Source organism: Mesoplodon mirus (assembly GCF_964341445.2).
Source record: "Mesoplodon mirus genome assembly, chromosome: 10".
In the NCBI taxonomy this organism is placed as follows: Eukaryota; Metazoa; Chordata; class Mammalia; order Artiodactyla; family Ziphiidae; genus Mesoplodon; species Mesoplodon mirus.
This window is the reverse complement of record NC_138986.1, coordinates 32,278,246-32,528,017: the sequence shown is the minus strand read 5'-3', so window position 1 is coordinate 32,528,017 and position 249,772 is coordinate 32,278,246. Positions and strand designations below refer to the sequence as shown.

At 38.5% G+C, this 249,772-nt stretch overlaps 2 protein-coding genes across 9 annotated transcripts; one reads left to right on the top strand and one right to left on the bottom strand.

The window, feature by feature from the left end:
- Window positions 1-7,238: 7,238 nt before the first annotated feature.
- L3MBTL3 (L3MBTL histone methyl-lysine binding protein 3) lies at window positions 7,239-133,963 on the top strand. 7 transcript variants are annotated; one of them, XM_082633266.1, is made up of 23 exons: window positions 7,239-7,316; window positions 9,785-9,858; window positions 27,707-27,822; window positions 35,607-35,718; window positions 36,090-36,164; window positions 37,606-37,765; window positions 39,121-39,253; window positions 41,120-41,204; window positions 42,809-42,900; window positions 44,881-44,985; window positions 50,022-50,157; window positions 52,067-52,158; window positions 54,666-54,817; window positions 69,420-69,496; window positions 72,414-72,499; window positions 74,485-74,595; window positions 83,410-83,524; window positions 86,395-86,497; window positions 97,011-97,160; window positions 116,598-116,677; window positions 127,478-127,647; window positions 128,088-128,150; window positions 133,553-133,963. In XM_082633266.1, the coding sequence occupies exons 3-23, from the start codon at window positions 27,721-27,723 to the stop codon at window positions 133,694-133,696; spliced, it is 2,343 nt and encodes a 780-aa protein (XP_082489392.1). In that variant the 5' UTR covers window positions 7,239-7,316; window positions 9,785-9,858; window positions 27,707-27,720; the 3' UTR covers window positions 133,697-133,963. The 7 variants fall into 7 exon arrangements, with proteins under 7 accessions (XP_082489392.1, XP_082489395.1, XP_082489391.1 ...); XM_082633269.1 differs by lacking the exon at window positions 7,239-7,316 and adding an exon at window positions 7,962-8,242 and having other exon boundaries at window positions 39,124-39,253; XM_082633265.1 differs by lacking the exon at window positions 7,239-7,316 and adding an exon at window positions 7,962-8,242.
- Window positions 133,964-138,405: 4,442 nt separating this feature from the next.
- On the bottom strand, window positions 138,406-184,349 carry SAMD3 (sterile alpha motif domain containing 3; the record flags this gene model as incomplete). Of its 2 annotated transcripts, none has more annotated exons than XM_082633898.1 (10): window positions 184,256-184,349; window positions 183,404-183,584; window positions 180,475-180,582; window positions 170,400-170,636; window positions 170,061-170,145; window positions 164,584-164,751; window positions 153,139-153,339; window positions 139,513-139,684; window positions 138,920-139,002; window positions 138,406-138,690 (listed from the first exon to the last, which is right to left on the bottom strand). In XM_082633898.1, exons 1-10 carry the CDS (start codon window positions 184,332-184,334, stop codon window positions 138,406-138,408), a joined length of 1,599 nt encoding a protein of 532 aa, XP_082490024.1. In that variant the 5' UTR covers window positions 184,335-184,349. The 2 variants fall into 2 exon arrangements, with proteins under 2 accessions (XP_082490024.1, XP_082490025.1); XM_082633899.1 differs by having other exon boundaries at window positions 170,400-170,585.
- Between the last annotated feature and the right edge of the window lie 65,423 nt (window positions 184,350-249,772).

Below are 249,772 nucleotides of genomic sequence, written 5' to 3'. Positions count from 1 at the left end.
AAAGAAATAGATCCTCCAGCTTTATTATTGAGGGCTCCTCTGAGTTAGGATGATTTTAATCTGTAGTGAAGCCAATCAGAATAGTGACCAAAACTCAGTATCTCTTTTCAGTCCAATACATTTTCAGACTTTCCTGCAACTCCACAGAGACACCTGATTGGATTTGGGCATTTTCCAAATCTCCTTACACTAGATTACTCTTGACTGATTTCATCAATGGTATACTGATTTTTACCCTTTCATTCTTCACTGTCTACAAATTCCAAGGGCCTGCATACAGAAACCCCCAACACACTGACAGGAGGAAAGAGCTACTTTCTTGGAGAGGTTTTCATAGAAAAAGATTGGGAAATTACTGAGATGTGGTGAAATGTTTCAATACTGAATTTCAAAATTTTATTCCTTACAGTCTTCAAACCCATTGAGAAACCCCAGTTTAAAAACCTTTCTATTGATTCTAGTTCCTGAAATAGAACCAAGTGAAAGGCAGAGCTAGTATAATTTAAAGTAACAGATTGTCTTCTTCTCGAACGCTGACATTCCATTCGGCATTCTACATGAACAAAGTAACGTTCCAGATTTTTTTTTTATTGTACAGTTACACTTAACTGTATTTATGTGATGAATTTTATTCTAGATATAGGTATTAACGATTGGAACCATGCCTCAGTTACCTCCCTTATGAAAGATAACGTAGGAATGTTATAACAAATATTTAGTTAAAAAACTGAAAAGGGCTTTGAAAATATAAAAGTGTAATATAAATGCTAAATAAAGATAATATATTCTGAACAGCAGGCTCCTTTGAAATAGGGCCTATGAATTCCATTAGCACTCTCTGTTTACATCCTTTCAGGAACTTTTAGGAGGATGTTGTCCATGGGCATGCCTGTGACATGACACCTCTGGCCTAGTCACCAGCTGGGAAAGGGGCAAGTAAAAGAGTGGACCTAATAATTTACATAATAGTATTTCCTTAAGTCACTGAATAAATATTTATTGCATACTTAACTATGTGTAGGTACAAGTCTGGGTGTTAGGAATATTGCAGGGAACAACTCAGGCAAAACCCCCCAACTCACAAGCTAACATTTATTGATTACTAACCACATGCCAAGGTTTAGTCTTGTATTACTTCATTAAATCCTAACAACCTCATGAGCTAGGTACTGTAAATATTCCCATTTTACAGACGTGTAATCTGAGGTAAGAGAGGTTCAGCAACTTGCCCAAGATCGCACATTAGCAGCAAGTGATGGTGTTGGGATCTGATCCTTACCGTCTGGCCTGCACGTTCCACTAATGGGCACAAGATGACTGCGTACTGGGCTGACTAAACTGACTTTCTAACTTGGTCCCCTTTAAATCTGTAAGATTAAAAAGAAGAAGTCATACATACTGCTGTTGCTAGGGGTCTTTTGTTTATCTACTCAATTCAAAAAACTACTCAATTTTTCATAAGGGATGGGGAGCTCTCATGGTGATACTAGTGAAGACAGAAATTCTAGCTATGTAGGTGGTTTTCATGATGTCCCAAAGTGGCCAGGCCTTTCCAAGACTAGAATGACATTTGGGGATAGGAGGTCATGTAGAGCCCAGGGCAGCTCTAGCACCTTTATCTTTATCTGGCTGGCTAACTTCTGCTCTGCTTTACCTTATGATTTCTACTTACGCATAGTGTCTAATGCCTAACAGCTAAGGTACCTGCACTCTACCTTTTTCTCTCTGTGAATCATTTAGTTTTTGTAATGCCTATCAACTAATTTCATCTTCAGTATTTCCGGTTCATATGGCCAAGGGTGAGAATAGACTGTTCCATTTCATCACTTTTATTCACATGGGGAAGCACTCCCTGCTGACTCATAGGCCACCCCTACTTGATTCAGACCTTGGATTAAATGCCCACTTCTGGACCAGTCAGCTGTGGCCAGGAGGCCAGGTCAAATGGAAAGAACATTCTAGAACCAGGGTCTAAGTGTATCAGAGGCTACCACTGTCACAGACATGTTCTGAAGTCTGGCTTGTTCCTCTAATACTGTTTAGTTATAACGCTTTTAAATTTAGGCTTTAAGTGAGTAAGTGTGTTATGGAAAATTATAAACTCTTTTTCCTTTTAATTTAGAAGTCAGTTTATAGTCCCATATTATTCAGCTCTTTTGAATATGTCTGTCATATTTCTAACTTTACCTTTGCATCTAAACAAAATTATAATAAATATTCACATCTATCCAGAATTAATTTCCTCAAGACATTGAGGATTTAAGATTTACACTATGATCTTTCCTTACCTGATGAGTAACAGATCCTTTTTCTTTTACTCTCAGCATTTCAATTACATCTCACTATCACAAGCTCTCTGCTAAGAATGTATACAGATGTGTCACAGTAAAGATTACCAGTATTCAAATTAGAGTACTATATGAGCATTTCAGTGTTATCTAGAACACTAACAAGAAAATCAAACTCATCTCTTATAAATAAATATCAATAATAAGAATCTTGGCCAAATCAATGTTAATGTCATTTTTATACTTGGAAAAAAACATGGAGCACACATTATATAGGCTAAAAAAATAAATAACGTGACTCACACTTAAAAGTAAGATAATACATTGAAAGAATGATTTCAAGTATTGTTCATTTTAGAAAATTTCTATGGAAAGATTCAATTTTACCTTAAGAATTGTGACCAATAGCACATGTTACAACATGGGAAACTGGGGTTAGGAAAGAAGTTTGTGGCTATGAAACAGATCAGAACGAACTAGCCATTAGGGAATGGAACTCATGACCTTCATCTCATTAGTACCGGGCCTAAACCAACTGAATAAGCTATAAACTGATAACATTCTGATACCTAGCAGATGGATGGATTTTTCACTCCTTACTTAAAATTCTTTCCTTGGTTCCATATTATTTGTACTAAAATGTGGCAATGTTACTGTTATGTGGAAGGATGGAAAGGGACATGGCTTTCAGAGATCTCAGAAGTCAATTACTACTCTCTTTTCTTTGTGTAACTAGTGAGAGAATTCAAACCCTGAAATATGAGGTGACCTGCCTAATAGTTCCCAGTGGGTGGTGGCAGAACTGGATTACTTGGACTTCATTCCTGGTCACTTTCAGTTTATGAGGGGCTGGCTGGTGGAGGAGGTCGTCCTTGAATTGTTCCAGAAAGGAGGAGTGTGTCCTATCAATGCAGAACAAGCTTCATGTTAGGAAAAGCGAATGTAGGTTTCTAAATTGAATTCACACAGAGTAGAGGTTACAGGATGGAGTATAGTGAGAAAGGTTTTGAAGGACCTTCATCTGGGAGGTGATGAGAAGCCTCAAAAAGTGAGTACAGTGATTTAAAACATTTTCCACGTAAAATGGCTTAAGCTTCGGAATATTTAGAAATGGAATAGCCTGAAGTCATGGGGGCAGGGCACAAGTTTGGGTATAAATAAATAAATATAAAGAAAAGTAAAGGAGTGGCTAATACTTTAGTTTGGGACATCAGGTAAGTCACAGACCTGGTCTGAGGATGGATTAGGTATGTACGTGTGATAGGGTAGAGCAGGGTGGGATGGGAAGTGGGGAGAGTGATGCGATTAAGGGATGCTGGAAAGAAGGGATTCATCGTGAATTACTAACCAGTGACTGAATGGTGGAAGTGTGAAGGAACAACAAAAAGCTTCTACTAGTATATTACCATTTAGGGAACAGATGGAGAAAGGTTCTGTAAATACTACCAACTTATATAAAGAATAATGCAGTGTTATTTAGATTCTAATATCTTATTCTGCCCGTCTCAGGTGGTAACACCGATGGATTCTTTGTAGAAAAATCTGGTAGCATTACCCTTACATATGAGTACCTTCAAAATATTTCCCATCCGGAACCACATCTTGGGAACAATTTAGATTAAATCTTTGAGATTTTACTGATGATCTCTGGGGGAGAAAGACACGTATTGTAGAGAGCCTCAACTCGTCCTTATTTTTGTTAGTGAATCTCGACATGTGCATAGGCCTCAGGCAAGCCTTGCTCTCCAAACCCTTGGACCTTTACTCAGGCTTTCTCTGATTGGATCACCTTCCCAGAGAAAAAAGTAGAACCACATACCCTGGACACTTGTCCTTCACGAATCAGCTTAGTTATCACCTTTTCTGGAAAGACTTTCCTATTGCCATAGATGCTCCTCAGTTATAATTGTTCTGCATACCCCTAGTACAACACCTTCCACTCTGTACAGCAATGCCCCGTGCACTAGACTGTCCCCTTTGCCAGACTGAATTCCTTGTTGCCTAGTTTTGATCATCTGTTTATCCCCAACCCCTTGTACCATGATTAGCACAAGGTAGGCCTTTAATATAAGTTTATGGACTGTGGAAATCTCTGAAAATATATGTGAAGTAGAAACATCATCCAGAAATTATCTAGAGAGAACAAATCTAAAATGGATTTTTAGAAAGAGGAATCTAAAATTAATTTTAGTTTCTTTTGGGGTAAGGTCTTAGTTTTGCACATAGCCCCTGGCTTTGCTTCCTTTCTCCTCCTGTAGTCTCTCTCCCTTTGGCCATTTCACTGCTTATTCAAGGGCTAGGGAGAAAAGGAGAGAAGCTGAAATTCAGATCAGTTAATTAGGCTGTTTGGGAGCACCTCAGAAAAAGGTTGGATGTGGTGGGTGAAATCAATGATATTATCTATAGTTCTCACTGACCCAGCCTTCCCCACTTCACATCCCTAAACCAATTGTTTCCCAAAATAAGAAGCATATTTTATGAACTCATTTCAGCTTCACAGAGTTTGTTCCTTTGTTTTGAGTACATGTCAAGCCATACATCATGGTTTTTGGTTTGGAGAATTTGGTCACTATACCAACAGAAGACATTGTCGGGTAGTCTGCTTCTCTAGGGTAATTTCATGGTCCTAAGGAAAGAATTTAACAGTTTATTTTCTGAAACTGGTTCAAGGAACATTTTTTAAGTGAAAAAATTCAATCAAGAATATTATTACTTACATTTTGGAGAAGGATTTTTAATACAGAATTTCCATCTGTGATATATTTAAATTCTAGGCCTCAGGCAGCAATTTTGGAAAAGGGCCTCCTTTACCCTTTATTAGATGCAAACTAAATAGTCCATTCTGAGGGGTGGGGGCATTACTTTATCTCCCCACCGCAGCAAAATGTAAGACCTGCTTCCACCATTCCTGAAGTGCTACTTTTTTTCTCGCGAAGCAAGCTCCGTTATTGACATAGAGGTGTTTATCACAATTTCAATTTCTTGAATTATTTTCTAAGTACTTGTATCTAGTAGAAAAGGAGAATGGTGAGCGGCCCAAAAGGAGGCCTGTAGTCAATAAGTGGAAAGCTGTCAATACCGAAATACAATACCCTCGCTTGATCTAGTTTTGATGCCTTAGCAAAGACAGGTTTTGCTATTTAGGACCGCTCAGCAATCTTGACTGAATACATTCAGAGGGTCGTCATCGACCTGCTTATTGCCAGAGGACAGAGGACTTTAACACTGATTTCTAAGTTGACATACGTATCCCAACATATTTCACAACAGAGGCCTAACACATTTAAGCTGTCAATAAAGACCAACACTTAAGAAACGCAAAGCACGTGCACACTTCACATGTAGACTTTATAATGTATTCTTCCAGTACTAAAGGCAGGGGAGGTTCTAGGGCGTAAAAACTTAAAACTTTATTTCTTATTTTTCATGACCTGTAGCTTGCATTTAGCCTTTGGGTTGTGTTCCTATAAGACTAAGCCCCACTCTTTAATGGCTGAAAGCACACGTTTAACAGTATATGGTGGATTAGCTGCTCTGAGAAATGCCTTTTTAAAAAAGTAAAGTGAAAAATAGACAAAGAAATTTATAACCTTAGCAGTCTTTCATATTTGTTTTGATTGTTCTTGAACCAGCCCTGAGCCGGTGACAAGGGTATTGAAAAGATGCACCTGAAACAGTGTCTGCGGGCTGCTGCATTTGCCAACCCGCTTTAATGCTGCTTTTCAGCGGCGAAGGCGCAGCAGCATTAACAGGGAAGCCAGAGCGAGCTTCCCCGGCAGTGGCAGCGGCGGCGGCGGCGGCGGTGGCGGTGGCGGCGGCGGCGGCGGCGGCACCGGCACCAGCGCAGTTTCCCCTCTCCCCAGCCCTGACTCTACGCGCACATGCGCAGTGCGCCCGCAGCCCTGGACCATTTGTCAGGACTACTCGTGAGACGGAGAAAAAAAAAAAGAGAAAATTTGGGGGTAAGAAGCGGTTGATCGGATCTAATCTCTTATTAATCTGAAGATTTGTCCGTGCAAAAGCCATTCATTTATTTTTCTGGGTGAGGATGAAAGTTAAAGAGACCTATAGAGAGAAGGAAGCGCACCCTCGTCTTGTGAAACAGATCAGGGGAGGGGAAAGGACAGAAGGGGTTTCTCCCCCACTTCTCTGCGCCTCTGGGAAAGAGAAGAAAACTTAATCCTGGGGAAAAAAGTGGGCAAGTGACTCGGAAACGGCTGGAGGGGGAGTCTCTCGGCATCTCACTCTGAAGTAGTGAGTGCGAGTGTGAAAGAGGAACAAAAGAGAGAGAAAAGAGAAAGGAAAAAATGGGGGGAGGAGAGACTTGTATTTTTTTCTTTGCGCGCACACGGGGAAGGGTGTGGGGGGCCGTGCGGAAAGGAGCCGGGGCGAGGCGGCCGCGTCGGGCTCTCGCCTGCGCGCAGGCGGCCAGATGCGTGTGTGCCCCCTCCCCCGCGCCCCCCGAGCTTGTCACTTTGGTCGCTTTCATGACACCGGGCGCGGGGTGGGGAGCGCGGCGGCGCCGGGCTCCGCCGGGGTGCGTGCCCGAGTGGGCGCCGCGGAGCCGCAGCCCGGGCGGCGAGCGCGGCGGCCGAGGCTGGGGGCGCCGGCGGGGGCGGCCGGGGCCGCGGATCGGTGCGGCGAGAGGCGCGAGCCCCGCGCGCCGCCCCTGCGGCCCCCTCCGCCCGTGTGGCCTTTGTGCCGGGCGCGCACCGGAGAGCAAGCGAGCGAGCGCGAGAAGTACAAGTACGGGAGACCGAGGCAGTGGGAAAAGAGGCCGGGCCACTTTCTCCCCGCTCAGGCTGCGGAGAATGGACTGGTTGAATGTGCAGGCGCGTCTCCCCGGCGTGTGCTCTGTGTGTGTGTGTGTGTGTGTGTGTGTGTGCGCGCGCGGCGGAAAGGCCTCCCCGACTCCCACCGCGCACACGCACACTCACACGCACGCACACACTCACGGACCCGCGGCGGGCTCGGCGGCCGAGAGTTTGCGTTTTCTTCCTCGCCGCCTCCCCCTTCCCGACCGACTGTGTGAGAATTTCATATAGATCAGCTCCAATTTCCGCCATTTTGGGAAAGTTGCACAAAAATAAACCCTCCGGTTTATTTCTGCCCGAGGCAGGAAAGTGCTTCGGGAAGCGAGGCGGCGCGGGCCCGCGGCGGCCGTCCGCGCGGGGGAGGGCGCAGGGCGCGGGCTCGCGGGCCGGGCCGGGAGCCCGCGCCGTCGCTGCATTCGCCCCGCGCCGTGCCGCGCCGGCCCGGGTGCGGGCGCGGGCGTGTGTCTGGAGGCGGCGGCCGCGGCGGCGGTAGCGGCGGGCGGCGGCGGCCGCCGCGCCGGGGAGGCGAGCGGGGCTGGGGGGGGTGGAGGCGCGGGGCTGCTTTTCCTGCAACTTGTTTACGCCGTGCTTATACTGGGGAGGCAAAGAGGGGTCCGAGGCGGGGCCGCCGCCCGCCTCGCGCCGCGTGCGTGTGCCGTTCCGGGATAATGGGTTTTGCACACTAACGTCCTGGGCCCGGCGGGCCGTCCTCGCGCCGCGGCGGCCCGGCGGGGGGAAGTAGAGGCCGGCGGGGGTGGGGATCGGGAAGCGCAGGAGCCGAGGCATCCGCCGCGCGCCCCGCGAGCTGGTGGGGCGGGTAGGGGGGGAGGAGCGGGAGGAAAACTTGTGAGCCCTGGAAGCGGAGGAGGGGGGCGCAACTTCTGTGCTGGTGGTAAAACTTTAATTACCTTGAAAGAAAAAGGCCCTCGAGTCTCCCCCACCCTTTCTGGTCAAAGCCCGGCCCAAGCGCGACCGTGAGAGAAAGTTTAAAAGCGGGCACTTTCCTCCCCGCCTTCACCGCGGAGGGGTGGGGGGTATCTGTTTGTCCGTCTGCGCTCGGAGAGAGGTGGGGGTAACGAGCCGCCCTCCGGGGTCGCGAAGATTGTGGCTCTTACCCCACCCTTCCACGGGGAGACGAAGGTAAACGTCGCTTCGGTTTCCCTCCTACCTCCCCCCTCCCCGCTTCCTTTTCCTCCCCCTCCCTGCCGATTTTTTGAGGGGACCCAAAAAACGGAGTCTCTTTCCTTATGCAACTTCCTCGGGCGCCGTGATCACGGCCCTTCCCCCTCCCTGCATCCCTCGGCCCGCTCCGCTACCACCTCGGGTCTACCGCCAGAAAAATGCGTTAGAGATCCTTCGGAGTGCACCGAAACAAAAATAGATTTTTGATTGTTCTGAGTTTAAGTTCAGGGAAACTGAGATGAGAAATAAGAATGGGGCGGGGGGGAGCGGCTGGAGCGAGTGCGTCGAATATTAATTTTGATTTTCCTAGAGGGTTGTTTGTAATAGCTTTATCGGTTTGGGGAGCCCGAGAGTCTCTGTACTGGCTAGCTCGGTCGCGTGGATTTTTGCGCAAGTTTTTAGAAAAACACTGACTCGAGTAGAGCATTTCTCCGGAAAGTTTCAAGTGCAGCAAAATAGCGAACGTACAAAACTGGCCAAGGGGAGACCTCTAGTGGTTAAACGCATCTTTTTAAGTTCAGAAGGCCGAGAGCAAACTTTGGCCTTTACTTTTAGCTACGTAGTCCGTTCAGACGTGGAAGTAATTAGACGACCCGAGCGAGCAGCCAGATGTTGTATGAGAGGATGCTGATCAGAAATAGAAAGTTTAGTACATAGGAGAGCAAATTAGATCTGAGTACCCAGACTCTACAACTTCCACTCTTCATTACTTCTATGGGAAAAAACACTTTGCTTTTATTCTGGGATTTGAGATTGGTCACTCTCTGGATTAGAAGCAATTGTTTGTTTTTTATATTTATCGTTGTCTACACATTTGATCGACTTTTAATCAGGAGTCACAGCGGATAATTTCATTTGAACGTTAGTAAAAATGCAAAGTGCAATTTGTGTTTAAAACTTCGAAAAATGAGAAAGACCTTTGGTTGAAATTTGCCTTTTATGTGAGCTGATCATTTTATTCTCTAAAAATATAATTTACGGCTGGTATTTAGTTTCTTAAACATACAGTTATATGTAGTCACAAAATAAATGGCCACTTTTAGTGCTAAGAGTGTACTTTTGTTTCACTGCAAAAGACATTATTTCTGAATACTTTGTACAGTTTGTGATTTAAACCTTTAAATATTTGATATATGGACAAAACTTGCTTACATGGTATATGTTTTTTTGCCAGTGTGTGTTCTGCTTAGTAACTTTAGTTTTAAGAAAAGCAATGAGAGAAATGAAAGTTGTATCATATGACCCTTGTAACTTTCATCTGCTTGTCATACAATGGGAGAGACTTTAATGGGGGAATTTAGGGGAGGGCAATGATATAAATGATAAAATCTAGTTCATCTCATCCAGAACTAGTTTTTTTTTTAACATACCAAGTGGTAATGTATGAAATTATGCAATAAATCAGCAATTCAAAATTTATACATATTAATTGCGGGTTTGAAAGCTTTTTTTTATGACAATATTTTGATTTTATTTGTCCTCCTTTTAAATCAACGCTAGACCTCCGGAAGAAGTCTTGAGGGTGGACGACAGTCTTAAAGACCATCAGACAATTATTTCTTCACTGCAACTAGGTAAGAGTTGCATGTTGAAACAAATTCCTTGATATACTTGCAAATGTTAAAAGCTGCATTTGGGGATGAGGGAGGAGAGTGTGGAACAAGGTTGGCAGAAAAACATCATTTTGTGAGGGCCACTTTGAATGCATGAAAGTCTTGACACTGAGTGTGATTGAGGCTCCAATTAAAACATTAGGAAAAGTTAAGAGATTGTTCTGGATAACCTTTCGACTGGCTTTTTGCTAGATTCTTAATTCACACTCCAATTGCACCTGTTTTCTGCTGAAAATAAATAGTTTTATTCTTTGGAATTGAGAAAGTGGGAAAACTAGAACAAAGCAATTGTGAATTAATATAACTGTTGTATAAGTACACAGTGATATGGAAGGTTCTGGAACTTGGTAAAATTTTGTAGGTGAAATTCACAACAAGATCTTTGGGGATATTTAAGTAACTTACATTCTGTGACTCAGGTCCAACGGTGGGCTGACTTGTGCCAAATATCGAATCATAGGTTATAGTGAGTTTCCAGTGTGTTAGCATAAACTTGTCAACTTTTAAGCATATGACCACAGGGAATACAGCCGTTGTCCAGTAAAGATCCCTTTGGTAATTTTGGAGGGTGCTGGTTTGTCTCCAATAATCCAGGGCCTACTTTCAGGACAAAGGTCATTCTCAGGCAAAGGGGGGCTCTCTCTGGGTAGAACATCAAAGTACATTTGTGCTACTGTAGTGCTTCCTACTATGTATACCTTTTTTCTTTTGATCTTTCCCTTTCTTTTTCTGCCTTTCATTTTCCTTCTCTGTCTTGAGTATTAAAGGAGTTGCTAATTCTTGTTTGGCAAAAACAAAAGAAAACAAAATAAATTAGCAGGACTAATAATCCCTATTGAGCCACCTTATAACCAGGGTAGATGTGGTCTTGATGTCATAACTGAATAAATACCAATATAAAAATGATTGTTAAAAGGGAATTTATTGTCATTTTCTGCTTGTGGATCATCTAGAGTAGTATAATTAGCAAAATAAATAGATGTCCACGTAGGTGCTGCAGCAGAGACAAGGGGGCAAGAACAGCTCCAAGAAAATCACCCAGACAGAAGTAGAGTTCAGGCCGAGTGAAATGTGTTTCCTAGGATGGTGAGTTTCACGTTTAGATGTGCTGAGTCGAAGACAGTGATTATTTTTCTTCATTTGGGGAATCATCGTGAGTGTAGATAGAGTACTAGAATAGGAATCAGAAGACAATTTAGCCACTAAATGTTCCACTTGGTGTAAGTCACTTTAACTCTTTCAGCCTAGATTTCCCCATCTGGAAAAGTGGAGCAATAATGCTTGCCTTGGTTTCTTTGTTGAAGGGATCAAATAAAATAAGGTTTTGAGCACTATGAAGAGCTATTCAGATGTTTGAAATGGTTGTCATATTACCATTTCACCTTAGCCAGGTTTTGTGGAAAGGGCAGGAGGTAGGTTTTTAAGAGCTGAACAGAGTGATTTAATTCCTGGCTAAAATTATTAGACGAGTTTTTGGTGTATATATTATATGGACTTGTCACAATACTTCTGGGGGATATTTCTTTTCTTTAGGAAAATAGTAGTTTCTCTTTTACAGCTTTGGCTCCTTGAGAGAAGGGACCATGTTTTTAACATGGTGTTGAATACGAATTGATATTTATTTATCCCATACTAGTCATTTGCTAGGTAGGAGTAGATGAAATAAATACTTTTAAATATAAAATGATGCCAAATTGTGGAAATGGTAGGGTGATGAAAGTAGAAGGGTTGGTGTGAGGGGAATTCATGTCCTGTAATTAATAGTTTAGTTGTGTGAATCTGCTGGGAAATGAGGATGAGAAAATAGGTAACTGGAGTAGTAAGAATTTAAACTCTCGGGGCCAGAAAATGGGTCCTGCAAATGACTGTGGATTTAGGGGAAGCTACCTGTAGGGCTTTTCCCCCCCTATGTTTTCTAGACCTCTTTGCTACTTTATTCTAATTCTAATCAACTGTTATCTAGATAGAAAAAAGAAAACCACAAGTACTATCTGTCATTGTTTTCAATTTGATGATACTGAACTTGACAAACTCTGACAAGTTTTAGTTTATCTCACTTCTCTTGTAAATTATCCAATCAATATGCTAAGAACCCAAAAACCCAATAGTAAAGGAAAGAAGAAATATATGTCCTGTTTAATTCATCCCTGAGTAATTGAAGGTTGGTTCTTGAAAAATTCCACTGGTCTGTTTTGTTTGGTAGTTTATTTCTAAGAAATACATATATCAACAAAGGCTATTTATAATAAGATGGGAAACTTACAAAAGAAGTTACTTTATGTGGTGTGGACAAGGGTACCCTTGGGGGTCCCAAGGTTGGGTAACCTGAGTAATCTAGCGATGTTTCTACTAGTTAACTCATTTTTATTGAGCTCTTACAGCGCTGAACACTGAAAGACTAGGTCTTTGCCCTTGATGAGTTCCCTACACGCTTACACCAGGAGTTTGATTTATGAAGTCGAATTGAAAAAAGCCTTTAAGAAGTCCTTTTGTAGGAGACAGGGTAGTTTGAAGGAAAGGACAAGGATTTTTGAGAGGAACTTGTATAAAGTTGGGTGATCCTGGATGTGGCTCCAGTTTCTTCCTCAGAAGTGGACTTATAGTTAATGACTTGGGTCGTGATTAGAAGAATTACATGTGTATTATAATAAAACATTTTTATTATTTACTGTTCTTTCTGTAAGTCAGTGTTTTATGTCAGTCCACAAATATTTATTGAGTGTCTATTTTGTGTAAGTCTCCGTTGGAAAGTGCTTCACATAATCAATACTTAGAATAGGGTGAAATGAATGAATTTGTTGAGGCTACAGAGAAAGCAGCAGTCTTTGGCCTCAGTGTGTTCATAATCTAGTTGAGGAGATAATCTATACACATACAATGGTAATTACCAAAACAAAGCCATGGTTCAGTGCTAGTGAAAGGTAGATAGAGGTAAGTACTGTGGTGGTACTACTGGATGTGTTTCCTAAGGTAGGGAACTGGAAGGTAGGGTGCCCTCTGCAAAACACTGTGAAGTGTTGATATAGTCAATGTAATTGTGTATTGAGTGCCTTCTGAATGTCAAGCATTAAGCTAGATATTTTATATTCATTCATTGATTCACTCATTCATTCATCTAACAAAAACTTACCGAGTGCCTTCTGTAGGCCCAGGTACTGTTCTAGACACTGAATATTATCCCTAATATTTTCACTGACCTTGAGCATTTGGTGTTATTAATTCTCTTTTAGAGCAAACTGGTGCTCAGAGATACTTAGTAACTTGTCTTAGTTCATATCATGCACTTTGAAAGGGGTGGGGCCAGGGAAAATGACATTGGCTTTTGTTTTGTTATGTCTTTAACTTTCTAATATTCCAAATAGTAATTCTTAGAATATTTCTAAGAAAACACATTTCCAGATTAATGTATTTGCTCTTATACGTTGGTTCGCTAAGATGAGCAATAGCAAACAGGTGTAAGAAAAAATTACGGGAAGAAAACACTATCTCTTCACTTTCCTCTTTTTTTTTTCCTTTTTTTTTAAAGCTGGGGAAAGACTGAGTTATACTGAAAAGAACACCGTGGTCTAGTTCATGGCCTTGAAACGATCACTAACTGTTAATAAAACATTACTCAGATTAGTTTGGGGAATTACTAGGCTTATATATAAAAAGATTTCACTTGTTCTATATAGGAAGAGACCTGATAAGGCAGTAGGGTGTGTTATCAAAAAGTGTAAATCAGTCAATCATCAATCAAAAGATTGGGACCTAAATTTACCATTTTGTGAACTCAAAACATGATGGAATTTATTCTGATTATAAAAGAAGAAAATTAAAATGAGGGATAGAGATAATGGTGGTGAGAAGCTGTGGGTAGGGAGGAATGTAGTGTTAGAATCAAAGTTTGATAAAGATAACAGGGAATATGACTAAGAATATATTCACCAAAATACGATAACTACTGATATTATACTCTTTAACAAGAAGAATAGGCCCATTTACAAAATGGAGTGAAGAGTTTTTGATTCATTGGGTGGTTCTAGATTACAGTGGGAGTCATATAATATTTCTGTTATCTGAGTCGTGGTCCATCAAGCAGAGCTTTTGTCTGACTTAGAAGGATGCTACTGCAGGCATTGATTACAGGGTGATGGGCTGTTTCTCCTTTGTTTTTGTTTGTTTTGTTTTTTACATTTTTATTGGGGTATAGTTGATTTACAATGTTGTGTTAGTTTCGGGTGTACAGCCTGTTTCACCTTTGTTGAAACACTGTCATCCCGTAAATTTTTTTGAGTACCTGCTGTGTGCCAGGCCTTTTCAAGACTGGACTATAGCTTTATGTTATGTGAAATTTTATAGAATTAAACCAGTTCAGTTCCTAAAGCACTTTTAGTAGGATGGTTCAGGCACCAAAATCAGTTGATTATTTTTCTCCCATCTGTTATACTGCTTGAACCCTGAACTGTGAATTGAAATCCCTGGTCTGGTTGTTAAATGGTCTAGATAATTTCACCCCACTGGTTTGTGGTCTTATTTGGCAGATTGGAGGCCTAGCTGTTCAATCTATTGATAAGGAGTTTAGCTACAAATGGTTATCAGGATAAGCCCTGTAGACATGACTTCTGTGACAGAAATAAAATCTGGTCAAATCTAATTTATCATATGCAAAAGAGAAATCAAGTGTAAATCTTTTCATTCTAGCTCTATGTTCTATAAAAATATGAAGCAGAATAAGAAAAAACATACTGCTTTTAGCATTTAAAAATTACAAGTGAAATAAGAAAAAAGAACAAGATACTACTTTTAGTTTTCTTTTTTAATTTAAGTTCATGCATATTTTGCATAAGCATGGAAATATCTGTGTGAGACAGGTTCTTGCTCTTTTTATTCCCTTGAATCCCTCTAATGGGTGTAAAATTTCTGTTATTACACTCCTAGTGTAATATGTTGATGACATGATAGCACTTTCCAGAACATTTTTGCCTCAAATTGAGATAGAGTCTGTACACTGAAAATGAACTTCAAGTAAAAGCATTTGAAGAGAGTATATTAAACATGCTGTCAGACTGTTAATGTCAGTTTGTGATTTCATTTTCTATGTACATTTTTTTTCTTGAAAGGCATTTTTCATTTTCTGTTCCTCCTTCAGAGGAAGTAAGTAGGTTAGGCCACAGAATCTCAAATAATTCATCCTTCTTACAGTAACAAACGGAAGGGCAGGAAGTTGAGATTTCGTAAAGGTTGCCTTCAGTGACTACCCCTTTGCATGTAATCTCCATGGCAGAAAAGGTAGCAAATCAGAGAAACCATCAGTACGTTATAACTAGGGTCATTTTCATTAAAACATGACCAGTAGATAACTACTGGTGGTGGTGGGGTGTTTCTGAAAAAGTATCAATAAGAAGGAACTGTCCTAATAACTGATTTCATATTTAAAGGAAGGCATCTATTATATAAGCATATATATGGATAGGAGACCCAGATTCTCAAGGATTTGTTCTTGAGGCTACTGAGATTTCAGTTCTCACGTTGAAATGATCTAGAGTTTTACCTGCCTAAAAATCTATGAACTTGGGCCCTCAGGGCAAAATTTCACATCTCTCCACAACAGATCTCAGTTCCAGTATGTGTGCGATTCAGAGTTCTTGCCAGTCAGGGTGAGTAGAATATCAAAGCTGGTATCTGTCATGCTTGATTTGAAAGGAAATTTTTTCTTTGTAGCAAAATGTGTTTGTTGAGAGATGCTTCACATGTGAGTTTAGATTTTTCTCTTATCCTTATTGAATAAGCCTGTTGAAGAGGTTTGAATTTAACTTCTTTTCATGTATTCTTCACTGACACTTAAATGAGGAAGGTTTCTTGGAGCAGGAATGTTATCCTTCTGCCAAAGAGGTAAATAAATACTTAGCAGCCTCGTTGTTAGTTAGAATTTTCACTGGAGAATAAGAGATAGATGGACAAATGAAGATCTTTTCCTGATTTCCTCTCTCCCCAGTCCCTGCCCACAACTAGTCTGTTATATTTTCCCCTTCTATTTTATTCATTCATCTGATAAATTTTTATTGATTCCTACTGTGGATAATCACACAGGATAGCGAAATGAATAAATCCAGTTTTCTTTCCTCCAAAACCTCCTGTAAATAAATGATCATGGTATGATGTCATAAGTATTATAATTGGGGTATAGATTCTGCCTTTCCAGCCCCTCTTCTCCTGGCATCTTACGTCCACGTATTCCAGTACTTGTACAGAGAAAGACTCACTGTAGTCATTTGAGTCCCCTTTGGAGAGGATCCATAGCGTTCATCCCTCTTTTTCCTCCTGGCCTCTTGCTGCGATCTCTTACAGTGCTTTCTGTTTGCCTCTGTACTAGCTTTCTTGAAAGCAGGTCCTGGAACCACAGTTGGTATGCAAGGAAGCTTTTATGCCTCCTCAGCAAAAATGTCACAGTAAGGTTGCCAGTGGCTTAGTCTTGGGTCGCTGTTCAGAGATTATGTCCTTCATACTTTTCTCCTTGTTAAAATGTTCTTTATACGAGCTTGGGAAAACTAATACTTATTGACCTTTCATCAGCTTCCCAAATTCATTTTGAAATTTTATTTGTCCATGAAATCCCAGAATCCTACCACAGTTCTGAACTTCCACTTTTCTCCACCTTCACCCCTGGACTCTTGAGAAATCAAATAGGACTTTGTGGTGCAAAGGTATTGGCTTTTGCAGAGTTATCAACTGCTCTGCCCTGGGATACTTCAGACATCTGGTAAACCCATGTTTGGAGGGAATGTGGACACTGGAGAGCAGCTTGTTTCTTTTCTTCAAAATAACTGTAGCTGTTGTGGACTGAGTGTCCAAAAAGTACAAACCACTTTAACATGCATGATTAAAACACTTTTTAATCCATATGAAGTAGATATTTCTATTCCATTTTTTAGATGAAGGAGATAAGGCTCAAGAGAGGTTGGGTACCCTGCCCTAGATTATACAGCTAGTAAACTGAGAAGCCAGGATTCAACCCAGGTACTCTGGCTGCTGTGCTTTTCACCTTTACATTAGATTGGCTTCTTTATTGACTAAAAATACCTTGTGTTGGGCACTATGGTATAGTTTGAGGGGCACTGTCTTGGGAGGTAAAAGTCTGTTTATTGGTTGAGTGATCTTTTCTTATCTGTAAAATGAAGCTAAGAGTTCTTGGCCATCTTAAAAGGTAGCTGTGAGGGTCAACCAGTCTAGTATTGGTAAGAGCCTTTAAAATGGCAAAGCATAGAAGAAACCCTCCAGCTCCAGTATGTTTGTATCTCTGGAATGGGTTAGGCTTATTGGCTTTGTGTGACTACCTCTACGTGGCCGTGTATTTGTGGGTATGTGAGTTCCCCCGTTACAGGCTGTGTACCTCTCTGGTGTCATGAAAGTACGTAGGAGGCCATTAGAGAATAAATCAGAAAACCATAGGTAGACCTTAGGAGGCAGAGGTTTTGTCTTTCTCAGGATCACTTTCTCCAGCCTGGACTCTAGGTCCTGAGGGCATTCCCCAGTGTTAGACACTACAAATCTCAACACATGGATGCAGATGGGGAGCTCAGCCAGGAGGTAGCACCTCTGTAGTTGACTCTAACCTGAAGATGAAGAAATTCTACCCTGTAAAATACTACCTGCTCTCATGTTGTTTCTTGAATTTATTTTCCATAACTCAGCATTTTCTGAAAAGGGGATTCCACGGACCTCGCTATACTGTGATAACAGAGCCACAAGGCTAAGTGACTGTGGGAAACCTGGGCTCAGACAGCACTACACAGATTGCTGCGCTGCTGCTGACATGCGCCATCCGTCTCCTAAAGACCCCGGGGGGTTACACATCTCCCTCACCACAAAACTTTTATCACGGGACATGCAGAAATGGTCTAAAAGTTTTGAGGGGCAGACTTTGAGAAATGTGGCCCTAGCCTTTCATCTCGTCCTGTTTACATGCCTTAGCCTGGTCCACGGTGTGGCTCCAGCCCAGCATGGTGGCCGAGAGAGCCTGGCCTTTGGGTCCACCTCCCTGCCCACACAGCAAACCCTTCTCCATTACTTCAGAGGTATTGTTCTATGAAGAAAGCTAGTCATTTCTGGAGCCATGTAACTATAGGTATTCTTATGATTAACAGTGAAATATCTACTTTTATGTAGTGATCTTGACATCTTCTGATGGAGCTTTGAATACAGGTGGCTTACTATAAGAGATGCCATTGAAATAAAATGAAGGGAAAGGGAAAAAAAAGCCACTGAGTAATTTTTTGAGGTCACAGAGTGACTCTCATGAGCGCAGATAATTGTTAAACCAGATAATTAGAGCAGAAAGTTAAGATTTTATTGACTGCTTACTATGGGATAGGCACTGTGCTGAGGTATTACCTGGCTTATCTCATGTAATCCTCACCATTGCCCAATGAAGAAAAGTTCTATTATTTGCCACATTTTACAGGTGGGGAAATTGAGGCTTAAAGGATTAGTTGATCTTATGTCACAGAATAGGTAATTGTTAATCTTTGGAAAGTGAATTGAAGGGAGGAAAGGAAGGCTGTGGTTTGTTTAGGAAAGGGAGAGGGGTGGAAAGAGGAACTTGAGAGAGTGTGGCAGGTTTTGAGGATGATGCATGATGTGTTTGATTTGCGTCTGTCTATGAGAGGATGACAAGGGGCAGGGTGAGTGGGGATGGGGAGGCCCAAAACAGTTTTATGTGCCACTTTAATAGCGTGTTTAGCAGTGGGCAGAGGCCTTTTTGATGATATTACCAAAGATGACACTTAGGACTTTTTTGAGGATGTCACAATGTGCCAGAGACAGCATTTGGTTAGTGATTGATGATTTCTACAAAGTACACCAAAAGCCAACTTCAGCTGATGGTATTAATGTGGGCATCATAGCAACAAGGCGTTGGATCCCCGCAGTGGAGGCTGACTTTTCTTATTGCCGTCTTACTCTTCTGCATAGCTATCATTTTTGTTTCTTTCATGGTCATGATTTTAGGGTTAACATTCCTCTTCACAAAAGACAACATTGCCCTCTTGAACCAAAAACTGATGAGCTTAGTCCGTTGACACCAGGCACTGAGATCTCAGCCCCGGCATCTCTCTGAATGACAGAATTTAAATCTGATTCTCAGGTGCTGCTTCTGAGGTCACATCTACCCCCATTTTATAACTACTTCCAGCTCTTGGCCTTGTCATATCTGTAACTTATTTTTGAAAAATGCACCTGTTAACTGTAAAGCTGTAAAATGGAATTCTAAAAAAGCAACTTCATGTAAAATGATTAAAACTATTTAACTGGTCTTAGTGAACAGTAACTAGCTGTTCTTTTAAATACTGTAATATTTTGAAAACAATGGTTTGAGCAGGAATGGCCAGGCTACAGTTAGTACACTCTCTTTAGTAATCTTTAATTCTCACCTTATCTGCAGATCCAGACTTTTGGTTTATAGGCAAGGCCCACTCTCTCACTTTATGTTGGAACGTACTAGATTGGGTTGCTTATCTTTCAGGGGACTGTTCTCTCCATCACAGTCCCAGGCAGCCTCTTCACCTTGAACTTGCTGTAGAAGTGCAGCCCTGCGGGAGTCTCTGCTCCCACTCTGAGCCACCATTTTATCCTCTCCTGGTAGATGTGAGGGAAGGAATCATATGAAGGGAGGATTGTGAAGGACTCTGTTTATCTCCAGTCAAAATAAGATACAGTAGATTCTTGACATTTTTAAGGGATACAGCCCAAGACCATCACCAAGCCTCAACCTGAAAAAAATCACTGTAGCATGTAATTCCTCCCTTCAAATTACTAAAGTATAACTGAAAAATGTAAATGATCTCTCTAGACCTTAAATACTTATCTCACTTGATGAGCAACTTTTGTACTGTTGAGAGCCCTTGTTGAAACAACTTCACACATCTTTTCTACTTATTTCCTTTGGGAGCATTTGGTAGTTTTGTTCACATAGTGTGTCTGAGTCATCATTGCATTTGACATTTCAGCCTTTGATTTATCCGAAACTTCTATTTGGTGGCTGGGACCTATCACTTTCATAAACATTTCCGTATTCCCCTCGTTCTGTCATCAACACTAGAATCAACTAGCACTTGCTTTTGTTTCATTTCTTAACAAGAAACAAAGTTTTTATCACTTTATTTACAGTGGTCATAGCACTCAGACAAAGCACTGTGACTCAGAGCACACCTGGACCTTGGCCGGGACTCTCAGTTTATGGACTGTTATTCAGAATCATGTCTCTGCAAAATGGCAAATTACTAAGTGTCATGGGAACTTCAGCTGTCACTCAGGAATGGTAGAAGCCATAAATAGTCTGTGAATGCCAAGGTTCTACTGTATGTTTTTGATACCTCAGTTGTGGAGAAGTGAACCCTACCCTTTCTCTTTTCACCCATCTGTGGAGCCGATACATTTGCATATGTAGTTAAATACCTACTAGTTAAATTACCCAAGAGCTTTGGGGAAGTTGATTTTCCTAGCACCTTCTAGTCTATAGCTTCATTTGTTGGCATCAGTAACAAGCTAAGTATTTTTCGTAAGAAGACGTGCCTTTCAAAACATGGAGTACTTTAAATAAATATGAAACGGGATTTTAAAACTTTTTTTTTAATGTAACTTTTTTTCTTAGAAAAACCCCACACGTTTAAACATTCAACAGGTACTAAAGGGTACACTACACAGAGAGAAGGTTCCCCCTCCCTTGGTTGTCTTTCAGTCAGTCGTTGCTCCTTCCTGGATGCAGCCAGTATTACCAGCTTCTGACAAATCCTGGCAAAGATAGGCTAAACGTATATAAGCAATACACGTATTTATATATACCCCATTTGTTTTACACAAATCGTAGCACACAGTTTTTATACCTTGCATAAAATTTGAGGATTAATAGTATCTTGGAGCTCTATCTATATCAGAATGTAAAGAGTTTCCTCATTGTTCTTTGGGTTTTGTTTTTTGTTTTTTGTTTTTTTATTTATGGCTGTGTTGGGTCTTCATTGCTGCGCACGGGCTTTCTATAATTGCGGCGAGCGGGGGCTACTCTTTGTTGTAGTGCACAGGCTTCTCATTGCGGTGGCTTCTCTTGTTGTGGAGCACGGGCTCTAGGCGCACGGGCTTCAGTAGTTGTGGCGCGCAGGCTCAGTAGTTGTGGCGCATGGGCTTAGTTGCTTCGTGGCCTGTGGGATCTTCCCGAGCCAGGGCTCAAACCCATGTCCCCTACATTGGCAGGCAGATTCTTAACCACTGCGCCACCAGGGAGGTCCCCCTCATTGTTTTTTAACCATTGTATATGGCTGTACCACAACTGTCCTTTACTGATGGACAGTCAGGTTGTTTCCAGTTTTCTAACATTACAAACAGTGCTATAGTCCATGAATCACCTTTTACATTTTTTTATACATGTACGTATCTATAGGATAAATTTCTAGAGGTAGAAGGGCTGAATTGGAGGATATGTTCTTGAAAATTGATCTCCATGGAGGTTGGTTCAAACAATAGTGCCACCATCAGTATATGAGAGGGCTTGCATCTCCATATTCTTATAACATAGGATCTTTAAATGTAGGGTGTTAACTAATTTCATCACCACCTAATGTTTCTAGATTACTAGTGGTACATGGTAGGCTAGGGCTTCCAGAGATTTCTTTGCGTGAGAGATGGAGGAAGTGCACCCATTCGATACATGATTCCCAGGGAGAGTCAAGTTGCACAGCTTTGGTTTAGAGACAAACAGTGGTGCAGGAGAGAGAGAAGAGGTAATTCTGTGGACAGTGTTAAAATGTCATTTAGTCTGTCCTCCAGCCCTTTTGCTGAATTCTTAGGGCAAGGAAATTGTAATAAAAATGAGTAAAAGCTAAAGTGAACTGTTTCACAAAAGAGGGACTTTGGGAGTATAATACATTTGCATTGGTGCCAACAGTAATGGTCTTCACCTTCAGTAAAATTATCAGCTCCTTGATGAGACATCCGCAATGGGCATTGGTGGGAACACATTGGGTGTCAGTACCCTTGATATTAGCCATTGTCAGCCATAACATAGGTGAGTGGGAATCAGAAGCTGCATGGATGCATTTGCTGGATATCTGATCTCAAAAGCTGTCGCTTTTGACATCAGCAGTGGCTGGAGACCATTAGCATTTAGAAGAGGTTAGGAGAAAAGTGGTAGATCTTGGCTAATAACACAGAGGACCCATCATGGTACATATTTAAGATACTTCCTTAGGAAATCTCAGCAGCATTAACAAGAGATTTGGGGTGTGATTTTCTGCAAATGAGAAATACTGTTTGTGACTTGTATTGTGAGTGACCGTTATCTACCTGGTTTTTAGGCCCGTGGAATACAGGTTACACATGGGATGATGGAACAGTGCCAGGTGAAAATTAAAGAAAGTATAAAGCATAGCATTTCTAAGTACTAAAAACAAAAAAATTGCTTAACTCTTAGAAGCACAATTTGTTGAAGTGAAAAGGCTTTGTATGTTTGTATACAAGTGCACACACTTACAGAAGATGAAAAAGGAGGACGACTTAGGGTGTCATAAAACCAGCTTCTGTTCAAATAATATTGGTTGCTGGTTGTTCTACCTGATGAGGAGATGGTGGGAAAATGCCTAATCCATCGTAGCTGTTCAGACTTCATGCAATAGTGAAAGTAGCCAGTGGCTTCAAAATTGGATAAAGGAAAGGACAATGTAGTGAATATTTTTATGCTGTAATATTTTATACAAAAAGCCTTAGAATGAAACAATGGATGGAAACAATTTTTATAAATTTTAGATATGTGCTTGCAGGCAGAGTATACTATGTAACATTACCAGTGTTTTGTATAGCAAAAGCATATTCTAATTATTTCCTAAAATATGTAATAAACATTTACTGCAGCTTTTGTACAGTGATAGCTTTTAGATTACCCCGATTTTCTATTCCTCCTCCTGGTCGTAGCATTTTTGCTCTTGTAAATTTCATACATTTATTGTTTTTAGGTAGGAAAAGACCAAAAATCTATTTGTGTTGAATATGTGTCTCAATGACATTTTGTTAATAAGCATATATTTGATGGCACTTTACTAAAAAGGATACATGTTGTGCTGATCTACATAAATCGAGAACTTTGGACCTAGTAAACTGGTTTCTGGATTTGCTGTGTTCCAAGGAGTAAAATGGGGAAAAGTAGGCTTAGCCAGATTCTCAGAGGGGGTAAGACTTTGAGACAGCACAAGACAGTGGTTGAGAAAAAAGCCCAGGGTTGGAATCAGACTGACCTGGGTTAAAATCCTGGGTATGCCACCAAGTGTGGTTTTGGGTGAGTTACTGAACTCTGCACTTTTTTCAGTGTCGACTAGAGGGATGATAGAACCCATCTTTCTGTGAGAAACAAATAAGTGGAATAATTTGTTTAAGCTGTCTGATGTTTTGAATGCTTTTCTGGAAGAAGATGCGATTGAATTAATAAATGAAAAAATTTTCTTATTAAAGGATCACTCAGGTTTTACCTGGTTTATCTACCAGGGAGAAATTATTCTATCACTCTACTATCTATCAGGAAAAGATGCCACTCCTACCTTAGAAAGTCAGGTTTGTTGCTGATCTTTATGTATTTAGTGAGGTAGGAGTCATAGAGAACTTCAGTATGAGTCTTAATTTATTTCATATTTTTACTATTTCTTAGATTAATTCTTCCTCAGGCCTTTACAACCAATTTCCTATTTTGAGGATTAAGTCTTAATGATAAAGGAAGAAAGAATATTGAAGCATCTAGTAAACTCCAACAGAAGATAGCTATAATTCAAAGAAACACAGGGTTTTGTTTTGTTTTTTCCCTATTGACTATTTAAAATGTGGAATGTAGTGTAATAACCACCCTGGACCCTTCACTCGTCTTTATCTTCACAGTTCCAACATGTTGCTGGTCTTATTTCATCATTTTACCCCTTAATTAATTTGTAGCAACTTCCTCACCTTATATCACTTCATTTCACAATTTCAGCTTGTATCTCTAAAATACAAGGAAGACCTCCCCTCTTTAAAGTATGTATCATCATCATCCCTCAAAAAAAAAAGCAATGGCATTTCTCTAATATTATCAAATAGTCAGTTGGTATTCATATTTCTCCTCCTGTCGAATCATTTTTTTTTTAAAGATTTTTTGATGTGGACCATTTTTAAAAATTTTTTATTTATTTATTTTCTTTATTTTTATTTTTGACTGCGTTGGGTCTTCGTTGCTGCGCACGGGCTTTCTCTAGTTGCGGTGAGCAGGGGCTGCTCTTCGTTGCAGTGTGCGGGCTTCTCATTGTGGTGTCTTCTCTTGTTGCAGAGCACAGGCTCTAGACGTGCGGGCTTCAGTAGTTGTGGCTCGCGGGCTCTAGAGCTCAGGCTCAGTAGTTGTGGCACACAGGCTTAGTTGCTCTGCGGCATGTGGGATCTTCCTGGACCAGGGCTCAAACCCGTGTCCCCTGCATTGGCAGGCGGATTCTTAACCACTGCACCACCAGGGAAGCCCGATGTGGACCATTTTTTAAAGTCTTTATTGAATATGTTACAGTATTGCTTCTGTTTTATGTTTTGAGTTTTTGGCCCCGAGGCATGTGGGATCTTAGCTCTCCAAGCAAGGATCAAACCCACACACTCTGCATTGGAAGGTGAAGCCTTAACCACTGGACTGCCAGGGAAGTCCCTAATAATCTTTTTTTTTTTTTTAACTAATTTAAATCAGGGTCAAAACAAGATCTGTGAAATGCAGTATTGCGATTGGTTAATATGTCTCTTAATCTAAATTTCAAATTTCCTCTTTCATTTGTTTATTAGTTATTCCTCACAATTTTTTGTGTGTGCCAAAAACAAGTTTTTAATCCTGTACAGCAGTGGCTTTCAGACTTTTTGGTCTCAATTCTCTTTTATGCTCTAAAAAATGAAAAGCCCAAAGAGCTATTGTTTGTGTTATATGTATCAATATTTACTGCCTTAGAAATTAAAGTATATTGGTTATTTATTTATTACTTATAGTAAACTGATTACCTTAGTATGTATAAGCACAATTTTTATGAACTATAATCACAGTTTCCAAAATTTAAAAGAAAAGGTGAGAGGAGTAACACTGTTTTACATTTTTGCAAATCTCTTTAATGTCTGCTTAATAGAAGATAGCTGGATTCTCATACCTGCTTCTCATTCAGTCTGTTGCAATATTTTGTTTTGGTTGACGCATATGAAGAAAATCTGCTTCACCCTGGTATGGGGTTGATAAAGGGAGGATTATTTTAAGTTTTTTGTTTAATGATGGACATTCTTCTTTAATATTACACCAAAACTTGACATGTGGTAGTTTCTTAAAGGTTAGTTGCAGTGTGCAATTTGAAATCCTATCAGTGAGCTTTCTGTACTCTGTCACATTAAAATCCATCAGTCTGTGTTGCACTTTGGATGGATCCTTTAGCCATGCATAATTTTGTAACTGTAAGCATTGGTCATTTGGAAAAATCACTTCACTGAGTTATGTAGATCTTCCAAATGTTGACGTATTTCCTTATGAAATATTTTAAAAAATCATATTCATGAATATCACCACCCATCTCCTTAGAAAAGTCTATAGCTATTGGGAAGCTGTCAAGCTCATGGTGGTGGATACAGGTTTTCCAAAATGCTGAAATTGTATCATTAGTAACGAATGCTGTCAGTGTGACAAAATATTTTCCAAATATCCAAACTTGAATAAACATCATTTTTTAAGTAAAAGTGGGATTCCATAAAAGAAAAAAGCAGCTTGTTCAGCTTGCATCTCAAACAATTCACAAGTGCTCTCCCTTGAGACGGCCTTGGTATTTTGGCATGCCCGAGCACTTTGTGCATACTTCTGTTTCATCACACAGAATGTTAAAAAGATATATATTCAAATATCGACTTAATAAAATTTCTTATTTTACTTCATCAAAGATGGTTTTTAGTGAATCTGACATTTGTTTACTGTGAGTGCATGCTGCTGAAGAATAAAATGACTACTACTGCAGCTGGGTGCCACAGCTTCAGCAGTTTTATCCACTATTGCTTTGCACCATCAGTGTAAATATCAACATAGTGAAGAAGGCAAATAACCTGTTAATATTTTTATGAAAGTAATTTTGACTTCTTGGACCTTTTGGAAAGGTCTCAGGGTGCCCAGTACAATCCATGTTTTGCTTCTTATGTCTTTATGGTGTGATTTCACATGTTCCTCTGTCTCTGGTATTTCCTGTAAATAGACTTGATCACAACAGATTTGATTTAGTTTTTTCCTGGCAAGAATACTTCATAGATGGTGTTGGGTTGGTAGGTATTCTTAGAAGGCATTGATGATCGTTGCTAGAGTCATTATTTTAATGGTTGCAAATGGCTATGTTTCAGTTCTATCATTCCTTCTCTATTTATTAGCAAGAATTTTTTTCTGAAAGGAAACTTCTTCTCATCAATGACTTGGTTACCCTGAGATACAGTTTTTATCGATCTCATGCAATATGGGCAGGATAAGTCCTTGTTTATTTTTCCAAATAATAAGTTGGTTGGTTCCCTTGTATAATCAAAAGGTGATCAATGAGGTGTTCTTGGTTGGTTTGTTTGTTTTGAATATCGTTGTGAACTCATAATGATTTAAACTTATTTGATGTGTTTCAATTCACTGCAGTTAATATCCTTACTTTGGCCAACAGAAGCCTCTTCACGTTTGCTTCTGAGTCCTTTTGGTATGACCTCTGCTGTCTTTGATAGCTTCCTTGCTTTTTTATTTGACAAGATGTTCCAGGCTCATCTTGCACATTTCCTGCCACCTCTGGGAAGGCCTGGGAGAAATGGTATTTAGAGACCACAATCTGAACACTAGGCTGTTAATTACTATTGATTGGTGGTTGTTTCTAGAGTTTGTCAGTGGGCAAAGCTAGAAAATATGCATATTTTTTAAACATAAAATGCATCATGAAATTATACAGATACTTCCATTCAGATTTAGGACCCATTGATCTTTGATCACTTGTCAGTGACACCAACGTAATTACTTATTTTATCCCATACCACACAGACAGCAGTTTCAGAATAACAATATCAATACTACCGCCAATGGATATATGATTACGAAAAAGTTTGTTTTGAAAATGAAAATTGAGAGCATTATCACAATGTAGCTAGCCAAATTGGTTATCTTAACATAGCCTAATTGTGTTTGCTGTACATTTTGAGACTGTTTTCCTGTTTCTCAGAACATCAACTTGACAGATATTTCAATTGAGTTAAATAAATCAATTTCATGAAAGAATCAATCATACTGTATATTCATTGTATTAATAGAACAGACTTACCTGTCAAATTTAGTGTAGATGGCATTCAATAATGGACTGAATTTTCTTGTTCTTTTTTTAAATCTAAATGGCCTCTTTTTCAACATTTTATACTGGATACTATCCTTTATCCACATCTACTCTCTTTTGAATGTCTTGGGGTGGGGGGAACTCCTTAGAGGGTAAAGAATTCTATCCATATGTCATCATGATTTTTTGTTCTAAGTGAATATGCTATGAAATGATGAATTCCTCTTCTAACACTAGCAAAAATTTACCATGGCACTTTTTGTTTAACCTAGAACTTTTATTAATATATTTTCTCCTGTAATTTACTATGGATTACACTAGGAAAAATATTTTTGAAGCAATTATTTCTAAATCTCTGGATATGGGATATTATGATCAAGAAAATTATGTAATTAAGGGAAATTGAAGCAATGAACGCTAAAATAAAAACTGATTTGTATGTAGAATATTTAGTGATATGCCCTTTTTTCCTTTTCCAGGTTAAAAAAAAATCATGACTGAATCTGCCTCTAGCACAAGTGGTCAAGAGTTTGATGTATTCAGTGTTATGGATTGGAAGGATGGAGTAGGTACATTACCAGGAAGTGATTTAAAGGTAAGCTGTCTTTATTACATAAAATTGTGTGTGTGTGTGTTTATTATTAAAATGAATTTGAGCACATATGTGAAATAAGGATTAAAAGCATTAAGCATAGTGGCTGTAGTTTTATATGATGCTTCGTCCTCAGCATCTCAAGATGATAAAACTGCTGATGGTTTGGCAGAAGCCTTTGTCACTTGGGGTAGGGGACTTAGAAGTATTTTTGCAATCTGTACGCATTTTGTAGAAATTAATGTATAGCTTCAAGGAGGATGGTTTCAGGTTTTAGTCTATCAGGATGGCCAATAAATGTAAAAGTGGTAGACTTAGAAGGTCTAGCTTTGTATATTTTTTGTAGTAATGGGCTTTGTAACTTGAAGTGAAAAACCACACTCCCTGTGTCCTAGTTTTCTTATTTTAAAACTGGATAATGTTAAAATATTGAATAAACAGGACTGTTCACCTCCCTTAAATTATTTATACTGTAAACTGTAAATATGGATTTTTGTGTAATCACTTGTTCAGAAGCTGGTCCTTCTGTAAATGAGACTGCTTTTGTATAGCTGAGACCTCTCCTCAGAGAGCACTGCTTCAGTCCACTCCTTTTCTAGGTGCTCAGCCTGCCCCTTTTCCCCAGCCCCCCAAAGCCACTCCAGGACCACATCTGCTGCACCCTGGGACAGGGTTGTGCAAGCACCCACCTGGAAAGTCAGCCACCCCACCTCTCATTTCTAATTTGCTTTTGCTCTGATCCTGTCTCTGGGACCTTGAACCTGTCCATGGCCCTTTAGACTTTGTGTTTGTACTTAGTCACTCAGGTGTTTGAACATCCGACCTCCCTAACTGGCTGTCTCTTGGCTTGCCTTGCTAATGCTTGGCGTTCTGGCCTGTCTTGAATAGAAATCCCTGCCCCCTAATATTGACTTCTTGGAATCCAATCCCTTTTAGTGGCCACTTGACAAGTATCTGAGCCAAAACTGTTCTAGACCATCCTCAGTGGTGAGATTTGGACAGTCCACCTCTTGTTGGAAAAATACTTAGATTTTAGTTGGTTTAGGTTTAATTAAGTGCAGTGTGCCAACATATCTATCTGAGTTTAGTTTAACAAAAATATTGCAGTGAGGTTTAGTGAAATATGGAAAGGAGATTTGGTTTTTAGTTTTAGTTCTATGTGACCTTGAGCAAGTCAGTTAATCTCTTTGGGGCCAATTTCCTCTTTGGTAAAATAAGGAATTAAATGAATGCCAAGGGTTTTATCTTCTCTAACATTCTCCGAATGTTCATCTGGATTAGATATGATGGAAATAGAGTGCTGAAATTTTTGAGAAAGAAAAACTCTTCAAGATTCTGATAATGTCAGCCACATAATTAGCTAAATGAGCTTTGTTATTTAAATTCTAAGTTTCACAATCTTTATCTGTAAAATGGGGTTATAGGATCTATGTCATAAGCTGGTTATAAGGATTGAAAAACATAATATATGTAAAACACTTAACAAATTGTATCTTTTCTTGCTTTATGGTATATTATGTAAACTGCCTTTTTTTATTGCTTCAACATCTTATTTTTCTTGTACATTTTTATTCCTTCTGAATGGCTTTTTTTTTTTTCCATGTAGGTGGATGATGAAATTTATAATTTTTGTTCAGTTAGATTTTGACAATAGAGTGAAGTCTCCATCCCTAAGAAATTTAGATTGCCTAAAGGTTTTCTAAGCAATGGATTTTAGGAATTAACCTATTACTTTTATAAAGGTAATCAGATAATTAAGCCACTTAGTGGGTATTATAATCTGGGTTATTTGATTTGACTTTTAGACTCATCTAATTACTTGGGTAATTACCATGTATCCAATTCACTTTATCTGCTGTTGACAGATACCCTATTTAAAAAAATAATTTAAAAAAATTTTCTACTTTATAACCCTTTTTATCTGAGGAGATTCAAAGACTAGCCAGTTGATTATATTGCTTAGGATATCTGATTCATTTGCTCCTCATATTAAAATTTGAGCTGCCTAAGAGATCTGATTAAGCAATTGATTTTTCATAATTAAGTTATTGGAAAGAACTTTGAATAAATCATGCAGTTTACTCTCCCGCATCATGCTCTGCCTATTTGACACTGGAAGCTTCTCTTTTTTAATGGGCGAAGGCATATGGCTTTCTTAATGTGCGATCCCTAAGACAACCAGCTGAAGTTAATTCAGCTAATATATAGAAGTTGGTTTCTTATCATGGGAACAGGTTTTAATATGCTTCAGTTTATTGCCATTTTGAAAGAACTTTTCTCTGTAAAAGCCTCATGACTGCTGGCCAGTCAAGTGATATCGCTCTTCTGCTTAAAATCCTTTAGCAGTTTCCTGTATCCTTCGTGATAAAGTTCAAACCCCTTACATTTACCACAAGAGTTTTTTGGTGGTCTAGCCCCTACTTTCCTCTCCAGCTGCATCTCATTTCACTCCTCTCTGCCACCCTGTTTCCAGCCCAGCCAACTAGTTCACACCTTGGTCCCTTTTTACTGGTCCCCGTTGCTGGCATCCCCATTCCCCCCTTCACACTGGGCTAACCAACCCTTATATAAGACAGAGCGCAAAATCTCCTTATTTGGGTGCAGTAGCAGAAAGAATAGAGAACTTATTCTCTGGTGAGCACTTGACCTACGTCTTTTAATTCTCTTATTTAACCCGTTTGAGGGAGTTTCTGTCACTGTTGTCAGTTTACAGATGGGGAAACAGAGACCCAGAGTGCTTAAGTCACTTGCTCAAGCAAGGTCAGACAGTGCGTTACTGGCAGAACTGGGTCTTAAAACCAGGCTTTTCTGATTTTAAAATTGATTCTCTTACCACTGCTATTCTCCTAACAAGAGAAATGTTTTCATATCAAAAGAGATGAAAGGGAAATGTTACAGCAGTTTAGAGGAGGTATTATGTTAGCTGGAGGGATGAGGAAGGCTTTGGAAGCAGGTGTCATGTGAGGTTTAGGTGCCTGAAAATAGGTGGGAAACTGTGTGAAGACTTTTGGGGGCAGGGATGGGAGGAAGGAGAGAAAGGGGGATACAGAAGAGGGGCTAGCATCCGAAAGTATAGCGTTAGGGAACAACAAGTGTCCACTGGCCCCCTGGAAAATATTGTAGTCATTAACAAGACATTTTTACTTAAACAAGCTTTGTAAACGTTACCATTGCCTAATTTGTTCCTTTAAAATGCAAATCTGTGTTTGTAGATTAATATCTCAGGGCCAGCTGTAAGAACAGGCAGGCAACTAAGTGGTAAGGCTTGTGGAAAGATGCACAGTAGGGCTTGCTGTCCGTAAGCGATTCTCTGCCTAAACTTCTTACGATTTCTGAAATTTATCTGCAGAGAATTATTCCTCTGGGTTATAAGGATTTAGTCTTCCGGAGCCCCTCAGTAAAAGGTCAGTACACTCCTGAGAGTGATAGCATCTTATCTCAAAAGAATAGTTGCCACTTAACCAAGAGCAAGACCCAGCAGCAGTGATGCAGAAACCCAACTGGAAAATTCACTGCGCTCTTATTGCAGGGTTTTGCCTCGATTGACGTTCACAACAGTTTAGTTACTAAATATCTTTGTCCTTAAAACAGATTGCTAAGTAGAACTCCTATTTCAACACTGAAAGTAATGAAAACAGTAATCTCAGCAGTGTCTTTTAATGATCTATTATTAAAGACAGGCACAAATAGGCTAAAGATCCTTTGCCTCTATAAGCAAAAGTAAAGAGAATGAATAAAATAAAACGTAGCTTAAGCCAAGTCAAACAAACAAAACCTTTTCAACCCCTTATATATTTCAGGCGTAATTGTTTTCTGATTGACCTAGATGTATCCACTAACAGAAGTTACAGTGTCAGCTGATATGCTTGATTTGCTTAATAAAGCCCTTTTGTAAAGTTTATAATTTTGACATTCTTGATTGTAGAATGGAGTCAGTTGCTAATTTTTTATAGTGCTTTTTAGATGTCTAGGTTAAAAGAACTCATAACTTTAAAAAAAGTGATTATATCGAGTTTCTATAGTTGCAGCACCATTCATAAAAGCATTACCAATTTCAGAATTTGAGTATTTTATTGGGGAAAAAGATGTTAGGAAATGTGTCAGTCTTTCTGGAATTTCATCAGTGGAACTCAGTAATGTTAGCAGCACCTAACTAACAGCCTATGCTGTCCAATATTTTTTACAGTAGTAATAATGTGGAAGACAAAAAAATTGAGAAGTCAAAAAATTGATCCCTGTGTCTTTTTTGCATATGATACGATGCTTTAAAAACACTTTGATTAATTTAATTTTTTATTGTAAGTTACAGGGGTACACTATAGTGATTCACAGTTTTCAAAGGTTATACTCCATTTATAGTTATTATAAAATATTGGTTATATTCCACATGTTGTACAATATATCCTTGTAGCTTATTTTATACCTAATAGTTTGTACCTCTTAATGCCCTACCCCATGTTGCCCCTCCCCCCCGCCGCCACTGGTAACCACTAGTTTGTTCTCTATATCTGTGAGTGTGGTTCTTTTTGTTATATTCACTAGTTTGTTGTATCAGTATTTTTTAGATTCCACATATGAGTGATACCATATAGTATTTGTCTTTCTCTGTCTGACTTGTTTCACTTAGTGTAATGCCCTCCAAGTCCATCCATGTTGCTGCAAATGGCAAAATTTCATTCTCTTTTTATGGCTGAGTAGTATTCCATTGTGTGTGTGTGTGTGTTTTATATATATATATAATATATAGTATGTGATATACATATCTCTCTCACATCTTCTTTATCCATTTATCTGTTGATGGACACTAGGTTGCTCACATATCTTGGCAATTGTAAATAATGCTGCTATGATCATTGGGTTGCATGTATCTTTTCAAGTTAGTGATTTTGGGTTTTTGGATATATTTCCAGGAGTGGAATTGTTGGGTCATATGGTAGTTCTATTTTTAGTTTTTCGAGAAATCTCCACACTGTTCTCCACAGTGGGTGTGCCAGTTTACATTCCCACCAACAGTGTAGGAGGGTTCCCTTTTCTCCACATCTTTGCCAACGTTTGTTATTTGTATCCTTTTTGATGATGGCCATTCTGACAGGTGTGAGGTGATATCTCATTGGGGTTTTGATTTGCGTTTCCCTGATGATTAGTGATGTTGAGCATCTTTTCATGTGTCTATTGGCCATTTGTATGTCTTTTTTGGAAAAATGTCTATTCAGTTCTTCTGCCCATTTTTTAATTGGGCTGCTTGTTTTTTGGTGTTGAGTTGTATGAGCTGTTTATATATGTTGGATATTAACCCCTCATTGGTCATATCATTTGCAAATATTTCCTCCCATTCAGTAGGTTATCTTTTCCTTTTGTCGATGATTACCTTTGTTGCGCAAAAGCTTTTACGTTTAAATAGGTCCCCCCTTTTTTGGCCTTTATTTCCTTTTTTTTAGGAGGTAGACCCCGCAAACTATTGCTATAATTTATGTCAAAGAGTGTTCTATGTTTTCCTCTCGAAGTTTTATGGTATCCGGTCTTACATTTAGGTCTTTAATCCATTTTGAGTTTATTTTTGTATATAGTGTTAGAGAATGTTCTAATTATTGAAATAAAGTAACTTTGGTTAGAGTAGATTATTAAATTTTTTTCAGGGTTATAGGATGCTTTTGAGAATATGATAAAACTTATAAACTCCATCCTCAGATAAACATATATGTGCCCTTAACCATAATTTTGCATATATTTCCTGGGATTTATCAACCCCTTACGTCCGTCCATGGGTCCCTGGCTTACAGGAGTTAACCGTTTCCCTAAGTGCACTGCATCTTTACTTTGTGCTTAGACTGTAGGTCAGTTACTGGCAATAACTATTACGAGAGGGAAAAGATAACTGGAATTAAGTGTTGTGATGTGGGAATATTACCTTTTAACTTTGAAAGTATTTGAACCTAGAACTCCCAGGTGTAATAGGTCTGAATTTTGATTTGAAGATTCCACTCAGCTGTGTTCTCTTTCTCAGTGTTTGAAATGCCAAGGTGTAGTTTAGCAGCAATTTGGAAATTTAAGCCACAGGACACTTTCTGTGTAATGTAAATGTTTTGTGCTATTTCCCACATTTTTTATTTGTCAAAAAAGTTTAAATTACATCAACATATAGTAAAAATAAACTTACTTACCTGGGCTGGTGCCAGTTTTTAAAAATTTTTCATTCAGAATTGATTTTCTGCCATAGTTTTTAACATCATTAATTAATAATCATGATGGCTTGGCTTTTCTACTGTTGCCCAGTAGATGGTACTGTCAGCTTTATTTTGAAATATTCTGGTTTCAGAGTTGGTCATTTAAAATTTTTTTTTTTTTTTCAAAAAGTAAAGTTATTTTTAGCTCTTTCCCTTCCAATTGACTATTTACCACCTCCTAAACTGACATTTTTAGGTGAACACACTAGGTTTAGTATATACATGTTACCTGGGAACTTGTATATGGAATATGAAATAGAGAGAAAACATTTTCACCTTCCGTAACTATGTCACTTGTTCAGTCTAGAAAGCTTTTAATAATTGTAGACTATGTGCAGAAAATTGTTTAAGGTGCTATTTTCACCTGGTGGAAAGAATAATTAGTTGTAATTTTTGCTTATGGTGTTTCTGACTTGTAGTCTGAATCTAGTTTGGTAAAATAAATCATTCTGTTGGCATGTTGACCAAATAGATTTTTAGATTGGGAAGTGGAAGGCCTTATTTAAATACTGCATATTTGCATGCTCATCTATATTTCTGTGAGAGATCTAAAAACTTTAAGCCGAAAGTTTTATAATCCTTTTGAATTTTGAGCTTTCTAGCTCTTCATCCCCTGTCAAGATTAGTGGATCCCTAATGTCATTCTGTTTTGTGGAAAAACAGAAGGAATACAGAATAACTTTGACCTTCGTGAATGTGAGAGTAAACCTAGCTGTTTCAAAGAGAATGGGACCCCTGCACACAGGTAGTGGTTAAAAGTCTTCAACACATAAACTGTATGTCCAGGAGATTGCAGAAGAATACTTGGTTTGAGACTCGCCATGAGGTGAGAGGAAATTTTCAATATTTGGGGTCAAAAATGCCCATGAAATCAAGATGCCCTTACTTTTTAGTGATAAAATTGGCCTGAAGCTAGTAAGCTTGTTCACATCTCATAGATATTACCAGTGGTTTAGTTTAGGAGGACTAGAAGTGAATGAATATAACAGAGAATTCTAAACAGCAGTGAAAGAAAGAGGAGGTATAGGGCCAGGGGTCCCATGACTCACACTTAGCCTTCCTTCCTCATATCTTGGAATATGGGGATAGGGACATGCAAATCACAATTTCTAGAATGATGATATTCCTGTTCTTTGAACTAGGTGAACTTGGGTGAGACAAGTTGATTCCTGGGAAAACAGTAATTCTCCTTTTACTGACTTTGATCATCAAATAAGCAGGAATATGAAATAAGAAAAACAGTCTTAGCAAAAAAAAAAAAAAATAGTGTTTGAAATTATAAGCCATATAAGTGAGCTGGCAACTCCATAGGACAGTGCAGGGGTGGTTGTTTGTATCCTTAAGACGTTCTTTGTCGCATTGTTCTATTCTCCCTTCCTGAAATTCCAGAATTGGTAAATGCAAAGGGCTTAATAGCAGTAGCAGGCTTTTCTGGATATAGTTGTTGAAATTAACTTTATAAAAACGTAGTTCATTTGCTTAAAGACTACATGTGCCAGCCATTAAATGATGACTTTTCTGAGCACTTTTGTAAATTTTGCCTCTTTCTACTATTGTCGCTAGTTCCGTGTAAATGAGTTTGGCGCCTTGGAAGTTATAACAGATGAGAGTGAGATGGAAAATGTTAAAAAAGCAACAGCTACCACAACTTGGATGGTACCAACTGCTCAAGAAGGTATGAACAGGTCATCTGCATTGTCCTTTCTTTTTTTTTTTTGAAGAGTTTTAATGTAAGAATACATAAGGTTTTATAATAGGCTGGAACTTTCAAAATCCTGGGTGATCTTTGTGTCACATATTCTTAGGTCAATTTCTATGACGACACTAATACGGAACCAGCTTTTATATTTTAAAATAACTATAAAGTGTCTTTTTCTTTATGCCAGATCTGTCATAGCATAAGGTTAATTGGAAATTATCCAGTAAATCCATGTTGTAATAGCCTACCCAGGTGACTTAGCCAAAAGCCTGCCACTTTTTTCTCATCTACTCCGATGGTTGTAACTAACACCTATATGCTGATGACTCCTAAATCTATATCTCCAGCCCCGACCTCTCCCCTGAGCTCCAGGCCCGTATTTCCACCTGCCTACTGGACATCTCCACCTGGATGTCCCACAGGTACCTCAAACTCCACATGTCTGAAATGCGATTCATTTTCTATTTCTTTCTCCCCTCCCCCCAACCTGCTTTTTCTTCTGTAGCCCGTAATATCAATTGATGGTAGCACCATCCACCCAGTGGACAAGCAAGAAATCTAGGAGTCATCCTGAATTTGTTCTCTCCCAGCCCCATAGCCTGTTACTTAATCCTCTTGGTTTTTATTTCCTAAATACGTCTCAGATCTGGCCTTTTCTACCTATTATCACTGCCACTGCCTTAGTTTAGGGCCTAATCACCTCTCACCTGAATTACTGCAGACGGGCTCCTAAAGAATCACTCTGCTTCTGATTTCCCCCAATTTATCCCACACACCGAAGTCAGAGGAACTTGTGTAGATTGCTTATCTGACACTTCACCAACTTCTTATTGTCTTTTTAGCAAAACAGACAAAGATCTGGGTGACCCGCACCCACCTGCTTGCTTTGTGTCTTTGCTCTCTGTTCTGTTCTTTGTATGCTGTGTTCTGGCAGGGCCAGCAGCACTGAATTACATAAAATTCTCCCAGCATATCATGCGGTTTCATACTTTCCTGCCTTTTTTGCTCATGCTGTTTCTTCTGGCTGGGATGCTGTTTCTCTCTTTGTCCAGTTGGTAAATTCCTCCTTGGCCTTCAAAACCCTGTTGAGGCTTTATATCAGAAAATCTTTCCTTGACCTCCCCCCAGGCTGGATGAGTCACTTCTTCCTCTGTACTACTTCTGGAACTTGTTCATGCTTCAATTATTGCATGTATCACATTTTATTATAAATATTGGTTTTCTTGTCTGTCTTCTCTTCTAGACTGTGAGCTCTCTTGGGCAAGGTCTATACTGTCATTATCAGTGTCTAGCGTAAATTGGTGCCTAATAAATGTTTGCTGAATGAATGATTAGCCTAACGATTCAAGCAAAAGGAAATGTGAGCTCCTAGACAATATGGATAATTATGATTTAGGAGATCTTCTACATTAAAAGTAAAATAGAAAGATGTTGATTCAGCCCATTAAGTAAAAGAGTCACTCATCAAAAACACTATATAACATAGATAACCCTTTTAAAGTTTTGTCAAAAAGATACAGCTGTATAGGATTCTATGGATGGTTGGTTTCATCTTCTGAATTTAGTGACTAATGAAAGTTTCTTCATTTTACTTTGAACTCTGTAGAAAAGGCCTTGGACAAGCTTTTGTTTACCTTTTCTGAAGAATTTTTTTGTGTGTTATGTAAATAATTTGAGTGATTCCTGTCAAGCCCATCCTCTTCTCCCTCCCAAGTGCTATGTAGTTTGATCATTCATTCATTCATTCAACAAACATTATTCTTTTATTGTGTTGCTAACAAAATTATTAGAAGAAAAAGTCTAAATGTGTTTTGCAATGATTTCTGTCACGGTTTAAATTTTTTTCTTCTTTTCGTCTTCTAGTCTTTTCCGAGAAGACTGGGATGCCTTTCAGGTTGAAGGATCCAGTGAAAGTAGAAGGGCTTCAATTCTGTGAGAACTGTTGTCAGTATGGCAACGTAGATGAGTGTCTTTCTGGAGGAAACTATTGCAGCCAGAATTGTGCTCGGCATGTCAAAGACAAGTAGGTTTTTGCCCCCATTCCATCTATAAAATGAGTTTTAGAGTCCAAGGGCCTGGTGCTTGGGAATACAGAGGTTTTGTGCTTTCTGATGTCTGTCATCCAAAAATATCTTTTTTCCCCCAGAGACTTTCCATTTGGAGACACTTGGACCCTGATCCCACTACTGGACTGGGGTCTTTGGTCATGTCTGAACTGAGTTGTGCTGTTCACGTCCTAGCTGCAATACAACCTCTGCCTCTTTCTTTAGCCTTTTGTTTACATTAATTTTATTGCTCCCCAGCCAAGAGTATTTAGATTTCTTTGGGCTACACACACATTTTAATGATACTCATGTTTGTGGAAACACACTTTTGTTTATATTTTGGGAGGTCTTAGGTAATTCAGCTAAAACTCCACAAATGGACTGAAGCTTCTCCTGACTGAGAATCCGCTGAATGGCCATAGTGAGTAGTGTGGTAGTTGTGTTACTACTGATCTCAGGATGGATTGAGGATTCCGAGTCAGGGTGGTGTGACTGTCATTGGGAACTGTCTGACAAGGTCAGCTTATCACCCACAAGGTGTATTTCCTGTACATACTTGTATACTACAAATAAATGACTTGGCATTTATGTTTGAGTGGAGTTTCCCATGTGTTTTAATCAGAACAGGCTGGAGAATTGTCTGTTTTCATTAGCCACCTGATGTTTTACAAAGTTACACTTGGCCTTTTTCAGTTGGACTTGGCATTCTTAATAAGTGCTAGATCTTTGCTTTAAAATTGCCCCTGAAGACTAGAATATCTCTAAATAATCGATTCTTTTATTAGTATGGATGGCAGCTGTGGAAGACAAATAATTTTAAACTTGTTAGAACCTGTTTCACCTGTAGTGCTGGTGCCCTTTTAAAATTATATCATTAATTACCTAATTATAATAATTAATTATATAAATTAATACATAAGCTAATTTCCACTTTCTGTCTCGACAGTGTTATACATGATGGTGTTTTTTTTTTTTTTTTTTTTCTTTTTGCGGTATGCGGGCCTCTCACTGTTGTGGCCTCTCCCGTTGCGGAGCACAGACTCCGGATGCGCAGGCCCAGCGGCCATGGCTCACGGGCCCAGCCGCTCCGCGGCATATGAGATCCTCCCAGACCGGGGCACGAACCCGTATCCCCTGCATCGGCAGGCGGACTCTCAACCACTGCGCCACCAGGGAGGCCCATGATGGTGGTTTGAAGTGTCTCTTATCGATGATATGTATACCATTCTCCTGGTGGTTAAATATTTTTTTAATGATTTTTGCGTTTGCTAATCAACATGCAGATATTTGATGGGTATTGTCTCCTGTCACTTTTTTGGGTTTATAAATTCAGCAGAGATCAGAAGGAAGAAAGGGACGTGGGAGAAGACAATGAGGAGGAAGATCCTAAGTGTAGTCGGAAGAAAAAGCCAAAGTTATCTCTGAAAGCGGACTCCAAAGAGGAGGAAGAGCGAGATGAGGAGACGGTTAGTACCCACAGGGCTTTTCCTTCGCGGGTAGCACTGCGGCCCAAGGCACTGGCTCTGGAGCCAGTTACCTGAGTTCACATGTTGGTTCCATGACCTTGTTTTACCATCAGGAGGTTACCCACCTACCCTCTCTGTGTCACTGTCCTCATCTCAAGATGGGAGTTATAAATAGTAGTACCCCTTCCTCAGGGTGAAGAAGTAGGATGTTCTGGAATTTACTGCTTCAGTGAGAGCGGCACCAGGAGAACCTGCAGTTTCGCAAATTAATTTTAGACTCCTCTTGACAGCAAAATGCCAATCCCATTTTGGTAAATTGCAGACAGATATCATAAAACTAGGTGAGTAGGTATAAAATGGCAGATAAATGTCAGGTATATTTAGCTAAAACTAATTCACAGTATGCTCATTAAAACATAAACATCCCCCCTCTAAAATATTTATTAGTAACTCTATACGAAAAGAGAACTTTGAGGTCTCAAAGCATTTTCCTTAAGATCAATATTGAGCAACGATTATTGGCTAGTCACTGTTTTAGGAGTTGGGAATGCAGGGATGAATAAGACAGCAGGAAGGCAGGGTTTCTTTCCTCAGGGACATTACATTCTTGTTAAGGGGACATAAAATTAACAAAATAAACAGGGGAAATATCAACCTGTGATGAGTGCTATGCCGAGAATTACAATGGGGCATTAAGATGATCTGACTGCTTTAAGTTGGGTTATCAGTGAGGCCTCCTAGGGAGGGTGGCTTGGACAATGTGATATGAATAATAAGAAAAAAAGTTGGGAGTGAGAAGCCCCGTGGGGCAGTGGAATTGCTAGGGAAAAGACCATAAGATAAGAATGCGTGTAGCGTGTTTTGTTTAAGGAAATAAAGAAGACAAGGTAGTTGAGCCTTGAGGGCTAGGGGAGAATGGAGTAAGATGAAGCTGAAGAGTTCTGTGTGGTCCAGGGCTTTATGGTAAACCAGAGTAATGGGTTTTCACTTTATTCTGAGTGTGATAGGAAGCCATTGGAAAGTTGAAGGCAGGGGAATACTTTGATGGGATTAATGTTTTAAAATGATCACTCTAGCTTTGACATGTGAGAGCAAGAGTAGAATCAGGGAAACCAGTTAGGAGTTTATTGCAGTGACTAAATAAGAGGGCTGTTTAAGATAGAAGTCAGTGGATTTGAGATAGATGCTGAAGGTAGGGTTGTCAGGGTGTGTGAGGGAAAGAGAAGAATCAGAGATAACTCTTAGCTTTTTGGCTTGAACTATAGACTGGCTAATCATGCCATTACTTGAGAATGGTAAGGCCAGAGTGGAGTATAGAATCTAGAGTCCTTTGGCCGTCGTGAGTTTGAGATTCTTATTAGACATCCACGCGAAGATCCCAAGTAGGCATCTGGATACATGAATGTGGAGCTAGGGAAGAGGTCAGGGCTAGAGATACGGATGTGGGATATTCAGCAGACAAATGATCTTTAAAACCTAGGGAGAATGATTAGATAAAGAAGAGAAGGGGATTAGGTTGCAGGAGATGTCAGCAAAGGGACTGAGAAAGAGGGGCCAGTGAGGTATGAGGGAAACCAGAACAGAGTGGTCCAGGAGCTGAAAGAAGAAAGTGTTTCAAGGAGGTGGGAGCTGTATCTGTACTATAACAGAGTGTAATTCTTGGAAATGTTCTTATTTTGTAAGGACCTCAGGCCAATAGCAACACAGTTCTCAAGTGACCTATATTCTTACTTTCTTTTAAAAGTTATGAAGTGAAATTGAAGAAGAGTCCCCCCAAAAATAATGCTTTCTGACAGCTCTCTAACTTTTCATTGGTGCCAATTTCATGAACTTTTTAAAATCATAAACTTTTCTTCCTTATTGTAGGAAAACAAACAGGATGGAAGAATCCTGAGGGGTTCGCAGAGAGCCCGAAGGAAAAGGCGAGGTGATTCGGCTGTATTAAAGCAGGGTGAGTTGATGAAAGGAAGATTTTATTTGTAACTTTATGAAGCTGAAAAGATTTCACACAGGTAGACATTTTAGTCTTAATTGTAATGCACACTATGGCAGTTAAAGGATCATTTGGGGGTTTTCTTTGATTAAATTGTGTCAATAAAAATTAGAGTTTAGAAGAAGTAGATAAGGGGGAGAAGTGGAAATCAGCAACTTTTGAGTAGTGTCAGGGCAAACTTGAGACCACTTTCCATTATTTATTTTTCCATCCAGTAGGTACTTTTACTTATGCGCTTTGACTAAAACCTCTGTTCCTATTCATTTCCTAAGGTTATAGATTTTTAAAGTTTCCTCTCAACCATGACCTCCTGAGCTGGTAATTTTTTTTTTCTTTGTTCCTCAAGGAACACTTTATTCTCATGAGGAATCTAGTCCTTTACTCTCATGAGGCCCTGCCCTGCAGTACTTGGTGGATGAACTCGCTGCCTTATTCATCGTGGGCCTTGGGTCATCTCCATAGAAGCCTCCGTGTGCCCCACTAGGCTGTATCCAAAGAAAGGACCTGCCACATCTGGCTGGCCGGTCCTCCATGTTAGGTCACTCTACTTTGCACAGTCCCGTTCTGACCTGCCAGTCACATTGTCCCTGCAAATCCAGGCCTGAACCCAGCGCTCCTCTTCTGGGTTTGGCTGCATTCCTCGCTCATTCAGCTCTTAATTGCTCAAAAAGAGTTTGAGATATTTCTACCTGTGTCAAGCACACAGCCTAACTTTTAGGTTTTGGGGGAGATGACCTTCTATCTTATGTCACTGAAATTAAAGGGAGTAAATGCTCAGTTACTCTGCACTCTGCCTCAAAAGTGTCTTTATCCTGACTCTTCCTTCCCCTTCATTTCTACTCTCAGGGCTCTGGCCCTTCTGTGACCTTGTTCCTTCAGTCATTTCCCCCCTCTTAGGTGTTCCATTTTTTTTCCTCTTCATGAGCTTCATCATTGCCTGTTGCAATCTCATCCCCAAAATACCATTCCTCCAATTTTAATACCCATCAAGCTGTTACATCCTTTCTTTCATTTTCATTTTTTGTCAAATTAATCCCAAATAAAATTGATATTTGCTGACTCCATATGTTTATCATTTATGTATTCTTTTGCTACTTCAATTTGGCCTTTGGCACCTTGATTTCCCCCCCCCCTTTTTTTTTTAAATCTTGGAGAAAGATTAGCAGTCAGTCCCTAACCACTCAGTGCACTGACCTTTTCTCAGTCCTCAACTTCTTGATTCCTTAGGAAAAAAATTTTGATCATCCTGCTTCTAGAAGAAGCTCTTACTTGCTGTAGCTTCCATGGTACTGTTCTTTCTTGGCTTCCTACTACATCTTCTTCATTAACCTTAAGTTCTTCTGCTTCTTTTCTCTACACTCATACCTGGACATACACACAGTTCACTTGTTAGCTCTCATTTCTTTGGAAGAGGAGCCAGGAAAAGAGATTGAGAAATACCAGCCATGAAAGTAAGAGAAGAGCCAGGCCTGGGGATAGTTAGGGAAGTGAGAGTTCATAGTGTACCACTCTGATTTCTTAGATTTGGAAATTCTATCATTTTAGTTTCATTCGCTTTTCAGGTCTGCCTCCTAAAGGAAAGAAAGCTTGGTGCTGGGCGTCCTACCTGGAAGAGGAAAAAGCTGTGGCAGTGCCAGCAAAGCTGTTCAAGGAGGTACTGGCCCTTCTAGAAACATTGTCCATAACGCTTCTCTGGAATTGGTACTGCCGTTTCTACTGTCTGTTTAGGAAATGTGACTTGGGATAATTTCTCAAACATATTGTTTTTCATATGTGGAGGGGTGCTTCCGAGGGCAGCTAGCATTTATACGCACACCTTCCCCAGTGCCATGTGCATGAGCACACCCCACGCACACGCACGCACGTGCGTGTGCTCTTTCTTCTCAATATTTACCAGGCTTTCTCATTGATTTTAAAAGGGATGTTTCTACTACTACTGAAAAACTAGTAGATAAAGAAGAACTAGCGTAAAATTTCATGTCAACATTATGTCTTTGGGAGAATAAAAATGAGTTACTGTGGTTTACATAATATCACAACAAAACATCAAAAGATGGGTTACTATATAACTATGGAAAAATATTTTATCATAAGTGATTTAAAATCAATAAAAGTAGGTCTGAGTGGGAACTGCTGTCTCTGGGCTAGACCAGGGGTCAGTAAAGTTTTTCCATAAAGGACAATAGAAAATACTGTAGGCTTTATGGGGTATGTGGTCTCAGATGTAACAACTCAACTCTGTTCTTGTAATGAAAGTAGCTAGAGACAATACATAAATGAATGAACATGGCTGTATTCCAGTAAAATTTTATTTACAAAAATAGGTGGTGGGCTGGATTTGTCCCTTAGACTGTAGTTTGCTGACCCTTGGTTTAAATGATTTAATTATATTTAATCATGGTATGTAATAAATCTGCCATCAATACTTTGTTATATATATGTATGAACACAGAGTTTTTAAAAAGTGGTGAGTATTCAATAAATTTTTTTTAAAAAGTGGTGAATAGTAAATGTTGGGATGATTACATCTACATTAAAATATTTAATATGTAATATTAATTGCATATGACTTGTTCTGTATAATTATTTTCTGCAACTTTGGTCCTTTGCAGAATACACTTTTTTACAATTTTTTAAAAAAGCTTAAATACAGCTAATTACTTGAATCAGTAATACATTCATGTGATTAAAACATGAAGGCACTATAAGAAAATTGTATGTACATATAAGCAATATATAGACAGAAATCCTCCCCTCCCTGTCTTTAACCAAATGATAACATATGTCACATACTGTTTTGGACTTTGCTTTTTTGTCTAACTTAGTTTGGAGATGATTCCATCTCAGTTCATCTAACCACTTCATCAGTCTTTTATACTGATGCGTCGTATTCCATCTTATGTTTGTTCCATAATAATGTAAGCTGCTCCCTATTGATTGACATGTATGTCATATCTGTATGTCATATATATTACATGAGTATGACACACATATATGTGTCGGTAGGGACCACCTTAAATTATTATGGAACAGATATAAGATGAAATGCTATGTATATATGGAATATATACTATATATATATATATATATATACTATGTATATATGGAATATATACTATATATACATGAGTCTTTTGGTAAGTAAATGCTTTGGTGAATAACCTCGTACACCTCTCCTTTAGCACATATGTGGCTATCTCTGTTGGATAATTTCCCAAGATTAGAATTGCTGAGTCAAAGAGAATGTTCTTTTTTATGGATATCATGAGATTGCTAGAGTTTGTACAAGTTTATGTCGCTATTAGCGATGTATGTGTGCGTCTCTTTCCCTAGAGCCTTGCCAATGCGCTGTAACCAAACTTTTTGACCTTTATCAGTCTGATAGGTGAAGTATATTTTACTGTAATTTTACTTTGTCTGACTCTTATGGGGGAGATTGAGCATCTTTTTAAGTCGATAAGACATTTAAATTTCCTTTTCTGTCTCCTGTTTATAGTCTTTGTCCATTTTTCCATGAGATGACCCAGTGATCCTTTTCTTTTGGATTTTTAGGAGTTGTTTATGTATTTGGTTATATAGTCTTTATTTAAGAATGGTGATAACTCACTAAAACTGCTGTCATTTTGCATTTTAGTATCAATCTTTTCCATATAACAAAAATGGGTTTAAAGTTGGCATGAAATTAGAAGGCGTGGACCCTGAGCATCAGTCCGTGTACTGCGTCCTCACTGTGGCTGAGGTAAGCTTTGCCTCATCTTTATTTTTAAAACAAAATAGTGATTATAGGGATTTAATAATGGGAAGAGGTGCCATTTGTTGAGTGCTTACTTTATGCCAGGCACGGTGCTTAGTGTTTTGTAAACATTACCTCATTTAATCTTTGCAAGAACGCCTTTTCATCCCTGTTCTATAGATGAAGGAACTGAGGCTCAGAGAGGCTAAGTGAGGTATACAAGGCCACACAGCTTCAAAGTAGTAGAACCAGGATTTGACCCCTGGTCTGCCTGACGCCATAGGCTTTACCATACCATGTTCCTTAACATAAGGAACAGACCAACGGATATTTATATTACTTTCAGTATTTCAAGGTATCTCTTTGAAATTTTTTGGGAAAAGATGTCCAAGTCAATTAGGTATATCTTAGTCCAATATATTACTGAAAGCTCTTAGAATTTTTTTCTTCCTTTATGTACTTGCCTCCTTCTTCTTCTCTTCCTTGAGTCAGGGGTATGTATCTTTTAAAATTTTCCTCAAAGAATAAGACCAGGATGTGTATTAGTTTTAGTTATCATAGCTTTCCTTCAGTGACCTAGTGGATTTGTAAGACGTTTGGCTCCTACACAACACAGTCTCATCTGATAGCTGGATGATGACAGTCACCATAAATAATAACATACCGTTACATAGCGTGTACCATGGGACAGATGCTGAGCTGAGTGTTTTCCATGTATTAGCTTATATAGTTCTCAGAACAACTGAGATTTATGAAAACATTCAGTAAGTATAGACTGCTTTTAAGAAGTTGGCTGTAAAAGACAAGGGAAACTTTTTAAGGGAGGGGTGTGTGTGTGTGTGTGTGTGTGTGTGTGTGTGTGTGAACACTTGGTTTTAAAGGAAATTTATTTTAGTTTGTCTAGTTTTTTTTTTTATCATTACAGTAATTAATGTTTGCTCATCCTGGAAATGTCAGGTAGTGTAAGAGTATATATAATTAAAAAAAATAGAAGTTCTGTGTCCACCCTGTTTTCCTCATTCTGTATCCCAAAGATAATGACACTTGTGAGTTCGTGGTGTTCCTTCCAGATGTTTTCTATGCATGTAAAAATATGTATAAATATATTTTTCTCTTTTTTACATGTAAGTGATATCACACATAATATTATGCAACTTGCTTTTGTGACACTGTATCTTATATATTATATTATACGTATATAATATTTTTAACCAGTGAGTAGTACTCCATTTCACTGAATTGCTGCAGTTTATCTAATTGTTCTCATATTGATGAACAACTGAGTGGTCTTCACTTTCTCATTATTACAAACAGTGCCTCTGTGAGCATCCTTTTATATTTCGGTGTTTTTTTGTTGGCCTTTGTTTTGTTTTGTTTTGTTTTGTTTTGTTTTTTGCATAGTGAGTATGTCTGTAGGAGCCATCCCTAGAATTACCAGGTTGAAAGTTAAGGATGTTTACATTTTGATGCATATTGCTATTTTGTGCTCCAAAAAAGTTTATCAGTTGTTAGATTTTCACCAAGAGTGTACACGAATTTGTCTAAGCCTAAGAGATAGTTTTTTCTTTACTTTTTCTTGCTCTCTCCCTCATCCCTCCCTTTTTGTTGTAATGAGAAGAGACTGGCGCGAGAGTGCTTGAATTCTGAGGAAGTCATTAGGGAGCAGAGGATTGGAAGGCTCAGAGAGAGCAGATAATTGACAAAGAAGGGATGGGAGAAGATGGGATCCAGAGTATATGAGGAGAGCCAAGCCTTCGCCAGCAGGGGAATCTCTCCTTGGGTTCTGCAGGGGAGAGCAGGAAAGGGTGGGTGTGGTGGGCGTGGGCAGGTTTGCCAGTTTGGAGACAACTTCTGGAGGTAAATCGTCAGCTGAGATTGACGATAGAGATAGTGGGATTGGTAGCTGAAGGAGAGGGAGGAGGTTTAAAAAGGCCATTGTGAAGAATGGGAGAGGGAACTGGCCAGGCACGTCTAGAAGGATTGCTGTGCAGTAGGGAGAGTGCGGTAAACAGGTACATTTGATTCACGTTATTTATGGTAGTTATATTCCGTAAATACTACTGAACCATTGCGCTTAGGGGAAATACAAGGTTAGGTTCCTGGGAGCCTCTGGTCACAACATTCTCGTCAGCTGATCAGCACTAACCTTGTTTTATGTTTCCGTGTGAAGACAACCTGTTTGTCTATTGTTGATTCGGTAACATTGAACTCATGGCCACCAGCGCTGTAACTCATGCCTGATGAAGCTTATCTGTTACACATATCTTCCCTGTCAGGCACTTGCCGGCCTTCTTGTACTTAGGAACACTACCTAGCACTTCAGTACTAGGCTTAGGGGCGGTTTTAAATAGCAAAATCACAACAAAAAGCACAAAACATGAAAAGACGTGACACTAAATAAGTAGGTAACATAAAGGACACTTGCTTGTAGGGTGAGGTACGAAACACGAAGGCAGAGCATCTTGCCTTGTTCAGCCTCAGCTAGAAACTTGCATGTTGGGTGAGTCAGATTTTTCACCACTCTGTGCATGCACGTGTCCCCAGACCCCACAAATATTATTTTGGCGTTACAAATGTATGTTATCAAGGTGAATTTGCAAATACGGAAACCATGAATAATGAGGATTGACTTTGTGTCATCTTTTTCCCTTAACACCAGTCCCTAGACCAGGTATAGGTGCAGACTGGGTGGATACTTGGGATAATGGAGTTTTGTCAGACAACATTTTAGGGCAACAATTTAAAATGTTGACAAAATATTTTAAGTGACTGCTAAGGAAGGAGGCTTCAGAGAAAGGAGGATGCTATGGAGAAAGTAGAGGAATCAATGTGAGATGCTAGAGTTTTCATTAAGATTCAGAAGGAAGTGTATCAGGAGTAACTGAGTTAGCAAACTGAATGGATGTGTTAATTTAATCGTTCAAAGGCAGCGCAGTTTCTGATGGGACAGGATCCATGGGAAGAGGAAGTGCAGGGAGAAGGAGCTGCGGTATTGGCTGAGTCACCCATGTGCCTGGTGGAACTACTCAGGATGGAAAGGAAGAGAGTGAGCCAGTGCTTAGTGTGACGAGTGACAAGGGATGTTTGGGAGGTAGTATGCAGGATGATGAGGGCGAAGTGGTGCAGCCACATGGCACAGGCCTCAGAGGAGCAGGGTGGAGAACAGGCCCAGGAGCGCGGTGTGGCCTGAGGCAGGAGGCCACGCTTGGGCCTCGGAGGGACGGAGAGTTGGAAAAAGAGCAGCCTCCACTTGACGGAAGGCTTCAGAGGGAAGAAGCAGATGTGCCTTTGAGCAAGGAAGCTGAGGGTGGAGGAGGCCGTTTACCAAAGGGTTTCGGAGGGCTTAAGCTATAGTAGAGAGATTATAGGGGGAGTAGTGGGAAGTTGACGGCACGGGGCAGAAGCTCAGAGCAGTATGACCCTGAAGGGTTGAAGGGATAAATTACCGAAGGGGCTTGTTTCTTAGGCATTGACCAGAGACAACTGAGGGTAAGGCAGGGTGGGCCTGCCTAGCTCCAAGGATTGTAAGAGAAGCAGCCCCTGAGCTCCTCCTTGGTATGGGATGGGTGGGGGGCAGCCACCTACCCTTCTCGAACGATCGTGCTTCTAGAGACCCCATTCTCGGCTCTGCAGGGTGTTCTTATCTCTCTGGGGGGAGTCAGCTTATTTTCACTTTTATATATGTAGCATTAATACCTTCTATTTTTTTAAATGCTAATATGTAAGATAAAATATTTAAAAATCCATCATTCCCTTTTGCCTCTTCTTTCCCACTTCTCAAAACAAATCATTGTTAATATTTGGCATCTGTCCTTCCAGACTTTTTTTTTTTTTACTGTGAATTTACATATATATGTGTGTAAGTATGTATATAAATGTGTGTGCCTAAATACGTATACCTTTGTGTGTGAGTCCATGTATGTATTTATGTATGTATGTGTGGGCATATGTATATATGTATACACACATAATTTTATATATATATATATACCCACCGAAACATACATAAATACATACACGGAGTCACACGAATATAATTTTTCTCATAAAGTGAGACTCACTCTGTAAGTTTGTTCTGCCACTTGAATTCTAACAGTATGCGCTAGAGAACTCTTCATGGCAGTAACTGTACAGCTTCCTGATTACTTTGGGATTGTGAATTGCCCTGGCTCCGCACTCTAATCTCAAGCTTCTTGTTCAGACTTCTGTGAGGCAGGTGCCCTGGAGTGGTTAGAGGTCTGGTGTGGCGTGTGGTTCCACTTGAACACATCTGCTGTGCTAGTGGGAAGGAGACTGAGAGGCTGAACTGTCTTGAGAGCCCAAGGCCAAGCGTGACCCAGCGAAGGCCCCATAAACCTACATAACCTTTTTTTTTTTCAACTGAGAACTCCCCCGAGTGGGGCCCTAATTTAGGCAGATATGTGGCATCAGCATTCGGCATGCGTTACATAGAGTGAGTTTTCACTGGATTCCAGGGAGCCTGTCTCATCTAAGTATGAACTGGGGAGGCTTTTCTTTCTTTCTCCCCAATCTGCTACTAGTGGAGAGGAGAATAAGTTGACTTCTCCACGTGTCTGCACCAGCCGTGGTCTGGCTGGCTATCGCCGTGTGTGGAGCTTTATAAAGGACAGAGAGCTAGCACGGAGCCAGTGCACAGCAGGGCACCCACTCTGGCACCCTGCAGGAGCTGTGCACCCTGTGCTGCCGGCTCCCCTTGGTAGCATGTGCTTGTACAATGTAGGGAGTGAACAGAGAACTTGTCTGCCCGGGAGAATTGTCACCCAGGATCCATGTGCTCCTGGTGGAACTGAAGGTGATGCCAGAATGCTGTAGCTCAGCTCTTCCCAATGTGACAGCCTTTGCTTTTAGATTTTGTTATTTGTTCACTTGTTTTTGTGGCTGTTAACAAGGGTGCTTTGATTAACATAATCCATATCATACTTGATATCCATGTTAATTTATTTTTGTACATGTGCAGAAATTTCTGGATTTTGGGGGTTTTTTGGTTTCGTTTTTTAATCGACCTCCTTTACCTGTTTCAGGTTTGTGGATACCGGATAAAGCTGCACTTTGATGGATATTCTGATTGTTATGACTTCTGGGTAAATGCAGATGCTCTGGATATTCACCCAGTTGGGTGGTGTGAGAAAACTGGCCACAAACTCCATCCTCCAAAAGGTATTGTCACTTTTTAATTTCACATTTTATATTCTGAAACACTTATTTTCTTACATCTTAATTTAGATTTTTAAGAATTCAGACTTTATGATTATTCAGGTGGGCCCAAATTTAAGCTTATTGTTAATGATGAAAAATGTTTATTAAAGTGAAAGAAATTTAGGGCTTCCCCGGTGGCGCAGTGGTTAAGAATCCGCCTGCCAATGCAGGGGACACGGGTTCGAGCCCTGGTCCGGGAAGATCCCACATGCCGTGGAGCAGCTAAGCCCGTGTGCCATGACTACTAAGCCTGCACTCTAGAGCCCGTGAGCCACAACTACTGAAGCCCACGCACATAGAGCCCGTGCTCCGCAACAAGAGATGCCACTGCAACGAGAAGCCCGCGCACCGCAACCAAGAGTAGCCCCCGCTCGCCGCAACTAGAGAGAAAGCCCGTGCACAGCAACAAAGACCCAACACAGCCAAAAATAAATAAATTAATTAAAAATAAAATAAAATAAAGTGAAAAAAATTAAAAAAATAGAATCCTACTTAAGAGAATAAACTGTATCCATGTACTTACTTGCATGTCACATAACACCTGCTTGATACTTAATTTTGACTACAGGTTTTAGCTACAGATTTCTATTTCATACACACACACAACACATGCACAAATACATCCTTGAAATATGATTGAAAAGTTAGTTCTAACATGTTTACATAGCTAAATATATTTACTGACATTTCAGTAAATAAAAAATCTTGAGAAATTATGCATTGAACTTACGTATATGAATATTTAGGAGACTGGAAAGGAGAATATAACACTGAAAATCAGTTCAGCTGGGGGTTGGACTAACAGCAGTTACTCTTTTATTATTAAATTCTTTATATTACAGTCTGCCAGCGCTTCTGTCTGTTTCATGTTTACAAAACATCCAAGAATAACAGATCCTATCTTTTTCAGTTCATCCCTAATATATTTAATAATTTCTTATTTCCTTCCTTTTCATATTACATTCAGTATTTTTTGCTTGATGTCAAAGAACCAGGTTACTAGTTTGATATCTTTGGCCTGTCTCAGGGTTATTGGGTTTTAATGGACAAGCTATCCTTTGGTTTTAAGTGAAAAATTAATGACAGGATGGTATTTTCAGATAACTGAAGGATCAAACAGAAGCGCCTAGAAAAGATAAGGATGAAGAAGAAAATCTGTAAGCCTTTGTGTAAATTGGCCTGTTATATATGGTGAATTATTAGCTGTTCCTTTCACACCAGCCTCTGGACTTTGATGGAAGTAGAAGAGAGCACATGAGTAGATAAAATTAAATTCTCAGTTTCCTTTTTGAAGAAAATGTTGGCTTTACCAGCATTAAACGTGAAATTGTGAAAATTAAGGCAAGGACATTTCCATTATTGTAATTTGCCAGCATGCTTACTTCATAAATCTTGAATTGTCATTCTTGTGGTGACAGGCCAGAAAGATTTTATCTGTTGTTATTACCATTTTTTCCAGCTTCCCACTTGTTCCTACAAGTTAGTCTCCCAGAGTAGAACGGGTGAGGGAAAAACAAAGAACTCAACTACTCTAGCTCACTGCTGAGGAATTCTACCTAAATACTGATAGAAATGGTCTGGTAATAAAAAGGAGTCCATCTGAGTACAATATATGTTTGCTTTCTTACACCTTTTCTTTTCATCCATTACCATTCATTCAGAATTGAAAAAAAATAATATAATTTGTTGGAAATAAATACCCTGTGTATAAAAATACATAGATATAAATTCTGAGTCAAATACTGTCTATTTAAAGGGTCACCTGATTGCTTGATTTTGGCATGTTGGAGTTACAGATAAAAGTAGGAGGGGAAAGCTAAGTGTGAAATATTTTGGTATTTTACTGTGTGTTTATATGTGCTTACCCTAGGGTATAAAGAAGAAGAATTTAATTGGCAGACTTATCTCAAGACATGCAAAGCTCAGGCTGCTCCCAAGTCATTATTTGAAAATCAGAATATAGTAAGTACCTCCAAAATACTTTTCCTTTCACAGGAAGTGGCTTTTGAGTGTTTCACTAGATAAATTAAGGGATAACAAGAAACTATAATACATTTTATAGCTTTGGTAAATACAGTGCTCTTAATTAAACTTTAAAATTAGCTTAAAATCATCATGAATAAATATGTTTTTAGCCATAACATGGCTGTCTTTTTTTGTTAAGTAATAAAAGGCAACATAGTATAAAACCTAGGTATAATTTACAACTAAGGTGCATAAGAAAAATTGTGACATTTCATTGTTACTGTCACTTGGCTTTAGGAGTGCTGTTCAAATGGGATTCACATGGTGAGATGCATGTGGCCCCATTTAGATTTGCACGCTAGAGACTATCATTTAAATCTTCTCTCCAGCTTCTAGCTCTGTTCCGCAGTGTAACAGAAGCCAAGTCTGGATGTGTTTGTATTTTCTACTTCCTGACCTGTTGGCCTCTCTGAGGAGGCCTGATATGTTAGTCTTCTTCCCTGCCCCAGTTCTGATCTCATTGGAAAGAACAGAGAGCAAGCAGGTGGAAAACCAAAGTCTCATCTTTATAGTTGGCAAGGGCTCAGTTGGAGTACATGCATGGCCTGTATCTGCTGGCAGATGAGTTTCTTGATTCTGAGCCCTGGGGTTGAAGAGATTTACTGGCCCTTCCTGCCTCACCAGCCAAGCCCAGGAGCACTGGACCAGGGCAGACTACCCTCTTGCAGGACAGCTCTTGCTCCTAGAGGGGCAGAGTGGAGACTGTTATGCCCTGTAGGCCAGCTTACTCTTAAAGGTGTGACCAGTTCCTCTTTCCAGATTCACCAGTTAGGGACAGTGAGTGAGAGCGTAGAGAGAGACAGTCATGTTTCACTAGGGATTCCCTCCAAATAAATATCAGGAGTGGGGAAAAACCTTCTTACACCCCAAATACCCTCATTTAGGAAATGACATTAACCGGGTGTTTTGAGGGCATCAGTCATGGCTGAAACACTGTCTAACCAAATTGTGAACATAACCCAGATTGAGTTAGAGAACTGGAGAGGGTGTGTGTGTGTGTGTGTGTGTGTGTGTGTGTGTGTGTGTGTGTGTGCGTGCATTTAGGTAATTAATAGAGATAATAAGCCGGGTTATTATTTTTAAATGTCTTAATTGAGAGGATAGCTTAATTGCTGAAATGTTAATACCGCGTAGTCATTCAGCATCATTCTCTGTCAAGACAAGGAAGGAAGATCAGCCAGGTGGAAAACTCAGCAGCCTGCTTGCTGTCACTGCTCCAAAGTTTCCTAATCCTTGTCTGGTTCTCTGGTGATGAGTTCAGTCAGGGATTTGATCCTCTGCCTTGAGCCATCGTCTTAAATTCTGTGCATTGCTAGCACAAAACTTAATCTTGGGCTGTGTGTTCGGTATCTAAGAGGCAATTAATTTTTCTGTTTCTAGATTCCTCTACCTCAGAATACTCAAATATTTATGGTCAGAACACTGATAAATAATTTCAGGGCTTAAATATGTAGTAACAGTATCTGTGTAGCATTAGTGCCTGATCCTTCGACTCAGACGGAACTTCACTCTAACATATTCAGACACATGGCTGTCCACGTGTTTCTAATGATAGCTGTATAATTATAGTAAAAAGAGAGATAACATCTACTTTGCTTAAAGTGATTAGAATAGTATCCGTGCGCTTCAGTCTGGACAGAAGGATTATTTTTAGAAGGGCTGAAATGATTTGTAATGTGTTGTGATTGATATAACTGATATTCAGTTACTTCTTGAGATTCGGATACTTTTCCTCACAGAAGATCATAAGGAATGTTTACACCTGCAGTACCTCAAGGACTAAGTCTTACTGAACTTACTGTTGTCTTAGTTTCATGTCCCAGATGGCTGCTAATCTGTGGATTTCCTTATATCGCAAACTATTTTGAATGGCTGTATGTGTTAACAGCCAGTTCTTTTCGTGCTATTGTGAATAATATCTGTATTGTTGAATCAAAGTTGTAATAATTTGTAGCCTTTTGTATAGGAAGATGACCTACTTTTCAATAGAGTACTCTTTTGAAGGACCTTTTCAGAAGTGGGAGTGAATTTATACTGACTGACACACATTTTTAACTTAAGTGCTTATTTTGTGTGAAATAATTCTCATTGTTAAGTCTGTCATAAAGGAAAAGAAAAACTGAAAGTAAACTCTACAGTAAATAAAACTTGCCTAACTCATGTAGTCATCTAAAGTATCAAGTCACATGTTAAAATTAATTAACTTTGCGAGGTTGTGGGTGCGTAAGTTTTAAAGGTCCAGATAGTTAATTGGGTGTAGCAACAGGGCATTTTCCTTATTGCTGCTTGTTGGAAAGCAACTCTGCTGTAAAAGTGGTTCATGATTTTTAAATTATGTGAATACACTTGATGGATGCCAGGCCTTCAGGCAGAGGTGCAGAGAGGGTGCAGGTCCTTGCTGTTAAGTGTGTGCTTATCTCTAATTAAATCTGTATGTTTCATAGACAGTGATCCCATCAGGCTTTCGAGTTGGAATGAAGCTTGAAGCTGTAGACAAAAAGAACCCTGCATTCATCTGTGTTGCTACGGTAACAGATATGGTGGACAATCGTTTCCTCGTACATTTTGACAACTGGGATGAGAGCTATGACTATTGGTGAGACACTTTTTCCATTGCTGTGTGCTTTATTAATTGAGTGTTTATCCAAGTACATGAGTTAAAAACAGTAATAATGCAAAGCGTATGACTGAAGTAACAGTGCTCTGGCCCACTCTTTCCCATTTCAGATTTTTAACTTTTTACCTGTTCCATATGGCATATATTTCTAAATAACATCCTTTAATTCTACTTCGTGATTTGTATTTTAGTTGACTTCCTCCTGTGGAAGTGCAATTCATACCACACTCCCAACAGACACTCACACATGACTGTATGCACAGACTCACACTTCCCCTTCATCTCATTTTTCAGGAAAATATTTTAATCTTCCTTTCATGTTTTCATGCCCAGGAGCTAACTTAACTATTTATAATTGCTGAATACAAATTCTTAATTGAGGAATATTGTTTTTAATCCTTATGGGTGTTGACTATACTACATAAAGTGGTAGGAGCAACATAATTATAAAATTACATAATCATAAAATAATTATAATAAAACCATGAGATTTTGACTAAGCAATTGAAATAATGACTTTTCATACCAAATTCATGTTCATTGATGAAACTACAGTTCAGTTTGCTGGTGAACGTCATTTCTGCACTGTTTAGTTCCTTCTGCAGAATACTTACAATGAGAAGTGACAGACATCTTTATAAAATAAGGCTAATGTTACAGTAGCAAATGGAGTTTAATTTATATAAATGTAGCTCAGTTTCAGGAAAGCTTGATTCCTGTCTTTTTCAGTATGTGTATATTTAAATATTCAGTAGAGCCATCAATAATTTCCATTAATCCTCAAATTGGATTCTCAGACAGGCATCAGTTTTACTTGCATTATTTTAAAAAAGGAGAGACAGTGAAAGCCATTTGCTATTCAGACTTTTAAACGGTGAATTTTAAAAATCTGAATTACATGTTACATATGGTTTTCACAGAAGTTTTTAAAGTAGTTCCGTGATCACATCGCATAGAGTCAAGTCCTTGTCAATATTTTAGTATGTTTAACCCAGCTTTTTTCTGCAGAGCATAATTTTCCTCATAGGATATCTTTTTATTCACTTTGCAATCAAATTTATTATTGAAACATAAACCATTTCAAGTATATACAAAAGTGAGAATAATAGAGTGACCCTCCTGCAGCCATTACCTACCTCCAGCAGTTACCAATTTACATCAGTCTTCTTTCCTGTGTTTTCCTACTCCTAAATTCCCAACACCAGGATTGCTTTGAAGCAAATTCCAGATACCATGGCATTTCATCTGTGAATGTCTCTTCTAAACATATTCTTTTTCTTTTTTCAAATATATAAAGTTATAAATGGCATAATGTCACTAACACACTTAAACATTCTCCCCCAACTGTCCTGGTTTTCTTGCTTCCTTGCTTGCTTGCTTGCTTGCTTGCTTGCTTTAGGTCCAAATAAGATGCACATTTTGTGATCGCTTTGATGTTTCTCTTGATCAATTTTAATTTATAGATTCCTATTCCTTCATCATTTTCTTCCCCTTGTAACTTTTATTGAAGAAACCGGGTTGTTTTTCCTGTTGAGTCTCCCACATTCTGGGTTTGGTGATTGAATCCTCATCGTATTTCTTACCATGTTCTTCTCTTCTTCGTATTTTCTGCAAACTGGTGGTTTTTGTTTCATTTAAAATTATGTGTACCTATCTTGAGTGAGTGAATAGATGAGAAAACTGTACATTTAGAAATATTGTAATCTGTCCTGGGAGGAACACATTTCTCCCTTCTGTGTTTGATGTGCTGTGATGGTGGCAGTACCAACTTGATGACTAGGATCCAGTCCTTTTATTAATAAAGGATACTTTAAAGCAGTAGTTAGAATTTGTTGAAATGAGAGCTTTTTGTTTTTAAAGGTCTGATTCATTTAGGGAGAATTTCTTTTTAGAGCTTTTGCCTGATTTAAACAAAATGGGTGGATGTTAGTTTCAGTTATTTTTGTGGTCTTATAAGTATTACAGGGTTTAAAAGTTAAGTTGCTTATTTGACGTAAGATGCATTTCCTTTAAAAACATTCTTCTGGAAAAAAGTAATGAGGAATTCTAGAAGAATTTGTCACATTTTTCTTTGATGGAAAATGCCTAGGGACTAGGAAGCATCCTGGTTTCTTATTAGAAAGAGCAGGGGGAAAAATTGATCTCTTTCAGCTCTGATTTTGCACTCTTATGAGCACAACCAAATTATTTTTTAGAATGGAATGTACTTTGAGGATATACTTCTAACTCTTGAAGTTATATTTTGTTAATTGTCAGAAAAAGAATAGCGGTGTGTTCTCTGCCTCAATATACAATTAAGGCACATTGAAAATTGCTTAAGTGTACTGGAATTTCTCCAGCCTTATTAAATATTATGTTCTTTGATCTTCGAATTTTGGAATGGTTTGTATCTGCATGAATTACTTAGGTATGTAATTGAGGATACAAATTGGATTGCTTTCCCAATTTAAAATAGTTTGGAAATGAGATTTTTTTCCCTTTGAATTGGACAGTGATCTTATCTCTTTTTACCTTAGTGGGAATTTGAAAGCGCTCACGCATGCATGCACACACACGCGTGCGCGCGCACACACACACACACTTGTGGTACTGCATGTTTAATTGCAGTAAAACATTTCTTCCTTCCAAAGAGGAGTGCTACGTGGGATTTAAATGTATGTAGGATTGAAGTAGTTTTTAATGAAAGGAAATAATATACGTGTATTAGAATAATGATTGGTTTACCTCTGGGTTTCCTCTGTGCTTTTATTACCGGTAGTTGGTAGTCATTTAATTCTATCCCCTTGACAGTGATTAGACTTAGGAATAATCCTAAATATCACAGAATTTTGGAATACTGGAAAGAACTTTAAGGATGGCAGAAGGAAAGCCCTCCCAGTGAGGATGCCACCATCCTCCCGGAGCAGCGTGTGGCCTCTTTCCCTCAATCATCTTCCGATGCCTGAAGGCTGGGCTCCGCAATGAGGAGTCACCCCCTCTCTTCCCTCAGGCCCTGGGAAGGAATCTTGCTTTTAAGAAATGTTATTTTTGGAATAGATACATGTATCTGTATAACCGAATCAATCGCTTTGCTGTGCACCTGAAACTAGCACAACATTGTTAATTAACTATACTCCAATATAAAATAAAAAGTTAACAAAATAATAATAATAAATAATAGCAATATGTGACCCAACCCCACCCCCCCCAAAAATGTTATTTTCACGTGACCTGTCTTTTGGGAACCAGGGAGCCATGACAACAGGACTTAGGCGACTGTTGACTAGCATGAGGTTGCCACTTCAGCCGTCTTTGAATTTCAGTCCAATATCCCAGTGAGTTAGGCTGAAAAATCATCAAACAGATCTATGAAAAAGAGAAGCATTGAGTTAGTGAATTAGAACAAATATGGGGCTGGGGCCTTTTACTGTTGTTTCCAAGTGGATTGCAAACTTCTTCTAATTTTTTTTAGAGATGGGGCTCTTTCACATTTGTACATTGAGAGTAATACTAGTTTTATGTGTCTCCCCAAAATGATGTTGAAAAGCTGCATTGTGTTGTCAGTTTCTTAGAGCATTGTCAAAGTTAACAGGTTTGTCATCAACCATTAAATTTGGAAAGCAACCCTTGATGGTGGTGATGAGTCACAGAGATGACAGGGACCTAGGTAGCTCTGCACTTCAGTCTTGAGGGGCTCAGTGTCTGGGAACGGAGAGAAACACAACACTACTGTCTTGGCTGCAGAGTTGATGGTGGTTAGTGCTTAATAGAGCCAACTGCTTGCTGTTTCTGGTGGCAAATGGAAGGAAAGACTGACTCACTGGAGGGTTCTCCGGGAGGTCTTCCTGGGGACATGGGATTTGAACTGGACCATGAAGAATGATAGGAATTAGTACTTAGATGTTGGGATGAAATATTCCCGGAAAGCACTGCTTATGTTTGAGCCCATGGGGCAAAAATGGTATGTTTGGGATATGGCAGCCCAGGGATTCAGTAAGTGACTTAACTCCTCGAAGCTTTAGTTGCCCCCTTTGCAGAAAGGATTAATAGTCCCTATCTCACAAGGTGGTGTGAGGATTAAAATAAGAATTTTAGAAACAGAAACCAGTTTGCAAAAGGTTAAAGAGATAGCTGTAAAGGACATCAAGCAGAGAAGTTTGGCCCTGAAGGTGAAAGTGGATTATTGCCTGAGGGGGAGTCAACCCTTAAGGAGGGTTTCCTGTACACAGAGAGTGTTGAGCTGAAGGAAGGAAGCCACTGTAGAGGGAGAGGGGAGATATCTGAGACTGAATAATTGAGGATACCGTGTCCTGTAGGAGGGGCTAGCCTTGGGAAGAAATATGCTTTATTCTCACTCACGGAGGAAGTGAAGACATGAAAGGAAAATTGACGCTAGAGTGATGAGGTGGCACCTCCTTTATCTTTTCCTAGTAGTCACTGTGTTAGTGAAATCAGGTTTTAATCTTGAAGCAAATTATGAATATTGAAAACAGCCACTGTGGGGAATGGGTTTGGAAATGAATTAGGGATGGAAAGGAGAACTATGATGACTCCGTATGATGAGGTTTGGGGTTTAGTAGTAAAACAGAGTGTTGGAAGCCCTGAAGAGTTAGCACAGAGTGGGAGCCAGGAAAGTGGGCCCTGGGAAATAAATTGACAGTCATCATGCTCTGGATTTAGGGAGTGAGAGAGGCCAAGTGTGCTGTATTTCTTCAAAGAATCTAAACCATTGCTTGAATGAAGACTTTGAGGTTTTCCTTAAGTGAGTGTCTTGAAATGTTCTTGTTTGACTCTCTGCCGAGATCTGGGGAGCCCAGCGTGTGTGCCTTACTTTCGTTTAGCTGTTGGCTGTGACTGATAGAACCAGGGTCCCTTTCTTTTTAACCCAAAATTGCTTAACCTCTCAGTGTTTCCATAAAATGAGGATCTTAATGTTTGCTCGCTTTATATTACAAACATGGTCTTTTCATGAATTATTACTTCTGTTATTATCTACCAGTCTAGGTCTGATTGGATCTTAGCAGCCTTCATAAATAATTTGCACTTACTTGTGAAGTGGACTTAAAAAAATTTTTTTTTGGAGATGGAGTTCTTTAACAATACACATAAAAACCCCAAAGAAAGAAAGGAAAGGCACAGGGAGCAACGATTTGCCAAACTTTTCACCATTAGTTGTTCTTCAATATATTTTTTCTTGGTTACATTTCTGCTTCTGAACACTAGATGGGACTAAGAGATGACTTGTGTTTCAATAGTAACAAAGGATTTCACAGCCTTCCAACTTCTGAAGGAAGTGTTGTTTGTCTATTGAGGAGCTATAAGTAAACTAGATAAAAATAGGGCTATTTTTATTTTCATTATTGAGACGGTTTCCTGGTTTATTTTAGACGGTGACTTTGATCAATATTTAAATAATATTGAAACCTTAATAAGATTCAGGCAGTACAGGAATGAATGGCCAAGATACGCTACAGTATTTCCCTTACTTATAATTTATAGAGAAATCCAGTAAAATCAAGAGTTAATTATGTCTTATGCTTGTATTTCAGTCAACATGAACCTGACAGATAATTAGAAGTACTTGATAGTTGTCTTAAATTGGGAAGGAAAAAATTAAAGTATTATATACTTATTTTTTCATTTTTAAGGATCCCTATATCAATTAACAGCTTTCCCGAGAATAAAATAAAAATTTCCCTAAAATAAAGTCTGCATCATTATTAATAATCCATAACCAAATAATTGTCTAGGAAAGAATAGCACAGCTGGAAATCGAGCTCCATAGTTTTGCTTATACAATTTATAATAACGCCTCGGAAGGAATTGGGTATTAAAATATCTTTTATGAAAATGTATAGTGTAAGAAATGTACCAATTGCCATATGAACTGGGCGGCATTATGTCTTCCTTTCACATTTCTAAAATAATGACATACACGTACACATGTAACCCTATATAGATTAAGAAAAGTAATAGTGTAAGGGAGGGTGGGTAGGAGATATTCAATAAGTGAATAAAAACCTTCAACTATAAATTTAAAGGTATTTTCTACTGAAATAATTTTGAGAAAAATCAGCATTAAATTGGGGTTCCATCAGCTCATCTTGTGTTACTGGTCAGAGCTGCTCACTTGGAAAGATTGACTTGGAAAGTGGTGACTGGATGTTAGTTCACTTACAACATTTCCTAGAAAATTCTCTGTAGTCTGTTAAGTGTGCAATAGCATTATGTCTAAAAAAGCAATGTATATACCTTAATTAAAAAACACTTTATTGATAAAAAATGCTAACCATCTTCTGACAACACAGGATTGCCACAAACCTTCAATTTGTAAAAAACGTGATCTTTACAAAGCACAGTAAAGCAAAGTGAAATAAGGTGAAGTATGCCTGGTGTAGAATAACTTCAGTCTTTAATATGCCAATGATGTAGTTTGTAAATCTCTAAGAGGGAGATGCGTTATTTTCCTTAAATATTTGATCATAGGGTCCTGACGTTATTTTTAAACTTCAAGATTCCTATCATCTTTGAGAACACAGATGGGAAATGTTCTACCAACTTTTTTTTTTTAAGGTTTTAATTGTAATATGCCTCTAGATGCTTGTATATTTTGTAATACTGTTATAACTACTCCCTTGTAAGTATAGCCTCTACTTCCTTATATTGTGTTTGCCTGGCAAAATCCCAATTCTGGTTGAATCTGACTTTCTGCCTACTCTCTGCCTGTGCCTGAGCGGTTGAATATAGCTGGAGAAAGACGCAACATGCTGACTGGCCTAACTCACTTTCATGACTGCTAACCTCAACGGGGCCCTTAGTCCTGCCCCGTAATCCTGCTACATGTCCTTGTCTATTCTTCCAGTAAATTTCACTCCCCTTTTTATTCCCTCAAACCTTTCACAACCCCTCTTGTTTTCTCCCACTCAGTTGGTAAGCTTGCTTCCTGTATCACTGACAAAATAGACATGGTCAGAAGAGAGGTCCACATGCTCCCACCATGTTGTCTCCCCACCTTTCTGATCTCTATGGAAGCTTCTCTCTAACTGTGTGTGATGTCCCCCTGCTCTCACGCTTTTCTGTTCCCTCGCACAGAGTGAGTTCTCTTCTGCATTGATAGGTCATCCCTCTCTTTTGAATTATTCCTACGGTACCCAAGCAGGAGAAAGGATTTTTGTTTGTTTTGATAGTTGCTGTAGCCCTAGCACCTAGAACAGTGCCCTGATCATGGTAGTCGCTCAGCATATATGTCTTGAATAAATGAAGTAATATTTCCCATCTTTTAAAAAAAAGTTTTATTTTGAAGTAATTCCAAACTTAATGTGCAGAGATTTCCATATATGCCTAATTCAGCTTCCCCTAAGTATGTCCCAAATTTAAAAAAATCCAACAACCTCCCTTTTTCTAATTTCTCATTTCTCTGCTTCCTTTTAAAACACAACCCCTTAAATGTATTTTCTGAGTTAGCTATTCCCATCTCCTTCCACTCTCTCTCTCTTTTTTTTTTTTTACCTGGCTTTCCATTTTATTTATTTATTTATTTATTTATTTATTTTATTTATTTATTTTTATACAGCAAGTTCTTATTAGTTATCTGTTTTATACATATTAGTATATATATGTCACTCCCAATCTCCCAATTCATCCCATCACCACCACCACTGCCCCCCAATTTCCCCCCTTGGTGTCCATATGTTTTTTCTCTACATCTGTGTCTCTGTTTGTGCCTTGCAAACTGCTTCATCTGTACCATTTTTCTAGATTCCACATATATGCGTTAATATATGATATTTGTTTTTCTCTTTCTGACTTACTTGACTCTGTATGACAGTCTCTAGATCCATCCATGTCTCTACATATGACCCAATTTCATTCCTTTATATGGCTGAGTAATATTCCATTGTATATATGTACCACATTTTTATCCATTCATCTGTCGATTGACATTTAGGTTGCTTCCATGACCTGGCTATTGTAAATAGTGCTGCAATGAACACTGGGGTACATGTGTCTTTTTGAATTATGGTTTTCTCTGGGTATATGCCCAGTGGGATTATGGGTCATATGGTAATTCTATTTTTAGTTTTTTAAGGAACCTCCATACTGTTCTCCATGGTGGCTGTATCAATTTACATTCCTACCAACAGTGCAAGAGTGTTCCCTTTTCTCCACATCCTCTGCAGCATTTGTTATTTGTAGATTTTCTGATGATACCCATTCTAACTGGTTTGAGGTGATACCTCATTATAGTTTTGATTTGCATTTCTCTAATAATTAGTGATGTTGAGCAGCTTTTCATGTGCTTCTTGGACATCTGTATGTCTTCTTTGGAGAGATATCTACTTAGGTCTTCTGCCCATTTTTTGATTGGGTGGTTTGTTTTTTTAATATGGAGCTGCATGAGCTGTGTATATATTTTGGAGATCAGTCCTTTGTCTGTTGATTCATTTGCAGGTATTTTCTCCCATCTGAAGGTTGTCTTTTCATCTTGTTTGTAGTTTCCTTTGCTGTGCAAAAGCTTTGAAGTTTCATTAGGTCCCATTTTTTTATTTTTGTTTTTATTTCCATTACTCTAGGAGGTGGATCAAAAAAGATCTTGCTGTGATTTATGTCAAAGAGTGTTCTTCCTATGTTTTCCTCTAAGAGTTTTATAGTGTCTGGTCTTACATTTAGGTCTTTAATCCATTTTGAGTTTATTTTTGTATATGGTGTTAGGGAGTGTTCAAATTTCATTCTTTTACTTGTAGCTGTCCAGTTTTCCCAGCACCACTTATTGAAGAGACTGTCTTTTCTCCATTGTGTATCCTTGCCTCCTTTGTCATAGATTAGTTGACCATAGGTGTGTGGGTTTATCTCTGGGCTTTCTATCCTGTTCCATTGATCTATATTTCTGTTTTTGTGCCAGTACCATATTGTCTTGATTACTGTAGCTTTCTAGTGTCATCTGAAGTCAGGGAGTCTGATTGCTCCAGCTCCGTTTCTTTCCCCAAGACTGCTTTCGCTATTTGGGGTCTTCTGTGTCTCCATACAATTTTAAGATTTTTTGTTCTAGTTCTGTAAAAAATGCCACTGGTAATTTGATAGGGATTGCGTTGAATCTGTAGACTGCTTTGGGCAGTATAGTCATTTACACAATGTTGATTCTTCCAATCCAAGAACATGATATATCTCTCCATCTGTTTGTGTCATCTTTGATTTCTTTCATCAGTGTCTTATAGTTTTCTGAGCACAGGTTTTTTACCTCCTTAAGTAGGTTTATTCCTAGGTATTTTATTCTTTTTTGTTGCAATTATGAATCGGATTGTTTCCTTAATTTCTCTTCCTGATCTTTCATTGTTAGTGTATAGGAATGCAAGAGATTTCTGTGCATTAATTTTGTATCCTGCCACTGTGACAGATTCATTGATTAGGTCTAGTAGTTTTCTGGTGGCATCTTTAGCATTCTCTATGTGTAGTATCATGTCATCTGCAAACAGTGACAGTTTTACTTCTTCTTTTCCAGTTTGTATTCCTTTTATTTCTTTTTCTTCTCTGATTGCTGTGGCAAGGACTTCCAAAACTCTGTTGAATAATAGTGTTGAGAGTGAACATCCTTGTCTTGTTCCTGATCTTAGAGGAAATGCTTTCAGTTTTTCACCATTGAGAATGATGTTTCTGTGGGTTTGTCATATCTGGCATTTATTATGTTGAGATGGGTTCCCTCTATGCCCACTTTCTGGAGAGTTTGTATAATAAATCGGTGTTGAATTTTGTCAAAAGCTTTTTCTGCATCTATGGACCTGATCATATGGTTTTTATTCTTCAGGTTGTTAATATGGTGTATCACATTGATTGATTTGCTTATATTGAAGAATCCTTGATCCCTGGGATAAATCCCATGTGATCATAGTGTATGATCCTTTTGATGTATTGTTGGATTTTGTTTGCTAGTATTTTTTGAGGATTTTTTCATCTATATCCATCAGTGATATTGGTCTGTAATTTTCTTTTTTTGTAGTATCTCTGTCTGGTTTTGGTATCAGGGTGATCGTGGCCTCGTAGAATGAGTTTGGGAGTGTTCCTTCCTCTGCAATTTTTTGGAAGAGTTTGAGAAAGATGAGTGTTAGCTATTCTCTAAATGTTTGATAGAATTCACCTGTGAAGCCATCTGGTCCTGCAGTTTTGTTTGTTGGAAGATTTTTAATCACCTTTTCAGTTTCATTACTTGTGATTGGTCTCTTCATACTTTCTATTTCTTCCTGATTCAGTCTTGGAAGATTATACCTTTCTTAGAATTTGTCCATTTCTTCCAGGTTGTCCATTTTTTTTTTTTAATATTTATTTATTTATTTTTGGTTGTGTTGGGTCTTTGTTTCTGTGCGAGGGCTCTCTCCAGTTGCGGCAAGCGGGGGCCACTCTTCATCGCGGTGTGCGGGCCTCTCACTATTGCGGCCTCTCGCTGCGGAGCACAGGCTCCAGACACGCAGGCTCAGTAGTTGTGACTCACGGGCCCAGTCGCTCCGCGGCACGTGGGATCCTCCCGGACCAGGGCCCGAACCCGAGTCCCCTGCATTGGCAGGCAGATTCTCAACCACTGCACCACCAGGGAAGCCCCCAGGTTGTCCATTTTATTGGCATAGAGTTGCTTGTAATAGTCTCTTAGGATGCTTTGTATTTCTGTGGTGTCCATTGTAACTTTCCTTTTTCATTTCTGATTTTATTGATTTGAGTCCTCTCCCTCTTTTTCTTGATGAGTATGGCTAAAGGTTTCTCAATTTTGTTTATCTTCTCAAAGAACCAGCTTTTGGTTTTATTGATCTTTCCTGTTTTCTTTGTTTCTATTTCATTTATTTCTGCTGTGATCTTTACGATTTCTTTCCTTCTCCTAACTTTGGGTTTTGTTTGTTCTTCTTTCTCTGGTTCCTTTAGGTGTAAGGTTAGATTGTTTATTTGAGATTTTTCTTGTTTCTTGAGGTAGGATTGTATTTGTATAGTATTTCCTCTTAGAACTGCTTTTGCTGCATTCCATAGGTTTTTGATCATCCAATTTTCATTGTCATTTGCCTCTAGGTATTTTTTGATTTCCTCTTTGATTTCTTCAGTGATCTCTTGCTTATTTAGTAACATATTGTTTAGCCTCCATGTATTTGTGATTTTTACTTTTTTTTCCCTGTAATTGATTTCTAATCTCATAGCGTTGTGGTCAGAAAAGATACTTGATATGATTTCAGTATTCTTAAATTTACTGAGGCTTGATTTGTGACCCAAGATGTGATCTATGTTGGAGAATGTTCCATGTGCACTTGAGAAGAAAGTGTAATCTGCTGTTTTTGGATGGAATATCCTATAAATATCAATTAAATCTATCTGGTCTATTGTGTCATTTAAAGCTTGTGTTTCCTTATTAATTTTCTCCCTGGATGATCTGTCCATTGGTGTAAGTGAGGTGTTTAAGTCCCCCACTATTGTGTTACTATCGATTTCCTCTTTTATAGCTGTTAGCAGTTGCCTTATGTATTGAGGTGCTCCTATGTTGGGTGTATATATATTATAATTGTTATATATTCTTCTTGGATTGATCCCTTGATCATTATGTAATGTGCTTCTTGTCTCTTGAAACATTCTTTATTTTAAAGTCAATTTTATCTGATTTGAGTATTGCTACTCCAGCGTTCTTTTGATTTCCATCTGCATGGAATATCTTTTTCCAGCCCCTCACTTTCAGTCTGTATGTGTCCCTAGTTCTGAAGTGGGTCTCTTGTAGACAGCATATATATGGGTCTTGTTTTTGTATCCATTCAGTGAGCCTGTGTCTTTTGGTTGGAGCATTTAATCCATTCACATTTAAGGTAATTATTGATATGTATGTTCCTGTTACCATTTTCTTAATTGTTATCAGGTCTCTTTTGTAGGTTCTTTTCTTCTTTTGTGTTTCACACTTAGAGAAGTTCCTTTAGCGTTTTTTGTTGAGCTGGTTTGGTGGTGCTGAATTCTCTTAGCTTTTGCTTGTCTGTAAAGCTTTTGATTTCTCCGTCGAACCTGAATGGGATCCTTGCCACGTAGAGTAATATTGGTTGTAGTTTCTTCCCTTTCATGACTTTAAATATATCATACCACTCCCTTCTGGCTTGTATAGAGTTTCTGCTGAGAAATCAGCTGTTAACCTTATGGGAGTTCCTTTGTGGGTTATTTGTCATTTTTCCCTTCTTGCTTTCAATAATTTTTCTTTGTCTTTAATTTTTGTCAGTTTGATTACCGTGTGTCTCTGCGTGTTTCTCCTTGGGTTTATCCTGCCTGGGACTCTCTGCGCTTCCTGGACTTGGGTGGCTATTTCCTTTCTCATGTTAGGGAAATTTTCGACTATAATCCCTTCAGATATTTTCTTTGGTCCTTTCTCTCTTTCTTCTCCTTCGGGGACCTGTATAATGTGAATGTTGTTGTGTTTAATGTTGTCCCAGAGATCTCTTAGGCTGTCTTCATTTCTTTCCATTCTTTTTTCTTTATTCTGTTCCACAGCAGTGAATTCCACCATTCTGTCTTGTAGGTCACTTATCCGTTCTTCTGCCTCAGATTCCTTCTAGTGTAGTTTTCATTTCAGTTATTGTATTGTTCATCCCTGTTTGTTTGTTCTTTAATTCTTCTAGGTGTTTGCTGTTTAATTCTTCTAGGTCTTAGTTAAATGTTTCTTCCATCTTCTCGATCTTTGCCTCTATTTTTTCCCCGACATCCTGGATCATCTTCACTGTCATTATTCTGAGTTCTTTTTCTGGAAGGTTGCCTATGTGCACTTCATTTAGTTGTTTTTCTGGGGTTTAACCTTGTTCCTTCATCTGGTACGTAGTCTTCTGCCTTTTCATTCTGTCTATCTTTCTGTAAATGTGGTTTTCGTTCCATAGGCTGTAGAATTATAGTTCTTCTTGCTTCTGCTGTCTGCCCTCTGGTGGATGACACTATCTAAGAGGCTTCTTCAAGCTTCCTGATGGGTGGGACTGGTGATGGGTAGAGCTGGGTGTTGCTCTGGTGGGCAGAGCTCAGTAAAACTTTAATCTGCTTGTCTGCTGATGGGTGGGGCTGGGTTCCCTCCCTGTTGGTTGTTTGGCCTGAGGTGACCCAGCACTGGATCCTACCCGGCTCTTTGGTCGGGCTAATGGTGGACTCTGGGCGTGCTCATGCCAAGGAGTACTTCCCAGAACTTCTGCTGCCAGTGTCCTTGTCCTCACAGTGAGACACAGCCACCCCCTGCCTCTGCAGGAGACCCTCCAACACTAGCAGGTAGTTCTGTTTCAGTCTCCTATGGGGTCACTGCTCCTTCCCCTGGGTCCTGATGCACACACTACATTGTGTGTGCCCTCCAAGAGTGGAGTCTCTGTTTCCCCCAGTCCTGTTGAAGTCCTGCAATCAAATTCTGCTAGCCTTCAAAGTCTGATTCTCTAGGAATTCCTCCTCCCAGTGCCAGACCCCCAGGTTGCGAAGCCTGATGTGGGGCTCAGAGCCTTCACTCCAGTGGTGGACTTCTGTGGTATAATTGTTCTCCAGTTTGTGAGTCACCCACCCAGCGGTTATGGGATTTGATTTTATTGTGATTGCGCCCCTCCTACCATCTCATTGCGGCTTCTCCTTTGTTTTTGAACGGGGGGTATCTTTTCTGGTGAGTTCCAGTGTCTTCCTATCGATGATTGTTAAGCAGTTAGTTGTGCTTCTGGTGCTCTCGCGAGAGGGATTGAGAGCACATCCTTCTACTGTGCCATCTTGAACCAATCTCCTCCTTCCACTCTCTCTTACACCCACTCTATTCAGGCTTTTGCCCTTTCCCATTACCAGCTCCACCAAAACAACTCTTTTCAACTATACTAATGACATTTATGTTGGTAAATCCAGTGATCAGTTCTTGTTTGTCTCTTCTTTGACCTAGCAGTAGCATCTGACCCAATCGATTTCATCTTTCTTTCTCTCTCTTACTTCACTAGTCATTCCTTCTTGGACTTCTTTGTCTCTTCTCTTCTCTTTTCTGTTCTCTGTACTCATTTTCTGGATGGTCGCATCTCTGCTCATGGCTTTAAATACCATCCCAAATGCTGATGACTCCTAAATATGTGTTTTTAGCCTTGATCTTGCCCTTGAACTCCAAATTTTTGTGCTCATTATCTACTTCGTGACCTGTTTATTAAACATGTTAGTAACAGAACTCTTCATTCACTGTTTGGAATGTCAGGCTGTGCTTGCATTCTTCCTGTCTCAAAAAATGGTAAGTATAGTCTTCTAGTGGCCATGCCCAAAACCTTGCAAATGTCCTGGACTTCCCTTCACTCACACTCATACATATTTATTATCTTTTAATTTTTGCTATTTTTGAAGTTGAGGGATATAACACAATTTGTGTGGGAACAAAAACTATTTCCCTGGTATCAAGTTTATACGATATGTATCTGATAAAAATCTACTTGGTACTAATATATTGGAAGAGTGAAAAATCCTTTGGTATAGCAAATATTTTTTTCAAATTAGATAGATTGTAAAAAATAGAACTCTGTATAAGGTGTTCACAATCTCTAACTTTTTTGAACTTTTACTAGTATTTGAGAATTTATCCTGATAATTACGATTTTTAAATTTATATAACCTACAGGTGTGAAGCCTCTAGCCCACACATTCATCCAGTTGGTTGGTGTAAAGAACATCGAAGAACCCTTATTACTCCTCCAGGTTTGTGTTGATTTTGGGTCTACTGTTTGTTATGTCAATTTGAGTTTATTTTCATGTGCTAAAGAACAGATTCTGGGGCTTCATCATAAGGCAATGAGTTTTTGAGCATATCACTAATGTGCCGTGGCTACTGCTTATATGAAATGATGGGTGGTTAGCTAACATGGAGCATCACTGTGGTATATGTGGTTGCTTGTGGATACTCCTGTGAGTGATGAAGACTCATTATCACAGGGAAAGGATGCCTCCTTGGTTTGTTAGGAGCTGTTGTGTGGTTGTTGCCTGCAGCGTGTAAGCATAAAGACTCAGCTTGGAGCTTCAAATACTTGTCTTATTCCATTCTACCAGCTGGTGTCAGTTTTAGGCTTGTCCCCAGTTCCTTGATACTGCGTCTCAGTTAGTACCTGATCATTTACTCACTCAGGGCACCAACAATTCCTGTGATGGGAGAGGCGAGTCCGTTCCACTTTCTGAGTTTTCTTCTGTGTTCACAGATAAAAGCTCCTGTCCTTTACTGATTTACAGAGCTGTTTTGAAGATAAAAGAGCATTTACATAAACCGTAAAGTGTTAAAGCAAGGTATTAATGGTTTTGTGGCCCAAATGTGTTGCTGCCTGGAAGATTTCTCCCATTCAGTCCTCCTGAGTCCTGTGGCTTATGTCATATTAGGAGTGGTGAATAGTGATTGCCACTATCACCATCTGAATTGCTGTGCGGATTCTTTTGGATTTCCCAGTTTGATAATGATCTTTTTTTTCTTATCATCTGTTTAGTCATAATGAGGGATCCAGTAAATAAACAGGACCAGTGAGCAACAGGTTCCTGGCTGTGTTTTCACAGCACTGGGTTAGGTACCCTGGGAAAGGGTGGTGTGAGGCATTATTAGTGACTTCTGATGTGAGGCAGATTACTAAGTCTTCTGTCTCCTTTCATGGACTTTTATAGTTCGGTAGAATGAACAGAAAAGTTGCAAGAACAGTAAATGGCTCATCTATACCCTTGAACCAGAGACCCATTCAAGTTTGTCAGTTGTACCAGTGATGTCATTTATAGCCAGAGGATCAGGCATCTTACTCAGTTGTCATATTTCTCTGGTCTCCTTCACTTGGCTCTGCTTGACTTTTATGACCGCCATATGCTTGAGAATTAATGACTCCAGATTAGTCATTTTGTAGAATATTACTTAATTTGGGCATGATTGGTGCTTCCTCGTAATTAGACCCAGCATATGCATTTTTGGCAGGAATATCACAGAAACAGTGCTGTGTTCTCACTGCATCCTCTCAGGTGGCAGTTGATGTCCCTTTGTGTCATTACTGGTTGATTTTTACTAGTAATTGATCAAGGTGGTAGTTACCGGGCTTCTTCACAGATGTCAGTTTTTTTCTCTCTGTAATTGATAAGTATTTGGGGGAGACACTTTGAGATTGTGTAAATATCCTGCACTTCATTCCCATGTCACTCACTAGTTTTAGCATCTGTTGATATTTCTAGTGTGAATTATTATTCCAACCGTTGCTAAATGGTAATTTTTCTTATTCCATCATTCCTTGTACATAAGTAGTTGACACTCTTCTGCAAAGAATACTTCTCTCATCTTCCTATTTATCATTCACTTTATTTATATCAGCATGGACCCATACATTACTATTGTCATCAATGGGTTATAATCCATTACTATAGTACCTTATTTATTTTTATGGCCAGATTTTCTCAGATTTGGCCAGTGGGAGCCCTTTTAAGCTGGTTTCTATGTCCTTTTGACATGTTTTTTTTTTATCATTTTTTTGGAGAATTTCCTATTTTCTGCTACAGCTAGGCTTATCTTGTGCTTTCCCTGACCCAACCCTGAAGTCGCCCATTTCTCCCAGACTCCATGGTTCCTTTTCATAGAGAATGATATTTAGACACTAAGACCTAGACACTAGGTGTGCTCACTGCTACTGGACTAATGCTGCTTCCGGCCTCTCAGTAGACATAGGAAATATAGTTATGTAAACATATAAAAAATTTATGTGTATTTCTATATCCATTTGTAGATATTGAAAACCATGAATTTATACCATTAGCTTCAATTCACATCCAACACCACTAAATTCATTCTGGTTTTCCACTTTTCATATTTATACCTCTCTTTTTAGCCATTGAGAAATCTGGCTTCTATTGTCTCCAGTATATTTACTTATTTTTTCAGTCCCCATAAAGGGGACTATATAAAGTAGCCAATTTCCTACCCTACTGGGCCAACATTAATTCCTACTCATGTCTTCCTACTGGGTTTTGGACTCTGGAGGAAACAAAAGGAGGGTGGGAGGGAGGAAGGATATTTGTTTTTAGACATTTTGTTAATACTGTTCCATGATTTATTTTAACTTATTTGTTTGGTCTAACAATATGACTATCTGGAATATTTCACATATTGATATATATAAACCTGCCTCATTCTTTTTAATAAATGCTTTCTATTTTACACTTACTGTATATATGTATTTTGCACATTTCTATATTGATGGTCATTTAACTGGTTTTTACATTTTCACATTTACAAACAATGATGCATTTTCTTTGCATACACGTATGAAATTTTTCCTGGATTATTAGAAGTAAAATTGCTAAATTTTAAAGGGTATTTATGTTTGTGTGTATTTTGTGTTGTAAGACTATCCTTACCTGAGAAGAAAATTGTATATATAAAATTTTCATTTAAAAGTTAATAAAGAAATCATGATCTAGATGAAAATGGTTTCATTATTACAAGTAGTTCTGAATGTATAACCAGTTTAAAGTTATTTTGTGTAATATGAACATAATTTCCTTCATTATAATGATAACAATATCTCATAATTTTATAGGTCAGTTTGTGGTTCTCACTATCATTTTGGTTAAACCTGATAGGATTTACTGTTTTTATTCTTAGGTTATCCAAATGTGAAACATTTTTCTTGGGATAAATACTTAGAAGAAACCAATTCTTTACCTGCTCCTGCAAGAGCTTTCAAAGTGGTGAGATATTATATTTTACAATATTTGATTAATTTGTGTTGGTGGTAGTGTTCAGTCATTGAAATTTAGGAACAGAAAGAGTATTGGTGAACAGGAATAGGAGAGAAACAGAAGACCAAAGAAGTTGTTTCTGAATTTTTACAATTTTGAAAGGCAGAATTGTTACTGGGGGTTTTGTTGTTGGCATCTAAAAAATACTTCCATTTTGGACTTTAAAGTCTCCTTGGAAAATACTTATATTTGAATTGGTTTGCAGTGAGTTGGTTGCACAGCACACTTCTCTTTTTCCAGCTAGATATTCTGAAAGACCAAACAGGATGAGATATTGCTTTATAATGAAAATTATATTTGATCATTCCTTTGGGTTTGTTTATGGCAAGCTGAGATGCTGGGGTTTTTTTTTTTTCTTTCTTTTATTGCTATAAATCAGCATGTTTGACTACCAAAATGCAAGGTCTTCTGTTTTTATAATAGTATCTTTCTAACTCAGGGTCATTGCTTCTTGCCTATTAAGATTCACAGTTAACCTCAGTTGTGTGCAAGGGAAGAATAAGAAATGAAATGTATTTAAAAAATTTAAAAATCTCATATATCTTTATAATTTGTAACTTTCCATGAATTTAAAGGAAAAGAAAGATATTTTAAATACTTGATTTTTTAAAAAAAATGTGAACAGTCTATCATAAACAACATTTTTCTTTAATGGATCCTTTTGTGCATAAATTTCTAGGATATTTAATGATAGAATTAATTAGTAAGCATGGACACAAATACATAAGAAAAGAACATCAAAATTTTTGAGAGAAAAACTATATTACATGAAGAAAAGCCATATCAAAGAATATGTATGATTCCGTCTGAGAGTAAATTCAGGATTTATAAATGAGTAATGTTTAGAGTCATGTCATATTTATGGATTTTACCTGACTCTCTAACTTTAACATAGCCTCGTACAAAGAAGAGCTGCTTTGCACTTTGCTTTGAACTGGATAAAATTACATCAAGCTCAGTCTGCATGTCTAGTGTCACAGTGATATCAGAGAGAAAATTAAGATTTCTCTCGTTTGGCCTTTAGGTACCTTGCATTAATTGTTCTGCATCCTTTACATAATTTTCACACTTGATTTTCACAGTAACACTTTTATTACACCCATTAGCAATCACCTTGCCTTCTGCCCATAAATTTTTCAGAGGCTGATGGGTTTTTGCTGAGTGTTGAGGTGTGGGTAGCTGTAGGTCCTCATTCTCATTCTTGTTCTTAGGAGAGCAATTCCATCTTGCATGTCTTGATTGCTAATTCTCTTCTTAAAAAGACATCTGTTGCTTTTTGGTCTCACTACCACCTCTAATCTCTGTGTCTCATCTTTGCCACTTGAAGGTTCTTCCCTCTTTTTTTTTTTTTTTTTTTTTTTTTTATTGCGGTATGCGGGCCTCTCACTGCTGTGGCCTCTCCTGTTGTGGAGCACAGGCTCCGGACGTGCAGGCTCAGCAGCCATGGCTCACGGGCCCAGCCGCTCCGCGACATGTGGGATCCTCCCGGACCGGGGCACGAACCTGCATCAGCAGGCGGACTCTCAACCACTTAGCCACCAGGGAAGCCCTTCCCTCTTTTTTAAAAATAATTTTCATGTTTGTTGATTTTGCCAAGACACCTCCAACCAATGAGAAGAAACTCATCATCCCTATGGCTAATCAAAAAAACCATAGCATTTTGAATTTCATCTTAAGATCTTTGGCTTTCTGTTTGCTCCAGTGACTAGTTGCTCAGGCTGTTTCTATTGCCTGTGGGCTTGGCCATGTGATTTGGGATTATTTTTTTGGTAGGGAGGGTGAGGTCCAAAGCCATTCTAGGAACTTGAGTTTGAAAAGCTAGTTCCCTTAATAGCTCATCTTTTTTATTTTATTTTTTTAATTCTGTCTTTGTGACATAGAGCTCACCTTCCCTTCCTCTGAATCTCACTGTATAAAATTTTCTGTTATGGCAGAAACCTCCACATGGATTCCAGAAAAAGATGAAGCTTGAGGTCATAGACAAAAGAAATCCCGTGTTTATTAGAGTAGCAACAGTTGCAGACATGGATGATCACCGAATAAAAGTAAGTGTTCTGTTGTGGTTTTGTTTTGTCTTTTTTTTTTTTTTTTTTACAAGACATCTTAGACAAAAACTTTAGCAGATATTTAATTTGTGAAGTCCGAGAATTAGAGTAGTAAAGCCATAGAAATATGCAAATTAAGTGGCTGCGCACATCCTTGTGAATCAGTATTTTTCCACTTTTTTACTTTACATAAGTATTCTCTTTAATTATGACTGACTTTTAATATCTTACGTATATATTTGGAGGAAAAAAGTAGATACATCATATTAAGGTAATCTATTCAGGAGAAGATATAATACTTCATTTTCCAGTAGTGTGTTCTTTTTAAAAACTATTTAAGGTCACTGTTTTCTTATGCGGTATCGTGCATGTCGACTTTTCAGAATATCCTGCTTTTTAATATAGGACAACTTAAGAGAAATATTTTTATAAATAAAGTCAGATTTTATTAGAGTTGGATTAATAAAAGTCAAGTACCTCTCATAAAGTAAACAAACGTATAAGAAGATGGGTTCAGTCCATGTCCAAATGTGATAAAGTGAAGTGTAGTAGCAGTTCCGGGTGAGGAGCTTCAGGCTCTCGTCTCTGTTTCTGGCTTCAGCATTAACTTCACTCTCAAACCAGAATGATGTGCATTCTACTTACCTCACAGGATCATTTAGAATTTCTGTTAAGAATAATACTAGTTATGAGAGCAGCCAGACGTTAGATTTACATTGAGTTTTACAGGGTAGGAGTATTCTTCCATTATCTGATATTTGTGGTGATAGCAGTGTGGGAGATTTATGTTATTGTCCTTACTTTATTGATGAGGCTGAGGCGCAGAATCAATTATTAATTATGGGCAGTGGCAGTACTAAGTCACGGTCCTAAGCTATAGGAGTCTAAGTTCATGTTCTTTAAATAATAATAAATCAGATCTTCATGTATCTCTAATGAGATAATATATAGGAAAATAAATTATAAAATAACATGAAAAACCTGTACAAAGGTAGTATTTCCATAAAATAGGACTTTTAGCATTTAATTCACTGTTTTTAAGATTGCATAATCATATAACATTTTAGAAAATTTTATAAGTAATGGAAGACCTGTGTTAATCTTTTTCAAGTGTGTTTTCTTGTTAGTTTTCCTTAGAAATGTAGAATTAAGTAATACATTATTTTTATAATTCAAATTGGTCAGAATTGAAAAAAAAGTGTTTTGGCTTGGGTGCAGAAAGTTTATTCCCATATACAGCTGGTGAAAGTATAAAGTGTCTCAGCCTTTCTGGAGAGCAGTTTGGTGATAGGCATCAAAAGTCTCAGAATGTTGTTTACCCTTTAATTCAGGAATTTCAGTCCTAGGAATTTATGTTAAAGGAATAACCAAAAGGAATATACAAAGATAAAAGCTGCAAGGAGGATATAACAGAGCCAGTGATTTATGGTATTTAGCATTGAGAATAAGCAGAGTGGGAGATGGGTAAAAATAAATGACTATATGTCTTCATGCTGTTTTATATTTTAGAAGAATATTTAATTTTGGCAAGTGAGAAATTCGGGTTTAATACTATATATAATGTCTGGTGTTGTTTTTTAAAAGAATATATATATGTATGTGTATATATATATATATATGTATGTATGTGTATATATGTGTGTGTGTGTGTGTGTGTGTATATACACACACATACATAAACAGTTATGGAAATAAACAAAGCAAAATAATGACAGTGATTTTCTGTTAAGATTATACGTGATTAGGTTTTTCTTTCTCATTACCAGGTTTCAGGAACACATATTACTTTTGTGATTTTGGTCCAGAGGGGTCAAATACTCTAAAGTGGATGGTTCAGTTAGTTAATGAGAAAAGTTTAGACTAGAAATCCAGCTCTTTTTGCTTCTGGCTGAATTCTCTTTCCAGTACAACATCCAGGTCAATCTTTAATACACAAAAAAGAACTGGCTACTGAGGTATATAGTTGACAATCATCTTTTATAATACTGGAATGAATTTCATAGCTAAACATAAACCAGTGGACAAATATCTGTTTTTTTATGAAGTCCACAAAAGGTTAGTGAACAGGTGACAGTAACTCAATCTGAGGATTCATCAGAGACTTGTGAGAAAATACAGGACACTTTCAACAGTAGAAGTTTTTCTAATAATATGGGAGATGATATAGCAAGAATGCTTATTTTTTCTTTTTCAGGAAGGACAAGAAAGCGGAAAATAGAGACAAAGTCATTAGTGTAGTGTAATATTTTAAGTTTCTCAAGGGTAAAAATCAACTCTTAAGTTAAATAAAATCAACTTTTTAAGTTATGTAATCCATAACATTTCACACTGAGTTATTACAGTTAAATTTTTTTAAACCTAGTGTATTTTGCTGTTGAAGGAAAATGACGAGAATAGTTTTGCTCTTGTCTTTTACGTTTTCGTGACAGAACGTAAGATTGTTCTGCCCTCTCCGTCCCCACCGCCAGGTTTGGTTCCCCAGAGGCAAGAACTTTCAACTCTTCTGGCTGTTGCTTATGACATTTGATCAGCAGTTTAAAAAAATAATAGCTGCATTCTGCTATTTCTGAATCCATCAATTTAAAATATGTTTATTTCCTTCCTGTTTTGGTAGTTCAGGATTTAGGTCTTGTCATCCTTCCCTTCCGCTTATCCTTGCAGTAATTATTTCACAGTGTTTGTTCTTTTTTTTTTTTCACTCTTCCATGTTTACTGTTGTAAACAAATCTCGTTCACTGCTGAGCAAAGGCGTCTTTTTCTTATGATACTTTGTTTTTCCTAGAGCCAGTAATTAATTTGTATTTTGATTTTCAGTTGTCTGTGTTCTTACTGGATTTTAACAAATGCTCCAATAAATCTGACAAGCCTTTTGGTCAAAAAGCTCAAGTGTATTTTTGAATCTTGCATCTATATCTTTCTTTTTTTTCCTGAACCCTTCTTCCCACAACTTAACAGCCACCTATTCTGATCAGCATGGTTACCCTCTCAGCCTCACACACAGCTTTCATCCTGAGACTCCTCTTTGCCAACACACTATATTGTATATTCATTTTTCCTGAGTCTCATGCTTTATATTTCTTTGTATACTCTCTTACCTTGCTGAAATACATCTTTTGTAACTTTCTGAGGAAGGGTGTATGAAAGGCATATTTTTCGACTCTTTGCATATCTGAAAATGTCAATATACTAGCCTTTCACTTGATTCATACTGTGATGGGGTAGAGAATCATTTCCCCTCAGAAACTACAAGCATTGTTCTGCTGTCTTCCCATGTGAAATGTTGGTTTTTGAGACATCCAAGGCCATTGGGTTCCTTCTCTCTGGGTGATGTACCTTTTCTCTCTGGAAACTCTCAAGACCATCTTTGTCCCTGATATTCTGATGTTTTGTAGTGACGTGCCTTGTTGTGAGGGTCATTTTTCACTTATCATGCAGGGCACTAATACCCTTTCACTGTGGAGTTTCATATCCTTTGGTTTTTAGAAATGTTCTTACATTATTGATTTGATGACTTCCTTCTCTCTCACTGTTCTCTTTTGCAAGTCCTGCTACTCTGGTATTAAACCTCTGGGATGGACCCCCTATTTTTCTTATATTTTCTTTCTTATGCTTCTCTGATTTTTTTTTCTACTTGCTTAGAGATATCCACTCTATTTTTTAAATCCTGTATTGCATTTTTAATAACAACTATGTTTTTTTTTAATTTTCAAGAGTTTTTTCTTATTTTCTAGTCTTCTCCCTTCCCCCCTTTCAAAATGGCGTCCTCTTTTTATTTCCTGAAGCAATATTGTTTCTTATCTGAGGACACCAGTGATAGTTTTCCTTCTGTTTCCTTTTATTTTCTCTAAATTCCTCTTTGAGTTAGTTTGGCTTCTGCTTTCACATTAGAGCCTCTCTTCAAATGTCAAGTCCTTGACTGGATGTTCACAGTAAGAAAAGGCACTTAACATTAGTTGTTTTTAGTCAATAAGGTGGGCTTTATTGGCTGTTGGACTTCATGTGGGAAAAGAGAGCAGAGAGCCAGCTTTTTCATAGGGAGGTCCCCATTCTTCAGCGTCTGGATTCTTGGTCTAGAGCCTTTCCATTTCTTCTAGTCTCCTCCCTAGGGAGGGGCAAACTTGGTGGCCCCTGTGTGAGGCAAGGAGAAGGATGGGATTGGAGGATACAGGCTCTCACTCAGTCCGTGTGCTTTCTGTCTGGCCCGTCACCATTGTCCTGGAGTTTAAAACCTCCATGCTTATGTCTCTAGAAAGTAAACCTCTACTCTTGCAGGGTTGATGAAGGGGCAGCTACTTCGGTGGGTGGCATAGAGGATCAGACCTAGAGGTCTAACCACTCCATATTCAGAGTTTGAGCCAATCCTGTCATTTTCCAGGATGTGGAAAACCTCCTCACATACCGCTGCCTCCATATTGAGCCCTTCTGGGTTCTGCACTGCGAGCCAGTTCACTCTGGGCCTGCATTCCCTCTCTAGGCATCTGGGTTGCAACCCACCCACTCTCTACCAGTGGGTCAGCCCTCCCTCATCTGCTTCTTCCCTCCACATACATCATTGCCACTTCTCACCTATCAGCTACTTTCCTTCTCCATTTGTCCTTCTGGGTTTTTACCTTTTCGAACATAACTTTCATTTCAGAAGAGAGCAGAAATAAGCACCTGGGTCTAAAATGTGTTTTACTGAGTTGCCTTTCACCTGAACAGAAAATACAACCAAATCATTTTTTTTTTTTTTTTTTTTTTTTGCTGTACGCGGGCCTCTCACTGCTGTGGCCTCTCCCGTTGCAGAGCACAGGCTCCGGACACACAGGCTCCGCGGCCATGGCTCGCGGGCCCAGCCGCTCCGCGGCATGTGGGATCTTCCGGGATCGGGGCACGAACCCGTGTCCCCTGCATCGGCAGGCGGACTCTCAACCACTGCGCCACCAGGGAAGCCCCCAAATCATTTTTTAAAAAAAGAAATAGTGGGGGCCTCCCTGGTGGCGCAGTGGTTGAGAGTCCGCCTGCCGATGCAGGGGATACGGGTTCGTGCCCCGGTCTGGGAGGATCCCATATGCCGCGGAGCGGCTGGGCCCGTGAGCCATGGCCGCTGGGCCTGCGCATCCGGAGCCTGTGCTCCGCAACGGGAGAGGCCACAACAGTGAGAGGCCCGCATACCGCAAAAAGAAAAAAAAAAAAAAAAAAAAAAAAAAGAAATAGTGTGCTTTCTAAAAATATTATCTGTCTTAATCTTGAAATTTTCAATAACGAGTATTAAGTTTTTATAAAGGGTCCAAATTACACTCCTAGGTTAAAAAATGTATTCAGTTTTCTAAACTATAATTTTAAATATGTGTAAGTTAAGTCATCTGTACTATGCTTTGATACATAATAGTCTATTTTCTTTAGAATTTTAATTAAATTCAGCCTTGTTGCTGAGTTGCTTTTATGTTTAACTGATTTTGTACTGGGACATTTCTATTATAAATATTTTTGGATGTCTTTTTATGTTCTGTACAATGTTTAAATATTTCGTGTTGTATGTTTATGTATCTTCCTCTCTTGCTCTTTGTCAGGCATTTGATTTCATTTCAAAATAGGACCCAGCAAGAGAAAAGTTATCAGCTACCATTACTAGAATGTCTGATTTTTTGTTTGTTTAAAGCCTCTTAATGTGCCAGGGACTGAAGTAGTAAAGATGAAATGAAATTATATAAACTTTAATAAATTTATTTCATCTGGGCTTCCAGAAGAAAGAATATTAATTAGGGTTAATATTAATTTTGTATATATTATTAATGTTCACATAATTTCACATAGCAGTTTTTTAATTGAAGTATACTTGACTTACAATATTTTATTAGTTTCAGGTGTACAGTGTAGTGAGTATTTTTGCAGATTATACTCCATTAAAAGTTATTACAAGTAATGGCTATAGTTCCCTGTGCTGTACAATATATCCTTGTTGCTTATCTATTTTATACATAGTAGTTTGCATCTGTTAATCCCATACCCCTAATTTGTTCTTTCCCCCTTCTCTCTCCCCTCTGGTAACCACTAGTTTGTTTTCTATATCTGTGGGTCTCTTTCTGTTTTGCATATATATTCATTTGTATTATTTTTTAGATTCCACATATAAATGATTAGGTAGCAGTTTTTAAGTGCATTTGCTACTTAGAGAATTGTATTGTTACCTCTGTTCATAATATCTAAATTAAATTTTAACTCTGAAATTTAACCTTAAAGTACTAGGATTCTCCTGATTGCCGGTCAACCTAGTTTGTAGGAGATTTTAGACTTATTTACAGTAACTAAGTTATATCTGTCATCTAAGATAGGTGACTTTTCATTGCCAAACTGAGAGGTCAGTTTTAATGAAAAGTAGGAAGGGGTTATGGTATCACCAGATATAGTAGCTCTAACATATTCTTGAAGGTATATGGGAGGAAATTTTTAAAATAACCCTATTATTTATGATGATATTAAGATTTTTGGAGTCTATATTGCTTTACAGTAGTGTCCTGTTTAGTGTCAGTGGGACTCAATTCTGAGTGCACAGCAGAGTTACTTAGAAGTTAAGTAAACATATAGGTGCACAGAACCCAAGCTATAAGTTCAGAACCTCCTTGGTGAGCTCAGCCATTTTTGTATTTTTTTTCTTCTTCTTTTCAATAATCATGAGTAATTCTAGTGTATATCCAGGTTGGAGAACCACTTACTTGTTAGGATTGAGTTTGTTTGCTGTAGGAAGATAGCTAAATTTTGTAAAATTTAACAAATGGAACATGAGTTATGGGAACATTGATTCCAGTATAGAAGAAGTGAAATTCAGGAATAGCAAGATGAGAAAACATAAGAGTTTTGTGTATCCAGTAAAGTAGAGCATTATCACTTGATGATTAGTTGAGAATTAGAATGCTTAAAACTTAACTATAATGCCGTGAATTATGACTGCTCATTTATTGGTGGCATTGATAGCATAAACTTTAGAAAATTACCATGAATATCATTCTGTGTTATTTGAACATTATTTTTGATCAGAGGAAAGGAAAGGGTTGTTTCAAGTTAAACAACTTTCTTTAAGTGCTGCTTTTATATGCAAAATGTATGTGAATGATGAACAAGTTTATTTTGGATCCATGAATTTTAGCCTCTTACTCCTCCTAACTAGCTCTGTGATCTTTTCTCCTCTTTAAAATATTATCCATGATTTCTTGCAGGTGTGGAATTCTGTGGGATTTAACTCTAGGATTAATTAATTTCTAAGCTTGAGAAAGTGGAGTCATTGCAATGGACATTATATTGAACCTATATATACATACCTTAATAACTCTGTACTATTCCATCATATAAATATACCATTATTTAACCAGTCTCCTGATGGTAGACACTCTGGTTGCTTTCTACTACAACAATGAGTTGAGTTATTTAGATTATCAAGTCAAAGATGATATATTTTAAGTGTTGATCCATTATTGCCAAATAACTCTCCAGAAATATCTCACCAGTCAGGACTCCTGTCAATGGTCTATGAGAACGTCCATTTATTCTCATACTTAACAGCTCTAGAAGTCACCAAAATGGAATGTTTTGGCAGGTTGAAAGAAGAAGAATTTCATCCTGTGATTTTAATTTATAGTTTTTTAGTTATAAGTGAAATTGATTGTCTTTTCACGTGTTTACTAACAATTTATTTTCTTGTTTATGAGCCATTTGTATCTTTTTCATCTTTTCTGTTGGATTTTTCACCTTTTTATACTGGTATATGGTGTTTTTACAAATTAAGGAACGAAGTACATTGTCACATGTTAACAGATGTGTTTTTCAGGTTTCTTTTGGGTTTTCCATCTTGCCAGCAGTAATATTTGCCATTGTGAATATTTAAATTTTGATGTACTTGAATTGATGCATCTTTTTTTTATGGCTTTTGAGTTTGGTGTCTTGCTTACAAAGGCTACTGCACTCTAAGATAAATATATTAATGTATGCTTTCTTCTAGAACTTTTATTGTTCAGTTTTCAGTGTTTGGATTTTTTTATCCATCTGGCATCTATTGTGCTTTTAGTAGTAAGAGATTCATAGACTTTAAGAAGGAAATCTAGCTGGCAAACTTGATCTAAAATAAAATATATATAACATTTTAGTATATCCTTTCCTTCTAAAAGATAAAAAATATGTGATACTTGAAAGACATGTAGCTAGCTGATCCTTAGTAACCATGCCTGAAAGACTAACTGCCCTTTTACATGGTGGCCAATAAAGTTGGTAGCCCTGACCACTCTGTAAAATCTCTTTGAGAGATATTGTAATTATTTATGAGAAAAAATACTTTAAAATGCATTTGATGGGGGCATATTTTGTAAATTGGGTGTCCATTCACTGAATTTTTTTAAGTCTTTTTTAGCATAATTCTAGGAGACTTGACATTTATATGAAAGGTCCTGCCTCTCTACTCTCCCTTCCTCCTCCCTCCCTTCCCTGATTTGTTCATTACTCAATAATATTTATTGGGTGTTTAGTGTTGCTCATATGAAGATGTTAGGTACTCAAACTGCTTATAGTAGTGGGAGATACATGTAATATGTCTGTAGAAGTATTACCGAAAAAGTGCCCTTGGCAGGACATTTAATTATGGTTAGATAATATGTCGAAGGTAGTTCAACAGTACCTCTTTTCTCATACTGGGATGAAGTAATTTGAATAATTAAAATAATTTATCTGGATATTAAATGTACTATATAAGTTAGAAGAGAATGAACATGGTTATGGTGGGCAAAACTTTTACTGTAGGAATTCTCGTGACCTAAATTATACTATTAATTTCTTTTTGTTATCCAGGTTCACTTTGATGGCTGGAATAGTTGCTATGATTACTGGATAGATGCAGATTCTCCTGATATTCACCCTGTCGGTTGGTGTTCAAAAACCGGGCATCCTCTTCAGCCTCCTTTGAGTAAGAGACACAGTGATAACCTAAAGAAATGTTTCCATTTTCTTGTGTAGTGTGCTTAATATTTTCTTTTCCTCTACCTTCTCGTTCTATTGGGTTGGCCAAAAAGTGCCTTCAGTTTTTAAGTAAAAATAAAAGACACATTTTTCATTTTCACCAAGAACTTTATTGACAACGTATTCACCCATTTTTTCCACTACCTTCTGCCATTTTTCAGGCAACTTCGTAATTCAGTCTTCCCAAAACTTAATTATCTTTTTGAGCAAAGAACTGTTCCAGGTGCCTTTTACAGTCTTCCAGTGAATTGAAATTTTTTCCATTAAAAGAATTTTGTAAAGACCTAAAAAATGGAAATCTGAAGGTTCAATGTCTGGTGAATACAGCAGAGGAATCAGAACTTCCCAACCAAGCTGTTAACAGTTTTTGCCTGGTCATCAAAGAAACATGCAGTCTTGCGTTATCCTGATGGAAGATTATGTGTTTTCTGTTGACTAATTCTGGACGCTTTTCATCGAGTGCTGCTTTCAGTTGGTCTAATTGGGGGCAGTACTTGTTGAAATTAATCATTTGGTTTTCCAGAAGGAGCTCATAATAGAGGACTCCCTTCCAGTCCCACCATATATACATCACCTTCTTTGGATGAAGACTGGCCCTTGGTGTGGTTGGTGGTGGTTCATTTCACTTGCCCCATGATCTCTTCTGTTCCACATTATTGTACAGTATCCACTTCTCATTGCCTATCACAGTGTGTTTCAAAAACGGAATGTTTTCTTTAAGTTTAAGAAGAGAATCACATGCAGAAATATGGTCAAGGTTTTTTTCGCTTAACTTATGTGGAACCCAAACATCAAAGTGATAAACATAACCAAGCTGGTGCAAATGATTTTCAATGCTTGATTTGATATTTGATATTTTGGGTATGTCAGCTATCTCCCACCTGGTATAATGTTGATTGTTCTCAATTAATATCTCAACTTGATCGCTGTCAGCTTCAGCTGGTCTCATGGAGCATCGTCCAGTGAGAAATCTCCAGTCCAAAACTTCACAAACCACTGGATTTTTTTTTTGCCTCTCACTGTTGTGGCCTCTCCCGTTGCAGAGCACAGGCTCCAGATGCACAGGCTCAGCGGCCATGGCTCACGGGCCCAGCCGCTCCGCGGCATGCGGGATCTTCCCGGACCGGGGCACGAACCCGTGTTCCCTGCATCGGCAGGCGGACTCTCAACCACTGCGCCACCAGGGAAGCCCCACAAACCACTTTTGACATGTTCGATCAGTCACAGCACTTTCTCCATACACTGCACAAATCTTTTTTTGCATTTTGGTTGCGCTTTACCTTTCTTGAAAAAGTAAAGCATAATATGCCAAAAATGTTGCTTTTTTTCTTCCATCTTCAGTATTAAAATGGCTACACAAAAATTCACCAATTCTGATAAGTCTTTTTTTAAATGCATGCTAATATGACAGCTGTCACATAAAATCTAACAAAATTGTTTTGAAATAAGTTAAAGACAACTAAGTGCTACCAGAGCCATCTTATGGGAAAAACCAAACAAACCTTTTGGCCAACCCAATACTTCTCTACTGTACATTTCTTCTTTGGTTAATCCTTTTGCCTCTTACTGCATGTTTAGTTACCTGATAGTCAAAAATACATAATAGAAAAAATTTAATATTTGAAAAAGTAGAGTGTTTCCAGACTTTTATTTAACAGTATCATCATCTTTTAAAACTAGTACTAAATTTTGGAAGACAATTTGTCAGACTATCAAAATTTAATGTATCAATGTCAATATCCTAATAGTGATTTTATCTTGTAGTTTTGCAAAATAATACCATTGGGAAAAACTGGGCAAAGTGTACAAGGGATCTCCCTGTGTATTATTACTCACAACTGCATGCGAAGCTACAGTCACCTCAATAAAAATTTCAGTTAAATTCAATTTTTTAAAAAAGGTACACTGAGAACTTGACATACCAGATCTCAGCTTTGGAGGAAAATAAATACATTGTAGAAAGAAAAATGTAGCAAATACATTATTGTCGGGTTTCTTAAAAATTTAACATGCCTTCCCCACCTGGTGGCTTCACTTCTGGATGCCACATAGAAGCTACATAAGAGCACCAGAATGCACAGACATGGTATCGGTTACAGTATGTTTAAAATAATAAACCTTGGAAACAAATATTGGTTAAATAAATTATGGTACACTCATGCTACAGCTACAATGCAACAGTCATAAAAATATTACTATTAAGATGGAAAGATTTATAAGACATGAAGTTAAAGACCAAAGAAGAATGTTTCAGAATCGTACATATCTATGTTGTGCCTTTTATGTGGCAAAATAAAACAAAACCAAAAACTTGATACATGTATATATACAAATATAGATACATGTGGGAATACTTGGAACATCTAGGAAGGTTACCCATTAACATGATTAGTCAGGAAAAGGAATGAAATGTGAGGGGAGTTGCTTGAGGGGATCTGTAACTGTTCTTCTGTATTCTGGTGTATTCTCTGAAGTTTTCACAGTGTGCAGGTATTCATATATTAATTATGTTATTTACTTGATGAAAATGTTCAGAATCATCTCATTATTTTAGATTTCAGTATTTCTGGAATTTGTGACATTTTGAAAGAGGGTTGGATCAAAGGTTACCATTTCACTGTTGAAGTGTGAACAGAGTCCTAGGGGAAAACCTTTAGAAGTAGAGACTTTAGACATATTTTTAATTTTGTAGAACCTTCTTTTTCTGTTTATACATGTTGATTGAAAAATTGGATTTTTTTTCCCTATTCTGATCCAAGACATTTGACTCTTACGGCCTTAAATTTTTGCTTTTTTTTTTTTTTGGCTTTTTAATAGGCCCCTTAGAATTAATGGAAGCCTCGGAACACGGTGGATGCTCAACCCCAGGATGTAAAGGGATTGGCCATTTTAAGAGAGCAAGACACCTGGGCCCTCACAGGTATGTGGTGCTGCCACTCAGGTGGAGATTCCTTATGTGGTCAGAGGGTGCCTGTCCCTTGTATGTGGAAGATAATGATTTCCATGTATACTAAATAGATATTAACTAATTCTGCATTCAGATCCATATTAAATGTGGTTACCATGGTGACCATGTAAAAATGAAGAGTGTGTCTGTAGTTAAATTTGCCTGGGAAAGAATGCGTTCATGATTTAAAATAGATTTCCTCTAGGTACTTGGCTTTTCTTGGCAACCTGATTAGTTTTATAGATACTGAACTGAGATAGTCATTTTGTGTTGATTATTAATAATGAGAAGAGGGCAGGCCTTGTTGAAAGTATTTGGTAGAATATTCTATGATTGGGTGACTCAACAATTTGAATAACGAGAGGTGAGATTATTGTAGATTACACAAAAGGCACAAATATTAATAGACAAACATCAGAATACATTGTCAAAAATTAAAGTTTTTCAATATTTTTCTCTCACATCTAAGTAACTTAAAAGAAAGAAACCAAATTTGTACATTTGAAATTTGATGTATTGTTTAGGCAATTTGGGGTCTTTGTAGACATGTTAAAATATTACTGAAATAGTAAGAAATTTCTGTGATTTAGCTGGGATTTTTAGAGGACAGAGGCATCACCTAATTCACGTACACATTAAAATAATAATTTGTCAGTATAAGTATTCTAACTGTATGTTAATTGGATGGCCCAGTAATAATAATGATTCCTTGTTTACCTAGTTTATACAGGTTGTGAACCTAGGTCTTTAAAAAATCTGAAGATTTCACTACCTGTTCCTCTAAGAATTAATAGGAATTGTTAAATTGGTGTGATTATTTTATCTTTATATAATTTCCTCTTTCTTAAATCTCTGCAGCCTCAAATGCTGCTTATCTTCCTTTTGCAACACTCCTGCCAAGTTTTTTTTGTTTTGTTTTGTTTTGTTTTTGCGGTACACGGGCCTCTCACTGTTGTGGCCTCTCCCGTTGCGGAGCACAGGCTCCGGACGCGCAGGCTCAGCGGCCATGGCTCACGGGCCCAGCCGCTCCGCGGCATGTGGGATCTTCCCGGACCGGGGCACGAACCCGCGTCCCCTGCATTGGCAGGCAGACTCTCAACCACTGCACCACTAGGGAAGCCCATGCCAAGTTTTTTTATGGGGTTCAGTGTGTTCCAGAGTAAAAGTCTGTGCGTAGACAGAATAATGATTCCATTTGCAAATATCCATTTAAAAATCCTTTTCATGGCTTGTATGACTGCAAACCAAAAGTTGTATGATTAAAGGGACATAAAAATACTGCATCTTAGAAGTGATTCAGTATTGGCAAGTGAAAGCAGCTGGATTACTTTTAGGCATTACAGTAGTATCTCCCTTACCCACCTTATCCCTGTGGGGGATGTGTCCCAAGATCCCCAGTGGATGCCTGAAATCTCAGATAGTACCGAACCCTATATGTACTATGTTTTTTCCTATACATACATACCTGTGATAAAATTGAATTTATAAATTAGGCAGAGTAAGAGATTGGCACCAATAATAATAAAATAGAACAATTCTAACAATATATTATATTAAAAGTTATGTGAGTGTGGTCTCTCTCTCTCTAAACATCTCATTGTACAAATTTACTGCCTTTTCCATTTTAACTCAATGCTTATTACACACTAACTTTCGCGGTCTGAGGTGTGACAGCAGTAGTAACACGGATGTCTTTTTCCTCCTTCAGAATTTCACAGATAGAAGATTCGTTCTTACTGTAGAGTTTAGCAACCTCAGCATATGATCTTTTTCTTTCTTCGTGAAGTCGAGAACTGTCACTTCTTCACCTAAGGAAGCACTTCGCGGCTTCTCTTTGGTGTACCTGGATTGCCAGCATCACTACTGTTGCACTTTGGGCTGTTATTAAGTACAGTAAGCGTGGCTTAACACAAGCCCTGTGATACCTCGACAGTGGATCCGATAACCTAGGTGGCTACTAAGTGACTAACGGGCGGGATACACTGGACTAAGGGGTGATTTGCTCCCTGGCAGGTCAGAGTAGGACAGCGTGAGATTTCGTCACGCTACTCAGAATGGCGCACAGTTTAAAACCTATGAACTGTTTATTTCTGGAATTTTTCGTTTAATATTTTCGTACCTTGGTTGACCTCGGATAAGTGAAACCACAGAAAGCAAAACCACGGATAGGGAGTGACTACTGTATATAAGTCCAGAAACTCATTAGTATGCTAAATTTCCATTATATATCTATAAATTCTTTCACTTAGTAAATATATTTGAGCAGTGGGTTTTTTTTTTCAGTAAGATTTATTGAGCATTTGTTTACTCTCCCTGAGCTTTGCACTAATTGTTTTAACATGTATTAGATAACCTTCAAGTGACCCTATAATATAGAACTATTATTTCCTCCATTTTTTTGATGAAGCCACCATGGCACTCTAGAGGTTTTTCTAGCTTGCCTACTTGACTAATGGTGAGGGGGGAGCCAGGAATGGTGCCCAGTCTAACTGTGCCCTTGACCACCCCCCCCTCACTGACTTTCAGGGCACGGCTTTCTGAATTAGTCACAGATCCAGCCTTCAAAGAACTCAGGGACTAATGGACCTATAAAAGCTGTACATAATTTTATTAAAATATAAGATACAAAACAGTAACTAATATTGAAACTTTGACATATGTGCCTCTCTACTGTACAACCTCAAGATGTTCATTGAACCAAAGGCACTTTGCTCAAATTATGAAGGAAAAAAAGAAATCTTAAAAATGGGTGAATACTGACATTATGTTTTTGGGGGTACAATGAAAAATTTACAAATAATTTTTTTTTTGGTCTTCTGGGAAGAAAATCCACCTTGTAACAATGTCCATAATCTCTTTAGGAGTGCTGTAGGTCTGAGCAGAGAGGTTTGCCTGTCACAGCAAGGTCTGTGGTGACAGTCCTGTCCCCTGCCTGATGGCACCAGCCATTCATTAAGACTGCCTTTCCCTAAGTGTGCTGTGGATCTCTGAGGGTCTTTCACCTGGTCCACACCCATTTCACAAAGTTTCAGTGACTGCCTCTGGAGTCTTTTTTCAAAGATGCAGTGTTGTATTTGCTAAATGAAGGGAGAAATTATGGGGAGAATCATGAAAGATGTTATGGAGAAATGTGATCCAAAAAAAAAAAAATCTATTAGTATAATTGGAACCATAGTGGAGAATGACTCATTGTTTTCTGGAATGAGAGAGGAAGAAGTATACCTCATGGCTTAGAAGCCATGCATTGATAAAGAAGTTGTGTTCATTTCCTTGTCACGTATCAGACATAACCGGCAGATCTGTATATAACTCTGGGGCAGGGATGCGATCCAGAGAACTAGTGTCAGCTCCTGCCCGTGTCCTATATTCCCTTCTTTTCAGCCCTCTCAGCTGGCTTTTCTTAGTCTCCCTGAATATGCTGTTCTCTTTTCAGCACTCAGAGCTCTTTATCTGGCGGGATATTAATCCTTACCAGTCACAGCCTGTTTTCCATTTCCTTGGTAGACTTGTGGAAGGGCTGCTGCATCATGGCTGTTCTTTAAAAGGTTCATTTCACTGGCGCTTATTTTTGTCCTTACTGAGAATGCTGTGCTTAGGAAAACAATGAGAAAATTCTCTTTGGATTAATCTACTGAGAAACCATATAAATCAAAACATGCATTCTTTGCTTAGATAACAAGGAAAGTTGCGCTTTTGGAACGAATAATCAATTTTATGAACATGTAAGCAAAAGCCTGTGTTTTGACTAGCATGTGTTGTTAGAGTCTCCAGAAATTACAATAGTTGAATTTGATCTAAGAAGTGTTAGAAACAGAAATGTGTTCTCAACAATGAAATGTCAGAATGTGATGTTTTTCAATGTTGAAATGTAAACAATCAGTGAGGGAGTTGGATGTGGATGTGGTGTTCTCATTTCTAGGGATGTTCAGGAGCCAGATGACTTAATTCTGTCTCTAGCAAGGCAGCATTAATATTGGTTGTGTCATGGTGTTTCCCTTTGTTGATTCATTCGTTTGGCCTACCGAGAGGTCATAATGGGAGGAGATTAAAGGATAACTAAAGTTATATAAAATGAAATGTTCTACGTATCTAATGCCTTCAGAAGTAATTGTTTCCTATGTAAGATTTTATCTTGGTGAAATTAAGTAAGAAAAGAAAAAAACAGAGAGTACTTCGTGCAACCTTAAAGGATATTTATAAAGTCCGTGGAGAGTTTTAAAAAATTAGTAACTCTGGATTCATACCTGCAAACTATAGTCATCATATTCGTTCCACATCCATCCATTCATGGAACAAACACTTACTGAGTGTCTGTTGTAGGCAGATACTGGGTTAGGTGATGGGCTGTACAGAGGAGAGGGCCCCTACTTCTAAGGAGAACAGGGTGGTACAAACAGATTTTTGGAGAGGCATGAAAGAGTAGCACTCGGAGAGAAGCATCAGCTTTTCCTGAGGGAAGCAGAGAGCCTCCATAAATGGGGCATATTATGGAGTTTTTAATGCTATTATTTATTTTTGCTGATGGTCTTTTACACAGTAGAGGTTAAGTGTTACTCTTCGCCTTTTAAAATAATAATCCTAGGCAAGATGTTTTTTGTGGCTTCCTATTTGTGAGGCACTTAGATCTGTTATCTCATTTAATTCTCTCAGCAGTTCTATAAAGCTGGCACTGTTCTAATCTCTGTTTTACAGAAGTGGGAGGAGAGATTTAGAATGCTTGAGAAAGTGCCCAGGATCAGAGAGTGACAGACCCAGGATTGAGCCCAGGCTTTTTTTTTTTTTTTTGGCGGTACGTGGGCCTCTCACTGTTGTGGCCTCTCCCGTTGCAGAGCACAGGCTCTGGACGCAAGGCTCAGCAGCCATGGCTCACGGGCCTAGCCGCTCCACGGCATGTGGGATCTTCCCGGACCGGGGCATGAACCCGTGTCCCCTGCATAGGCAGGCGGACTCTCAACCACTGCGCCACCAGGGAAGCCCCAGCCCGGGCTTTTAAGGCACTTAACCACTAGACTCTCATGCAAAGCACAGTGGCTGGACAGAGCATGTATTTTATAGGTTCTTGTCTCGACAGAGTGTGAGAATGGTTATGTGAGCGCTTAGAAAACTGAAGACATTGTCCTGTTGTTTAAATAAGTGTATTTATAACTAAAAGGGTTTTAAAGGTGGCAGTGGAAAGCAGTGAACATGGCAGTTTTTCCACCTTTCCTAATAAGCTGGACCAGTCTTTACAAGGAAAAACTGCGTCCTTACAGTGGCCAGTGGGACAAGTATGTGTATATATAGCAGATATGGAATTATTTGCTAATAGAACAGCATGCACCCTAATCAAGTCCTTACAGTAGAGAGCTGTAATCCTGTGTGAATCTGTTCCCCTGCCTTCTGAAGAACTGCGTAATGGTAGAGTTGTGTGTACATGTATACATGCGTGTGCCCATGACTAAGTACACATATTGTGCCATGAGCCATGCCTTTCTTATGTTTTGTTACTAGAAACTTAGTAGACGAGGAACTAGAAATGATTATAAGCCTAATGAGAACCCACTTTTTCTACAGAAATTTGATCAGCACTGCTGTGTTTATAAAGTCATTCACTTTTAAAACTGCATATGAATTTTAGAAACTTAAAAGTGAGGAAATTGGCCCAGAAAGGTTAAGTACTGCCTCAGTTCATATTAGCTACATGACAGTAGCATCTTGCTAGAAGGTGGTACTCTCAGATGGGTCACGGATTAGGCATAAGGAAATTGCAAGGTACTTTTTGCCAGTGTAGTGTAACAATTAGGAGACAGCCAGCGTTCGTACTCTAATGGGATGATACTAAGAAAGTTCCCTTTTTTTTTTTTTGTTTTTTCCTGTACGCGGGCTTCTCACTGTTGTGGCCTCTCTCGTTGCGGAGCACAGGCTCCGGACGCGCAGGCTCAGCGGCCATGGCTCACGGGCCCAGCCGCTCCGTGGCACGTGGGGTCCTCCCGGACCGGGGCACGAACCCGTGTCCCCTGCATTGGCAGGCGGACCCTCAACCACTGCGCCACCAGGGAAGCTCGCAAGTTCCCTTTTTAAAGCCTCAGTTTCAACATCTCTAAACTGAGCATTAGAATAGGAGTGACTTCCCAGGAGTTAGATGAGGTGATGCAAGTAAAGCGCGCAGCCCGGGTAACGCACTCAGTCTGTGGTAATGTTTGTCGTTGTCATCTTCATTTTACAAATGAGAAAACGGAGTCCTCCAAGTTGTGCCTGCTCGTTGTGGATAAAGCTGCAGAGCACATCTAGAACCAGGTTCCTGATATCCGTCTGGGGCATTGCCCATCCCTCTGTGTACACTTCATTTGCATTTTGTGGCATCTTCTTTTTTTTTTTTTAATCACCTCCTACTGTGGGAACCAGCTGGCTTCCCTTTCTGCCCCAGAGTAGTTGTAAGAATAGGAGGTGTGTAAACCCATTTGAGTTTTCTCAGGGTTCAGAAGAAGAGAAGGTGTTAGCACAAAATCTGTAACTGATCAACATGTGGTTGCCTTGATTGATCATCCTGGCCCATTAGTAAATCTTTGCTTGGAAGGCTGTGATTGTTTCCCCTACTTCAGGATGAGAATTTGAAATTACCCTCTGGCCCTAGCAATCCAGAAAAGGGGGATATTTAGGTGGCAAGTCTCATTCTGGTCTGCAGTCTTGCCTCTCTCCGAGCCACCCAGATTTACATATGGTGATCTAGAGAGACATATTCTTCCTTTACTTAATCAACAAACAGATGAAGGGGCTCCCTCATGGAGCTTATAATATAAGCCTTCTACACTGTAACTGTTCACTATCGTGTGTAGTTGGAGACCCAGCCCATCTAAAAATCCAAGAATCTTCCCTGTATTGGAGTGGCACTTGGGGTTAGGATCAGGACCTTCATTTTCTTTACTTTCTTCATATCCAATAAATTCCAGAGTGAACGTACAGTTACTCAGTAATCGTAAAGCCAGCTGTTTAATGGTGAGTCAAAACATTTGATGATGGCGATATTCTAGGAAGAGCAGCATACTGTCCGTCAAAAGAAACCAAAAAAAATATATTTGGATTTTTTTCCTGCTACCACACGATTTAAGTAGATAAATTTGCAATAGAAATACATCCACAATTTGAGGAAGAAAGAATAGAATAGAGTCAAAGATGACCACGATCTGAGTTGGTTAATATATTTCCTTTATCAGAAACCAAGAATCAAGAACAGGAAGAGGAGGTAGTTGTGTTTCTTATCCTTTTTCTTTTTCTTTTCCAGGGGAAGGGAGTTTATTAAAGATGAATTTGGTTTAAACACGTTTATTATAAGACAGTCCTAAGACATTTACATTTTGCCTGAAACCAAGATCAGGGTTAGGCAGGGCTCCACCTCCCTTAGGGGAACCACAGGATCCCCTTCCTCGGGCCTGTGGGCAGAAGACCTAAATGTAGCCCAGCAGATGCTGCCATCGGGGGCTTCCATCACGAGGGGCGATGTGAAGGTAGATCGGACTTATTTGCAGCCTCCGTGGAATGGAGCACTGGGTGAGGTATGGAAGTGGCTAGGGTCTGAGAAGAGGGATGAGTGCTGTTGCCCAGCAGCCTCATCCTGTGCAGATCATTTTGGAGGGGCAGGTGCTGCTTGGACCCTGCTTCCGGCCCGAGCTCGATTGTCCAGCCTTCCTGCTGAGCTGTCCAGTGCCCTTGCAATAAGTTCATTTCTGCTCAAGATAGAATTGGTTGTTGTCACTCATATCTGTGAACACTGATTAGTACAAATATCCCATGAAGGATCCCATGAAGTACTTGAAAGGTATTGTTCAAAAAAAAAAAATCGTAGTTGGCAGCGGATTTTCTTTCACATCATTGTTAAATGAGTAAAATGAAATAAGATAGTATGTCCATTCTGAATAGGATGGATAAAATAGTATGCTCGTTTTGCTGAGCTACTTCACTGCTATGTGACCATGGGCAAGCAGCATCTCTGTTTGGATGTCTAATAAACATTCCATGATGCCTGATCTTGCCCCCAAATCTTCTTCCCTCTAGTCATTCTCATCTCAGAAAAAGAAAAAGGCATCCCTATTACCACCCAGTTCTTCAAGCCAAAAACCTTGAATACTTCCTTTATATCATTCCCTATCTCCAGCCCATCTACAGGAGGGATCTCAAAGGATACATGATGGTCCTCTTTATCCCCATCCCAACCACACAAATTCAAGTCACTACTGTATCTTTACTCTTACATAATTTCTCTTCCATTTCTGCTGCCTTGACATCTTCTCTCCACAAAGAATCCTGAGTGATTATTCTTAGTTGTAAATCAAACCATATCATTTCTTTATTCAAAGGTCCTCCAATGGCTACAAATTGAGCCTAAAATAAAAATATGAACTGGTGACTGTGACCTGCTAGGACCTACATAATACTTCCCTGCCTGCTTCTACACCATCTCCTGCCCTTGATCACTTCACTCTAGCCTAGCTGGTCTGTCTTTCCCTTACTCGTGCCTGGCTTTCCCTATGTTGTATTACTCTTCCCATTTCCTGGAATGCCTTCTTCAGAGAAGCCCTTCCTCACCACCCCCCTCGCAGCCCCGCAGTCTCTCTTAACATTATATTCTGGCTTTTGTCACTATGTGGGGTTGTCCAGTTTATTTGTGTAAATCATGTATAGCCCATCCCCTTCTAGAATATCAGCTCCATGAGAGCAGACAGCTTGTCTTTTTCATTTTGACTGTGTTTCCTATGGCTAGAAAGGTAATTAGCACATCGTAGTCACTTAATAAATACTTGTCGATCAAATGAATGAAATAATTCAAGAGTGAAGTTATCTAACCGTTTTAAACTTAGTTTGTCACATGAAAAGCCTTCCTTGTGGGTTACTGTAAAGATTAAGTAAAATACTGAATGTAAAATACTTAGCATGGTGTTCTATATATAGTAAATGCTCCATAAATATCACTGGTTTTGTTTTTGTTATTGTTGGGTTAACATTATATACATTTATGTCAACACATGATCAAATGTTATTTACTTTCCTCTTTTGCATAGATATCAAAGTAGCATGTAAATAAAGAAAATAAAGATTGTACTTTTGCTTACAAGGTATCTGTGATAAATTTTATAGACCATTATCAGAATCACTTGGGAGCATTTGCAGATTCTTCTCTCCTCCCAGGAGGATGTGTCAGATTCTCTTGGTAGAGGGCAGAAAATCAGTGTTTAAAAATTTTCCCTAGGTGATTATCAACATTCCAAATAGTACATAACCTGAGGAAAAGAATATGCAAGACACTAATATAATTTACCTAAGTCCCAGTCATTTGCAGATTCCAGGAGGCTTCCTAAAAACCAAGGGGCAAGATAGGGAGTTAGTTGGAGGGGTTGATTATGTATTGAGATAGAGGCTGCCCAGTTTTTCTGGGGACTGGAAAGCTGAGGCCCAGGCACAGGAGTATGCTGACTTAATGCTGAATTAACAGTTAGTGACCTAGATTCCCTTTGCTTGGATAACAGGAATGATCCCCACATGCAATCTGAGAGACGAACCAGTGGTCACAGATAGAAGGGAAGGGAGCTAGCTGAGTCATTATCCAAGTTGGCTTCTGGTCCGTTTTCATATTAGGGATGGGAATAGCTACAGATTGATTTTTTTTTTCTAGGATATCAGGTATACATATGGGCCTGGAGACAGGAAATGGGGGGAACCTCCTTCCTTTGGAGGGTAGCAGCTGTTATAAAGGAAATTAAACAGTTTGTGATGGCCCTGGGCCTGGAAGATCACTTTAGGAAGGGATCTGCTCCATCTGTCAATCACTCTGTCTCTGTCCCACCTCTATCACCCACCCTCTTATGTTAATAAGCATTTCTCTCTTGGGCTGATGGTTCCTAGAGTTATGCACAGGCTCTGCCCTTGGACAACACAGGAGGGAGTCCTTCGGTGACCATCGCACACTTCCAAAGACTGCATTTAAAAATCGAATGCAAAGACATATTTTCTATCAGAATATACTTAAATTATGTTTGTTTGTTTTAATTAATTAATTTATTTATTTATTTATTTTTGGCTGTGTTGGGTCTTCGTTTCTGTGCGAGGGCTTTCTCTAGTTGCGGCAAGCAGGGGCCACTCTTCATCGCGGTGCACGGGCCTCTCACTATCGCGGCCTCTCTTGTTGCGGAGCACAGGCTCCAGACGCACAGGCTCAGTAGTTGTGGCTCACGGGCCTAGTTGCTCCACGGCATGTGGGATCTTCCCAGACCAGGGCTCGAATCTGTGTCCCCTGCATTGGCAGGCCGATTCTCAACCACTGCGCCACCAGGGAAGCCCTTAAATTATGTTTTAAAGATAAAATATTTCATACTGTATGTTTAATCTATGTATATATATCCAGTTAAATTTTTGCATTTTATATTTTTAGCTTGTCATTTTAATTGGAAGAAGTAATTATGCTCTAACAGGAATGTTCTTTTCTTTCGTTTTTTTAAAATTTTTAATGTTTTAGTGCTGCCACCTGTCCCTATTCAGAAATCAATTTGAATAAAGACCGAATTTTCCCAGACCGCTTAAGTGGTGAGATGCCTGCGGCTAGTCCATCATTTCCAAGAAGTAAAAGGGCAGACACAAATGAAATCTCTTCATCTCCTGAAACCAGGTAATTAAAGTGGTAATATTAGTGTTATTTAGAGGTACTGTAGTTGGAAGATTTTTTTTCCTTAGGTGATTTATGTTCTGTAGTGATGTCTTCTAGTACATTATTGAAAATGCACCTGAATTAACATGAGGCCGATGGTACTTATAAAAGCGTGTCCAAATCAGGCAGGATATCGTATTACTTGTTCATCTTTTAGTTGAACTTGCTTGATGTTAGAAGTTTGGAAATCCCCATTTTATTTCATGCCAATTCATACACTGAATGAACGGATCAATATTTGTATAAAAGCATCCTTTACAAAGAAGATGGTAGATTCCCTGTGAAGAATGGGCATTATTTTTTTTTAGTGCTCATTATATGCCAAGTACTTGCATCTACATTATTTCATTTAATATTTAGGATATTTGTTGTACTGTATGCTCAGTCATTTGGTTTTGATATCACTTGTAGAGCTGAGTTGGAATGTTTTAACCTCCATGGATTATTAAGTAAAGAACCAAGTTTTGTTTGATGTTTTAAGTAAATGGGCTCTGCCTTTATATTAACTAAAGATATTACTAAAAGAAAACATTAATAGAAAGATGATCCTTAGCACTTAGGTTTTGGGGCTTTCTTTTGTGGAGAGTTTTTAAAATCTAAGACAATGTAGTTCTTTGATTATTTTAATATTTTGTAACTTTTGTTCTCATGGATGAACCAAGTGAACATTTGAATTAATAAATCTGATTCTTGGACTTCCCTGGTGGCCCAGTGGTTAAGAATCCACCTGCCAATGCAGGGGACACGGGTTCGATCCCTAGTCCGGGAGGATCCCACATGCCATGGAGCAGCTAAGCCCGTGCACCACAACTACTAAGCCTGCACTCTAGAGCCCTCGAGCCACAACTACTGAGCCTGTGTGCTGCAACTACTGAAGCCCGCACACCGTAGAGCCCGTGCTCCACAACAAGAGAAGCCACCGCAATGAGAAGCACATGCACCACAACAAAGAGTAGCCCCTCCTTGCCGCAACTAGAGAAAAAAGCCCGCGCACAGCAATGAAGACCCAATGCAGCCAAAAATTAATTAATTAATTAATTAAAAAATTTTTTTTTTAATCTTATTCTCAGCTCACAGCAGTGTTATTGGAGTAATGGTATTTAAAGTATCAAAATCCTTAGAGAAAAGCAGTTTCACCCTATGGATCGGGGAGAGCTGTAACTTCTTTAATTATCAACAACGATTTTTTTTTTTTTTTTTTTTGGCTGCATTGGGTCTTCGTTGCTGTGCATGGGCTTTCTCTAGTCGCGGCTAGCGGGGGCTACTCTTCATTGCGGGGCGCAGGCTTCTCATTATGGTGGCTTCTCTTGTTATGGAGCACGGGCTCTAGGCGCGCGGGCTTCAGTAGTTGTGGCTCGAGGGCTCTAGAGCGCAGGCTCAGTAGTTGTGGCTCACGGGCTTAGTTGCTCCACAGCATGTGGGATCTTCCCAGACCAGGGATTGAATCTGTGTCCCCTGCATTGGCAGGCAGATTCTTAACTGCTACACCACCAGGGAAGTCCCTGATGCTTTGTTTTTAATCCTCAAAACCATGACTAATGTAACATAAATTCATTTACCCAACTCAGTGCCCTGTAATGAGGGCATATCACTTGAGGAAATTTACTTTAAGACAAATAAAGTACTAATTCACATAGTAATAATTACAGAAACAGAGTTCATTGACTCACAAGGAGGTAAGGATCCCTGAAGTTTAGATTTCAAAAGCTGAGATATTGTTTAAAATTTTAACAGGATACTCTGAGGGACTGGCAGTTTCATCTCACAGGCTTTTCACTAACTTTCTGGGCTCTGGCTGGATACCTGGGTCCAGTTTCCTCACAGCAGAAAGACCTAGTTGGTTTAGATGATTTTTGCGGTCCTTTTTAACTCGACATATTTGTAAGAAAAGAGTAATTTTTTTCCTTTCAGTTTTATTGAGATATAATTGACATATAGCACTGTGTAAGTTTAAGGTGTACAACATAATCACTTGGCTTACATATATTGTGAAATGATTACCACAGTAAATGAACATCCATCACCTCACGTACGTCCAAAAAAAAAGAAAAAAATGTTTTTTTCCTTGTGATGAGAACTTTTAGAACCTACTTTCTTAGCAGCTTTCAAATATACCATCCAGCAGTGTTAACTGTAATCATCATGCTGTACATCTTTAGGACTTACTTATTTTATAACCGGAAGTTTGTACCTTTTAACCGCCTTCCTCCAATTCCCCCTCCCCCATCCCCTGCCTCTGGTAACCACAAGTCTGATCTCTAGAAAAGAGTGACGTTTATAGTGGCTCTAATGATTCCAGGGATCCGTCTTCTGTGAGGATGTGAGCATGGTTCTTCACGTCATCACCTGTCATTAAGGAGACAGTCTTAGAGATTTTAAGGTTTCTATCGTAACCCATGGCACATGTTTGATATCTAAATAATTTTTGCATAGATTTTTAGCCCATACTGTCTTTTGATTCAGTGAATTCTAACCTGCCATTACTTCTCTGTGAATTAATATTTACACTTATTTGTGTTAAAGTTAAATTGCTTCAGGGGTACCAGGATTTGGTAAATGAGCGTTATGTTATTCATGGTTTTGAAGACTTTGTTCAGATTTCTTCTCGTCTTCAACTTCCCAGGTTAACTATTTTTATTTTATTTATTTATTCTGACTCATTTATTTATTTATTTTGAGGCTAGTAGTAACCGGAGAGATTTGATTAGGTATACGTTGTTGAAGGAAACATGAGGGAGACAATCCAGACTTTGGATTTTCCAGACATTTTAATGATCCCAGACTTTTTAAGGTGAACATTTTTGACCGAGATTTTTTTTTGCTTTACTTTTTATGCTAAGTATTTTTAAGAAATGATTACAGACCTCATGATATTTCAATCTAAGCACTTCATTATGCATAAAAACATTTCCAAAATAACATCGATTTATTTACTTTTCTAAATATAGATTTTATTCTTTTAAATTTTTAAAAATTGGCTTCAGATTATTTTTTTTTCTTCTCCAGGCAGTCACTGGTTCTCAACAACAATCAAAATGATACATGGTATTTTAGATATAAATGATCATGGGGTAGCAACACAGCAGATGTTAACAAATGAAAGGTTGTTAACCAAGAAGCCTCATCTTACAGCTTGAGGATGGTTGATTTAATGTAGAATTAATAGAGTTGAAGTTATCTGGCTTCTTTGCTGTGAGTGAATCTGTATGAACATATTTAATTATTTTTTTCTTTTTTAAAATTAAAAAAAAATTTTTATTGAAGTATAGTTGATTTACAATGTTGTGTTAGTTTCAGGTGTATAGCAAAGTGATTCAGTTATACATAGATCCACTCTTCTTTAGACTCTTTTCCCATATAGGCCATTTCAGAGTATTGAGTGGAGTTCCCTGTGCTGTACAGTAGGTTGTTATTAGTTATCTATTTTATATATAGTAGTGTGTATAGAAAACATAAAATTTTTTGATCACTGATTCTTTCACCTGGACTTAAGAATGAAATCGTGAGCTGTGCAAAGCTCTGAGAACAGTGACTGATAAGCAATAAGCCCTTAATAAATGTTAGTTTTTATTAGTGCTGTTGCAAGAGGAGTAGTTTGCTTATTTGTTTCACAATATTTATTTTATTTCAGAGGAGCAAAGTAAGGCTGGCCCATTTCTTTTTTTAATATTCCTAGGTTAAACTTTGAGTCGAGAGCACTCAAGCAAGATGATTCTCATAATGTCAGATTACGGTCTCTCCTCTTTTTCCATAATCATTGCTCATGTAGATGGAATTTCCCAGTCAGGTTTTAACACATTTTCTTTGCATCCTTCTTAATAATTTGCTAAAAATTGGTTGCCAGACTCTACTTTAAAAAAAAAAAAAAAAAGCATTTGGCACAGCAAGAGACAGCTACACCCCCAGAAGCAGACCTTGAGACAGAGATTTGATGGCAAGTGGTTTACTTGAGAGGTGAGGAAAACGCCAGTAAGGGAGTGGAGAGGTGAGACTGGGAAGGAAAGGCAGCCAGTAAAAGCTTCATTGTCACACCAGCTACCATTGTGGACAGTGGGAACACAGCCCTGCTGGGGGCACCAGTAAAAGCTTCATTGTCCCATCAGCTACCACTGTGGACAGAGGGAACACAGCCTTGCTGGGGGCATTGTGGGAGGCTGTGTAAAACACACATCTCAGGTTTTCCCACCATAGAGATGAGGGAGCTGAGCTATTTTAAAACACAAGTTCCTCTTCGGTCACGGAGCTAGGCTGCCAGGGGAGGAAGGATGAGTTAATTTCCCCAGCACGTCCCCTGCTGCACAGCAGGCAGAGCAGTCAGAGCCCCAGTAAATCCTGTGGGAAGGCAGAGCAGGTGAGAGGTAGGTAGGAGTCGGCCGCTGTGCACTGAAGGGGTAGCGTGTGGCTAGGAGATATGGGCCAAGCCCTGACAATGTCTGCTGCACCAGCCCATTCACCCATTTCAAATGCCAGCCGGTCCCCAGAATGAAGTATGCTGGCGTTGCTTGTGATCCAGGAGCAGACATAATAGGGCCAGATAAATGAACAATGCAAGGAATAGGTATGTCCTTTTCATACCATAAATGGTATTTTAAGGGCCAGTTCACAGACCACCTGCTTGGGATAGACCCATGGATAGCCAGTGTTCCATAGCAATGCTTCCCAAACCTGACTCCACGTCTGATTCCCTGAGATCTCCAAAACTCAGATTACGGGGCCCAGCCCACCAGAATCTTTCAGGCTAGAGCCTAGGAGTCTGCATTTAAAAAATTCACTTGGGAGTATATCTTCCTGCTTAAAATTTTCCACGACTTCCCATTACCCTTGGAATTAAGACCCTAATTCTGAACATGGCCTACAAAACCAGTGTTATCTGGCCTCTGCCGAACTCTCCAGCTTTTTCTCTACTAGGCTGTTTTTTTTTGTTTTTTGTTTTTGTGGTACACGGGCCTCTCACTGTTGTGGCCTCTCCCGTTGCGGAGCACAGGCTCCGGACGCGCAGGCTCAGCGGCCATGGCTCAAGGGCCCAGCCGCTCCGCGGCATGTGGGATTTTCCTGGACTGGGGCACGCACCCATGTCCCCTGCATCATCAGGCAGACTCTCAACCACTGTGCCACCAGGGAAGCCCCCAGTTCATTTTTAACAAGCATCCCCAGGTGATTGGATGCAAGTGATCTATAAACCGGGCCTTGAGAATCATTACTGAATATAAAGACCCTTCTCCGGGGTAATAGTTCACAATGTGTTACCAAATAGAGAACATCAGCGTCTATCCCACATAGTCTTATTCTCACGAAATATATTCTACAGATGCTTGTAATTGTGTTTCTAAATTAGGTGCTATCGCTATTAAAAACCACATAGTGTTTTAAGGTTCCATGTTGTTTACGCCTGCTTAGGGATAAGCACAGAAGTATAATAAAGCATTTTTAAAATACCTGATAATGCTTGTATTACCTTGCAAGGCAAATGCCCATTACTAACCTATATCCAATGAAAAAGTTCAATTCAGTTCTTTATAGGCCATTAAAACCTACCGTTTTTCAAGTTGTAGGTCTAGTGTTTCTACTCTCAGAATTACATGGAGCAGTTACAGGAATTGCAGCTTCAATCTAATTCATATATTTAGGATGAATCAGATTTGCCAATCTGTACCCATGAGAAGGGCCCTGTGAAACAGATGGGAATACAGGCTAACATAAAATATGGAACTATAAGCATGTATACATCTCTTTATTTGCAAAACTGTAAAATCAAGTAGAATAAAATTAATTTAGAGCCAGCAGTTCTAAAAGCTTACAAAAGTTAATTAGGAATCTTCAGAAACTTTGTTTTGCTTCCTAAGGTTTTCTGGTCCTGAGGGCTTGATGTTGACTACTCAGAAAGTTCCTTTAATGATTGGTCATTCCTGCCTATTGTAAAGCCTCTTCCCCCCTTTTGTTGATGGGCTGCCAGATATGGATTAAGAGCTGTGGAAATTTTCAAATATTCCAGTTCTTGGGAATCTGAGTCAAATCTATGTATTGTTTGTGTGCACCAGGGAGAAGCTGGGTTTTGGTTAAAACACTCACAGTCCTGATGCCAACTGCTGTGACACAAGGCGACCATTCAGAGTGTAAGGAAGAGATGACTGTGTTCCTGCTGATGCCTGAGAAGTTGTTAGAACAATATTGTAACAGAGTCTGATTTTCTCTCCTTGAATAGCACTTATTCTTGATTCAGGAGACTCTTTTATAAATAGTAGAAAAGCAATGATATCTGTTCTTTTTCCTATGACAGCAACATGAAAGCAGTGCAGTCCTGCTCTTCTTACGCTACATGATCTTTATTTCCCAGATCTCACCTTATTGGTTAGGGCTTTTCATTTTATAAGAGAATTGATTAATTAATTGATGAATTCATTTTACTGGGGAGTTTCCTTGGCATCTTGATAACATCCACTATTATTTACTTACTCATTATATTCCTTTCTTCACTAACATATGTTCCTTATGCTAAATTTTAATTTAATAGCCTTATTAATCAAAGTGTTTTATCTGTAGTCATTAGATAAATAATAAGCTATGCTTATCTCTCCTGGGCTGTGTTTATGAAAACTCTATTAAAACTATTGTTCGTGTGTAGTCTCAAAAGGGATTTAATTATAAAAACTCTTCATTCGAATGTTAACCGGAGACATGGAAGTTTTAATTGCACTGGTTCTATCTGCCATCTTTTCCGAATCCCTTTGAAGATGGTGACCTCCTTATCCTGAAGCCATAAAGCACAGTCTTCTCTTTATTTTGTAGGGGGCATCTTGGAGACAATTCAGGTGGTCTTTTACAGTTCCTCTAACATACAACCTTGAGACTCCCATTCTCTGATTTTTTACCTGTGAGTGACCTCAGCTCAGAATTTTTTTTTTCAAAATGCTGGGGGCATGCAAAGAGACATCCTTTTAACATTCAAAATAGGAAACCCTACATTTTTTACAGCTCTCAGTACATTCACTGTGTCCCCACTTGTTCCTGGGGAGTACAGGTACTCTGCATCTCTGACAAAGCCCCTGTGAGACTAGAATAAGCTCTTCTGGAAAGAGAAGGATGGGGAGGTTTTAAGGTACGAGCCAAGCCAAACTCATGCTGGAGTCAGAGAGCTGGCTGAAATCCCTGAATTGAAGCAAAATAATTGTTTCATATTGTTTCAATATTATTTTTAACAAACTGATGACTGATTGAAACATAACGGGCTGGGGATTGTTTTTAAATGAAAAATAAAATGGAAGAAACAGCTGTTGGCATTCAAATGCGATCCTGTTACTATGTATTTACTCTTCTAGTGTTTGTTTCACTAATATTTACCACAGATCTCATTTGAGTAAGATAGTAAGACATCTAAAGCATGACACATAATTACACAGAAAAAGAGAATGCTGACGCAAAAAGAAAACATTTTTCCATTTGAGTGTATTCCACTGTCTTAATTAAAAGCCTAAAGAGTATTCTTGAGTAAAATTTTAGTTATGATCATATTTCAATTCAGGCTAAAGAAATGCTGAAATAAATTGGTTGTTGAAAATTCTAAAATCCCAAGAGAAATTGCTGTGTCCCAGACACTCTTCTAGGTGCTTTTAGCTATGTTAGATCATTTAACCCTCATAATGCTTATGTGGGGTAGGTGCTATTATTACATCCCCATTCAGCAAACAGAGCTCTCTCGGTTACAGGTTACACAGCTAGTAAGTAGCAGCCTAGGCAGTCTGACTGTAGGCTGGCTCATAACCATTACTCTAAAAGCTGTTTTAAAACTTGAGGAAAACAGGTTACTTAAAGAAAATAGGTGTCAGTAGATAATTTTATCCTAAAATATAAGTAATTCTTAAATAGTAATAGCTGCCATTTATCATGCTCCTACTTATGTGTCTGGCTGTATGCAAAGCACTTCCTATATATTGTTTTATTCAGTCCTCAAAAAGCCTGTGAGGTAAAGGATTTATTATCCTTGTTTTACAGAAGACGCAGCTGAGGATTAGGGAAGTTCAGTAACTTGCTGAAGGTCATATAGAACTTGTAAGTAGCAGAGCTGAAATTTGAACCAGGACTATTCACTTTCAAAGACCATCAATGTCACCACTGCTGGGCTGCTTTCTCCATGTTACGATGCACTCCCCTGTGCCTAATCAGCTTGTATTCCCTTCCTAAACAAAATTATTGGTAATGAAAAATGTTGATCAAGAGGAGAAGATAAATGAGTTTTAAAGTAGAGGAAAATTGTCATGTTAAAATACAACAACACACACACACACAAATAAATAAATAAAATACAACAAAAATATTTTTGGTTGTCATTAAAAAAAAAAAATCCATCAACAAGCATATCTTGCACTCTGTTCCAGAGTGTGTTATAATATTATCACAGAGTTTTGACATTGTGATATAAACATGTTTTGTTTATAATTGGAAGACTGTGCAGCTAGAATAACTTTTTGCTTGGGAAGTCGATATCCTAGATAAAGCATTTCATTTTTGCACAGAGAAAGAAATTAATCACAGTACCTATTCAGTGAGAATTAGCAGTGAAATTTCTAACCTTATAGGTGAGAGAAATATTGGTTGCCCAGTTGAGAAAGTGATTTTTATTTTAAATAAAATATAAAACAAGAATATTAGTGAGTCAGATTCCTCATTCCTGACCTTATCAATAAAATACGGTTTGAAAATAAGATTATGACACCAGAAGGCAAGTTCCCTTTAACTGCATGTAACAAGGATATGTACTGTATTCTGGAAAAACACAAGGGTAAAAAAACAAATAATAATTAAATCTAATTATAGATTTTGGTGTCAGTAAGACCTGGTGCTATACTTGCCCTGAAAATTTGGGATTAACCTCTTTAAGTTTCAGTGGATATAACAACAGAACCTTCTTCCAGTGATTGTTATGAAATAATGGACATGTAAAGAACTCAGCCAATCTTTGGTGCATAATATGTTCTTAAGTATGTTAAGTATTCTTATTATTACTTCTTATTAATACTGTTTCCACATTTCTGGATGTGCTTGGTCAGGATTCTATTTCCTTCAGGGGTTCTGTTCATCCACCTGTTTCATAATACCCTTTCTAACAGACTATTCATATTGGACCCACCCTGCCAACCCTCTAGCTAAAGGAAGCATCAGAACCCAAAGGGGCTTAGTCACTTTTATTTTTATTTATTTATTTATTTTTTGTTTTTAGTTCATAAAACAGATGCTTTTTTTATTATTTTTTATTATTTTTTATTTTTTTATTAGTTTCTGCTTTATAACAAAGTGAATCAGTCATACATATACATCTGTTCCCACATCCCTTCCCTCATGCATCTCCCTCCCTCCCACCCTCCCCATCCCACCCCTCCAGGCGGTCACAAAGCACCGAGCTGATCTCCCTGTGCTCTGCGGCTGCTTCCCACTATCTATCTACATTACGTTTGGTAGCGTATATATGTCCATGCCTCTCTTTCGCTTTGTCACAGCTTACCCTTCCCACTCCCCATATCCTCAAGTCCATTCTCAAGTAGGTCTGTGTCTTTATTCCCGTTTTACCCCTAGGTTCTTCATGACATTTTTTTTTTTTAATTCCATATATATGTGTTAGCATACGGTATTTGTCTTTCTCTTTCTGACTTACTTCACTCTGTATGACAGACTCTAGGTCTATCCACCTCATTACAAATAGCTCAGTTTCGTTTCTTTCTATGGCTGAGTAATAGTCCATTGTATATATGTGCCACATCTTCTTTATCCATTCATCCGATGATGGACACTTAGGTTGTTTCCAGCTCCGGGCTATTGTGAATAGAGCTGCGATGAACATTTTGGTACATGTCTCTTTTTGAATTATGGTTTTCTCAGGGTATATGCCCAGTAGTGGGATTGCTGGGTCATATGGTAGTTCTATTTTTAGTTTTTTAAGGAACCTCCATACCGTTCTCCATAGTGGCTGTACCAATTCACATTCCCACCAGCAGTGCAAGAGTGTTCCCTTTTCTCCACACCCTCTCCAGCATTTATTGTTTCCAGATTTCTTGATGATGGCCATTCTGACTGGTGTGAGATGATATCTCATTGTAGTTTTGATTTGCATTTCTCTAATGATTAATGATGTTGAGCATTCTTTCATGTGTTTGTTGGCAGTCTGTATATCTTCTTTGGAGAAATGCCTATTTAAGTCTTCTGCCCATTTTTGGATTGGGTTGTTTGTTTTTTTGCTATTGAGCTGCATGAGCTGCTTATAAATTTTGGAGATTACTCCTCTGTCAGTTGCTTCATTTGCAAATATTTTCTCCCATTCTGAGGGTTGTCTTTTGGTCTTGTTTATGGTTTCCTTTGCTGTGCAAAAGCTTTGAAGTTTCATTAGGTCCCATTTGTTTATCTTTGTTTTTATTTCCATTTCTCTAGGAGGTGGGTCCAAAAGGATCTTGCTGTGATTTATGTCATAGAGTGTTCTGCCTATGTTTTCCTCTAAGAGTTTGATAGTGTCTGGCCTTACATTTCGGTCTTTAATCCATTTTGAGCTTATTTTTGTGTATGGTGTTAGGGAATGATCTAATCTCAAACTTTTACATGTCCCTGTCCAGTTTTCCCAGCACCACTTATTGAAGAGGCTGTCCTTTCTCCACTGTGCATTCCTGCCTCCTTTATCAAAGATAAGTTGGCCATATGTGCGTGGGTTTATCTCTGGGCTTTCTATCCTGATCCACTGATCTATCTTTCTGTTTTTATGCCAGTACCACACTGTCTTAATTACTGTAGCTTTGTAGTATAGTCTGAAGTCAGGGAGCCTGATTCTTCCAGCTCCGTTTTTCGTTCTCAAGATTGCTTTGGCTATTCGGGGTCTTTTGTGTTTCCAAACAAATTTTGAAATTTTTTGTTCTAGTTCTGTGAAAAATGCCAGTGGTAGTTTGATAGGGATTGCATTGAATCTGTAGATTGCTTTGGGTAGTAGAGTCATTTTCACAATATTGATTCTTCCAATCTAGGAGCATGGTATATCTCTCCATCTATTTGTATCATCTTTAATTTCTTTCATCAGTGTCTTATAATTTTCTGCATACAGGTCTTTTGTCTCCTTAGGTAGGTTTATTCCTAGATATTTTATTCTTTTTGTTGCAATGGTAAATGGGAGTGTTTTCTTGATTTCATTTTCAGATTTTTCATCATTAGTGTACAGGAATGCCAGAGATTTCTGTGCATTAATTTTGTATCCTGCTACTTTACCAAATTCATTGATTAGCTCTAGTAGTCTTCTGGTAGCATCTTTAGGATTCTCTATGTATAGTATCATGTCATCTGCAAACAGTGACAGCTTTACTTCTTCTTTTCCAATTTGGATTCCTTTTATTTCCTTTTCTTCTCTGATTGCTGTGGCTAAAACTTCCAAAACTAGGTTGAATAAGAGTGGTGAGAGTGGGCAGCCTTGTCTTGTTCCTGATCTTAGTGGAAATGGTTTCAGTTTTTCACCATTGAGGACAATGTTGGCTGTGGGTTTGTCATATATGGCCTTTATTATGTTGAGGAAAGTTCCCTCTATGCCTACTTTCTGCAGGGTTTTTATCATAAATGGGTGTTGAATTTTGTCAAAAGCTTTCTCTGCATCTATTGAGATGATCATATGGTTTTTCTCCTTCAATTTGTTAATATGGTGTATCACGTTGATTGATTTGCGTATATTGAAGAATCCTTGCATTCCTGGAATAAACCCCACTTGATCATGGTGTATGATCCTTTTTTTTTTTTTTTTTTTTTTTGCGGTACGCGGGCCTCTCACTGTTGTGGCCTCTCCCATTATGGAGCACAGGTTCCGGACGCGCAGGCTCAGCGGCCATGGCTCACGGGCCCAGCCGCTCCGCGGCACGTGGGATCTTCCCAGACCGGGGCACAAACCCGTGTCCCCTGCATCAGCAGGCAGACTCTCAACCACTGCACCACCAGGGAAGCCCCATGATCCTTTTAATGTGCTGTTGGATTCTGTTTGGTAGTATTTTGTTGAGGATTTTTGCATCTATGTTCATCAGTGATATTGGCCTGTAGTTTTCTTTCTTTGTGACATCCTTGCCTGGTTTTGGTATCAAGGTGATGGTGGCCTCGTAGAATGAGTTTGGGAGTGTTCCTTCCTCTGAAATTGTTTGGAAGAGTTTGAGAAGGATGGGTGTTAGCTCTTCTCTAAATGTTTGATAGAATTCGCCTGTGAAGCCATCTGGTCCTGGGCTTTTGTTTGTTGGAAGATTTTTAATCACAGTTTCCATTTCAGTGCTTGTGATTGGTCTATTCATATTTTCTGTTTCTTCCTGATTCAGTCTTGGCAGGTTGTGCATTTCTAAGAATTTGTCCATTTCTTCCAGGTTGTCCATTTTATTGGCATAGAGTTGCTTGTAGTAATCTCTCATGATCTTTTGTATTTCTTCAGTGTCAGTTGTTACTTCTCCTTTTTCATTTCTAATTATATTGATTTGAGTCTTCTTCCTTTTTTTCTTGATGAGTCTGGCTAATGGTTTGTCAATTTTGTTTATCTTCTCAAAGAACCAGCTTTTAGTTTTACTGATCTTTGCTATCGCTTCCTTCATTTCTTTTTCATTTATTTCTGATCTGATCTTTATGATTTCTTTCCTTCTGCTAACTTTGGGGGTTTTTTGTTCTTCTTTCTCTAATTGCTTTAGGTGCAGGGTCAGGTTGTTTACTCGAGATGTTTCCTGTTTCTTAAGGTGGGATTGTATTGCTATAAACTTCCCCCTTAGAACTGCTTTTGCTGCGTCCCATAGGTTTTGGGTTGTCGTGTCTCCATTGTCATTTGTTTCTAGGTATTTTTTAATTTCCTCTGATTTCTTCAGTGATCACTTCGTTATTGATTAGTGTATTGTTTAGCCTCCATATGTTTGTATTTTTTACAGGTTCTTTCCTGTAATTGATGTCTAGTCTCATAGCATTGTGGTCGGAAAAGATACTTGATACAATTTCAATTTTCTTAAATTTACCAAGGCTTGATTTGTGACCCAAGGTATGATCTATCCTGGAGAATGTTCCATGAGCACTTGAGAAAAATGTGTATTCTGTTGTTTTTGGATGGAATGTCCTATAAATATCAACTAAGTCCATCTTGTTTAATGTATCATTTAAAGCTTGTGTTTCCTTATTTATTTTCATTTTGGATGATCTGTCCATTGGTGAAAGTGGGGTGTTAAAGTCCCCTACTATGAGTGTGTTACTGTCGATTTCCCCTTTTATGGCTGTTAGTATTTGCCTTATGTATTGAGGTGCTCCTATGTTTGGTGCATAAATATTTACAATTGTTATATCTTCTTCTTGGATCGATCCCTTTATCGTTATGTAGTGTCCTTCTTTGTCTCTTCTAATAGTCTTTATTTTAAAGTCTATTTTGTCTGATATGAGAATTGCTACTCCAGCTTTCTTTTGATTTCCATTTGCATGGAATATCTTTTTCCATCCCCTTACTTTCAATCTGTATGTGTCTCTAGGTCTGAAGTGGGTCTCTTGTAGACAGCATATATATGGGTCTTGTTTTTGTATCCATTCAGCCAATCTGTGTCTTTTGGTGGGAGCATTTAGTCCATTTACATTTAAGGTAATTATTGATATGTATGTTCCTATTCCCATTTCCTTAATTGCTTTGGGTTTGTTATTGTAGGTATATTCTTTCTGTTGTGTTTCTTGCCTAGAGAAGTTCCTTTTGCATTTGTTATAAAGCTGGTTTGGTGGTGCTGAACTCTCTCAGCTTTTGCTTGTCTGTAAACGTTTTAATTTCTCCATCAAATCTGAATGAGATCCTTGCTGGGTAGAGTAATCTTGGTTGCAGGTTTCTCTCCTTCATCACTTTAATTAAGTCCTGCCACTCCCTTCTGGCTTGTAGAGTTTCTGCTGAGAGATCAGCTGTTAACCTGATGGGGATTCCCTTGTGTGTTATTTGTTTTTTTTCCCTTGCTGCTTTTAATATGATTTCTTTGTGTTTAATTTTTGACAGTTTGATTAATATGTGTCTTGGCGTATTTCTCCTTGGATTTATTCTGTATGGGACTCTCTGTGCCTCCTGGACTTGATTAACTATTTCCTTTCCCATATTAGGGAAGTTTTCAACTATAATCTCTTCAAATATTTTCTCAGTCCCTTTCTTTTTCTCTTCTTCTTCTGGAACCCCGATAATTCGAATGTTGGTGCGTTTAATGTTGTCCCAGAGGTCTCTGAGACTGTCCTCTGTTCTTTTCATTCTTTTTTCTTTATTTTGCTCTGCAGCAGTTATTTCCACTATTTTATCTTCCACCTCACTTATCCGTTCTTCTGCCTCAGTTATTCTGCTATTGATCCCATCTAGAGTATTTTTCATTTCATTTATTGTGTTTTTAATCGATGCTTGATTCATCTTTAGTTCTTCTAGGTCCTTGTTAACTGTTTCTTGCATTTTGTCTATTCTATTTCCAAGATTTTGGATCTTGGAAATAGAATCTTGGATCATCTTTACTATCATTATTCTAAATTCTTTTTCAGGTAGACTGCCTATTACCTCTTCATTTGTTAGGTCTGGTAGGTTTTTATCTTGCTCCTTCACCTGCTGTGTGTTTTTCTGTCTTCTCATTTTGCTTATGTTACTGTGTTTGGGGTCTCCTTTTTGCAGGCTGCAGATTCGTAGTTCCCATTGTTTTTGGTGTCTGTCCCCAGTGGCTAAGGTTGTTTCAGTAGGTTTTGTAGGCTTCCTGGTGGGGGGGACTAATGCCTGTGTTCTGGTGGTTGAGGCTTGATCTTGTCTTTCTGGTGGACAGGTCCACGTCTGGTGGTGTGTTTTGGGGTGCCTGTGGCCTTATTATGTTTTTAGGCAGCCTCTCTGCTAATGGATGGGGTTGTGTTCCTGCCTTGCTAGTTGCTTGGCATAGGGTGACCAGCACTGTAGCTTGCTGGTTGTTTACTGAAGCTGGGTGCTGGTGTTGAGATGGAGATCTCTGGGAGATTTTCGCCGCTTGATATTATGTGGAGCTGGGAGGTCTCTTGTGGACCCGTGTCCTGAAGTTGGCTCTCCCACTTCAGAGGCACAGCACTGACTCCTGGCTGCAGCACCAAGAGCCTTTCATCTACCCAGCTCAGAATAAAAGGGAGAAAAAGTAGAAAGAAAGAAAGAAAGAGAAAGAGAAAGAAAGGAAGAAGGAAAGAAAGGAAGGAAGGAAGAAAGAAAGGAGGGAGGGTGGGAGGAAGGACGGAAAGAAAGGAGGGAGGGAGGGAGGAAGCAAAGAAAGAAAGAAAGACAGGAGGGAGGGAGGGAGGAAGGAAAGAAGAAGAGTGAAAGGAAGAAGGGTGGGAGGGAGGAAGTAAAGAAAGACAGGAGGGAGGGAGGGAGGAAGGAAGGAAAGAAAAAGAAAGTGAAAGGAAGAAGGGAGGGAGGGAGGAAGGAACGAAAGAGAGAAAGAAGGAAAGGAGGGGCGGAGGGAGGGAGGGGGGAAGGGAAGGTAGGAAAAAAAGAAAGAGCAGGTAAAGTAAAATAGAATAAAGTATAAAATATAGTAGCGTTATTAAAATTAAAAAGTAGTTATTGAAAAAAAACAGAACCCTGGGACATATGGTGGAAGCAAAGCTATACAGAGAAAATCTCACACAGAAGGATACACATACACATTCACAAAAAGAGAGCAGGGGGAAAAATCGAAAATCTTGCTCTCAAAGTCCACCTCCTCAATTTGGGATAATTCATTGTAAAAAGAGGAAAAGGGGGAAAAGTCTGAAATCTTGCTCTCAAAGTCCACCTCCTTAATTTGGGATAGTTCGTTGTAAAAAGAGGAAAAGGGGGAAAAGTCTTAAATCTTGTCCTTAAAGTCCACCTCCTTAATTTGGGATGATTCGCTGTCCATTCATGCACTCCATGGACGCAGGGCACATCAAGTGGACCGTGGAGCTTTAATCCGCTGCCTCCGAGGCTGCACAGAGAGATTTCCCTGTCTCTGCTCTCACAGCTCCCGGGTCTCAGCCTTGGACCTGGCCCCGCCTCTGCGCGTAGGTCGCTGGAGGGCGTCAGTTCTTCGCTCAGACAGGACGGGTTTAAAGGAGCCGCTGATTCGGGGGCTCTGGCTCACTCAGGCAGAGGGGAGGGAGGGGCGCGCAGTGTGGGACGGGCCTGCGGCGGCAGAGGCCGGCGTGACGTTGCATCAGCCCGAGGCGCTCCTTGCGCTTTCCCGGGAAAGCCGTCCCTGGGTCCTGGGACCCCGGCAGTGGCGGGGTGCACAGGCTCCCCGGAAGGCGGGGTGGACAGTGACCTGCGCTCGCACACAGGCCTTGTGGCGGCGGCAGCAGCAGCCCCAGCATCCCACGCCCGTCTCTGGTGCCTCTTTAAGCAGCTCTCTTAATGCCCTCTCCTCGCGCACCAGGAAACAAAAGGGAAGAAAAAGTCTCTTGCCTCTTCGGCAGCTCCAGACTTTTTCCCCGGACTCCCTCCGGGCTAGCCGTGGTGCACTAACCCCCTCAGGCTCTCTTCCTGCCGCCAGCCCCACTCCTCTCCCTGCTCTCCGACTGAAACCCGATACCCGAGCCTCAGCTCCCAGCCCCGCCCGCCCCGGCGGCCAAGCAGACAAGCCTCTCGGGCTGGTGTGTGCCTGACGGCACCGATCCTCTGTGCCGGAATCTCCCCGCTTTGCCCTCCACACCCCTGTTGCTGTGCTCTCTTCCGCTACTCCGAAGCTTTCCCCCTCCGCCACCTGCAGTCTCCGCCCGCGAAGGGGCTCCTAGTGTGTGGAAACCTTTCCTCCTTCACGTCTCCCTCCCACTGGTGCAGGTCCTGTCCCTATCCTTTTGTCTCTGTTTATTCTTTTTTCTTTTGCCCTACCCAGGTATGTGGGGAGTTTCTTGACATTTGGGGGGTCTGAGGTCTTCTGTCAGCGTTCAGTAGGTGTTCTGTAGGAGTTGTTCCACGTGTAGATGAATTTCTGATGTATCTGTGGGGAGGAAGGTGATCTCCGCGTCTTACTCTTCCGCCATCTTCCTCCGGGCTCCCGGGCTTAGTCACTTTTAATTTTAAGGAGTTAGCAAAACCAATTTATTAATTGGAAATAAAACATTCAATGAACATTTCTTATGGAGTCCTGCATTGGAATTGTTTTTCGGTGAAGATAAATATCCATATGTATATATTCCCAAGTTTATATGGGTTAAATTTAATGAAACATCATGAGTTAAAGTAAGGAAAGTAAGAACTGAACACGCTTCTATAATGAAGGAACATGAATATACAAGCAGAAAGCTTCTTTTTTGCTTCTCTTCAGTGATGGATTATGGCACATTTAGGATGAAGAAACTTTTGGGGTCAATCATCTTATTTTCCTTTTCTATCTCTGCTCCCTCCTAGAAAATGATCCTTTTCCTACATTTCATAAAATAAGTCATTGGCATTGTATTTGGGCATAAGAATACAGAAGAACTTTCCTCATACTTAGGTCTTATAGCTTTAGTTTAATAAAGTTTAAAGGAAAATATATGCATTATTGAAGCCACAAACATGTAACTGTTAATTATCAGTGGACAATTTCAATCATGAAAAATGAAATATACAGAAAATTCCAAGATATAATTTTAGCCTTTGGGCTCAGTTTGGTTTTTTGTTTGTTTGGATTTTTTTTTTAACCATTCATTAAAGCTTTTAGGCAATCTACTGTAATTAATTGGGAATTTATTTTCTTTGACTCCGAGAAATGCCAATTTTAAGTTATGTCATTCTAATGTGTGATTGTTTCTAATAACTATTAATATCCACAAACCACTTATTTCAGTGGCCACGGTACTTACTGGGATAGATTTGTGGGCTCAAAGATAATTGTTTCCAGTTTAATATGAAACAAGTTCAGAAGATCACATAAGCTAATTTTAGCATAATAAGCTGATTTTAACATGTTGTAATTACCAAGTCTAACTTCAACACTGTTTATACAGAGAAGACAGTTTTCTACTATCACTTCAACTAGTGTCCTTTCTCCAGTTATCAGCAATTTTCTTATTTGTTTTCACTATACCTCCATCTCCCCACTTTCTATGGAGTAAGAGCCTCCATGGTCATTAATTGATTTCTCTTGGAAAAAAAATTTTTTATTGCATAATAACGGTGATTCTTCCCATTCTCAGATAAGCAAGTATTCTTCAGCAGTTGTGATAAGTTGTTTTTAGTATGAAGTAAGCCAGGGAGCTCAGATTTCAGTGAAATTTCATGTGTCCCTGGAAATGATCTTTCTAAGAACTAGTGAACATTTTATTTATCTCATGCTTACTGTGTTGGCATCATTGTGTTAAATTATTATTGTTACAAAAAGGGAGTAAATTAGTGCCTTGGTAATTAAGACTATAGAACTCCTTTATATTTTGTTGGGATATTTGATTTCAAAGGTATTATCCCTTAACACCAAACAGAAGTGTGGTCTGAGTCTTCAAGAAACTAAGGATATATTTGTAAAGGTAACAGTATTTGAAACAACAGAACATCATAAGTACAGAGTATTATAAAGTATTATAAAGGATTTATTTTGAACCCTGAGAACGGAATACATTAGGTTAAATTTGTTTAATCCCTGAAATTTAGTTTTAAAGAAAATATAAATAGCCTGTGCCTGGTTTCCTTTAAAGCCATTTTTGTCGCTGACTTCAGGGTAAAGCTCTGAATTAGGATTGGAATGGGTCCATTCCATTTTAGAGCGTTCTTGGCATGGTTAGATTAGCATTAGTTCATTCCTGGTCAGAAAGAGGTGGAATCAGTTCAGCCTATGAATTTGACCTAATTAAGCCAGGAAAACCTTCCTAGAATTGAGTTTGATTCTCCTGGGCAATCTCAGCCTCAATCTCAAATTCTGGAGCTGAGTAGTATATAGTGACTGGATTAAATGGTATGAACTTTAAAACCATTTTCTTACTTAAAATTGTGGTCTTACCATATAGTACAAGTAAAATTCCTCATGAATACATGTCCCAATTTGAAGTTGAACTATTCAGTAGCCACATTTTCCAGAATAGTTAACCCTAATACCATTCTTAGCTTTAAAATCTTTCTGAACAGTCAATGAAAATTGATAATGAGGAAAATGAACATTTATAGGTGTTTTTAGTATTAATTGCTTCTTAGTAAAACTGAAAATGCTTTCTAACATTTTAATGGTATCATTTGTTTTTAAATTAAAAAAAACAGTTGCTGAGGTACAGGGTTGAGCCATTCCTTTTTTTTTTTTTGTACTTCAATTTTTATTTTATTTTATTTTTTTATATACAGCAGGTTCTTATTGTCTGTTTTATACATATTAGTGTATATATGTCAATCCCAATCTCCCAGTTCATCCCACCACTACCACCCACCCCCGCTTTCCCATTTCTTTAAATGCTTCTATTACAAAACATTAAAACACCTATTTTTCTCAGAGACCAGCATGCTGATGATGTCAAAGAAGACTTTGACGAGAGAACACAGAGTGAAGTGAGGACATCACATGAAGCCACAGGTACCCATAATAATCTCATATTATTGATGGGTATTACTATTAATACTCAACAATCAAAACTTAACTGGAATGTAGTAGTCCCTTTTATATATTAAAGATAAACTTCGTTTGGTTGGTTCTGTTACCACAGGCAATAAAAGTTTATTGTTCAGGATAAATTTGGTGTATACTTCACAATGATATGGATTCATCTGTGACCTGTATTTACAGTCTCTTTCATATATCTGTACAATATTGTATATAAAGTTCGGATAAGGCATTCTATTTAATCCTTGTAAATTTTTTTGATATTGTTGATGTCATTTGCTTCATATGTTTCAGACTCATCTCAGAATGTGTTGAAATTCAAATAGAACTAATATGGCCTTAATCTAATACCACAAAATGAAAAGGAAATTGCTTGAACAGAAGTTTTAAGTTGTATTGGAGAAAGTAATTTGTCTTAAATCTTTGCTGAATAGACATTACAGTGGTTTAACTGAACAATGAAGTCGTAATGGCTGTTACTCATAGTATAGATGGTATTTATAATTTATGCATAGTGTTATAATTATTATTTATTTTTTATAAGAAAATGTCCCAATTATGATTTTAATGATTGTCCCTGGGGACTTTGCTTGTCATGTGCTTTATTTGGTTTAGACTGTTTATAATATTGTAGAATGGCACCTAAGGACTGTTTGCCTATAATGACCTATTCCATAAGTGATGCTTTGATTTCCATATCTGGTTGTCATAAAGCAGTAATTTATGATTAATTTAAAAGTTATATTCTCTGCTGTCCTCAGCATGTTTTATGGTGTTTAGTCTTGCACCACATACAAACCCTTCAGATGGCCAGGGTTTGCATCCCTGATCTACCACCTTCTAGCTGTGTAATCTTGGACATTTTATGGAATACCTTTCAGTGCTTGTTTCCTTATCTGTCCAGAAGGCTGATGATGGTAACTCCCTCCCACAGTTGTTATGGGGATTGAGTACAGTAACATTTGTAACTTGCTTAGAACAGTGCCTGGCACATAATAAGTGCGATAATGTTTCTGGTCATTTAGAAAGGAAGAAAAACATTTAATTTACGAAGCTTTTGTCATCAGGGTATATCGGGTTCTTAATCAAAGACTTCAGCCTTTCTTTGCGAATGGTGGTTAGGAGCACGGCCTTCATTCTCTTCTCAGCTCCACCAGTACTAGCTGTGTGGCTGGCTTTGGGAAAAGTATTTAACTTCTCTGTTCCTCAGTTTCTTAATATTATGAGGAACAAATGCATCAGTGGCCAAAGTATTAGCTGATAGTGGTGGTAGTAGTAATAGAAGTAGCAGTAGTATTGTGAAATGAGTGTCTATTGCATGGAATTATCTGATCATTGCAAGGTTTAGGCAGATTCATAATAAAATCTTCTGGGCTCTGAACTTTTTGATAACCTTTCAGTTTCCTCCTAACTTGGTGATGCAGTTCACTTTTCATTTTATTTGCTGAGCTGATTTTGATCATTTCTTTCTGAAAATAGTCTAATTAATGGAGAATTTCAGGTTTATTAACATGATATGCATGGTGTTCTCTCTTTTTCTGTGGTAGTTTTATGTCTTTTCAAACTTTGTGTATTTTTATCCTATATTTTTTTATTTGAATTGCCTGAGTTTTTCTGTCTTACAATTCTTTCCAAAGAAACATTGCTAGGATTCATATATAACTCTTTATTATTTTTGTCCCCCATAAAATCTATAGTTCAATAGGCGTATTTTACTTACTGTCCTAGTTTTCATTAGTAAAAGGGAGCCTCATAAAAACAAGCTGCTTTGAGAATTTTTGCACATATGTTCCTAAGTAAGGTTCGCATATTACTATCTCATCCAGTTTTAGCCTCCTAAAATGAGTTTGATGACTCCCCTTCTCTTTTGAAACATTTTATGTAAAACTTCCATAAAATTAATTTTTACTGTAGTGAAATCATGTTATGATTGTCAGCTTTTATTTAACTGCTTTCTTAGCTTTAGATTTTCTTTCTTTCTTTTTTTTTTTTTTGAAAATTTTTTCCAGATTCATGTTGTATGGAAAAGATTTGAATTTCACTTCCTGACATTACCATTTAAGAGTTTATTGGTTGTCTTTCCCTGTACCCCATGATCCTTCAGTCCAAAATGAGATCTTATGGTGTCTGAGGGCTCCTGTATCTTGGTGATGTTGGTGATATCTCAGATCCTAGTCAGTGGGTGGATGTGTTTGGTTTTTTCTGTCCTCCTGCCTCTCAGGTCTCAATAGAGCCATGACCTAGTGTCTCAGATTGGGCTCTCTGGAAACAGACATTGGGAGTGCTGTGTGCAGAAAGTTTTTGGTGGGTACTCTTGGGAACGATACCAATGAGAGAGTGAGAGAAGCAACAGAGGACAGAATGAGCTGCGATGCAGTTACAGCAGAAGCCTCAGTCGATCCCATAAAGGAGCTCCAGATGACCCTTCTGAGTTATCCCGAATTTAGGCATGAGGACCAGGCCTTTGTATTGACCAGTCCTTGGTTGTTGGCTGAGAGGGGCCGTGTCCTTGGGCAAGGAGCGTCCCTTTGGCTTAGGGCAGTTCCTGGAGAGGGAGGTAGCTCTGAGGCATCAGCAGTCAGCAGGTAGGAGAATGAATCTCTGGGTTCCGAAGGGGAACCCCACCACAGTGTCCACTACACCTAGCTGGTCATTTGGTCTCTGACTTTCCTTTAAGAAAAATCAAACAGAACTGAAAAAAACTGAACAACAAACCAAAACATCCTTTCACATATGTGGGATTAGGCCCAATTCAATCCAATCTTTTTGTTTTAGGCAATGAATCTGGCTCCTAAATTCAGTCTTTTCATTATTTTGCCTGAGATGTCATGCGCTTTATTTACTTTTTTTTTTTTTTAGATCCAGGATTTTTTTTTAATCCAGAAAAATTCCTTCAGTTATTATTTTTATTATTACTTTTGTTCTTTTCTCCTTTTTGATTGATAATACCTTTTACTGTTGGGTTAGATCCAAAGGATGATATTCAAAATATTTAACAATTGGTTTGACAGCCAACATTGCACAGGACAGTTAAAACAAACACCAGCCTTAGTGCTGGAGCAGAATTTGGAAGCTCCCTGCTGTACTTCGTTGCAGCATCTTAGGGAAGTCCTGCAAGGGCCTGATTGCTGAGGGTGGAGGGGACTATTACCAGCCATTATGGAAGTATTTTAATATTTCAACAGCTTATGCATTTTTTGATATTCTAGACATATTTCTCAAGTTGAAATGTCTTACTCTAGCCCTGTCAAGTCTACTAGTTACTGCTTTTAACATGAATTTTAATAGTGGTTTTTATTTTCCCTTAATTTCCTGCACTGGCTTGTTTTTTTCTTTTCATAGCCTGGTTTGTTTTGTAGAGGTCATGTTCCCTTGTGCCTTAACTAAAATCATGAAACTCTTCTGTCAATAAATCAATACTCCTCTCCCAATGTTTTGTAGAACGTATCAGAGGCCCCTGGTGATTGGTTTTTATTTTATCATTTTTGAGTGCAGAGAAGTTTCCCCAGGTTTTTTGTGAAGAACACTTACCCCTCAATGCTCCCATTTGGGTGCCAGTAGAATTCCTCTTTCACACCTGAGCCTGAGGGTCAGGTAGATATGCTGAGCCTAGTAGGTGCTCAACTAGTGTTCATTCACAATGTCATTCACCAGTGGTGGAATAGGGGATAAGGGAAAGGAGAGAAATCTTCTTGCATTTTGTGCACTATTTAGCATAGAGGAGTCTGAAAAGAGGCCACCCTGTATTCCTTATAGCTAGTAGGATTTAAGATTCAGTAAGCCCATGAGAACTATTTTGTTTGGAGTCTTAGAGCAAATTGATTTTTAAAAGCACTTCCCCCTAAAAAAAAATCTTCCTACCTTGTTTCTTCAGTTAATTCAATTTAATTCCGTACAATATGTGTGATTATGAGCCTTTTTGATTTTTTGATGATTGCCACTATGCTACCGAATTTGACCTTTGGGGACCTTTACTGAAAACAATGCATCACTTTTTCTTCTTTTTCGTTTTGTTGGCTTCTGTCTCCTTTGCCTGAAAGATAAACTAATTCATTTCCTCCATTGTAGGAAGGCCCATTAATAAAGGATCCTATAAATTGACCTTCAAATTTAAACTCCTGTATTCCTGGGAAATGTGTAATTTTCTTTTCCCCTCTTCAGACTTTCTCTCTCAGGGGTGCTGATATGCAGAAAGAGTTGAATTTTATTTTGTAATGTACTAGATTCTCACTTGAAAAATCAGGCTTGCTTTTTGCTTCCATAGCAGTTGGTTTTTATTTTGGTTGTTAACCTTGAAATGATCCTCAAATATTTTTCACGCCTGAGTTTAGGATCTTGGAGCTAATTTTACCCACATTCCTTGATGCTGTGATCCATTTATTTTACCCAATCATTGTTATTGTTCATCCTTTTTATATTTAGTCACCAGTTAGTAACTCCATTAAAAAAAACTTGGTTGACAGATGTATCCCATTCCTTCTGGCTTTTTTTCCTTTCACATTAAGAGCATTTTTTTTATAGACTCATGGAATATTAGCTTAAAAGGGTCATTGACTCCTTTTCATCTTTGCCTTTTTATATTCAGGATACTCTCAGTGGCATGCCTTTCTTTCGAGATAGGAATAAGTTTTCCCATTTGCTGAGTCTTTACTATATGTCAGACACTGGAATAAGCATTTTTTAAAGTATCATGTAATCCTTACACTGATCCTATTACATTGATTTAGCCAAAATTTAGAGCTAGTAAGTGGCAGAACAGGGACTTGAATCCATGTGTATCAGACTCTTAAACTCACCCCCTTGACCATGACCCTATACTTTCGTATTAGGAGACAGAAGATCCAGGGTCTCTTTCTGATGCTTCCCCTATCTCACAGGGTGGCTATGGGTTTTGCCCTGTCTCACAATGTGTTTTCCTCATCTTCGGGATAGCTACCTCCTAGCACTGTTTTGAAACTAAAATGAAAGAAGGCAGTTGGAGATTCTGGTCTCACTTCTGTCACTGGCTTCAAGGGATAGGAATGAGTCAGGACAAGTGGCAAGTCATGCTGTGGCTTGTTGATTTAGCATTGTTCAGACTTGGAAACAGGAAGCAGAATGGGATCTGAGTCCAAAAGCAGCAGGGAACATGAAGAGAACTTTTCCTTTTCTCTGGATCTTGCCCTCCCTGTGGTTCTACTGGGACCAAATGGGAACAGTCCTATAGGAAGCAGGTTCTCAGGCTCCATGGTAGTGAAGACATCTCTTTCTACTGGGAGATTTCATGTTTGGTTTAGATGGTGGTCTCTATTCTGAAGATTTATTGTCTTGATTCTGCATGAAACATTGGAAGATATATTTCTTCACAATCACCTTTATCAGACCTGTCTTCTTACAAGGGTTAATCTTCTCCTTCACTTTTTCCTACCCTAAGCCAAATCAAGGATTTTAATACCTCTATTCTCAACCAGAACTGAGAGACATTTGTATTTGCAAATTTCTGCTTTGGATAACTACATTATTATCTATTAAACTTCATTTCAAGGAAGTCTACAAGAATATGCTGTATTGATGTAGCCCTCCACATTGCATTGTAAGTGCTGAATAAGTAATTGCTGAATGAGTGATTTCCATATTATAAACAATATATGTAAATGGTAGAGGCAGGGCTTTCCTATCCATCCATTAAGTATCAACATAAGAAAAATCTTCCTCATTTGATAATTGTGTAGAGAGATGAAATAGCAGTAAAACCAAAGATCCACAAAGTTATTTCTCTTAACGCTACTCCCATCTAATATTTTCTTGCTTCTGATATTAAGGGAGCCCAGCAATTGATGTTTTAATAATTATTTCCAAAAGTGCATTAAATTGCTTTCCAAGTCACCAAAGTGAGGCTTTCATTTTTTTGTTATTATTTTTGAGTAACAATAAGTAGCTTATTCAATATCAGCTTCTGGTTTTATATAACTTATTGTTAAAATAACATATTTATTCTAGAATAATTAGAAAATACAGGGAATCAAATAGCAAAAAATCAAAATTATCTGTAATTTTATTTTCTAACACACCATTTTCTGAATTTGGGGGAGTTTTTTGCTGATTTTTTAATATCTGAAATATTGTACTAACTAGTGTGTAACCTGCAGTTTTCTAACTACGTAATACTACAATCATTTTTACATAAATATTTATACTAATTACAAAATAATATTAAATATTCCCTCTGTGGATCGATGATCAATGCAGCATCATTTAATAGACCAATCTCTAGTGGATATCTAAGCTAGTTATTTCCTGTCTCTCACTATTATAAATGCTCTTGCAGTAAACCTTGGTAGTGATTAGGATTAGGGGTGTGTGTGTGTGTGTGTGTGTGTGTGTGTGTGTGTGACATAAAACACATACAAGTGGTTTATATCAGGTAAAAGCAGTTTATCTCTCTCTCACATGGAGGAGGCTCAAAGGTAGGTGCTCCAGGATTTAATGGTACTCAGCAGTATTAGGAAGTCAGGTTCAATGTGTCTTGTTGCTCTCCTTTGCAGAGTGTCTGTTCCCAAGGTCTTATCTTGGTCAAGGGTGGTTCTGCGGGGCTAGTTATTCAGTTACTGTTCTCCCCAGGAGGAAGGAGAGTCAGGGTGTGGGAGTAGTGAGAAAAAGTTTGACCATATGCCTTGGGTAAATTTTCTTCTTGGGAAACTTCAAAAAATACAGAGAACTCCTTAAAAAGTATTATTTTTCATGCAAGTAAATCATTTGAGAGGAGGGTGGTGAGAAATCTGACCCTCATAAAATGCTATTGGCAGAAGTGTCTTCCAGAATAAAAAAGCTTTGTTTTCTTTTCTAAAGCACATTATACACATTCAAACCTACTCTTCCCTACTCTTTGCACTGAGCCAGCTACTTGAGCCAGAGTCTATGTGCGTTTATTTTAGTCTATATCACATGTTAAAATAAAAACCTGGAGTCACGTTTCTGTGCATTTCAAGGGGTCCAATACATATCCACTCAAATGAAGTTGTTTTCTTTATCCTTTTTGGATTGAGAGCGTGTACCTAACATCTTCTGAGGAGATGACATATTCTGTGGTTGGTAAATGCTACAGTTGCCCCATTCATCAGAAAATAACACTGGGCATCAGTCAACATGAAAGAATCAGCAAAAGGAAGGGGGGTCTTAAGGTGAAGCATGCAAAATTGGTATTAGTATTGGAGTGGTGTATGAGTCTACGCCTATGTATGATGTCAGCTTCAAAGACATGCAAACGCTACCAGAAATATAGGAGCTTTAGGGTTTTTAGTCATTTCTTTAGAATGGCTCAGTTATTTTTCTAAGAACTAATGATGTAGGAGCATTAGAAATGAACTGTGAATAATACAACTTTAGCAGGAATAGAATGAACATAGAATGGAGCTTCAGTGAAGGAGGAAACAGTGCCAAGTGTCAACAGAACATAAATAGTTATAGAAGAAAGTGTATGGCTTTGGAAAAAACTGACACTCTGTGGCAGGCAATCCAAATACAAGTTACAAAGTAGACTGTGTTGTTTTACTCTAGTGTGGAACTAGAGCTCTTACCATTTCATGTAAGTCCATCTCCTGAAGGATTTACAAATAATGTGTTGCAAATAATTGCTGAACTCTTGGGACTGTCTGAGATTAAGGAATGTTTTTATGTTACCCCATATTTATGCAAAACAAAGGTTTCTTGAACTCTGGGCAATTTTAAAAGAATAAAAACAAACTGGTACCGGTTTGTATATTTGGCTCATAATAGATTTTCAGTAAAATAGGATGAAGACCTAAAACCTTAAAACCAATTATATGAGATTCTGTGGATGAAATGTGGAAAGAGGGACCATGAAGGGTTTTTAATAAAATATTTGAAGAACTGAAAGGTTTCATGGGGAGCAGACACAGTTTTCTATATGAGCTCACTCAGATAGAGCAAGGACCAGTGGGTGTTAGCTCCAGTAAGATAGATTTTTTTTTCTTTTCTTTTTTTTTTTTTTGCGGTATGCGGGCCTCTCACTGTTGTGGCCTCTCCCGCTGCAGAGCACAGGCTCCGGATGCGCAGGCTCAGTGGCCATGACTCACGGGCCCAGCCGCTCCATGGCATGTGGGATCTTCCTGGACCGGGGCACAAACCCGTGTCCCCTGCATCGGCAGGTGGACTCTCAACCACTGTGCCACCAGGGAAGCCCAATTTTTTTTTCTTTTAATTCAGTATAGTGACTTTTCTAACATTCAGAGCAATTCAAATTTAGATTAGGCTAGTTGAAGAGAAAAGTTATTAAAGATCCACCATAGAACAGTAGGAAATAGTTTTAAAAAAACTATCACCACTTATAATAGCAACAGAAAACATCAGACACATAAAAATAAATTTAACAAAAGATATGCAAGACCTCTACATGAAAATGACAAAACATTGAAGAGGGGTATTTTAAGATCCAAAGAAATGGAGAGAGATACCTTGTTCTTGGATTGAAAGCCTTGATATTGTGAAGATGTTATCTCTCACCAAATTGACGTATATTCAGTGGTTATCCCAATGTAAATCCTAGCATTTTTTTTTAACAAGCAGATCCTAAAGTTGGAAATGCAAAGGGGTAAGGATAGTCAAGGAGTCTTGAAGAAGACCTAGATCACAGATATCAGTACACTCATAAAATGAGAGTAATTAAAGTCTGTGGGTCCATGTGAAGAGACCAGTGAAACAGAAGAGAATATTTGAAAACACACTGAGATTTATTTTTAAGCTGGCACTGCAGTACAGCAGGGAAAGGATGGTTGATCTTTTTCATTAAATCATGGTTGGGCAATTAGAAATCCATGTGGGAAAAAAACATGAATATTGATCTTTACCTCATACCATACACAAAAATAAATTTCAGATGGATTGTGATCTCAAAGTGAAAGGTAAAACATAAAGTGTTCAGAGGAAAACAGAGGAGGCTATCTTCAGGACCTTGGGGTAAGCAAAGATTCTCAAAGATTTCTTCAAAAGTACTATCCCTAAAAGAAAAAAATAATAAATTTTACTACAGTTAAGAACTTCTGTTTATCAAAAGACCTTTTTAAGAGAGTAAAAAGAAGACACAGAGTGGGAGGAGATATAAGTAATACATATTTTCAAGAAAGGATTCTTACCCAGAGTATAGATAGATAGATAGATAGATAGATAGATAGATAGATAGATAGATAACTTCTACAAATCAGTAAGAAAAAGTCAAGATGACCTGATGAAAAAATGGGCATAAAATAGATAAGTACTTCACAAAAGAGTTTCTCCATATGACTGATGAACATAGAAAAAGATTGTCAACTTTGTCATCAGACAAATGCAGTTGTAACCACAATATGATGCCATGACACCTGCACCAAAAGGGTTACAGTGAGCAAGGTAGACAGTACCACATGCTGATAAGAATGTGTATGGAGCATTTGGAACACTCTTATACTGTTAGTAGGTGTGTATCACACAGCTGTTTTGGAAAACTGGTGGAATTTGCTGAGGCTTAATGTACACAAATATTATAACCACAAAGTCCCACTCTTCAGTATGTATGCAACAGAAAGGCATGCATGTATTCGAGAAAAGATATGTACAAGAGCATTCATAGCAACACTGTCGGTCTTAGCCAAAACTTAAAAACAACTCAAATGTCCATCAGCTCCAAATTAATTGTGAAATATTTATAACAATGAAAAACCACACAGCAAAGAGCAGGTGAGCTACAACTACATACAGCAATGTGGATGAATCACACAGACCCTGTTGAGAGAAAGAGGTCAGATACCAAGTTTCCATCAAACTTACAGTTCAGAACCAGGGCAAAAGAAACGATGGTGTTTGAACTCAGGGAAGTGGTTTCCTTGCTGGGTGGGGTGTGATTGGAGGGGGTTCTAGGTGTGCTGCCACCTTCAGTTCCTAGCTGAGCTGGTGGGCAGAGTGGAGAGTAAGTGTGGGGAGGTGCCTTCTTCTGATGGGCTTTGAGTAAGTAGTTTTCAGAAAAGATTTCCATTCTAAAGGATCCGACCTTACGGAGATAATGATGGACAAACTCTAAGTCAGGAGTCCCAAGGACAAAAAAAACATTTGCTAGAAAACAGCCGTTTTAGAAGAGCAGTAGGTAAACTAGGTTTGGAGTCAGAAGAACTGGCAGATAAGTAGAATATTCTGTAGTTTTAACTTTGATCTTCACAAATGAAGAATGACAAAAGCATTTGCCTTTATGCTATTTTATTTTTATTTCAATAATTTCATATCCCCTTTCAAAAAATAAGTTAGCTATTTAAAAAATCAATGTGATTAGTAAATAGAAATTGGAAGAACAAAACAGGGCTGAAGTAAAAGGAGAGAACAGGTATGGTAACTACAGGGTAAACACAGTGGCTGGACTTGAGCATGCAACTTGGCTCTTACTTTTAGGACATCCAAAGCCAAAAGGGAACCAAATATAATTTCGTAGGGTGAGAGTTATTTTCCTTGTCACTAAAGCTTGGGGGCAGCTTTCTTATCTGAAGCATTAAAGAGGGAACGTTGAATGATGTAATGATGCACGTCTTCAGTGATGGGTGATGTGGCAAACATGTCAGTTGAACTTTAGGTTGTTTCTTATGGTGACTTTCAGTAAAGATGAACGAGAGTGTAATTATTCAATGAGTGTAATATTGAACCAATGCTTTACCTTGCTTCCATGCTACTCATTGTTTGGGGGCAACACATGGCATTGGGGGCTTTTTTGGCTGCTTTTCAGAGAGTGAATTCCTGATTGTTTCTGTCAACCAGGTGCCCGGGAAGAACCCAGTGTACAGCAGGGACAGCGGCGGTCGGCGGTCTTTCTGTCCTTTAAGTCCCCGATTCCATGTCTGCCCTTGCGCTGGGAGCAGCAGAGCAAACTTCTCCCAACTGTAGCCGGCATCCCTGCCAGTAAAGTTTCCAAATGGAGCACAGATGAGGTATATTTTATTTTCTTGGTCTGCCAGGGGCCAGACGTAGGAGTACTGGCTTAAGGAGAGGACAACATGAATACATGTGGGATTTAGTCTTTTTTTTTTTCTGAAAGAGAAGAAATAATTCTGAGAGAAACAATGAAAGTATAGGTTAAATATTTTGAACCTGTAGCATTTAGATTCTGGCTTCTTTTTTTAAACTGGAATTTTTTTTTTTTTTTTTGCGGTCCACGGGCCTCTCACTGTTGTGGCCTCTCCTGTTGTGGAGCACAGGCTCCGGACGCGCAGGATCAGCGGCCATGGCCCACGGGCCCAGCCGCTCCGCGGCATGTGGGATCTTCCCATACCGGGGCATGAACCCATGTCCCCTGCATTGGCAGGCAGACTCTCAACCACTGTGCCACCAGGGAAGCCCTAAACTGGAATTTTGATCTTATTTTTAACAGGTGTCAGAATTCATACAGAGCTTACCTGGATGTGAAGAACATGGAAAGGTATTTAAAGATGAAGTAAGTAATCCACTAAATTGCAGTATGTTACTTAAGGGGGGAAAAAGCACTGGAAGGCAGTCAATGGTGAAATGTTCTAAATTGGCAGAGGAAGGAAGAGACGGGTTATGTTGAAACTGACAATGATATCGAGTTGTCTAACAAGCAGCATTAATCAGTTGTATAAAAATGTGTTTGTATAAAATTAGATGCAAAGGAAATTGTTTGTGCCATTTTATTGATGCCCCACAACAGTAGCACTAAGCTCATTATTTAACAAAACAAACACAAAACTTAAAAACATGCATTTATATAGTGTATAGCACAGAAAGAAACCAACGCAAGAAAGAAGCAACATTTCATCTTTAATAAAGTAAAATTAGTTCCCATTATTTTATTTTCAAACATCATTTTAACACCAAAATTAACTTCATTTTATGCTGATAATTAATATTACCATTATTGCTAAAACAATCCCTTAGATCTTATACATTTCTCAGTGATGTTTATACTAACTGATATTCATTACATTTATTACCGTCTGCTGTTGGAGGATGATTTTATTAGTTGTTTTCATCTGCCTGTCCAAAACTTCAATATAAGGGATGATTAATAATGATGCCACCTCTAGTGAGCATTAGGACAAAAAGGAATTCTACTTCTAACTACACTAGAAGCAGGAGACTCTTTTCACTAGAGACCTTTAAAAATAAGCCACTTGCCTGTCATCTCCTCCAAGCAGAACAGTCAGTTATCACCCTGGTCTCAGAAGGTACAGTGAGGACTAAGTCATCTCAGAAGGCTTTGTCCAGCATCTGCTGTCTGCAGCTATAAGATACCTTGTTTGCTCCTATGCTTAGCCTCCACTGTGCAAATAGCACACTTTCAGTTAAGAACACTGCAAGAGTGTCGGCACAGCCAAGAATTGAGCCACCGGTCACCAGTGTCATTATACTATTAGATACCATTTATGCTTTATGTGGATGCCTGTTAAAATGCACAAGGATCTGATTGTCATCAGCCTTTTCCTGATTTATGGTCTTACTTTCAGAAATGTTCTGTCTTCTTTCTAGTTGAAGGTCAAATTAAAGAATTTGCAGTTATTCAGATTTTGAGTTTCTTAAGGCCCAGGTCCTAGGTGTCTTTGTGGGTTATTCTCGGTCGATTTTCGATCCCTGAGCAGAATTAGATTCCTGCAGGGAGCCATTGCTCTTTCTTTGAAAGAGCCATGTAGTAACATTACCTTTGAAAATGATGAAACAATTTTAAAAATAAATTTCTAGCACATCTATTTTATAAATTCTACTTTCGGTTCTGTTGATATCTAGCCAATCCATATAGATTTGCTCTGTTATTTAGGTTAAGTAAGATTCAAATTCAAATGATATGTGATTTCTTTGAAGAACTTTTTTCTTCATATTATCTTTGGAGACACTCCCCAGGCACCTCATGTTCTCAAAGGCAGAGCCTTCTTTTGAAGAATGAGGCAATGAATGGTCTCTGTCCACATGTATCATTCATATGCTCATTCCGCTATTCATTCACCCTGTGAAATCTTGTTAAATTCCTACCATGTGTATGATACTCCATGTAATGCTCTAGTAAGAGGGTTAATTCAGAGATAATAGGACATGATCCTTGCTCTCACATGTCTCACCGGGTCAGCAGGTGTGGGTTTTGAGTCCTAGATGAAACCGAGAAAACAAATCTAGCTGAAGTCTTGTAAGTCATCTCTAAAAGGCAAAGTGCAGGTGTGGGCTATTATTTGAAACCATCCTGGATGACTCCTTCTCTTACACACTCCGCATTTAATCTGTTGAAAGCCCTATTGGATGTATTTTAAAAGCATTTAAGGGTTCCAGCTCCCTCTCCCCCCTCCACCGCTACGTGTGGTCAGAGCCACCATCCTCTCCCACCTGGATTAAAGCAATAACCTCCTAGCCAGGCTCCCCACTTCTATTTCTGCTCCTCTATAATCTTTTTTTAAAATAGTATTTTATTTATTTGTTTGTTTTATTTTTGGCTGTGTTGGGTCTTCATTGCTGCGTGCGGGCTTTCTCTGGTTGCGGCGAGTGGGGGCAACTCTTCATTGCGGTGCGCGGGCTTCTCATTGCAGTGGCTCCTCTTGTTGTGGAGCATGGGCTCTAGGCATGTGGGCTTCAGTAGTTGTGACTCACAGGCTCTAGAGCGCAGACTCAGTAGTTGTGGCTCTTGGGCTCTAGAGCACAGGCTCAGTAGTTGTGGCACATGGTCTCAGTAGTTGTGGCTCACGGGCTCTGGAGTGCAGGCTCCGTAGTTGTGGCGCACGGGCTTAGTTGCTCTGCAGCATGTGAGATCTTCCCAGACCAGGACTCGAACCCGTGTCCCCTGCATTAGCACTGCACCACCAGGGAAGTCTCTGCTCCTCTATAATTTATTTCCAGCATAGCTGGGCTGATTCTGCTACAAGATAAAGTCAAATCACGTCACTCCTCTGTTCAGGTCTTTCCGGTAGATAAATCAGAGTAAAAGCCAAGAGCCTCACAAGGGTGACAATCTGACACTCCATCACCTCTCTCACCGCCTGACCTCTTTGTCCACTCTGTCCCCTGCTTACACTGTTCCACACACAGACCTCCTTGCCATTCCTCAAATTATCCAGGTACACTCTGGCTCTCCCCTCTGCCTGGGATGCTCTTCCTCTAGGTGTTCACATAGCTTACTCCACTTCTCAATATCCTATCCTGACGATCCTCCTTCAATCTGCCACCTGCCACCACACATCCATCCTGGCTCTACTGTCCACTTATCTCCCCGACTCGCAGTGTTTTCATACCACTAATCACCTTTTAGAATTAGTTACTAATGAATTTGCTTATTATGGTTTTTCTTATAGTCTGTCTCCTACTACTGAAATGTAAACTCTACCAGGAGTATTTATTTGTTTGCTTAGTTTTGTTTTTATCTGTTTTAGTCTGAGCTATAGGCCCAGGCCCAAGAATAATATCTAGACTCTAATGGGTATTTAATAAGTTTCTGTTGAATGAATAGACTCATACCTTTACACTCTGAGAAAGACATTCAAAGAGCATTTGGCTGTGGTCTGCAGAGTTACAACATTGGAAAAGAACCATGAGTGCACAGTGGAAAGAGCAATGAAATGGAAGGCAAGAACCCCAAGTTCCAAATCCTCCTCCAGAGTTTTGGGCCTTTAGCAAGATAGTAATGTCTGGAGCTAGACCAGTTTATACACATTACAAAAGCATAAACCAAAAAACCAAAAGCATAAACCCAGCAATCCACTGCAGTAATTACTGTTTTCAGAAAGTACTTTCTTAAATTATTTACTTCTTTCCAGTTGAGGCTTATCCTTATGGCTACACATCAGAGCAGCCTGTATGTAATATACTAAAGTTTGGCTCTAGCCTCAAGATGATTTTTTTCTTCCCAGGGTAGCTTTAAAAATAATAATCTACGAAAACTTATCCTTCTCATCCCATTCCTAGCTTTCAGACTCCAGCCTCGTTCTCTGAATGATTCTTTTCATCAGTCATCTGTCACTTTAAATTCTTACTTAGTCCCAGAAGAAGACTCAGTAGGGCCCCAGGTTATAATAAACCATTCACTCTTTGTAGTGAGCTCCCTGGAAACCCGGTATGTTGACATTTTAGTTAATGTCTTGGACGACTTCTATCAGACCCTTCATTCTACCAAGGTCTGTCTGGGTTGAGTGAAGTGTTAGTAGATCTGCCTCTCTGCTTGGACTTGTTTATCAGAGACCTGTCACAGCACAAGCAAATGAGACCAAACAAATGTTTCCAAAAAACAACAGAACATTTCTCATAGCTGCCACTTAACTTGTCTTACATATAGAAATTAACATTGCAGTATCTTTACTTCTAGTTTATGACAGCAGGGTGTTTCCTTGCTGAAAATTAGCAAACTTTTTCCACATAATTGTTACTTAAAGTTGTATAAGATGACTCTTATTCTTACTGATTAAGCATATAAGCAATTTAGATTTACAGGTTTTTATTTTTAGAGGAAAGAGGAAAATTTCAAGAAACGGCAACTTAATTACATTAGGCTTTATTTAGTGAACTGCTGACAGAATTTAGAGTAGTATTCGTTTGCTAGGGCTGCTGTAACAAAATACCATAAACCAGTAGGTTGAACAGCAGAAATTTAATGTCTCCCAATTCTGGAGGCTAGAAATCTGAACACAAGAAATGATGGCGCTGGCAAGTAGCTTCCTTCAAGGTCTGTGAGGAAAGGAGCTGCTCCAGGCCTCTCTTCTTGGCTTGCAGATGGTGTTCTCTTGTTGTCTTCTCTCTATGTGTGTCTGTGTCACAATTTCCCCTTTTTATAAGAACACCAGTCATCTTGGATTAGGGACCCAGCCTACTCTAGTATGACCTCATCTTAACTAATTACACCTGCAGTGACCCTGTTTTCAAATAAGGTCACATTCTAAGGTTATTGGAGGTTAGTACTCCAACATAGGAATTTGGGAGGAACACAGTTCAGCCCATAATAGTACACTGCTGTCAAGGTTTCTAATGTCCTCTGAGGCAGAGAGCAAAAGTGTATTTTACTTTTTGTACAAAATGAGAAGACTGAAAGAGAAGTGAATTATTTTTTTTAAGATGGTGGACTGCCCAAGAGCTGAAAAGTATACAAGAAGAAGACTACTCCTTTCCTCTACCCACTGAACCAGACATCATCTTCACAGAGTTGTATCTTTGAACCTCATAGTATCCTATTCTGTAGAAATGTAGATTTTTAGTCTTAGAAGGGACCCAGAGAGAGGAAGGATGCTTCTTACCATTACCCAAGTAGTAGAAGAACCGGCCTAGAGTGTACACCTCTTCCCACCAGGCTTACATTCCTTCAGCTATACTGGTGGTTGCCATTCCTGGTTGTTAGTAATTCTTTTTCTTCTGTATTTGAAAAATAACTGTGGCTACTCTAAAAATGAATGTTATCACTGATATTCTTTTCTTCATGGTGGAAGGCATGTAGCTGATGTGTTTGCCTGAATTCCTTTGTTTATCCGCAAGTATTTATGTACTTATTCTCATCTCTCATTTTAAAACCTGCCCTGATAAGAACTGGATTTGAGGCACCCTGGATTTTCCCAAATTATTCTGGACTCAGCGCCTATGTCAGAATAATCACAGAAAGATAGGAGCACCTTCCACTTTCCTATGAGCTGATTCTTCAGATGAATGAATTTGACTTTGTTCCCAGTCCACATTTGGGGGTGTTGTTGTAGATAAGAAAGGTCCACTTATGAGGAACTGTTGTTGGTACACATGAACTGCCCATCTGTGCCGTTTTAGTGTTACTGTGTAGAAGAGAGCTGATAATTGAACCTTGAATTATGTCCCATAACCCTACATCCGATTAACTCACAATCTTTTGTGTTTTTCCTCCCATTTTAGCAAATTGATGGAGAAGCATTTCTGCTTATGACCCAAACAGACATTGTGAAAATTATGAGCATTAAGTTGGGCCCTGCTCTCAAAATTTTCAATTCTATCCTGATGTTCAAAGCTGCAGAGAAGAACTCTCACAATGAACTTTGAAGATGGTGAATTTTGAACACCATCAGCTTTCTGCTTTAAAGCTCATGTTTTACTCAAAGCACAAAGACAGTTGTAACTCCTAAGTGAGAAGTCTCCAAAACTCTAAAGAGCAATGCTGTCAGATTATTTATATTCCTTAAGAGACAATATATATGAATTCTTACGAAAGTGCTTGAGCTTTTAACCCGATACTGTCTAACAACAGTACAACAGTCGTCTTTCGGTTCTGTTCACTGAGCTAAATTTATCTTTGTAAATCTTTTTGAGGCTGGGGGGTGGGAGGGAAGGGGGACTTCATTAATTATTTATGGAAAAAGTGGGGGTGGGGGTGGGGAGGGCAGAGTAAGAACTTTTGGCATTTTGTAAACATTGTTGAATTCTCTTTCATGTACACTGTTTCTTTTTCAATACTTTCAGGAACCTTTTTATATAATCAAACTTCAACTTAAACCAAATTTGTGAAAACCTGGCTAACTTTAGCCAGTGGGACTGTTATCTGTATTGTTAATTCTGTGCCATATTTTGAATTGCAACATTATGCTAAATATAACTTTGCAAGTCATGATATTGCCTAACTGCTTGTCATAATTTGTTGGGGCTGAATAGTTATAAAAATTACCTTTCTTTAAATCAGTGTTTTTACTTTTGCACGCAATTAAGAAATGTTAAACAAATTACTTTTCACCAGCATCTTGACTTAATTACCAAAAACGTGTATATAAATAATGGAATTGAAAAATAAAATATATAAACATAAGTAAATTAGGTGATGTATTTGAATGACATCAGTCTCATACATCTTGGTGCCCTGTGTGTTTGCAGGACTCCAGTGATATCAAAGGAATATGCATTTATATTGGGGGGCTGTTTGTATGATCTTAAACTATTTATGAGATTATCTTGAGCTTCTAATTGTCATTGAAATAACTGTGGTGCTCTTCAGAGATGAAGGGCTCATTCTATTGATATAAACACTAACCTAGGAAGAGCTCTGTCTCAGACCTTGCAGTGTCCTCCAAACCCAAAGGTTTTCTTTAGGATTGGCTGAAGAGAGAGTGTATAGATTTTACCCAAGAGGCAAGATTTGAGGGAGCAATCCCGGTCAACACAAAGATTCTAAATGCTCACAGATGAGGGAGGCGACCTTCCCAGAGCAGTTATTCAAGGAGCTCTGTTTTGGAGAGACTCTTTTCTCCTCAATATAGAAGCATACAGATGCACTTTAAATGAAAGCCCTTGATGACCTATAAACTGATAGCTGGTAGTGTTTCTTTTGCAAGAATGCATTTCCAACGCAAAAGGTAAATTATTTTATCAGCCTATGTATGTAACTTTTAATTCCAGGATTGGATATTTATTTAAGAACTATTTTAAAAGTAGAAAGTAAATTTGTAGCATGTTGTCTGAATTCTGGGGAAAGGTCCACCTCTTTCCTTAGTTGCTTTCATTTTTTCTCATGTAGGATTCCCTTGATATTCCCCCCTGCATTGGAAGTCTATGAGTGGTCCTTTGCTTTTGTCATAATTCAAGGTAAAACAGGGCCCATGACCCCCCCCTTTACTTCTTTGCATAAATCTGCTTTAATAAAAGTTTTTTGTTGTTCTTTTCTCCTTTTTTGTTCAGAATTTGTACATTCGAATTGCACTTGTTATACCTGACATGAATGAAATAAAATCTTAATTGCAGATACTTTTTTATATATGTATGATTCTTAAGAAACCTTGTCAGATAGGAGGGGCGTATGAGAGCAGGAACAATATCAAACATATGGGCATTAGATACCTGTGTAATGAATGAATCTGTAAGATTTGGAACTGTTTGTCAAACTATGTCCCAGATGATGTGAAGAGTGACAAAAAGGAAAAAAAATCAAAAATTTTATGGTTACGTCAAGTAGGATTCACACACATTGAGGACTTTTCCTTTCCAGTTTAAAGCACGTATTATAACAGAGGAGCCTTTTAAATCTTACTGAAAACATCTACTCATTCTAAGAAGCATGTTGTTGTATGTTAGAGGCAAGGCATTAAGCATCCCTATTAGGGTGGAAGAGTCTACCACAAGAAGAGGAAACCTTTCACCATTCCATCCCTGGGATATAGTCTAAGTATAGTCTAAGTTTTAACAGAGGAAATAGGGAGCCGTGATGACAGGGAGGTCCCTGAAATGAGAGAACCAGGCTTGGAGTAAGACAAAAGGGAGGGAAGGGAATGAGGAACTTGACAGAACCTTCCCATCTCTAAAGGCATTTTTAAAAATTACAAACACTCTACAAGCCAAAGGAGTCCGTCCTGTCTACCGGTTGAAATATTACCCCAGGTTGCTATTTTGCAACTTCTAGATTCAGTGGACTCAGCTTCCAAAGAAAATAGGATTAGGTTGGTCAAGAAATATTGAATATTTGCCAAGTGGCATGGCCATGCTGTCCACTGGAGACAGATACACCACTGAAAGAGACAATAAAGCTTATGGGAGTCTGCCCTCGTGGTCAGCGCATGTCTGTCATGTTCAGAGCCAAACTTCACTGCAGTTACCTTGCAGCTCCACCCCTATCTCTTCGCCCCCAGCCCAAAGGAACAAAGAGAGGCTTTCTTTCAAGGCTAACCCTAAAAAAAAGATGATACAAATGAACTTATTTACAAAACAGAAGCAGACTCACAGACTTAGAAAACAAACTTATGGTTACCAAAGGAGAAAGGTGGGGGGAGGGGTAAATTGGGAGTTTGGGATTGACATATACACACTACCATATGTAAAATAGATAATCAACAAGGACCTACTGTATAGCACAGGGAACTCTACTCAATATTCTGTAATAACCTAAATGGGAAAAGAATTTGAAAAAGAATAGATGCATGTATATGTGTAACTGAATCACTTTGCGGTACACCTGAAACTAACACAACATTGTCAATCAACTGTACTCCAATATTAAAAAAAAAAAAAAGGCCAGCCATAGAGACCGTGGACCTCCAAGGGAAAGGACTCTTTAAGCACTTGGTAAGTTCATTTGGGAGAAGAGGAGTAAGATTTTGAAACTTAAAAAAACGGGAGGGGGAAGGGTAAGCTGGGACGAAGTGAGAGAGTGGCTTGGACATATATCCACTAACAAATGTAAAATAGATAGCTAGTGGGAAGCAGCCACATAGCACAGGGAGATCAGCTCGGTGCTTTGTGACCACCTAGAGGGGTGGGATAGGGAGGGTGAGAGGGAGACGCAAGAGGGAGGAGATATGGGGATATATGTATATGTATAGCTGATTCACTTTGTTATAAAGCAGAAACTAACACACCATTGTAAAGCAATTACACTCCAATAAAGATGGTTAAAAAAAAACACAAAAAACGAGTGGGGAGAGAATAATTGGAGGAAATAAACTTTTTTTTGTAAGGAACTAAAGGCACATTGTAGTGAAAGGGAAGAAATGGAAACTGTAGAACTGGTATTAGTTATTCAAAAATGAAATGTACCAAATTGTTATTGCCTGTCCATTCTCATGTAAGTAGGGAATAGTCATCTCAGAGGTGGGCAGCTGATCTTTCATTTTCTTTTATCTCACTGACTTAAGCATTTTAATGAACAGTTAGAAAGATATTAGTATTTTGCAGTATTTCTAGAGACGTGCTATAAAAATATTTCTTCAGTAATTCATATGAGCCCTTTTCTTATTAAACTTAAAAAAAATTTTTACTTGATGAAGTAACCCAGGAAATGTCCATTGCATTGTGGTGCAATATTAGCACACTTAAATTCTTCAGTCTCTAAACCCACCAGTTCTGTCAAAACTAAGTAATGTTGAGATTGTGATGATGACAACAAGGGGCACCTTAAAAGTAATGTGGGATGAATTACAACATGGGGCTTTGGGCTGGGTGAGGCACCAGGACTAGGGCTCCTGAGAAAGGCTGGAGAGCCAGTCTAGGAAGGGTCCTAACCTGGAAGCTAGAATCTGAGGCCCAAGTGGTGCTGGGAGTGAAAAGCAAGATCCTTATTATAGATCAAAACAAGCCCAAGGGGCAACCAGGGCAGATGAGGTCAAGGCGAAGGAAAACCAGAAACCGTGTGGGGAGACAAGAACCAGGCACATCACTGTATCTCAAGGGAGGGAAGCAGAGAAAGATGAAGACGGGTCGCAGATGATCAAAACCTGTGCCAGCGAGATTGGCCAGAAGTGAGACCTCAGGAATGAAGCAGCCCGGGTTCTCAACAGGTGTGAATGAAGGACACCAAAACACCCCCCAGGGCAGGTCGGCTGAGGGAAAGAGGAACTGGGGAGTGTGAGCATCTTCTTAAAATGCTCAAAATGTTTCCAAGTAATGTTCAGACCAGAGGCAGAACCACAGGCCACAAATGTGCAGCTCCTGGACATTAAGTCTTTCAAAAGTGGGCACGTTGACTTAAGTGCAAGGTCATACCCTAATCTGAAGGACTTAAGAAAATGTGAAGCGTAGTGTCTTTTAAAAACTAATGCAACCTTGAAAGTGTTAACTTGGACTGGAATTGCTTAGAACTCAAACATCTCTTTAAGTAGTATTTTATTACAGAATTTCAATAAAGAATTAAAGTATCAAAGTGTAAAGATAGAAGGCATTGATATTCAAATCCTAGAGACGATGGTTTTCTAATACCTACCTCTACTAAATCAAAACAATTTTTAATAGTTTCAGCCATCCCAGAGATCAATTCTGATAAAATATTTGGCATGCTATTAAGTGACTGGGTGTTGAAATCCTACTTCCTTTTCCTTTTCTTTCACAGAAGGAAAATATGGACTGTGGGTATCAAAAATCAGTGTCTCTAGGAAGTTGAGGGTTTGGGACAGTCTTCTTGGACACTCGATCCCAAATACATGGAAGGCAGCTATGAGAGTGGCCAAGGCTGTAATACAGTCATCCACCTTTGTGAGTCTCTCTTTTTCTAAGTACAAAGAAAATTCACAGACATCCATGTTGAAAGGGTTCTTAACTTCTAACACGGGTGTGGACACTTGCACCTGAAAAAAAAAGATTACAGTAGTCACCACACCATGATGTGTAAACTAGCTAAATAATACAAGATGCCTCAATCTAACCATGATATTACAATATATGAGCTTGTTGCAATTTAGCATATTTGTAAATATGACAAAACATAACTTCAAAATAGGCCACCATCCTGCTTCAAATAAATAATCATATAAAGATATGAAATCTCAAACCAGTGATCATTGAAATACTGCATACCTTCTCATTCACAATGACAAAAAGGCTGGGATCCTCCCCAAAAACATCTGGTAGGAGTAAACAGGTGGCTGTCATCTTCATATCTGTCAAAGCAAACAGGCTCACAGTCCAAGTAAAAATAAGCTCTTACCAATTGTTGTAAGTAAAGCCAGTATCAGAACATGTGAATTTTTTTTGTTACCTTCTACAGAGAACAAACTAGCCTTCTTAGTTCAGTGTTTCCCTACCATTTTTTAAACCAACATCCCCTTCTAATAAACATTCAGGATCCCCTGTTCTGCCTTCCAGATCACTGCCAGGAGAAGATAAGAGTTCTGTACTCTCTGTCCCTCAGCCAGGGTGATTCATTGTACTTTACCTTGTGGCTTGTAAATTACCTTGTGTATGAAATTAACAGGTTACTAGTTTCCTAAATATAATTTTACAATATCAAGTGTACTTTTAAAATCTACACCTCAACTCCTTCTAGTTGAGAAATTCTTTTTCTTTCCCACATGTTGTTTCACTGAATTCTACAAAGCATAGCTTTCCTAATTATCCTGAATTACACAGATAACTGAGACCAGATCACCCTATCCCTTAGGTTTACTAACGTTTCAACATGTCTTCATCTGTATGCTGTTTCATTTTTTCTTGCAATGCAATATTGATTGGATTGTCCACCAAAGAAAAAGAAGCCAGTATATTTTCTGAATAGGATTCCAAAATGTGCCTTGTTTTCTTATAAATATCTGTTCTTGTAAGAAGTTGGAATTCTCTGAACAGCTGAAAAAAGAAAAAGATCACAAGAAAAGCTAATGTATAGAATATAAGGAAGTAAATTACTCTTTAGAATTACATTAAGCTCTGAATGTTAGTTTATATACTAGATATTTGATTAGCTTTAGTGGAGAAGTATAAACACTTAGGACGGAGGAGGAGAAAAGAATGAAAGCCTGAAGTGAACTGTCAGATTTCACGAAGCAAACCTTGAAAAATCCCTGACCATGGTATCCTAAGGGGAAAAGAGCTTTAGAAACTCTGTAAGATCAGACAGAAATAAAGGGTGAAAACCAAAATGAGTCTAGGAGCTTTGACTACAAGGTGAAAGCAAAAACAGTTTACCTGTATGGAAACCCCTTTACTCAAAACCACCTTTTCTTGCCACCGCCTAAGTTCTTCCCTTTGGAGAAGTCCACCACCACTGTCCCCCTCCCAACTTTTCTGACAGTGGCATTATAAGACTGTTCATCACCCACACTAGTAGAAATTATGTAATTATCACTTTCCTTAAAACACTATAAGGAACAGTTATATACTACCCTCTGGGTCTCATCATTTCTTGAGTATTTTGGTGGATCATAAATTGCCCAAAGATTAGGTCCAAAAGTTAAGTTATTGGAAAATTGGAATTCACATTCTCATAAAGACATAGCAGCTCTGCTATCAGGCAACACAGTGGATGACTAATTTAGATTAATACCCTACAAAGAACCTCTCTCAGCAGGGAGATGTGAAGTGAAGCATGAGGAAGGTAAATATTGTCCACTTTCTTGGGTGCACAGCTTAGGAATTTTTTTAACCTTTTTTTAAAAAAATTAATTTCAAGTCGAACTTAAAGTTGCAGAAAGAGTAAACAGAGCTCGCAACTTCCCCCAAGGCTAACATTTCTGATCCATTTGAAAGTAAGCTGTAGATATGATGCCCTCTTACCCCTTAATTCTTCATTGTGTATTATTATTCCTTGTACTTAGCTAGAAGTACAAGGATGCTCGCCTATATAACTACAGCATAACCATCAAAATCAGGAAAATCTTATCCATTCAAACTTGCCAGTTGTTGCAGTCATGCTCTTTATAAATCCAGAACCTAATCCAGAAACACGTGAGATTTAGATACCATGTTTCTTTAGTCTCCTTCAATCTGAAGCAGCATCTTGGTTTTCTTAAATTCCCTGACATTTTTGAAAAGTAGAGGCCAATTACTTAGCAGAACACCCTTCATTCTAGGTTTGAATGATGTTTCTTCATGATTTATGAATTATGGCAAGAATGCAGGCACTTCTCCATCAGAGGTGGTAACTGGCGCCATTATTGAAGATACTAACTTATCACTCAGTGAAGATGGAATCTGACAGGTTAATTAATATATATGTTATTAATTAACATATAGTTGTAAGTGTTTTAAGGGGGGTTTCCCTTGAGTTGATGTAAATATATTGTTTTTCTGGTCTTTCAGCCATAAGATTTCACATCCACCACTGATTCTTGCCTGAATCAAGTATTACTATTGAATATGATAGTTGCCAAATGGTGACTTTCTAATTCCATAATTCTTTCTAAATTTATTGGCTTTCTACTCTATGGTGTAGCTTTCTCTTCTCCTACATTAATTTATTCATCTATTTGTATCACTACAGAATAATAAATTCCTTTTTACTCAAATGATCATAACTCTAATCCTTTTTTTTTTTTTTTGTGGTACTCAGGCCTCTCACTGTTGTGGCCTCTCCCATTGCGGAGCACAGGCTCCGGACGCGCAGGCTCAGCGGCCATGGCTCACGGGCCCAGCCGCTCCGCAGCATGTGGGATCTTCCCAGACCGGGGCACGAACCCAGCAGGCAGACTCTCAACCACTGCGCCACCAGGGAAGCCCTCTAATCCTTTTATTATTTATATTAATGCTCAGATTGTCCAGATTCGTCCAGTAGGAGTTGACCCCTGAATCCTCTTGACATAGCCTCTCGGTCTGTGAGCGCTTCCTTAGTTTCTGGCACTACACAATATTTCAGGCTCATCTCGTATTTTTTCTGCCTCAGCCTTGGAGTCAGCTATTTCTGCAAAAGCCCCGGGTTCCTTTTAATGGAGAATGATATTTAAAAACTAAGATTTCAGCCCTTGATGTGCTCATTGCTTCACTGGTGTTCTAGGGTTTCTTACAGAACAAAGCTAGGAAATACATATTTGTATATACATGCACACATACAGACACACATCTATCTGTTTAAATATCTATATATAAGTATTGAAAACCATGAGTTCACACTGATACCTTCAATTCCAACCCAACAACACAGGCCTTATTCCAACCTCCCTGCTTCCCATACATCCTCTCTTAACAGCAAAAACCTGGCTCCCATTATCCTGGATGTATTGATATTTACTTATTTGCCCAAATCTTCCCCAAATGTCATGTAGCCAAACCCCTAGCTACGAATGGTCAGCCACAGAATGGCCAACCCAATATTTACTTATTTGCTCAAATCTTCCCCAAACCTCATGTAGCCAAACCCCCAGTCATGAATGGTCAGTCACAAAAGAGCCCCTCTATCTACAATCCCAGGTTTTGTTCCAGTGGTTATTTTTTTTTTTTTTTACACATCTTGATTTTATTCAACATATTCAACAGTATATCTTGGGGGAGTTTTACTTTTTAGTGTACATATATCTACTTCATTCTTTTTTTTTTTTTTTTTCCTTTTTGTCATTATCTTTATTTTATTGTCTATTTCCCTCTCCATTTTTCTTTCTTTTAGTTGGCAATAAAATGCACCAAGTTTAAGCTACAGTTTGATGGGTTTTGACGAACGAATACAGCTGCATAACTATTGCCATGACCCTGATGTAGAACATTTCTTTTTTTTTTTTTAATTTTTTGCCTTATAACAAATTTAATCAGTTATACATATACATGTTTCCATATCCCCTCCCTTTTGCGTCTCCCTCCCACCCTCCCTATCCCACCCCTCCAGGCGGTCACAAAGCACCGAGCTGATCTCCCTGTGCTATGCGGCTGCTTCCCACTAGCTACCTACCTTACGTTTGGTAGTGTATATATGTCCATGCCGCTCTTTCACTTTGTCACAGCTTACCCTTCCCCCTCCCCATATCCTCAAGTCCATTCTCTAGTAGGTCTGTGTCTTTATTCCTGTCTTACCCCTATGTTCTTCATGACATTTTTTTCCTTAAATTCCATATATATGTGTCAGCATACAGTATTTGTCTTTCTCTTTCTGACTTACTTCACTCTGTATGACAGACTCTAGGTCTATCCACCTCATTACAAATAGCTCAATTTCATTTCTTTTTATGGCTGAGTAATATTCCATTGTATATATGTGCCACATCTTCTTTATCCATTCATCCGATGATGGACACTTAGGTTGTTTCCATCTCTGGGCTATTGTAAATAGGGCTGCTATGAACATTTTGGTACATGTCTCTTTTTGAATTATGGTTTTCTCAGGGTATATGCCCAGTAGTGGGATTGCTGGGTCATATGGTAGTTCTATTTGTAGTTTTTTAAGGAACCTCCATACCGTTCTCCATAGCGGCTGTACCAATTCACATTCCCACCAGCAGTGCAAGAGTGTTCCCTTTTTTCCACACCCTCTCCAGCATTTATTGTTTCTAGATTTTTTGATGATGGCCATTCTGACTGGTGTGAGATGATATCTCATTGTAGTTTTGATTTGCATTTCTCTAATGAGTAAAGATGTTGAGCATCCTTTCATGTGTTTGTTGGCAGTCTGTATATCTTCTGTGGAGAAATGTCTATTTAGGTCTTCTGCCCATTTTTGGATTGGGTTGTTTGTTTTTTTGTTATTGAGCTGCATGAGCTGCTTATAAATTTTGGAGATTAATCCTTTGTCAGTTGCTTCATTTGCAAATATTTTCTCCCATTCTGAGGGTTGTCTTTTGGTCTTGTTTATGGTTTCCTTTGCTGTGCAAAAGCTTTGAAGTTTCATTAGGTCCCATGTGTTTATTTTTGTCTTTATTTCCATTTCTCTAGGAGGTGGGTCAAAAAGGATCTTGCTGTGATTTATGTCATAGAGTGTTCTGCCTATGTTTTCCTCTAAGAGTTTGATAGTGTCTGGCCTTATATTTAGGTCTTTAATCCATTTTGAGCTTATTTTTGTGTATGGTGTTAGGGAGTGATCTAATCTCATACTTTTACATGTCCCTATCCAGTTTTCCCAGCACCACTTATTGAAGAGACTGTCCTTTCTCCACTGTACATTTCTGCCTCCTTTATCAAAGATAAGGTGACCATATGTCCGTGGGTTTAACTCTGGGCTTTCTATCCTGTTCCATTGATCTATCTTTCTGGTTTTGTGCCAGTACCATACTGTCTTGATTACTGTAGCTTTGTAGTATAGTCTGAAGTCAGGGAGCCTGATTCCTCCAGCTCCATTTTTCGTTCTCAAGATTGCTTTGGCTATTCGGGGTCTTTCGTGTTTCCATACAAATTGTGAAATTTTTTGTTCTAGTTCTGTGAAAAATGCCAGTGGTAGTTTGATAGGGATTGCATTGAATCTGTAGATTGCTTTGGGTAGTAGAGTCATTTTCACAATGTTGATTCTTCCAATCCAAGAACATGGTACATCTCTCCATCTATTTGTATCATCTTTAATTTCTTTCATCAGTGTCTTATAATTTTCTGCATACAGGTCTTTTGTCTCCTTAGGTAGGTTTATTCCTAGATATTTTATTCTTTTGGTTGCAATGGTAAATGGGAGTGTTTCCTTAATTTCACTTTCAGATTTTTCATCATTAGTATATAGGAATGCCAGAGATTTCTGTGCATTAATTTTGTATCCTGCAACTTTACCAAATTCATTGATTAGCTCTAGTAGTTTTCTGGTAGCATCTTTAGGATTCTCTATGTATAGTATCATGTCATCTGCAAACAGTGACAGCTTTACTTCTTCTTTTCCAATTTGGATTCCTTTTATTTCCTTTTCTTCTCTGATTGCTGTGGCTAAAACTTCCAAAACTAGGTTGAATAAGAGTGGTGAGAGTGGGCAACCTTGTCTTGTTCCTGATCTTAGTGGAAATGGTTTCAGTTTTTCACCATTGAGGACGATGCTGGCTGTGGGTTTGTCATATATGGCCTTTATTATGTTGAGGAAAGTTCCCTCTATGCCTACTTTCTGCAGGGTTTTTATCATAAATGGGTGTTGAATTTTGTCGAAAGCTTTCTCTGCATCTATTGAGATGATCATATGGTTTTTCTCCTTCAATTTGTTAATATGGTGTATCACGTTGATTGATTTGCGTATATTGAAGAATCCTTGCATTCCTGGAATAAACCCCACTTGATCATGGTGTATGATCCTTTTAATGTGCTGTTGGATTCTGTTTGCTAGTATTTTGTTGAGGATTTTTGCATCTATGTTCATCAGTGATATTGGCCTGTAGATTTCTTTCTTTGTGACATCCTTGTCTGGTTTTGGTATCAAGGTGATGGTGGCCTCGTAGAATGAGTTTGGGAGTGTTCCTCCCTCTGCTATATTTTGGAAGAGTTTCAGAAGGATAGGTGTTAGCTCTTCTCTAAATGCTTGATAGAATTCGCCTGTGAAGCCATCTGGTCCTGGGCTTTTGTTTGTTGGAAGATTTTTTATCACAGTTTCAATTTCAGTGCTTGTGATTGGTCTGTTCATATTTTCTATTTCTTCCTGATTCAGTCTTGGCAGGTTGTGCATTTCTAAGAGTTTGTCCATTTCTTCCAGGTTGTCCATTTTATTGGCATAGAGTTGCTTATAGTAATCTCTCATGATCTTTTGTATTTCTGCAGTGTCAGTTGTTACTTCTCCTTTTTCATTTCTAATTCTATTGATTTGAGTCTTCTCCCTTTTTTTCTTGATGAGTCTGGCTAATGGTTTATCAATTTTGTTTATCTTCTCAAAGAACCAGCTTTTAGTTTTATTGATCTTTGCTATCGTTTCCTTCATTTCTTTTTCATTTATTTCTGATCTGATTTTTATGATTTCTTTCCTTCTGCTAACTTTGGGATGTTTTTGTTCTTCTTTCTCTAATTGCTTTAGGTGCAAGGTTAGGTTGTTTAATCGAGATGTTTCCTGTTTCTTAAGGTGGGATTGTATTGCTATAAACTTCCCTCTTAGAACTGCTTTTGCTGCATCCCATAGGTTTTGGGTCGTCGTGTCTCCATTGTCATTTGTTTCTAGGTATTTTTTAATTTCCTCTTTGATTTCTTCAGTGATCACTTCGTTATTAAGTAGTGTATTGTTTAGCCTCCATGTGTTTGTATTTTTTACAGATCTTTTCCTGTAATTGATATCTAGTCTCATAGCATTGTGGTCGGAAAAGATACTTGATACAATTTCAATTTTCTTAAATTTACCAAGGCTTGATTTGTGACCCAAGATATGATCTATCCTGGAGAATGTTCCATGAGCACTTGAGAAAAATGTGTATTCTGTTGTTTTTGGATGGAATGTCCTATAAATATCAATTAAGTCCATCTTGTTTAATGTATCATTTAAAGCTTGTGTTTCCTTATTTATTTTCATTTTGGATGATCTGTCCATTGGTGAAAGTGGGGTGTTAAAGTCCCCTACTATGAGTGTGTTACTGTCGATTTCTCCTTTTATGGCTGTTAGTATTTGCCTTATGTATTGAGGTGCTCCTATGTTTTGGTGCATAAATATTTACAATTGTTATATCTTCTTCTTGGATTGATCCCTTGATCATTATGTAGTGTCCTTCTTTGTCTCTTCTAGTAGTCTTTATTTTAAAGTCTATTTTGTCTGATATGAGAATTGCTACTCCAGCTTTCTTTTGGTTTCCATTTGCATGGAATATCTTTTTCCATCCCCTTACTTTCAGTCTGTATGTGTCTCTAGGTCTGAAGTGGGTCTCTTGTAGACAGCATATATATGGGTCTTGTTTTTGTATCCATTCAGCCAATCTGTGTCTTTTGGTGGGAGCATTTAGTCCATTTACATTTAAGGTAATTATCGATATGTATGTTCCTGTTCCCATTTTCTTAATTGTTTTGGGTTCGTTATTGTAGGTCTTTTACTTCTGTTGTGTTTCTTGCCTAAAGAAGTTCCTTTAGCATTTGTTGTAAAGCTGGTTTGGTGGTGCTGAACTCTCTCAGCTTTTGCTTGTCTGTAAACGTTTTAATTTCTCCATCAAATCTGAATGAGATCCTTGCTGGGTAGAGTAATCTTGGTTGCAGGTTTTTCTCCTTCATCACTTTAATTATGTCCTGCCACTCCCTTCTGGCTTGTAGAGTTTCTGCTGAGAGATCAGCTGTTAACCTGATGGGGATTCCCTTGTGTGTTATTTGTTGTTTTTGCCTTGCTGCTTTTAATATGATTTCTTTGTGTTTAATTTTTGACAGTTTGATTAATATGTGTCTTGGCGTATTTCTCCTTGGATTTATTCTGTATGGGACTCTCTGTGCCTCCTGGACTTGATTAACTATTTCCTTTCCCATATTAGGGAAGTTTTCAACTATAATCTCTTCAAATATTTTCTCAGTCCCTTTCTTTTTCTCTTCTTCTTCTGGAACCCCGATAATTCGAATGTTGGTGCGTTTAATGTTGTCCCAGAGGTCTCTGAGACTGTCCTCTGTTCTTTTCATTCTTTTTTCTTTATTTTGCTCTGCAGCAGTTATTTCCACTATTTTATCTTCCACCTCACTTATCCGTTCTTCTGCCTCAGTTATTCTGCTATTGATCCCATCTAGAGTATTTTTTATTTCATGTATTGTGTTTTTAATCGATGCTTGATTCATCTTTAGTTCTTCTAGGTCCTTGTTAACTGTTTCTTGCATTTTGTCTATTCTATTTCCAAGATTTTGGATCTGGGAAATAGAATCTTGGATCATCTTTACCATCATTATTCTGAATTCTTTTTCAGGTAGACTGCCTATTACCTCTTCATTTGTTAGATCTGGTGGGTTTTTATCTTGCTCCTTCTCCTGCTGTGTGTTTTTCTGTCTTCTCATTTTGCTTATGTTACTGTGTTTGGGGTCTCCTTTTTGCAGGCTGCAGGTTTGTAGTTCCCGTTGTTTTTGGTGTCTGTCCCCAGTGGCTAAGGTTGGTTTAGTGGGTTGTGTAGGCTTCCTGGTGGAGGGGACTAGTGCCTGTGTTCTGGTGGATGAGGCTGGATCTTGTCTTTCTGGTGGGCAGGTCCACGTCTGGTGGTGTGTTTTGGGGTGTCTGCAGACTTTTTATGAGTTTAGGCCACCTCTCTGCTAATGGGTGGCGTTGTGTTCCTGTCTTGCTAGTTGTTTGGCATACGGTGTCCAGCACTGTAGCTTGCTGGTCGTTGAGTGAAGCTGGGTGCTGGTGTTGAGATGGAGATCTCTGGAAGATTTTTGCCGTTTGATATTATGTGGAGCTGGGAGGTCTCTTGTGGACCAGTGTCCTGAAGTTGGCTCTCCCACCTCAGAGGCAAAGCACTGACTCCGGGCTCCTCAATTTGGGATGATGTGTTGTCTATTCATGTATTCCACAGATGCAGAGTACATCAAGTTGATTGTGGAGCTTTAATCCGCTGCTTCTGAGGCTGCTGGGAGAGGTTTCCCTTTCTCTTCTTTGTTCTCACAGCTCCTGGGTCTCAGCTTTGGATTTGGCCCCGCCTCTGCGTGTAGGTCGCCGGAGGGCGTCTGTTCTTCGCTCAGGCAGGACAGGGTTAAAGGAGCAGCCTCTTCGGGGACTCTGGCTCACTCAGACCGGGCGGGAGGGAGGGGCACGGAGTGCGGGGCGAGCCTGCAGCGGCAGAGGTCGGCGTGACGTTGCACCAGCCCGAGGCGCGCCGTGCGTTCTCCCAGGGAAGCCGCCCCTGGATCCCGGGACCCCGGCAGTGGCGGGCTGCACAGTCTCCCGGAAGGGCGGTGTGGGCAGTGACCTGCGCTCGCACACAGGCTTCTTGGCGGCGGCAGCAGCAGCCCCAGCGTCCCACGCCCGTCTCTGGGCTCCGCGCTTTCAGTCGCGACTCGCGCCCGTCTGTGGAGCCCCTTTAAGCAGCGCTCTTAATCCCCTCTCCTCGCGCACCAGGAAACCAAGAGGGAAGAAAAAGTCTCTTGCCTCTTCGGCAGCTCCAGAGTCTTCCCGGACTCCCTCCCGGCTAGCTGTGGCACATTAGCCCCCTTCAGGCTGAGTTCTCGCCGCCAGCCCCAGTCCTCTCCCTGCGCTCTGACGGAAGCCCGAGCCTCAGCTTCCAGCGCTGCGTGCCCCGGCGGGCGAGCAGACAAGCCTCTCGGGCTGGTGAGTGCCGCTCGGCACTGATCCTCTGTGTGGGGATCTCTCCGCTTTGCCCTACCCAGGTATGTGGGGGGTTTCTTGCCTTTTGGGAGGTCTGGGGTCTTCTGCCAGCGTTCAGTAGGTGTTCTGTAGGAGTTGTTCCACGTGTAGCTGTATTTCTGGTGTATCCGTGGGGAGGAAGGTGATCTCCGCGTCTTACTCTTCCGCCATCTTGTTCCAGTGGTTACTAACCTTAATCTTTTTTCCTTTTCTATTCATTTTGGATCACTTCTATCTTCAAGTTCACAGACTCTTAGTTTGCATTTCCCAATAAGCATTTCCCTATCCAATGATGTTTTCATTTCAGATAAATGTTCTTTTCAGTTCTGAATTTCAATTTGGTTCTTTTAAAATATATATTCCATTCTCTGCTAAGATGCCCCACGGTGATGCTGCATGGAATTCACTGGTTTTACCGTGTTCCCACCATCCTGAAGCAGCTGGCTTGATAGAACGGTGAAATGGCCTTTTGAAGACTTCGTTACAGCCAGTTAGGTAGCAGTTCCTTATAGGGCTGGGGTAAGGTTCTCCAGGAGCTGTATATGCGCTGAGTCAGAGCCCCATATATGGTGCTGTTTCTCTCATAGCCGGAATTCACAAGTCCAGGAATCCAGGGATGGAAAATGGAGTGGCACCACTCACTATTACCCCTAGTGACCACTAGTAGGAAGTCTGGATTAAACTGAGGGTGTTAAATTTTGTTCTGGCAGGCAATTAAATTTCTGGTTGATCCTTCTGGTTCTGTCAGACTTAATCTTATTGTTTGTTTGAATGAGTTTATTTCGGTTTATTTTGGTTTTTGTCCTTAGTTCTAGGCAATGGCCCCAACTCAAATCTAGGACATAAAGTGTGGACTTTCTGGAGTCTCAGATGGATGCCCAAGATGCTCAGCAAGGTCTTCCCACTCTGACTGGGCCACAATTCTTATTTTTCAACACCGTGTCACCTCTGCTTTCAGGTTGCCATCCTGTGGCAGCCTCTCTTCGCAGCTTTGTGGGGTCTTGTCCTGTGCGGTCCAGCTCTCAGCCAAAGACCTCTGGGGAATCCCTCCATGGACTTCTGCCCTCCATCTTTCCTCTAGTACCTTCTCTCACAAATACCAGCTACTTCATCATTCCCAAACTCCCACCTCTAACTGTTCAACTCTGTGAGACCACCATCCTGCTTGGCTTTCCTCTTTTTGTGCCATGATCTAGAAAGTAACCCCAAGGAAGAAAACTGAGGCCCATCCTGTATGTTCCCCTTTAATCAAGATCAGAGTCCTACAGAGAACAAACTAGTGGTTGCCAGAGGGAAGGGCATGGGGAATGGGTGAAATACATGAAGGGGACCAAGAGGTAAAAAATTACTAGTTATGAAATAAATAAGTCACAGGGATGTAAGGTACAACACAGGAAATATAGTCAATATAATTGTAATAACTTTCTATAATGCATAATCTATAAAAATATCGAAACACTATGTTGTACACCTGAAACTAACATAATGTTGTAAGTCAACTATAATTCAATTAATTTATTTAAAATAATCAATTTCATAAAACAAACAAAAAAAAGAACAGAGTCCTGCGATGCCTACTCTCCAATGCCTGGAAGCAGTTGCCTCAAATATCCTATAAAACTGGGATATTTTTCCCAGTTTTATCCATGTTAATGATGGGAAGGTAGGTCCAGGACCAGTTTCTCCATCATGGCCAAAAACAAAACTCAGATTCTTTTGTTTTCCCTTGAAACTTTATATTAGCTGGTGATTCTTAGACACTTCACTCAAGTTTTAAACAATGATTGTTGAAATAGTTTCTCAGTAAGGTGAAAACTATAGCATTTCAAAGGATTTACTGGAAATTTGAGGAATTATTTAAATTTGTGTTTGGTATTTTCCCCTCCTCAACTTTTCTTACTTGTCTTGTGCCACATCCACTAGGTCCCAGTAACAAATTCCTAGTTGATAATATTCTACTCTCATGAAGAACATTTTAGAAGTTTAAATTTTTAAATTTTCTGTTGAGAGAAAGTTTTTTGAGAGGAGGACGTTGATGAGTACAGGTGGTAATTGAGGGTCCTGGGACCAGCTTCCCACACTGGCTGCTTCTCTTCAACCAACCTGCGTCCACAAGCTCCCTAAGTGCCAAGCGTTTCCACATTGGTAGTAGAAACAAACAGGTGATGGGGGAGGTCTGAAGCAGAGGCAGCTGTCCTACTATAGGGATTGTTTGTTAACCGGGTATTTGTAAGCAAGGTCAAACCTGCTTTTATTTTCAGAAGCGCCACAAGGATTTTATGAATTGTTAATCCCAGCTAGCTACCCAAGGCTGAGTTAGGGACGTACTTCCTGAAGAAGGCTAAATGTTTAAACCTTTTGTTTACGACAATAAATAGGGCAACTTTATTCAGTAAGTACAGCCATTACCAAAACCATACCCCAATCCACATTTTGAATATAAAGGGTGAAATACCTGAGGGAATAGGAAGAAAAGGCTTACAGATGCCACAATGGGAGACTTAAACAAAGCAGGAGAGATACAGCCTTAGGTCTGAAATGTCTCTACTCTTCATTAGAGCTATAATGAACCCCAGATTTACTATCAACTATAGTTCTTTGAAAGGCCACTGAACCATAGCTCATCTGTTTTAATCACTAAAACTTTGTAGGCTGCAGTCCAGTGAAAACCCCAAAGGTTGCAACATCAGTGACCAGAGCAGCCTTACCAACCACTGTTGTAAGTGGGGAATGGGGGAAATACATGAAGGGGACCAAGAGTCCCCTTGGTTTGTGTCCCCCACCAAATGTTTGTGTCCCCCACCAAATTCATATGTTGAAACCTAGCAGTGTGATGGTATTAGGAGATGAGGTCTTTGGGAGGTGCTTAGGTCATGAGGGCAGAGGCCTCATAAATGGGGTTAGTGCCCTTATACAAAAGCCCCCAGAGAGCTATCTTGCCCTTCAGTCATATGAAGTTACAGCTAAGGAGCAACATCCATGAACCAGAAAGTGGACTCTCACCAGACACTAAATCTGAAGATATCTTGATCTTGAACTTCCCCAACTCCAGAACTGGGAGAAATACATTTCAATTGTTTATAAGCTACTCAGTCGATGGTATTTTTGTTTATAGTAGCTAGATTGGACTAAGCCACCAACCATCTACTAACTCATCCAGCATTCAAAAAAATCAATACTTCATTTGTATTTTACACACAGTACTCTGCTAGGTACTTTGGGAACTACTACAATGTTCAGAACATCCTCCTTACATTTAAAGAGTTTATAGGCTATCAGTTTAACAGTTTTTTACTTTAAAAGTATATTTTGTACGTGTGTCAATCTGGCATACTCTTCTAACAGCTAGAGGCTATACCATATATTACTGTTCCTAGCAACCCAAAGATTAAGGAGAAAGCAAGCAATAAATAAGGTAGGGTTGCTGAGAAAAAATTAAATAAAATAATCCATGTAAAGCACTGAGAACATAGCTGCTATGTAGCAAACACTCAGATGTTTGGTATAGACATTATTATTAAAATAAAACATGTAGGCAAATTCTTATTTCAGTTTCCTTTGGAAGAAGAAAAGCATGTAAAACTTTTCATTTCCAGTTTGGTTGATTGCACCTACAGAATTCCTCCATGAAATGTATTCTCAGATAAAAACATTGAAGAGTCTTTCATTATATACTACAGCCAAAATTCCACTAAAATTGTAATAGGACCCTTTAATGGCCACCTTAAATAAACTAAATGGCAGGGTGTCTGATTTACCCATAAACTTCGTATATTTTAAGACCACTTTATGAAATGATTTGGGATCATAAAGGAAATAGATTTTGAGTAATGTTGCATGCTAACAGTTATCTCATAAACTATCTTGATTGTCTAAATGCACGCAAAGGGAAAATGTTTCCCACTGTCAAAATACCCCAAAGTAGTGGTGCCCCTTCCTCCACAATATGTCCACAGTATGTGATGGAGAACTCTTCCAAGCTGAAGGCAGCCAGTGTGTGTTATCACAATATGATTCCAGAAATTTTTACCAAATGGTCCTAGTTGTACCCCTTGGGCCTCGCACATTCTCCTGAGATTCATAACCACCATCTTGCTGCATGGTCTTGTTACCACTCCAAGAGGAAAGAGACAAAAATCAATTTGGACATTATAATCAGACTATTATAAGCAAATAAAAATACCTGATAGGGGCACTTCAGGAAAGGAAACATTTTAAGAATGTCCTTGAGAGGTGTTCTGCTGCTGATCAACTTTCTTCTTATTTCCAAAGTCTGGCTCATCCTCTTATCAATTTCACTCCAGTCTTTTTCTGTTTTCACATATTCTTGCTGGAACCAGTTAATATGTTCATCTACCTCATAATCTAAACAAACAGCTTCCTCCTGCAAAATATTTTCAAAATATTAATATGTTCCATGTTTCAAGTGGCAGTTTAATGCTTCATGAAAACCTGAATTATGGGCTGTTATGGCACACTCAACGATTCACTCATGTGGTGAGCACTACTATGTAGCATTATGCTTGGCTTTGAACGTGGTTAACAAATGTCTTTGACGCTGTGAACAAATCAAACAGTTAATAACTGACTCTGGAATTATAATCTGTTCTCTTTTTTAAAAAAAGTATTTATTTATTAATTTATTTAATTTTTGGCTGCATTGGGTCTTTGCTGCTGCACGCGGGTTTTCTCTAGTTGCTGAGAGCAGGGGCTACTCTTTGTTGCGGTGGGCGGGCTTCTCATTGTGATGGCTTCTCTTGTTGTGAAGCAATGGCTTCTAGGTGCACGGGCTTCATTAGTTGTGGCACATGGGCTTCAGTAGTTGTGGCTCACAGGCTCAATAGTTGTGGTGCACGGGCTTAGTTGCTCCGCGGCATGTGGGATCTTCCCAGACCAGGGCTCGAACCCGTGTCCCCTGCATTGGCAGGTGGATTCTTAACCACTGCACCACCAGGGAAGTCCCATAATCTGTTCTCTTGACAGATCTAAGAGTTATTTCATTTCCTACATACCTTTTTACGTGGAAACCTAGATTATCCAGAATGTTCACACTGAATAGAAATGTCATCTATTCCTATGCATTTGAATTTTAGAAGACAAAATATTAAGAAGAGATAAAAGGTTTTAAATTAAGTTTTTGTTATTGTTTGTATTTTTCCTTCTTAAATGCTTTTTTAGGGCTGCAGTACCATGCCATATAATCCAAATTCAAAATAATAATGGTGGGTATTTTGTGATGCTGAATCATGAAGCTGCCAATTATATTCGCTATGCATTTGGGTACATTGGATGGGGTGGGGTGGCTATAAGTACCTCACATATTCTCATTAAAAATCTAAGGTAGGGACTCCCCTGGTGGCGCAGTGGTTAAGAATCCACCTGCCAAAGTAGGGGACATGGGTTTGAGCCCTGGTCCAGGAAGATCCCACATGCCACAGAGCTACTAAGCCTGTGCACCACAGCTACTGAGCCTGTGCTCTAGAGCCCATGAGCTGCAACTACTGAAGCCCGTGCACCTAGAGCCCGTGCTCCGCAACAAGAGAAGCCACTGCAATGAGAAGCCCGCGCACCTCAATGGAGAGTAGCCCCAGCTCGCCACAGCTAGAGAAAGCCCGCGTGCAGCCAGACCCAACGCAGCCAAAAATGAATAAATAAATTTATTTTAAAAAATCTAAGGTAATCAACAGGCTTTGAGGAGACAAGAAAAAAATCTTTCTAGAAAAGTTAGTTGAGCGGACACTTGGCTGAACTACACTTGAATCAACAAGTTGACAAACTGTCTAGCTGACCAGAATGTGAGCAGATGTTACCTGTAAAAGATGAAAAAATAGTAAAAAGCCTAAAAGGCTCCTATATCAAGACTTTACAAGCATTTTAGGAAAGCATCAGGTAGATCCACTGTCTGTGAACATAGGATGATTAGCAAGACATAGACCAAGTGAACAAATTCCTAGAAAAATATAACATACAAACAGACTAAAAAGAAATTCCTAGAACCTTATATAAATTTAATTAGAAGACGAAAGTCTTTCCACAAAGAAAATTCAAAGACCTGAAGTTTTCACAGACAAATTCTACTAAACTTTCAAAACAGAGGGCATACCAAATTTATGCAAATTTTTTCAAGGAGTCAAAAAAAAAAAAAGAAATTCTATGAAGAATTCCAACCCATACTATGACGCCTCTATGTCTATGACATTGATTCCCAAACCTGAAAGAATTGTATGAGAGAGGATAATTACAGGTCAATCTCATTCATGAACAAAGTTGCAAATATTAGGAACAAGGAATAACTAACTTGGATCTATCCCAGAAATGCAATAAGGGTTTGACATTAGTAACTGGACATGCTCCCTGCTAACTATGGTGTTCCCCAGAGAGTGTCATTTAACCCTCTGATTCCTCTAAGGGGGTATTTATCTGAGTTATCCGGTCTAAAAGCCACTAGCCACATATGGCTGTGCAGCACTTGAACTGTGGCTAGACGAAATTAAGATGTGTGCTGGAAACACTGAATTTCAAAGACTTAGTATGCAAAAAAAGAATGTAAAACATCTCATTAACAATTTTTCATAACGATTACATGTTGAAATGATAATATTGGGTTAAGTAAACTATACTCTTAATGTTATAATTCCACCTGCTTCTTTTTATGTTTTTTAATGTGGCTACTAGGAAATCTTAAATTATATCTGTGGTGTGTATTATATTTCTATTGAACAGTGCTGTGTTAGATGCTAGAGTTTTCTTCATACCAAATCCAGTCATCCCTGTTTCCACTTCTATTGTCATCAAATTGACTTTGGAAACGATGTTTCCCTGTGTAACTTGAACAGTCTCTTTCCTTAACATTCAGTCACGTGTCTTAGTCAATCCACAGGGAAACTACTTTGACTTTGCCCCGTGTTTCCAAGTGCACAGCTGACTTGTAAAACTTCACAGTATTAGCAGATGTGCCACCTGCTGATGGCAGTAATTGCATTATATCCAGAATGCAATTAACTGTCAACATTTTTCTTCAACTTTTGTTTCTTGTTCAGTTTTGCACCATGAGAGAAACATCTGTGGAAAAGGCTATAAAAATGATTAGTATTTATACAATAAATCATTATGTCAGGTGCAGTAAGAAACAAACAGTAAATGCCCTAAAAGAAATTAAAAGAAACCTAGTGTATGTTCTTAGCATCGACTAAGCGGTTTTTGCATGACTTTCAATTCCATTGTATTTGTAAGCCAAAGAAAGCTAACACGCAAAACTGTTTCATGACTTTCAAAGTCACTGGGTACATATATACCCAATAAGTAGGAAAAGAAATGTTTTAAGAGAGAAATGAATTACAGTAGCCCCCTACTTATCTGCGGGGGATACGTTCCAAGAGCCCCAGTGGAAGCCTGAAACCAAAGATGGTACTGAACCTTATATATACTATATTTTTCCCTTAATACGTACCTATGATAAAGTTTAATTTATAAATTAGGCACAGTAAGAGATTAACAACAATAATAATAAAATAGAACAATTATAACAATACACTGTAATAAAAGTTATGTGAATGTGGTCTCTCTCTCAACTTAAAACTTATAAATTGTTTATTTCTAGAACTTTCCATTTAATATTTTCAGAACACAGTCGACTGAGGGTAATTGAAACCCCAGAAAGCGAAACTGTGGATGTTGGGGGGGGGCTACTGTATAAGTATAGTGTTAGTCATTTAACACCCGGCAGTTTGTTTGTTTATTTATTTATCTATTTATTTATTTAACAAAAGTCTGGAGGACTGTGGATGCAAGGACACCCCACAATCACTTATTAAATCCCTGTGTTCCTGTCCTAGATATAGCATAAGTTTAAAAAAAAAGCATAAATTAATCTCTCTACAGAAACGGCTGCAACATTCCCAGTATATGTTTGATAAGATGTTTCACATCAGAATCGGGAAAAATATTGTGTTTTCTTCATGTTTCAGAGTCTGAGAAAAGTCCATAATACTCCATCACTTGATGAAGGCTGCTCTGGAACAGGAGAATCACTGAGATGTGGATCCAAAGCCTGACGTGCTGTACTTGGAGCCGCTGGTATTACTCAGGATAGGCAAGATGCTGCTGCTCTATCTAACAACCCCCAAACGTTAGAGCAACAGATGTTTATCACTCATGTGAATGTCCCTCTCGGGGCCCAGCTCCTCATCCTCTTCACCCAAGAAACTGGCTCCACCATCTAGAATATCAGTCATCACTGCAGAAGAAAGGGGAAAGATGGGGCACTGCATACTGGATCTTCAATGAGCTTGACATTTCTTCTCACATTCCATTGATCAGTCAGTCTCATGGCCACATCTCACTTCAAGGGAGTGGAGGTGTACAAACATGCTGATTGTCTGGAGGAGATGAACTGATTAAGTTGGTGAGCAGCAATCATATCCACACTCATCCACCTCTGCGTTTCTTATTATGGGAAATCATAGCTCTCCTTATAGTTTTAGCCAATTTCAGACAGGGTTTTCTGGTAGCTGTAGCCAAAACCATAATAACTGAACACTGGAACACCCAATTCTCAAACCAGAAATCAATCCCCTAAATGAATTCTATGTCTAGCAATACATCCTTCAAATACAAAGGAGAGATTTAAGACATTCCCAGATAAATAAAAAGTGAGAGGATTGATCACTAGCAGATCTGCCCTACCAGAAATGCTAAAGATGGTCTTTCAAGCTAAAATGGAAGAACATTGACTGTAACTCAAATCCACATGAAAAAACAGAGCAGTGGTAAAGGTCACTACATAGGTAAGTACAAAAGACAGTATCAATGTATTTTCAGGTTGTAACTCCTTCTTTCTCCCATCTTGTTTTAAAAGCAGTTGCATGAAGCAAGAGTTATAAATTCTGTGTTGATGGGCATACAGTGTATAAAAGGAAGACAAGTGTAGTTATACAGGGGCAAAGTTTTTATATGCTGTTATAATGAAATGGATATTAATCCAAACTAGATTATTATAAATCAAGATGTTAGTTGTAATCCCCAGGGCAACCACTAAGGAAATAACTATGAATGTTTATTTACTAAAAGAAACGATAGGAAAATTAAATTAATACACTAGAAAATATTTACTTAACACAAAATAAGGCAGTAATTAAGGAATAAAGTAAAAAGAAAAAGATGGCATATAGAAAACAAATAGCAGACATAAATTCTAACTTACCAGTAATCACATTAGGTAACTGACAAAATGGACTTAAAAAAAAATGATCCAAATATATACTAGAGACACACTTTAGATTCAAAGACATAAGTAGATTGAAAGTAAAAAGATGGGAAAAAATATACCAATAACAGTAACCAAAAGAGAGACAGAATAGCTGTACTAATATGAAACAAAATAAATTTTAAGACAAAAATTGTTCCTAGAGATAAAGGAAGATATTTTATAATGGGAAGAGGGCCAATCCATTAGGAAGATATAACAATTATAAACTTATATACACCTAGCAAGGGCATCCCCAAAATCATGTGGCAAAAACTGATAGAATGGAAGGGAGAAAGAGACAATTCAGTAATAATGGTAGCTGGAGATTTTAATATGTCACTTTCAATAATGAATAGAGCCACTAAACAGATGGTAAACAAGGAACTGGAAGACTAGAGTGACTGCTATTCCTGGAGAAGACAACATGGATTTTAAGAACTTGGAGCTGGATGTAATAAATCATGCATAAAATGAAAACCTCCAAGAAGATGATATCAAAAGGAATTTTGAAGAAACTCATTGATAGGATTAAATTACTTACTTAAAACTCTTTAAAAAAACCAAAATGTAGACTACATTAACTGATAAAGATAAAATAATCTGTGCACTTAAAGATCACATTAATAGCCTCCAAACTGAGAGAACTTCATTGCAATTAGGAACAAAAAAAAAAAAAAAAAGAAAGAGAGAAAAGCAAAAGCCCCTGTGGAAAATTCAAAGTCCTTCCTGTACTGCTTCAAGAAACCAAAATAACTGTTCACCAAATATCCATTTCAGAGTTAATCTACTCCATAAAGACAGAGGAGAATCTTTTCAAAGTGGATGAAAAGATCAGGCATAAATGTGAAGGACTGGACACATGAAAGATTCAAGCCAGGTTTTTATCAGAAAAATTTGAAAGAAGCAATTTTATTAAAGTCAGACTTTATTAAAATAAGACTATTATTAAAGTCAGCTTATATCCCAAGAGTGAAAAGTTTATGGTAATAAGTCGAAGCCTCTACTGGCTGAAAGAAACCTCAATAACTTAAGAAAAGAAAATGAGTGCATTAGTCAAAAAGCATTAAAGACGAGTTTAAGCATTTCAAAGTATGTTTACATCCTGATGTTTCAAATGGGACATGGAGGGGGGAGGGATAAATTAGGAGTTAGCAGAGGCCCAAAGGGACCACCAAGGAATCCTCTGGATGAAGAGATTTTTGAGAAATGATGTGCATCAAGCTGGGTGAGTGTGAAGATCGGGGTCCAGTGCCCTATGTCAACCAGTTGCCTTCCCCACCCCACCCCAGGGCCAGGATGACAGGAGCAGGATGCCTCCATAGGCCATCTCAATCCTGCCACAGCAGGCTCTCCACAAGAGCAAGACAGAGCTTATCCTGGTGCTCCTTGCACTGGCAGATGCTCGGAACCTTCCTTTGGTCCTACCCCCCCACCTGAGCTCAGCACCCCTAGGCCAGGCTCTAGTTCTCCTATGAGAAAGCAGGTGCTACAAAGGAGTCCCAGGGTGGGTTCTTGAGACAAGGACCCCCTGTCCTTCCTCTTATTCCAGAAAATGAGGGTGAACCACCCCAGAAATATCTGTACACTAAGTGCTAAGTGATACTAAGTAATAAACACTAAGTAATCAAATGTAATGTGACAATGGCATAAGAGTAGACTGAGAGACCAGTGGAATAAGGGACAGTGCCCAGAACACACCCAAGTCTTTTGGGGGAACTTAACATACAATAAAAGTACCACCATAAACAAATTAAAAAAGGATGGAGTGTTTAGTAATTGGTGTTGTAAGAGCAACTCACCCTATGGATATCCTTACTTAACAGCATATACAAAGACAGACTCCAGATGACTTAAAGATCTAAACATGAAAATGCAAACTATAAACTTAATGAGAGAAAGAGTAGGAGAATATCTTTGTGACTTAGGGCATGGGAAGGACTGCTTCCTACAAACTAAGAAGAAAAAGATGTCAACCCATTAAAAACTGGGCAATGGATCTAAAGAGGTAATTTTCTAAAAGAAGAAACTCAAAAGTCTAACAAACACATGAAGAGATGCTCAGACTCATTAGTTATCAAGGGAAATGCAAATCACAAGAATCAGATTGCACTTTATACCTATTAGACTTGGCAAAATTCACAAGGCTGGCTAGTGCTAAGCAATGGCAGGAAGACAGGGATATGCAGTATTATGGGAGTGAGACTAACAAAATCATTCTAGAAAGTAATTGGTCAGATTAACTACATGCATGCCCTCTGCCCCATCAGTTCCACTTCCTGGTGGACAAGCCAAAGGAATAACACACAGGTGAGTCCATAACCAGACAGGTATAATGGCGTTCTCTGCAGTACAATCCGTTGAGGGGCTTGAGGCAAGGGCTTGTAATAATCGCTACAATCATGGGCTGGAAATATACATAGTAACATGAATGAGTCTTAAAGAGTGTCAGTGAAAAAATGAAACACGAATGAGGTATAGAATACCATTTTCGCTGGGTCAAATATGTATAAACGCAAAATCAGAGTACACATTTTAGAACACCTTACAAACAAAAAGATACAGATGAAACACAATAGAAGGATTGCCCAAGAGCAGAGGTGGGAAAGAGGGCAGAGAAGAACGAGCACAGAAAGAATGAATAGAACAAGAGAAAGGCCTGACACAGAACAATGACAATAATGTGCCATGAGGTGTGGGGTTTGATTCACTCAACTTTAACACCTGAGGTTTTGCACAAAAAATAATACAGTACAAAGTTAATTCCACTACTCTGCATGCAGCTCCATACAATTCCTGTAAGTTTTTAAAACCTGTGTGTCTTCATCATTTAAACAGGATAATGTTGTCAGCAACTTAAGAAATTACTCAGTTAAGATACAAATGAACTTATTAACAAGACAGAAATAGACTCACAGATAGAGAAAACAAACTTATGGTTACCAGAGGGGAAAGGGGGTGGGGGAGGGATAAATTAGGAGTTTAAGATTAACATATACACACTACTATATATAAAATAGGTAAACAAGGTCCTACTCTATAGCACAGGGAACTATATTCAATAGCTTGTAATAAACTATAATGGAAAAGAATCTGAAAAAGAACATATATATATGTGTATATATATATATAACACTCATTTTGCTGTACACCTGAAACACTGTAAATCAATAAAAAAGAAATTACTCAGTTAATTCTGTTTTGAGAATCTAATTATGTCTCCATTTATAAATACTAGAAGTATAATAAAAGGCAATTAAGCAAAGGAAACAGATTTATCAATTCACAGGGCTACAAGTTGCTTGGACCTAAAGTTAAAAGTCAGATGCATAAGAAGCAATGTCACTTATGTTGCATTTGAGAGCATGATTTACAAGCAGCAGTGACATGAGGTCGTGAGGTTGGCAAAGGATTTTTAAACATTGCATTTAAAACCAGTATTTTGTAGGACTGATCTGGAAACAGTCTGGTATTCTGACACGTATAGCCATCTGCATACCATGGTTATAAGTTTTTTTAAGAGCAGAATATGAGGAACCCAGACATTTTTAAGACTCACGGGTGGATGATTTGATGCTGCTGAAGCTTTGGGTTTTGTAGCGTAGTCTAAGCAGTGCCACGCTGACCTTGGAGATTGAGGGAGGAGGAGGGTTGGGGACAAAAGATCTGTGACCTAGGCTCAAACTCACACAAATTCTGCAGCTGCTTGGTTATCTGCAGAAGCCCACGTGACAGGACTAAGAAACACACTGTCCTTCGTTGAGGCATCTACCATCAATTCTTTGGTAAATTCCTTCCAACCACCAAAGGACAAACAACAGAAACAAAACAAATGAAAAATCTCTTCCCTTCATTTACTCCTTCCCAAAACCTTCTCCAGTTTAGCCAAACCCACTTCCCTGCCTTTGAGGGAACGGCCTGCCTCCTGGTTTCTTGCCTGCATCAATATTTTCCATATCTAAAGCACAGGAAATAACTTTTTTCTATATTATGGAAATGCTGTGCCCAGTCAAGAAATTTTAAAAGATGTGAAAGTTGTCACAGTGTATCTTAATCCAACTATCCTTAATTTTCAGAAATCATAGACATTAAAAATGAGCTATTAGAAATTCAAAAATGAAGCCCAAAATAATTTAGGCAATTCATCTGAAGTCTAAAATCCCATGAGATAAGTGGTATATTCAATGGATTTGTCCCTCTACTCTTCTTAGTGTTTTTCCATTTGCTTAATCACCATGGAGGGTACAAAACACAGAAACACATGGTAATGTAATATTCTAGTGTAAAATTTTCTCCATCCTGTAAAGCTTTTGGCTTTACAGAACATGAGGTCATAAATAGGGATGCTACAGTGTTTAAAAGAATCAGAAATTTGTAGCTCCATTTGTAAGAGGGAGGAAAATAAATCCTTACGAATTAGATTTGCTTGGCAGGAAAAATGTTGCCTCTTCAGACGTGAACAAGGACCTCTTTTTGTCCCAGTTGGCAGGAAGGTCAAAACTAAATTCTGTTGCAACTTAACTCATCTTGGGCCCTGGTACGTTCAATCCCTGTTCTTTTTGTAGCAAAGACCCCTGCATGGGCCTTAGTAGGATTCAATTTAGAATTCTGGCATGTCTGGGAGACTCCAAGATAGGAACAACAAAAGGTGTAGTTACATGAAGAATTGGGGTGGTTTTGAGAAAGAACGGAAAGATGATTGTACAAACTGGGTCAATGATGATGTGTCAACATAGGAGAGGAGTTACCATTTAGCCTGTGTCCCTCAGGGTGGCCTGTGACCCCCTGGGCTTACCCTTGCTGAGGATAAGTGTTACTTTTCCGATTTTACCATTCATCCATTCCAATGAATTTTGGTGGGACGTGCATCAATTTTGGTGGGATGTGGTGGGAAAGAAAGAAAACTGAATCTGTAAAATTTTAATTCATTTATAAAGGAGCTCCATTTGTAGTATATGGAAAATCACATATTTTGAAAATATGCACAATATAATTATGTTCCTTTACAAAGTGGCTTTTTATTTTAAGAATATAAAAGATATTTAAAAATGAATGTAATTCTATCTTATCATGATTTTAGTTTATAATTGGAATATTGCAGTTAAAGTTTCTATAAAATTACACTAAATTTAGGTAACTTTCACCTGTCTTGTCTTTTCATCAAAGAGCAGACATGTATTATCTTAACTGGACTGTCATTTGAAAATCTCTTTGAAAACTATAATAAGGTATTTCTTTTTATTTATTTATTTGGAACTTTTAGTTGCAGCATGTGAATTCTTAGCTGCAGCATGTGGGATCTAGTTCCTTGACCAGGGATTGAACCCAGGCCCCCTGCATTGGAGTGCGGAGTCTTAGCCACTGGACCACCAGGGACGTCCCAATAAGGTATTTCAAAATACTCCTTCATCTAAAATTTTTCTTACTTCTAAAGTTGGATGAACGGTTTACAAAATATGTTAAAAAATATTCCCGTCCCCTGGTGCTTATAAGTAGTGATAATAAAATTGAGATGATCTGACAGGTTGCTCTATTAATATCAAATAACTATAGCAGCTGAAGAAGAAAATAGAATATTTACACCAAGTACATTCACTAACATAAACGTGTCTGTAGTGAAAAATTATATTTACATATTCATGTTGGATTGATGTGAAAATAGATTTTGGGGAGGACATGAGATTTAGCTTCTATAACTTGATAGTTTGGACATCCTTCCTAAGGAGCTCAATCTACTTTATTAGCAGGGGACATTTTTGTTTCTGAGAACACTTGGGGGCTGTGAGGTAGATAAGGAATATTTATAGAATTTCAGATAACTAGGACCCCCGTAAACAGTATGTACAGCAAACCCACTGCAGAGGGAGGAATCTCCAGGCCCTGCCTGGGGCCCTTTGACTGTAGCTCCTCATGGCCGCCTCTGTACACAGCGAGAACAGTATGGGGTTTTGGACCCATGCATGTGGATTAGCTTCCACCCTGAAACCTTGAAACCAGAAGCAACTTGACCCCTACAATATGAGTATTAAAAAAACTTTCTGCAGCAATAACAACAGCAAGAATACAGTATACATTTTAGGATGAGAGGAAAAGAAATTATTCAAAGATCCAGAACTTTAGGGTTTCTCCAGGTTTTTTGAAGATTGTGAAAGAATAAACTTGCGATGTTCAATAACTCTCTGCTCCATTTTTGGAAGTCCTCTTTTGGAAATATTCTCATTCACAAAAACAAAACAGATTTTTTTTTTTGGTTTCTGACCCACACCTCAAATTTTCAAAAGGATATTTTATTTTGTTTTAATTATTTTAAATGTTAGTATTTATTATCCCTTAATCAATCAACCAACCAATACATTGTCAGAACAATTAAAGATTCAATCTTACTTTTATCTGGACAATTTTAATTTCATCAAATCTTATATCAGCAAGAGATTTCCTTGTCTGGCCTCTTCGGTGTCCAAATTTACACTTATTTCTCATCACTTGTTCATCATCTTCTATGGGTCTTCGAACATATTTAAAACGATCTTTGAGGGCTCGTTTCCATAAAAACTGTGTAAAATTATAAAACAGGGCAGTTAATCTTCAAAGAGATTGGAATAATCCTATATAAACAATAAAATCTTTGTCTACCACCTTTGGGTTTGAAATTATTTTCCCATCACAGTAATAGAAATAATATATCTATTCTTCTATTTATCCTCACAATAATCTTGTGATAATGCTATAAATATATACATATATTGATATTTTGTATATTACATAGCTATGTGTGTGTGTGTGTGTGTGTGTGTGTGTGTCATTATATACAATGTCATATAGTTAAATATACTAGCTCTTGAGTCTAGATTTCTTAATTCCTAAAACTGGATACCTTCCACTTTAGTGTCTCCACAATGCACTCTACTTTCCTGTTGGATTCTAGAAAAGAACTGATACTGACTTATGCATATATGGACTGACACGCTTTCTTTAAATGCATTATCAGATGAAGCAGCCTGTGCAACAGAGGAGAGGAAGAGATGGTGCCATTTGGGGAACTGCCAAGAGTTGCGCATGGCAGGAACAGAGAGCTCAAGATGTGGAAGGGTAGAAGATGTAGAAAATAGAGAAGTCAGCCCCATCCTGAAGGGCATGGTTACCCCAAAAAGAGCTTCAAGGTAATCTGGAATCAGATCCTTTCAAACCCCTCTCTGTGGACAGAGAAGTTCTCTTCTAGAGCAATGGTTCTTAAACTTCCGCCTGAATCACAATTCTTGGAGGATCTGTTAAAACACAGGTTGCTGGGTCCTACCCTCAGAGCCTCTAATTCAGCAGGTCAGGGGCAGGGTGGAGGATCTGCATTTCTTCCAAGTCCCCAAGGGGTGATGCTGATACTGCTTATCCAGACTCTAGAGATTCTGCTTCAGCAGGTCTGAGAGGAGCCCAGATGTCTGTAACCTTTAAAGCTTTGTAGAAAATGGCTGCAGAGCTGGGTTAGGAAGCCCTCTTAGGCCACATTGAGTAAGAAGTGTGGATGGTCAGCTTGTGCTCTGGGAGAATCTGTCTGGCATATGGACAGCTTGGAAGACCAGAGACATGTTTTACAACTTGGGGACACACCTGGGCTTCTTCCTCAACACACCAACACTGCTAACCTTCTTTCCCTCTGCTGGCCCTTTGGTTCTGGCCTGGAAAGCTCTGTCCCTCTCCTCGCCTACCCTGCTGGTATCTAGGTAAAGCTTGCTCTGTTTCCAGATCTCAGCTCAGCTATCACTCCCTTACAGCCTCCCTAACAGCTCACTTCCCTTGGTTATCAGGCTCACCTTTCCTTGTCAACACTTATCACACTGGTAGTTTACCCTCATCTATGTGATGTTTTTGTTTCTTTTCTTTTTTGTTCTTTTCATTCTTCCTCTCTTCCAATTTCCCCTTCCTTTCTTCCTTCCTTCCATTCTTTCCTTCCCCTAGGCTGTGAGCACATGAAGAAAGTCTTGAGTCTACTTTGCTTGCCAAACCCAGCACAGTGCTTGGTGCATCTTGGAAACGATAAACACTAGATGCCTTGTGTCTGTCCTCTGTGAAGTACATGGACCCAGGTGTTGAGCAACAGACTAGAAGCAAGAGTCTGAGTCTTGGTCTTGCTTGGTAAGTATCTCACTGTGTGAGGAGTGGCCAAACCTGAGCCTCAAGGCTTCTTTTCAGCCCCTCATCTTCCCTGCAATGTCATGCACTTGAATAGGTCCAAGAGTGGGTACAGGGAAGGAAATCGTAGCTACACAGGCCCATATTTGCCTCCTAGTCTTGGCCACTAGATGAGTTAAATCACTGGGTGACTTTGGGCATATCTTAGGAGCTCAGGCAAATGGGAATGCCACTGAGATCACGTTAGTCCAGTGTCTGACACTTAGATTTTGTCATTCCAGGTTCCTTGGTTTAAGTCTCAATAAGAGCTATTCCTGCCCCTGAAAAAGCACTGGGACCTAAGTTGGAAAGACCCAGGATCCTGGACTAGCTCCAGTATGTGTTAGCTAAGAAATCTTCAACAAGTAATCCCTCAGCCTTAGTTTCTTTAACTATAGGAATAAGAAGAAGTTTAGTCCATTCAACTGCACTGGGTTAGGGGGAGACTCAAATGAAGAGCTAATGCATGGAAGACATTTGTAAACTAAAGTGCAGCTCATAAAACCCTTGGCAGCCCTGGTGAGGAGTACTGGGGCTTGGGGGTTGGGAAGGCAGCTTCAGCCCCAATTAAGCGCCTGGGTATGTATGAGTCAGAGATGCTTCCTCACCTCCCAGAGGCTTGTGGGTCTGGACACTGCCACTGCTGTTTTACAACAGCACAGAAATAATGGATGGCTTGTATTTTTCTTAGCACTGAAATCTGAACTAGTACAAATACATTTTTTTTTCCCCTCATGTTTCCCATAGCTCTTGAGGGCTTCTACACCTGTGGATTTGGTGGGAGGTATTACAGCAATCAACTGCTAGGACATTTTTTAATTGCCAATGTCTTCTTTCCAGCCTCTCCCTTCTCTCCTTAGCAAGTATCTGATAGGAACAAAAAAAGGGCCGGTCAATGCAGTGGTCCACATGAGCACTCAATCAAGGGGTGTGCCCTGAGCATCTGCTACCTGTGTGGCACAGGGAATTCCTGACACAGATGCCGCAATAGAAATTCTTTTTGTCATTGAACAGTCCTCCTTCTTCTCCATGCTTTTCCAGCTAGAGGGGGTGTGGAAAGAGCTACACAGACACAGTTCTCATCCAATCACTCTGAGATAAAACACAACCCTGAAGTTATGGCCTCCTGAACAGATATGTGAAAAGTCCACATATCACCAGCAGATCTTCCCCTAACATTGTAAACCCAAATATAATCATTAGGAAACATTTAGACAAACCCAAAATGTGGATCATCGTACAAGGCAACTGGACTAGGCTTGTCCAAGAAAGAAAATATAATGGAAAAAAAAAAGGTAGGGAAACTATCCTAGAGACAAAAAGAAGTTAAAGAGACATAGTAACTACATGGAATGCATAATCTTTGATTAGATGTTATAGCCAAAAATCCATTTTAAAACTTTGTTTCAATAATTGAAGAAACAAGGATATGGATTGTATATGATATTATGTAATTATTGTTAATTCTTTTGGTATAAAAATGGTATTGTTGTTAGGTAGGAGATTGTCCTTATCCTTATAAGATATATGCTGAGGTATTTAGGAGTGGCAACTTCGACTTGCTTTTTTTCAGATGCTCAGTCAAAACAAACAAATAAATATGAGAAAGGAAATGTAAATGTGGCAAAATGGTAATACCTAGTGAATCTAGATAAGTGATTTTCAATCATTGGAGATTTTGCCCCCCACCCAGGATACATTTGGCAATGTTTGGAGACACGGTTGGTTATTACATCAGTTTGGGTGAAGGGGTATTATTCACACTTAGTGAGTGCCAGGGCTGCTGCTAAGTACTCTACAATGCAGAGGACAGCCCACACCACAAAGAAGTATCCACCTAAAATGCAATACTGCCCAGACTAAGAAACCTTGAGCTACATAAAGGGTATATGGCTGTTCACTGCAACAGTCTTTCAACTCCTGTGTAGATTTGAAAACTTTTGAAATAAAAAGTTGAGAATATCAGTATCTTGTAATAACCTATAGTGGAAAATAATCTGTACAATATATATATACATATAAATATAACTGAATCACTTTTCTATACATCTGAAACTAACACAATATTATAAATCAACTATACCTCAATTTTAAAAAGTTGAGAATAAAGTTAGTCCTAAAAATGACCAAATGCTTCCTTGCTGTGTGCATGCTCTCTCTCTCTCACACACACACACACATGCACACACACACACACACACACACATAGTGTGTACCTTGAAGACACACACTATGTCTTCAAGAAAGTACAGCAAAAAATTTTTCTCAGAGATACCTGCTATAATAAGGTGCAAAAGATATCTGTCTTATTTAGATAAGACTACCAATGTATACGTATACGGCATATAGAGATATAAGGACTAATAGATAGCAAATCTTATGTACACAAAGCAATAATTCCCCACAATTGTCCCTTAAATCATATAGTTCCAGTGTCACAATACACTCAATTTTTTTAACCATCTTAACTATTTTTAAGTGTACAGTTCAGTAGAGTTAAGCATACTCAGATTGTTGGGCAATGGATAACCCAGGCTTTTAAAGCCAAGAGACTTGCAGACCCAGAGAGCAAAGCTTGTATTGAAACCTCTGGAGCAGTGTTTCCCAACCCTGACTGCACACTGGAATCATCTGGGGAGCTTTAAGGTGCCAAGGTCTCTTCTCCAGACCAACTAAACCAGAATCTCTGGGGATCCTGATGTGCAGCCTGAGTTGAGAACTGCTGCCCCAGAACACCTCCAGGATCTGTTTTTGTCAGAACAGCAGAGATGTGGGAGGGCCAGGTGAGGCTGGAAGTCAAGACCTCAAAAGCAGACCACTTCTCCACTGGGTCTAAACAAAGGCAAGAACCACTTTATTGATGAAAGCACTGATGTAGGTGCAGTCACAGCCTTCTCTTTCCACGTATCGCATCTCTTAAGAATCCTTCCTAGAGACTCACCTTTATCTGTGAGCTTCCAAACAGTTTTCAGAGAGAGACAGAATGATGATGACATAGAGAGAGAAAGAAGATGAAGAAGGATGAGGAGGGATGAACAGGTGGCACACAGAGGATTTTTCGAGCAGTGAAAATAGCATACATATACATGATACAATAATGATGGATACATTTGTCTAATGGCATAGAATGTACTACACCAAGAGTGAACCATAACATAACCTATAGACTTTGGGTGATAACGATGTGTCAGTAGAGGTTCATCCACTGTAACAAATGTACCCCTCTGGTTGGGGATGTTGATAATGGGGGAGGCTGTGCATATGTGTGGGTCAGGAGAGAGATGGGAAATCTCTGTACCTTTCACTCAATTTTGCTGTGTACCTAAAACTGCTCTAAAAAATAAAGTGTTCTTTTTTTTTTAAAGAAGACCAAGGAACACAGAGAGACACAGAGAAGTCATCAAAAAGAACAGAGCTAGAGGGGATAGAGAGAGATGGAAAGACAGAAAGAAAGACCAAAACTTAGAACAAAACAGGGACTGACAGCAAGAGACAGAAGAGACGGCCAAAGGAACAGAATCAGAGAGAGGCCAGACAGAGTCAGAGAAATTGACAGAGAAAGAGAAACAGATAGACTCAGATAAACAGACAGAAAGAGACTGAGGAAAGGCAAAAGAGGCATAAGATTACTGGACAATACAAGGTTCTTATTTTAAGAAAGGTTGAGAGAAACAGAAGGGCTCCACGTTGTCACTTACAAAGCCACAGCCGTCCTCATCCAGGAAAGGGTGGGCCTGCAGCAGGGCGTTGACCACGTCGTTATACTGCTGGGTCGTGGGGTACCTGTTCGGTGTGACAGGGAGGACATTTTTCAGTTCAAGAAGTCCGCGTTCCTCCTCATAAGATGAGTCTAAATTACATTCACTTTTCTTCAGATCGTTCTATATGACAATGTAGACATTCAAATATTGGGCAATGTTGGACTTACTACCAATATATCATGCAAAATCTGAAGAGAATAGGTTCCAAATGAATTCAAGTCTACTCTGAAAACACACCCTCTCCCAAAGCAGCAAGTCTGCCCTGTTATTACTCACAGTGAACCTTCCAGATACTTCGTCATATCAGCCTGGAGAAACTCAATGATCCTTATCCTCATGCTGTGTTCAGGACACTTCTGCTCTGCTAACATGCATTTGACATCATAAGGAAACTCTGGTAAAACATAGGACTTAGTCCATTGTAAGGCTTTATTCCCTGTTAGAACCTGTTTCACATTCCTTCTGTTAAATAAAAACACACAAAGAGTGAAATTCTGCTTCAAATATATGCAACTTATTAATTCTCTACACCCTGAGAACTTATGATAGAAACCACTTTCTTGAGACCTAAATATATGGAAGTCATCAATCCATCTTCCATCCAATCATCTACCTGCAAATGTCTGAGGCCTCATCGGGTATCTCTGTTTTCTTTCCCTTTGCGCACACACGAATACTTGTCATCCTGGAGAAAAATGTCATAACAGTATAGACTATAGAATAAAGTCTGAAGTTGGAAAGAATATTGATCCATATATCTTGAAGAGTTAATATATAATGCGTAGCTCAAAACTGAACAAGGTATCTAACTAAAAGAGAATAAATTGCAATTCAGCAAAGCAAATGAGGCATACGATAAAGTCTTAGCACCTGATTCAGAAAATTCTTCTAATTAACTTACTTGGCTTCTGTTTGTAGTGAAATACAAGAGTCACTTAATTTAGTTGTTCTTGGCTATTTTAATAAGGTAAACTTGGTCTCTAAATTTAAAATAAGTATCAGATATTCTGATCCATTCAGATGAAGTTGCTACAAAAGGCTACAGAAAATAATAGCTACAGAAAGCAGATCAGTGGTTGCCTGCGGCTGGGGGTTGGAGTGAAGATTGACTGAAAAAAGGACACCAGGGAATTTTTAGGGTGATGAAAGCATTCCAAAATGGATTCTGACAATGGCTGCACACCCGCATAAATCTGCTAATATTAACTGAGCTGTATACTTTAATGGGTGAATTTTATGTTATGAAAATTATACCGCAATAAGGTTTTTTATAAAATTAAATATCAGAACCACTTTAAAACCTTAAAGTTAGTGATGGATCCAGTGTATAAAAAGTAAAATTTCCAAGTGAGTTACCAGAGACAATAGATAGCTTTTAATCCATTTCACTAATAGAATTGATTGGAATGGAAGTGAAGTAATAGAGGCAAGACAAGCAGAAGACAAAGAAAGATTTCCTAAGTTAAATTAAGTAGGTTAATTTTCTGGTACAAGCATGGAAGCCTTAGTAGTCCAAATAAAATTCAGATGAGCTTTGAAAGTCCAGGTTTCCTTTAGAATTTTAGGTCATATTTTGTAAGAATGCAAGAGGTATAATGAAACATGGGGAATAAAGAAAAGAGGAGAAAGAACTCTTCCTCTTTTCATGATAAGCTCTTTCTCCTTTTTTTCCCTCTTTGGCAATAACTGCATCGATGATGAAAATATGTCCTGGCTAAAATGAGCACACCGATAATTTCAACGCTGGCTTCAGTACAGCAACAGGTCGTTCCCAGAAGAAATTTTTGCCTCAGCCCAAATTATTTTCCACTGTTCCTCTCTCATTTCATTCATTTACTCAACCAATATTTATTGGGGGTGTACTAGTTGGCAAATACTCTTCTACAATCCCTATTTCCTTTCTTATTCTATTCTATTATTTCTTTCTCCCATGATCTCTCCCTTATCTACTTAAACCGAGGGTGTAAAGTAATGGCAAGTTTTGTTTGCTGTATTTTGTGCCTTCCCAAGATTTTTGAAAGGTGCTGCAACTGTGCAGGTGTTAAACTTGGTTTCAGTACAAGATTTTAACATCTATCTCCTTTTTCTCAGGAGTTTCAAGCTAATTTAGCTGCATGACCCCTTTAGACTTGTGAGGTTGCCATGTCTTATTTAGTACCACATCAATGGATAACTTCCATATTCCAATGCTATAAAATAGGACTGGAGGCAATTTTTACCTTCTTGTTCTATATATTTTTTCTGTATGTCTTTTCAACATCAGGGTAGGCACTATATAGCACGGTCTTATTTCTGTCAAATACCTAGAATGTAACTAGACACATACAAGCTCTATCAAAGCCAGATATTCCATCTTGCTCCTAATTAGACAAAATCAGGGGCATCAAATTTTCCTTTTCTTTACATTAAAACAATTTAACAAGATATTTCGGGAGTGAATAGAATACAAGCTATGCTAACTAATACAAGTCAAAACTAGTATTACACAGAATACTAGAATCAGAAATTAAAAATACACTCTAATTTAGGTGCAGGCACAATCACTTCCCATCCATAAAACAATATTTGCATTGGATTTTTAAAATTTACTGTGAGGTTAAGATTATTCATATCTTTATTTAGGTAGGGTTGGGCAGAACACCCTAGAAGTCAGCTTAAAGTAAGTGCACAGAGCAGAAAAAATTCCCAGACTAAGAGGATGCTGATATTTCTGTTCCTACCTCAGAACCAGTGCCCTTCAACAAGATACCACCACAGAACAAAGATCTTTAATCCAGTGGCTCTCAACCCTGGGTACACAGTACAACATCTGGAGAGATTTTAAAACATGTTAATGGCTAGGATTGATCCCAGTCTAACTAATCAGAGTCTATTGCACTAAACACTCAGTATGTATGTAGAGTTTATATTTGTAATAAAATAAATCTTACAATAAGGTTAAGCTGACACATATGATAATTAATAGTATTATTACAGCAGTATGTGCTAATTAAAAAAATTATGAGGTGGAGGTTCTCATGAAAAAGCTCATTGACTGAGTGGAGGTCAAGATGGCATACTAGGAGGGTGTGGAATTCGTGTCTCCTCACAACTAGGGCACCTGCCAGGCACCAATGGGGGACCACAGACACCTAAGGGGACGGGAGGAACCCCCAGCGACCGGGTAGGATGTGGGGGGGGGAATGCAGGGAGAGGAGAAGTGGAGGCAGGATTGGACTGATGCCCCTGAGGGGTGGCTTGGGGAGGAGAAGTGATCCCATGCCCTCAGGGGGAAATTGGGGAACCACTGGGAGGGCAGAAGATCAAAAGGGAGCATGGCCAGGTTTCCCCTGCCCACTTGGACCCCCAGGAACCTGCTAAGATCCCAAACCTGATCCTCTGCGCACTTAGACTCCCTCCAGCCACATGGGTCCTAAGGGAATGGGAGGGAGGGAAGGGGGAGCAAAAGTAAAGGCCGGACCTCTGGGACTGGCACCCTGAGGGGTGGCTGGGGGAGGGGAGGAGTTCCTACACCCAGCGGGACCCACCCATGGTTAGGGGTCCAGGGTCAACAGGGGAGACCCTGGTGGAGACTGTGGGGGAGGCATGTGAAGGAATGGAAAGGAACGGGGCCAGTGCTTTCCCTGTCCACTTAGGCACCGGGGAGCCTGTTGGGCCTAAACCCCACCCACACACCCTCACCCAGGGCCCTACCTCCAAACTCGGAACTCCACACTCCAGAGGCCCTCCTTTCCATGCACTGCCTCTCCCCTCCCATTCTGAGCAGGTCCTAAGCAGAGGCCTGGCCCCACACTCAAAGGTCACCCCCACCTGCCTAGGTCCCACCCCACCTTAAACCCCACCCCCTGCTTAAATGGGAGAAAATATTTGCAAATGAAGGAACTGACAAAGGATTATCCTCCAGAATTTACAAGCAGCTCATGCAGCCCAATATCAAAAAAACAAACAACCCAATCCTAAAATGGGCAGAAGACCTAAATAGACATTTCTCCAAAGAAGATATACAGATTGCCAACAAACACATGAAAGGATGCTCAACATCACTAATCATTAGAGAAATGCAAATCAAATCTACAATGAGGTGTCATCTCACACCAGTCAGAATTGCCATCATCAAAAAATCTACAAACAATAAATGCTGGAGAGGGTGTGGAGAAAAGGGAACCCTCTTGCACTGTTGGTGGGAACGTAAATTGCTACAGCCACTATGGAGAACAGTATGGAGGTTCCTTAAAAAACTAAAAATAGAACTACCATACGATTCAGCAATCCCACTACTGGGCATGTACACTGAGAAAACCATAATTCAAAGAGAGTCATGTACGACAATGTTCATTGCAGCTCCATTTACAATAGCCAGGACATGGAAGCAACCTAAGTGTCCATCGACAGATGAATGGATAAAGAAGATGTGGCACATATATACAATGGAATATTACTCAGCCATAAAAGGAAAGGAAACTGAGTTATTTGTAGTGAGATGGATGGACTTAGAGTCTGTCATACAAAGTGAAGTAAGTCAGAAAGAGAAAAACAAATACTTTATGCTAACATACATATGGAATCTCAAAAAAAAATTGGTTCTGAAGAACCTAAGGGCAGGACAGAAATAAAGACGCAGACATAGAGAATGGACTTGAGTACACGGGGAGGGGGAAGGGTAAGCTGGGACGAAGTGAGAGAGTGGCATGGACATATATACACTACCAAACGTAAAATAGATAGCTAGTGGGAAGCAGCCATATAGCACAGGGAGATCAGCTTGGTGCTTTGGGACCACCTGGAGGGGTGGGATGGGGAGGGTGGGAGGGAGACGCAGTAGGGAGGGGATATGGGGATATACGTATTCATGTAGCTGATTCACTTTGTTGTACAGCAGAAACTAACACAACACTGTAAAGCAATTATACTCCAATATAGATGTTAAAAAAAAAAAGTCATTGACTGGAAAAACTTTGTTTAGCCTTAATAAGCAAGAAAAGTCACCTAATTATTTTATTCCCAAGGAACAGACAATATGGGGCTCACCTAGGATAAAGAAGATGGCCCTATGCAGAACAGGGCCAATGGAACTCCAGTTCTCCTAAGAAAAAATCTCAATGTACAGAAGGCAGTTGTTGAGCCATGGCAGGGAGCAGAAGAGACGTACATGAGGGTAGGGACTACTTGTTTTATCTCCAGTTACATAACTTACTTAATAATTAGGACAATCCATAATATGGTCCAATTTTGTGTGCCGTTTTATTATCAGCTAGTATCCAATGTGAATTCTCAGATCCAGCCAAGGTTCAAGCCTACAGTCTCCAGGCCACACTATGCATGTGTTAGCAGTTGTTTCCCTCACCCCAATGCCCTGAGTTTCCCTCGATCTTCTAGGCTCGTCTTAGCCCTCTCCCCAGGTGGATTCTCTTCCCCACTCTCCTGCCTGTTGGGTGGTCTTTCTTGTCTGAATCTCCCACATGGCCTGGTCCAACACTGGTACTGTGAGTAGTCATCTTATGTCTTGGCTCCTTATCTGTTTTGATTTCCCTATGTCATTGTTGAGTGGAACAGTTTGTAACAAAAATGTTGTAGAAAGTTTTAGAAACATTTGAGAGAGATATAAAACAGTAAATGTAACATTCTATGACAGATAAACAAAGGCAGACATTAGTTCCATAAACTTGTGTTTTCATACATGAAATTGAACTGTCACATCACTAAGTCCACAAGTTTGAGATATGAAAAGTAGTGGGACCCAAATGCAAGAGAGGCAGGTCTGGGGATTGGAGTAGATTCCTCTGTATATACAAAGCGTACCTAGGAATTAGACTGTGGCTGTTGAGAATTACAAAATGATCAAACACCACCGAAAAAAACGTCCCAAAGAAGTTTTCTCAGTTTCTCAACAGGCTTCAGCTGCATCGCATGTGGATTCTTTACAGAACAAAGGGCAGAGTTCACATCACATTCAACTGACTTCTGGTTGACTTTTGGAGTCGTTATGAATCATGCCTGCTTTCCTAGAATTTAGGTAACAAATGACACCTTTTTCTAGAGGCCCCAGCTTGGAGATAATCTGCTACCTTGAGGGATTGTGATGCTTTCTTAGTCTTGTAAAATGGTATTGCTTTCTGGTCCTCAAGGAAGAAGAGCAAGAGACAAGTGAGGACTTTGCTGTGAAGAACAGCCTTTCTCGCTACCGGTCTTAGTCTTCACATCTAAAGTACCACTACCATCAGCTGTAGTACTCCCACCACCGGAAGAGAAAGCAGTGACAAATACCATGCTCTCCAGGGACCTAACTGAAAGACTGTGCTTCACAAGCCTACATTCATTTTATTCTTTTCCACACCCAAGCTTGCAGACTTTATACACTGAAAATGGTATATATTGGGATGCCCAGTTTTTATATTATCAACTCTGAAACTAAATGGCATGTAACCACAGCAACATCTAAAAGTTTCAGTGTTTTTGGAACACAGAAGAAGAGAAAGGAAGCAAGAGGAGGCTTAGACATTTGTTTAAAGAACTTGCTATCACCTTACCATAGGACAGAAAAGGACCTCATGATACATATCTTCAAAAGAGGGACCAAATTTCACCAAACTACAAAGTTAAACAGAAATGTTGCTTCTGTGTTCTGATGCCAGTACTCTGAGAACTACCTGCTTTACTGTACCTAGGCAAGACTTTCCACTGCTAAGGAAACAAAGTAAACAAGAAGTTCTGAAAAGCCCAATAAAGAGATACATGCCAATGAGCAAGGTGAGATGCCATCTCTGAAAATAGTGGACAATGTCACTGCAAGACATGCAAGGACTATGAAGGAAATGCTGCTTTCTTGCTGCAACTGATGGTAACCACCACTACTTCAGAAAATGTTTGCTCCACATTCTCAGCCTTTTGTTGATTGCTTTTAATTTATGTTTTACAGCTCTGGGCTATCACAGCTGCTATTTAATCTATGAGACTTCCAGAAGAATTTAGTTTCTGAAAGGCATGTGTGAACACATAATCAGGCATAAAGTAGAGGTAAAGATGTGGATGGCATCAGGCACTCTGCTGTGGCACAAACAGGCACCTCTCAGATCCTCCTGGTCCTTGCTTGCCAGTGCGAGATTCAAGACCCCAGGAACTTTTGGGGCCCTGACTAATCAAGCAAAGAAGCATAAAATACATAAATCTTTTATTTCTTCCTATTCCCCAATTCTTCTTGGTATTGAGAGATGGACAAAGACCCAGAAACTTCTGGCCTTTACCCTCAATATTTATACTTATTAGCATGACAGTCACAAAAACAGATCTCATGGAGCTATCATGTCTGAGTCCCTCTTTCTTTTTAATTCCTCATTCATACAAAAGAAAAAGTAATGAGACACTACCTACACAATTGTTGCAAAATGGTTGAGTACTACTATTATGTAGTTCAGAATTATCAAAATCTGGTAGTTCGGGGTTGAATGGATCTAGGGCAGCTTTTTTTGTTTTGTTTTGCGGTACGCGGGCCTCTTACTGGCTCCACATCTCCCGATGTGGAGCACAGGCTCTGGACGCGCAGGCTCAGCGGCCATGGCTCACGGGCCCAGCCGCTCCGTGGCACGTGGGATCTTCCCAGACCGGGGCATGAACCCACGTCCCATGTATCGGCAGGCGGACTCTCAACCACTGTGCCACCAGGGAAGCCCGACTCCAGTGATTTTTAACTCACATGACTGGATGATGGAGCCACTGTCTGAGATAGGACTTGGGAAGGGAGCGAATCTTCTCTCTCACTCCATTCCGCAGCCCTGGACAAAGGGCAGGACCAGAGTGAAAATATTTAAAACAGGTACCCCTGCCTTGTCCTCATCTGCCTACACATAGCTGATTGCCCAGGAGGGGACATCTGATCCACAGTAGACCCCTCAGTTCCTCTTCCCCAGATACTGAACTAAGCAACACTGAAAGGCTGAGTCCGTTGGCTGGAACGACCTGAGCTGTTTTCAGGGAGAACTTCCTCTGGAGGCAGTGCTATATGGCCAGCCAGTCTGAACGGGGCAGAGCAGCCATGAGTAGTAGGATAACCAATCCTCATAGGAAGAAGGAAGCGACTGAAAGAGATGAGGAAAGCAGAAGAGAGATGGACACAGCCATCATGTGAATCCATGAGAGGGAGGGACAGCTTCACCCCCAGCTTTCCAGCACCAGTGCTTCTGTACCCAGGGTACTGGGTTTGAGTACATTTGTATTTCTTACACCTATATATACATGCTAAGGCAAGGGACATGAGCTCATTTCTGGACATGTTTATCTCTGCGGTTAAACTTGTGGATAGTGAAGGGTAGAAGGTGGTCATATAGGTTAGGACAGACTTTATGATTAGAAGAAAGATACGAGAGTATTGGCTCTGGTTTCCAAACCCTCTGATTTCTCTCCATTTCTAACCCAATTCTGTTTTTTTCCATGCCAGACACTATAAAGAATGAGAAATACCCTGAAGTACAGGCTGTGTCTTTGATCAGCCTCGTGAAAAAATGGGGAATAATAATCCTGCCTGGCCAGCATCGCAGGACCATATGAGAATGGAATACCATCAGAGGGCTGAGGAAGAGAAACGACCTAGAGAACTTGTAGAAGGTGGCATCCTCATTTCCCACAGGCAGCAAGTAGGTAGAGGAAAGAGGTCCTCAGGCAAGTGGCATTACTGCCTGGAGGAGTGCCGTGTAGATGGCAGTCCACTGAGTGCTTTCCAGGTGCTTCCACTGTGCTTAGCACTGAGCAGGTATGATCTGATTTTAGATAATTGTCCTCACAGGAGCACCATGAGGCATGCACTGTGTTCATTATTCCTGTTTTGCAGTTTGGATACTGATTCACAGCAGTATTAGGGTTGGACCACTGGGACGAATCATCACTCTTCCTGTCTCTGCTGAACAGTCAGAGAAGGCCTGGCTGCTTCTGGCAGCTTCCTGAAGGGGTCGCTGAGGACGCGTGGCTGACTCTGCACACCTGGATCCACATCAAAGACAGCACTTGGGACCAACAAGCACCCATGAGTAGAAAGGAGGTGAATGAAGCCACCATTGAAATGTATTTACATCTTCTGAACCATAGTTCAGACCAGGAAGACCCCGTAGGACATCCCCTCTACCTCCTTGCTCACTGCCCCAGATGGGAACCAACATCATGGAGGAAGATGGACCCTAACACTGGGACATCTTGGGCAGCTGGAGACTTTGAGCCCGGGGGTGAGAGTGCAAGGTTGAAGGTGGTGGAGAGAGAAAGAGAACAGAGAGGACGCCCAGAGCTGAAGCCCATTTGCAAGAGCTCCTGATCAAATGTGCAGTGTTTTCTGCATTCACGGGGCCTCTGGGGGCAGGCAGCCAGGGGCTGAGGCTGCTGCTGCCTTTGGTCTCCTGAGCTCCCACACTGATGGCGGTAGATTCTGTGCTGAGGTGAGAACAGCCCATTTGGGAAACCTAGCTAGAGGCCCCTTGACTTCTCTAAATCTCAGTTTAACTCATTCACATAAAAGAGAATAATGCCCACCTTGCAGGACTTCTGTGTGGACTAAACAAGATGATAATGTAAAGGGCTTGTAAAAACTATAAAGGACCACACCCTGGCTTGACTGTTGCCTGACTATTCTTCTACGCCAGCTGACATCTCTCTTTTCAGTGACAGTACATTTAACGAAAAGCATTTGCTCATCAGCTGCTGCAAACAATAGGTATCACGAGTGATGCATGAACTGCACAGGCCAGGTGGCTGGAAAATGCTGTATAGGCCGCCATGACTCTCGGACTGTATCTTACCTACAGTCCCCCTCAGAACTTTGTCTGAGCGCCACATTTCTGGGTCTGGTTCTCTAGGTCTATAGTTTTCCTCTGTTCCAGCATAGCCCGTATATTGAAATACTACAGCCCAAAATCCCAGCGTAGGAATATGAGGAAATGTTTACCAAAGCAGTGCTTCCATCAGGATTCGCCGAGTTAAGACACCAACTACAAAACTCAAATCCGAAACAAAGACTCTACAAAAGGCATATTCTATAGGACACTATTTACTGAATAAATTCCATCTTTGTGGCTACTGCCAATCACTCTGGACAGTGTAGGGCAGAGAAATCATCTTTTTCCTTAACAATGTGTAATTGAAAGATGCATGATATCATCTCAAAATTTTACTTTTTCAATGTGAAGATCAAAAAGTTTAACCTTCATAAACTTGGTAACCTTACCAAATATCTTCATCACTTGATTTACAAAAATCCCTTCCAGAAAAACAAATAGCTTCCACTCAGAAATACATTTAAACACACGAAACCTCATAAAAATGAAGGAAAATATTATCATTTGGATTTCAAATGTTTAGAAGTTGTCAATCCCACCTCTGTTTCAGTACTCTTTGGTCAATCAGATCATTATTATGGTTTTCAGCTGGATAGAAAGATGGCATCTGCTCCCCACGACTGGCTGGACTGGAGGACTGTTCACCCCTGTCACCAAGAAAGAAAAGGTGGGTCAGGGGCTATTCAATAGGGGTCACAATTATTGCTCTCACAGAGAGTAGGAGTCAGCCCATAGAAACTCTATGATCTGTGTCCACTTTTAAGCTCCACTTTAGAGTCCTGACTGAGAGAACTGAAAGAGAAATCCTCTGAGGTCATCTCACTCAGTTCATACATGCCAGGAGAGAGACAATGCCAGTTCACAGTACTGTTTTCACCAATCCATCACATTTATAAATGGCGTTATGATAATCCTTTCCTTTATGAAATAATAATGATGACAGAATGTACTTTTATTGGTCAATATTCTTATTTGGCAAAAAAAAAAAAATGGAACTCTATGTCAGATCCTTTCTCTATTCCCTGTCATTTTGGGGGACCTTTTATTATCTGTAAAATTTCATGATCTTTGAACCACACTTCACTAACACCCTCATTTTCTAAGTGATACAACTAAAGCCCTGAAAGGAAAACAACTTGCTCACCACCACAAGCTACTCAGTAGCAGCACCAGTTGACCTCAGTTTTCCAACTTCCAACTTTCCAACTTCCTGTTCAGTGATTTTTCTACCAGCTTCAACAAGAACGACACCAAAAAGCAACTGCAGATACTCCTACCTATTACATATTCCTATCATTTGCCTAAGTCTGAATAGGATGCCAAATATCCTGTCCAGATGTGGCCTGTAAAGTTTTTTTAAAAATAACATACCAGGCAGCCATTAGCCATTAAATGAAATTTACATGCAAGTTGAAACCCATCTGCAACCTCTGATCTAGAATGCCATTTTATAAACCATTTAGAAGGAGTCTTAAGCATCATTTATTCTACTCACTTCATTTTACAGTTGAAACTAAGAAAAGTCAAGCAAATCTCCAAGGTTAGATGAGTAGCTAATACCAGAACAGGGATTTAAAATCAAATGTTTTAATACCTAGCTTCAGGGTTCTTTTTACTATGCCAAGTTTCCTATCTTTATTAAGCACTTCCTAAAAGGGTTTAATTAAGTAGCATATTAAATAAATAGCATATTTTCATACCTTTTTCTATTATCATGATTCCCATAGGAAAATATATTTGTCTAGTGGCTATATAGTTGACAATAAGCAAATATAGCCAATAAACATTTTAACAAACTATAACCTATAAACTCACTTGCAATTGTGATTTTGCACCAGGATAATTTAATTTGAATGCAAGACAACACAAACCTTAGAGTCAACTATTTACTTGGGTGAAAAGCCCCCACTCAGTCCCTGGAAAACCAGTGTTCCAAGTCTTGGTTACATTTGAAAATGGCTTTCTTAACCAGGTTAACAAAGCTTAATATTTAGCAAAAAACTATTTTGGTCTGGGAGAAGGAGGAGAGGTTTTCTCAAAGACTGTGAATTAACATGAAGTTAAGTACTGTATTACCTTTCACAACCTACAGATGAAGCAACAGGGGTGTCAACATTTAACATAATCAATCCAAGTCAGTGGTAGAACCAGGAATGATGCCCGGGTTTCCTAGCAGTCCAGTTAGTTCTCATTTACTAGAGAACATTATAAACTGATTTGCAGTGGAAACAAGGGTGTCTGTTTTCTTCCAAGCTCTGCCTAAGGCAATATCAAGATGCCAGTCAACTGAGGGGAACTTCCAGCTCAAAAGTCCAACTCATCCAAGAATGCTGGGAAATTACTTTGAGCTCTATTTGAGGTTTACACCCTCCCTTCACTGGAAAGGAGTAAAAGCATACAACGCGAGCTTCAACAAAAGTCACATATCTTTTACATAGATACGTCAAAACAATGTTTAGAAGAAATCCTTCAAATAAATCAAATGGTAGAATCTCCAGACTAACTGTGGACCATTCCTTCAAGTCTACCCGTCCCCCTCCTTGTCCCAAATACCCAAATATTCTAGAAGTCAAATGACTTAAGCCAGGTCTCTCTAACATTGTATTGCTTATAAAAGAGCAAGACAGAAATATATAGTTTGACAGATATAACCTGAAAAACTTAAAGTAAAAACTTAGAATGAATTTCACCAAACATCATAATCTTACTTTAAAAATTAATAATTGGTCTGCAGTAATTATTTAAACTTAGACACCTTGCAAAAAGTCTCAAATACGGAAAAACCAAAACAGAATGCCTGAGATGATCCTGGGGCATAGAATTGCAAAGTGCAATTTTTAATTTTATAATTCCTGTTATCATTCCTTTTTATTGCAGAAGTCAGTGATAAAAAACAAACAAAAACATCCCTAAACCTCAAAGCCATCACAAATTTTTCTACATGACTTTTGTGGGATGCTATCATAGCATTCAGCACTCCAAGAATACTCTTGAGAAATTAAAAAATCCATTGCAGCAAGAGTCTTTAGCAAATTATATTATGAAGGCCTCTAGAGGAGAATATAAATTAGTTACTATAAGGAATCCTTGGCAAATAAATAAATACACAAATAGCTTTGGGAAAAGCAAAGGAGCAGAAAAAGATGCCTTTCTCAAACACTAATTTTAAGACCTAAGCTGCAGTTCATTTCTGCTGGTGTTATATGTACATTTTAACTGCTTGTTATAGAGCTTTCTATGTAGGAACTCTGGGCTTACAGGTCTTCCTTAACAAACGGAGTAAGTGTTAAAAACAACTGGTGCATTTAAAAATAAAAGTATCTTGACTCATAAAACTTTGCAAAAAGTGTCACTGTACACACAATCTGCAAATGGCCACAATTTTCAAAGAGGTTTAAACCCCAGATGTCACGCTACAGCCATCATCAGGAAAGCACAGCAAAAATAAAGCCATTCCTGAACACTTACTCTGGCGGTGCTTCTGCTTGCGTGACCAGGGCTGTTTCTCCAGGGGACTTCAGTTCTTGACTCTTCTGCTTATATTCTTTAATTAAATCCATTAGAACAGCCTGGTGCCCAATTTTCTTTACTAGTTGCTGAACCATCCGATCATTAAGCGCTAGAAGAGCGGCCCCACTTACTTCTTCCTCTGGGAAAAAGAAAAAAAAATGTCTCTACCTGTCTGCTGGGTAAAGCACTGTAAAACACAGCACTCTGCACAGGCAGAATTATTTACGGTATTAAACGATGCATCTAAACTTGTGCTTTGCAGTTATAAAATTATCTGTGTTTTTGACAAAAAAAAAATAGAACACGAATATTGCATAATTCCAAATACATGTTGGCTCCTAAGAAAGTACCACAACCTAGAGTCACAATAAAAACTTTTTACTTCCACATTAATGCCTCCCCTCTCTGGATTCTTTCTAACAGACACAGTTTTGATAAGGAAAAAATATTTTCGGAAAAGTATTCTTCATGGTACCTACCAGGCAACATTCCATACTTGTAAATCCAACACTACGCAAAGCTGCACAAGCTACATATTAATAGACAAAAGCAGTATCAAATGCATATATCAAATATGTATTTCAAGTTACTCAAGATTTATCTTATTTGAGATATTTTTGAAATACTAGATTCTCTCGTGGATACCAGGTCAAACGCAAACTCTGCTACAGTCAGTAGAGAAATGAGTTTCCCACTGCAGCAACTCCACATCAATGTTCACATGCATTAGGGAAAAAAAAAAATCAATAACACAGGACACTCAATATCTAGGCTGCTCAATTAACATTTTTGAAAGTGTAAACAACTCACCTTGAAACCTATGAACTAGCTCTCCTAAGTTTTTCTCCACCAACCACCTGCAGACCTGATCAACTGACCAAGTTTCCATTGCTGTAGCCTGTAAATACACTTGTAGAATAAAAAGAGGAGTCTTCAGTTTTTCTTTCTGACTGTTGTTCTTTTATTTATTTCTTTATTTTTACCAATCAGCTCTCTAATCTCAGCCTTTTCTTTGCCAGATTCTTTGAGGCTCTCAATGCTAAGCTTCTTTAAAATTATTCTTTTCCCGATACACATTTAAAAGTTGCTAATAAAACAAACACTCTTTTTAAAAACGAGACCAATTTGAACCTATTTCCTGGTCTCATTTCTCACATTTCTTCACCTTCTCCTACTTTTTTTCCACAGGCATCCCTCAGCTTTACTCACAGCCAGAGTCATACAATGGTACCCAATCCTGTACCATTAACACCCAGGTTTCTTCACAAAGAAAAGGAAGGTGTGAAATTCACCACTACCAGGCTCATCAAGAAGTTGTTGACATTTACAAAAGGGGTGGGCAGGGGAGGAAGGGAGGAAGGATCAGGTAAAAGCCTGACAGAGATACTTAGTAAACCAAGACTGGTTAACCCCTTGCTGCTCCCCATGGAGGAGAGAGAGCTTGCAGCTGCTTCTGATTGCTTTGCTTTAACAAGCCTAGGAAGTAGGAGCCAAATTCTCAGAAGAATCTGAGTGTTTCTCTCCTTCCTTTCAATAATATTCTTACATATTCCATTCAGTTCTAGAACTTTATTGAACACGATTATGATTGGTAAAATAACTAGTACAAACTAACAAGTTGATTGAAAACTTAAAAAAAATTAGTCAGTAGATTCAAAATGTGAAGACAATTCAGTATGTCAATAATTGTAAGTGAAAGAAGTATACAAAGTTTGCAAGATATATTCTTTAACTATTCAGTTATGTTTGTATGCCACTATTCGTCTCTACCACTTAGAAAACTTAAAACAATATGCCAGTTACAATAATTTTTCTAATTTCCCTTAGGTAGCTCATCCCTGTGTTTTACAATTCAATCCAAATGACTTTCAATGGACTGCGGAGAAACTGAAAAAACTTAAAACATTTAAATCTTTTTAACATTACTTTCAATTTCATCTTTCAAACTAAATGATATAGATTTACTTGTACAGTAAGATACTAACTCTCCCATAAAGACAGAGGGAAAAGCTACTCTTAGAGAAATGGAATCATAAGGAAAGATAAAAACACATATTAAATCATATATTTAAATTTTATTGCTAGAAGTTCTCAAAATAAATATGATTGTATTTTTCACTTTTGTGTGTTTGAATGTCACAATTTCAACAGTTAGAATGGTGGAAAGGGAGAACCTGTTTACCTTTCATTCTTGACAATCTGAAAAAATAACAGCCTTCAAAAATCATTTCCTAAAAAACAAGGACACTTCAAAGTAATAAGACACATTCTCATAAGTATTCACAAACACCAAGTCGCAAAATTGAGAACAGGCTTAAATGTAGACAAACGTCGCCCCAACTTACAGCAGTGGATTTAATTTGCTAAGACAGGAGTCTCAACACTCCTCCCCTAGGCTAAGCAACATAAGCAGGGTGTGAAAAGTCATTATTTGCGGGACTCTGGTGTAAATTAAAAATCACACCTTCCTGTCACACTTCTGGCTTCCTTGCAAAGAGTGGGACTTAGAAAAAAAATAGAAGAGGGAGAACAAAAAGACAATTCTCTAAACTTCAAGATTAAAAGGTATGCAGAGCAGAAGATACTGCCCTGCAGCCATAGATGGATAAAAGGAAATTTGAAAATAAAATGAATCCTTGGAAACCTTTTGGATTTTTTAACTCCCAGATTTCTACAAAACCTACTTCTGGGTAAAACAAAACAGTTATCAAATTATAACCTCATACAAAAATAATAAGATTAAAATAAGTATAGTATAATCCATTTGTTTTTCTGAATATTTCATAAAATAAAATAATATCGCTGCCTAGGCGATGTAACATCTTTAAGTACCAACATTAAAACTTCCTCTCACATAAATAATGGATATATTATTTATGATCTTATACATCATAAAGGAATAAAAGATATGGCAAATGTGAAAAGATGTATCCAGCAGCTTTACTGCGTATCAAGCAGTTTCAGAAACATCTGAAGATTTTGAAATGTGAGGGCAAGTATGACCACTAAATATTTTAAGACATAATATTAAAAAAGAATAAAAATAATTCACAGTAGTATTCTGTTGGGATACTCCAGCCAAACCAGTCTTATTATTTGATTAAATTATATTTCAATTAAATAAATTGGTATTAAATATTAAAGGATCTCATCTAATTAAAGCCAGGAGAGGCAAGACTTTAGCTAAAGCAACCTGAATGTGGGCAAGTCTTATTTAATAAGTTTGTTAAAACTCCAAAGGAAGATAATAATGCAAACTGTTGTGGATGCGGTTTATAATCTTCAAGAACAATGTAACATATAACAACATCAGCCACAAATAAATACTTTTTAAGAAAATGTAAAAATATTTTGTCTCTTTCCTTTTTGTTTGCACTTTTACTTTTATTTTCCCAGAGTTCAAAAGCTGAGACAAAACAAAAAGATCTTTAAAAGCGCTAACTCTCTTGGATCAATTCATTGTCCTGCTCTGGGAAAGGACATCTCCTGCCATGGCTGTACTTGAATGAACCAGCCATTTAGCAAAGATCAGGTCCCGTTGGGGAAAAAGAAGGAAAATCGAGGGACAAAAATAGGGATATGGCTGTCACATGGAGCGATGTCCAGACAGTTCTGTTGGGTAGCAGCCTTGCTTTGACATGAAGCAATGATATCATTGAACTCCATTGGAGCGTAACATCTCATCTGCTTTGGGCAGTTGTTCATTCCAACTATCACTAGACCAGGAGGAATGAAAACTGGAATAGTCAACTAGAATACCTTGCATACCTTAGTCATCAAAAGGTTTACTGCCTAGATAGCTCAGAGCTAGGTGAATGATGATACAACAAAGAAGTTAGAAGCCTTACCAAGAAGATAAGACATATACATAAGCAGAATATAAACATAGAGTCAATTATAATGGGTGCTGTAAATAACACTAGGGGCTGAATTTTCCCACTCTCCTGGAAAGGAATGCATCTTGATTTGGAATCTGAACAAAAGATACAGTTTAGGTAGTGAAAGAGCCAGAAGTGGGATCAATAGAATGAACTACAGGTAAAAGATCAGAAATAAGCAAGTTATGTTTTGGGACCTGAAAATGGACCACACTGCAGAGAATGGTGAGTAAGGAGTGACAGCAGAGAAGGTCGGAAAGATCGCTGGAGAGCTTGGAATACTGAGTTCAGAGTTTATAGATATACTTAAGCTTTGAGAAGGAAGTCATTGAGCTGATCATATACACGATGTCTTAGAAAGATTATTTATGCAGCTGAGCCAGATGAATTACAGGAAAGGGTGTTCTTTCTTGAAGTAAATTGCATATGAGAAGGAACAGTTTAACTTTTACTAAACATTCACATATGGACCAATTTTTCTTCATTTTAGAAAGATAGGTATTTATATTAGTCTTTCCAAAAAATTTGGAAATAAAAGTTTTAATTTTTTTCATACATCGTGGGCAAAAAGGGAGTGAGATGTACAAAGCTAGCTGATACCAAGCAAGTGAAACACACCAAAAGGAACTGTCGGTATACATTAAGCTAAGCCATATGAAATTGCCATTTTTGTACATACAAGAGCCTAAGATCAGTAATTTCTTATAGTTGAACTTATTGATTGAATCTTGATTTTCTGAAAACTACTAATAAATCTTGGTTTGTTCCTTTTGTTCAGCAAAACTTATCAGAGGTCTCTGTGATTCACACCACCTCCAAAATTTGAGGGAGAGGAGAAGTGGGGAGCACAATAATAGTCATTTACATTTTTTGTTTTTACACTTATAAAGAAAATAAACAGCAATCTATCTGAGAGGTTTAATTAAATTAATGAACAAAAATAGCAATGAATCAGAGTTTGAGGTCTTTTGGGACTTTGGAGTCACAAACACCCAGGTCTTTTGGCTTTTGAGTCAGACTTCTGTGGCATCCTTGCTTCTTCCTAGTTGACTGTCAAAGCTTATGGATCAGCAACATGAACTACATCCTCTGGGTCCTTGAAAGAGAGGATAACTGTGAGCTGTGCTGTCAACTTTTATCAAAAACTGAATCTGTAACTGAGAAAAGTCTTCCAGAATTAATCTATAAATTCCAATTAATATTTAAATGTGTTTATATCCTGTTACTTACTATAGTACTGGTACTGGATAAATAGACAGAAAGAGCTAGAAATGCCTGGCAAAAGGACTTGCACTCCCAGATGTTCAAAAGTATAAAATTATAATAAATATAAAAACATGGTATTGGAGGAAAAGAGGACAGCTTATTGAAACAGAATAGAAACCTGAAAACAGAAATATATGGAAGTATTAAAAAGATGTTTTCTCAAGTTGGTGATGGAAGAAGGGCTCATTCAACAAATTTTGTTGGGACACCACCTCATATCACCTATAAAATAAATTACTCGGATGAGTTAAATGATTAAATACTAAAAATTAAATTTAAAAATTAAATGAATCTGAAATAAGTTTATAAAATAAAAATAAAAGATTGATAGATTTGACCATGAAAAAATGAAAAAGTGTATATATACATATATGTCATATAAAATTGTAGAGACTATAATAATTCCTTAAAATTAATAAAAAGATAAATATACCAATAGAAAAATAGGAACAGGCAATTCATGAACAAAATTTTAAGTAATTAAATATCTAAAAATGTGCCACATTGTTTGAAATAAAATAATTAAATTAAATATCATTCTTATTTATTCTACTGGAAAAGGTGAAAAAAAAGATTAGCAAGAGGTCTAACATTCTCTTACACATTGCTAAGTGTAAACTGGTACAATTTATTCTGACGTATCATTCTCATTTTATAGATGAAAACCTTGAAGTTTACAGAAGTAATTCACCCAAGACCTCATAGGTGGTAAGGGGAAGAGTAGATTTGAACCCCAATCTATCCAACTTTAAAGGCTACTAATATACATCAAAAATCTTCAAAATACTCTAATGCTTTGACCCCAAAATAACATTTCTAAGAACTTACCCTGAGGATATTAACAGAATGAGCACAAAGATGTTTGCCAAAGCAATAGTTAGAATTGCAAAGAAATCAGACAAACTAAGTTTCAGCAGTAGGAACTGACCAATAAATTGTGGTCATTTATATTTAAGAAGGAATATGTAGTGATTAAAGACTGTGTTTTAGAGAAATAGTTGTGAAATATATATAAGTGAAAATAGGTTTAAAATAGTATGATTCAACTTGTACAAAGAATAAAATAAAAATAGAATAACACACAAAGGTAACACAAAGACTGGGAAAACATACCCATAGGTAAAAGTGATTCTTCCATTTTGGTGGAATCAATGTATTTTATTTTTTGATTTGCTACTCTCAAAATCGTTCCCATTAAAGAATGTTACTGTTATTTTCAGGAAAGTTAGGGTTTTAAAGATAAAAGGTAAAAAGTGATATTTATAGATCATTGCTGGAGAGGCCTCAGTCCATCTGTTCTACACCAGAAAATTTAAAGAGAGAGCGCTGGATCAGATGCAGCCCATCGAAGTGGCTTTGGTTCCTTTATTCCACTTTAAAAATGGAAGATTTCACCTATAAATCTGGAATCTTAGTTTCTTTTGAAAAATCAGATGTTCTTGCAACACTGGGTTCATGTTTCTGAACGGCAAGAATTTGGGTAGAGGCTGCTCCCTTGAACAAAGAGTAAGACACTCTCTGAGGAGGTGTAGGGTATAGGAAGCATATAGCAAGTTTGAAACAGGCTGGACCTCGGAAAGCTAATGACTGTCAGCTCTTGAAAGATGAAGGTTTTGAGAAGAGTGATAAATACCTATATATACATGTATATATATGTATGTGTATACATATATGTGCACAATAATTATCTTTGAATACACTTAGTTCTTAATTAACTTTTTGTTAAGTCCTAGAAGAAATAATACCTATCAGAAAAACATGTGTCACAGCAAACTTAAAGTGGAGATGTTAATACATATATTAGAATTTAGGCCTTGAATCAAAGTCAAGGACTCAAAGCTTTGTGCTTCAGAAAGCCCTGGTATGTTGGGGCTTTTCTTTCCTGGTAACTATACTCTTGAAGTAAAAGGCACTTTATTGATCATAGACCCTGGCTTACTGTAATTCTTCTTACATAGCTCAATGTGTATGCAATGGTATGGGTGAGAACTGCTTATCTTATAGCTCTCTATGGTGGCAAGAACTGATGCTATTAAAACATTACTGTTACTAAACTGTTTCTTCAGAGCCACTCATCTGTTAGAGCACGTGACGGTTGATTTCTGCAGCCTCCTAGAAGGTTTAGCTGGTAGAGCCAAGCTGGGCTCTCTTGATCTGTCACACCAAGTGTTGGTCTGACTTTTTAGGTCCCTTCTGGAGGAAGAAGACACAAGGTGGAGGGTCTTCTTTTTTTTTTTTTTTTTTGCGGTACGCGGGCCTTTCACTGCTGTGGCCTCTCCCGCTGCGGAGCACAGGCTCCAGACGCGCAGGCTCAGCGGCCATGGCTCACGGGCCCAGCCGCTCCGTGGCATGTGGGATCTTCCCGGACCGGGGCACGAACCCGTGTCCCCTGCATCAGCAGGCGGACTCTCAACCACTGCGCCACCAGGGAAGCCCGTGGAGGGTCTTCTTAATGCATTGTCACTGCAACCACAGGTGGGAGGTGTGGGATGAAAAAAGCACAGGACTCTGTAGCTCTCCTACAAGATTTATACAGGTTGAGAGACCAACGCTCATGCTTCTGTCGCCCCTGGGTTTCTCCGAAGACAGGCTGGAATGTTCAAACATTTTGCTGATACCAAGCTATTTTTCCTAAAAAATTGGCCAAAAATGTCAAAGTGGTACCAATTGGTAGTCTATAGTTGACTGGTTAGTCTGAGTGTGTATGCTTGAATTTGTGTGTGAGGTGTGTGTGTGAGAGAGAGACAGAGAGAATGAAACCAAAACTGAACAAGGGAGCAAGCCAGGCTAGGGGAGAGAGTAAGGAGAGGAAGAGGTTAGCGTGAATGATAACAAATAAATGATAATGTTACCGAACCAAACTTGGGTCCGCTGGCTCACTCACAGTATAGCCAATCTACTGACACCTGGTTGTGGTGAAGACAAGTGCAGTATTTATTGTGGGACACTAAGCAAGGAGGTCAGGGCAGCTAGTGCTCAAAAAGCCTGCACTCCCCATTGGTTTCATATATATGGAATCTTAAAAAAAAAAAAAAAAAAAAAGTTCATGAAGAACCTAGGGGTAAGACGGGAATAAAGACACAGACCTACTAGAGAATGGACTTGAGGATATGGGGAGGGGGAAGGGTAAGCTGTGACAAAGCGAGAGAGAGAGGCGTGAACATATATACACTACCAAACGTAAGGTAGTGGGAAGCAGCTGCATAGCACAGGGAGATCAGCTTGGTGCTTTGTGACCGCCTGGAGGGGTGGGATAGGGAGGGTGGGAGGGAGGGAGACACAAGAGGGAAGGGATATGGGAACATATGTATATGTATAGCTGATTCACTTTGTTATAAAGCAGAAACTAACACATTATTGTAAAGCAATTATACTCCAATAAAGATGTTAAAAAAAAAAAAGCTGAAAGACAATTTAAAAGAAAAAAAGAAAGAAAGCATTTTTTAAAGGCCAGGTGAGGGAGGGGTGTCCCAGGTTGTGTGATCAGCTCATGCACATTCTCTGATTGGTTGATGGTAAGGTAACAGGGCTGTGTCACAGGGATTAGTTATCAATCTTTAGGCTCCAGGAGGCCTGAGGGCTATGTGCTCATGGTCATCAAGTAGTTAGCATCTTCCATTTGGTGGAGGGTTTCACATCTCTAAAACAACTGGTAAATGTGCATCAGATAGTATTATCTAGGTACTTCATGGAGGAACTAGAACAGAGGATATGGGGCAAGGATCTGTTCCAGAAAGGCCCCATAGGGCCCTGCTCGGTTACAATAAGATAATCACAATAGGATAAGATAAGATAATCATATTGGAAATAAAGATTGTAGGAATGTAATAAAGTTTTCATGTTAAACATGGTAAACACGTTTTTAAAATTTGTTTCATGGTAAATTTGTAAAACTCTCTACATTTCAGTCTTAACTCTTATCCTACTCACTTCTACCATTCTTTGATTGCATTTGAGAACAAATGTGGCACACCAGAGTAATGGTGAGAGTAGTTTGGGGGAAAAGGAAGAAAAATAAATTGGATTCAGAAATTAGGTCTTCCCCAAAAGATTAAAATATGAAAAGACAATCCATATTTCTGCAACCAGGCCTAAAACTAATTTGTCATTTCAAATTTCTTGGCATTGAGAATACAGCTTAAAAAATGCTTGCCTGGGCACTTGTTCCTAGTAAAATGCTAAGGAGAGATGCCTAAATGAATTAAGCTGTCAGTCTGCTATTGGTTTAATCCTAGATTCATTGTCTACTGATCACATTACCCTTTTAATCCAATTGCCCAAATTCCCTGTTGAGTTATCCACATCAGGTTGTTCTCTTCCTAGTATAGTTTTCCATCCATTGTTGCAGAAATATTTGCAGTTATTCAGCACAGCATCAACTTTCCTGAGAAAGAGTAGTAGTGAAGCTGTCACCTGGTGGGGTCTGACAGTCAGACCAGGGACAGAGAGGGGTAAGAGGTTTTGCTCAGGGGTGTCTGGGTGCTGCTGATTACCTGCTTCTCTCTCAGTTGAACTCAGAATTCAGAATTTGATCTCAAAAATGTATTTCCCAACTTATCTAATATAAAAGCCAACCGGGGGGACTTCATGAAAGTATTGATTCCCAAGCTTTTTCCCAGAAGATTCTGATTCAGGTGGCTTGGGATAAGACCCAGTAATAAATATTTTGAATCATTTCCAGTGGCTCTTCTTATTAGCCAAGTTTGAGAAGCAATGGAAATATTCATCATGACTTATTTCCAATTTTTAGGGTGCAACAGGTCAAAGTTTACAAACCATCCTAACATGTCATTAGGCATAAATTATATCATAGAAAAACTTTTTAGCAATTTATGTAGATATCACTGAAATTAATGTAATGCTATTGTATTTACAAGGATTTTTCATAAAACTAAGAATGTAAAATAAATGTAGTAACCTCATTTAAAAAATATTTTTCTTGTGGTTAAATATATCTATATATATAACATAAAATTTACCATTTTAACCCTTTTTGTGTGTGCAATTCAGTGGCATTACGTACATTCACACTGAGCACAACAATTACTATGATCAATCTCCAGAACTGCTTTACCATCCCAAACTGAAACTCTCTACTCACTAAATAATAACTCCTATCCTTCACCCTGATAACCGCCATTCTACTTTCTCTCTCTATGAATCTGACTATTTTACATACTTCATATAAGTGGAATCATAGAATATTTGTCCTCGTGTATCTGGCTTATTTCACTTACTATAATGATTTCTATGTTGTATTATCCTTCCTTTTTAAGCCTGGATAATATTTCTTTGTATATTTATATCACATTCTATTTATCCTTTCATCTGTCAATCAACATTTGGGTTGTTTCCCCCTTTTGGCTGCTGTGTGTAATGCTGATATGAATATGGGTGTACAAATATCTGTTCATGTCCCTGCTTTAGTAACTTGATTTTCATGGTTTTAAATGTCAGAGGAATCATTGAACATACTCTGATTTCTTTCTACTTCATTAGCAGACATGGAGACCTTACATGGATCATCCAGATCTAGCAAAATCCTCTCATTTCCTAGATGGAGAAAAAAGGGTTTCAGAAATGTTAAGGGACTTGCCCAAGGATGCACAGCTAGTTGAATGAGGATGCACTTTTTTTTTTTTTTTTGCGGTACGCAGGCCTCTCACTGTTGTGGCCTCTCCCGCTGTGGAGCACAGGCTCCGGATGCGCAGGCTCAGTGGCCATGGCTCACGGGCCCAACCGCTCCGCGGCATGTGGGATCTTCCCGGACCAGGGCACGAACCCACATCCTCCGCATCGGCAGGTGGACTCTCAACCACTGCGCCACCAGGGAAGCCCGAGGATGCACTTTTTATCAGGCCCAGTAAGGCAAGTAAAATGAAATATATATATATATATATAAATTAATTAATTTATTTATTCATTTATTTATTTTTATTATTATTAGATTTTTTTGCAGTACACGGGCCTCTCACTGTTGTGGCCTCTCCCGTTGCGGAGCACAGGCTCCGGACGCACAGGCTCAGCGGCCATGGTTCACTGGCCCAGCCGCTCCGCGGCATGTGGGATCTTCCCGGACCGGGGCACGAACCCGCGTCCTCTACATTGGCAGGCAGACTCTCAACCACTGTGCCACCAGAGAAGCCCAAATGAATTATATATATTTTTTAACTTTGTGACCTCTCCCATTGCGGAGCACAGGCTCCGGACGCACAGGCTCAGCGGCCATGGCTCACGGGCCCAGATGCTCTGCAGCACATGGGATCTTCCCAGACCGGGGCAAGAACCCATGTCCCCTGCATCGGCAGGCGGACTCTCAACCACTGTGCTGCCAGGGAAGCCCTCCAGCACTTATTGTTTGTAGATCTTTTGATGATGGCCATTCTGACTGGTGTGAGGTGATACCTCATTGTAGTTTTGATTTGCATTTCTCTAATGATTAGTGATGTTGAGCATCCTTTACAATAGACAATGTGAAGCCTCACTAACCTTATGAGATGTGTTATAAAAACATATGAATGATTGAGATACTTCTCGGGTAGCAATTTTCATTAGAAGGCAGCAAGAATAGTAGTTCAGAATGGACTCAAAAGTCAGAATGTCTGGATTTGAATCCTGGCTCCTTCATTTACTATATAATGTATATTTAGCCAAGTGCTCTCGAGTAAGTATTTAATACCTCTGTGCCTCTTTTTTTTATTCACCTGTAAAATAGCACAGTGGTATATCAGCTTTATAGGATTGTGTGATTAACGGAATGATGCTGTGGAACTGTGTAGGACTAAACTGAAGAACTGCGCCCCCAGTAAATATTCACTGTTTTTACTTCCAAGCCATGTTCTAGGGGAGCACAGCTATGAAGAATGTTAGCACCCATGCTTGGAGAGCAGCATTGTGACTGAAATGCTCTGACATTCTCATGGGCTACATGAATTCCTCTACAGGGTGAATCTCTGTAGAAGTTCCCAAATTCATTTGAATTTGGAATATTTTGGGTACATGCCTACAAATGCCCACAGGAAAACGTTCCACAGAACATTGGAAAAATACAACCTAAGGCATACCATCTTCTATAAAAAACTAAGATTGTGTGGAATGTGCTAGCCTAATTTGAAAAGACGTTACAAGGAGTCTCTGCTGCCAAAGAACAAGGAGAAAATACACAACGTGATCAGAAATGTCTAGAAAATTTTAAGACGCTTAGCATGGAAAAGAGCCAAGTGATGCTATTTTGATATGACATCTCTATATTTCACCACTAGATCACAGATTCACAAAGTTCAAATCTCTCACTTTTTTCAGGGCACCATGTATGCTCAGGCAGAGTTGAGAGGAAGTACTCTCTCTCTCTCAACTACTTCTCTGTGATAACGTCTCAGTTCAGACTTACACTGGACTCAGACAGAGGAAGTGATATTCCATGTGGATCAGAGGTCACTGCATTCTGCAAGGAGGATGGACGCCACTGCCCTGTGTGTTTTATAATCTAATAAAGGGAATCGCTCTCCAAGAGCACATTGGTGGCCACAACACAGTTAAGTGGAGACTTGAGAATATAAGCCTCTCAACCTCCTTTGGAGCAGAATCATGAACAGGCCTCAGAGAATACAACAAACCCTTTGAAACATGTATAAGACTGTACATAACAGGGTAAGGCAGAAATGATACACAATGTCAACCGAGGTGGATACCTAAAATTTATGCTAGCCTCTCCCATGTCTATTTTGTGGCAAAGCACTTGTGTGGTGTCTCTTAGTTATATGAATATAGGACAAAGTAGGAGGGTGGTAAAGGTATAATAGACACTTTAATAACTTTCAAATTGACACATTGAGATTTTGTTCATGCAAAACTAGTCTCAGGAAGTGTAGCTCAATCTGCAAATGGACTCAGTTGCCCATCCAACAGCTATTCCTGCAGTACCAGTTAAGCTTCTTAGTTGTAAGCAACAGTAGCCAAGCCTGGTAGACTAAGAGAAAAAAAAAAAAGAGTTTATTAAAAAGACATTCAGTAGCTCAGCTCACAGAACCACTGAGAGTCCTGGAAATCCAAGATCAAAACTAAGCTTCTACAGGGAGATCAGCTCCGTGCTTTGTGACCACCAAAGGGGTGGGATAGGGAGAGTGGGAGGTAGATGCAAGAGGGGGGAGATATGGGAACATATGTATATGTACAGCTGATTCGCTTTGTTATAAAGCAGAAACTAACACACCACTATAAAACAATTATGCTCCAATAAAGATGTAAAAAAACAACTAAGCTTCTAGAAAGTATATAAGAAATCATAACACACAAAATTTAATATATATATATGTATATACACATATATGTATACCACATTTTGTACATTTAACTTTGAAACCATGTAAATATGTTACATAACTATAAAACAGAATAAAAATTTTAAAAATCATCCCTACAAACTGAAAGCAAAGAAAAATGAAGCAAAGTAACATAATAGTATGTCTAGTTGGCAAACTGCACAGAAGAGAAATTATTTCAAATGACTCTAAAATACCTTAATTTGACTATATATCACCAGTGGATGGACTGTAAGGTCAAAGAGAGCCCCCCAAAATTATAAACTATTTTCAGTAATCATATCTTTGGTGGTAGTGTTGGTATTGAGACTGCTATGTGTGTATTAAATGGGTAATTATGTTGATTTTAGAAAGTAGAATTTTAGGTATGGGAAAAAGCAGATAAAAATATGAGATTGGAAAAGCTAAGTAAAATCCCTCTATCTGTAAATTTGAACTTGAAATTCCAATACGAACTCATGATTTATTTTAAATAAACATGATTATATTATATATTTATATATTATATTTCCATATGTATCATATTTTATATAATTTTGACCACCAAAAAGGCCTAGAAACATTAACCACTCTTAGAATGCAGATTTTATCTCTAAAATCTATTTCCAAAGGAACCAGTTCTCCTTGATGAAATGACTATGTTCCAACCTTGGGTGAGAGGTAACTCAATGTCTGAGTCATCCTGTCATATCAGAAATTGAAGGAGAGGTTAAAGATTCTTGTTATCATGTCGAAAGGACTCAGGAATCAACTTGAAAATGCTCCTAGTGAACAAAGATGGGACAATTTGAATGTCAGTGTGAATAATACCTTTACTGGATCGAAATACATCAAGCATATTTAAAACCATGAGTTCATAATAGAATTAAACAAAATCATGGGGTCAATCACCTTTGGAAGATGCTCTATGAACAACTCATTATTTTGCAAACTGGTAAATCAGAGAACAATAATGAAGTCAGGAGTCTATCCTGTCTTTCTTGTATGACATGTATCTCAGGATAAGCACGTAGTTGATGAGAAGTTCCATTTTTTAAAAGTATTTGGATAAAACATGAAGAAACTACTAGGTTATTTAGTGTTTCTAGTTCTCTACTCATTTTTGGACCATTGATCCATCATAGGCTGAGTGAGTTGCATTACAATTGTCTATCGCTAGTGTTTCTGGGTATTTCTGTTTGTATCTTGTTTCTTTTATGATTGTGGTTACAGCATTTGATTCATAAGTATTCATAACATATATAGTATGAAGTATATCCTGTAGCATTATAAACTGCCCCTCATTTTATTGTTTGATATTTTGTGCCATATTTCCACTTTGCTGATATTAAGAGTCACAGATACACTTTCCGTGTGTTAACATTCATCTGGTATACTTTTGTTCCCCTCTGTTATTTTGAACTGCTATGAATCCTTCTGTTTAAGGTATATTTTGTGTTCCAATCTGAAAATTTTGATTTGTGTGCTTCTTTGCCTTTATTAACAAAAATCACTTACAGCATTTCAAAATTTATTCAAATGCTGTAGCCAGTGACTCCAACAAGGGACCACCTAGTGTCTGGATCAAAGCTGCACTGCAGAGCTGTGTCCTCTCCAGTCTGCCTCATAAGCATCTTCATCTCTTCTTTTGTTTGATCTAATATGCCTGATAGAAAATGTTCAGAAACAAAATCACAGTGGAGAAGTTGGGGGTCCACCTCATTAACAAGGGCAAATGTTAGATGTCTGATGGAGCAAACAGGAAAAGCACTGCTTGTCACCCAGGGGATGCCAGTCTACCCACTGAATCTGGCTGCCCCATGCTCAGCCCGTCGATTCTCTTGGTCCCAGTAGGGACTCAGCACAGAGAAAGAAGCAAGGAAGATACTCCAAGTGTGGCATTATCTGGCACTGAAGAAGTTAATGCTGATCCAATCAATGGACAGAACTCTGCAGTAATAAGCCAGCCTCTCCTTGAGAGGCAAGGGGTAGGGAGAGAGGCTTTAGAGAAAGAGCCTGGGCTTCATTTATCAGCAGCTCAGCTAAGATTCCTCTTAGAAATCTTAATGATGAATCCTGCCCTTATTCTTGGGGCACTGGGAAATTTTAAATTAATATTAGATGGCTAGCAGGATAAAGCTTGATTAAAACCATCCCTCAGGGGTAGAAGTATCGTCAATGTCTGTCTCACAGAGCATCTGGTATAGGGCTCAATACCAGGTTTTTGAAACAAGATTGTAGAGGACTTCTGAAAAGACAAATAAAATAAAATGTATCAATGAGCTAATTGTTCTTATATCTACTTTTCCAGACCTCCTTTCCCTTTCCTGGAAAACTTGGTAATACAACTTGGGTAGGGACCAGATGCATACCCCCCAGCCATGAGTCTGGGCCACTCCAGGAAAGGAAATAAAAGGGTTGGGGTCTAAACAATCAGAATTATTCGGACACATGGCCCTGAATTTAGCTTCTCTTTGTCTTCCTGACTCTAACATTACTCATGCTAATTGTCCTAAGAGTACCTCTTCCAAAGCCATTTGTCTTACTCTAGCAGAAAGAGCTTTTTAAAATTTTTTCATTTTTTTTCTCGAATACATCCAAACCTCATTTTTGAGAAAGAATGGTGTCTGAACTTTTAGGAAAGAGGCGATGATACTCTCACTCTAATTTATCTAACATTTTGCAGCTACGAATATCTTGGGCATTGGCTGGAGTTTTGCCACCTCAGCATCTATAATTTTAGTTGCTTGTATACATGTACGTGTCATCAGACATAACTCTACTCCAAGGTATACGTTTTTATCCTATTGTACAGGCTTAAGGAAACAAGGAAGGAAAGAGAGAAACCAGCAGAAGAGTTGTGCTAACTGGGCAGAGTAATACAAGAAGCTCAAAATATATTTGACATAGTTTATACTAGTTTCTAAAAATTATCAGTCTAGGGCTTCCCTGGTGGCGCAGCGGTTGAAAGCCCACCTGCCAATGCAGGGGACACGAGTTCGTGCCCCGGTCCGGGAAGGTCCCACATGCCGTGGAGCGGCTGAGCCTGTAAGCCATGGCCACTGAGCCTGCACTTCCGGAGCCTGTGCTCCGAAACGGGAGAGGCCACAATAGTGAGAGACCCGCATACCGCAAAACAAACAAGCAAACAAACAAACAAATAAATAAATAAAAATTATCAGTCTAGACCCAACTCATAAGCACATGAGCTGTGGGATATGGAGAACCATTGATATAAAGGTACTCAGGAGGACCAGTCTCAGGGCAAGTCTTTCATCAAAGAAACATTCCCCAGAGAAGTTGTACTTCTGAGTAGGACTTGACATAATACTGGAGGTTATCCAGGAAAAAAACAAAAGATTCTTTGGTTATTTCATGTTCGAAACAGTCTCACTGAGACCCATAAGCTCTAAGAGAAAGCCCAGAAACAAGCTCTATGTCACAATCTTAAGGATGGTTTACGATTTACATCACCCAACCCTGGTCAAACACGAGGTTTGATGCTAAAAACATGGCGATCCCACGAATGAACTGATGAGCATTAGGTGGGGATGGAAATGCACATGAGCCCTCAAACTGCTGTGCAACATATACATACAGTTATGGGTGTAGACTAGAATCATCAACACCACAATGAGACAAGTTTGGCTAAGATTTGTAACCAAAAAGAGGCACAAGCATAGTACATTTAATAAAGGTACAGTCGACCCTTGAACAACAAGAGGATTAGGAGCGCTTATCCCCTGCAGTCGAAAAGCCATGTATAACTTTTGACTCCCCCAAAACTTAACTGGTAGTAATAGCCTACTGTTGACTGAAAACCTTGCTGATAACATTAGCAGTTAATACATATTTTGTATGTTATGTGTATTATATACTGTATTGTTACAATAAAGTAAGCTAGAGAAACGAAAATGTTATTAAGAAAATCATAATGAAGGGAAAATACATTTACGGTATGTATATGTATTTAGTGAAAAAAAATCAGTGTATAAGTGGACCTTCACAGTTCAAAACTGTGTTGTTCAAGGGTCAAGTATATTTCCAAAGACAGTCACACCATGTTTTAGACACAGCAACATAACACATTTGACACCTTCCAAAGCTTTCTGCCTCTTGCTCTAAGCTGTCAAAAGAAGGCCTACCAAGTGCCCTTATCCTTGGTCTAGCACAAAAAGACTGGGAAGAGAGGGGGTAAGGAAAGGCTGTAGAAGCAGTTACACCTGCTAAATAAAAGCCTCCCTCCTATTACATCTTTACTGAGATAAATTTCACATAACATGAAATTTATCCATTTAAGTGTATAGTATAGGTGTTTGGGGTATGTTCACAGAGTTGTGCAATCATCACAATTTAATTTTAGAACATTTACATCACTACAAAAAGAAACCGCACACATATTAGCTGTCATTCCCCAATTCCTCCCTCCCAACTGCTCAGCTGGAGACAAGCACTAATCTACCTTTTATCTCTTTGGATTTGCCTATTCTGGACATTTCACATAAATGGAATCACATAGTGTATGGCCTTTTGTGTCTGACTTCTTTCACTTAGCACAATGTTTTTAAGGTTCATCCACATTGGCGCATGAATCGGTAATTCATTCCTTTCTAGACCACATAATATTACAATGTATTAACATAGCATATTTTGCTTATACTTGTTCATCAGCACTGGTGTAAGTTATGGTGCCTTTGTTTCTTCTCAGACAATGGAGAAAGTCACATTAATCAACATAAAGGCTCCTCTTCCTTCACTGCCTCAGAGTCAGATTGCTTCCTGAAAACATGGTTGCCTGTGTGAATTTGCCATTTTCCTTCACCTCCTCAAAACCAAAAAGAGGTCAGGAATGCTCCTGTCAACAGCTATTGCACTTCACTGGGTGTCTTTTACCTTTAAGAAATGTAACTTTCTAGTCCTGCTGATATCTGAAGCTAATAAGTTTTCTTGCCTGTAAATTATCTTTGGGTGTATCTTCTCTCCACTTATTTCCTTATAATTCTTGATTTCCCCGTTCAACCTCAGCTATTTTCAGTAGCCCTTGTCTCTACTTTAATGTCTGGAAAATTCAGCTTCTTGCAGTTTCATTTTTTAAAAAAAAGTGGTTTGAAGATCTAAGGTGATTTCCAAGAGTAAGAGGGAAGAACTTTTAATTAATGCCACCATGTATACACAAGAAGTCAGCTAATAACATTTTACATAGGAAACTCACTTTACCTCACTAGGCTTTATACATTCACTTGTGATTATTAAATGCCTACTATGTATTAGGTCCTTTCTTAGTAAAATGAGGTTGTGAATCTCTATCACTAATGTTTGGACACTTTTTGATTTTAATACTTATTAACTGATCTTACTTTATAAACATTTTTCTATATCACTAAACAATTTCATTTTTTAATTCCTGTCAGTCTGTAAAAACCATTAGCCCTGGAAATGAGGGAATAAAAGAATGTGAAGATGAACCTATAAAGATTAAGAAAACATTTAAACATATAGTTGAACAGAAACCCTATCCCGTTAGTAATATTCATGTGCTAACAGAGTTGCTTTAATATAATAATGGGTATCATTTATTCAGTGTGCTATATGGATCAGATAACACACAAGGTTTCTATATCCTTTATGTCTAATTTTTATATGAATTTTACAACATATACATTATTAATCCTTTTTATGTATGAGCAAACTAAGGATCAGAATGGCTAGCCTAGGCTTACAGAACTAGTTGACAGTGCAGAGCGAGGATTCTAATAAATTCTGTAAGATATCATAGCTATGCCTATCAATTCAACTATATTCTTTCACTTACCCTACTCTTCAAAGTTTTACAGTGAGAGTGTAGCAGTCATATTCCCAAGAGTTATTTTCCCTCCTCAACTCTGTTCCTTGATAACAGAATTTTCTTCCTATTAGGAAGGCTGATAATATCAGATACTTCCCTCCTGCCCATCCTCCTCTTGTAAAGAACTTGGGGATGTGGCTTAATTCTAATCAAGGGGATTGAGGAGGAACCTGTTGTTTCTTCTTCAACAACCAAAAAATGATGCCTAGTAGGAAGTACTCTTATTTTGTTCAGCCAAATTTGTGTCTATAAGTCTGAGACTGTAGCTGCCACATTGTAACCATGACAGCCAATGTAAGTACCAAGCAGGTAAGCTGAAGATGGCATACTGGAAAGATGGAAAGGGTTTGAATCCTTGATTTCATTGATGAGCTGCTTAATGGAACTGCTGCACAACCATGGAATTCCAGGCTTCATGTACTTTAACACAATTAGGAATGAGATCCTTATACCAGAACCTCTTCTGTAGCTAGTAGTTGTAACATTAAAATATAGAAGAATTTATTGTTTAAACTACTTATATGCCCTTTATATTGAAATTTAAGACAATCATTTATAATTGTACTCCAGGGATCTTTCTCTTTTTTTAAATTAATTAATTAATTAATTATATTTATTTATTTTTTGGCTTCATTGGGTCTTCATTGCTGCATGCGGGCTTTCTCTAGTTGCGGCTAGCGGGGGCTACTCTTCCTTGCTGTGCACAGACTTCTCATTGTGGTGACTTCTCTTGTTGTGGAGCATGGGCTCTAGGCACACAGGCTTCAGTAGTTGTGGCACACAGGCTTAGTTGCTCCGTGGCATGTGGGATCTTCCCAGACCAGGACTTGAACCCGTGTCCCCTGCATTGGCAGGCAGATTCATAACCACTGCACCACTAGGGAAGTCCCCAGTGATCCTTCAAGACTTTTGATGACTCTGTACTAAATCTTGACTATTTGCTGCCATGTAAAAATGAAGGATTGTTTTTTCTTATGCATACCCATTATTTTTTTAAAGCCACTTTATTGAGGTATGATTAACATGCAAAAAGCTATACATATTTAATGTATACAACTTGATGATGAGTTTGGAGATAAGTATACACCTAAGAGACCATCACCATAATCAAGGCCTTAACTTTATCCATCATCTCCAAAAGTTTCCTTTTGCCAGTTTTATTTATTTATAATGTTTTAATTTTCTTTTTTGATGTAAGAGCATTTAACATAACATATACCTTTTTGTAAATTTTAAGTTTACAATACATTATTGCTTATTGAATAATCCAACTTTTATGAAGAATTTAAAATAGTCAACTTGTAAAACCAGAGAGTAGAATAGTGGTTCCCAGGACTGGGAGGATGAGGAAATTGGGAGCCATCAGTCAAAGGACACAAAATTAAGATGAATCAGTTCTGGAGATCTGCTGTATGCCATTATCATTCTTTGTAGAGTATTTCCTTGCCTGTTATGATTCTTCTTGAAAGCAAATCTTCTTGCTCAGAGATCCCTCTAGTTTTTACTGCTTCATATCATTCCCTTTTTATACCAGAAGAGTCTTTGTCTCCTGACTCATCTGTTTATGATTATATGTTTTGTCTATATGCACTCCTCTCCAATTTTCAAGGAAACAGATGTTGTTGCCTAAGCTCTTTCCCCAATGTAATAAATGAAAAAGGATTTGAATAAAAAACAAAACATTTTCTGATTTCAAATTTATTTTAAACATCCAACCCAGATGTTCCAGCTGATCCAGATGTCATTAAATGGATGAGTTCACTTCTCTATCACTCTGTAAGACGCTTAATTCAGCTTTATGAAATTGCATGAAACAAAGGTATTTTACAAGCACTCAAAAATCATTAGTTAGCTAGCTCACATTCTTTGGGGAATAGCTACTCTGTTAATAATTCTCTAAAACTCTATTTTTCCCCCTGGTGTAAAAGTGTTTTGGCCTCAACACAGAATTGGCCTGATCTAAATAAAGTATTTTAAAAATAATAGAGAAATTGAGTTAATAAAGTAGTTGTCATTCATTTAATCTATTTTTAAAATAAATTAAAAGAATAACTTAACTGCTGATAGATTAAGAAAACCATCAATTTTCTATCCCTCAACCACTATTCCCACCACCTCTTAAAACCAACTCTCTCTCCAAGTAGAATCAAACTTTCTAGCAATGACTCATATCTAAATTACTCAAAATGTTATAGCATTACTGAGTTTTTAATTTAAAATTTTACTCACTTTTAAAATATTTTTAAAGTTATACACACAGCAAAATGTATGCATTTTAAGTGTATACCTTGATGACTTTTAATGTAAGTATATACACCCAGCAACCCCGCTTTCGGATCAAGATATAGAATATTTCCAGCTACCTAGGAGACTCCCTTGTGCCTCTTCCTGCTGATACCCGTGAGGTAATCATTATTCTGACTTGTATTATCACAGTTTTGCCTCTTCTTGAACTTCATATAAATGGAATCATACAATCTACGTTATTGTCTATAGCAATGCATGTTATTGCTTGTTCATGTTCATACAATACGTGTTGTTGCATTGTAGTAGCTTGTTCTTTTTTATTATTGTTAACATTCTATTGAATGAATATACGGCAGTTAATTTTTCCATTCTGCTCTTAATGGTCATGTGGGTTTTCTAGTTTTTTTCCTAGTATGAATAAAGATGTTTTGAACATTCTTGTGTATTTCATTTGGTCTACTTTGCCTGATATTAATATAGTCATGCCAGCTGTCTTATTTTTATTGTTTTCATGGTATATTTTTTCCCATCCCCTTACCTTTCATCTATCTCTCCGTAAATATTTAATGTTTCCCTCTATTCCCTCTATTCCTTACTCACTAAGAGATTTTATTGTCAATGGGTGTTTTATATTATCAAATATTTTTTCTGTGGATATGATCCACAGAAATGGATATGATCATGTGATTTTTCTTCTTTAGCCTGCTGATGTAGTGGATCACATTGATCAATTTTCAAATGTTGAACCAGCTTTGCATACCTGGAATAACTCCCACTTGGTCATGCCATATCATTATTTTTATATATTATTGGATTCAATATGCTAACATTTTATCGAGAATATTTACATTTAAGTTTATGAAAGATACTGGTCTGCAGTTTTCTTTTATTATACTGTCTTTGTATAGTTTTGGTATTGGGGTAATATTTGCCTCATAAAATGAATTTTCTTCCTCTTCCATTTCCTGGAAGAGATTATATAAAATTGGTGCTAACTCTTCAAATGTTTGGTAGAATTCTCCATTCAGCTCTGGAGAGCTTTTAAAAAATATGACTTTGATTTCTTTCATTGTTATAGAACTTTTCAGATTATCTATTTCGTCTTGGTTGAGTTTGAGTAGTTTGTGATCTTTGAGCACTTGGTCCATTTTCCCTAAATTGTTTAATTTATAAACATAAAGTTGTTTGTAGTATTGCCTTACTATCTTTTTAATGGCTGAGGATTGGTAGTTATATCTGTGGTTCCAGTCCTGATATTGATGATTTGTGTCTTCTCTCTTTTTATTTTGTCATCTTGCTAGAGTTTTACTGATTCATTGATATTTTTCAAAGAACCAGCATTTTCATTGATTTTCTCTATTGTCCTGTTTTCAATTTAAATAACTTCTGCTCTTAACTTTATAATATCCTTCCTTTTGTTTGTCTTGGGTTTATTTTGCTCTTTTTCTTCTTTATTGAGGTAGGAACTCTCATTGTTTGAGACATTCCCTCCACTCTAATATAAGCAATTAATGCTGTAAGCTTCCCTCTTAGTTTTGTTTTACCTGCACCCCACAAATTTTAAAATTTCCATTGTGATTTCTTCTTTGACCAGTGGACTATTAACAAGTGTGTTGCTTAACTATCAAACATTTTCTAGGTATCCTTCTGTTATCAAGTTTTATTTTAATTTCATTGTGGTACAAAAATAAACTCTAAATGACATCAACCCTTTGAAATCATAACTATGGAATTTTTAAGGCTATGAAAATAGTTTAAAATAATTTTGTGCAACTCCTCATTTTAAAAATGAGGTAATGCATTTTTATAACTGAAGTAAGAGATAACAATGGAGATAATAATGAGATTGAAGTAACTTTCTGAAAGTCTCACTAACTGAGTAAAGGTGTAATCAGAACCAGAACGCAGGTCTTCTGAATCTTAAGCCATTTTCTACAATCCCGTGCTTCCTCTTCTTCCTGGTTAAATTCATTCATTGACTTCTTGGTTAGTCCTATTCTCTCCATTAAAGTGTATGTGACTAATTCAGTCTTTCTTAATATACCTTTTCTCTGAAATCCTATTGTAGACTTTTAATTACCATGTGGGTTAGCTCTTATTATTACTTTTAAATTTAATCTTAGCTGTCCTATATTTTTTAGAAAGACTGGCCTCAGGTGTTTTAATTCTTCTGTTTCTCCTACCTTACTGAGTTTAATTCTGGGCAGGTAACACTTGGTATATATTTATTAACTAATTAAATCCCCATGTTAGTTTTTCATTTTTCAAACAAACAACTTACTTTTAAGTTTTTTTCATAGCCAAGAAATTACAGTTAAAATTTTTGTTAAAATTTTGGATTAGAAAGTAACTCCCTTAAAAGTCCTTGACTTGAATATAGATGAGCAGAATTTGCTTATTTTCCCCAGGATATAAAAGGATGCAGTAAGAAACTAAATATTAAAAAATATAGCACATTGATACATTTTAAAATGTATCAAAAGAAACTTATATTGAACATAAGATACTAAGTAACAATCACCTTAATTAAATCATACAAATATAATAAAAAGTACCACATACTACTACTATTAGTACTAATAGCTAACATTTACTGACTGCTTTCCATGTCAATAATTGTTTTAAAATTCCAACAACCCTATTAAGAAGGTTGTAAGATATCACAAGTCATAATTTGGGTATCACTATATTTATTCTGTATTTGATGGGGATTTCACTTTGAGCATAGGCTGTCTATAATCATGTCAGAATATAAGGCAAACTGGTTATATGGGCCAACGCAGTTATATTTTCATGGAGGCTGAAGTGTGTTCTGGGAAGAACAATTTTCTAAGTGAAGGAAGAGCCAAACATATTGAGCAGAAGTTATAAATAGAAGAAGAAAAGGAATTCTGAATACAATATGAGATTTATCATTTTTCATTAACTTCTAGAACAGCCTCTATGGAAGGCTTAGTCTCACAGAAAGTGGGTGGTCTGTAAATTAAGTAAAGGAAAGGAAGAAGAAAAAGAGAGAATGAGATGCAGACAGGGAGGGAAGGATGGAGAAAGAGAGGGAGAGAGAAGAAAAAGGGAAAAGAAGGAAGGAGAGAATGAAAGAGCTCTGTCACTGGCACACAAAATTACCACGTTTTTGGAAACTCTAACAGAAAGTACTGCCCAGGGGAGGGGAACCTCTTCTCTTCAAATCCCCAAGCAACTTTGAGCCCCCAAGTGCAGTTGTTTGGGATGGCACCTAGAGGAGCAGCAGACGTCGCTGTCAGGGCTAGAGGTCTAGTGGCGGCAGGTAGAGTTAGCACCAGGGACTTATTGTCTCATGTGGAGTATTAATGTTTCTCAGGAATCCACTGTAGACAGAAGCAAGGCTGGAACCCGGGGGAGTAGTAGGGCACAGCGGAGAGCTGCAGTGCCCATGGAGCAAGGTAGTACCCAGAAGGAGCAAACTTGAAACACCTGGGGAGAAGTGTATAGGATACTGAGGTTTTGAAACTAGCATGTGGAGAAAATGAGCCAGTAAAACTTGCATGATTCTTATTAATGAGAATTCACGTGTGCCCAAAATGGCACTGAAAAAATGCTGGCAAAGCCTCGGGGGAGTATAGTTTCTCCATAGATGAGAACATTGACTTGCTCTAAGTCACACAGCTAGTGAGTAGAAGAGCAAGGATTGGAATCCAGTCTGTCTCATTCCTAAGACCATGCTCTTGGACCAGTCTCCCCAAATAATTAACTAATTCTAATATTTATTGAGCAACTATTAAGTGCAAGACTATGTATTAAACTCTGTGAGGAAAGTCCCAGTCTTCAAGGAATAAATGATCTGCCTTGTGGTTTTCAAGGTTTATTTGTGGTCCTGAATGGAAGCAGATGGTTAGACTAGAATGAATTACTTCTATAAGTGCCTTGAAAGCATAGGTTTCTATATTTCCAGATATCTTGGTGATCTTGAGATTCTACTTTATTGCTCTTATTCATAAAAGAAATCTCTTTAACAACAATAGGAACTTGGACAGTGTACAAAAAACTGTTGCCATTTTGTTCAGAATAACCTGTAATTATGAACAACAAGTCTCTGATCATTTAAACAGCTCTTCTTCAAGATATTAATATCATTTCATGACAAAATGCAAAGATTCCATGAATTATACATATGATACTGGGCTTTAAAGTCAAATTAAAATTGCTTTGAAATATATGGCTTTGAAAATTTGTTAAGGCTCTATATATTATGCAAATGAGCATCAATTATGACTGGTTCCATAAATATTTTTGGACCTCCAGTTCCGTATCTGTAAAGCCGGGAGCTATAACTGGATATCTTAATAGTTCCCATGAAACCACGACTCAGAGGTTAGCTCTAGATCTCATGATGTTTTCTGGGACTTTTTTGACCTGAAGCAATCTCTTCCTCCTGTTTCAACTTCAACATCTTTCCCAGGGATTTTAAGTAAGAGAATTAAACAAATGAGAATTTGCCTATGTAGTTAAACCTAAATCAAGATGTGATGACTTACAAATATAAACCATGGATAGTCTAAAAATCGCTTTTTCAGAAATTTCCTCTCCAAAGTATTTTCATATGGTCTTCATCTGATCTTGTAATACATTAATACATAGACATTCATTTTAATAATTACATAATGTTTCTTTGTATGAATAAATAATAATGTATTTAGTCAGCATTTTACTAATGGGTTTTAAGATATTCTCAGGGGTACAGCACAGGGAATACCTCCAATATTTTACAATGACTTTAAATGGAGAATAATCTATAAAAACATTGAATCACTATGTTGTACAACTGAAATTAATGTAACGTTGTAAATCAACTATACTTCAATAAAAAGTTTTTAACAAATAAAAAAAGATTCTCAGGGGTTTTTGTTATTCTAAATAATACTACAGGAAATATTCATGTACATAGTCCTTGGAATATTGTATGAATAAATCTGTCAAAAATTCCTAGAAGTAGAATTGCTGGGTCAAAGTACATGAGTATTTTAAGTATTGTTAGATACTGCCAAATTACCTTCCAGTCAAATTGTCACATGGATTTTGTTACTGCATCTCAAATTCAGTGTTTCCCAAATTGAATTCAGTGCCCTTTTGGCAATTGTTCATGCTCCTATTTTGGCATGTATCCCACAGTGTCATATTGTGATTATTTGGAACATTATATTGCAGGTTATGAATTCCTTAGGACATTAATTGTTTAGTCAAACTTTTTGCTTCTTTTTTGATTCCCCTCTTCACTTTTGTATAAAGAGTCTGTAATCATTCATCTCTATGACCGTCAAGCATCTATTTGATAATTATAATATGTGCAATAATATACTTGGATATAACTCTTCACACTAAAAATGTGGTCTAACATAACTGAGCACAGGAGGAATCATCACAGTACAAAATGACAGAAAAAGAGAAAGTCTCTTGCTTATTGATTTTATAGTATAAAATTATTATTTCCTCTTTATTTAAATTTCAGGGCTATCAGGCATGCACCACCGTGGATACTATTTAATTGGGGTTAGAGGTGCACTGCTGCCAAGATGGAGAAGACGCAGCTTGCATTTCCCAAAAGAACATAAAAGCTAGATAACAGCAGCCGCATCCCTGGAGCGTCACCAGTTAGAGCTCATCATCTGGGATAAAGTGGGTTTTGTTTTAAATTTAGAATATCACAATCGTCATGCTGTTTCTCTCCCACTGGAGTAGGAATAGAGTGATAAACACCTGCCAGGCTCAAGAGCTTTGCCAGATTCGTCTTTACAGACAAAATGGGAAATCAAGACAGCCCAGATTGTTTCTTCTGGCAGGAAGGCTGCCACCTTGCCCCATATGAGATTTCTATCTCTGTACCCATTGAGATACAGCTACAATTACATTAAAGAATTACTTCTTTCTAGTCAAAGCAGTGTAAAGCATTAATTACATATCATTATGTTTGTTCATCCTTTTTATTGTTGACTTTATTTAAGGATGAATTTTCAGTGATGCTGATGTATCAAAGAGACCCAAAGGTAGTAGCAAGAAGCAGGGGGACACATGCATCTGTCATGCGAATGAGTGAAAATGGGCATATCCAAAAGCTTTACCATTATTGACCACAACATATCATAACTGATAGCACCAAACTTTTATCCCTGTTCTCAGCCTTTCTTTAGCTTGGCCTGCATTTTTCTGGTCTAAATTTCTTGGCACTTTAACCAAACTTGGATACTGGCCTATGATCCAGTTTTGGCAGCCTCATGATTCCTCTTCTGGCTCTCCTGGACTTCAGACCCACTGCCCAGCTTCCCACCTGATCCTTCCTTTGGCTTTTGAGTCCTTGATGTCAAGTATCTGTCCCTGGCACTCTTTCTCTTCATCCCTTCCCTTCCTTGACATCATCTGCCCCCAGATGACTCTTTATGGCAGGGGGAAAAGACACATGGATTAGTGCCGGGGTCTCTTGTTGCCCTGCATCTGTTCTTCATATTGGCTCTCTATAGAGGAAATCTAATCATGTCACTCTTCTGCTTGAAATCCTTCAAGGGCATTCAACTGTCCTTAGGATAAAATCTAAGCTTCTTGGCATGGAATTAAAATGGATTTACATCATGCATCCCTAGAGTTTGACCATTTCCCCATGTTTAGCTTATGCTTTTATTGAATGGACCTACTTACAGATCACCAAATAATCCATGTTCCCTTAAGTCTTTGTGCACTTACAAATGCTGTGTCCTCTGCCTGGAACAGTACTCCTGTGCCTCTTTAGCAAATTTTTCTTCTCCTTACTCCTCAGGAAAGTCTTCCCTGATGGAGGCTTATTTTCACACACTTATCATTCATACACTTATGCATTCATACAGCCATGCTTGTGTCTACTTATACACACACACACGCACGTGCACTGGCTTGACCTTCCTCTTTGCCCTAATGTTGGCTTCTATACCTGGGGAAATGGCCTTGTTTTCCAGCCTTACAGAGGTTGCAGCAGCTTTAAAGAAATTTGACAGATGGAGAACAAAGAGAAGCAGAAATTCTCCTACTACCAGCACCTACTAAATGCTGGATACATGTTATAAAGAAAAAGTTTGAAATGCATAGTTGAGCATACAAGGAAGAACAGACTACTCTGGTGGCAGAGTGAAGTGTGTGAGACCACGAGCTACTTTGGCTGCCCTGAGGTATTCTTGGTCTCCGTAATCCAGAGTCTCAGAGTTTAACATCCTCAGAGGGACAGAAATTGAAGCTTTGTATTCAAAAGAAGAAGGGGATCGAAACTGAGACCTTTGAATAAATATTGGACCCTCAAAGTACTAAATCTCAGGAAAACTCTCAGAGAAAGAGTATTCTTTAAAAAAAAAATCTACCCATTGGTGTAGAAAGAAGATAAAGAAGTTGAAACGAAAGAGAATTTTCTGCGACGCCAAACCCTAAACTTGCATTTCATGCAGGGTTAGGGTTCAAAATAATATTTCTCACAAAGCTTGGAACTCTCAAAGGAAAGAAGTTTGCATAAAAATTGGAGCCAGCAGGGTGGTACCCTTGGGGGCACCTGGAAGAAAGAAGCAAATGCAAAACTGCTCTAGAGACAATCCTCAACCCATGTTATAGAGATACAATTCATCTTGAGCAAAAGACAGCAGATGCCACAATAAGGAGCACTGAAACCCCAAGAATTTCAGCTCCTGGAACACTCAGGTAGAACCTATAAAATAAGTTTGTTTGAAAAGAATATAGCAAAACCTGTGGAATATAAAACTAAGAAAACTAGAGGACACCATGAAAAATTGTACATTTGTAAAAGAAGAAATAGAATTTCTAGGGAAAAAAGTCAATAGGTACACTAGATAGAAAATAAAATACAACTAAAAAGAGGATTAGTGAACAGAGAGTTAGATTGGAGAACATTGTGCAGACTATAGTACTGAGAGATAAAGAATTGGAAAACAGAAAGGAGAAATTAGGAGACGGATGAGAACACGAGATGGTAGGAGTTTTAGGAGATGATTGAGAGAAAGAGAGAGGAAACGTGTTGAAGTAATGACTGAGAGTTTTCTAGAACTGGTGAAAGATATGAATCCTTTGATTAAAGAAACACTATGAGTCATGAGCAGGTTAAATAAATGTAAATCACACCCGAAACTTTATTGTAAAACTGTAGAAAACAATAGACAAAGAGAGGATCTTGAAGTGATCACAGAGACAGGATATATTTAAAAAGAAACATAAATTATTCTGGCACAAACTTTCAAGAGCAAGAATAAAAGCTAAAAGACAATGGTATTTTAGAAAACAATTTTTAAAAAGAATATATATATATATTCTTTTTTCTGATTTTTTTCCATTATAGGTTATGACAAGATATTGAATATAGTATCCTGTGCTATAGAATTATGAATTTTAGTCCCTGTTTAATCAAGTATATATGTTAACAATTTCAACATAATTAAATAATAAAAAATTGATTGTATAATATCTAAATACTTAGAGGATAAAAAGGAATAAAGATACCTTGGTCAATATTATAGAAGGCAGGGAAAGATAAAAGAATTTTAAAGGAAAGAAAAAGAATGAGAAGATAAACATAAACTTCCCAAATTTCATTAATCACAAGAAATATCAAAATTCTCCAGGTAAAGGACAGAGGCTATAAATTGGGTTTTAAACATCCAATAAAATTCTCTTTATAAGGGAACATAAATATATTGATGCTGAATAATTCAATGTAAAAGGATGAAAAAAGGAGACCAGGTAAATAATAATCATAAATAAGTTAGTGTTGCTATATTAATATAAAAAATGCACTTTGAGGGGAAAAGCATTATGAGAGATAAAGATGTTTACTACACATTGGTATATTTCAGGTCACAAGTAAGTAATAACATTTCAAAATGTATATGCCTCCACAACATATACAGAGAACATTTTACACAATTAGAAGGAGAAATGGGCAAACCCACAATTATACTGGGAAGTAAATGCTCCTTATTCCACAGTAGCAGACATGTGAAAATTCTTTATTTGCAGCTCTGTAATAGAAATGTAGGAACAACTGCCCCAAGTCAAGGAAATATATATCTAACCTGTGGTTTATTTCTACATTAGATTAGCATTCAGAGGTTGAAAACAGACTAGATCTCATGGATAACAGAGATAGTTCTCTAAAACATGGTACAAGATGACAAAAGATAGTTGAAAAATATCACATACAGTATGATGCCAAGTGGAGATATGAGTTGGTTATGTGGACAATGGAACTTGGATATGAGATTTGGGTTGGAATAGTATAAAATTGACAGTTGTCTGAATTTATCTCTTTAAAGCATGAGAAAGCATAAAACTTGTCAAGGAGAGTTAAGTAGAGAAGGTCCATAGAGCCAGGCTTCCCAACTTTTACAGAGCAAATTGAGAGGAGGAGACTCAAGCAAATGAAATCCAGAAAAGCAGCCTCACTGATAAGGTAAAGAGAGACAAATAAGGAAAGCTCTCTTGTTGCTTGTCCTCACAGCTTCCTGCTTTGAAAGTGGTCCTATGAGGTCACAGGATGCCCAAGGCTACAGTAGCCATTTGGCATTGTGAAGGAGAAAAGCTTGAAGGTGAAAAGTCAGCACACTGGGGATGGTGGATTAGGAGAGAAAGAACTTGACATCATAGAGTCACTTGACTCATCTGGAAACTTACTACCTCTAGAATTCTGTTACATGAGATAAGCATCTATTTTGTAAAGTCACTGCTAGTTATATTTTCTGCAACATGAGGCCAAAAGCATCTTATTCTATCCTAGTGGCAATGTAACAATTCTATTTCCTAAAGAATGTTTGTGTTGATTAAATTTATTAAGCTATTCACTGGGGTTACAAAGATGACTACAACAGTCCCAGGTCCAGGGGAGACATAGTCTAGGAGAGAGAAGTCTATGTTTAAAGTAGTAAGAAATAGTAGGGCCTTGAAGGCTTTTGGTCATGGATGTAGAATAATAAAGGTTGTGTTCTAAGAACATTAGCTTGGTATCATAATAAAAATGATTGAGCACCTTGTGTGCATACAGGTGTCTATATAACACATTTTACTTCATTTGAACATTACAACAAACCAATAAGGAAGTCTTGTCTATGTTTTAGGGATGAAGAAACTGAGGGCCATGGAATTTAAATAATTGGCTCAAGACCAGACAGCAATAAGATTGAAGCCAGCCTTCTTCACCTCCAGAGACCAGGCTCTTAATCCACTTTCTTTCATGTTACCCTGTCCCTCCTGTGGCACCTGCTGCCTTTAAACTCCTCATTTCAGGCTTCCCTGGTGGCGCAGTGGTTGAGAGTCCGTCTGCCGATGCAAGTGACATGGGTTCGTGCCCCGGTCCGGGAAGCTCCCACATGCTGCGGAGCGGCTGGGCCCGTGAGCCATGGCCGTCCGGAGCCTGTGCTCCGCAACGGGAGAAGCCACAACAGTGAGAGGCCCACGTACCACAATAAATAAATAAATAAATAAATAAATAAATAAATAAATAAATAAAAATAAACTCCTCATTTCATCATCCACACAGGATGGCCTGGAGGGAGGAGGAATGGCAGTCGAGGTGACAGATTATAGCAGGACAGAGACAGGTATAGAAAGGGAAAGGAAGGGTCAAGACAGATGGCATCTGTAAGAGGAATAATGAGCCTTAGTGACGGACACATGTGGGATGGAGGGAGTGAAGCATCCCAGGGACATCAGAGGTCCTTCTCAGTACCCTTCTTCCTTGAAAGAAGATTTAGTATTCCTTGCTTCCATTACTTCACACATTGCTTAACACATGAGAATCTAGCTTCTGCCTCAACTATTTTTTTGGAAACTGTTCTCTATATATTCACCCTTTCCCTAAAAAATTGAAGATATATACATACATATTTTTTCTTTTTTTTTCTATTCTTCTCGACACATCTTTACTTTCTTTAAATGTTCTTCATAAGTCTCTCCACAAAACTGGGTTTATCCCTAGAGAAACTCATTGTCTCTTTGAAAATCTCTCCATCCTCCACCTTTTGCTTTCCAGAATTATTGGTGGTTGCCTCATATCTTATCTATCTTCTTACTTGGCTCCAATTTTTTCTTTTGTCCTCTAAATGAGCTCTTGGAATATGTCCTTTACTACAACGATCTTTATCTACATTTTGTCTCCTCTTGGAAAACTTCTAAAGAATCCCAACCATTTGATGCCCTATCTCCATACCTCCTTGCCTATAACTATCACATGGCTTTATATATGTTTATATGTACATGTTTATGTGTTCCAATTTATGTTTTGTTTAAGGAGTAATTTTTATATTTTTCAGTAGCCTTCATAGTGCCTCACATTTTTGCATCTAGAATACTCTCCATTCATTCATTTCTTCACTTATTTGAACAAGTATAAGAATAGGAGGCACAGAAAGGAGAAAAACAGAATAAATAATTACAAAAAGTGTGAAGCAGAGAAGCGAAATAAGGTGATAATCTGAAGATGCTGCAGAAATTTATATTCTATTTTTTTTAACCTGATGGCTTACGCTTATTTAAAAGCCAAGGAGAAGTAGAACATACAAGGGAGAGAAGTAAGCAAAGAGGTAGGTGAGCAGGGCCTCCCTCGAGGAGTGTACAGCTAAAAATTACAGATGTGCAGCTTTTTACTACAGCTAGAAAGTCATGGTGTCTTCAGCTCCAGGTAGGAGGGGCTTCCAGCCATGAGCAGCCAGCATGTTATAGAAATATTATTGTTTTTATACAAGCCATTTTGTAGACGGTAGATGGGGACTTTTATTAGTCAGAGTTCTCCAGAGGAACAGAACTAATAGGAAGGATGAGGGGCAGATTTTAAGGCATCAGCTCATGGGATTGTGGGAGCTGGCAAGTTTGAAATTTACAGGGCAGGCTGGCAGGCTGGAAATTCTGGCAAAAGCTGATGGTCTAGTCCTGATTCTGAAGGCAGAATTTCTTCCTCATCTGGGGACCTCAGTCTTTTCTATTAAGGCCTTCAAATTCAGTTGAATAAAGCTCACCAGAATATGGAAGGTAATCTGTTTTGACTCAAAGTCTACTGATTTAAATGCTAATCACTTCTAAAAACTACTTTCACAGCAACATGAAAACTGGTATTTGACCAAAAATTGGGTACCATAGCCTAGCCAAGAGATATAAAATTCACCATCACAGGATGGAAGCCGAGGAACCAGGGGAAGGTTTAGCTCTGGATAGGAGAAGGGTCAGCTCCTCCAATGTAAATGGGAAATGAGGATGTGTACTGATGTGGGGTTAGGGAGTTTGCGTCAGATGGCTTCTATTTTGCTATGATGTAGTTGAGATCTGGGATTGGAGGCAGGGACTGAAGGTTTGAAGGTAGTAGATCAGGTTTGCAAAATTCTGAAGTAAGTGGGAGAGTGAGTTTCCAAGTGAAATAGATTGCTGAGCAGAACTAAGGGCTGGCAATCACAATCTCATGTGTAGTACAGTCTTCTTAATAAATACTCATGGCATAACTATTTCACAGAAGATGACATATTTATGAGTGTTTACACAGTATTGCTCTTTCTGCTGGCAAACACCATTCTTCAGTTAAGTACTCTGAACTATAATCTCTTATTCCATCTATTAGACCTAAGTAGTGTCACCTGTGGTCTGCTTGTTTGGAGACCTTATTATTGTTTGCCTTGTAACACTATGTATATAATAAATATTAAAATTTAATATTTTAAACGGGTGACATGGTGTATCAGCTTAAGGAGAAGGATACAACTATAGGCACTATTTAAATGCTAGAAGTATTTTGTAGGCTTTTAGCATAGACCCACTGCCCTGTAACTCAATACCAACACACTCCTCTTGCCATCTTTCAAAGGACAAGCTTACATACTGTGTAATAGGCACTCCATATGTATTTAAATAAACAAATGAAGATATTAGTTTTCTGGATTCTATTTTCTACATCTTTGCCTATTTGCATATCATGCCCCAGAAACTGGCTAGAAGGCAAAGTATATCTAAAGCTTTTGATTCAATGTTCTCTTCTGCCTCTGTCTGAATTATCTGGTAAGTGGTACTTGTTTATTTGAGAGGTAGTGTGAGGTAGAGGAAATATTTTTAAACCATGGAGTAGGAAGGCCTAGGTAGGTAGTGGAAAACTCAAATCCCTACAGAAATATAACACATCTGCTGCAGCCAGACATAACACATCTGTGGGCAGATCTGGTAATCTTTGACTCACGTTTTAGTTCAGGCTTTATTACTTACTAGTGCTATGATTTAGAGAAGTAATTCACCTTCTGCTGGCTTCATTTTCTTTATCTCTAACATGTTAATATTACTTGTTTTACCTAGGGCATACGGTTATAGTGAGGGTTAAATACAATTATATAACACAACTTTCAGGTTATAACAATACACATCTATTAGTTCAAGACAGAGAGAGAGATTGATTTTAAGGAATTGGCTCATGCATTTATGAAGGCTAGCAAGTCTGAAATCTGTAGAGCAGCCTGGCAGCGTGGAAACTCGAAGGGTTGATCTTGCAGTCCTGAGTCTCATACCTACAGTTTGGAAACTCACACACAGTTTCTATGTTGCAGTCTTGAGGCAGAATTCCTTTTTCTTCAGGAAGCCTCTGTCTTTGCTCTTTGGGCCTTCAACTGATTAGATAAGGTCCACCCACATTATGGGTGATAATCTGCTTTACTTAAAGTGTACTGATTTAAATGTTAGTTACATCTAAAAATTACCTTCCTAGCAACATTTAGACTAGTGTCTGACCAAACAACTGTGTACAATAGCCCAGCCAGGTTGACACATCAAATTAATCAACACAATACAGCACTAATACTTGGCTCTTGAGTTAAGCTGCTTAGAGTTAATTCTAGTGGCACCTTTTGGGGGCTGAGTTCCCTTGAGCAAATACTTATTCTCTTTGTAAGTCACTCTCCTTTCCTGTTAAAACAGCTTACAGAGTTATGAGATTAGATGATACACATAATGTGTTCAGAATAGGGTAGCACAGACTAAATGTGCAAGAAATTATGACTATTATTATTAAACATACATCACCATTATCACTGTTTTAAAAAATATTTATTTATTTATTTTTGGCTGCATTGGGTCTTCATTGCTGCATGCGGGCTTTCTCTAGTTGCAGTGAGCGGGGACTACTCTTCTTTGTGGTGCGTGGGCTTCTCATTGGGGTGGTTTCTCTTGTTGTGGAGCATGGGCTCTAGGCACGCGGGCTTCAGTAGTTGTGGCACTGGGGCTCAATAGTTGTGGCTCACGGGCTCTAGAGCACAGGCTCAGTAGTTGTGGCACACAGGCTTAGTTGCTCTGCGGCATGTGGGATCTTCCCTGACCAGGGTTTGAACCTATGTCCCCTGTATTGGAAGGCAGAGTCTTAACCACTGAGCCACGCTGGAAGCCCATCACTGTTTTAAAATATGGAAACATACCAATACAAAACTCTGAAATCGAAAATAAAATTTCACGTTTATTAATCCTAGTGCTTTCCTTCCCCAGTAACCTATCATCCTGGATTTATTGGAACAATCACATTTTCAATATTCTGCTCTAATATCTCCTTTAGCACACTCTGTTTTTCAGAACTTTCATTCTGATATTTGGCTTACAAAATATTTGTGCTATAAAAAGCAATTGACCATTATAAGATGGTAGTTAAGCCTGGTTACTCAGACTCGTGGTTTATTCTATAGTTTAATAGAGAACCAGCAAATTAGTTAGCCATCTGCCAGATAAGAGGCCTCATTGCTTTGTAGGCAGTATCTTAGTAGTTGATTCTTAATTTCATGCAAAGTTATTCATTAATTTTTTGCCATAATCTCAGAGGGTTATAGTTTATTTATTTCTCTGCATCTGAACATACCAGCATCATCTAAAACAATTTATTGATATGTGATGTTATTTGCTAATACTCATGTGGATTTACCATTCCCAACTCTAATCGGTTTTTCAGAGTTACTTAATTAACTTTGAGATTTCCTTCTGTCACATAAGTGTATATTCAATAAGTTCCCCATTCCATTAGAGTAACTGTATGTAGACAGATCTATGGGTTCTTAATGTGTCTCTAAACCAGTTCTCTTTAGATGAAAAATAATTTAGCTTAGAAAAAGAAACTAGAAATTAAGAAAGGAATTCAAAATTTTAAAAGGTCAGTTAAATGACCTTTATTATTAGAACTAATCTAATACTTACCTGTTTTTGAGACAAAACTTTAACATGTATTTACTAAGCTATGAATGAATAAGAAGTCATTTTCTGTTGCACTTACAGAGCTGAGATCAAGAACTGGCCACCAAGGAAGGCTATCACAGGCTGGCAGTGAGTTGGCAATGCCACTCTGACCCAGGGCCTGGATCCTGGATTTTACGTTTAGAACCTCAATTTCATCAGGTCCTCAGTCGACTTGATTCTCAGGAACAACCCTTAAAAATCAAGCTCATAAATGATTGCTATGTAATTTAGAACGTTGGTTTATCTATTTACACTGGAGGCTGTTTCTATCTAAAGATTAATCTAAGGTACTGCCCTCTTCTGGTATCAAAGTCCCTGAAAACCTGAATTACCATTTAAAATTATATTTAGAGTAAAAGGACGTGGATAGTCGAATCTATGTTAGAGGAGCAATTTAGTTTTATGTTATGACCCATCTCTATTTCCTTGGTGTGATGGGTTGAAAAGTATTTTGAGACAACATTTGATGCCAGTGAAAAAAGAATGCTATGCTTGAACGACAGTGCCTTACATCTGTCCAAGATTTCTGGTGTGAGCTTAGTGTGCCATGTATCTGTCACCTTTGATCTAAGCTATTTTTTTAACATCTTTATTGAAGTATAATTGCTTCACAATGGTGTGCCAGCTTCCACCTTACAACAAAATAAATCAGCTATACATATACACATATCCCCATATCTTTTCCCTCTTGCGTCTCCCTCTCACCCTCCCTATCCCACCCCTTTAGGTGGTCACAAAGCACCAAGCTGATCCCTGTGCTATGTGGCTGCTTCCCACTAGCCATCTATTATACATTTGCTAGTGTATATATGTCCATGCCACTCTCTCACTTGGTCCCAGCTTACCCTTCCCCCTCCCCATATCCTCAAGTCCATTCTCTACATCTGCATCTTTATTCCTGTCCTGCCCCTAGGTTTTTCAGAACATTTTTTTTTTTTAGATTCCACATGTATGTGTTAGCATACAGTATTTGTTTTTCTCTTTCTGACTTCACTCTGTATGACAGACTCTAGGTCCATCCACCTCACTACAAATAACACAATTTCGTTTCTTTTTATGGCTGAGTAATATTCCATTGTACATATGTGCCACATCTTCTTTATCCATTCATCTGTCGATGGACACTTAGGTTGCTTCCATGTCCTGGCTACTGTAAATAGAGCTGCAATGAACATTGTGGTACATGACTCTTTTTGAATTATGGTTTTCTCAGGGTATATGCTCAGTAGTGGGATTGCTGGGTCATATGGTAGTTCTATTTTTAGTTTTTTAAGGAACATCCGTACTGTTGTCCATAGTGGCTGTATCAACTTACATTCTCACCAACAGTGCAAGAGGGTTCCCTTTTCTCACACCCTCTCCAGCATTTATAGTTTGTAGATTTTTTGATGATGGTCATTCTGACTGGTGTGAGATGATATCGCATTTTAGTTTTGATTTGCATTTCTCTAATGATTAGTGATGTTGAGCATTCTTTCATGTGTTTGTTGGCAATCTGTATATCTTCTTTGGAGAAATGTCTATTTAGGTCTTCTGCCCACTTTTGGATTGGGTTGTTTGTTTTTTTGATATTGAACTGCAGGAGCTCCTTGTAAATTTTGGAGATTAATCCTTTGTCAGTTGCTTCATTTGCAAATGTTTTCTCCCATCCTGAGGGTTGTCTTTTAGTTTTGTTTATGGTTTCCTTTGCTGTGCAAAAGCTTTTAAGTTTCATTGATCTAAGCTATTGAAAAAAGGCTCCCAAATATCCTTGACCCATAATAAAATGCCCCAGTCTACTCATTTCACTCTAGTCATTAGAATGTAGATATCTTCCAGATGCATTGCCCGTTTCCCTTAGGCAAATATTGAAAAAAAATCTTATTATCCAACTAAGTACTCTCTTTCACAGAAAACAGTATGATCATATTTTTCTGGCAGGTGACAATATCCTTAAGTAGGATATAGTTTTCTTTAGTTATATCAGAGTCCTAAGAATAGCCCAGAATTGTGATGTTTCCATGGTCTCCATAAACAACATTTAAAAAATCACATTCTTTAAAGATTAATATATGATATAGACATATTATTAATTCAATGTGGACTGACTCTGTCATTAGAAGTGAGTTTGCTCTATCCAAGTTTAAGCATACTCCATGCCTCCTTATGTAGACAACTTGTTTTTAGTGCTTCATACCACAAAAGACTTCATAGTTTGTCTCTTAAGTCTCCCAACTTTCCTGGATAAGGACTGAATTTGTTTTCCGTAAGTTTTCTGCTAGGTAGACAAGGAGAGAAGCTCACAGCCTCGGCTTTGAGTTTGGCTGAGCATGGTTTGGCTTCAAGACTGACCAGAAGAGGGCAGGCAACCTCTTGGATTGCCTTAATTTAAATGATCTTTCATATTCTGTAAGGAACACAGATTTCACTCCCAGACAGTTTTTTGGGGGGGCGGGAGTAGACATTGAGGGATATGGATTTGAAGACCTGGTGTGTAAGAGTAAACTATTTAATTTTAAATTGTAGTTCATATTTTTTTAAAGAAACTGACTGCTTAAGAGAATACTTTTTTTTTTTTTTTTGGTATTTCAATTGGGATTAGCCTGAAGATGACATATAATATATATACATTAGACTTCAAAAGGGTTTACACATTCTGAATGACTCCAAAAATTACTTCAGAGAGTTGTGAATAAATTTTTCTTCAGGATATTTCAGACTAATCTAAGAAAATCTTTGCCTGAACAGTCCTTTGTGTGTATTTTTTTAGAAAGAATTCTACTCTGTCTCCAGTTATTAATGTTTATTTCTTTTGTGAAGTTCTTTAGATGCTTCAAAAAGAAAGATTAATGATTAAGTACCAAGGTAAAATGTTATTATTCCTTTTTCATTCGTGCATTGCATTTTCTAATAACATATTAATCATTATTATTACATATTTATTAATGTTTCTACTTCCAAGAATTTATTTTTATTTTTCCGATGACATTTATTTTTCAGTATGACTGTGAGGATGGTCTCAAAATTATATAACCCCCTGATTTTTGGTTCTTCAGAAGATTGTACACTTTTGAGTATCCTGACTGTCCCAAACATCTCCAAGTCCTTCATCTCTAATGTCAATTTTCTCTTCAATATCTAACAAACACAGTCCAATTATTCATCTAGATATTTTGCAGGTAGTTCATCTCTGGTTACTGGAGTTTCTTCCTTTCATATTTTTGAGCTCCAAGAATTTAAAATTTCCCATAAATCCTTCTGATTATTGTGTACCTACATTAGTTTCAGTTGAAATGTCTTCAGCTTCAACCAGCATGAAATCCAACCTAAACTGGGCTCAAAAAGGTAAGGGATGTGTTGACTCATATCAGACGATCTCCAGAGTAAGGCATGTCTCAGAGCCAGTTGTTTGATGAGAAGGACTGAATTCTTGCTGTGTTTCCCCACTACATCCTCTGGATCAATTTTATCCCAAATTTTTCTTGTGATCATAGGATGGGGGTTGATAACAATTGAAACTACAGAGTTCCATTTTCAACCCTAGGAAGAAGGAGGTTGAACTTTTATAGCTTTCTCTTAAGAGGCAAGACACTTCTTTCCCAGGAGCCTATAGCAAAACTCTCCTCACTTCTCGTTGGTATAAACTGGCTTAAGCATTTCCACCAACAACTTCCAGCAGGGAAGATAAAATAAACGTAATGGGTGCATATTAATCAGTGAGTCTTGTTGCCTCCCCCAGCCCCTGCATCAGACAGAAAATGGATACTGAGTAGTCAATCATTCCACAGCATGCTGCTATGGACTTATGTTCTAGGCTTTTCTACTGGTTTCCACTTACTACATTATACCTACTTTCCCAGACTGCCGCTACTTCTCTCCCTGCTTGGCCCTAGCCATGGACACAAAAACAAGCTTAATTATCCCCTACATAGGCAATCAGTGAAGACATTAGAAGACTACTGCTTGGGTAATAAAACTTAATACTATCATATATTACTGTTCTTGGAGCTGATCAACTCAGTGCCACCCCTGCCCATTGAACATTACTGTCTTTAATACCTTTCTTGTCTTCATCATCTGAGAAAGCATGTCTCCTCCAAGGAGGGGTCCTTTTCACTTTGTCTTTCTTCCCCAAAGTAAAAAAGCACAAAATTCTGTCTTTCAGGTCACATTGGGGTTGGGGGGGAGGAAAAGGTACACTTATACCATATATGACTATTGACCTTCAAATTAATATTTTAAGTTTGATCTCTTTGTTGTGTTCTGAGCTAAAGCAGCCAATGTCTATTTTAATGGAGCCACTGTCTCCATTTAGATATCTAATGAGCAACTCAAACTTGACATGGCCAAAAGTGAACTCTTGATTCCTTCTCAACATGACACTTTTCCTCCCTCAGACATCTTCATAAATAGAAAGACAATTTCTTATTTATAGAACCCCATTTATCCAGTTGATGAAACCCAAAATCAAAGTAGAATCATATCAGTTTTTTTTTCTTTTTCTTCCAAACACACATACAGTTTGTCAGCTAGTTCTATTGGCCATATAGGCAAAAACATATCTCAAATCTGTCTACTTCTCTTTTCTTCACTGCTACTACCCCAGTCAAAAATTCCATCATTATTCACCTAACTTGCCTCTTAACCTTTCTCCCAGTTTTCACTTTTGCACCTAAACAATTTATTGAACAAGAAATGGCCTAGTGAGCTTTGAAAACCATGTGTGAAATCATGTCAGTTCTCTCCTGAATATACTCTAGATTTTGATTCTTACTACTTATATGTGTTACAACTATACACTCCCAGTTTCTGTCCAGCTTTTCATCTTCTAAACATTTTTTGATAACATAAAACTTTAATTTTAAAGTGGTTGAATATATCAATATTTTCCATTAAAATTTGTCATCTCTGTTTTTCCTTAATAAATACTAACTTGAGTTTCTTAGCATAGTTCTCCATATATTCTCCTGAACATTCTTAATGTTTTCCCTTTCAAATTTAAGTTTTTAAACCTCCTGGGATGGATTTTTGTGTATCATGTGAGTTACATATCAATTTTCAACTCCCTCTTGAAAGAGCACCGGAATCACAACTAACTGCTGAACAAACATCAAAAGGAAGACACTGGAACTCACCAAAAGAGATACCCCACATCCAAAGACAAAGGAGAAGCCACAATGAGACAGTAGGAGGGGCGCAATCACAACAAAATCAAATCCCATAACTGCTGGGTGGGTGACTCACCAACTGGAGAACACTTATACCACAAAAGTCCACCCACTGGAGTGAAGGCTCTGAGCCCCACGTCAGGCTTCCCATCCTGGGGCAACGGGAGGAGGAATTCCTAGAGAATCAGACTTTGAAGGCTAGCGGGATTTGATTGCAGGACTTCAACAGGACTGGGGGAAACAGAGACTCCACTCTTGGAGGGCACACATAAAATAGTGTGCACATCGGGACCCAGGGGAAGGAGAAGTGGCCCCATAGGAGACTGAACCACAACTACCTGCTAGTGTTGGAGGGTCTCCTGCAGCAGTGGCTGTGTCTCACCGTGAGGACAAGGACACTGGCAACAGAAGTTCTGGGAAGTACTCCTCAGCGTGAGCCCTCCCAGAGTCCACCATTAGTGCCACCAAAGAGCCTAGGTATGCTCCAGTGTTGGGTCACCTCAGGCCAAACAACAAACAGGGAGGGAACCCAACAGCACCCATCAGCAGACAAGCAGATTAAAGTTTTACTAAGCTCTGCCCACCAGAGCAACACACAGCTCTACCCACCACCAGTCCCTCCCATCAGGAAATTTGCAGGAGCCTCTTAGATAGCCTCATCCACCAGAGGGCAGACAGCAGAAGCAAGAAGAACTACAATTCTGAAGCCTGTGGAAGGAAAACCACATTCACAGAAAGATAGACAAAATGAAAAGGCAGAGGACTTTGCACCAGATGAAGGAACAAGAAAGCCCCAGGAAAACAACTAAATGAAGTGGTGATACACAACCTTCCAGAAAAAGAATTCAGAATAAAGACAGTGAAGATGATCCAGGACCTTGGAAAAAGAATGGAGGCAAAGATTGAGAAGATGCAAGAAATATTTAACAAAGACCTAGAAGAATTAAAGAAAAAGCAAACAGAGATGAACAATTCAATAACAGAAATGAAAAATGTGCTAGAAGGGATCAATAGCAGAATAACTGAGGCAGAAGAACGGATAAGTGACCTGGAAGACAGAATGGTGGAATTCACTGCTGCAGAACAGAATAAAGAAAAATAGAATGAAAAGAAATGAAGAGAGCCTAAGAGACCTCTGAGATAATATTAAATGCAACAACATTCACATTATAGCGGTCCCAGAAGGAGAAGAGAGAGAGAAAGGACCCGAGAAAATATTTGAAGTGATTATAGTCAAAAACTTACCTAACATCAGAAAGGAAAGAGCCACCCAAGTCCAGGAAGCACAGAGAGTCCCAGGCAGGATAAACCCAAGGAGAAACACACCAAGAAAAACAGTAATCAAACTGACAAAAATTAAAGCCAAAGAAAAATTATTGAGAGCAGCAAGGGAAAAATGACAACATACAAAGGAACTCCCATAAGAATAACAGCTGATTTCTCAGCAGAAACTCTACAAGCCAGAAGGGACTGGCATGACATACTTAAGGCGATGAAAGGGAAGAACCTACAACCAAGATTACTCTATCTGGCAAGGATCTCATTCAGATTTGATGGAGAAAGCAAAAGCTTTACAGAGAAGCAAAAGCTAAGAGAATTCAGCACCACCAAACCAGCTCTACAACATATGCTAAAGTAACTTCTCTAAGTGGGAAACACGAGAGAAGAAAAGGACCTACAAAAAAAAACCCAAAACAATTAAGAAAATGGTAATAGGTACATACATATCAATAATTACCTTAAATGTGAATGGATTAAATGCTCCAACCAAAAGACACAGGCCCACTGAATGGATACAAAAACAAGACCCATATATATGCTGTCTACAAGAGACCCAGTTCAGATCTAGGGACACATTCAGACTGAAAGTGAGGGGATGGAGAAAGATATTCCATGAAAATGGAAATCAAAAGAAAGCTGGAGTAGCAATACTCATATCAGATAAAATAGACTTTAAAATAAAGAATGTTACAAGAGACAAGGAAGGATACTACATAATGATCAAGGGATCAACCCAAGAAGAAGATATAACAATTATTAATATATATGCACCCAACATAGGAGAACCTCAATACATAAGGCAACTGCTAACAGCTATAAAAGAGGAAATCGACAGTAACACAATAATAATGGGGGACTTCAACACCTCACTTACACCAATGGACCAATCATCCAAACAGAAAATTAAGAAGGAAACACAAGCTTTAAATGACACAATAGACCAGATAGATTTAATTGATATTTATAGGACATTCCATCCAAAAACAGCAGATTACACTTTCTTCTCAAGTGTGCACAGAAAATTCTCCAGGATAGATCATATCTTGGGGCACAAATCAAGGCTCAATAAATTTAAGAAAATTGAAATCATATCAAGCATCTTTTCTGACAAATGCTATGAGATTGGAAATCAATTACAGGGAAAAAATGTAAAAAACACAAACACATGGAGGCTAAACAATATGTTACTAATTAAACAAGAAATCACTGAAGAAATCAAAGAGGAAATCAAAAAGTACCTAGAGAAAAATGACAATGAAAACACGATGATCCAAAACTTATGGGATGCAGCAAAAGCAGTTCTAAGAGGGAAGTTTATAGCAATACAATCTTACCTCAAGAAACAACAAACATCTCAAATAAAAAAATCTAACCTTACACCTAAAGGAACTAGAGAAAGAAGAAGAAACAAAACCCTAAGTTAGTAGAAGGAAAGAAATCATAAATATCAGAGCAGAAATAAATGAAATAGAAACAAATAAAACAATAGCAAAGATCAAGAAAACTAAAATCTGGTTCTTTGAGAAGATAAACAAGATTGATAAACCATTAGCCAGACACATCAAGAAAAAGAGGGAGAGGACTCAAATTAATAAAATTAGAAATGAAAATGGAGAAGTTACAACAGACATCGCAGAAATACAAAGCATCCGAAGAGACTACTACAAGCATCTCTATGCCCAAAAAATGGACAACTTGGAAGAAATGGACAAACGCTTAGAAAGATATAACCTTCCAAGACTGAATCAGGAAGAAATAGAAAGTATGAACAGACCAATCACAAGCACTAAAATTGAAACTGTGATTAAAAATCTTCCAACAAACAAAAGTCCAGGACCAGATGGCTTCACAGGTGAATTCTACCAAACATTTAGAGAAGAGCTACCCCCATCGATCTCAAACTCTTCCAAAAAATTTCAGAGGAAGGAACACTCCCAAAATCATTCTATGAGGCCGCCATCACCCTGATACCAAAACCAGACAGAGATACTACATGCCACGGACCAGCTGGAGAAAGAGTATCTCACCACCCAAGGTCAGAAGGGAAGGGGTAAGGAACTGAAATAGCACCAACGAATGGGGTCAGAAGGACCAAGACAACTGATGGTTGCAAGGCAAATTTTATTATGCTACAGTTGCAGATGATATAGACTAGAAAAAGGAAGGTTGCCAGATGGTGGTTTACATTATCTAAAGACTGTCTCGGCTCAAGGTTAACTTCCCTGGGAGAAAACCCATAAACCCAGAATCATCAAAAATAACCTGCACATGCAGGGGGAAGACTGCTTTGCTTGTCTCATTTTACATTCTTTCTGATCTCTGGGCTCTGGTGATTTATCTCCCATGGAATGGAACAAGGAGGGTAACAAGTAGGGACAGTCCCTTCGAGCAGCGGCAGCATGCCTGGCATGTCCGCAGCCTGCTCTCAAGGCTGACTGCTTCTCACAACTACAAAAAAAAAGAGAAAATTACAGTCCAATATCACTGGTGAATATAGATGCAAAAATCCTCAACATAATACTAGCAAACAGAATCCAATAACACATTAAAAGGATCATACACATTGATCAAGTGGGAATTATCCCAGGGATGCAAGGATTCTTCAGTGTATGCCAGTCAATCAATGTGATACACCATATTAACAAATTGAAGAAGAAAAACCATATGATCATCTCAATAGATGCAGGAAAAGCTTTTGACAAAATTCAATACCCATTTATGATAAAAGCTCTCCAGAAAGTGGGCATAGAGGGAACATAACCTCAACATAATAAAGGTCATATATGACGAACCCATGGCAAACATTAATCTCAATGTTGAAAAACTGAAAGCATTTCCTCTAAGATCAGGAACAAGACAAGGATGTCCATAATCACCACTATTATTCAACATAGTTTGGAAGTCCTAGCCATGGCAATCAGAGAAGAAAAAGAAATAAAAGGAATCCAAATTGGAAAAGTAGAAGTAAAACTGTCACTGTCTGCAGATGACATGATACTATACATAGAGAATCCTAAAGATGCCACCAGAAAACTACTAGAGCTAATTACTGAATTTCATAATGCTGCATGATACAAAATTAATGCACAGAAATCTCTTGCATTCCTATACATTAATGAAGAAATATCTGAAAGAGAATTTAAGGAATCACTCCCATTTACCATTACAACAAAAAGAATAAAATACCTAGGAATAAACCTACCTAAGGAGACAAAAGACCTCTATACAGAAAACTATAAGACACTGATGAAAGAAATTAAAGATGATACAAACAGACAGAGAGATATACCATGTTCTTGGATTGGAAGAATCAACATTGTAAAAATGACTATACTACCCAAAGCAGTCTACAGATTCAATTCAATCCCTATCAAATTACCAATGGCATTTTTTACAGAACTAGAACAAAAAATCTTAAAATCTGGACACTATAAAACTCTTAGAGGAAAACATAGGAAGAATACTCTTTGACATAAATCACAGCAAGATCTTTTTTGATCCACATCCTAGAGTAATGGAAATGAAAACAAAAATAGACAAATGGGACCTAATGCAACATAAAAACTTTTGCACAGCAAGGGAAACTACAAACAAGATGAAAAGTCAACCCTCAGAATGGGAGAAAATATATGCAAATGAATCAATGGACAAAGGATTAATCTCCAAAATATATAAACAGCTCATGCAGCTCAATATTAAAAAACAAACAACCCAATCAAAAATTAAGCAGAAGAGCTAAATAGACATTTCTCCGAAGAAGACATACAGATGGCCAAGAGGCACATGAAAAGCTGCTCAACATCACTAATTATTAGAGAAATGCAAATCAAAACTACAATGAGGTATCACCTCACACCAGTTAGAAATGGCATCATCAGAAAATCTACAAACAACAAATGCTGGAGAGGGTGTGGAGAAAAGGGAACCCTCTTGCACTGTTGGTGGGAATGTAAATTGATACAGCCACTTTGGAGAACAGTATGGAGGTTCCTCAAAAAACTAAATAGAATTTCCTTATGACCCAGCAATCCCACTACTGGACATATACCCAGGGAAAATGATAATTCAAAAGACACATGCACCCCAATGTTCATTTCAGCACTATTTACAATAGCCAGGTCATGTAAGCAACCTAAATGCCCATCAACAGACAAATGGATAAAGAAGATGTGGTACATATATACAATGGAATATTAATCAGCCATAAAAAGGAATGAAATTGGGTCATTTGTAGAGACGTGGATGGATCTAGAGTCTGTTATACAGAGTGAAGTAAGTGAGAAAGAGAAAAACAAATATTGTATATTAACGCATATATGTGGAAGCTAGACAAATGGTACAGATGAACTGGTTTTCAGGGCAGAAGTAGAGACACAGTTGTAGAGAACAAACATATGGACACCAAGGTGGGAAAGTGGCTGGGTGGTGGTGGTTGTGGGATGAATTGGGAGTTTGGGATTGACATATATACACTAATAATTATAAAGTGGATAACTAATAAGAACCTGCTGTATAAAAAATAAAATAAAATAAAATTCAAAAGAAAAAAGACACTGTTAAAAAAAAAAAGAAAAAAGACTCCTTGAACCTGTGACTGCAGATGGATCAACATAACTGGAAAGTGTTCATTCAAAGTACGTTATGGGATGAATAATTTTGTGAACAAGCTGGAAATCTAACAACCACTCATGATATCATTTCTATATTCAAAGGAGTTTTGTATTCCAAGCAATCAATGTATAAACAGAAATTGTAAAGAAGTGTGGGCTTGAGATACTTGAATTACAATTTGTCAATCATGGAGGCTGCTGCTAAGACCCACTAGGTGGCACTGTGTTCGTGATTTGCTGGGAAACCCAGAAAATGGAATAACTAGAGTTGAATCTCAAGCTATTATTTTTTTCTGACATTTATAAGTTTACAATAGAAAATGTTCCCTGAATAGTAGATGGAAAGTCAAACAATGACTATCATGCCAACAGCCATTGACATATGAAATAAAACTGTTTTACAAGTAGTTAACAATGAAGCATTTTATAAAAGTCAAAACAGCAAAGAATGTTGCCTGCTATGTTCTTTAGTGATTCTCCTGATAGATGAATGTTAGACATATCTGAAATATAGACAGGTGAGAGAATAGGATGATGAGTACCTCTTTGCCAACCGTTACAAAAGCCAGGTTGCCTAGCTGTGCCTAACAGGCTTCAAGGGTTTTCTGTCCTCAGGCCACACTTCCTCTTTATCAGTCCACATTCCCTGTTTCCTTTTGAAATGCTATTGGAGACAAATCCCTGACAAGTCACTTCATCTGACTATTTCATTTTTTTTTTTTTTTTTTTGCGGTACGCGGGCGTCTCAATGTTGTGGCCTCTCCCGTTGTGGAGCACAGGCTCCGGACACACAGGCTCAGCAGCCATGGCTCACAGGCCTAGCCGCTCCATGGCATGTGGGATCTTCCTGGACCAGGGCACGAACCCGTGTCCCCTGCATTGGCAGGCGGACTCTCTACCACTGCGCCACCAGGGAAGCCCCATCTGACTATTTTACTTCATTTTCTCCATTTGTATTTTTCTGAAGTTATGTACAAAGACACTCTAACATTTTGCACTGTTAATGTTCTCTATTCCTTTCTGTTTCTGGGACTACTACTTAACTAGCTAGCTGTGTGACCTTGGACAAATCACTTAACCCCTCTGAGCCTCATTTTCTTTATCTGTAAAATAGGATAACAATAGTACTAACTTCATAGGATTGTTGTAGGGCTTACATGAGTTAATATGAGCGCTTAAAATAGTGAGGCACATGGTAAACACAACACAATAGTTTGTTCCCCAACTGTTACTGAATCTAACTTGGGTCTGCTTTCCCGATGTACAGTAAAGCCAATCTACGGACACCAGGTTGTGTTGTAGGAAAGTACAGTGCATATTGCAGAGCTAAGCAAGGAGAATGGACAGCTCATGCTCAAAGAACCTGAACTCCACAATAGCTTTCTGGGAAGGGTTTTTAAAGCCCAGATGAGGGAGTTCCTCCTCAAGGGCTATAGTTAATATACTGAGCCATATCCTTGCATTGTTTTGCAGATACTAAAACCCCCACCAGGTGGAAGAAGTTAGTTGCATGCTTACCATAAGCACATAGACCCCAGACTGGTTGGAACCAGAAGGTTGATAATGTTGACTAGGTGAAATATCACCTAGTTACCTCACCACCGACCAGTCAGAAGAATGTCCACAAGCTGATCACAAGCCTTGCAGGGTCCTGCTCAGTTTCACCACCAGAATGTAAGGGAAAAGGGGAAAAAAACTGTGCATTCTTGTTCCCTTTTATTCGTGCCTTTTAAGTGCTGGATATGCAGCATATGCTCAATAAATACTTAAATCAATGAACGAAAAAATGAATGGCTAAAATATGATGGTGCATGTGAGATATGCAAGGGAGGACTTAATAAATACAATCTGGCATTTAACTTTGGAACATTTTTATGAATATATTATTGCATGGTTTTTAAAAATATTATTTATTAATTTATTATTTATTTATTTATTTTTGGATGCGCTGGGTCTTAGTTGCGGCATGCAGGATCTTCGTTGCAGCATGTGGGATTTTTTTTTAGTTGCGGCATGCAGCTTGTTAGTTGTGGCATGCAAACTTTTAGTTGCGGCATGCACGTGGGATCTAGTTCCTTGACCAGGGATTGAACCCGTGCCCCCTGCATTGGGAGCACAGTGTCTTAACCACTGGACCACCAGGGAAGTCCCTTTTGTGATTAAAAAATAGAACGTTTAAAAATTTTTTTTTAACATTTAAAATATTTTAAAATATTTTTTTACATTTTATATAAATCAAATGTTATTAAACATTAGGATGATAGCTAAGAAAGATTAGTTGAATCCCAAAATATTGATTTAATAGACTTTATTAGTTAGAAACTAATTTTGAGATAATTAGGTGAACTCTCTCAAAACAAGACCTTTAAACTCAGTAATTTTTTTTTCCTTTTTAACCCATATTGCTGCCCCAATCTGGTAAAAGCTGTAAGTATGATGAGTATGTTAAGTGTGGTTGATTTTATTGTTTAAAAATATATGTGAGGAATACTCTTGGCATCTTATGTTTTTGTATGGTTGTATCAATTTGTGGAGTATTGAAACATAATTAATTTGGGAACTGGCTTCTTTATCATAAAAATATAAAATTTTATTCTTGGATCTGTCTTAGACTGTTTCAAATTATGAAGCACTTTCTGGATGTTTGTACCAATTTACTGTGTGCTTTCCTCTTCCTTGAAACTATTTCTCTTCCCTTGAGGAAACTATGTTAAAACTCTGCTTATCAGGAAAATTAGGCTTGGAGGAAGACAAATGATCTTTTAAATATATCAAGTAAATTCCTTAGTTCAAAAAATTTGAACATTATTCTTGAAAATAACTGGAACTAAAATAACAAAAGTTACATTTTGGAGAAAATTTCTTGGAACAGAAAAATGTTAATTCATGCATAAAACTTGCCCAGACGCCATCACCTAATCTGGTCTGGGTGCAGCCTTCACACAAGAACTAATCCTTTCCTTGTGTCTCACACTGGAACACAACCCGGCAAGCTTGCCAAGGAGTTAGGGCGTCTTGTGGGGCTTTTTTGTTTTTTTACCATTTTAAATGATAATCTTGCCATTTTTATTGAGTATCTTTTTATTGTCATAAATATCAGTGTAGCCTTAAATGAAATTCTGCAGGTGCAATTCAGCCCTGGAGAATTGTATCCATTTGCAAACAAAAGCTGTAGCAAGCAGGCTTTTAGTTTAGCAGAAATCTCACTGCTTTTCATTTAGAATTTATATATTTCTTTGTATTCTTGGTGTAGTTCAGTACTGAGATTATTCTTTAAATTTCATGGTTGAAGTGACTCAAATTCAATGTGTCCTTTACGGAACTTGTCATTGTCCTTCTCCTTTCCAGTATTACTGATTTCAGGGAATGTACCTGAAGTCTATCCAGTTGTCCATTCAGAAATCCAGAAGCCAGGCTGCATTGCTTTTACTTGCTCACTTCCACATTTCTCAGGCACCTAATTCTTGAGTTTGTCTCTTGTGTGTCTCCCCTGTGTGACTGCAGCTGTCACGTGGGCAGGGACTTGGTCTATGAACTCAGAGAGGCTATCACAGTCCCTGATGCTCAATAAATATTTGAGGAATGAATGAATGATGAACATTTATCTAATCTATTCCCTCTTCTCCATTTCTGCCATATTGACCCTAGTTTCAGCATTCACCATAGTCTTATCTGGATTATTGTAATAACCTCTAATTTGGACTCTCTGACTCTATTCACATCTCATTGTATTTGCCTTAAGTCTAGCCTCTTCTTTCTTTACTCCTGACCTTATTTTATTAACTTAAATAGTATTGAGCTGGCTATAGCTCCTATATACCCTTATATTTCTTCTATGACTTCACCCATGATGTTTCTCTCTCTAGAAATGCTTGGTTATTTTTTTTATTTGCAAACTTGGTCATACACATTGCTCAGTCCATGTGACAAACTTCCCAGTAATTCTTTTCTGCAGTCCCAGCTTTTATTAAATGTCCCTTTTCTTTTGTCCCATTGCATCTTGTGCATTTCTCTAACTGAATAGATGTCTTATCGTCTATTTTTGTCTTTAGCTGCATTTCCCTAACTGAATACACATATTATCGTCTATTTTTCTGTTTATCTGTCTGGCTTTCCTTCTATGCTCCTTTTGGGTGGGAATTCTCTCTTAGACATTGTAATAAGTTCAGTGGTACACAAAAGTCAGTCCATAAATTTTCATTAATTTGAAATGTAGGTATTTTTCTTTTTGTGGAATGAATAAACAGGAATTTAACATTGTTCCTAATTTTAAATGTGTCTACCATATCTTAAGGCCACTGTGTACATTGTATACATTGTGCACTGCACAACTCAAGGGGTGGGTACTAGTGCCCTAGATTATAATGTGAATGTCCACTCTACCTCCCTTGACTTGTATGTAAATTATACAAGTTACCCAACTACAGGCAGTTGCCCTGATGGAGTCAGAGGAAACAATGCAACTGCAAGATGATTATATTTTAAACTGAAATTTACTTTGGGTTTTTAAATATCAGATCTATATTCGCTAAACAAATAATTTGGTGATAATTTTTCTGATACTGTCTCTTTTCATAGGAAAACATTTGTCTTAACACGATCTATTTCCTTCCAGTACACACCTCGTAAATTGTGAAATGTTTTACCTTTCTTTCCTGGACCATAGTCTCATTTCTTTGATTGAATTTGCAACCCCTGGAGCATAAAGTTTGTATAAAGGGACAGATATAAGCCAATTGATTTCACTATGAAAAATAAACATTGGCTTGTAAAATAGTTATTTCCATCAAACGAATCAGTCAAAATTAGAACATTATTTTTTTAATCAGAAGATAAGGAGTTGATTCTAAAAAAGTTGCCAGTAGAAAGATATTACCTTCCTCCAGATTCTAGAATTAGACTTAGTAATTGAATTTATCGTTAAATTTCAAATTTATAGCTTTAAAAAAGACATTACTTTTCTCTAGGAAATTGAAAAGCTTAACTCAGATAATTTAGGACTATAAAACATGAAATTCCATATTTAGTAGCTAACAAATTATAAATTAATGGACAATAAACCAGATAACTATTTCAAGAAAGTGAATTTAATAAAAATAGCCATTAAACTTGTGCATCAAGAAAGTATGAAAATAAAAACTGGATAAATGGTCAACTTGGCATAAGACCTATTGCAGACTTATTAAATGAACATTTGGTATTTATAGTCTGTATGGAACAGATATAGATATTAATATTTATAACAACCACCATATTGAGGGTTATATAACAAGCACTCTGCTCCATGCTATGTACTTTTAATTTTGTCATTTTAATACTCAAAAGAATTTATAAGATAAAGATGATTACAATGTCCATATTATGATGGAGAAAACATATGTGTGGAGAGGTAAATAAATAAAATAAGGAAGAATTGAATGAAAAATTAATCAAAAGGTAAATATTTTCAAATTGACAGTTAACATTAATGAGCCCACCATTGTCTATCTTTAGAAATGAGGTTAAATATAGACAAGCCAAGGAGGCTATAACTCTCCACATATGGTCCATTCAGCCCCTGTCTGTCCCTGTTTGTCTTCTATCCACTTTCTGAGTTTTCCACAGAAACTGAGCTTTGAAATTCACTTGCAGTTCATGTTGCAGATCTGGTATGGGTCAATGGAAGTAGACTTATGGGCCAATTGACTGGTACCCTTCCCACAATTGCTACTAGTAGGCCTAAATGTGGGATGGACTCATGCCAAATTCTGACCCATATTACAGGACCTTCTGGGCCTGGAGCTATGTGCCCTGGACCCTGACTGCTGGCTACAGCCAAACAGTCCAGCCCTTGCCAACACTCGCTTCCTGGTGGGCTGAACTCTGTCTCCTACCTAGAGGCACTGAGTGGGGTTCTACTTCAGTCTCAAATTCCCTTTTTCCCCACTTCTCTTAGGATCCAGATGCTGACACTTACATGTCCTCAATGCCCAGGAAATACTGATTCTACACATCATCTAAAAGAGTAGACCTTCTGGATATTCACATTAGCCCAGAAGGGAACTGAGTTTGCCAAGTCATCTTGGATTTTGAGCTTTTTACTACCAGACAACTACACACAAGATCAACCCCAAAGCAAGTTTGGTCCTCTCAGTTTCTATCCAGCATACTTCCAACTCACCTCCCGCAGCCCACCATGCTGCTGCTAGGATCACAGAATGCCTTGAGGCCAAACCTGCTTACCCAATAACAATCCTTGAACCTTGAAAATATTTTTAATTTGTTCCAGTCACCCAAATATTGACCCAGTTTGCTCGAGTTCTGTATTCATGGCATCTATCTATTGTCAACTTTAAGGAATACTCAGGATAAAACATAGAAAATCATTTGTGATCCCAAGTAGATGGATGTAATGTAGAGACATTTAAGTGGAGAGAAAATAAGTAAAGTTTAAGAGTACAAAGGAGAGATGGTAGATTTGCCAAGATCAGGTTGATAGTTTCAGAGGGAAATTAGAATATAAGAAATTGATTTGAGGTGGGCACATTTATATGTATTGATCACTGGATTAACCACTTCTGTTTTCTGTTTTTAATCAGGTAGAGCATATCTTTAACAATTGTCTTTGGTATGGTGGCTGCTATCATGACCACTGCCTTGTTTATAATAGCTAAATAGATGGCACCAACAACAAATCTCAAAAAAAACTGTCTGGTAGAGTTTAGCACTACTGATTAGGCTTGCCTCTATTACTGAAACTACATTCATTTTGGGGAACAATGACATCTGCCTGACATCTTTACCAACCACTTTCAGATACACAGCACCCAAAGTGAGGTCCTAAAGGGTGGTAGAATGAAACATCCCAGTGACTCTGTTAAATGTGCGAACAATGAATAATTGCAGGATAATACATCTCATGTATCATGGAGTAAGGATAGTTATCTAAAAGTTAGATAGCCCCAGAGAAAGGGAGGATATTGCCTGGGCTTGAGATGGATGCACGAACGGGACTTGTAGGATATGGGGACATAATATAAGGATGAAATGACATGTTAGGGTATTGGTGTAGTATTGGCATGATATTGGAATGCAGTTTAAAAAGCTATATTTTGTATTAAAAACTTTCCACTTAAACAGTATTTATGAGTTTATGTTGCCACCAAAGTTTTAATCTACATAACTAATCAAGAAATTACCAATATCAGGACTTCAATAGGGTAGGAAACAGTGAGATTCAGTCATGTAGCTATGTTTTTAAGGATGGTTTACAGCTTAGAAGAGGGAAAGGGAAAAATTTTATTATGTGAATAAAGTGTTCATGTGCATCTGCTATGTTCTGAATGTTTGTGTCGCCCCCAAATTCATATGTTGAAATCTCAGTGCCCTGTGTGATAATATTAGTGGTATGGCCTTTGAGAGGTGCTTAAATCATGAGGGCAAAGCCCTTATGAGTGGAATTACTGCTCTTATAAAAGAGTCTCCAGAGAGATATCTTGACTCTTCCACCACATGAGGACACAGTGTAAATGCACGGATTAGGAAGCAAGAAACCAGTTAGGGGGCTCCTGCAGTAGGCAAGACAAAATATGATGATGATTGGTTTAGGATGGTAGTGGTAGAAACGGAGCAAAGTTGCTGGTTTGGGGGTAATTTTTTAGGAGGTAGAATTGACAGACTGTGAGAATTCAGATGTGGAAGGGGAAGGAGAGGACAATGAAGTACAGCTCCTAATTTTTTTGTTTTGAGTGACTAAGGCTGTAGAAGGTGGCACTATTTATTGAAAAGGAAAAGACTGGGTAAAGAGCATTTTTGGGGGGAAAGCAGGAGTTACATTTTGGACATGCTAAGTTTGAGAGATATATTACATATCCAAATGAAGATGTCAATCCCTAGATCTTGCTGAAGGTTTTCAGCACTAAAAAATATTTTAATGTATATTTGATGCATGCAAAAGAGTATTTGCTATGCATGTGTAAGTTATGAAATATATGTAATAAAGGGAAGCCTTGTGCTCTTACCGCCCACTTGAGATCTAGACTTTAGAACCTGATTCCAACCACTCACACCCTTGCGTACTCTTCCCTGATCCCATTGCTCCGCCTCCTCCTCAGAAGTAACCAAGATTCTGAAGTGTGTGTTGTAGCCTAAGATGAATTAGTGATCTAATGCATCCTAACCCCTTCACGCCTGATAGTTTCGTGAATCACTACTAGCCATTATATTGTTAAATAGACCAGGATCAACTAGCAATTCTAATGGAAGCTCAGTATAACTTAGTATAGAATTTTGAGTAAACTTATATTTAATTCAAGTACACCATGAAAAGGGGACATTATGACAGACTATAAACAACAGGAAGATGAGTTTGAATAAAGTTTCCATATGCACTTGACTTTTGTTTGAGTCACATCCAGTACTGTAGAGCAGGGGTGATTCAGTCCATAAACTCTAGTGGCAGGAAATATTACCTTATTTCTTATTTTAAATTTATATAAAATCTATTCTAAGCTCCCATACAGACAGAGGAGAAATTCAGTCTTAGTCATTAAGGCTGCATGAGAATCAAGGAAGTGTATGTGGTACTGACAAACTGAGAGAAGATTATTTCATCTCCAGTTTGCCGTGGTCATCTTATCCTCATGGTTTACGCCCATGTGCTCTGTTTCTATGCCACACAGAGGCTGCAAAGCCTATGCTTGAGGCCCAGCCACAATGGGACCAGAGGACAGCCAGACCCCTTGTGGAGCTGCCACTTCTCTGGGGCTTTGAGCTGGAGCTACACTCAGGTTCCTGCACACAGATCTCCATTCTTTTCCTTCTCTGTTGAAATCTTTCCACCCCCCTCTGTTAACCTCAAAGGCACTACTTTCTCTTTCATCTGTCCTTAGAGGACTTATCATAATAACGTCAAGGAGTTTAGTCTTTTACAAAAACTAGGAAAGTTCTCTTTTTTAAAAATTTTTTTTAAAAATTTATTTATTTATCTTTGGCTGAGTTGGGTCTTCATTGCTGCGTGAGGGCTTTCTCTAGTTGCGGCAAGTGGGAGCTACTCTTCATTGCGGTGCATGGGCTTCTCATTGTGGTGGCTTCTCTTGTTTTGCAGCACAGGCTCAGTAGTTGTGGCTCGCGGGCTGTAGAGTGCAGGCTCAGTAGTTGTGGCATATGGGCTTAGTTGCTCTGCAGCATGTGAGATCTTCCTGGACCAGGGATCAAACCTGTAGCCCCTGCATTGGCAGGAGGATTCTTAACCACTGCACCACCAGGGAATTCCCTAGGAAAGTTCTCTGATTTCAAGTAGCTTCTGCTTTCCAACCTGCCACACATATCCTCTCAGTCCAAGGAGCATAGCCTTGAAACTGGAAGTAGGAGAAAAGGGGAGGAGGGAAACACATCTAAACAAATTACTATCTCAGTGAATAATCCTGCAACACTTCTACATAATGCATGGGCATGTCATTAAAGAAAATGTTTTAGGACTGAGGGTGTCAGACCATGACTTATACCTCACTAGGTACCCTATCTTTAATGCAGAGATGGTCAAACAATATGTGTTCAATAATACTTTATTTGTTATCTATTGCTGCTATAACAAATCACCACACACTTAGTAGTTTAAACAACACAAATTTATTATCTTATAATTCTGGAGGGCAGAAGTCCAAAATGAGTTTGCCTGGGCTAAAGTAAAGGTATTGACAGGGCTGGTTCCTTCTGGAGACTCTAGAGGAAAATCAGTTTCCTTGCCTTTTCCAACATTTCTTGGCTTGTAGCCCCTTCCATTTTCAAAGCCAGAAGCATAGCATCTTCGAATTTCTCTCTGACTCTCACTCTCTTATCCTCTCTCTCTCTTACAAGGACTCTGTGATTACATTGAGCTTACCTGGATAATCCAGGATAAAGTCCCCACATCAAGGCCAGCTAATTAGTAAACTTAACTCCACCACAAACTTAATGCTTCATTACTATGTAACATAATATATTCACAGTTTCTAGGGCACTGGGGCATGGATATCTTTAAGGAGCCATTACTCTGCTGACCACAAATGCTAATCATTTAAGTAAAAATAAGAAGGGTTAAGGTAAAATCAGGATGGATTCTCCAAACCTCATCTTTTAATTCTACAAGAATTCCTAGGAATCTCTAAAAGAAAAGAAGAAAATACTAGATACAATCAAATTTGATATTCTGATCATATTTATGTTTATATCATTTTGAGACTTTTTTTTTTACAAACACCTTAGTTTCCTGCTATTGTAGCCAGCCATCTGGCATCTGTTATGATAAAGTTCAAGGTTATGTTGCTTCAAATTGTGTTCAATCTCTTCTTGAAACTTTTTTTTTTCTGATGATGTTTAATTTCCCTGATGCAGTCAAGCCTCCAGACAAGTGTGTCATCTTTGAGTGAAATCTGTCTGGGAGCAAAAACTGATGCCAGAAACATTAAAAGATTTCCAATATATTTGGACCACACAAAGATTTAGGTGCCTCTAATGATTGAGCTTTACTGACATTAGATTCCACAGACTCTCAGTGTTAAGGTTTGTTTGTGTACTGTTTGACAGTTTGCTGTCAAGAAATAAAGAAATGCTAAGTGGTAATAACTAATATGGTCTGTCACTCTACCTTGCTTTACCACAGCACATGACATCAGCATTCGTCAACTAATTGACAATGTAAGCTATTCTACGGACAATGCAAAATGGTCAAACATGAATGACTTTTAGAATAAAGATGCAGTAGGAATGCCTAGTTCTTGCTTTTAATTCAGATTTTAGTTTTGTTTATTTGTTGTTTATTTTCTCACTTAAGAACGTATGATACTTTTTAAATAAGAAATGGACTAAAATCAAGCTTCACTTGCCTCAAAAACAAACGAAGTCCACTCTAGTTAGTTGAAGTCCACTCCAGCTTAAAAATTCCATTATAAATACAGGTGAATGAGGATATTCTGGGGCTCTAGATTCCATGACCCAGGTGATAGGGATGTGTCTGTAGTCAGAGCTTTGCATCGGTGTGGCGTGACTTTCATCTGTCCATGAGCAAGGACCCGGAGGGCGTCTTGGCATTGGTGCACTACATGTGGTGTTGATGGCAGCACGTGTGAGTGGGAAGTTGTTGGTATCATAGCACCTTGTTAAACACACTGAAGCATGCTCTTTTGGGAGCCTTTGAGGAAATAAATGGCGAAAGGATGGCATTTCATTATGTCTTCTCAACTTTCTCTAAGCCTACTGACTGGCTGAAAGATTAAAATGCATAATTATGTGCTTTCTATACCCAAACATCTTCATGTTCAATAAATTTTCAGCTCAGCTGAAATTCAGCTCAATAAATTTTAACTATTCATAAACTATTCTAATAGATTAAACTTGTCAGGGAAGTGGTTCTTACAAAACAAAGACATAGACATGTCTCTTGACCTTGACATAAAACCTTGACCTAGGCTTTGGACAGGGATTCTTAACCTCAGGTTTATGGATAACTGAATGATCTTAAAGGATATCAGCCCAACTGTGAATTCTCTCTAAGCATAGGAAAAAATTTTGGATATGATTGCATGAGAAACCATAGCTTTCATTTAATGCTCAAATGGCTCTGTGTCTAATAAATAATAAGGAAGAAAATAAAATGTTTAAGAACCAGAGATTTAGAATCATTTTTTAAACAAAACATTGCTTACAAACCTCAGAAAAAATTGTTTTAGAATCCACGATGAGCTGTTTTTGGCTAGCATGCATAAACTGGACAGCCGCTTTGGAAAATTAATATGAAAACACAAAAATGTAATTGCTAAGCAACCTGTGCATTAAGCATCATTTTCAATTAATTTTAGCTAAGAAATGGGCTATTAATTTTAATATCTTACAATCACATTCATAATTAATTGAAGTTAATCACTTTAAAACTCACTTTAAAGGCTCTGCAAACCATAGCATGTTTTGATTTTTGCAAGGATTTCTCTTATTAAAAATATGAAACCCCATATCATCTTAACAGAGTCCCACAATACTGGAAATGTATGGATCTTTTTCTTTAATGACAGCTTAAAATGTGAGGCTCTATCATTCAAAAATAAAAAAGAAAATTATTTAACCCAATTCTTAATCATATAATGTTTTGCATGTAACTCAATATTTTAGCTGATTTTTAACTGTTCTTTATCTACTCTAAGAAGCTAAATTGCTTTCTTGAAAGGTAGAAGTAACAAAATTATTAAAATGTTATAAAGTTATCAAAGTCTTTATCTCTAGTATGTAAAAGAAAAGGAAGTGTTGACCATGCTTTGGTAAGCAGTGTAGCTGGTGAACCTAGAACATTCAGACCTTGCTGGGGGGCCTTGATTTAAAGCTACTAGGAACAAAAACTGACTCTTCTAGAATGGAATCAAATAAGAAATTTTAGAAAACTTCTGGAAGAAGACAACTTTTTGGAAAAGATGATGGAATTTAATTACTTTGGGGATTATTGTTATTGATTTTTATGTACTTTGGGTATTTTTCTGTAATTTCATATTGAATCCATCATAAAAGGCTATTTCAGGGATGCATTATCAACAGCTCTCAGAATCTTGTCAAATAAACTTTTTACTTAGAAAAGATTTCATTTCACTGAACGTTCATTCTCCCTGACATCCCTAGAGTCAGCCCCAAATCTCCATAGCCTGAGGTCTTAAAAGAATTACCTGTATTATAAATCATGACCAAGAGATGAAAGGATGCTTTCTAGTCACACAGAACTTTGTTGGAGAGCTTTGGCCAGCACAAAAATAATATGCCAATGTATGGGCGGAGAAATAATTAATAAAAGGCATGTCTCAGCAGTATTGTTGCAAAGCTAAATGTATCCTATAGCCCTAATTCTCCAGTATTGTCCTGTTTCAAACATTGTCCACATTTTCCTCTCCTAGGGGTCAGAGGATGAATGCTGATTCACTATGAGGAGAGTTCAGTGTCAAGGGCAAAGGACAAGTAGCACAGTAGGATCTGGGCAAGTTAGAGGCTGGGAATTCTGAGGGAAATAGGAGACCAAGTGCCAGTCCAAAAAGAAATCACTGACAAAGAATAATGGACACCTCTTCACCCCAGTAAATCCCCTGAGAGAGGGGCTTGCTGGAGTCCCCAAGCCAAGAGGCAACCCTCAGGGAGGAAACTATTTCTGGTTTTTGTTTTCCTTGTCTTATTAACAGTTTATTTTTCTTTTTATAGAGTAGCAAATGTTCATTGTAGAAAATTTGGTCATACCTACATAAGTGTATCCCTAACCAGTAAGATCAACTACTGACATTTTGTTATTTTTCCTCCCAGTGGTTTGCTACATGTCCATCCATATGTTTGCACACTGACAAAATCCCAACATCTAAGTGGTAATCCAACTTTATTCATTTAATGTATTATGTGCAAATATTTCTCCAGAGACACTTGTTTCTGACTTTCCCTGGTTCTGATAGGCAATCCCTCCTTACTGACACTCCACCCCCCATATATACATACACTTTTCTAAATTATCTGATTTTTTAAAAAATATATTTATTTATTTATTTTGGCTGTGCTGGGTATCAGTTGCAGCATGCGGGATCTTTAGTTGTGGCATGTGGGATTATCTGATTTGTTTTTTAAGAGAAAAGTTGAGTATTATTTTCACAGAACCAAAAACAGGAAGGAAAGGAAGGGGAAAGGAAAAGGTGAAAGAAAAGACAGGGGCTGGTCGGGGGGGAGAGAGAGAGAGAGAGAGAGAGAGGGAGAGACTGTGTTAGTTTTACTTTGGCCTAGGAAATGTTCTTTCTGCCATTTCAGGACACCTGCCCCCCCCATGCCCAACTCACCCCCTCCATCTCTTCTGTCAATATTTCTGAACACTTTCTTTGAGCCCCAAACACTGAACAGTACACAAGTGGAGGAAAGGGGGACCATTTATTGACCTAGTATTGTGCTATGAATAAATTTCTGTCAAAGTAACCAGTCAATTTGCTCCAAACCTCTTGAGGTGGGGCAATGATCAAGTGGTCCAATGAGCGCTTAATGAATGAGTGATGAATTGAGGTGAATGTTTTGAGTGGGGAGAGGGCAGGGAAAAGTGGAAGAAGCCTGAAGGCAACAGGAAGGCAGTAGACGCCTGCATGGAAGTGAAGCTAGTAGGGTCCCACTCAAGGGAGAGAGGTGTTGTAAAAGGGGGCCTTGGGATGAAAAAGACAAAATTTCAAAACCTCACCATCTGTTTTCATCAATCAATCAGAAATGAGCATACGCTGACATCCACTGAGGCATTTCCTGTCTGGCAGCTGTGGAAACAACTCCTCAGCTTCTGCTGCCTGGGAGGGTGTTCCGCATCCTGAAAGGGGTGATTTGGATGAAGCAGGAAGAGCTATGTTAGTGTAGATTGAACTGTATTCACATTGGTGAATAAGAATCCCCTAGACTAAGACAAGCCTTAGGCAAAATCATGAGGGAGGTTGGTTTTGAGGAGGTGGGGATAGGGGGAGAATCCAGGTCTCCAGAAAGCCCCTCAGAGACAGAAGCATTCAGAGAGCTTTCAAGGCCTTGTACCTGGCACAGGGCAAGCTCTCAGCACATGTTCTTTGAATGAGGAAACATGGAAAACGAACTTTAGGCTCCCTCCCAGCAGGGAAGTGAGAATTCATCAGCTGTCCCCAACTGGCATAAAAGAAGTTTGGCTGCTTGACTTCACATATGAAAACAGGGAGCTCAAGAATTTAAAAAAAACCCAAAAAATAGAGCACCGACCCTCATAACTGGGACTAGAAAATTCTCAGTATCTGTCCTGGGTCATGGATCATGCCCTGTTCCCAAGTTGAATGTTAGGACAACAAATAAGGCAATTCTATTAGTGTCCTGAGAGGGGTTATAGAGAAGTCTAGAAAGGTCGAAGAACACACTAGGCTGCCATGGCAAGCTGAATATTTTGTATCTTATCTTTCTGTAAGAGGCAGCCATAGAAGTTTTTAGGCAAGAAAATGACCTGATTAAAAATTAATGTGGTCATTTTGAGAAAGAAAGGAGGGTGAACTCCAGTTAAGGAGCTATGTTAATGAACAAAGATATTAAGTCTTTATGAGTAAAAGTCCATTAAAATGGACTTAGTTTAAAACCCAAGTATGATTCACAACTTAAGGAGTTTGAATTGAAACCTCTTCACTTTATGACTTTTCTTACTATAAATAGAACCCTCACCCTTGCTAATAGTAACCACCAATTCTCATATTTATGATTACAAATTACTTCCATTGAAAAAGGCCCCAACTACCCATGCTTTCAACACCAATGCTAATGTAAAATCAAGGATAAGGCAGTATAGCTGCACTTAAAGATCATCGAAGAATATAAAAATTTCTCCTTCTCAGAACTTATCATTGCAAGATGTCTGGGATCTTCATGCTCACTGAGTTAGAAATTAAACATTTTGAAGAGTAGACTTTTATTTTCAGTGGAACACATGGTTTCTGTGAGCAGCAAAGAAAGTATACACTGCTCTAGGGAGACATATGTGTAACACCATGTCTTCATTCTGAGATTCTTAGAGCTTTGATATTAATAGGTCTCAGCCAAAAGGATCAATTGTGATATAGCTTATGTATTTTTGGTTTATAATTGTATTTTTGGTTTATAATTGTTGAAAAACTGTACTGTTGGAGGTGGTTGAAACATTTATCTTCCATTTCCTCATGTTTCTATGGGTAAAAAGCATAGTCAGGTGTTGGAGTACATACTTTTCTCTTTACTCCCTTTGGGGTCTCTGATGGACAGGAAAACTGTATTCTTGTTCTAAGCCTGACACTTATTAAGTGCCAAAATCTGGGCAAGTTAAACTCTTTGGTCCAACATTCCAGTGTGTATCTTCTCTCTCAAGGTTAAAGAAGCAATTTCAAATTCTCTATTGGGTAATTAATCAATCTGTGAAGGAAAACCTTCTGGCACACTATACACTTAAACACTGTAAAATAGTATTGTTCGTGATTATATTCGGTAAACTTTGTGAAAGCACTGTTCTCAATTTTTTGTTGGCACTTGTCAACTTTCGTTTAAGTAATTAATGAGGAAGCCTATAGGAAGACAAAAGAGCTGATTTGACAAACACTTGAAGAATGGGGACTTATCTTGTCAGTAGGAAAAGAAGTTCTAAATTTCCTATTCACTGGTATATGGCCAGTGAATAGGATTAATTTCTCTAAAAGTAATAATGTATCACTTTCTGTTTTTTTAAAAATTATTTGATGGTTGCTAATCAAATATACTACAGCAAAAAGTTGCATTCTCCCATAGAAGCAGGAGAGTATAAGTAGATAATGCTCTTGCTAGCAAGATAATAGAAAATCAGGCAACCATTACCTTACCTTTTTCCACATTTTGAAGTAAATTATTCTTTCACACATCTAAAAGAAGGAAAGACAATGAAGCTGCAGATTGATTGCATTTGCAAAAGATTCCTTGGGACTTTCTTTTAGATATAATGACAGTTCAAGAAGCTTTCAATTCAGTTTGCAGATCTCAGGAAGAATTTCAGAAATTTTGTATTTTAGCTGATGAATTATAAGGTGAAACCTGGTTCTTAAATTTGTGGTTGCTTGTATATGTCAGTTTTGGAGAAAAACTCTGAAAATATGAAGGTGAACTTCCTAAATCTGTCATTTATAAGTAAGATCCATCCTGTTGCTAGGTCCAGAGTTACAGAGGAGAGAAAGGTCTCCAAGTTGTTATTGTCATTTTTTGAATGTTCATTATAAAAGTAACATAATGTCACCATAAAACAATTAAAAAAAACAAAATTGTATAAAATAAAAATTAGAAGAATCCTCTCACTGTTTAATTTTATTCCCCATTGGTAGCCTCTGCTAATATTTTAGTATATATTCTTCCATGCCTTACACACACACACACTTTTTAGCAAAGATGGGATCACACTATTCAAGATGTTCTACAACTTCTTTTCTCACTTAACAGTGTCTCTTTGACATCTACCCACATCACTGGTTATAGATCTTTTCTATTTAATGCTGCATGGTATTCCATTGTATGAACATCATAATTTTTGTTTGTTTGTTTGTTTGTTTGTTTTGCGGTACACGGGCTTCTCACTGTTGTGGCCTCTCCCGTTGCGGAGCACAGGCTCCGGACGCGCAGGCTCAGCGGCCATGGCTCACGGGCCCAGCCGCTCTGTGGCATGTGGGACCTTCCCGGACCGGGGCACGAACCCATGTCCCCTGCATCAGCAGGCGGACTCTCAACCACTGTACCACCAGGGAAGCCCCTGAACATCATAATTTAACTAGTGATGAGCACGGGGTGACTTCCAGTTTTCACTGAGAGACAGTTAATATAGTTCTTGAGAGCCCAGACTCTGGCATCAGGCTGCATGTGCTCATAAGCCCAGTTCCTCCACTTACTAACTTATTCAAATTACTTAACTTTCTAGTTCTCAGTTATTTCATCTGTAAAATGGGAAGAAATTAGCACTTACTCTAGAAAGTTGTTGTGAAGAGTTAATAAGTATAAAATGCTTAAATAGTGCCTTCCTCACTGTAAGTACTATGTGAAGGTTCACTATGGTATTTTTGTTGCTAGGGGCAGTACTGCAATCTATTGCTTTCATATATATCTGAATTTTAACTCTTGAACAGATCATATGTATTTAAGGACACAGAATTAGGTTGTGGTGAAAATAGCCAATAAACTCTTAGCCTTCATTTCTTATATAGCAGAAATATTATGAACAGAAAAGGCAATACATTGCTCTGTTCATGGAACACCAGTGCTAGAAACCATAAATAAAGACATTTATGTTCTGAATTTCTCCAATTTATCCCTATTTCCAAAGTCCTAGTTCAGTCCATCATCTTCCCTTACTTGGGCTGTTACAAAAATCTTCTAACATCTTTGCCTGCCTGCTTCTGGGTCCCCCATCCCTTCTAACCAAACTCTACCACTGCTGCCAAAGGGACATTTTAATGTTCCTTAATTTCTCGAGGTTAAAATGTAAACTCTTTAACCTGGAATGCAAGGCCCTTTGTGAGCTTGTCCCTGCCTATCTCTCCAAACTCCTTTTTACAGCTCTGGCTTACTTCCATACTCCAGCCACACTGGCTTTACCAACACACCTCTGAATGTACCACACTGTTTCATCCTCTGGAAATTGCATGCACAGTCCTCCTTCTTTGAGTTCTGTACCCCCTTTGTCAATCTTTTGAAGCCTCCTTGTCTTTTAAGGCCAAGATCTTGTATCTCCATGTCTTTGATATCTCCTTTGAACTATAGCTTCTGAAAGGATTTCTGATGACCTTAACTTTATATCACCATTTTCTACCCTAATTAGGCACTTTTCACACTGCAACTATATGCTTATGAAGTGCCAAACATACCAGGCCACAAATATGAAGAAAAGAGCTTGAGCTCTGATTTCTATAAGATCCTAACTGAATATAATGTCCAATACATTATGTGAATGCTTTCTGAATTAGTGAATGAACAATCTAAAACTGAAGCTCTACTTATTTTATCGGAAAGTTGTTTGCTTGGGTGTGGAGGCAT

Excerpts from the sequence above, each read along its gene's own strand:
- L3MBTL3 (XM_082633266.1), top strand. The coding sequence starts at position 27,721 with ATGACTGAATCTGCCTCTAGCACAAGTGGTCAAGAGTTTGATGTATTC. Across the intron at positions 44,986-50,021 it reads GCGTCCTCACTGTGGCTGAG|GTTTGTGGATACCGGATAAA; the intron begins GTAAGCTTTGCC and ends TACCTGTTTCAG. Across the intron at positions 83,525-86,394 it reads TCCTCTTCAGCCTCCTTTGA|GCCCCTTAGAATTAATGGAA; the intron begins GTAAGAGACACA and ends GCTTTTTAATAG.